Here is a 288,358-nt window from a genome sequence, read left to right as displayed (position 1 = left end):
GAGGCCCTGCTGGAGGCAGCATAGATGAAGAATCTGGGGGCCTGCCCAGGCTTCTGCTGGTACCAGTCTTAAGTAGCTACTAATACTTTGACTGGCCCTGCAGGTGAGGGTGGCTATTTCCCCTGGAGTCAAAGACAGGGAGGCTGGAGACTGCGTTAACATAATTTCTCCCATGGTATCTGAAATTGGGAAAACAAAACAGAGAAGTCACCTTAGAATCTAGATCATATCTAATGTCCCTCATTAGACTCAGGATCATTGATCTACATGTGTGTGTGCTCAGTTGTTTCAGTTGTGTCCAACTCTTTGTGACACTATGGACTGTAACCCATCAGAGATCAGATCAGATCAGTCGTTCAGTCGTGTCCGACTCTTTGCGACCCCATGAATCGCAGCACGCCAGGCCTCCCTGTCCATCACCAACTCCCGGAGTTCACTCAGACTCATGTCCATCGAGTCAGTGATGCCATCCAGCCATCTCATCCTCTGTCGTCCCCTTCTCCTTCTGCCCCCAATCCCTCCAAGCATCAGAGTCTTTTCCAATGAGTCAACTCTTCGCATGAGGTGGGCCAAAGTACTGGAGTCATCAAGCTCCCCTATATATGGGATTCTCCAGGTAAGAATACTGGAGTGGGTTGCCATTTCCTCCTCCAGGGGATCTTCCTAACCCAGGGATCAAACCTCAATCTCCTGCACTGCAGGTGGATTCTTTACTACCGAGCCACCGGGGAAGCCCCTCATTGATCTACATCAAACTTTAATTCTTGTACTTGTGCAGGAAAGCTCCCAGGAGGATTAAACAACATGGACAAAGTTTTCAGGGACCTTCAGAATTGTCTTGAGTTCCTCTCACCTGAGAACCACAGTAACAGGAGGAAGAGAAGCTGAGCTGGGGCTTCCATGATCTAATCAGATGCAGATCATCTCAGAGCACTGACTCAGGCATAGATATGGGGTCTGGGCAACAGGGTGAGAGGAAAATGCAAGGCAGCTGGAATGGGCAGCTGGGTTTCCAAATGCAGAAAACATGTGGCTCCTCTTCTCTATACTTGAGCAGTCCACCCCCAAGTGGTCATGTCAGAGGAAGATATCAGCCTGAAGAAAGAATTTTTCTCCTGTGGTCACATAGAAATTTCTGTATGTGGTCACATACAGATTTCATTCCTGAATTCTCCTGTCTCACCTATTCCCTAGACTCAGCCCGATGGTATTTGGCATAATCCTACTGGAAATAGAATAGAAGCCAGTGCCCCATTTCTATCTTTCTACCCCAATGTGCCTAGAAGTCTCCTTTGGTCCATGGTCAGATCATGTTGAAATGAAACTTGATCATAGTTTTATATTTCAGGTTTATCTTTTATCTGATGCTTAGCAATCATCCTTAAGGACTCAGAAGCCATCATGGTTAAAATCAGTGAAAAGTGACATCCACTTAGGCCCAGCACACCGGGTAAAGGGATGATGAGCAGGTCTTTCACATTCTCATCAATACAAATAACCAGTAATTATGGGATGTGATGGATGCATTTACTAAATTCACGGTGGTCATTGTTTTCAAATACATATGTGTTTAAAATCACCACATTGTAGAACCTAAACTTATCCACAACATTATATGTCATGTTATCTCAACAAACCCAGAAAAAAATCATCTGAAGAAAAATCAGTAGTCATTCATGATACAACCAACAAACAAGGAACAATGAAAAATTCCATTAATCTGATAAAGTTTCTACAATGATCCTACAGCAAACATTACACTCAGTGATAAAATATTGAAAACTTAACCCTCCAGACTGGACAAAAGAGAGGGCTATTTACTCTCACCTGTGCTGTGTGCTCTGTCGTGTCTGACTCTTTCACGATCCACGGACTGTAGCCCGCCAGGCTCCTCTGTCCATGGCACTTCCCAGGCAATAATACTGGAGAGGGTTGCCATTTCCTCCTCCAGGGCATCTTCACAACCCAGGGATTACTGCATCTCCTGCATTGGCAGGCAGATTCTTTACCACTGAGCCACCTGGAAGGCCCTTACTCTCACCACTTACGTTCAAAATTATACCTGAATTTTCCTAGCAGATAAAATAAGGTAGACAGCAAAATAAAAGGCACAAGTTTGGAAAGAAAGAAGACAACTATCTTATGATAACAAAATATGGACATAAATTGTTAGTGAATATAAAATAGATCACTATAAATGACAATGTAGCCAAGTATCTGGATTCAGTGTCAATATATATATATATTTATTCTGGATTAAAGAATATTTAAGTAAGTGGAAATGTTTCCATGTTCATAGAGAAACTCAATATAATTTTCTTTTCCAAAAAATTGGTGTATAGAAACAGAGCAATTCAATTAAAATAACCAAGGATTAGTTTAAAAGTTAACTCTAGAATTGTATGTGGAAAGTCAAGTGACTTATAATACTCAAAAGAATCTAAAAGAAGAAAATAAAGTAAAAAATTAATACAACTAGATTTACAGACTTATAATATCTATAGTAAGTGACACAATGTTTACAATGGCCTATTCATAAATGGGAAGCTGCTCACTTGTGTCTGACTCTTTACGATCCCATGGAATCTAGCTTACCAGGCTTCTCCATCCATGGAATTTTCCAGACAAGCATACCAGGGTGAATTGCCATTTCCTTCTCCAGAGGATCTTCCTGACCCAGGGATAGAATCCAGGTCTCCCGCATCACAGGCAGACGCTTTACCATCTGAGCCACTAGGGAAGCATAATTGTCAAATTTCGAAAATAACAAAAATATCCTTTAGTAGGCTTATGAATAAACTGTGGTATATAAAGACCATGAAATATTACTTGGCACTAAAAAGTAATGGTTTAACAGCCATGAAAAGACATGGAGAAAACTTAAATTCATATTACTATGCAAAGGAAGCCATCTGAAAAGACTATGTATTGGATGATTTCATATACATGACATTCTGGAAAAGGCAAAACTATGGAGACAGTGAAAAGATCTGTGATTATCAGAAGCTGTTCAGAAAGATAACAGGTGGAGAATGGAGGAACTTGAGGGCAGTGAAACTAGTCTGATGATATCATGATGATAGACACATGTCATTATACATTTGTCCAAAATCATAGAATATACGACCCCAACAGTGAACCATAAACTATGAAATTTGGGTGACAATGATATGCCAATGTACATTCATCAATATTATGAAATGTACCACTGCGGGTAGGTGGGGGAGGACTGAATGGATAAAATCAGAGATGTTGTGCATGTGTGGAGCAGGGTATTTATGGGAAATGTTTGTACATTTGCTAATTTTTATAGGCACCATTAAGGCTCTATATTGTCACCCTGCTTATTTAGCTTATATGCAGAGTACATCATGAGAAATGCTGGGCTGGATGAAACACAAGCTGGAATCAAGATTGCTGGGAGAAATATCAATAACCTCAGATATGCAGATGACACCGCCCTTATGGCAGAAAGTGAAGAAGAGCTAAACAGCCTCTTGATGAAGGTGAAAGAGGAGAGTGAAAAAGTTGGCTTAAAGCTCAACATTCAGAAAACTAAGATCATGGCATCTGGTGTTATCACTTCCTGGGAAATAGATGGGGAAACAGTGGCTGACATTATTATTGGGGGCTCCAAAAATCACTGCAGATGGTGACTGAAGCCATGAAATTAAAAGACACTTACTTTTGGAAGGAAAGTTATGACCGACCTAGACAGCATATTAAAAACAGAGACATTACTTTGCCAACAAAGGTCCATCTAGTCAAGGCTATGGGTTTTGCAGTAGTCATATATGGATGTGAGAGTTGGACTATAAAGAAAGCTGAGTGCCGAAGAATTGATGCTTTTGAACTGTGGTGTTGGAGAAGACTCTTTGAAAGTCCCTTGGACTGCAAGGAGATCCAACCAGTCAATCCTAAAATAAATATTCTTGGAAGGACTGATGTTGAAGCTGAAACTCCAATACTTTGGCCACCTGATGCGAAGAACTGACTCATTAGAAAAACCCTGATGCTGGGAAAGATTGAAGGCGGGAGGAGAAGGGGACGACAGAGGATTAGATGGTTGGATGGCATCACCGACTCAATGGACATGAGTTTAAGTAAACTCTGGGAATTAGTGATGGACAGGGAGGCCTGGAGTGCTGCAGTCCATGGGGTTGCAAAGAGTTGGACATGACTGAGTGAGTGAACTGAACTGAACTGATTGGAACCTAAAATATCTCTTAGAAATAATGTTTACCAAAAAAATTCTTTCTTGGACTATCTAGGGTAACTTCACCCCATAGGTATGAACCCTGATGCCACATCTCACAAAAAGCAGGTGTAACCATCTCTGACTTTAAGTCAACAGAGACTTTTTCAAGTGTCTACTGCTGGGGCTGAGAGAGAGAGAGAGATTTAGGGTGCTGAGGAGGTTTCCCAGCCCTGCTACAAAAATCTTCCATTGATCTTCAAACCTGGGTGCATTTGAGAAATGTTTTCAGCAGATGGAGGTACCCAGAGCAACTAGGGCAGCCCAGCCTCACAGTCTGCTCCCCTGGGTGGTTTATGTTCTGGTCTGTAACACTGTGGGAGGTGTATTATTATACTGCTGACAGTAATAATTTGCAGCATCGTCAGCCTCCAGCCTGCTGATGGTGAGGGTGTAATCTGTCCCACATCCACTGCCACTGAACCGGGATGGGACCCCTGTGTGCAATCTGGATTCGTGATAGATCAGGAGCTTAGGAGCTTTCCCTGGTTTCTGTTGATACCAGGCTAAGTAGTTGCTAACGCTCTGGCCTGGCAAGTGATGGAGATTCTGTCTCCTAGAGATGCAGACAGGGAGGATGGAGACTGGGTCATCTGGAGGTCACACCTGGCACCTGAGATTGGAAACATAAAAACACATGTCCACAGGATTAATCAGGTTACAAGAGGACTTCCCTGAAGTGCCAGGCAGTACTGACTACACTGGGCTGAACAAACCCCCAGTGTTCTTCCTCCTTACCTGGGAGCCAGAGCAGCAGGAGACCGAGGAGTTCCCCAGGGGTCTCATGTTCACTCTGCGTCCTGTCCGGGACTGACCTGCATAGGCTGTGACCAGACTATGAGGAAGTGTCTAGAGCAGTGGGCTGAGCTCTGGGAACATGTAATCAGCAGGGGTGGGGCGGGGGGGCTGGGCGAGCCTGCAGGGCTGGCTGAGCTCAGTAACGGCTCAGAGACAGGAAGTCCCTGGGTCCGGGGCCGGCAGGACAGCACACGCTTGCCTCAGAGAATTACTCCTCCCTTGGGATCACATGACACAGTCAGTCCACTGTCCTGTGAGTGCAGGGTTCTTTTGACTTCTTCAAGATCCGTGACATGCTTTTCTTGCTCTCTCTCCTTCTAAGACAGGGTCAGTCAAGAAGGACACTCAAAAGAATTACACAGGTTCCTTTTATTTGGTGCCAGTGGATATTACTGTGGCCACAGAGGCTTCTGCTTTGTTTGGCTTCCCTGATATTCTTGGTGAGAGAAATTGTCATCACAACCAGTCAGAGACGCAATGAGGTAGAAGAACAATAAAACGTGTGTGTCATGACTGGTCAGAAGCCTCCAGATACTGAGCATTTCCATCACACCCTGTCGTCTCCAGCTGAGCCCTGTGGCCTCCATACTGTGTGCTCTGTCCCAACACGTCCTTCATCCCAGAGACAAGAAAAGCTTTTCTTTTTTCCCTAGAAAAGTATAGAATGTTAAAGCCAAAGTTTATAGAAGTATATATTGAGCTACACTAGAAACACAGGTTGAACACATTAAAAATGGCCTGCTAAAACTGGGTTTGGGACATATATGTGTGTGTGTGGTTGTGTGTGTGTGTGTATAATCAAGGGCATTTATCCTTATCACTAACCTTGTGTTTTTGTGGTTTCATGCTTCAGGAAACATGGGGAATTAAAAGACGACTATCCTTGATTGAAAGATGGCTTGCATTTCTGGCAATTAACGACTCTAGAACTGGGTCATTTGTAGTGTTTTGGATGAACATAGAATCTGTCATAAAGAGTGAGTTATCAAGTCAGAGAAAAAAATATTGTATATTAACACATATATGTGAAATCTAGAAAATGGTACTGATGAATCTATTTGCAGGGCAGGAATAGAGACGCAGATGTAGAAAATGGACTTGTGACACAGCAGGGAAAGGACTGGGTGGGACAAATTAAGAGAATGGCACCGACAAATACAAAACCATGTGAAGTAGATAGCTAGTGGGAAGCCGCTGAACTGCACAGGGAGCGCAGCTCAGTGCTCTGTGATGACTTAGAGGGGTGGGATGGGGCTGGGGTTGGGAGAGAAGCTCGAGAAGGAGGCATTGTGTGTATACTTACACCTGATTCATGTTGTTGTACAGCAGAAATGAATACAATATTGTAAAGCAATTATACTCCAATTAAAATAGAAATTTAAAAAGTCCCATCTTTGTTAATCACATTGATTTCACTTCAGAACTCTCAAGTGGTATTCAGAGAACCAAAACCCTGTCTTCAGCAAGTTGCACATGAAGCCGTGTGACTAGGAGACACCAGTGTCCTTGCCTCTTGCAGAAGTTTTTGCTGTGTGCTGTTATACTATGCAATCACCTCCTTCTATTAGTCAGATTTTCTGACTAGAATCCCCACTTGCTATCTGGGTGATCTTACATTTCATAACCTCTTCCTGCCTCTTGGGTTTTCAGCTGGAAGATGGGAATAAAATACACTTTTTGTACCAAGACTTAGCTTGATTTCATGGCACATAATAAGCATTCAATATTGCAGCCATTCTTAACTTTGTTGTTGTTAAACTTATATTTAATTATTAAACTTGTAAAACAATTATGGTAAATCATAAAATATGTTGCTCCCATTGAGGCTGCAGTCTAATTCATCGTGTGGCGATGGGTTTGGGGTCTTACTTTGACAAACAGAATGTTGTGCCAGGAACGCTGTGCCAGCTCTGGAGTTCAGGCCTCAAGCACCCTTCAGCTTCCACCTTCCCTCTCGAACTGTAAGAGTGCTGATCTAGCCTACTGGAGGATGAGAGGCCACACGGAAGACAGCTGAGGCCCCCAGCCAACAGCCAGCACTGACCACTGTTGACTTAAAAAAATAGTCACAACCTAAAAGTTGAGAGTTATGTCTTATTCAGTGGAAATTTTTAGGATTTAAGACAGGGAGACAGCATCTCAAGTAATCTTGAGAGAGTTGCTCTGAGGGAGCAAGGGGAAGAGCCAGGTTATATCGAAGTTTTGCCACAAAGGGCATGTAGCCTGAACATCAAGAGATTATTGTTAGTTTAAAAAAAAAAAACAGATATCACAAGTTAATTTAAAAAAAATAGATATCCCAAGCTAAAGAATTTAGCGCTTTTCTATGTCTGGGAAGATGCAAGAGTCTGGGATCATTGAAATCATCCCTATCATATGCATCTCAGCTATCCTGGGCAGGTATCCTGTGTTTTTCCACATCCTGAGCTTCCTTGGGGCTCACCATAGGGAGTGGCTGCAGCCTGATGGGATTGAGATCACAGGTATTCTTCTCTTTTCTGAGTGTCCTTAGGACTCCCCAACTCACATTGGAGGGCTGGAATCACTGATGACTGTGATGTCCTTGCTTACTGATATGACTGGGAATACTCCATTTCTCACCACTAAATATGTGGTCAGTGATCCAAGCTTACTACTCTGAGAGCACAAACTCTGCGGGAGATGGAGTAGAGGGTAAAGGCTGTGTTCTCACATGGTTCTGTGGTCTGGTGACAGCTCTTCAGTATTTATCCCCTTCTTGATAGGAAATGCCCCGCACACTGGGAACTCAGACTCTCATCCATCTGAATTTAGCACCCAAAGGAGTTGGACTTTTTCCAAAGCTGGGAAAAACCCTAGAGAACAGAGGCATAAAGAAAGGAGTTCAGTCTGACCCGTGGAGCTCACTGTGATTCTTGTGGGAGTCTCATCCCTGGCTCTAGGGGTGAGAGAAAGAAGGGTCTTGTATGCTCCGGGCTTCCCAGGCAGCACTAATGGTAAAGAACTCACCTGCTGATGCTGAGTGAACGTGCATGCTTCAAGCATGTGCCCGGCTGGCTGTGCACCACGAATGACACTTTTCCTTTTTAATGTCCAGTACACTTGCTTGGGAAATCCCATGGACGGAGGAGCCTGTTAGGCTGCAATCCATGGGGTCGCTAAGAGTCGGACATGACTGAGCAACTTCACTTTCACTTTTCACTTTCATGCATTGGAGAAGGAAATGGCAGCCCACTCCAGTGTTCTTGCCTGGAGAATCCCAGGGATGGGGGAGCCTGGTGGGCTGCCGTCTATGGGGTCGCACAGAGTCGGAAACAACTGATGTGACTTAGCATAGTGAGTATGGACATCATCCTGACCTAGATGCCCAGATACCAGCATCTCCAGGACAAAGAGTCACCATTTCCTATCAAGCCAGTGTTGATGTACACAGAGAAATGTCTGGATCTGAACAAAACTTGGACAAAGGTTTAAGCCTCTTGGTATCTCACATCTCTACCTTGGCCCCTGAGAGATGCAGACATAAGAGACATAAGAGATGCAGACATAAGAGACATAAGAGATGCAGATTTGATCCATGGATTGAGAAGATTCCCTGGAGTGGAGCATGACAACCTACTATTGACTTAAGGAGAATCCCATGGACAGAGGAGCCTGGCGGACTACAGTTCATGGGGTTGCAAACAGTCAGACACAATTGGATCAGTTTAGCACACACGTGATGCTCTAAGGAAATGGGAAGGAGCATGAGCAGTGAGCTGCCTGCTGACAAGCAGTTTCCCTAGAAATCCAGACCCTAAGGCAGTAGGAATTTTTTTGCACAGATTGCACCACTGTGGTTTGCCCATCTGTAGTCAGGCATGCCCCCTTCATGGAACACAGCCTTGTCATGGCAAAAGGGCTTGAGTAACTCAATAAAGCTATAAGCCATGCTGTGCCACCTGATGTGAAAAGCTGACTCACTGGAAAAGATCCTGATGATGGGAAAAGGAGAAAGGGGCAACAGAGGATGAGGCAGCTGGATAGCATCACTGACTCAGTGGACATGAACCCGAGCAAACTTGGGGAAATTGTGGAGGAAGAGGAGCCTGACATGCTACAGTCCATGAGGTCACAAAGAATGAGACATGACTTAGCAGCTTAACAACAACAACAGTCATACATTCAGTAATACTCCTCAGAGTACCTGGGCTCTAAGGTGCTGATGCTAAACACATAGGGAGTGTCACTTCCCCTTCTGCCATGTTGGGTTGCGACAGTGTGGGCCAAGGTAGAGATGTGAGATATTTGAGGCTCAAACCTTTGTCCAAGTTTTGTTCAGATCCAGGTATTTCTCTGTGTATATCAACACTGGCTTGATAGGCGATGGTGACTCTTTGTCCTGGAGATGCTGGTATCTGGGCGTCTAGGTGAGGATGATGTCCGCACTCACTGCTAAACATTAAAAGAGAAAAGTGGCATTCGTGGTGCACAGCCAGCATGCTTGGAGCATGCATGTTCACTCAGGAGAGAGGATTTTGGAACTTCCTTGGTGGTACAGTGGATAAGAATCTGCATGCCAATGCAGGGGACGTGGGTTCCATCCCTGGTCTGGGAACATGCCACAGGGAAACTAAACCCATGTGTCACAACTACTGAAGCTCGCTCTAGAGCCCTCAAGCCACAACTACTGAGCCCTCGTGCTGCAACTACTGAAGCCAGTACACCTAGAGCCTGTGCTCTGCAACAAGAGAAGCCACTGCACTGAGAAGCCCTCACACAGCAAGGAAGAGTAGCCCCTGCTAGCCACAGTTAGAGAAAGCCCACCCACAGCAACAAAGACCCAGGACAACCAAAATTAAATAAATAGAAAAGAGAGAGGGTTTCCTCCACACCACCTCCCCACTGACTGCTCTTCAGAAAGCCAGATTCCAGAGGAGCTGTACTTGAGTCTGCTGTAACATGCTGGTAAGTAGTTACTCAGAACCTGGGGAGTGTGCCTGGGACCTATAGAAAGAGACTGGGCAGGTGGGATGCCGGTATAACCGAGGGAGTAGGGGGACGCAAAAAGGGGATACCAAGGAAAGGAATCAAGTAGTCCTATGAGGTTGTGGGGCTTCTGATCTGGGATGGGGGCTGAAACACTTGTCAAAAAAAAACCCAAACATTTAAGATGGAACTTTTTTATCCTTTGATGTAACCACACCTGGAGAAAAAGATAAGAACCAGCTCTCCTGTGATAGTTTTCCTCTTAGCCAGCCTAGAATCCAACAAGGTATTAGATTTCAACAGATGAAGAGTAGACTGACTCTAAGTGAGAAACTCTTGAAGCTTAGCAGATGTCAGTGTGTGCATGCTAAATAGCTTCAGTTGTGTCCTACTGTGTGCGACCTGCCAGGCTCCTCTGTCCATAGGGTTCTCCAGGCAAGAATACTGAAGTGGGTTGCTGTGTTCTCCTCCAGGGCATCTTGCTGACCTAAGGACTGAACCTGGATCTCTGACATCTCCTGCATTGGCAGGTGTGTTCTTTAACACTAGCACTACCTGGGAAGCCCCAGAAGATGTCAGTACAAACTCTTCAAGAATTCCAGTGCCTATCTGTTATTTTACCCTGTGGATCACCAACTCATCTGCTTTCTGAATGGGGTTTCACTTTCAGGGTCCCACGCAGCTTTGGGTGAAGACTACTTCATTCAGAGAGGTCCATCCAACCTCCACTGAGGGACCATAAAACCACCATTTTGGGGGCCATGTGGGCACATCAGTGAAGATGGGTCACAACGTTCAGGACAGGCAGTTGTATCCACTGATGAAATGAGCTTCCTGATGAGAACCAATTCCAGTCCCCATGGCCCTTGGATCAGTGGTCCCCACCCTCAGGCTCCTAAGGCTGTGGATGTAGGTCTGAGGTCTAAGTTCTTTCTTCCCACATGCACAGCCCCTCTCAGAACTCACTCTGGACTCTTCCATGTTCTGAATCCTGAATCCAGAACCTCTATCCCGGTTCCCATCCCAGGAATCCAGCACTGATTGCCTGAAGTTTTTCTTTGTAAATCCTCAAAACAGCACCCTGATAGGAAATGGCAGGATAAGTCAGTAACTTCCCTCAAAAACAACTGAGAATGAAGGGAAAACCTGCAAACATGATTTTGGTGTTGAGGAGATCTGTATAACCCACAGAGTTGGTCTTTTCCAACTTTTCCTGTTTCTTGACCATAATTCTATTTGAATGACCCCTGCAGGATAGAGAGATTAAAGAGGTTGTTCCATACTAATGATATAAACAGAGAAGTGAAGATAGAGAAAGAATAGAACTCAGGAACTCTTTGAAGTGGTTTGATTTCTCCACCCACGGGTGTAGCATGACTAAGATGCCAGGGACCACATGACTTATGGTTTTCTTCCTTCAAGCCTCTGATTCCCTACCTACACAGGCTTCCCTGATGGCTTAGATGGTGAAGAATCCACCTGCAATGCAGGAGACCAGAGTTCGATTTCTGGGTCGGGAAGATCCTCTGGAGAAGGAAATGGCAACCCACTCCAGTATTCTTGCCTAGAGAATTCCAAGGACAGAGAAGCCTGGCAGGCTACAGTCCATGGGCTCACAAAGAGTTGGACACGACTGAATGACTAACTCACACATCCTGCTGCCCTGGGTTCCACGTGAAGAAGGAGAGAATGGAAGATTCTAAGGGAAGAGGAAGTGCTCCCAGCCATTCTCTCATCTCAGAAGAAGCCCGTCCCGCCCCCATTGCTTCTCCAGATCACCCCTATTCATTGCCCCCCTTTTTTGCAGCGTCTTCAACCTTCCCCTCACTGATCTCTCCTCCTAAGCTAACAAAGCTGCACAAATATCAGCTTATTTTCCTTGGATTTGTGATTCCCTGTGGCTATCACGCTTTTCTTTCTTTCACTCTTTTCTAAATTAAGAGCATTACTCAACGACACTAATTATCGAGAAATGCAAATAAAAACTACAATGAGGTATCACCTCAGATGTCAGAATGGCCATTATCCAAACATCTACAAACAATAGACAATAGAAGAGACTGTGGAGAAAAGGGAACCTGCCTACTCTGCTGATGGGAATGTAAATTGGTGCAGTCACCATGGAGAAGAGTATGGCGGTAGTGGTTTAGTCACTAAGTCCTGTCTGGCTCTTGGGACCCCACAGGCTCTGCCCACCAGGCTCCTCTGTCCATGGGAATTCCCAGGCAAGAAAACTGGAGTGGGTTGCCATTTCCTTCTCCAGGGGATCTTCATGACCCAGGGACTGAACCCACATCTCCTACAGCTCATGCACTGGCAGGTGAATTCTTTACCACTATGCCACCTATACTGGGGAAAAAAAAAAAAAAAGAGCAATGCTTTGAAGGAGTTGCCTGCACTCCCTGCCTCCACTTCCTCACCATCCTCTCATTCCTCAATCCACTACTGACTGCCGCCCTGACCACTTCAATGAAACTGCAAAAGCACCATGGCAAATCCTCAATGGCCGTGGAATCGCCAACTCCAACGTCTTAACCCTTCTCATACCTGCTCCACCTGCAGCATCAAACACTGTTGTTCATGTTACAACGCTTCCCTTTTTCTTTGTGTGAGTCTCTTCTCTCTTAACTCTCCTCCTTCCTCTCTGATGGGTCTTTCTTTCTTTTACTAAATACATTTTTCTGCCCTCTCTTTAAATGTTGGTGTGTGTGGAATCTCTCATCGAGTCTCTTTCTTTGTTCCTTGGCCCAGTGAGCTTGCATATATGCAAGCCTCACTAAACGCAGAGTGTGCTTATCATCAGGCAAAGGGTCCACCTGGAACTATGGGTAGGAGGAACCTGAGCCCCTAATCCTCCAAAATGAACCTCAGTCCTGCTGATCCCAGGGAAACTGTGGCCTGGGAAAGTCTCCCATTATGACTTATTAATACCCAATAGAAATGATCTTTGTGAAGAATAAGATTATTGAAGTGGGATCCTGGTCCTATAGAATCTTATCTTGCCAGAAGTTACATGAGGTTTTCAAAGTTTAAAGGTATTAAGATGGTACTTCTCTGGTGGTCCAGTGGTTAGGAATCCACCTTCCAGTGCAGGGGACGTGGGTACCATTCCTGGCCGGGGAACTAAGATCCCACATGCTTCAGGGCAACTGAGCCTGCTGGCTGCCATGAAGACCCAGTGCAGCCAAAAAAATTTTTTTTAATTTTAAAAAGACCCAGATTCAGGGAAAGATTGAGGGCAAGAGGAGAAGGGGGAGACAGGGGATGAGTTGGTTGGATGTCATCACCAACTCAATGGACATGAGTTTGAGCAAACTCAAGGAGACAGTGAAGGACAGGGAAGCCTGGCCTGCTGCCATTCATGGGGTTGCAGAGTCGAAACTGACTGAGCTACTGAACAACAACGAGAAATGAATGTATGACTCATTTTGTAAGGCCATGCTTCTCAGGAGCCCCTGCACCCCATGTGAGAAAGAGTGATCAAGAGCCCTACTGAGATTTCCTCTTGGGGTGAGGGGAGGGGTTGGGGCTGGTGCTCAGGTCATTTTCCCTGGGAAGGACCTAAGACTCTGTGGCAACATTGGTTTTCAGATTGTATGACAGTCTCTATAGGATATCAGGAGAAGAAACTGAGTCGGGGGAAGTTGGGGGTGGGTTGTATCTAGGAAAACTGCACTATGCATATTTGCAGGTGGCAGCTACTAATATTTATACGATGCTCAGATTTCTCACAAGGAAGGACTCTAACGCCTACCCTCCTCGCTCCACACACACACACACACACACACACACACAACACCAGGAGAAGGAAATGAGACAGAGTGGCAGCATCTGGAGTAGGGCTGGGCCAGCAGGCAGCATATGTCACAACATCTAAAAACCAGAGTTCTATTCTCGGCTCCATTCCTAACGTCTGTAAAAGCCTTGCTCAAGTCACTTCCCTCTTATGATTGCTCCTTTGTAAATGAGGAAACTGAACTATGTACTCGCTAGTATTCCTCTTACTTCATCTCATGATTCTATAAATTAAACTTTAGCTCTTGTGTTTGGAGAAACGGCATTTACCCATTTGGGCCACTAGAGGGGGACATACGATCGTTATAAAGACAGGTTTTATTTTTATTTATTTTTATTTTCTATTTGGTCACAAGAAGGTACTATTACTCCCCTGCACTTCAAGGCAAAGAATTTCTTGGATTTTTTTCTATTTTCTTCATCATGTAATTATCAGAGAAAGTCATAGAGAGTTACCTTTCAATTTAACAAAAATTTATCAATAAAACCTCCTACAGAACACATTTAAGAAAGAATATTAAAAAATAATTTCTTTAAGCCTTGTATTGCCTAATTATGACTGCAACATTTTTTAAGTATTACTTATATGACTTTCATTTAAAAATATTAGAAATCTGCATATTCTGTTTATCTTTGCATTATTTATATTAGGGAAAAATTAGATATTAACCAAGAATTCAAAAATAGGATGGTGGGGTCAAAGCATATAGTTCTTTGTAATAGTCACTAAAACTGAAAATAGTAACTAAAAGTAATGACATAAGAGAAATATATAATATTGAATGAAAAAAATCAAGATAATTTTAAAATTATTACATTTCATTCTTGACTGTAAGCACAAAAAGATAGGAAAAAAATCAACCAAAATTTCAGAGAGTTTATCCTTGTTAAGCAAATTATCAATTGTTGTTATTTTTCTTTCTAATGTTATATGATTTTCAGATTTTTCAGTATGGACTTGTATTACTTTTGTATTTTAAAACAAAAATGAAAAAACAAAAAACTGCCATGAACTTTCCAGTAGATTTAACTGATCAACCATATCTGTATTTCTGATGTCAGCAAACACTGAAAACACCTTTGGCACCATCCATTTCTTGGCTTTACTTTAAAAATACCTGTGATAGGGGCTTCCCTTGTGGATCAGTGGTAAAGAATCAACCTGCCAGTGAAGGAGACACAGTTTCGATCCCTGGTCCAGGAAGATCCTTGCCAAGGAGCAACTGAGCCCATGTGCTGCAACTCCTGAAGCCCTTGTGCTAGAGCCTGAGCTCCACAACAAGAGAAGCCTCTGGAGTGGGCACTGCAACTAGAGAAAAGCCTGCCCAGCCACAAAAACCTACCACAGCCAAACATAAAAAATGAACAAAAATTTTTAAAAGTGCCTGCGATTATGACAACATTCTGGATACAAAGTCTAACTCTGCCTTTTTGAATGTCCATCCATCACTTTGACTCTGCTCTCTGTTGCAAAGCCCATGAAAGGACTTCACAAGCTTAAGGCGAGCTTACATGAACCCTCTGTCCTGCAAGGTTTCTCTTGTCCAAGCTGAATAACCACCACTGATAACCTTCATTGTGTTAATATTAAGGGTCAGAAGTTGTGCCAGATCATGACATTAAGCAATGAGCAGAGCTCAGGGTCTAACATAATAAACCACAAACCAGCTGTGTTACTAGCCGTGTCATGTTCTGTGATAGGAGTAAGCAGGGACCCCAGGCAGAGTGTGAAAAGATGTCTCCCCGGACTTTCGGCTGCTCCCAACCGAGAACTGAGAAGAATGAGACAGGAAAACAGTAAGAGGCTGGCTGTAGGGAGGAGAGCTCTGGGGATGTAGAGGAGGACGTGCAGGGACCCAGAGGGGAGAGGGCTGCGGCTTTGGGAGAATGTACGTCTCCATCTCCAGTCTTCATGAAGCCTGTGCTTGGTCAGGGTTACCCCATCTTACAAGCTATTTGAGGATAAAGATTGTTTTAGTAAAAATTTTGTTCTCTCTTTTGTCTATCCTAAACATCCAGCCAGGTGCATGGAACATAGTAAACAACAATGAATTTCTGTTGGTTGAGTGAATAAGTAAACAGGATAACACTCATGCCATCTGATAACACAGTAGCACAGAGTCAAAATATGGATCTTCAATTTTTAAAATTTTTTGTTTAATATAGAGATCAATACTCAGTGATCCTTTAGACCTTTGAGATGCCGTAAAAGGTACAGTCATCCGCATGGACTCAGTTTTCACCTATTAAGTCACTATTGATTTAAGATTGGTCCATGATATGATTCTCCATCTTTCTTTTCTTTTCTTTCTTCCATTTCAATGTATTCATTTCTGTGCAGCAGGGAAAGAACGCATGATGGAAAATTCACAGGGGTTCCCAGATGCCCAGCTTCTCTCCCTAGAGTCAGCCACTGCTTCCAGGTTCATGAGTATCCTTCTGAAAAGAGCCTGTGTCTCTGCAAAAATATATGCAGGTGCACTTTCTGTCCACAAATAGTAGCAGAGTAGGCCATGTGTGCCATGCAAAAACTCCAAGCAGTTGGGAAAACAGGTGAGTTGTAAGTTCCAAATGTACAAGGCAGTTTCCACAGGGATGGAGCCAGCAAAGCTAAGGGAACAGATGCAATCAACAGTGAGTGAAGGGTAGAGAGCATTCACTCTTGGTGTGTTCTTCCTGAATGTGGGACAGATAAAGGGCTTACTTGTTTGACAGATGCTAAACAGCTTTGTGTTCAACAACCGTGATGGAAAATTTCACCCTCACCTAACTGTTTAACAGCCCAGGAGTTTTTCAGAAATTAAGAATAAGAGACAGACAATGCAGTGATTTATTTTTTGAATTATATTTAATATTACCACAAGTGCTGTCTCTATAATGAACTAGACAATAATGACCCTCAGAGGACTAAGAGACATAAAGTGGAAATTAACTTTAACTAAATATATATACATCATGACCAAGAGGGAATTATCCATGTGATGCAAGGAAGGTTCAACAGGTGAAAATCAATCAGTGTGATCACCGGGTTAACGGAATGAAGGATAAAAATTTTGCGGTCAACTCCATATGTGCAAAAAAAAAAAAAAAAAAATTTGACAAAATTCAACACCTTTTGATTTAAAAATCTCAATAAATTATATATAAATTAAAAATAAGGAACTTCCTGGCGGTCCAGTGGTTAGAACTCTGTGCTTTCACTGCCAAGGGCCCAGGTTCAATCCCTGGCCAGGGAACTAAGATCCTGCAAGCTGCACAGTACAGTCAAAACAAATTAATTAATTAAAAATAGAACTATTGTATAATACAGAAACCTCACTTCTGCATTTATAGCCAAAGGAATGTAAATCAAGATCTCAAAGAGATATCTGCATTCCTGTGTTCTTTGCGGCATTATTGATAACAGCCAAGACATGGGATTAACTTAAAAGTCCATCGGTGGATGAAGAGATAAAGAAAATGTGGGCAATTTGCATATATGCAACCTTAAAAAAGAAGGAAACTTTGTCATTTGTGAAAATATCGATGGACCTAGGAGATATCAGGCTAAGTCAATCACAGAAGAACAAATACCTGATCTCACTCATATAAAAAATCTAAATCAGCATTATTCCTAGGAACAGAGTACAATTATTTTAGATTAAGTCCTAAAGCTAGGTGCCTATAATTGATAATACTGTATTGGGTACTTAAAAATTTGCTTAGAGTGTAGATCTTATGCTGAGTGTTCAGAGAAAAGGTAAATAGATAATAAAGAAAACAAGAGGCAACTTTTGGAGGTAATAGATACACCTGTGGCATTGATAATGTGATGGTTTCATTGGTATATACTTATCTTCAAACTCAGCAACTGTATACACAAAATACGTGTAACTCTGTGTATGTCAATCATACGTCGGTACAGTGATTTTTAAAATGGCAACAAGTGGGGCTTCCCTGGTGGAATCCACTTTCAAGTGCAACAAACACTTAGTTTTCCTAGTTGGAGAACTAAGATCCTACATGCCATAGCCAGGGTGCCACAACTAGAGAAAGCCCACATACCTCAACAAAGACCCGGAGCAGCCAAAATAAATACATACATAAATAAAATAAGGGCTTCCCAGGTGGTGCAGTGTAAAGAACCTGCCTGCCAAGGCAGGAGATACAAGAGACATTGGTTCTGTCTCTGGGTCTGGAAGATCTCCTGGAGGAGGAAATGGCAACTGACTCCAGCATTCTTGCCTGGAAAATTTCATGGACAGAGGAACCTGGAGGAGAGTTATAGTTCATGGGGTTGCAAAGTGTCAGACATGACAAAGTGACTGAGCACAAATAAAATGAAAATAAAATGGCAACAAGTAAAGTCAAAAGACTAATGAGAAAGTGGAAAAGTAATTTTTCAGCTTGTATCACAGACAGATGGCTACTCTCTCCAATATACAACAAGCACTTAGAAATTGAGGAATAGGCCAACAATTCAATGGAAAAAAAATGTTTAAATATGAACACAGAGTTCTAAGTAAAATAATTGAAAATAGACTTTAAACATGAAAAAGTTGCTCAACATACCTTATAATAAGTGTAAATTAAAGCTACCCTCGAACACCACTTCTCACCTACTAAATTCAACGATATATTCTGTTGGTGAGGCTGTATGGAAACATATACGCTCATACTTTTTTAAAAGTGATTTTAAAAATGGGTGCAACCCTATGGAGGGAAATTTAACAATATCTAAAACATTGCATGTATATTTCTATTTGTCTATCTCATTCTCTCCCTCTCATTACTTCACATAAATTTCACATAGTCAACTTGTTTTAATCAGCCGCTTTCATTATCCTTTTTTTGACATTCATGTTCTCCTATTTTTGGCCAAAAGAATCCCTATAAATGGATGTCTATGTCTTTTGACTCAAGCTATTATCCTCTCCCTTTTTTTAAGGCCAGATGAACATTTTCTTTATTTTTATTATGGAAAATGTAAAGTAAAAGCAGAAAGAAGACTTCAATGAGCCCACATATATCCATCAGATAACTTCAGCAACTCCCCATACATGAACAATCTTGTTTCATCCATATACCTTATCATCACAATCTCAGCCTCAATCTATATGAAGTAAATTTCAGACATCATAAAATATATATTTTAGTATGTATTGCAGACTTGATAGGAAAATTGATGACAAATGGCTTAATTTCTCCAACTATTAAACAGTAAAAAATAATGGAAAAGGAACCTAGAGATTAAGTAAGACTTCGTTCACTTTTCACTTTAATGCACTGGAGAAGGAAATGGCAGCCCACTCCAGTGTTCTTGCCTGGAGAATCCCAGGGACGAGGGAGCCTGGTGGGCTGCCGTCTATGGGATGGCACATTGTCAGACATGACTGAAGCGACTTAGCAGCAGCAGCAGCAGCAGCAGCAGCAAAGGATAGAGCAGCCAACAAAATATCTTGGATCTTCAATCTTACTGGGATCTCTATGCAAACAAAATGCTAAAATAAGAAGACACAAAAAAGTTGGATACTGACTAGAAATTTGACATCATTTAATATTTGATGATAATTTGACATTATGTTATTGCTCTGTGTGTGTACGCTCAGTTGTGTCCGATTCTTTGAGGCCCCATGGACAGTAGCCTGCCAGGCTCCTCTGCCTATGGAATTTTCCAGGCAAGAACGCTGGAGTGGGTTGCCATTTCCTTCTCCAGAGGATCTTCCTGACCCAGGGATTGAACCTGCATCTCTTGCATCTCCTACACTGGCATGTGGATTCTTTACTACTAGTGCGAATGTTATTCCTAGTGTGATTCAATTTTCCCAAGCCATTACTCTTTAATTTCCTAGCTTTGGGGCATGAAAAATATGCCAGGATCATCTTGTATATTTTCTGCTCCAGATCTGAAATCAGCCATTCTTTTAAGAAATCCTGATCCCTTTTAGTGAAAACTAATATTGAGAGGATCACACTCATTGCTATCAGATTGTTGTTGCTTCTAAGATTTTCAGCAGACATAGAGGAAAAGAGAAACAATCCACTGAGCAGCAATGAAAGCGACTACGATACCAACAATTTAATATGAAAACTGTCATTTTCATTCAATTCAAAGGAAAACACAAGTTTTTATCCTATCTTCTTTATATAAACCATATGAACAAGATTGTTCTAGAGCGTGAGAAAATCTGCTGTGACCAGAATGAACAAAGTAGAAAAATCACCCTTTTCAAAGCCTAATGAAAAAAAATTTTCAGGCAACAATTACTAATGCATTAAATCATTATCACTATCTGAATAAAATGATTGATCTTAGCATCATGAAATAGGAACAACAGACTCTGAGAGCTTTGTTGTGATGTGACATGAGGCATGCTGCAGCTATAATAAAGTACTTTGGCCACGGAAATTGCACATGAATTTATTAAGCCTGTAGAGCTAACTTCCTTTTATAAGTATAAATAGAAGGACTTCCCTGGTGGTTCAGTGGTTAAGAATTGGCCTTCCAATGCAGGTTCCATCCCTGGTCAGGGAATTAAGACCTCACATGGCACGGGGCAACAGAGCCCATGCACCAAAACCACTGGGCCCATGCACGCTGGAGTCCATGCCCCGCAACAAGAGAAGCCACCACATGCAGCCGCAATAAAAAATTAAAATTAATTAATTAGTAGTAAAAAGAAATAAATGAGAAAGAAGCCAGATGACACCACAAAGAAGCAAATAGACAAATGCAGGTAGGAAGACAATCAACTTGGTGAAGACAATTAATCTGATGTCTGCAGCAGGTCAGTGGCAAGGGGGTGAAAGGGAAGAGGGACCCTTTTAGATCAGCAACTCAGGAGTTGTGACAACCAAATTTAAATGTTAAACTTATCTGGAACCTTATGTTCAAATGCCTGCTATAAAACAAAAATTATGATATAGCTGGGAAAATTCAATTATGAACAAGGTAATAAACAATATTAAGGGATGAATGTTGGCTTTGTTAGGTATGATAAGCAGGGTCACATTATGACTTTTATAAATTCTGGAAGCTTTTCTGTCTGCAAGACACTTCCTCCATAAAAGAAATATTAAAAAGTGTACTTTCTGACCAGATTGGTGTAAAGATTATTAAAGTCCAAAGTGAATTCAATAGTATATATTCAATATTTTATTTTTTTCTGATTTTAAAAGAAATACAGATTATAACATTTTTCTGTGCTCCTAAAAGTATTTTGGGTCCTAGGTACTGTGTCCTCTCTGCTTGGTGGATCACTTAGCCACCAAGTGATCCACAATGTGACAATGCCACAAAGAACTGAAGGAAGCTCTTCACAATCATTTTTACATCAATAAGAATTTAATTCAACAAAACAAGAGCCCAAAGATGGGAATACAAACAAAACAGAATAAGACTGAGAGATTGCAATTCTCATGAGAAAAAACTGAGGAAGAACCCTCATAAATAATATCATTAACAGTTAATACAGGGGATTCCTTGGTGGCTCAGTGGTAAAGAATCTGCCAGTCAATGCGGGAGACACAGGTCTGATCCCTGATCCGGGAAGACGCCACGTGCCACGGAGAAACAAAGCCCATGGGCCACAACAATTGAGCTTGTGCTCTAGAGCCTGGGAGCCACAACTGCTGAGCCTGTGCACCCGAGAACTCTAGAACAATGCGAGCCACTGTAATGAGAAGTCTACACACCACAGCTAGAGACTCCTGCAGCTGTAGAAAAGCCTGAGTAACAGCAAACACCCAGCACAGCCAAAAATAAATTAAAAAATTTTTTTTCAAGGTTAATATATAAATAGCAAGAAAGAGAATAGTCATCATCTTCATCCGTTTGCGCTGCTATAACAAAAACCACAGACCAGGTGTCTTAAAAAACAGCAGACACGTATTGTTCACAGTTGTGAAGTTCTGGAAGTCTGAGATCAGGGTACCAATGAGGTCATGTGAAGGCCCTCTTCTGAGTCACAGACTTCTCATTTTAACCTCACACGATGGGAAGGACTAGGGAGCTCTGTGGGTTCTCTTTTACAAGGGCACTAATCCCATTCATGAGGGTTCCATCCTCATGATCTAATCACTGCCCAAAGGTCCCACTTTATAACACCATTATATTGAAGGTTAGATATTCAACATATGGATTTTAAACATTTATGAACATTCTGACCATAGCAGTCATTATTCAAAATATTTTGTTGACTGAATAAAGACTGTTGATAATCACAATGATCACAATAATTACATTGTGATCACACGGTGATCACAATATTCACAATGTTCATAAAACAAAGACTAAGGGTGTTCTTTGGAAGGAATGATGCTAAAGCTGAAACTCCAGTACTTTGGCCACCTCATGCGAAGAGTTGATTCATTGGAAAAGACTCTGATGCTGGGAGGGATTGGGGGCAGGAGGAGAAGGGGACGACAGAGGATGAGATGGCTGGATGGCATCACCAACTCGATGGACGTGAGTCTGAGTGAACTCCGGGAGTTGGTGATGGACAGGGAGGCCTGGCATGCTGCAATTCATGGAGTCGCAAATAGTCGGACACGACTGAACAACTGAACTGAACTGAAGATGAAAGAAACTGGTCTAAATATCCCCAGTTCTATTTACCAACCCACAATAGAGTGGAGCACATGCAGGGTCCTAAACCAATGACCTCTTGATGAGGTCTGGGTGACCTATGACCCTATAAAAGTGTGTTGCTCAGGGTGGACTATAGCTTCCCAACTATGGTCAAATCAATAGAGAGTAGGGAAAAGCCCTAATATTATTTGTCTCTAGTCAGTGTATACCAAGGGTGATATCTGGAATGTTTGGATCAACATAGGGAAACAGACCTCATGGGGGCATCTCAAAGAAGAATGCATTTTATTATGCTGGGGAATTTCTCTTGTTATATTGTAGCTGGAGATGCAATACCAGGTGCATATTGTTGTGTAGTAGCACTTGTATAGAGTTGGATATTGAATACTCTTGAGACCAGGAACATTTCCAATACAATAAAATTCCTGTCCAATGCTCTTCACTCATTTATGTTATTTACTGAGCCCCCATACACATTTGAATGGTGACTTCTGCAAAAACCAGTAAAATGCTCACTAGTGGGTAAAATTCTCCATCTTTATGAGAGATTCTGATGGGTGGGGCCATGCTCAGTAAATCTTTAATCCAATTTTCTGCTGATGAGTGAGGCTGTATTCCTCCCCGTTGTTTGACCTGAGACCAAACTATGGTGGGGGTAATGAAGATAACAGGGACCTCCTTCAAAAGGTCCCATATACATAGTGCCTTACTCACTGCTCCCAACCCTGCAGCAGGCCACCGCCAACCCAAGCCTCCACCAGAGACTGCTGGACACTCCCAGGCAAGTCTGGGTGAGTCTCTGGTTTGGTCACCGCTCCTTTCTCCTGGGTCCTAGTGCATATAAGGTTTTGTTTGTGCCCTCCAAGAGTCTGTTTCCCCAGTCCTGTGTAAACTCTGTAATCAAATCCCACTGGCCTCCAAAATCAAATTCCCTGGAGGTTCTCAATCCCTTTGCCAGATCCCCAGGTTGGGAAATCTGTTGTGGGTCCTAGCAAAGAGTCTGACATGACTGAGTGACTGAACTGAACTGAACTGATGAGAGATTAACTGTAGATGTGTGAGAGAAGAGTTTTTGAAGAAGACACTTCTGACTCCAGTCATGATGGAATAAAAGGTATCAGATGTACCATCCTACTGTGATTAACTATGCTGCTGCTAAGTCATTTCAGTCGTGTCTGACTCTGTGCGACCCCATAGATGGCAGCCCACCAGGCTCCCCGTCCCTGGGATTCTCCAGGCAAGAACACTGGAGTGGGTTGCCATTTCCTTCTCCAATGCATGAAAGTGAAAAGTGAAAGTGAAGTCGCTCAGTCCTGCCCGACTCCCAGAGACCCCATGGACTGCAGCCCACCAGGCTCCTCTGTCCATGGGATTTTCCAGGCAAGAGTGTTGGAGTGGGGTGCCATTGCCTTCTCCGGTGATTAACTATAAACCTGAACAAAATATATAGAGCAGTTATTGCTCAAGCATAACATGCAATGCAGGTCTGTGATCCTTGGGAGAAGAGAAACACTCATATAAGTCTCACATTCATCAGAGCTGAGAACTGCTAAAGTAGCTAGAGTTTGAGGAGCAGAAGGGGAAAAAAGAGGGTAAAATTGTACAGAAAAGGGACACTTGGACCCTGAATATGGGTCTTCTTGAAATTTTAGCCAAATATTTAAAGGCTAGGGGAGAATGGGTAAATGTCAGGGAGGATTGTGTATAAGGAGCTGAGGCCTTGGGAATCCAGGGAAGAGCACAGATGGAAAGTAGTATCTTGGAAATGGAGTCCACAGGGCCACCCTCCTTCAGAGAGCCCCCTCTGGCCAGTTCAGCTCAGTTCAATTGCTCGGTCATGTCCCACTCTTTGCAACCCTGTCCACTGCAGCACATCAGGCTTCCCTGTCCGTCACCAAATCACACAGCTTGCTCAAACTCATGTCCATCAAGTTGGTGATGCCATCCAACCATCTCATCTTCTGTCATCCCCTTCTCCTGCCTTCAATCTTTCCCAACATCAGTGTCTTTTCCAATAAGTCAGTTCTTCGCATCAGGTGGCCAAAGTATTGGAGTTTAAGCTTCATCATCAGTCCTACCAGTGAATATTTAGGACTGATATCCTTTAGGATTGACTGGTTTGATGTCCTCACAGTCTCAAGAGTCTTCTCCAATACCACAGTTCAAAAACATCAATTCTTCAGTGCTCAGCTTTCTTTATAGTTCAACTCTCACATCCATTCATGACTACTGGCAAAACCATAGCTTTTACCGTGTGTGTGTGTGTGTTAGTCACTCAGTCGTGTTCAACTCTTTGTTTCCCCGTGGATTGTAGCTCACCAGGCTCCTCTGTCCATGGGATTCTCCAGGCAAGAGTACTGGAATGGGTTGCCATTTCCTTCTCCATACAACTGCCTGTGTGTGTGTGTGTGTGTGTGTGTGTGTGTGTTAGTTGCTCAGTCATGTCCGACTCTTTGTGACCCCATGGATTGTAGCCCACCAGGCTTCTCTGTCCAGGGGATTCTCCAGGCAAGGGTACTGGAGTGGGTTGCCAGTTCCTTCTCCAATGGCTTTGACTAGACAGACCTTTGTTGGCAAAGTAATGTCTCTGCTTTTTAATATGCTATCTAGATTGGCATAGCTTTTCTTCCAAGGAGCAAGCGTCTTTTAATTTCAGGCTGCACTCACCATCTGCAGTGATTTTGGATCCTACCCCCCCGCCCCAGCCAAAAAAAGTCTGTCATTGTTTCCACTGTTTCCCCATCTATTTGCCATGAAGTGATGGGATACACTAGAGGTGATTAGACCAGCAGCCATCAGACTAAGGGCACAGTTCTCAACAGCACCCTCTTGTGGCATGTTGAGGGAATAGCAGCAACAGTAGCATTGGTCCCCCAGGTATGGTCTCGCTTCCCAGGTGGACCTGCCAATGTAGGAGTCACAGGAGATGCAGGTTCAATCCCTAGGTCGGGAAGATTCCCTGGAGAAGGAAATGACACCCCACTCAAGTATACTTGCCTGGGAAATCGCATGGACAGCAGCTGTGAAGTTGAAGAGTTGCATACGACTGAGCACAGCACACACAGACATGGTCTCACTGGCTCTTGGAACCTCCAAGTTTGGACCACATTTGAGTCTCCCTTATGAGCCAAGGACCAGACTTTCTGAAAGTTTGGATTCCCAAGCAGTTTAATTTAATTTGCATAGCAGTTTGTAGCTGTTACAGTTACATGAACTGGTATATAACATTCAAGGGAAATATGATTTTTCTATGATGATAATTGCCTTTTTAAATGATGATAATTGCCTTTTTAAAACAAGTTAATATCCTCATAATATTCTTTCTCTTTTTTGTTGGTCGCTCAAGCCAGACTATTTTAGTCATACTTTTAAATAAAAAATCAAATCTCGATTTTTCACTCTTGGGTTAATATGTCTTCCATTTTCATTTTTTCCACCTATTTTTTTCCTACTGTTACAATTAGTTTTTTGCAAGGGCTGACTGATTTGTTGATTTTATGATGATTTTAATTACTTGGTTAGGTGTTCCATGGAGGATTTTATTTTTCTTTTTAAAGTCTGGATTAATGTTACAAATTTTATACTTGCTATTGCTTTCTCTGCATCCTGTACAGTCCACTGGTTTCATCTCTGATATATCCATCATCTGCCAATAGTTGTTCAGTGTCTCCTTTTTGTTTGTGACTATGTAGTTATTGGATATGCATTCTCTTTGTCTGTGTATTTTGTGTGTGTGTGTGTGTGTGCTGGAATATGATATTGCACTATACCCACATCTGAAACAAATAAACAAGCAAGCCAACAAAAACAGTTGCCAAAAATTCTGCCTTCAGGATTTCTCAGTGAGGATTCTCAATGAGAAGTGAGAGAATTTTCCTCAGTACACCAGGATGAGATCCCTTTGAGCTGTAATACAAGAAAATGCCTCTTCACATATCTTCAAATAAAGCTTTCAAAAAAATTCCACCAAAGTTGGTGCAGTGGATAAGAATCTGCCTGCCAGTGCAGGAGACACTGGTTCAATCCCTGCTCCAGAAGATCCCATATGTTACAGAGCAGCTAAGCTAGTGCATCATGACTACTGAGCTCACGTGCCTAGAGCCTGTACTCTGCAACAAGAGAAGCCACTGCAATGAGAAGCTTGCTCACCGCAATGAAGAGTAGCTCCTGCTTGCTGCAACTAGAAAAAGCCCACCCAAAAGCAACAAAGACGCAGTACAGCCAAAAATAAACAAACAAAAACTCTGCCAAAGTCCCTGAACTTCACCAATTGTGAATTAAAAGGACTAGATTTCCTCCGGATGCCTGGGAAGTTCTCAAACCCCAGTGCACATTAAAACCACATTGTTGGCTTCTTTGAACATATCAGTGCTTGGGTCCCATTAGAGACCACAAGACTCAGATCTCTGGGGGTGGAGCCAGCTCCCACTGGTGACTCTACCTGTGGTTAGCTGTCACTTGCAACCAACAAGTTTTGGGAGCCACCATGCCCCCTACCCAAGGTCAACTTAGGGGCTACAACTACTAGGGAAATCCTTCCCCATGGGTAGGACCAGTAGCAGAACAGACAGTAAGAAAGAACACCCATGGAGAACCCACTGGATGAATATGAAGAGTGGAGGTAAGAAGAGCTTGAAGCCAAGTGTTAACACCCACTGGTCCAGCTGCTTTATCAGACTTTTCCTACATGCAACAGAGTGCAAAGGACGATGGTTTTACAAACCTGATTATGTTGAAGAAGGATTTTTTTTTTCCAAAAACAAAATTATTTTGTTCTTCTTTCCATTTTTCTTTTCTTTAGGAGTTCTTAGAACTTAGGGTTCTTGACAAAGTTTCAAGGCTGTCAATATGGTTTGTTAAATTGCCTTGCTGTCTAAATTATGGAAATTTAAGTTATCTGCTTTCTGCTTGGTCTCTTTCCCTAATTCTGTACGTCTGTTCCCCGTTACCTTTATTCAGCTGTTCATGGCTCCCAGGGTGTCTCTGGGGGTCTAATTGTATCACGTACCTAGAAGCAAATTCTTTAAAGCTTTAGACCTATTAAGTAGAAGAGGCGAGAGCATGAATGCCTGCAGTCTGTGGCACAACTCTCCTCTCCCTGGGCCTCGTTTCCTTCCCCAGGCAAGTGGGTGGCTGACAGAGCTGACCCGAAGCCGCTGTGGGGGGGTGAGGAAGTGGGGGAACCTCCAAGCTTCCTGTTGTGCTCTCCTGCCGACTTTGACTTTAAATTATACTACTGCTGCTTCTGGAAAGAAAAAAACAACAAAAACCTCTATGGCCCTTCTTCCTTTCTTGCCTCTCTGCTTGCTCAGTTTCCTTCCACTTCCTTTCATTTCCTTCATTTGTCCTTTCTTTCCCCTCGTTCCTCCCTCCCTCCTTTCCTTATTTTCCTTCCTTTTCTCCCCAGCTTACCCACCTTCCCCTCCTCCTCCTTTTATCACTCCTCCTTCCTCCTCATCTCCTTCCTCTTTACTCTCCTTCTGCCTCTTGCTCTCTCTCTCTCCCCCATCCCTCTCTCCCTTCTTCCTTCTTCCCTCCCTCCCTTCCTTCCTGTCTTTCATTCTCTGCCTATTATTTAGCTGGACACCTGAGCTGAAGAATCTAGCTGCTTGCTCAGGTCCTTCCTAGGTCCAAGTTGAAATCTCTCTTATTTTCTTAATCTCTAATAACAGTTTTCTGGATTCATAGATGTTAGCAGTAGAAGTTTAGGCATTTTCTTCCCAATTTAGCCAGGACCAGGAGCATTTCAGAGGCACTCCATTTTTGTCAATAATGATGGCTTGCACATCACTGCATGATAACCCCTATGCTAGTGTTTTCCCTGCCCTAACTCAGACCCTGTCCAGCTGGGGCCCTGCAGCTTCCACCTCCAACAGCGGTCTTTTCTCATAACCTTGAGCATGCTTTTCAGTCTGATGAGCCTACTTGCTGGTACTTAACTGAGCCTTGCTTCCTCTGCTGCATCACTTTCCAATTCAGTCACTGGGCTCTCAGTCTGATTTTGGTACCTTGCCTTCATCCTATCCTTTTTTCCATTTATAACCAGGCACCAGTCCAACTTATATAACAGGTGCCTATAAATCACCCCAACTATGTTGGGGAAAGAGTGTCCTTCTTCTTTCTCCTTGTCACTGTGGATGGACATAGAAAGTGAAAGTGAAAGTCACTCAGTCGTGTCTGACTCTTGGTGACTCCATGGACTGTAGCCCACCTGGCTTCTCTGCCCATGGGATTCTCCAGGCAAGAATACTGAAGTGTGTTGCTATGCCCTCCTCCAGGGGATCTTCCCAACCTATAGATCAAACCCAGGTCTCCCATATTGCAGGTGGATTCCTTACTGTCTGAGCCACCAGGGAAGCCCAATAATACTGGAGTGGGTATCTGATCCCTTCTCCAGGGGATCTTCCTGACCCAGGAATCAAACTGGGGTCTCCTGCATTGCAGGCAGATTCTTTACCAGCTGAGCCACCAGGTGGCTGAGCCACCAGATGATGGTACCGAGTCCGTCCCCTGCTCCCAGGATGGGGCTGTGACACACATCAGACCTTATCAGAGCCTTGTATTCCCCTGACCATCATGATAGTTTCTGGGATCAAGTCACATCTGAAGTCATACCACTAAACTCTCTGTCACTTGAGCCAACAAATTCCATCTTTGTTTTAGCAGCTCCAGGTTGGGTTTCTGTCACTTGCAACCACAAGAGAACGGGTGATTCATCCATTGGAGCTGAGTGCCTGTGGGGGTGTCCCCGTGTAAAACCAGCTGCCAGAATGCAGAAACCTCACACCTGGCCTCAGGTCTGTGAGCAGCTGCTTTGACCGAGATGTCTGTGCAGAGAAGCAGCATCTGGGAGTCAAGACAGAGTGGGATGCGTGGCCACAGGATGTGTGCACAGCCAGAGTGATCCTCCAACCCTGTCCCGGGCTGCCAGTCCCCAGGCCTCTGCTTTGGCTCCCCTCCAGTCCGGGTGAAATATGGGCTTGCCCTTTGGCTCAGTGGTAAAGAATCTACCTGCCAATGTAGGAGACACAGATTCGATCTCTGGCTCAGGAAGATCTCCTGGAAAAGGAAATGGCAACCCACTCCAGTATTCTTGCCCGGGAAATCCCATGGGCAGAGGAGCCTGGTGTGCTACAGTCCACGGCATCACAAAGAGTCAGACACGACTGAGCAACTGAGCGTGAAATGCATGTTTGGTGATGATAGTTGTAAAATATTGTGTTGCATACTTTACAGTTGTTAAAAGAGTAGATCTTAAAAGTTCTCATCACAAGAAAAAAAAATGTTCTGAAAGTTTGTACAGTGGTGGATGTTAACTAGACCTATTGTGATGATCATTTCACAATATATGCAAATATCAAATCATTTTGTTGTACACCTGAAACTAGTATATGTCAATCACACCTCAATTTGTAAAAAATAAAAAAAATACCCAGGCCTCTGTAGCATGTTTTTGTCTCCTCCTCTCACACTCAGTCCATGGGACTGATGGTCAGTTGTCTCAAAAACCCCACAGATCCTCTCAACCCTCACATTAACAGCCAGGATCTCACCGACTACCTTCAGCCAAGGCCAAGTTTCTCCAACACAACAGTAGTTCTCAGCTCTCGTGGTGCATAGAATCACTGGAAAAGATTAGATGAAACACCGCAGCTCTTCTGGTGTAACTGCCCACGGGCTATACCCGGGCATCAGTGTTTTGTAAATTCCCCTCATGAGCCGAATGTGCAGCTATACAGAGCGGGTCTCTTTACAGTCTGGGGGAGGTCCGAGCATGGCCCTTTGTACTTGCTTGTTGAGTTTAATGAAAAGACCAGGCAGAGGCACAGACAACCTCACGTGGCATTGGAGGCGATGCCAGTCTTGGACATGTGCTCAGTTGTGTCTGACTCTTTGCGACCCTATGGACGGTAGCCCACCAGGCTCCTCTGCATTGCTAGGTGGATTCTTTACCACTGAGCCACGAGGGAAGCACCTGGAAGACCAGAAGACTTCAAGTTCCACCACGTGGGGGCAGCACATACCTGACCAATGGAAGTTCTTCTACTTTACACTGAGAGTATGCAGCAAGCCTGGATAGACTGTCAGCCATTAGGCCCTCTGGCTTTCCAAGCTTTCAGATCTGTCTGAAGAAACCATATACAGTGAGGATCAGCCATCAGACCATTTAGAAGGAGGCTAAAACTTTACATTTTTCTTAATTGTTCTGTCATTTTAATGAGCACATTAATATTATTATTAATATTCATATTTCTTCAAAATATTGTTTAATAATAATAAATTGAAATTGTAAGGTCCTTTATTTTTTATAAACCTTTGCCATGTTTGAATAGACAAAAATGCATACATGAAATATCCAGCAACAAAGTGCTAAGAATTAGTAGTTTACCCCAATTGAAAATGAACAGAGCGGGGGAAAAAAATGAACAGAGCAATGTGGAAAGGGGGGACAATGGCTTGGAGAAAGAAGACCTGAGTTAGAATCTTGCTTGGGTCTTCATCAGCTACTTAATCTCGAACTAAGTGTCTGCCATCAGCACACGACTGGGTGCTTCATGAGCGTTTGTTGAACAAATACATTTGTAAAGTGAGAATGATAATAATAATACTAGTTTCTGTGGTCATGAGAATTAAATGAAGTCATGAATTCAAACAGGCTTTGAAATGCGATGATATATTGTGTGTCATTATTATTAGAGCTAACTGTATGGTTGAATAATAAGAGAGACTGGAAGTGGAATGGAGGATTCATTGTCCATCCAAGGTCCCAGGGAAGGCTTCCCAGTGATGGATAGGAGAGACAAAGTACTGAGCATCCTTCTCCATCACTACCAGGAAATCTGCATCCCAGAGATGCCCACCAGGGAGCAGGAAAATATTTGCCCCTACTAAGGTGGGAGATGTGTTCTTATTCGGGAGAAGAAACACGTTCCTCAAGTCTACATCCTTTCACACTGCTAAGGGTTGTTTTCCACCAAATGGATCTAATCGTATTTCTAGTAGGACCCCTTTCACCCCACCTCATACATATTAGCATCCGCAGAAGAAAGTCTCTCAATCCATTCAGAATCTTATTATTGCCTCCATAATTATTATAGTTATGACTATGACAGTCATTCTAAGGAAAATTATCCAAATGGAGGATGGCAGAGGAAGGCAGGGCTGTGTGGCTCTGAGCAAAGTTAAAAGGCCAGCGAATAGAGAGAGATGTCCATGGCTGTCCTCCGGGGTAAGCTGGCTGTGAGCAGCAGGGGTGGAGAGTAACCACACTATGGTCTAAAAAAGCCCTTTCCTCCCTCTTCCTTCCCAAGCATTGTCCACCTCCTTTTTTGTTTTAATATTTATTTATTTGGCTGTGCCTGGTCTTGGTTGCAGCATGCAGGATCTGCAATCTTTTTAGTTACAGCATGTGAATTCTTAGTTACTGTGTATGGGATCTAGGTCCCTGGCCAGGGATCGAATCCAGGTCCCCTGCATTGGGAGCCTGGAGTCTTAGCCACTGGACCACCAGGGAAGTCCATGTCCACTCTCCTCTTAGAATGTCTTTAGTCCCCCTCACTTCCTCTCTATCCCCTCTGAGATTGCCCTCACTCAGGTCTTTATCACCCTATGCCCAGATCATTTCAATGCCCCTGTCACCCACCTCCCAGGCTCTGGGCTCCCTCTAATGAAACCCCAAAAAGGTCTTCCCCACATAGATGGTATGTCACTCCCCTGTGCAAAATTAGTTCTCATTTATTAGAACATACATGATGAAGTCTTCATCATGGCTTGAAAACCTTCATATCCCAACTGTTACTTTATCCTATCAGCCCAGAGATGGACAGACAGACTCACAGTTCCTGCACACACACCACTTGTTCACACCTTGTGGCCCCTACTTCTCTTAGCCTGCCAGTCTGAAAGTATCTCATCGTCTTTCCCTCAAATCCCCGGCTCAGACTGCCCCCTCCAAATATTTCCCAGTGTTGGGATTGTTTTCTCTTTCATCTCTCCAAGCATTTTATTTGAGTCCAAGATACTCTGCCTTGGCTTTGAGCTACTAAGTTCGTACTGTTTGTTGTTATTGCTGTTTAGTCACTAGATCATGTCCAACTCTTTGAGATCCTATGGATCTTGTCCTTTACTATCTCCCATCAAATATTAAAGCTCACAAGTTTGCTCAAGTTCATACTGTTCCCCCTAATTGACACTCTCTAGAGGTCAGGATCTATGCCTGAGTCACCTCTGGTACTAGTATTTTGCACCCGGAAATAGTCAGAGCTGAAAAAATGCCTGGTGAGTTTCAAATGTATTTCATCACCTTCCTTTGACTTGTTCTCACAAAGACCCTAGGAGGTAAGTCTGTGCGTGTAATGACCATAGGTGTTACACATGGGCAGACAGAGGTCAGACAACTTGACCCAGGCCAGACATCTAGTGATGGAATCATACATAGAACCGAGCTCCATACATAAAAGCAAGGGTGGACCCAACCTGGGGGTTGCATCCCCTGGTGGGGAAATGCCCCTGATGACTCCAGTGAGTCATAATACTGTGAGTTAGTGATTAAGAGTCTAGGTCTGGGCTTCCCTGCTGGCTCAGTGGTAAAGAATCTGCTTGCCAATGCAGGAAACACAGATTCAATCCCTGGTCTGGGAGGATCACACATGCTGTGGAGCAACTAAATCCATGCACCACAACACCTGAGCCTGTGCTCTAGAGCCCAGGAGCCACAACTACTGAGCTCACATGCCACACTACTGAAACCCGTGCACCCTAGAGTCCACTCTCTGCAACAAGAGATGCCGCCGCAATGAGAAGCCGGAGCACCACAACTAGAGAGTAATCCTGCATCTCTGAAACTAGAGAAAAGCCCACGCAGCAGTGAAGACCCAGCGCAGCCAATAAATAAATGTGCTGTATGTGTGCTTAGCTGCTCAGTTGTGTCTGACTCTTTGTGACCCCATGGACTGTAGCCCACCAGGCTCCTCTGTCCATGGGATTCTCCAGGCAAGAATACTGGAGTGGGTTGCCATGCCCTGCGCTAGGGGATCTTCCTGACCCAGGGATCCATCCCAAGTTTCTCACATTACAGGTGGATTCTTTACCATCTGAGCTACCAGGGAAGCCCAATAAATAATAAAATTATTTAAAAAAAATAAAAGAATCCAGATCCTGTGTCTGGATCCTGGTCTCATCATTTCTACAATTCTGGGGATTTTTCTTGACCTCGCTGATTCCTCATGTAACAGCAACCTCCTAAAATTGCAGATAAATTAGACAGCATCAAATATCACTGAATCAGGTGCATCCTGATACACAGATAGAGCTTGGTTGTCATTAAGTCAGTACTAAGAGCATTAAAAAACACAGGACTCAGGTTTCTCTTTTGTGCCTGGGAATAGTGGTGAGGAGTCCAAAGTACCATCCCAGGAATGGGGAGGAGAAGGAGAGGCTGGAAAAACATCCCCTGGTCGTCTGAGCACATTCCCAAGATACCAGGCCACCCATCCGGCATTTCCCAAGCAACAAGTCACTGTCATTTCCTCCCCCATGCCCTGGGAAAGTGTGCAAATTGAGTTCATTCCATGAGCCACTGTCTCCTGTTCTCAGGCCCAGTCGTGACCCTTGCCAGCTATTTGATACTCAAAGAGCCAGGTATCCACCATATTGAATGTGGGCCCAGGCTGAATCCTAGGCATGCAGGGGCTGAAAGCAGCTTGCTCAGCTAAAGTCAGAGATGGTGCATGAATGAGATGCCGTCTTGCTCCTCTGAATCCTGAGCAGTAGTCACTGGATCCAGTCATCCAAATGGAAGGCAGAAGACAGGAAAAAAAAATGAGAAGATATAACAATGATGGGGAATCAGGAGTTGCCTGAAAGTCAGCCTTCCGGGGTTCAAATTTCTATACCACTATTTCTTTTATTTTTTTACTTTTTATTTTGTATTGAGGTATCATTGATTAACAATGTTGTGATAGCTTCTGGTGTACAGCAAAGGGACTCCGCCATACATTGCACATGTATCCATTCTTCCCCAAGCTCCCCTCCCATCCAGGCTGCCACATAACAGGGAGCAGAGTTCCCTGTGCTGTGCAGTAGGTCCTTGTTTATACCATCACTTCTAACTGCATGGTGTTGGCATTTTGCAACTCATTTCCTTGGTTTAAAAAGCCAGCATCTGTATCAGAAAATTGTGAGGATTAAATGAGGTGATGATGGGCTTCCCTGGTGGTCCAGTGGTTCAGAATCCACCTGCCAATGCAGGGGCCATGGGTTCACTCCCTGGTCCGGGAAGATTCACATGCTGAAAGGCAACTAAGTCCCTGCACCCAAATTACTGAGCCCACTCACCGTAATTACTGAAGTCTGCACACTGTAGAGCATCCATGCTCCCTGACAACACAGAAGCCAGCACAATGAGAAGCCTGTGCACCGCAACAATGAGTAGCCCCTACTGGCTGCAACTAAAGTCTACATGCAGCAAGGAATGTCCAGCTCAGCCCAACATAAATAAATAAATAACTTTTAAAAAGTGAGATCATAGGTGGTCCTATTGGTAAAGAACCCACCTGCCAATGCAGGAGACATAAGAGACGCAGGTTCGCTCCCTTTGTCAGATCCCCTGGAGGCGGGCATGGCAACCCAACTCCAGTATTCTTGCCCGAAAAATCCCATGGACAGAGGAGCCTGGTGGGCTATAGTCCATAGCGCGGCAAAGAGTCAGACACAACTGAAGTGACTTGGCATGCCACAAAGCACGTCACACAAATGCTTAGCACAACACCTTCACCCCAGACCAGTGCTCATCTGGATAACAAGGTTGTTGGTGATGTTAATTTGACCCTGACACAGACTGGCTGAATATTTTTATTCTCATTTCAGAGTTGAGTAAACTCTGCCTCGAGAAGTTAGGTGCCTTGCTTGAGGTCCCAGGGACAGTCCATAGCAGATCTTCTAACTCAACTTCCCCTCTGTTTCTACCCGGGACCCCAGCAAGGGATCCAGATGCCTGAGGAACTAGGACCAGAATGGGCATTCTTCTTGGGAAATCAGAGGACAAGAAAGATGCAAACCGAGAATCAACTGAGCCCAGCCTTTGGGTAAAAAAGCACTACAAATCATTACATGGGACCAGATAAGAGCATGTCTGCCTAGAAAGCCTCTCTCCTCTACTTGCCTAAATTGCCAACTTGTGCAATATTTAACCATTCTCTCCCTGCCAGATGTATACCTGAGGTCATTTCAGTCATGGGAAGTCTTACTACAGGGGCAGGTGTGAAGTTACTTCTAGAAGGAGTCCAAAGTCTGTGTGTATAAGCAGCAAAGGCAGGAAGGCCTCAATCTTGCCCCCAGGGCCATTTCAGAATGGCTTGAGCTGAAGAAAAAAACCACCTCTCTTGGACCTCCATGGGCTTCTCAGGTGGCTCAGTGGTAAAACATCTGCCTACTGATGCAAGGAGACACAGGAGATTTGGGTGCAATCACAGGGTGGGGAAGATCCCCTGGAGGAGGGCATGGCAACCCACTCCAGTGTTCTTGTCTGGGAAATCCCATGGACAGAGGAGCCTTGTGGGTTATAGTCCATGAGGTCACAAAGAGTCAGACACAATTGAGAGACTGAACACGCAACACAAGCTAGGACCTCAATCTATGGATCGGTATTTGACTCCAGGTGAAATCTGCTTGGTTGAAGGATCAAGGCAGTATCGATTGACCAGGAACTGCAAGAGGAGGGGGTGACCCCAAGAGTAACAAATGACTTGAGGGAGTCATGCAAGGTGGCATTCATCACCCTTTAGCTATTGTGGTGATGTCACTGGGAGCTCACCTTTGACTCGCCGTTGCCCTGGTCCCAGCACCTATATGATGGCATGACAGGTAGTCCATATTTAGTTGTCAGATGAACAAATAGAAGCCACCATCATTCTAACTGAGCTTAGTTACACCCTCAAGCAGTATCTTTCTCCTTTGGTCCTCACGATAGGTCTGAGAGTTCCCCTCGGCACACGATGTTATCTAAGATTCACGGAGAATCTTCTGGAAGCATCAAGCTAATAAGCAGAAGCACAAGAACTTCTGAGCATGATCACACGATCCTGTGAACTCTCTACGCTGCCACCCTTGGGGTGATGGGGAGGCAGGGGGATGGGGAGGGCTGCAGGTTGCTGCATTCTGGGACAAATGCCAGCTCTCTGCATCCTTCTTCTTCTTCTGCATGGGTTGCCAGAGGAACCAGAAGTTTGGGCCCCATGTGGCAACTGCCCTAGGCTGTCCTGGCATCATTCTCACTAGCTTTTCTGAGAAGAGCAAAACAAGACATTTTCAAAAGAGCGATGGCTTTTCAGTGGACAGAACTGGAATCTAGGACCAGCTCAGCTCTCCACTGGCCATAGATCCCTGGCAAGTCATAAAATATTTCTCTTCCTCACTTTCCGTGTGTGTCACCTGGGGTGTGGTGATGTGGACTTAAATGGTAAGGGGAGACTGCCCTGGTGGTGCAGCGGATAAGAATCCGCCTGCCAGTGCGGGGAACACAGGTTTCATCTCCGGTCCAGGAAGATCCCACGTGCCTTGGGGCAACTAAGCCTGTGTGCCACAAGTATGAAGCCAGTGCACCACAACAAGCAAAGTCACTGCAATGAGAAGCCTGCAGAGTGCAACAGAAAGTAGCCCCTGCTCTTTATGACTAGAGAAAGCTCACTCGAAGTCATGAAAACCCAGTGCAGCCAAAATAGTAAAATAAATAAATTTTTAAAAAATGTCAACAGGAATGCGGAAGGACTTTGGGTGGTACCTGGCACATTACAGATGCTAAAAAAAATTGTCATGAGGGATAAATGAGAAAATACATGCCAAGGGCTTACCACAGGGCAATTTGACACCTGGATTCAATTTGATACCTGGATTCAGTGATCGTTGCTGCTACAGTTATTGTTTCTGACCAGCTCTTGTCCCTGGGGTAATGTCTGTCCAGTGCCCTCACACCGGGAGCTCCCTCCCCCTGGCCACTGTGCCTTTCTTCTCCCTGGGTCCCTGACAACCACCCACCACCTCTCCACCCTCACTGGTCCTCTCAAGCACTCTCAGCTGCCCATTATTCAGTCCTCTGGGCCTCAGCCTCATATACCCTGGTCCTCAAGATAAGGCCCATCACCATCTTCCCCGAACTGCTGGAGCCCCTGCCTCTCAAAAATCCATAGAAAATGTCGGAAAACCTTGGGTCATAACACACTGCCTTGGGGCTCTATCATATTTTTTCTGTCTCTTTTCTCAGCTGGGCAAATTTTAAAAATTTATTTATATATTTTTTTCAGTCATTTAAAAATTTTATCTTTAATTAATTTATTTATCTTTGGTTGCCCTGAGTCTTTGTTGCTTTGCACGGGCTTTCTCTAGTTGCAGTGAGTGGGGGCTACTCTTTCTGTGGTGCTTGGGTTTCTCATTGCAGTGGCTTTTCTTGTTGCAGAGCAGGGACCCTAGGCATGTGAGCTTCAGTAGTTACAGCACATGGGCTCAGTAGTTGTGGTTCCAGGGCTTAGTTGCTCCTAGGCATGTGGAATCTTCCTGGACCAGGGATCGAACCTGTGTCCCCTGCACTGGCAGGCAGAGTCTTATCCACTGCACTACTAGGAAAGCCCCTGGCCAAAGTTTTAATTATCTCATGTCCATTTTGAGCACATTCCTCACCTGAGTTGCCCAAAATCTCCTTCTCACTGCCCAGGTACCTGATTCTATCCCAGGATTCCTTTCTAGCTGGTGACTTGGCCTCCATCATTGGTGATCACCTTCCCACATCCCATCCAGGATGATCCACAGATCACATGGCACAGCTATGGGCATTCGAGAGTGGGTGGTGAGACAGGAAGGGAGGGGCTAGAAGGGTTCAGGCATCATGGGAGTAGAAGTGGACCAAGTGTAGGCCTGGGGACCCACCCACCCAGAGCCCTGATGGAACAAGTGATACCTAATGTGGAGCCTGGCACCGAGTAGCTGCTCAGTAAACACCCTGTTACTCACGCCCTGTGTTGACATTTAACATTTTAAATTGTTTTCAAAAACACCCCAAGTATGCTGGTATCCAGGATCAGGCTGCCAACAGCTCTGCCATCTTATGGACTTCGTGTCTGGGCAGGAATTGAAGAGAGGGAGGCTTACCTAGCTCCTGTGACCCAAGGTAATATGCTAGTGATAACCTGGAGCCCTGGGGAGAGGGCAGGGGGACTATGCTGGGTTTGTGTGAAGAGCTCCAGTCTAGAGGGAAAGATCAAAGGTAGGAATGGACATTCTGATCATCAGAAATCAGATGTCCTCAGAAGTCATGACTCTCACTGTCCCCTGCCATCCAGGACAGTAGGGTTGCAGGCCTTGAACCTTGTGAGAAGCATCAGTGTCTGTTGTCCTGGGAAACGCTGGTCACCAGCCTGGCTCACCTTCTGTGTTCACAGATGCAAAGTGAGAAGCAGGCTGGAGGAGCCGCTCTATGGAGGAGATGGCCCAGAGGTCTGCAGAGGGCCTGTGGGGGACAGGGGAAGGGGGCATGATGGAGCCTGGGAACAGGCATCTCATTTGGGGTCAGGGGGCAAGGAAAGTGGCCCACAGGACTTCTTGAAATCTGGGAGTTGGTCCAGATCAGTGGTCTCTAACATTAGCAGGTACCCGAGCCATCAGCTAGCGCATGCATGCTAAGTCACTTCAGTCATGTCTAGACTCTTTACAACCCCATGGACTGTATGCCAGGCTCCTATGTCCATAGGATTCTCCAGGCAAGAATACTGAAGTGGGTTGCCATGCCCTCCTCCAGGGGATCTTCCCAACCCAGGGATCAAACCCGCATCTCCTATATCTCTTGCATTGGCAGGTGGGTTCTTTACCATTAGTGCCATCTGGGAAGCCCCGTCATCAGCTAGAGGGCTTGTTAAAACACAGTTGGCCAGACCCTACCCCACCCCATAAGACATACACATTATGACATACACACACACACACAGAGTTTCAAATTCAGGACATCAGGGATGGGGCCTGAGTCTGCATTTGGAACAAGTTCCCAGTGGGGCAGATACTGCTGATCCAGGGACCACACTTTGAGAACCACTGATCTAAGTGAGGGCTTTCCTGGTGGCTCAAATGGTGAAGAATCCACCCACAATGCAGGAGACTGTGGTTTGATTCCTGGGTTGGGAAGATCCCCTGGAGAAAGGTTAGGCTACCAACTCCAGTATTCTTGGTCTTCCCTGGTAGTTCAGATGGCAAAGCATCCTCCCGCAATGTGGGAGACCTGGGTTCAATCTAAGTGAGGGCTTTCCTGGTGGCTCGATGGTAAAGAACCTGCCTGCCAATGCAGGAGACATTAGAGACGCAGGTTCAGTCCCCGGGTGGGGAAGATCCCCTGGAGTAGGAAATGGTCTAAGTGATGAATACTAGAGCTTCTTCTGCTATGAGGTTTTAGGATCTGATTCCCAAGAAGTACATAAATGGGAAGAAAAAATTGAAAATTAAAGGAGAATTTTAGAAGAAATAGGAGGAGATAATTCCACACTTGTCACCTACCTGTGGCTGCAGGCAAGCACCCGGTCAATGGCCCAGGCCTTGCGGGAAAGGGGTAGAAGGCACGGCAGACTCACTCTCACCTCCCGTCTTCTCTCAGGGTTTCTTTTCATCTGGTTTTCATTGGATTCTATGTGAGACCATATTTCACGACGCCAGCTGCTTGAGTCTGTAATGAAATACTTTATGTGAAAGCATTTTGAAAATATGAAGTCTAAGGCAGGGGGTTATTTTTAATGTATGTTTATATTTTCTGCTTTATCTCCTTCAAAACAGCAAATTATGATTGCAATAAAAGACTGAGATGTTGTTGATGGGAGAGAGTTGAATGGGATGGAATGGAATTGATTTGAATTAAATAAGAGTTGCATTATCTCCACTCATAGAAGCCGAACACTGAATAGAGGTGGGAGGGGAAGCCTGATGACTCCAAAGATGAAACAGACCAGCTGCTGGCAAGGACTGGGAAGTGGACTGCACAGTAAGTGCAGAGCATGGGTGTTGTGTTGAGTGCCACTCTTGGGGAATATTCACTCTCAGAGGGCCCGGAGCCACATGGAGACATGGTCTTCAGTACCCAGGACACTAGACTCTGGTGAGCCACAAATGCCTTGGGGCCTGCAGTCAGAATATTTGGAAACTTCCTTGGCAGTCCAGTGGTTACGATTTGGTGCTTTCATTGCCAGGGGCCTGGGTTCAGTTCCTGGTCAGGGAACTAAAATCCCACAAGCTTCTCTGTGCAGTCAAAAAAAAAAAAAAAAAAGATTTTGGTGACCAGGTCCAAGAATGGGAGCTCAGGCTTTCTGACCCCTGATGTCTTTCCCACCATCTCAACATCCTTCCGTGGCCTGGAGGTTTCTTCCCTATGAGAATAGCAGAGCACCTTAGACATGGACCCAGCCCCCACTCATTTGGGTTTTCTGTCTACCCTGTATGACTGCTCCTTCCAGCCATCCATCCTGGTGCCCCCTCCCTCCATACATAGGCACAGACATCTACAGGTTCTGAAAAGCTGGTCAAATGCAGTTTGTCCATGAGCTATACCATCTTCCACCCCAGGACAACCAAAGCCAGTGCCCTAAACCCTGTGACTCTGAGTGCCTCCTAAGCCATGACTCTTCCCATGAGATGAGGAGACTGAAGGGCTAAGCAGACAAGCCCACTGGGAGCTCCCTCTCCACATGGACCATGGTCCAATACACATGCCTATCCCTGGCGGGTGGACAAGGGGAAGCGGTTGTGGGGAGGGCTGAAATGGTACCAGGATATCTGTACACCTGTGTGCAAAGATGGGAGGGCAAGGTGGGCTTCAGTCTTGCCTATAAAACTAAGTGCCATCTTCACAAGGGATTATATTCTATTTGTGTTAGGAAAGAGGCTAAAGAGAGGCAAGGCCAGAGTCCCACCCAAGTGTCAGGGCCGACCTCTAGATCTGGCTAGAGGAGCCCAGACAGGTGGGTGTGCCACCTGCAGAGTCCCATGGCCCCCACCCTGCTGGTAGAATCACCCAGCATCACTCAAGGGTCCTTTTCCCAGGGATCAGCCACACTCTTCACCAGAGTTGTTTCAAGCCAAGATCCCGGTCCCTCTTGAGAACTCTTGTAAGTGGAGTGCCAGCCAGGGTGGCGCCAGGCAGCCCAGGCCTTAACAACCCCAAGACCTTCTCCTGACCTCTGCATAGGAATGGGGCCAGCAGAAGTCCTAGATGAAGTCCAGTGGGAAATGTGTTTTGGAAACACAGCTGAGGCATCAAGGACCTGCTTTCCATGGGCAGCAGTGGAATTTAAACAGGCTGGGGCTCTGAGCTATTATCAGTCAGATAAATGTAAGTCTTGGATTTAGGCTCAAAAATTCAGCTGAACAAGTATCAAATGGAAAAGACTCCAATAACCAGATCATCAAGACCGCAGACTATCAGCATGCCACAAACTTACCTGAGCCAATAGCCTGCTAAAACAAAATCAGAAAACGAATGCAATTTTTGATCACATTAACAAAAGTATAAAAGACTCCAAATAAAGAAGGTTAAAATGGTTCAGCCCATATCTGTAGTGTTGTGTTCTGTTTTAGGTAGCTTATTTTTAAGACTGTAATTCTAAACCAGAATATTCTCTAATTAGTAGGATGATATGGTAAAGAAGTTAGAAAGCAGCCTTGAAAGGGTTTTTAAGGAAATGATTGTTGGGCCTAGAGAAGGCAGGAATCCAGGAGATTTAAGACCTACTTTCCAATATTTGAGGGGTTGTATGTTAGAATGTTTGTTTCAACCTGAATATGACAGTGGATGCTGAGAACAGAAATCCCATCAATAGAAATTGACATGCTTTTTTGGAGAACAGCATGGTCTGCAGTACCAAGGCAAAATCCTCATGCTCTTTGGTCCAGGATTTCTATTGCTAGGAATTTAGCTTAAAGAAGTACTTAGAATGTGCAGAGATTTTCTTGTAATGATGCTTGTTGTTTGTTTAATCGCTAAGTCATGTCCAGCTTTTTGGGACTCCATGGACTATAACCTGCCAGAAGCCTTTGTTCATGGGATTTCCCAGGCAAGAACAGTGGAGTGGGTTGCCATTTCCTTGTCCAGGGGATCTTCCTGACCCAGAGCTCAAACCCAAGTCTCCTGCATTGCAGGTGGATTCTTTACCACTGCGCCACCTGGGAAGGTACAATGATGTTTACTGTCACGGTATTTATAATATCGTTTAGAAACAGCCTAAGCATCCAGCAGTAGGGTAATGGTTACTACATCGTGATACATCCATGCCATAGAAAATTCGGCAACCCATAAAAATATATCTTCAAAGACTACTTAGTGATATGAGAAATGTTCACAATGTCAATGAAAAGAATGAGCTGCATATAATACCTATAGTCAAATACAATTCTAATTTTATAAAACATATGCACAGGTGTAGGAGGATCTGGAAATAAAGTTTACGTTAAGAAACAGAAGGCTACTTCCACAAACAGTAAGAAATACACCAAAGTACTAACAGAGCTTATCACTGCAAGTTATATTTGTCGCTGATTTTTTTTTATATTTATTTTTCTATGTTTTTCAAGTTTCTGCAATGCATATGTATTATCTTTATAATCAGGAAAAAGTATTAAAAATATCTATAGAGAGGGGATTCCCTTGGTAGTTCAGTGGTTAAGACTCCACGCTTCCACTGCAGGAGGCACAGGTTCTGTCCCTGGTCGGGGAGTTAAGATCCTGCATGTGCATGGCCCCCTCCTCCCCCGCCAAAATTTGTAGAGCTGTTGTGGGCTGAACAGGTGATACACTCAGGGATGAAGCAGCAGCCAGAACTGCTCAGTACCAGCTTCGCCATGAGGTGGACGCCTCCCTGTCGCTGAGTGACAGGGACTGGGTGAGAGGTTGAGTAACAGGGCTGCTGAGTGTGAGAACCAAGGGCTTCCCTGATGACTTAGTGGTAAAGAATCCACATGCCAATGCAGGAGACTCAGGAGACACAGGTTTGATACATGGACTGGGAGGATGTCTGGAGAAGGAAATGGCAACCCACTCCAGTGTTCTTGTCTGAAAAAATCCCATGGACAGAGGAGCCTGGCAGGCTACAGTCCATGGGGTCACAAAGACTTGGACACAATTGAGCAACTGAGCACGCGCTCATGTGGTTTAAAACTCTAGCTGATGGACTCCCTTGTAAAGTCTGCAGAACAGATTCAGTTCCAATCCCTGAAGCACGAGGTTTTCCCCAGAGACAAACCATCCACATGTAAAGCATCCTATCTTCTCCCCTCAACTTTGCTGCCTCACTCATCTGCAGCCGCTTGGCTAAGGTAACAAGGAGCATACAGTTCAGCTTCCTTTCACAGACGGCAATACTGAGTCTGCCATCAAAAGTTCTAGACACCAAGCCTGGGACAGTGATGCATCTGTCTCCTACCAAGGCTTTGGACTTCTGCAGCGGTCCCCCATCTTTTCAGCACCAGCGATCAGTTTCGTGAATGACAATTTTTCCATGGATCTCGGGCAGGGTGGGGTGGTTTTGGAATGATTCAAGCACATTGCATTTATTATGCACTTTCTTTCTATTATTATTACATTGGCTCCACCTCAGATCATCAGGCATTAGATCCTGGAGGTTAGAGACCCCTGTTCTAGAGGTTTCCTTGAGGGAGTTATTTTCATGAGAGATCTTCAATGGGTCCTAGAAAAAAAGAGCCACAAATATAATAATGACTAGCACTATCTGAGCACTGATGCGTTCCTGGGTTATCAGCCACTGCTCCTTTCCCCCTCTCCCCCCACCAGCTACACACATACACACGTGTGCACACAAGTACAGGCACGCGCACACACACAGTTTTCCCCATAAAGGCTCTGAGGGTCAACGAATTCAAGCAGCTCCTGACTCTCACCAACAGAGCATGGAAAGCAGGGGTTGTTTTTAGAAAAGTCTGACCCACATTTGAGAGGGGAATGTTCTCAGGGACAGGCCCCACTAGGGATACCTGACTACCTATAGGAGGTCAATGTGTAAACTCCATGGACTTGGCTCTGAGGGTCAATGTCAATTGCATAGTCTGTCAAGAAATAAAATGTTCTCCCATCTCAGAACTAGGAGGTTAGAGGGGGAGAGGAATATCTTTCTTATTTTCTGATTTCCAAAAATTTAAAAGCAGTCTTTAGTTGAAGACAGTATGGTAGTTTATTACAAACTAAAAGTAGAACTATCATATGACCCAGCAATTCCATGGGTGTATATATATATATATGAAATGAAAACACTAATTAGAAAAGATATATGCATGCCAATGTTCATAGCAGCACTAGTTACAATTGCGATGTGGAAGTAACCTAAGAATCTGTTAACAGATGAATGGATAAAGGGAATGTAGTATAGCTATACAGTGGAACAATATTCAGTCAAAAAAATAAAATTTTGCCTTTTGCAATAACATGAATGAACTTGGAAGGTATTGCGCTATGTGAAACAAGTTAGACAGAGAAAGACAATTACAGTATAATCTCACTTATATGTAAAACGGCAGCCAACTAGTGAATATAACAAAAAAGCAGACTCACAGATTCAGAGGACAAACTAGTGGTTACCAGTGGGGAGAGGGAAGTAGGGAGAGGCAATATAGGGGTAGGGGGATAACAGACATAAAAACTATTGTGAACAAAATAAGCTACAAGGATATATTGTACCACACACAGAATATAGCCAGTATTTTACAACAGTAAATGGAGAATAACCTTTGAAAATTGTGAATCACTATATTGTACACCTGTAACTTAGAATATTATACATCAACTATACTTTGATTAAAAATAAATAAAAATAAAAGTAGCCTTTAGTTTTCTTGTGTGTTCAGTTGCTTAGTCATGTCCAACTCTTTTTGGCCCCATGGAGTGTAGTGAGCCAGGCTCCTCTGTCCATGGGATTCTCCAGGCAAGAATACTGGGGTGGGTTGCCATTTCCTTCTTCAGGGGATCTTCTCAACCCAGAGATCGAATTTGTGTCTCCTGCATTGACAGGTGGATTCTTTTACCTGAACCACCATATTTCCAGATCTTCCTACACCTGAAACATTTTCTAAGATAAGGCAGTCTTTGGCCATGGATATATACTTACTGAAAATCAGAAATGCCAAATTGGACCATTTCACACAGCAGGACCCTTCACTGCCAACCTTCATAACATCATGGGGAGAGGATCTGAATATCCCCCTAGAACAAGCAAAAAATCCTAATAACCCACTATGAGTATATACTGTATGAATTTGAGAAGCTCAGCTGACATTTCTTGATGTCCCTCTCCTGCTTTATAAAGTGAGAGTGGGATCACCAAGGTACCTCCCAGTTTTAAATTATATAATTCCACCCAGCTATAAATGGATCTAGACCAAGGGTTAGTAAACTTCAGTTGGTGGATCAAATCCAGCTCACTGCCTATTTTTGTAAATAAAGTTTTATTAGCACACAGTCACGCCTGTTTGTACATATAATCTATGGCTGCTTTCATAACACAACAAACTTGAGCAATTGGGACAGAGTCGCCACATAGCCAAAAATAATTGCTACTTGCTCTTTTACAGAGAAAGTTCCCCAACTTCTGGTCTAGACCATTAGAAACTAGTAGCCTTAGTTAGACAACGGGAAACCAGGTATTCTGTAGGGAACACACACCAATGTATCCATAAGCTGGGAATCTATTCTATTTATATTTTGAGCCTGTGCCACCTCTTGGGATCACGCAGCAGGCAGCAAACTTATGAGACGTGTTAAGTAGAACTTTCTTGTCATTGTCCTAAAACTGCTGCTTTTGAGCTTCACTGAGTGTACCCTTGGCAGGCACCTGCCTCCTCCCCCTCCATTCCCTCCACTATCCCATAGATTTCCATCACATTTTTGGTCGCCCTTCCTCTTCCCAGACTTTACTGTTTGGTCTTTCTTTTGAGTTCATCCTCAAACAGAAGGCTCTCTTTCCCCGCAAGCATTTTAATTGCCCTTCTCCGGACTGTGTCCAGGTTCATTACATCTCCGAGGGGCTTATGACCAAAACTGCACACCTTCAGGAACACACTGTGGCTTCAAGCAAGGAGGGAAGTTTGGACCTTGGGGCTCATGGGGTGGAGGGCCGAGCCCCGTGGTCAGACTTGGACTGGAATCTTGGCTCCCAAAGATTCCAGTTATGAGGCTTCATGGGTAAACCACAAGGCTGTCTCCAGAACCTCTAAGGTGGTTATAGTCATGAGCTGGTGAGACATGGGACACAGTGCAGACCCTGCAAGAATGCACAGCTGAAATGAATACTTGGCTGATGGTGCTCTATGGATAGGCTTCCCAGGTGGTGCTAGTGGTAAAGAATTCGACTGTCAGGGCAGGAGATGCCAGAGATGAGGGTTAGATCCCTGGCTCAGGAAGAGTCCCTGGAGGAGCAAATGGCACCCCACTCCAGTATTCCTGCCTGAGAGATCCCATGGACAGAGGAGCCTGGTGGACTTCGGTCCATAGGGTCGCAGAGAGTCAGACATGACTGAAGCGACTTAGCATGCACACACACCATGTGGATGCCCATCTTTAGAGATGTGTATTTGTATGTGTGTGTGTATATAGTTCAAATCACAACTGATTCCTCTGAAGATAAGACTCTCTCTCTCTCAGCTGCTTCAGTCGTGTCCAACTCTGTGACTCTATCAACTGTAGCCCACGAGGCTCCTCTGTCCATAAGATTTCCCAGGCAGGTATACTGGAGTGGGTAGCCACGCACTTCTCCAGGGGATCTTCCCAACTCAGGGATCAAACCTGCATCTTCTGCATTGCAGGCAGTTTCTTTACTGCTGAGCCACTGGGGAGGCCCATATATATATATAATAATTTTTAAGCTAACAACACGTTTCTGAGCTGAACATTAGGCTCCTTGTGGGCATGCAGCCTCACCCATGTTTCTGCATACTCAGGGACCAGTATGGCACCTGTGACATATCGAGCTGCCTCGGTGAAGGAACCCTGAAGGCCACCATGAGGCCCAGAAGAGTAAATTCCAGGAGAATTTAAAGCCATAAATGAGGAGCTATAATTGCTTCATAAATACCAGGTAATTCGTATTTTAAGCTGATCAGCTCTCAGAACCAGAGTGTAAAATGTTCTTTAGCCAACTGTGATTGAACACGGAATACGAGCCAAATCCCTTCAGATAGGACATGTCCTTTGCACCCCTAAGTATTGGTTTACAACTCATTAGCCAACTGACAGAGCGACTGGGAGGGCAGAGTTGGAAAAGAAATGTAACCCTGGCGGGTCCCGAGCCATTGTCACCTGGAGATAATACATCTCTGAGATGTGAAGGAAGTCCGTGAGAACCCATTTTCAGTCTCTCTCACTCAGTGGATATCCCAACCTTTAGCAAATACTCTCTTTGCGACCCCATAGGCTGTAGCCTGCCAGGCTCCTCTGTCCATAGAATTCTCAGGCAAGAATACTGGAGTGAGTAGCCATTGCTTTCTTCACGGGATCTTCCCAACCCAGGGATTAAACCCAGGTCTCCTGCATTGCAGACAGATTCTTTCTCATCTGAGCCATCAAGGAAACCCTAAGGGAATACAGAGCACTCCGTCTCTTCATGCTCTTGGACCTTGTGCCCTGCATCTGGTGAGTATGATTGGATTGAGTTTCCTGGGAACTGCTCACCTGGCAAGTGGCTCATGTGTCCCTCACCTGCTGGGTCACTACAGCAGAGAGTGGCCTCAAGAGGCCCTTGTCACTAATCTCAGGGTCGACCATCTCAGACCCAGACAGCCAGCGCCAGATTACCTGAGAGCTGAGAGCAGCCCAGAGCATCTCCTGCCTCACCTGGATCAGCCCCGAGTAACTCAGTGTTTCAGAAAAGCACAAGAGTTTCCCATTACCCCTGAACAGACCCCTATCTCTAATCAGGATCACACATTAATGACAGAGACAAGTCCTCAGGAAGATGAAAGGCCTTGTATAATTAAAAAGATAAGAGTGGGCCTGGGAGAAGGAAATTGGGATTCAATTAACACTAGCGTTCTTCCCTCTGCCCTCCCCCACTATCGAATGTTCCACCAAGAAGTGCCCTCTCTCCTCCCTAAGAGTGAAAGGCTGAAGGGCTCTTATTTATGGCCTGGTTGGAGTGGGGCCTGGGGCCTTCCTCGGCCCAGGGAGTTTGTTTACTTAGAGTTCAGGAGGGGAGGGGAAGAGCAACACGAATCCTGCAGAAGGAGGTAACGAGCTGCTTTTGACTCCTTTTCTTGCCTCGCCTTAGCTCCTCTGATCTTCTTGACAGGGGAAGAAAAATACTCAATAGAAGGTCTATTTCCTTCCTCCTTCAGCCCGAGGCTGACACAACAGGCTAAGGGTCACTGCTGAGAAAGCTCTGTTGGGGTTATTTGTCTTGGGAAACCCGGCCACTTCCCCCTTTCCGTCTTTCTCAGGTTTCTGTGGAGGCAGAGGGAAGATAAGGTTGGAGACACAGCTGCTCAAAGGGTCTGTGGGACAGGTGGGAGCCCAGCTCCAGAGACCCCTACTCTTGGGGAACCTCTGAAGGGTTCTGAAGCCAGGAGCAGTTTGCTGAGGTCCCTGGTCTTAGCTGTTTGGCAAGGTGGGGATAGTTTAGGGGGCTTCAGGGACGAGCAGCAGCTCACAACAGGTCTGTGGGATTTGTTTCCAAGATGCCTTTGTTGTTGTTGTTCAGTCACTAAGTCGTGTCAGACTCTTTGCAACCCCATGAACTGCAGCACGTCAGGCTCCTCTGTCCTTCACTATCTCCCATAGTTAGATCAAAATCATGTCTATTGAGCTGGTGATGCTGCCTAACCATCTCATCCTCTGCCAACCCCTTCTCCTTTTGTCTTCAATCTTTCCCTGCATCTTGCAACTATTTAACTTCTCAGCGAAGGCAGCCCTAGGCCCCAAGACCTTATAGTAATAGAATATGGTGGTCCATTTGGATGGATGGGCTAGGTTTTAAAAACTCTCCTTTTGTGAAAGGATGGTGAAGGCTTCTCCCTGCCTCTCTTTTCAAGGGTTTCATGGAAACCTGAATCAGAACCCTTCCCATTGGAAAGCATCTCCCAGTCAGCCTGCAGGGCCCTCGAGGCTGTCACCAGACCAATGGGATCCATGAAGGTAAGGAGGATGGCGTTGAGGAAACCAACCCAGGACGTCTGGGAGCGAGAAGACAGAAAATGTACAACAGCTGGAAGGAGTGGAGAAATTTGCAGATAGAGCAGAATTATCCAACATATTAGATCTTGTTCTATGCCCGATTAATCACCTGGAAGCTCTATTCAAGGTTGTATATTAACCTCACTTACTACGCGGTGGGCACCTCGACTTCAAGACCATTAAAGCCAAACTCCACATTTTAACCATCCAATCTCTTTTCCTCTCATGTTCCCTACTTCAGCAAATGCCTCGGTTAGGACTTTCTAAGCCTCGGTTATTCAATCCACAACATGGAAGAAGCAACACCAGTTCTGTCTCCTTCAGGACTGACAGAATCAAAGAGAGAAGTCAGAAACAAACACGTTTTGGGAAATTTATCAACAAAATGAGAGGCAGTTCACCAAAACTGGAGACCTTGACTCTCCTCTTCCTCATGGCCCACATCAGTCACCTCCCTACTGATCTGGCAGCCTGGATGGGAGAGGAATTTGGGGGAGGATGGATACATGTGTATGTAGAGCTGAGTCCCTTCACTGTCCATCTGAAACTACTACAACATTGTTAAGGGGCTATGTGTGATAAGTTGCTTTAGCTGTGTCCTACTCTTTGTGACCTCTGGACTGCAGCCCAGCAGGCTCCTCTGTTCATGGGATTCTCCAGGCAAGAATACTGGAGTGGGTTGCCATGCCCTCCTCCAAGGGATCTTCCCAACCCAGGGATTGAACCCAAGTCTCCTGTGGCTCCTGTATTGCAGGCAGATTCTTTACCTGAGCCACCAGGAGAAGCCCTAATGGGCTATAGTCTAATATACATTAAAATGTTTTTTAAAAAAAGGTAGAGAATCTGAGGCTTGGAGAGGTTAAGTAGCCTTTCCAAGATCACATTATGCCTAGAGGCAGAAACAGGTAAAGAAGCCAAGCACTTCTAGTGTTTTCTCTTTGTACAAAATCCAGCTTCTGAAATCACATTATGTAGGCATTTACATCCTTAGTTATTATCCAGGGCCTGCTCTATTTTCTAAGAACTGCTTGCTACATGCTCTGGGGCACAGATGGGGACAACAGCATCACAGGTAGATGAAGGAGTCGCCTCTACTTTAGGACAACCTGCTAAGCTAGCCTGAGTATAGCCAGCCATCAATTGACAAGCCTCAACTGAGTGCCTGCCATATGACAAGTGTCAAAGAAGCCAAGGCTACAGGATGCATTTCCTAGAGGCACAGTTCAATAGAGAGCCAGGGGGTGAAAAAAAAAAGAGAAAAGAAAAAATAAGAAAGCTATAACATTGGAGCTTAAAATGTCACAGGGAGCCAAGGAAGTTGTCTGATGGATTGCCCTGTCATCTCCAAGCCAAAAGAAAAAAAATTTCAGATCCATCAATGTGTTCCTGCCCTTTTAATCCAAACAATATTTTACAGCATTGGAACGTGAAGAAATTATTTTCTTAGACATTCAACAATGTATGAGGATTGCTGAGCACTTCACCAGAAAGCAGCAAGTGAGAACCACAGGTTGTTTTAATGTCTGTGCGTTGATCCAGATTATATGTAAAAGTATACTGTAGCATACATGAGAGTCTACAAGGTGCTATATGTTTATGTATTCATTCATTCACTCATTCATGGGGAGCCCGCTGTCCACATGGCTCTGCCCCAGACATTGAACATGAAGGGACACCTGTGTACTTGTGCTCCAACTGCCCAGGTCAAGGCCAATTCCTGCCTGCTCTGGACCTGCTCCTCACTCTGGCTGGCTTCCTAGTCAGTAGGCATGTTGTCCAACGTCCTCTCAGGTTTTCCTGTATGCTTCTACCACCTGCCCCTTGAATTAAGCGTTTGACTCTTGGGCCCAGGTGCTATGGCACTATAGCTTTACTTTAGACTGGCTTCATAGCAAAGGCATCCAAGTGAGGTGATACGTGATGGGGGTATTTGCCAGTTCTCAAACAAGTCCTGCCTTCTCTCATCCCCAGGTCTTAACTCACAGTGCTTCTGCCTCCTCTAAGCGATCCTTCCTGATCCCCTCAGCCAGAGTGATCCTCCCCTTTCCCATCATGCTTGGTTCCTCAGTGATCTGCTTTGTATTTGAATTATCCATATGTGCTTCTACCTCTACTGCTAGATGTGAGTCATCGTTGTGTGTGCTCAGTCGCTCAGTGGTGTCGAACTATTTGCTACCCCATGGAGTATAGCCTCCTCTGTGCATGGGATTCCCTAGGCAAGAATACTGGAGTGGTTTGACATTCCCTTCTCCAGGGGATCTTCCCAACCAAGGGATCAAACCCACGTCTCCTGCACAGGCAGGTGGATTCTTTACCACTGAGCCACCAGGGAAGCCCACATTATTGTTATTATATTGCCAATAAATGGTAAGTACGTCTTTAAGTCAGCCTACAACTTATTTTCGTGAGGGGTACTTCCAAGATTTGACTCACTTGGGACAGAAGCAATTAGAAAACGTTCATGTGGCCTTAGTTTGGAAATGCTACAAAATACATCCTTTGGTACCATTCTGGTTCCAGACACTTTGACATATATTAAAAATTCAATTTAATCCAATTCTCAATGAAGCTTCTAGGGTTGAAGTAAGTATTCTCAATTAATAGATGAGGAGACTGAGGCTCAGAAAAAATTAAGGCTGTACCCAAAGTCATACAAATAATTATCAGAGCTGGGATTTCTAACCCTTTTCTTCAAGTCCCATATTCTTCTCACTATACCACTCCTGTAAAGAAAGGTCTTAGTGAACTGAATTATTTGGAGTTCCTTCTCATAATATATTGACTCAAGAGCTTCACTGAATTTTCTAGCTCATCAGAAATGCTGAGATAGACAAAGTATTTGATGAAATGGATTACAGAACCCAGAGACAGACTGCAGGTGGATGGACACCACTTAACACAGAACACAACCGATGTTGCAGATCAACAAGGAAAGAATTCGACGAATCTTGCTGGGCCTACTGGTAAGCCATTAAAAAAAAAAAAATTAAATTGGAATTCTACTTCCCAGCAGATACAAAATCAATTTAAGATGGCTTAATAACTGAGGAGTGTAAGATTTAAAACTTTAGAAGAAATTGTGGGGGAATATCTTTATGACCTTGGGATGGGAAATACTTTTATCTGAAAACACAATATAAAAAATAAAGCTCATAAAGGGAAGATTGTTAACTTTGACTACATTGAAATTAAGAACATGGGTTCATCAAAGTACACTGTAAAGAAAATGAAAAGACAAGCCTCTAACTGGGAGAAAATATTTGCAACACATAATCAACTAGAGATTTTCAGAACAGAGTTTTTGCAGATCAGTGAGAGAAAGACAAACAATTTGACAAAGAAGAGTCAAAAGAAATCACAAATAGTCATTTTTCAGAAGAGGAAACCTAAGTTGCTGATAAACATACAAAATTTCACTCAACCTCACTGGTAATCAGGAAAATTAAAAGTCAAACAACAACAAGAAACCATTATTCACTCCAAAATTTAAAAATCTTATAATACCAAGTGCTGGTGAAAAACGTGAAGCAAGCAAACTCTCATTGTTGTCAAGTGTATGTTGAAAAAGCCACATTGGAACAATATTAAGTGTTGTCCATTACATTTGAAGATATGCATTCCCTGTGACCCTAAAGTTATACTCTTGGATAAATATCACACACACACTTGGCCTTTGCAGCAACAGTGAAAAGAATGTCCACGGCAGCCTTACTGTGATAGAAAAACATGCTGGGGACAAATCAACAAAACAAATACTCATTAACAGGAAAACAGATGAATGGCTTTTGACGTAGCCCCACACTGGAACAGCACACAGCCATGAAAAGAAAGTACAGATGCTAACATCAACACACAGAAATCTCACCAGCATTCACTAAACAAGATGAGAACAAACTCAGCTGCATAATAATATACCTATTGGGACTTTCCTCACAGTCCAGTGGTTAAGACTCCACACTTCCAATGCAGAGCGCAAGGATTCGATCCCTGGTCTGGGAACTAAGATTCCATATGCCTCACAGTGTGGCCAAATAGAAAAAAACAAACAAATAAATAATAACAACAAAAAAGAATATGCATATTACATTATTGTTGCTTGCTTGCTCAGTCATGTCCGACTCTTTGCGACCCCATGGACTATAGTTCCACAAGGCTCCTCTGCCCAAGAAATTTTTCAGGCAAGAATCCCTGGAGTGGGTTGCCACTTACTCTTCCAGGGGATCTTCCCCATGTAGGGATCAACCCTGGGTTTCTTGTATCTCCTGCATTGGCAGGTGGATTCTTCACCACTGTGCCACTTGGGAAGCCCCATGTTACATAATACTACTTAGATAGTGACTTCACTTTCACTTTCAAATTTTTAAAATAGGAAACATTAAGCAATTTATTGTTTGGAATACATAGATTTGGGGCCAATGACATAAAAAGTAAAAGGAATAATGAACCCAGAATTCAGGATACTGGTCACCTTTGCTGGGCTAAAGGGGTCTGGGGTCTCCAGTGGTTCCACATATTATATTCTACCTCTCATACTGTGTGGTGTTCATATTGGTGTTTATTATGCAAGTCTTTCTGCCTCATCTATTCTATATGGACTGTATTGTGAGTATGAGTTTGGTAGAGGACCCAGACAAGGAAAATTAATATTTATAATTCAGAGTGAACAGCATCTAGTGCTCTGGACACACCTCAATCCAACAGCAACACTAAACTCCTCTTACTTAAGTCTGTATGGCCAGCACCCAGCACACAGATCATTACACACGCATAATGATAACTTGATAAGGGAATGAATGGTGGGAGGGTCAACTGTATGAATGGGTGGGTGGACAGACAGTTGACTGAATGAAGTGGACAGCTCAAGAGCCAAAATAAACATGAACATATTTAATAGAAACTCTAGGGCAAATGGGAGAAGGAAGCAGGAAGCTAAATAAGACTTGAGAACTGCAGCCAGAACTTCCTTTCTCTTATCTCCCGAATGCACTCAGTCAGATAAAATTAGAATCATCTAATTTAGCATAAACCTAACTGAACCCCTCTTTATTAAATGAAAAGAAGACTAACTGTTAATTCGGCACAACTCTACCACCACCACCCTATTCTCACTAGTCAGCTTGGAGAATTGCCTGTTCTTTCTCAACTCACTCATGTTTGCCCTGAACCCAGCTCAGTCTTCCTAATGTACTTTGATTATGAACACACTTCACTGGTTTGCAAGTGTGATGCCCTTCTGGACCCTTCTAGGGTGTAGGCTTGATGAAGGGAAATGTGTTCTACTCATCTGTTAATCCTGCATCTATTATGGTACTTAACAGATCACATGTGTTGGACACATACTTCTTTTGAAATTAACAGACAGGAGATGCATTAAAAGCAGTATATCTGAGTCAATGATTCCAAACTCAAGTATTAATAGATCAGCAGAGTAGGAATCTCAAAATCAGAAGGAAGGGCAAAAATACAAAGTAGACCCTAGGCTGATAATGGCTAAGATGTAAAAAAGCACTTTACACCAAGCCCTGAAGTCTTGCAGAATCTTCTACTAAGCCAAGCAAATCTGATGCACACAATATGCCTATCGGGCCACACACAGCCTAGGGGATAAAGAGGCTCTGTAAAGTTTAGACAAGCTATCTTTAGAAGGCTGAATAAAAGTCAGCTTTGTGGAGACTCAAGGGGGAGTATATGTGGTATACTTATAGCTGTATATATGATATACTATATATACGTGTATACATATAGTATATGTGGTATACATATGTAGGTTTCCTTGATGGCTTAGATGATAAAGAATCTGACAGCAATGCAGGAGACCTGGATTTATTCCCTGGGTCAAGAAGATCCCCCAAAGAAGGGAATGACTACCCACTCCAGTATTCTTGCCTGGAGATTTCCATGGACAGAGGAGCCTGGCAGGTTACAGTCCATGGTGTTGAAAAGAGTCAGACTCAACTGAGTGACTAGAACTTTCACTTTTGACTTATAGCTGATTCACATTGTACAGCAGAAACCAACACAGCACTGTAAAGCGATTATTCCCCAATTAAAAAAATGTTTTAATTCAGCTTTGAAAAATAGGATATTTGAGATAAAAAATTATTTTTGGTATTTATCCCTGGAAAACACTCACTTTAGGGTGCCCTGGAAAGGACAGGCAGGTGACAAGGCCAGGAAGATGTGCAGAAACACAGTGAGGTGAAGGAGAGGGGGGAAGATCACACACAGAGAAGGGTGAACCTTGCATGGAATTAATCACACTTCTATGATGGCTCAGGTCACTGTCTGCCTTGATCTTATAAGAATTCTTGTGCAGTAGCCAAAAAACTCAGTTGAAATTCTTCTAGCAGACACTGCTGCAAATTCCTCTTCAAAAAATCTAACTAAGTTGCTTGATTTTGTTTATACACTAAATGCCTCTTTGCATACAAATGTAAAAGCAGAACTCAGGAAGAGACCAGAACTCATAACTGGATCTGATGATTTCTTTCCTGCTTCCTTTTGGAAATATTCTCAAATCTCAGTAGTTTGCCTGATTGGTGAAAGGTGCTGTTGTTCAGCCACTGGATGACATGCCACACAAGAGCAACAACAGGGCTATTACGACATGTTGACTGGTTGACCACTCACTACATGCAGGTACTCTCTTAATCCGTGAACCTGCATTTTCTTTGAAACAGTCACAATAGTGCCCTCAAGTCGGAATTATTACTCCATTCTCTATATGAGAAAACTGACTTTTGAGAGCTCGAGTAAGCTGAGCAAAGGTTTGTCTCCATGGCTATGTAATTTAATTTTCTTCTATTTGATATTCATAAAAAGACATCTTTAGGGACGTCCCAGGTGGTCCAGTGGTTAGGACTTCCCCTTCCAAGGCAGGGGGTGCAGGTTCCATCCCTTGTTGGGGAGCTAAGATCCCACACACCTCAGGACCAAAAGATCAAAACATAAAGCAGAAGCAAGACTGTAACAAATTCAATCAAGACTTTAAAAATGGTCCATACCAAAACAAATTTAAAAAATCTAAAAAAAAAGAAAAGAAAGACATCTCTAAGAAACACTAGGCTCTCTGCAAGTATCGTCAGATATTTCTATCCACTTAGAAGGCACAAAACAGCCACCATTAAATCATGGGAAACTTGTGGGCAGGACTCAGCAGAAAACTGGGCATCATGAAATCAGTACATTTACTGATTGAATTTTGTTCAGAGATAATGTGCAGTATCAGGGCTTCAAAAATGTCTAAGAGTGAGAATTTCCCACTGCCTGTGGTCCTTCTTTCCTTTCCTCTTCTTTCCCTTCCTCCCCTTATTCCTTTGTCTCCTGCCTACCTTCCATTAAATGAGCATTTTTAAGTACCTCCTAAGTACAAGCTTTGTGCTGGAAGCTGAGATACGAAATAAACATGGATCCACACTCCGGTATCTTGATGAAAAGATGTGGAAACACATCATAGCACAGTGAGACAGAAGCTATGCAATCTCTGGGGAAGAGTGGACAGACAGGCAGAGTCAAATTCATCTACTTGTCCTCGCATTCAACCAGTAGACTACAGGGCCATGCCTCCAAATGGGAGAGGACAACCAGGGACATCTGCCTGGCTTAATGAAGCCAGGTTCATCCACAAATGAACCAAACTACATTATACATACAAGAAGGGCAGTGCGATTACACAGAGGAAGAGCCATCAGCCAGTGGGGGAGGGAAAGAGGGGCCGGGAGAAAGACAATCTCCCCCGGCCCTAGGAAGAGGGAAAATCAGCAAAATTCCTTTCTGACCAGTCACTCTCCCACTCCCACTCTCAACCCCTTTATCTCCCAAGGAGGACTTAACTTCTCTCCATCCTTAATCGTGTAAATAAGAACCAAGAATGTAAATTGCATCAACACTGGAGGGCAGGACAGAACTGGAGCCGGCCCGTTGAATGGAGGGGGAAGATCCATTCCAATATTTATTTATTATTATTATTTCGAGAAGAGAAGAAAAAGGCCAAAATATTTCCAAAATGTCAACACTATTAAGGAAATCGGAACACCTTAATCCATTTAAATGTCAGCTAGAACCAGGCGACGGTTTTCAGGAAGGGAGAGTGAGAAAGTAAGGAGGGGCAGAGGGAATTAATGCCAGATTCCACATAATCTATCAAAGTTTCTTTCTTTTCTTAATATATTAAATATTAAATGCTTCTTTGCATCTGAGTGAGAGAGGAGAGAGAAAGGGACCAGGGTGGAACTCATAAATGCCTAGATAATTGGTTTTGAGGGTTCTTTTTTTTTCTTCTTTCTTTCTTTCTTCTTGGCGGATTCTCAATTTCCCTATAAAAGAGAAAATTCATTTCCAGCCGCTAATGTAATGTCAGCGTGCTGTTTACTAAGCATGGATGATGTATAGGGGGACACTACTTTCAGAGGACTACTTAATGATGCATAGAATTAAATCCTGAGCTCCTCAGCTGAGCCTCCTCCCTCCCTCCCGGTTCCCAGGCTCCCAGTGCATCCTGGGAGAAGCAGGGTTGGCCTAACCTGTCTCCCCAGTTGCTAGAATTCTGGGGGTTCTGCCAGGGAAGCTTGAAAATAGCCCCTTAGCCACCACAGACACATTTGCCCCTGGCATAGCCGAGGGTGACCTCCTGGGCGGAAAGAAACTGATGAACAAGGGGAAAGATGGCTGCTTAGGGCTGGGGAGAGAGGGGAGGGGCGTTAGTGGGAGGCACCCGCATGGGAGTGCGGGGGATGTGCAGGTAGGAAGGGGGCAAGTGGAGAGCCCTGGGAGGGAGCAGGATGACCAGGAAGAGCTGGAGATGGAGCTTCTCTGAGCACGCCCTCTACCCTCTGAAAATCACAGCGTTCGGATGTCAAGGAAAATAGATGTGGGCAGTTCGGCTGCATCCCTGGGGGCCCTCCAGGCTGTCATGGCCAGAGCACACCTTCGTCCTTCTCCTGCACCAGTGGGCGCTGTGTCAGCTCATGGTGCTCTCAGGGCAGGGCTGGGCAGCCCGAGGAATCCTGGCCTGCCGAGGGGCAGCACCCACCAGGGGGACCACCCAGCTTCCTACCCTGGGGAGGTGACCCAGCCATGTCATCTAAGAGACCGCTGGCATCAGTTCAGTTCAGTTCAGTTGCTCAGTCGTGTCCGACTCTTTGCTACCCCATGAATTGCAGCCAGGCCTCCCTGTCCATCACCATCTCCCAGAGTTCACTCAAACTCACGTCCATTGAGTCAGTGATGCTATCCAGCCATCTCATCCTCTGTCGTCCCCTTCTCCTCCTGCCCCCAACCCCTCCCAGCATCAGAGTCTTTTCCAATGAGTCAACTCTTCGCATGAGGTGGCCAAAGTACTGGAGTTTCAGCTTTAGCATCATTGCTTCCAAAGAAATCCCAGGGCTGATCTCCTTTAGAATGGACTGGTTGGATCTCCTTGCAGTCCAAGGGACTCTCAAGAGTCTTCTCCAACATGGAAATTGGGAGAGCAGGTAGTAAGGTAGACAGTGAAGCCATTGGTGAGCTGAGGGGAACTGGGGAGATGCAGGGCTTAGTGTGGAGGTGTGGGGAAGGAGTAATCACATAGCCCATTCTGCATCTCCTCCAGGGCTGCTCTGGCCCCCACCATCCTGCTAAGACCAGTCCCCCTTCTCTCCCTGGGTAAGACAGGTGGCCTCGTTTCTCTGTCTTCCCGAGCATTTGATGTCACTGACCACTCCTTTCTGGAAGCCCTCTACTCCTCTGGCATCCTATACACCGCTCTCCTTCTGACAGCTTGCTGCCTGTATCCGTCATGGGTATCTTGTTCCCGCTGTCTGCACACCGTGGACTTTCTACAGGCATCTTTCTTGGGAGTTCACTCCTTCTTTGTGTGTTTTCACTTCTTATCCAGGTTCCTATCTTTTGTGATTACAAGCCTCTGTCTCTAGTCTAATCATGCTCCTGGGCTCTCAGGGCACATTGGCAACCAGTTCTGGACTCCTCAGTACAGGTGCCCAGCTCTTGGGTCATGTTTTGTTTCATCCCTGTGGTCAACCACACTTCTCCCACCCCATTTCTGCCAGTGTGTTAGTCTCTCAATCATGTCAGACTCTTTGCGACCCCATGGACTATAGCTCACCAGGCTCCCCTGTCCATGGAATTCTCCAGGCAAGAATACTGGAGTGGGTTGCCATTCTCTTTTCCAGGGGATCTTCCCAACCCAGGAAATGATCCTGCAGTGCAGGCAGATTCTTTACCGTGTGAGCCACCAGAGAAGCCTTGTTCCTACCCATACATTTGCTATTTTTCCAAGTTCTCAGAACAGAAAACTGAGAGTTATCATTGTCTTTTCTCTCATGTATCAGTTTTGAAATGTCCCCTGGCTTCAATTCTTTCCTATTCATTCTTGGACCAAGAATCACCCTGATCCAGCCCTGATACCTAGATTTCTGCTAAGGACCCCCAGGTTTCACCTGCCACCAACCCTGAACTCTGAGACTGGACTCATCTTCACAAAACAGCATATCTATTAATACTAAGTCATTAATATTATATCATCACCTAGGGCTTCCCAGGTGGCACAGTGGTAAAGAATCTGCCTGCCAGTGCAGCAGATGTGGGTTCCATCTCTCAGTGGGGAAGATCCCCTGGAGGAGGAAATGGCAACCCACTCTAGTATTCGTGCTTGGAAAACTGCATGGACAGAGGAGACTGGCGGGCTATAGTCCATAGGGTCGCCAAGAGTCGGACACGACTGAGTGACAGCACAGGGCCCCACCTACTCAGTTGTGTCCAGACTACACAGTACTGCTCAGACCCCACCCCAAAGAAGAATCAGCCTCAAGGGAATAGCAGTAGCACTAGTCAAAACTGGGAGGAGATCCTAGCCTGCTTGTGGAAAAGTGATTGAAGAAATTGAGTTTACAAACTCAAAGGAGGAAGGCTAAACATTTGAGCTTAATTTGAAAATCTAAAGAGCTTCTCTACAGCCGAGAAGGATCAGAAGTTGACTAACACAGAGGGACATTTCTGGAACACATGAACACAAGAAATCATGAGCTAGATTTTAGTAGAACTTTCCAACAGTCAGAGACATCCAAAGGTGAAATTGTGTTCTCCTATGTCTATGTATGTTTCAACAAAGATTGATGATCACGGGTAGGGTTATTATAGAAGAGATCCACATGTGGGATTGATGAGGCAGGAAGAGTTTTTCTAAAAGGGCTTTAAAAAGTTCTTCCCTACCCAGAATTTCTATGCTGTTCTACCGAACTTCAATGCCCTCCATTACCTGACCTCACGTCTGTACCCATCTTTCCCAGCATCCCCAGCATGTGTCCAGACAGGCCAGATTCTTCACTATCCACACACACTCAATGCAAAGTCTTTGCCCATGTGGCTTCTGGAACAAAGAATGCCTCTTGCTGATCCTTCAGATCCACTCAGTCGTCTCTGCTCTCTCCCACCTTTGACCCACATCTATTCGACCACACAGTCTTGTACTGTACTTTCTCTTTTTACCCTCAAATATTTCTAAATGTGAATCGCTCATAGCCTTCTGATCTGATCATGATGCTTCTTTTGCACTTTTACAGTATGTAACACAGATCCTGGTGCACACTGGCCATTAATAGATATTTGACCAGTTAATTGATTAACCACTAGTACACACACATTTTCCCTGCCCACCTTGAATCTTACTCTGTTAGCCTTTCCATTCCAAAAAAAATGTCTTTGGAACTTCCCTGGCAGTCCACTGGTTAAGAGTTCACCTGCCAAAGTGAAGGACCCAGGTTCAATCCGTGGTCCGGTAAGATCCCATATACCATGGGCTTCCCTGGTGGCTCATGTGGTGAAAAATCTGCCTGCAGTGTGGGAGACCTGGGTCCGATTCCTGGGTCAGGAAGATCCCCTGGAGAAGGAAATGGCAACCCACTCCAGTATTCTTGCCAGGATAATTCCATGGCCAGAGGAGCCTAGTGGCCTACAGTCCACGGGATTGCAAAGAGTCAGACAGGACTGAGTGACTAACACATGCACTTGGGGTAACTTAGCTTACAAACTGCAACTCCTGAAGCCTGAGTGCCTAGAGCTTGTGCTCTGCAACAAGAGAAGCCAACGAAATGAGAAACTGGTGCACCACAATGAAAAGTAGCCCCCTCTGGCTACAACTAGAGAATGCCTGCAAGCAGCTATGAAGACCTAGCGCAAACATAAATAAATAAATCACTTAAAACTGAAGCAAAAAAAAAATGTCCTTGAAAGAAACATCCTGTGCATGCCTTCCCATTACACACTGACTATCCTAAGTATGACACTCAGAACCCATCACACCCTTATAACCAGTTACGTTTCTTCAACCCTTACCACACAGCCATGTGCCTTGCTCTGGCCATAACAGACTCCCACTGTTCCCCGCCCACCTGCCTAGAAGATGCCCTTCCCATCTTTGTTCATCTGGAAAATTCTTATTCAAAAAATCCCTATTCTTCAAAAGGCAACTCAAAAATCACCTTCTCAGTGAAGCTTTTCCTGATAACCTCTAAGGCGGCTCCTGCACCCCCTCCTCTGTGCTCCCATGACACTTTGGGCAGAACTTCATTATATCACTCGCCATATTTTATTATAGTTAATTGTGTACACATCTGCCTTCCCATTGTATGATGTGCTTGTCCTTCAAGGGCAAGGACAATGTCTTACCCATCTCTCATCCCTCTAGTACCCAGTGGAGTGTAAGGTATAGAGTAAGTATTTAATTAGTAGGAAAGGCTAGCGGGGGGTGGAATAGAAGGAAGGGGAAGGATAGAAAAAGGGATACAGGAAGGAAGGAAAAGAGAGGAAAAATCACAGGTGGTGAAGATGTTATGATAAGAATCTGATGAGGGACAAATGCATGGCCCACAGGTAATAAGTGACCAAGAAGTAAGTACTTTGTGTGACTTCATGGGTCTAAAATAAGAGGGGGGATATTTGCCTTCTCTTAGGAACATCCATTCTGGTACCTGATCATGGCTTCTTTGCATTATTTGTTGGTGCTGCTGTTTAGTCACTAAGTCGTGTCCAGTTCTTTTGTGGCCCCCATAGACTGTAGCCCATCAAGCTCCTCTGTCCATGGGATTTCCCAGGCAAGAATTTCGGAGTGGGTTGCCATGCCCTTCTCCAGGGGATCTTCCCAACACAGGGATCAAACTCAGGTCTCCTGAACTGGCAGGGAGATTCTTTACAACTGAGCCACCAGGGAAGCCCACCTTGTATTATAGTCTGTGTTACAGTCCATGGGGCCGCAAAGAGTCGACACGACTGAGAGACTTCACTTCACTCACTTCATCACTTCACTCACTTTATCACTGGAGAAGGAAATGGCAACCCACTCCAGTATTCTTGCCTGGAGAATCCCATGGACAGAGGAGCCTGGCAGGTCATGGTCCATGGAGTCGCAGAGAGTCGGACATGACTGAAGTGACTGAGCACAATTGAAGCAAATCTCTCTGTCTCTTGTGGGACCTTGAGATCCCCCTCTGTATAAGAGAGAAGGAAGAATTTCCATGAAGGATAAAGATCTTGAGTGATGGGATAACTTGGTGTAAGAACTTAGGAGCATGTATTGCCAGGCATTATGGTTCATTAAACCCACAGAAGAGGAAAAGTGTCCTGGACCTCACAGGACTGTCAGGATAAGTCAGAATAACTCTCTTTGGCACCAGTTCTCAGCGGAGTTGGTCCTCAAGAGAGCTCTGAGCCTGGGCTCTCTCCTTAGTCAATGCTGCTAATTGGAATAACAGGGAGCTGCAGTTAATCCAGAGCAGACTCAGGTACAACAGACATGTCTGATGAGCTATTGGGTGGTTCCCTTTGGCAGCTCATCTGTAGGAAGGAATGATGGGGACTTGGTAAGATAATTCACCATTAGGAAGAAAGTCTTTCAGACTCAGCAGCAGCACCAAGGGTTGGACTGTCATGGTAATATCCTGTGCAGCATGGGTTATGTCCCAGCTCAGCTACCCTGAGGACACAAGGGAAAAATAGGTCTGTGTGTCTTTAAGTTGAAAAAGGTATTTCAGTAAATTCTGATTCTTTGCGAATATAGGCAACCCTACCTGGAGATTTCCCCCAGTTGAGCACAGAGGGTACAATGTTCTCACTTCCTAAGAGCATTAGTGATTGAGCAGTGGTTTCAGATAACAGCACCCCCAGTGTTGTCATTTGGGGTGGGAAGTAAGCAAAGATGCTTGCTGAGCAGCAGAGATGGCAGATCAATAACAGACAGCAGCACCACTAAAGTAGCCCAGACTGAAATGCCTGCAGATACTACCCCTTTGGTAGTACAAAAATGTTCAAGAGAAGGAAAAGATTGCATGAGGAAGCAGAATTCAAAAGCAGCAAGCCTCAAAATTATTATTCAGGTGTCAGCACCTGAACCCCCAGAGAGGTGAGAGTCAAGACATTGAGAATACACTCTTTAACTGTTGTTGTTGTCATTGTTATTTTAACTTTAAAAAAAATTTTTTTTCACTGTTGAAATCTCCCAGACATTTAATGAAATAACAATAATCTTGTACAAATTCTTCCAAAGAAAAGAAATTTGTTTTATGAGGCAAACTTGTTTTATACAACCAACTGTGTTTAAATACAGAGGGTGATCGTGCAGGCCAGGAGAGGAAAAAATAAAATAACACTGGCAGATCCAACTCATGACACTTACAGCCATGTTGTTCTCCAAGTTCAGGTTCTATGAGTGGGGCATCCACCCACTACAGACAAGAGGTTCCACCTGGGAGCCTTGGCTTCAGCCCTGAGGGTCAAGGACACTGAGGATGAGTTGCTGAGAGTGGGAGGCAGAGCTCAAAGTCCACCTCAAGGATGTCAGAACAGTTCTTCCTTCCATAGAGGTCCCTCAACATCAACAGAAAGAAATTTTAAAGGATCTCTAAGAAGGCAAACCCCTGGTCATTGTTAGTCCAGCCAAAAACTCTGCTTAGCACCAATTTTGTACGTCTGAGTGTCTGTTCCTGTGGCCTGGGCACAACCAATATTTCTTTTTTCTTTGTGCTATTTCTGGAACCCTTGACTTTTTGCCATCAAATATGAATTCCTCCAGATTATGTCTTCTAGATTTTTCCCTTTAACACACTGTTGTTGTTTAGTCACTAAGTCACATCCAACTCTTTTGTGACCCCATGGACTGTAGTCTGCCAGTCTCCTCTGTCCGTGGGATTATCCAGGCAAGAATACAGGAGTGGGTTGCTATTTCTTCTCCAGGGAAATCTTCCAGACCTAGGGATCGATCTCAGGTCTCCTGCATTGGCAGGCAGATTCTTTACCACTGAGCCCCCAGGGAAGCCCACTCAACACACTAACCTTTTTATAATATCCTAATTTCTTTCCTTTTTCATCTGCTCCACAATCTAACCCACCTCCATTTCCAGCCCCTCTGTCTTGAAAAAATTGGACTGATACAAGGAGGAAGTGAAAACCATAGAAAATTTGCCTGTCCAATGGTCTAGCACGCTTCTTCTCCAAGATGTTGAGATGTTGAGATGCCTCCACACCTGGCCCTGGACTCAGACCCATCTCTTTCCTCAGCCCCACTGCTTCCTGCTCATCTCAGAATCAAATATCCTTGGTCCTGTATGCTATTCTAGGTTGAAACGGTAATGGCTAACGCGAGTAAGTTGGAGCAGGTAATGGCAACTCACTCCAGTATTCTTGCCTGGGAAATCCTATGGACAAAGGAACCTGGCAGGCTACAGTCCATGGGGTTGCCAAGAGTCGGACACAACTGAGGTGACTGAGCACATATGCACACAATGCAAGTGAGTGGCTTATATTTTCCTGCGGCCTTTGGAAGTCACCAAGGCAAGAGAGTTCCATTCAAATCCTTCGGTAAGGGGTAGTTGAGAAAAGTGCCCACATTTTAGTTCTGGGGAAAGTACCATGACCAAGCTGCTGGGAGACCCATGTCCTGAGAGACACACCCCACCTACTCCCTACTCCACACCTATTGTGTCCTGTCCTAGCCTGTCTCAAGTTTGGGTCAGTGTCTCTGCCTCACTGCTCGTGGGGGGTCTCCACAATGGGGCCAGTCACCAGCCCCATAGGGCTTTGTCTCAAACCCATAGTGGCTGATTGTTCCAGAAAAAAGCTTACTTACTTGGAAATTCCCTGGTGGTCCAGTGGTTAGGACCCCTCGTATCCACTAGAGCAGGCATGGGTTTGATCCCTGGTCAGGGAAATAAGATCTCACATGCCATGTGATACAGCCAAAACAAAGGATTAAAAAAAAAGAAACTTACTTATGCACACCTCCACTTTTCTTTCCAGTACGTTGGCCACCTGTTACAAAAAGCTGACACATTAGGAAAGATCTTGATGCTGGGAAAGATTGAAGGCAAAAGGAGAAGAGGGCGGCAGAGGATGCGATGGTTAGATAGGATTACTGACTCGACCAACCTGAATTTGAACAAACTCTGGAAGATAGTGGAGGACAGAAGAGCCTGGCATACTGCAGTCCATGGGGTTACAAAGGGTAGGACACAACTTAGTGACTGAACAACACCTTTCTCTCTGCCTCTCTCTTTCTCATAATTCTTCACTCACGCTTACCTGTCTCAAAGACAGTTTCATGGATTTTTTCAATGGGGTCTATAAAAAAATAAGAGAAATTTCATCCCTCTGGATGGCTTTTGAGACAGTTATAAATGACTAATCTTGGAAATCTGGATGGAAAGAATTTCCCAGCTGTTCTTCTTAAAGCTAAGCATGCAAACAGACGCTTCACAAAGGGAGAGGGCAGCGGGGATGGCAGGGGGCCACTGAGAAAAGTGAGGAGTAGAATAAATGTTGTCTGACTAGGAAATGAGACCCGGAGACGAGAAACTCTACTCCAAACCCTCCTCAGGCCATAAAGACTCAATCACACGCCTTCCCATAATGGCACGTCCCACACGACATGTGTAAACAACAGAGGGGCTCCAGGGAGCCAGGTGATGAGCAGGGGAGGAAGAGGGATGAATCAGTCTGAACTCCAAGGATCTCAGTTCCAAGTCTGTGAAGCACCCCCTCCCAAGTCTGGATTTGGGGAAAGTGTGCCTCAGTTTCCCCATTTGCAAATAATTATAACCAAAGCTAACAGCCACGGAGGCTTCTCTATATGACACTGCAAAGTTCTTTATGTGTATTCATTAACTTTCTCCTCACAACAACCCCACAAGGCAAGTCCTATTATAGATCTCATTGTACAGATGAAAAAACTAAGGCTTGGAGAGATTAAGTAACCAGCCAGAGTAATAGCATGCACCTGTGATTCAGACCTGAGTCTGCCTAATTTTCCACACTGCTTGTCTAGAGGCTTGTATGACAGCCATTGCATCTTACTATTCCCTGGCCTACAGGCATCACCTTCTCCCCTCCATGGTTCATTCTGCTAATCATCAGACTGGAGGCAGAAGGAAGGTGAATGAGTTTCCATAGGCTGGTCAATTAGAAAGGTTCAGTTCAGTTCAGTGGATCAGTGGTGTCCAGTTCTTTGTAATCCCATGGACTTCAGCAATGCCAGGCTTCCCTGTCTATCACCAACTCTGGGAGCTTGCTCAAACTCATGTCCATCGAGTTGGTGATGCCATTCAACCATCTCATCCTTTGCCATCCCCTTCTCCTCTTCTTTCAATCTTTCCCAACATCAGGGTCTTTTCCAATGAGTCAGCTCTTCACATCATGTGGCCAAAGTATTGGAATTTCAGCTTCAGCATCAGTCCTTTCAATGAATATTCAGGATTGATTTCTTTTAGGATTGACTGGTTTGATCTCCTTACAGACCAAAGGACTCTCAAGAGTCTTCTCCAATACCACAGTTTAAAAGAGTCAATTCTTTGGTGCTCAGCTTTCTTTATGGTCCAACTCTCACATCCATACATGACTACTGGAAAAACCATAGCTTTGACTAGAAGGACCTTTGTCAGCAAAGTAATATCTCTGCTTTTTAATATGCCATCTAGGTTTTTCATAGCTTTTCTTCCAAGGAGCAAGTGTCTTTTAATTTCATGGCTGCAGTCACCATCTGCAGTGATTTTGAAGCCCAAGAATTAGAAAGTTAGCCAGTGCCAACGACCAATGCACATGGATAACATTTGAAGTTCATAAGGTTTTCTTATCTGTGCTCTCTTTTGGCTGTCACAGTAGGCTAAATCTATAAAGAGAGGCCGGTTTCCCTGTCCATAAAATGAGCATAAAGTTGATACAAAGATGAGGTGATGCCCCTTTTGCTCAAGGGGCTTGAGCAGTGTCAGGCATATAATTTGCATTTTTCTTTTTTAAAAAAAATTTTTTATGTGGACCATTTTTTAAGTCTTTATTGAATTTTTAAAGTCTTTATTACAATATTGCTTCTGTTTTATGTTTTGGTTTTTCTGGCCATGAGGCATGTGGAATTTTAGCTCCTTGACCAGGGATCAAACCTATGCCCCCTGCATTGGAAGGTGAAGTCTTAATCACTGGACCACCAGGGATGGCCCCAGAATTTACTCTTTCAAGAAATGTGAGGTCCCTTCCAACACTCTCCAAAGTGATAGGACAAATAAGCAGCAAGGACTGTGGTCTTACAACTGCAGTTCCACCCAGCCAAGCATGTCTTGGCATCCCTTGCCTCTTCTCTAGACTTCCTTTCTCCTTTCCCCTTTCTGATCCTCCCTACCCACCTCCAACACCTCATAACTTCAAGTCCTAAGTGGATTGAGGTGCTATGTTTTAAGGTAAGAATCTAAAAGTAGACCCAGGTTTGAAATGGGTAAGGAATGCTTTGGGGTGACAGCATGCAGAGGTCTTTAGGGAAAGAAGGGCTCAGGTCACTGAGCGGAGAAAAGGCACATGGCACTGAGAGATGGACAGGTGAATGCACACCAGTCAGTCAGGGGTGAGCAGAGTGCATGCATACACATGTATACACACACACACACACACACACACACACACACACATATACCAGCAGGGGCCTGGGTAGAGCATACCTCTGGCAATAGTAGTTTCAGCAGATGAGCCTCTGCTCACTCTAGGAAAGAGCTACTCAGGCAATCTGGTCTTCAGGAAACACTCCTTTTTAGGGGCATGTGTCAAATATGTTTATGTAGCCAAGTGTGTCTGAGGACCAGCCCCCTCTGCTGCCTCTAAAGTACCTCCACAGTTCCTTAGGGCTCCACAGAACACACTTTGAGAAACACAGCCTTAAACCAGAGAAGGAAGAGATGCAGAATTTTGAGGTTGGGAGCCAGAGGGAACCATGGTTGACCTTCAAACCACACAATGTGGGCAGTTGCCAATGTGGCTTTGGAGGGGTGGGATACCTGGGTCTTTAGTGACTTGGTGGAGTCCCTGCTCCAGTGCTCAGCTGTCATACCCACACTCCTTGCTTTGGGAGAGATGGATAAACCCTTGCTTTATTTAGGCCACTTCATTTGAATTCCCATTACATGCAGGTCAACTGGGGCCCTAAATGATCCATCATGCTATTCATTCCTCTCCTGGCCTCCTGCATCCCAGACTGACCTCCCAGTCTGATGCTCACTCTTTCCCCTGGACCTGACATCGCTTATTCTCTTCATCCACACAAATCACTCAAGATGCCTTCCCTGCCAGATTCATTGCAGTATCCCCAGGTCTCAGATCCATGCTTGGCACATAGTAGGCACCCAACAAATACTTCTTAAGCAGCAAAATGAATTATCTAGGCAGCTCTGCCCTGTTTCATTATTCTATAGCTCTTCAATCTCCATCTCAAACCCTGACCCCTTGGTCCTCTATTATCTCATATTTCTTGTTGTCCACGCAAGACCGCTATTTGGGTGACCTTCCAACCCCTGTAACAAAGCTCGTCTAAAGCAGAGCTTGTTATCTTTCCTTCCAAACCAGAGCCCCTTTCCACCTTTCCTATGATTGCTGGCAGCTCAATTAGCCTTAGGATAGCACCATCATTGCTCTTCATTTTTCTCTTTGTTTTTGGCATTTACTCCCTCTTTGGGTCCCGCCTGTTCTTTCTCAGCAAGGGCTCCCAAACTCTAAGCTCTCCCTTCCCATCCCCACTCCTGAGCCAGGTGAACCCTCAGTGCAGGAAGCCTCAGCAGGTGTCCTTCATGACGTCACCCAGCATCACTCCTGCCTTTTCCCTGATACAGATGTGCTCCAAAGTGAGTGCTGGATGGTTGACCCCTACACTGGCTTCTCCTAGGGGAGACAGGCCATCTGTGTCCTGTCTTTCCATGATAAGCACAGTAATTTCCAGGCCCTTCTTAATTCTCCAAGTGTCTTTCACCCTCAAAACCAATCTGAAAACATAGCCCCTCTCTGCTGCCTTCACATCCCCCATTCTCTGTCCCTCTCTCCTGATTCTGGACCACTGCCCTTCACTGAGTGACATCCACATGACGACTGGGGAAAGGGCCATGATGGGGAATCACTGGTGATCTCAAAACCTTCTCATGGGAACAGATGGTCCTGGCTCATGCACCTCCTGCTGCTGCGGACTTCCCAGGTTTTGTTCTTCACCTCTGCCTAGAAAACACTTCAAAGTTCCTGTTCCCTTCAGTGTTTACCATGAAGTGCTATCTTCCAAATAAACAGATAAACAAAAAGAAAGAAAAATGTCTCCCCAGAGGCAAGCCCAGCTTATTTTCTTCAACACCACCCCCAAACTCCAATCCTCAACCTACCTAAAAGTGTTCTTCACCTGGAGAATGGGTGAGAGGATTTCTACCCACCTTAGCATGCTCTCTGGGTATAACTGTATGTCCAGGATGACTCCTTGGGTTTCCTGCACTCTCTGACCACCCACACTGCTCAGAGTCTATCTGTGTTGACTGATGTATGCGGGGCTAATCCCCTTCCTGAGAAAAAACTTGGGATTTGGACATACACAGGTGACATTGATGGGGTCTTCATGGAAGTTAGACTGCAGTGAGGAACTCCAGTCACCACTGAATCAATCTGGATACAGGGCTTGAGCAGCAGATAGAACGGCTCTGCACAGTGTGAGGCCACCACTATGTGCGCTCAGTCAGTCCAGCCCTGCTGGTGGCCAGGATGCTCTTCTGCAGAAAAAAAGGCTGTGTCTATGCCTTCCCAGGTGGTTCAGTGGTAAAGAACCCACCTGCCAATGCAGGAGAGGCAGGTTTGACCCCTGGGTCGAGAAGATACCCTGGAGCGAGAAATGGCAACCCACTCCCATGTTCTTGCCTGGAAAATTCCATGGACAGAGGAGCCTGGTGGATTACAGTCTATGGGGTCACAAACAGTGGGATGTGACTGAGCATGTATGCACAGTTAAATTAGCTGCAAAGTCTTAAGGTTCAAACAAGTCTGTGCTGATCCCTTATAAGGAAGTCATGTAGCAAGAAAGGAACCTCTTCTTCTCCCATTTTGCAGATGCTCAGCATATAGCCATCCAGAGCAAGTGGAGATGGCTGCCTTCAACAGATCACCTGAGCAGAGTGACGATGGGAGCACAGCCAAGAAGCAAGTGGCATCAGCAGAGGAGGAGAGCAAAGAGATTCACGAGAGCACCATGACACCCCAGGCACTGCCTGAGATGGATGGGAGGAGCCATGGGAGGGTGAGGGAGGAGGGGTGGGGGAAGGATGGACTCAAGTTCCCAGAAGTGAACTCTCCAGTACCAGGAACCAGGCCCACAGATCACTGTGACCTCATTGCACCCGCAGGCAGTGAAGTGAAGGAGCATTCAGATTACATAAAGTATCCTCCAAGTCAAGGTACATCAAACAAGTCCAAAGAGTGAAGTAGGGAGAAGAAAAACAAAACACCAGGGCTTCCCAAGCATTGAGCACATTTGAGTACAGACAGTGCTTGGTCAGACACTCCTTGAAGGGGGTTGGTTGGGAGAGGAAAGATGTGGCAGGAAGTCAGCCCCTAGATCCCAATCTCCCAGCCCACCCTAAGCCATCACAGTGCTTGGAATCATGGGTAGTTCAGAGTGGTTCAAAAACAGTGGATGCCTTGGAGACTGGTGATTCTAATTCCTCTGTTTCATCAATGGGCCAACAAGTTTTGCACAGAAGGAAATAATCAGAAGTGGCATTTGGATGGCACATTATACAGGGCCTCCATTAGTCTGCATAATTCTCATAATATCCTCATGAGATATGGCTATCCTTGCTTTAAAGAGAAGAAATAAAGGTTCAGCAACATTAAATAGCACCCAAGTTGCCCTGGCTTCCCTGAATACCTTGCTTTGTTAAAGGGGGATGTGGTGGGGGTGGGAGAGTGTTGGTTATGAGAACTTGATGAAATACTGTCAGCCCTTTAACCAGTAAATATGAGGCATATGAAAACACATTCAATATTTTTAATTACAAATTGGGCAGATTTTTAAGAATTGGAAAGTCCCATAAAATAGTGAGAAAATGTGAGACTCAGAACAATTTAGGAAATATCTTGTCCAGTGTTTGATGTACATTAAAATTCACTTAAAATATATGCATGTGGACCCCACCCATAAACTACCAAATCTGGATTTCTGGGGGGACTCCCTATATCCAAGCTGCCCAAGTGATTCTGCTGTCTGTGAAGGTTTGAGAACTAACAATCTAGGTTATTTGTTGTTTAGTCACTAAGTCATGTCTGACTCTTTTGCAACCCCATGGACTGTTGACCGTCAGGCTCCTCTCTCCAGGGATTTCCCAGGCAAGAATACTGGAGTGGGTTGCCATTTCCTTCTCCAGGGGATCTTCCTGACCCAGGGATTGAACCCAAGTCTCCTGCATTGGCAGGCAGATTCTTTTTTTTTTTTTGTAAATTAATTGATTTATTTTAATTGAAGGCTAAACACTTTATAATATTGTAGTGGTTTTTGCCATACATTGACATAAATCAGCCATGGGTGTACATGTGTCCCCCATCCTGAACCCCCCCTCCCACATCCCTCCCCATCTCATCCCTCAGGGGCCCTCTCACGTCTCATGCATCGAACCTGGACTAACAATCTATTTCACATATGGTAATATGTGAAATATTAGCATGTTTCAATGCTAATAAGATAGCATGTTTCAATGCCATCTCTCAAATCATCCCACCGTCACCTTCTCCCACAGAGTCCAAAAGTTTCTTCTTTACATCTGTGTCTCTTTTGCTGTCTCACATATAGGGTCATTGTTACCATCTTTCTAAATTCCATATATATGTATTGGTGTTTTTCTTTCTGACTTACTTCACTCTGTGTAACAGGCTCCAGTTTCATCTACCTCATTAGAACTGATTCAAATGCATTCTTTTAAATAGCTGAGTAATATTCCACTGTGTATATGTACCACAGCTTTCTTATCCATTCATCTGCTGATGGACATCTAGGTTGCTTCCATATCCTGGCTATTGTAAACAGTGCTGTGATGAACATTGGGGTACACGTGTCTCTTTCAATTCTAGTTTCCTCGGTGTGTATGCCCAGCAGTGGGATTGCTGGGTCGTATGGCAGTTCTATTTCCAGTTTTTTAAGGAATCTCCACACTGTTCTCCATAGTGGCTGTACTAGTGTGTATTCCCACCAACAGTGTAAGAGGGTTCCCTTTTCTCCACACCCTCTCCAGCATTTATTGCTTGTAGACTTTTTGATAGCAGCCATTCTGACCGGGGTGAGATGGTACCTCATTGTGGCTTTGATTTGCATTTCTCTGATAATGAGTGATGTTGAGCATCTTTTCATGTGTTTGTTAGCCATCTGTATGTCTTCTTTGGAGAAATGTCTGTTTAGTTCTTTGGCCCATTTTTTGATGGGGTCGCAGGCAGATTCTTTACCACTGAGCCAACAGGGAAGCTGGATGTAGGTTATAGCTTACTTTAATTTATAATTATCAAGACAAATAATTAACTAGTTTGTAAAAGCCATGTTTCTTGATTGCTGTCATGTTTTTCTCTGATAATAGGGGCAGATCTTCATAAGGACTGACTCTCTGCCACATACTCTGATGTAATTTTCATAAAAAAATACTTCAAGGTATTATTACACTCACTTTAAGAAAGTAGGACCTAAAGTTCAGAGCAGTGGAGTGATTTGGTTGCTATTAAGCGTCCTCGTTAATACATGGCAAAGCTGGGCTCTGTCTCCAAGTCCAGGGTCAGTCCACTGTACCTGGGACATCATCCTCCTTGGCTGGAGGCTGGGTTGGGAGGATCCGGAAGTGTGCCGCATGACTCCAAAAAGAAAAAGCTTGATTCTTAGCATAGGTCCCGACATTTCTTACAGCAGCAAATAAAGCCTTTTGAGAAGAAGCTGGTGAGGAAAAAAGATGAGGAGCACGTATGGCTTCAATAAAGCCTAGAAGGAACAGGGAGCTTCTCTGCTAAAGAATGAGGAGACATTAGAGAGGGAGTTGGAGGTGATGGAGATAAGAGTCGATGGAGAAAGGGAGGCCTGCTTGAGGAATGTGAGTAGCTTGGAGCCGGCATCTGCGGAAAGTGAAGGAGGTGCTGCGAAAGGGAAATCGGGTAGAAGGAGAGGAAGGAAACTTCCAGACGGAGGGGAGGGGTTCAAGGATATGGCTGCAGTGAATGATGGGGGCAGTATGAGAGCAAGAGATGAGTGAGGTGTGGGGAGGGGGAGACGAGGAGTGGGCTCATTATTTCTAAGCCAAACTCAATCAAACCTGCAACTAATAAGCTTTTAGAGATATGCTCTGTTCCCACAGTTCTCCAAAGTTTGATCTCAGGATCTTTTTACATTCTAAAAAGTTATCAGCCCAAGAGCATTGTTTATGTAGGTTAGAGGTATCAACAGTCATCTTATAAATCAAAAGTGGCACATGTAAAATATATATTTTTTTAAATTCATTTAAAAGTAGTAATAAACTCATTCATGCTAATACAGATAATATATTTTTATGAAAAATGTATTTTCCAAACTGAGTGAGCCAAAGATCATTATTATCCATGTTTGCTCATCTCTTTAGGTCTGACTTAATAGAAGACGCTGGCTTCTCACAACTGCTATGACATTCAGTGTTGCCATATGTTGTTTTGACTGAAGAGTATTGAATAAACTCTGGCTTCACACACATATGTAGTTGAAAGGGGGGAGAGTTAATATTAATCTCCTTCTCAGATAACTGAGGGCATTCTTCTTTGACACAACCTCACAATTCAACAAATGGTAGTTTCTTAAAGGTTATTTGTGATGTGGAACCTGAAACCCTATCCACAAGGTTTCTGTATCCTCTTACTTTTAGATGCAATTGAGCTCATTTGCACCTTGAGTGGGTGTTTCTCCCAAGCGTGATTTGTAACATTATGTCTTGGTCGTTTGGAAAATGTTGGCCCCCTGAGCTCTTCAGATCTTCCAAATGTACTATAGAAGATCCACTGTACAAATCTGTGTGCAGGGCATACCTATATTAAGTTAACCTTAAAAATGTATCCCAGTATACATTGTTGTTGCTGCTGTTTAGTCACTAAGTTGTGTCTGACTCTTGCAGCCCCACGGACTGTCGCCCACCAGGCTTCTCTGTCCATGGGATCTCCAAGGCAAGAATATTGAAGTGGGACTCTTGCAGCCCCATGGACTGTCGCCCACCAGGCTTCTCTGTCCATGGGATCTCCAAGGCAAGAATATTGAAGTGGGACTCTTGCAGCCCCATGGACTGTCGCCCACCAGGCTTCTCTGTCCATGGGATCTCCAAGGCAAGAATACTGAAGTGGGTTGCCATTTCCTTCTCCAGGGATCTTCCTGATCCAGGGACTGAGCCTGCGTCTTCTGCACTGGCAGGCAGGTTCTTTACCATTGAGCCACCAGGGAAGCCCCCAATATACATTAGGTGCAGACAGATACTGTTTGATTCCACTTATATGAGGTACCTGGAATAGTCAAATTCACAGAGTCAGAAAGTACATTGGTGGATGTCAGGATCCGGGGACTGGGGAGGAGAGGAGCGGAGAATGGGAACTTAGTGTTCAATGGGGACGAAGTTTCCTAAGAAGGTGAAAAACTTGGGAGATACATGCTTTAGAGTTGCACAACAATATGAATGTACGTTGTGCCACTGAACTGTGTAGTTGAATATGGTTAAAATAGCATGTTTTGTATTATGTGACTTCTACTACAATAAAAATTTTTTAATAAATTAATTAAGAAGAAAAGAAAACCCATTGTACATTTGTGAGCAAGTGAGCAAGGCAGGTGCTAATGATTTTGAAGTAGCCTTGACCTCACAGGCCCTCTGAGAGGGTCTCAGGGAATCCAGGGGCCCCAGATCATACTTTGAGAATCCCTGTTTTTGTTCATTGAAAAGTGTTCTGAATTGGGAATCAGACAACCCTGGGAACTAGATCAGAGTCTACTTCTCATTAGCTTGGACATACCCTTGAACTTCTCTGAGCCTCTTCAGCCAAACTAGGTGGCTAGATCTTTCTTAAAATTTCCCCAAGAATCCCTCCCACCAAGCCTTCCTTTGCTCTGTCTGAAATATAATTCTCCAAATGCCACCTGTGTCACCGCCCCCCGCCCCTTCTGGAGGACTAGTTGCTTGACCAACTCTTCTTAGGTCCTCGGCTGCCTTTGTGTGGATCTCGCTCGGGTTTCTTATCTCATTCTGCTCTGAATGAGATTGTCATACTGAACGATGTCAGTCAGACAGAGAAAGACAAATATATGGTATTGCTTATATGCAGAATCTAAAAAAATAAAATGATACAAAGTAACCTATTTACAAAACAGAAATAGAGTCACAGATATAGAAAACAAATTTATGGTTACCAAGGGAGAAGGCAGTGAGGGATAAATTGGGAGATTGGGATTGACATATGCACACTACTCTATATTAATATGTTGTTGCTTAGTCACTGAATCGTGGCTGACTCTTTGCAACCCCATGGATTGTAGCCTGCCAGGCTCCTCTGTCTATAGGATTTCCCAGGCAAGAATACTGGAGTGGGTTGCCATTTCCTTCTCCAGAGGATCCTCTTGACCCAGGTATCTAACATGCACCTCCTGTATTGGCAGGCATATTCTTTTACCACTGAGCCACCGGGGACTATATCAATATAAAAGTTAACAAATAAGAACCTACTGTATTGCAGGGAACTTTATTCAGTGTTCTTTAATGACCTGTATGGGAATGGAGTTTAGAAGAAAATATATAAGTATATGTATGACTTCCCAGATGGTGCAGTGGTAAAGAACCCGCCTGCCAACGCAGGAGATGCAGGAGACATGGGTTTGATCCCGGGGTCGGGAAGATCACTTGGAGGAGGAAATGGCAACCCACTCCAGTATTCTTTTCTGGACAAGTCCATGGACAGAGGAGCCTGGTGAACTACAGTTCATGGGGTCTCAAAGAGCTGGACATGATTGAGCACCCACAATCTAGAAACGATCAATGACTGATTTACTAACACAACACTGTAAATCAACTATACTCCAATTAAAAATTAATTTAAAAAAAGAAAATGACCAGAGTGCTTATCTAGTACCACCACCCCACTCCACACTCCCACCTCTCCCCCAACCACACGGTGCATCCCTGAAAAGCAGAGACCAACAGTCTTATTCATGTTTGTGTCTCCTTCAGCCCAGTGCCTAATGTGAAGTAGGCGCCCTGTGGAAGTGAAATTAATTGGTTAGCATGTTTCAGAAAGATCTATCTGTAAGGCTGAATGGATATTTATGGGAGAAGAGGCAGGGAAGAGGTGACTGGGAGGTGAAGGAAGAGGAATGACAGTAAATGGAAATAATGAGAAGACGGATAGAAGGAGACAGAGAGGAGAGGTCACAGTTTGTACCTATAGGTCACGGAGCTAGACGAACTGGGGATGGGACCAGGGCGTGGTGAGAAGATAAGAAGGACATTTTAGGGTGGATTTAGACGACTAAGGGAGGCGGGATGCTTGGGAACTGGCATTCCATTGAATTAAGAAAAATAAAGCATACTTGGGATGACAATCCTAAGAGGCTAGTGGGCAGAGGGGGCTGAGCCCTGGGAGGCTCTGGGATGAGATGCATGCTTGAGTGAGGGGCGTGAACAGGGATGGAGGAAGTCAGTCCATGTGGCCATGTTCCTAATTCTCTCTGCTAACAATTTCGAGGATGCTGCTGGCTCCTAGGTACCTCAAAAATCCGTTGCCAGCTCCCACTCATCTGGTGCAGGATGAGTCCGCACGAGGCGCAAGTGGAAAAGAGCAAGACACTCCAAACCTCTATTTTTTCTCTTCAAATATTTGCAGAGAGGGAGTGTGGCGTGGGCACAGGAAATACGGTGCTTATTGCTCACACTACATTAAAATTCAGATTGGCTTGTGCAATATCCCCGGCATAACTGCTCTGTGCTGATATTTTTATAACTCTTAATATCAAACAAATTGCCTCTTCACTGAGACAGTTTAATGTGACGGGGGCTGTACCCGCCAGCTTCCTCACGCCGGCCCCATAAAGATCACCGTTCTGTTACTGGGAACAGAGGAGCCGTGAATTTCCTATCAAAAATATGGCTGGATTATGCAGAGTAAATCTTGGACCATATTAAAGGGATCACAGTGTTTTAATTTCTTTTCTCCCCCCCACTCCCCCGCCACATCCTCCACCGCATCTTTTCTTACTAATAAAATGAAGTGAGGGGCCTCCAGATTGAGTCAGTCATGAATCATCTTTTTTGGCTGAGATCCCTATTTTTGTCATATTCATGCCTCTTCCCCAGTCATTATGGATGCCTTCTGCCCCACCCACCCACCCGCAATAGATGTCACTTCTCTCTTTCATGATCTGAGGGAGAAAGAGATTTGAATGGATTTTCCTAGGAAATCCCCACCATGCTGTCAACTGCAAGGTCAAGAGAGTCCTCTCATTTGGGCTTCCCTAGTGGATCAGTGGTTAAAAAAAAAAAAGAAAGAAAGAAAGGAAAAAATATCTGCCCGCCAATGCAGAAAACACGGAAGATGCAGGTTCAATCCCTGGGTGGGTAATAAACTCTAAAGGAAGGCATGGCCACCCACTCCAGTATCCTTGCCTGGAAAATTCATAGATGGAGGAATCTGGTGGGCTACAGTCCACGGGGTCGCAAACAGTTGGCCACAACTGAGCACGCACACACTTATTTGGGCAGGTTTTGTCTCAATGGCAGCAGCACAGTAGTGAGAGAGCCATGGATAATATTCTACTCTGCCTCTCAAGCTCTTTTCATCAGAGACCCCCTTTACTACCCACCATGAACTCCTACGTGATTAGAAAAAAACGATTGAGTTTATTAAACAATTGGCTCTTCCTTCCATATATTAATCAAAGACCTAGAAAAATGTTAATCAGAGCAATCCATTTGAGATAATAAGTAGAGGTATCATAGGGCTTCCCTGGTGGTCCAGTGGTTAAGAATCTGCCTGCCAATTCAGGGGACACCGGTTTAATCAATGGTTCAGGAGGATCCTGCATGCCACAGAGCAGCTAAGCCCATACCCCAAAACCATTGAGCCTACACACTGCAACTACTGAAGCCTGAGCACACTAGAGCCTGTCTCTGCAACAAGAGAAGCCATCGTAATGAAAAGCCCTTGCACTGCAACAGAGTAGCCCCTGCTCACCACAACTAGAGAAACCCCTGGAGCAAAAGGAAGACCCATATTTATTTTTAGCCAAAAATAAATAAATTTTAAAAAGAAATATCATAAGTTGGTAGAAATTAATTTAAAGCAAAGAAATTGACATTGTACTACCCCATGATGATTTATGGTAGGTAATCCACATACTTTTTCAAATATTGAAAATAGTTCATGGACTCTCCTCTCCTGTCATTACTGTTCCTCCCACTCAGGAAACTGAAGTTTGTAACAAGTGATGTAAGGTGTCCTTAAGGGCCCCAAGAAGTAGATTGAAATGTTGCATCCATAGAAATCAGTGTATTTGTTTATAATTAAAATGCTGACGACAGCACAAACTCAAGGAGCAAATGATCAGATTGTTTGGCCTCAGCTATCAGCGTTCTTGAGACCTGCAAACTCCAGGCTGACAGAGAGACATAAAGATGGACACCTTACTCTCCAAGGAAGGGAGACGACCTTCACCTCAAAAGTGCCCAGTAACTTGGGTTACCTGTGTTGGTCACTGAATTCCAAAGTTTGTTTGTTTTTTTAATAAAAGTGTACTTATTTTATTTTAAATAAAAGTGTACTTATTTTATTTTATTTATTTTATTGCTGGCTGCACTAGGTCTTTTTCTTGTTTCGCAGGCTTTTGTCTAGTTTTGGAGAGAGGGGGCTACTCTCGCATTGCAGTGTGCAGGTTTCTCTTTGTGGTGTGTTCTCTCGTCGATGGAGCACGGGCTCTAGAGCACAGGCTCAATAGTTGTATCTTGCATGGGCTTAGTTGCCCTATGGCACGTGAAATCTTCCCCAGTTCAGTTCAGTTCAGTCGCTCAGTCGTGTCCGACTCTTTGTGACCCCATGAATCACAGCACACCAGGCCTCCCTGTCCATCACCAACTCCCAAAGTTCACTCAGACTCACGTCCATCGAGTCAGTGATGCAATCCAGCCATCTCATCCTCTGTCATCCCCTTCTCCTCCTGCCCCCAATCCCTCCCAGCATCAGAGTCTTTTCCAATGAGTCAACTCTTCACATGAGGTGGCCAAAGTACTGGAGTTTCAGCTTTAGCATCATTCCTTCCAAAGAAATCTCAGGGCTGATCTCCTTCAGAATGGACTTGTTGGATCTCCTTGCAGTCCAGGGAACTCTCAAGAGTCTTCTCCAACACCACAGTTCAAAAGCATCAATTCTTCAGCCCTCAGCTTTCTTCACAGTCCAACTCTCACATCCATACATGACCACTGGAAAAACCATAAACCCCTGTCTCCTGCAATGGCAGGCAGATTCTTTACCACTGAGCCACCAGCAAAGTCCAGTGAATTTCAAATTTTTCCCCAACATCTTTACACTTCAAATCCCTTTCTTTTCCACTCATATGATACTAGACCCACTAGACTCTTAGGGTGATGCCACCATTTTCAAGTGTTACATTTTAGGACACTTTGAAATTAGTAGATTTCAAAAGTATATAATTAATTTGGTTCACGTTTTATTTGCAGACTTCTTACAAGGATTCAAGGACTTCCTTGGTGGCTCAGACGGTAAAGCGTCTGCCTGCAATGCAAGAGACCTGAGTTCGATTCCTGGGTCGGGAAGATCCCCTGGAGAAGGAAATGGCAATCCACTCCAGCACTCTTGCCTGGAAAATCCCATGGACGGAGGAGCCTGATAGGCTACAATCCATGGGGTCGCAAAGAGTCGGACACGACTGAGCGACTTCACTTTTATTTCACTTTACAAGGATTCAAGCTGAATAATCCTTTTCTTCAAATACTGTATCTTTGTTGGTTCTTATAACAGCTAAAGCCTAATCTACCTCTCTTGCTGGCAGAACATTCTCAAATTGTCCTGGTGGGTAGATTCAGGTGGTCTTTGAAACCTTGAAAAGTTCTAGAAGAACTGATCCACAGTGGGCTGTCAGATCAGAACTCCTGGAGTTGTTAACTTTTAAATATGTCATGTCTTATTCTTATAAAACCAGGAAGGAGCAGAGATTACCACTTTTATCACTGACTATGACAAAAAAAAATAGTATAATCTGCACCATACTAAGATTGGCATCGCTTTATAACAGTGAAAATTTGGAAATAATCAAAATGAAAAAAACATGTGCCTTGTTCTTAATAAAGAAGCCATACATGGAACATACAAACATACAATTGATAAACTGTTTCCATTTAGAGGAATAGTGAATATCATAAAAAGGGATGCACAATATAACATTGTAAAGCATATCAAAAATATGTACAATATGACCCTTTTTCTTTTCAAACTCAGACAGACACCAAACTAAAGAACTGGTAGGTGAGTTTTCTTTTCTTGTCCAAGCTTATCTCTATTTTCTTCACATTTGACAGAACAATAAATGTACTGGGGTTTTTTCACATTATCTTTCAGCCCTCCTACTTAATTTATTTCAACTTCTACATTTCAACTTTTAATTTTTGAGAAAGAATTCTTTCTTGTTTACTAAAAGGGAAATTAAGACTTCATAAACAGAAAAAAAAAAACAGATAAATACAAAACAGAGTTACAGAATAATTACTGCTCTCCCAGAGATAAGAGAAGATACTGCATCCATTAAAATGTATTGTTTTTAAAATAAGGAAAAACACGTCCTGAAAAACTGGCTCCAGGGCACATCCCATGGGAGTTGAAAATGAAGCCCTGAGTTTGAAAGACAGTCTTGTGTTGGTGCAATCACTGTGTCCACAAATAGTATTTAGGGCCTATAGTGGCTAAGTTGTGTCCAACTCAGCGACCCCATGGACTGTAGCAGCCAGGCTGCTCTGTCCTCCACTGTCTCCCTGAGTTTGCTCAAATTATGTCCATTGGTTGGTGATGCGGTCTAATCATCTCATCCTCTCCTACCCTCTTCTCCCTTTGCCTTCAATCTTTCCCAGCATCAGGGTGTTTTCCACTGAATCCTCTCTTCACATCAGGTGGCCAAAGGATTGGAGCTTCAGCTTTAGCATCAGCCCTTCTATTGAATATTCAGGGTTGATTTCCTTTAGGACTGACTGCTTTGATCTCCTTGCAGCCCTGAGTGAATGAGTGAGTGAAGTCGCTCAGTCATGTCCTACTCTTTGCAGCTCTGTGGACTGTAGCCCACCAGGCTCCTCCAACCATGGGATTCTCCAGGCAATAATACTGGAGTGGGTTGCCACGCCTTCCTTCAGAGTTCATTACCCACCCAGGGATTGAACCTGTGTCTCCCGTGTCTTCTGCATTGGCAGGCAGATATTTTTTCTTTTTTTTTTTAACCACTGAGCTTTAGCATTTTGCCATTTCCTTCTCCAGGGGATCTTCCCAACCCAGGGATCGAACCCAGGTCTCCTGCATTGCAGGCAGACTCTAACCTCTGAGCCACCAGGGAAGCCCTTGCAGCCCTGCTGCTGCTGCTGCTGCTGCAGCCCTAAGGTACCACAAGAAAACCCAAGATCTCCCACCTGCTCTCAGGGAGCTTACAGTTTGCTGCCCAGACAACCAGAAGTGTTAAACCCCTGCCTTGGAGGTGAGGCCTGGGGGCTTGCTTCAGTCAAGGGCTTCCACTGCCTCTGTGTCCTGTCCTGAGTTATGCCTGTGATCAAGATAAGAAACTGGTTGAGCTTCCATGGAATCTGGGTATGGCTGAAGTAACCTGGCCGTCAGATGTGGGTGGTCCATGAGCACCCACCCACCCACCACAGCTGATTTCACAGCCTAACTCCAGCCCTTCGGACATCCACCTGCTCTTCGGTCCCCTCCCCACCTCTTCGCCTCTGTCTGGTTTCTTCCTGAGCACCCCCAGAGACCTGCTCCTCCAGCCCCATCTGTTGCTTACGTCCTTCTAGAAAGGTCTCTGCCCTTTTCAACGACCACATCCAGGGGGGAGGAAGAAAGGCGCCCCGGGGTCTGGAAGTTCTTCTTGGGGAAGAGAGTTCCTGGAGTCTGCGGCAGATGGGGGAGGCCCCAGTGGGGTGCACGTGGATGAATCTCTGGGCGGAAACCATGTACCATCCGCTCTCGCTCGCTGCCATCCAGTGTTTTCTTCCCCCAGTGAGTCTCTTAATTTTGCTCATTTATCTTAAAGAGCTCCGTAAGCGCCGTGGGCTCTGGTGGGGGGGCCCGCACGGGGGCTCCGAACCCGACCCCCACGCCTGCCTCCCAGAGGAGCCATCCAGCGCGGACCAAATCTCATTTTCCTACAAATAGTTTGTCAGAAGCAGCAGGGCGAGTAATAAATCACAGAGAGCGAGCGCAGAGAGGGAAGGGGGGAGGCTGGGCGAGAGGAGGGCGGGGCCGAGGGCGGAGGGAGCTGCAGGCGCAGATGCAGGCGAGGCGGGGAGGGGGTTGGAGGAGGAGTGCGTGGGGAGGGGGCACCCGGGGAAGAAGAACAAACAGAAAAGGGGGGAAGGAGATAAAGAGACAAAGAGTAGAAAAAGCGAGAGAAAAAGAGGGACAGAGAAGGGGCGAGGAAGTTGAGAGAAAGCAGGGGAAAAGGGAGAAGGAAAAGAGAGTAAAGGATGAATCAGGAAGGTGGGGGCGGGAGGGCGGAATGAAGCTAAACACGAGAAGAAAATGCATCCAAAGGAGTCCTGAGATGTCCGGTCAAGAGGCAGACCACCGGAATGAGGGTGGTGAGCAAAGCCGTCCCGTGTCCTCCTTCACCTCCTGTGTCCTGCACTGTTGGGGAACCTGCGGTCTGACTCCCCACCTCTGTCCCCGCTGTCTGCTCCAGGTGGACAGACACTGGATGGAGGTCAAGTGGGGTCCTCCCAGTCCACTGTGTTAGCCAGCGTAGAGAGCAAGTCTCCAGTCACTGCTTAGTGTGTGTGTGCGTGTGTTAAACACGGAGAGGTGAACCTGAATCTGGACTATTGCGATGATGCTTTGTGGCCACTTGACTCCCGTGTGCCTCAATTTCCTAATCTGGAAAATGGGAACAATAATCCCCATTCCCAGGCTTGGGAGCACCAGAAGGGTAAGCCACCTCGAAAAGCATCTGGCCCATAGTGCAGGCTGTTGATTAGGAAAGGGAGCCTCCTCTGAGTGTCTACAGTCTGTGAACTTGGCCTGATGGCCACAGGCAAAAACCTTCAGACTCTGCAATGCCGTGCCACCCCCACAGCCTGTGATCCCCAGCCAGCCACTCTGATCCTTCAGCTGTCAACACAAGCACACTCCAGTGCTTTCTGCTCTGCCTTCGGTCTCCCCCTGGGAAGCTTTGAACACTAGTGAGATCATCGTTGTCAAGCTCTCCGGGTTTCTGGGGCAAGGGCAGTCAGATAAGGAGGACCACAGAGCTGTCCCCTCCATCCCCAGCCCCAGGATCTGCTTCTCCTCCCATCCGCCTCCTCCTCCCTGGCTGCTGGGAGGGCGCCCTGCTCTAGAGGAGAACTCTCCGCTACCTTTACAGATGAGAAGACGGAAGTGGTACTCATGAGAGCATGGGCAGGCTAGGCTCTTGTCTATGTGGATCGCAGAACTATCCACAGCCCCTAGCCCAGCATTGGCACATAGAGGGCTCATAAAATGAATGAATTCATCTAATATCATGAATATGTATTCGCTCATTCATATTTTATGGCAGTAAAGAAACTGTTACCGCATTTTATGGAAAGGGCAACTAAGACACAAAATCACCCATCCACAAAGGGGCAGGGTTGGGGTTTGACCCCCAAGCTGTCCGTCTCCAAAGCACATATTCCTTCCACTGCGGTCCAGGGCTGGGCAACCTGCCCATCAACATTACTCTTCGAACAGCCTATGTTGATCAAGGGCCTCCTAATACCCAAGGTCAGAGATAGCAGAGAGCCCCAAACCTGCGAAGCCTACTCTGCCTTTTCTTTACTCTTGAGATCCTGGGGACAGGATCCCACAGGGGGCTCTATTTGGGGTGACTCCTTCCTTTCTGGATCCTGTACCACTGGCATTGTCTTCTAGCCCTGGGCTGATATCAGGCTATGCCGGTCCCAGACAGACCCTGAGTCCCCGGGCCTCTGCCCAGCTTGGGGCTTTGAGGATAAGGTCATGTGCCTCAAAACCTCTCCCAGTTCAGCTTTTAGGACCTCGGCCATGCTTGCTCTGCTCCCGTACTCTTTAACCCTCCAGCAAAGTGAACATCCTCTGGAGACCCCATGTTGAACCCCAACAAAGAGCACTGCTCAGGCAAGAGAGAACCAGGATCTGCCATCTGCCATTCACCAGCTGGATGACCCTGGTCAATTGTTTTCACCTCTCCAGGCCTCAGGTTCTTCAGCTAGAAAATGGGAATTGAAGAAAAGCTCCATGCCTAACTCCCAGAGCTGTCATGAGAATCAATTAAAGCAAAAGCTGGAAAGCACTTTACAAATGAGAGGGCCTCCTCCTCTGTACCCTCTTCTGACGTCAGATCCCAAGCTCTCCTTCCTGATGGCCCTGCCTGCCCAGCCCGCTGTGCACAGGATCCTTGATCCCAGGGCCTGAACCCTAAGGGCCACGATGCCCCCTCAGCCTGCCCCTCATGAGGAACCATGACATGATACCATCTAAAAACAGAGATGAAGCCTCATAAGTGAATCGACTTAAAGAAGGCAGGTTAAAGCAGTGCCTAAGAGCTCTGGTAGGATTTGAAAAATCAAGTTTTAAAATTCCAGCTCTGCCACTTATTAAGGGCTTCCCAGGTGGCTCAGCAGTAAAGAATAGCTCTGCCAATGTGGGAGATGCAGGTGATGCGGGTTCGATACCTGGGTTGGGAAGATCCCCTGGAGGAGGAAATGGCAACCCACTCCAGTATTCTTGCCTGGAGAATCCCATGGACAGAAGAGCCTGACAGGCTACAGTCCATGGGGTTGCAAAGAATTGGACATGACTGAGCAAACATCTGCACACCACTTATTAACAGTGTTAACCCCGGGCAATCATTTTACCTCCCTAAACCTCAACTTTCCCATCTGTAAAATGGAATAATTATAATACCCACTAGGATGTGATAGGTAATTTATATTAATTAAGCACCCAATAAGTGGTTACTATTGTTATTTCCCTTTATTTTTGTCTTGACTCCTCAATAATAAATCAGTTGCCAAACTTGGTAGCTTCTGGCCTCTGTCTCAGTTGTCCCAGTGCTGGGACCTCAGTCTACATCCTTTCCCTCTCCTCCCTCAGCTGTGGCCTCTCCTCCCAGGCTGAAACCATAGGCTCAGCTCTGATCTGGCCTCATGACCAAGGAGAAAATCTACCTTGGGTTTCCAGGGTACCCGACAACAAAAAAGGAGGAGGTGAACACAGCGGCCATCCACAATGATGTGGTGATGAGCAAGATGGGAGAGGTGAGGTTCCCTGCCCAAGGTCATGGGGATGCTATAATCAGAGCCACTGTTAGACTCCTGGACTCCTGGGGCCCATTGTTCTCATTACCCTCGCCCAAAGCCCTGGTAGGCTGTTAAATTCCTCAGCAGCCTGGAACCGGCTTCCCGTGTGACAGCATGCTCTGCCTCAAAGCCCTCAGTAAGGTGCACACAAAGTCTGGCTCTACCCCAGCCCCTCTTCTCAGCCCCTTTCATTCACCCTGTCTCTCAGCTTCCTCTACTGTCCTGTCCAGCCTTCACCTGTCACTTGCACATTTCATTCATGGCTCTTTCACGGCTGTGCCGGGCCTCCCACCACAGGAAGCGGTACCAAGTGCATGGTCTCTGCCCTCCAGGAATCCCAGTGAAGTGAATGAGCACCCAGTCTTCCAGCCCGAGCCTGCTCTTTCAGTCCTGAAAGCCCGCTTCCTCCAGGAAACCCTCCCAGATTGATGCACGGATGGAAGTGTGTGTCCTTAGTTGTTCAGTCCTGTCTGACTCTTTTTGACCCCATGAACTATGGCCCACCAGGCCCTTCTGTCCATGGAGATTCTCTAGGCAAGAATACTGGAGTGGGTTGCCATTTCCTTCTCCAGGAGATCTTCCCAACTCAGGGATCAAATCCACATCTCCTGCATTGGCAGGTGGATTCTTTATTACTGTGCCACCTAGGAAGCCCGCTTCCCAAATCCTTCCAAATGGTGCTATTTCTCTATAGAAGTTCTATATGTTGATGTTGTTTCGGAAATCAGTCCTGAGTATTCATTAGAAGGGCTGATGCTGTAGCTGAAACTCCAATACTTTGGCCACTTGATGCGAAGTACTGACTCCTTGGAAAAGACCCTGATGCTGGGAAAGACTGAAGGCAGGAGGAGAAGGGGATGACAGAGGATGAGATAGTTTGATGGCATCACAGACTCAATGGACATGAGTTTGAGCAAGCTCTTGGAGTTGGTGGTGGACAGTGCCTAACGTGCTGCAGTCCATGGGGTCGCAAAGAGTCAGACATGACTGAGTGACTGAACTGACTGAGGCTATTTTCATTTCCTTTTTAAAAATTGAACTTCCTTGTTGATGTGGTTCACATTTTTAAAGAAATTATTTTTAAAACAAATACTGTCTTTTCTAGGCTTTCTGAATATAGGAGTCTGCATGCATTTTAAGCACTGAGGCAGACCTCAGTTTGCTGTGCTTTGAGGGGAATGAAGGCCCAGAAGGCTACTGGCAGGTAGGGGCAGCCAGGCCTGCCTTGGAGAAAGGCACCCACAGGGCCAGCTCCAGAATCTCGGTGATGCCTCAGAGCGGGGAGAAGGAAAAGACCATTTCTGGAATATTACTCAGCCATAAAAAAGGATGAAATAATTAGAGATACCAAAGGAACATTTCATGCAAAGATGGGCTTAATAAAGGACAGAAATGATAGGGACCTAATAGAAACAGAAGATATTAAGAAAAGGTGGCAAGAATAAACAGAAGAATTGTACAAAAAAAAATCTTCATGACCCAGATAATCACTATGGTGTGATCACTCACCTAGAGCCAGACATCCTGGAATGTGAAGTCAAGTGGGCCTTAAGCATCACTATGAACAAAGCTAGTGGAGGTGATGGCATTCCAGTTGAGCTATTTCAAATCCTGAAAGATGATGCTGTGAAAGTGCTGCACTCAATATGCCAGCAAATTTGGAAAACTCAGCAGTGGCCACAGGACTGGAAAAGGTCAGTTTTCATTCCAATCCCAAAGAAAGGCAATGCCAAAGAATGCTCAAACTACCACACAATTGCACTCATCTCACACGCTAGTAAAGTAATGCTCAAAATTCTCCAAGCCAGGCTTCAGCAATATGTGAACCATGAACTTACAGATGTTCAAGCTGGTTTTACAAAAGGCAGAGGAACTAGAGATCAAATTCCCAACATCTGCTGGATCATGGAAAAAGCAAGAGAGTTCCAGAAAAACATCTATTTCTGCTTTATTGACTATACCAAAGCATTTGACTGTGTTGATCACAATCAACTGTGGAAAATTCTGAAAGAGATGGAAATACCAGACCATTTGACCTGCCTCTTGAGAAATCTGTATGCAGGTCAGGAAGCAACAGTTAGAACTGGACATGGAACAACAGACTGGTTCCAAATAGGTAAAGGAGTACGTCACGGCTGTGTATTGTCACCCTGCTTATTTAACTTATATGCAGAGTACATCATGAGAAATGCTGGTCTGGAAGAAGCACAAGCTGGAATCAAGATTTCTGGGAGAAATCTCAATAACCTCAGATATGCAGGTGACACCACCCTTATGGCAGAAAGTGAAGAAGAACTAAAGGGCCTCTTGATGAAAGTGAAAGAGGAGAGTGAAAAAGTTGGCTTAAAGCTCAACATTCAGAAAACGAATGGGGAAACAGTGGCTAACTTTATCTGGGCTCCAAAATCACTGCAGATGGTGATTGCAACCATGAAATTAAAAGATGCTTACTCCTTGGGAGGAAAGTTATGACCAACCTAGACAGCATATTCAAAAGCAGAGACATCAGTTTGTCAATAAAGGTCCATCAGTCAAGGCTATGGTTTTTCCAGTGGTCATGTATGGATGTGAGTGTTGGACTATAAAGAAAGCTGAGCACCAAAAAATTGATGCTTTTGAACTGTGGTGTTGGAGAAGACTCTTGAGAGTCCCTTGAACTGCAAGGAGATCCAACCAGTCCATCCTAAAGGAGATCAGTCCTGGCTGTTCATTGGAAGGACTGATGTTGAAGCTGAAACTCCAATACTTTGGCCACCTGATGCAAAGAGCTGACTCATTTGAAAAGACCCTGATACTGGGAAAGATTGAGGGCAGGAGGAGAAGGGGGAGACAGAGGATGAGATGGTTGGATGGCATCACAGACTCAATGGACATGGGTTTGGGTGGACTCCGGGAGTTGGTGATGGACAGGGAGGCCTGGCATGCTGCGGTTCATGGGGTCACAAAGAGTTGGACACGACTGAGCGACTGAACTGAACTGAACTGAATGCCATTTGCAGCAATGTGGATGGACCTAGAGATTCCCATACTAAATGAAGTAAATCGAAGACAAATATTGCATCATATCACGTGTATGTAAAATCTTAAAGATTTAAATGAACTTATTTACAAAATAGAAACAGACTCACAGACATAGAAAACAAACTTATGGTTACCAGAAGGAAAATGGGGTTGGGAGGGATAAATTAGGAGTTTGGGATTAGCAGACACACCCTACTATATATAAACTAAACAGCAAGGTCCTACAGGATAGCACAGGGAAGTATATTCAGTATCTGGTAATAATCCTTAATGGAAAAAATCTGAAAAAGAATATGTATATATAAGGATTATATATATATATATATAAGAATTATACATGTATATATATATATATATACACACACATATGTATACATATACGTATATAACTGCATCAGGGTCTTTTCCAATGAGTTGGCTCTCCACATCATATGGTCAAAGTATTGGAGCTTCAGCTTCAACATCTGTCCTTTCAGTGAATTGAAGGCAAGAGGAGAAGGGGGCAGCAGAGGATGAGATGATTGGATGGCATCACCAACTCAATGGACATGAATTTGAGCAAACTCCAGGAGAGTTTGCTGTAGAGGACAGGGAAACCTGGCATGCTGCAGTCCATGGGATCGCATAGAGTCAGACACGACTTAGCAACTGAACAATAATATATAACTGAATTCCTTTGCTGTGCCCCAGAAGCTAACACAACATTATAAATCAACTCTACTTCAACTATTTTAAAAAGGCCTTTTCCAGATGCAGAGAAGCCAGGGAGAAACCACCTTTGATTCTGCTCAGCTTCAACGCGCCTGTCCTTGGAGAGACGGCTAAATGCCACACCTGCCCGATAGGTGCTCTGACCTCCACTTGCATTAGAGGAGGAAACACCATACTATGGGGAAACACCCTACTCTGTGTATATCTTCCAGGGATACTTTGTGGATTCTGTGAAGGCATTTTGCACACTTACATCCATGCACAGCTTTGCTTTCTCTCTGCAGTTCAGTTCTACAAATTCTTCCCAAAGAGAGACCAGAATCTATTAACTTTCGTATCCTCTTCCTCCACAACATCCCCTCAGATAACACCTCATACTTAGTAGGTGCTCAGTGAATGTGTTAAAGGGAAGAAATGGAAAGGAAAAGAAAGGAAGAAAAGAGAGAAGGGAGAGAGGGGAGGAGAGAAGGAGGAAGAAAGAAGGAAGGTTTCAGACAAGCTCTCAGGTGGAAACAAGAATCTATCAATAAAGTCAGGCAGCTCTCTGCACCTCTCCTCTCCCTCCCAAGGGTTGACAAGAGGACCCAGGAAGCAGATTGAATTTTCTGTTGTCATCCTGGGGGTAGATGCTTGTCTCGCCAGCACACTGTGGAACCCAACACTTTATAGATAGTGCTGAAGATGTGTTTCTGATGAGAAATAACAGCTGCAAACTCATCTGGATGATTAAGAGTCTCAGATCAACAACCTTGAGCAGGATCCAGCGAGATAGAAGAAATCCATCAGCATCTCGACTCCCTTTGGGAATGGGAGGTTGCTGAGCAGAGGGGGAGTACCAGGGTTCTCCGGCCAAGAGGTTGGTGAGGCTTCCAGGTAAGGACAGAGCCAGGGGATGGCTAGAAGTTGGGGGCTCTGAGCCTGGAACCGGAGGTATTTAGGATGGAGTTGGCTGAAATGCAGTTTAATGGAAATGTACTCCCGTGTTTCTTTTTTTGTTTCTGAGAACTGGGGGACCTCAGATTCCCATGGTCATTTTTCCCTAGCAGAGGAGGAATTGCCACAGAGGTGAGCGGAGCCCAGGAAGGAACAGCAGACTTTACCAGAGTCTGCAAAAGATTCTAGTAGATGCTAAGAGCTGGCAGCATGACCTTGGAGCATTCAGTTAGCCAACCCTGTCCTCATCTGTAAAACCTGCTTTCCCACTCAAGGTGGTCCCATGTCCCATCTTCAGTCTTTACAGACTCTTTGTGAACCAAGAAGCTTCAATGGGATTTGGAAATAATTCTTTCTTTTCTTAGGGTTTCCCTGATGGCTCAGCAATAAAGAATCTGCCTGCAACGCAGGAGACGCAGTTTCAATCCCTGGATCAGGAAGATCCCCTGGAGAAGGAAATGGCAACACACTCCAGTATTCTTACCTGGAGAATCCCATGGACAGAAGAGCCTCATGGGCTACAGTTCATGGGGCCACAAAGAGTTGGACATGACTGAGTGACTAAACACACAAAAGATTCTGGTGTCAGAGATGCTAAGAGCTGGCACCATGACCTTTAAACACTTAGTTAGCCAACCTTGTCCTCATCTGGAAAACCCATTTTCCTACTCAAAGTGGTTCCATGTTCCATCTTCAGTCCTTACAGACGGTCTTTGTGAACCAAGAAGCTTCAGTGGAATTTGGAAAAATGTCTTTTTTGTTGTTGTTGTTGTTGTTGTTGTTTTTCAGAAAAACCTTAGGCTGCACTTATTTACCTTATTCAAATTCAAAACTAATTCCTCTTGCACTCCACATGCTTCTGGTCTTTCCTCAATTGTTACCAACTGAAAGAGAATCTACTCTGCTCTCAAACTCACTCAAGAACATGGTTATTCTTTGTCACATATTCACATATTCACAACACCTTCACCTATTCATTTATTCAGCAAACATCTTTTTGAGCACATACTATATCAAGTCTATAATGGAAACAAAGATAGGTAACATAGCCCTGTCTTTAAGTAGTTTCTTTATGGGACAAAGAAGTTAAGCAAATAAATCAATGATTGTATGTACAGCATCATTAATTCCGTACAAAATCATGTTCTGGATTGTAAGTTGATCAAAATCTTAGCAGTCACCCAGTCTTTAAAACATCCAGTTCCAGAGGTTTTACTAGTTTAAACATAAAACATCACTTTATTAATTTAAAGTGAAGATTAAAAAAAACAACTTTAAATTGAAACTAACTTCCACAGGAAACTATTGATATATTCAATATATTGTATATACTATACAGTCCATGGATATCTCCAGGCCAGAATACTGGAGTGGGTAGCCATTCCCTTCTCCAGGGGATCTTCCCAACCCAGGGATTGAACGTAGGTCTCCTGCATTGCAGGCGGATTCTTAACCAGCTGAGTCACCAGGGAAGCCCTCAATACATTGTAATAAATGATAATAGAAAAAGCTGAAAAAAAGAATATATATACATATATGCCTATATATTTACGGGCATCCCAGATGGCTTAATTGTAAAGAATCTGCCTGCCAAGCAGGAGACATGAGTTCAGTCCCTTGGTTGGGAAGAGCCCTTGGAGAAGGAAATGGCAGCCACTCCAGTATTCTTGCCTGAGAAATCCCACGAACGGAGGAGGCTGGTGGGCTACAGTCCATGGGGTCGCAAAAGAGTCTGACATGACTTAGTGACTAAACAGCAGCAGCAGCATGTAATATATGTGTAACCAAATCACTCTGCTCTACATCTGAAACTAACGCAGTACTCTAAACCAACTACACTTCAATTTTTTAAAAAAGCAACAACCAAAAAATAATAATAAAATAAAATACTCAGTTCCTCAAAGTATCAGCCTTACAATCACAGCATCATCTTTGCATTGGAAAGGCCTAAGTTCTGTGATTATAAGAAAGAGATCAGAGACTCTTTATCAAACCATGTAAGATAAAAGCCTGCCCTTCCTGCTGCTTCCATGACTCTCTATCCAGCTGGCCTTTTAAATCCAGGATTTAACCCCTCCAGACCTCAGTTCTTTCCCCTGCTAAATGAGAGGGCTGGACTACATGACTTCTGAGACCCTTCCACCTCTAACATTTTACGATCTCTGTTTAAGACTGAGATGACTTTGTTCAGCCTGCTGTCCAGAGGGTAACCTGCCAACTTTCATAAAAACAATCATCATTAACCTATGTTAATTGGTCAATAAAACCATCACAGTTTTATAGCATGAAACTTGGGACCCGCTGAAGCCAGTGCTACCAAGGAGTCAAGCGGAAGTTCAGCCTTAGAATCAAAAAGAGCTAATGAGTAACTGCCATTTTAGTCAAAGTGACATAGACTCAAACTTATTAAGATTGAAGTGAGAACAACTGAGTGACACATGAAACCATCTCAGGGTTGGAAGAACTTGGGCCAGTCAGATGGTGGAGGAGGCTTTCTGGGGTAGAACTGGTGCCCAAAGAGGAATCCAGAGGGCTTTCTGCCCCTACCTCCAACACAACACAGAAGTCACACCTTCATCATGAGCCCAATGGAAACTCCATCGCAAACCTCTGTATTCAAAAGCAATTAGGGTTTCCTTTTCTCCACATCCTCTCCAGCATTTATTGTTTGTGGATTTTTTTATGACAATGGCACTCCACTCCAGTGTTCTTGCCTGGAGAATCCCAGGGACGGGGGAGCCTGGTGGGCTCCCATCTATGGGGTCGCACAGAGTCGGACACGACTGAAGCGACTTAGCAGCAGCAGCAGTAGCAGCGGGATGGGGTGGGAGGTGGGAGGAAGGTTCAAGTAGTAGGGTACATATGTATACCTATGGCTGATTCATGTTGATGTATGACAGAAACCAACACAATATTGCAAAGTAATTATCCTTCAATTAAAAATAAATTAATTTAGAAAACAAGAATCATTAAAGGGTTTTGTTGTTTTGTTTTGTTTTTTAATGTAATCCCTGCCCTCAACACTGCTGGGGTAGCTTTTTAAATGGGCAGTGATTTTCGTTTGTCCTAGAACTTGCTGCCCTGCCTGCCAGAGAAGAGATATAGCAGGTGAATTAAATCACAGAAGTGTGTTCCAATCTGACTACCCCAGGGTCCCTAAAAGACCACCACAGTCACCCTTGGGGCCAGGATGTCTGTGGTCAGTGAATAAAGCCTGCAGTCTCCCTTCCAGCCTCATCTGACAACTGCTTCCCACCCTTCCTCAGGCTGCTTAATTTTTTTTTATTTTTATTTTTTGACCACACTGTGCAACATGGGGGATCTTAGTTCCCTAACCAAGGATTGCAGGGGAAGTGCCAGGTCTTAACCACTGGACTGCTAGGAAAGTCCCCTCAAATGGCTCAATCTGCTCAGTATCTGCCCCACTTAGATTTGAGGACCATCTCTCAGCCCTGACTCTTCATTTGTCCTTTGGCCTTGACAGAATTCTGCAGAACTCGCAGCTTACCCTCAAAATCAAAATTGTCCTATTGTGCGCCACTCTATTCTTAATAAAATGAGTTATCAGGTGTTACATCTATCATGGATTTGCATACTGTATCTTGCTAAATCCTGACAACATCCTTGTGAGATCAGAATTGTCTTCACCATTTTTATAGTTAAGGAACTGAGGCTCAGGGAGTTGAAATGTTGATAAATTTCCAAGGTCATATACAGGTAATTAGTGGAACCAAACTTCACACCCACGTGGTCTGGCTTCCAAAGCGATTTCTCCATCATCTCTACCCCTACTCCATTCACACCCCGGCCCTCCATCAAGGAGACATGAGACAAGGTAGATCCATTTTAACTTATCAATCATGTCACCTTGCCCAGGACTTCCCAGGTGGCTCAGTGGTAAAGAATCTTCCTGCCAATGCAGGAGACTCCGGTTTGACCCTTGGGTCAGGAAGATCCCCTGGAGGAGGGCATGGCAACCCACTCCAGTATTCTTGCCTGGAGAATCCCATGGATAGAGGAGCCTGGCAGGCTACAGTCTTTGTGGTTACAAAGAGTTGGACACAACTTAGCAACTAAACAAGAACAATTCACCTTGTCCACTGGGACAGGTGAAAAGTGGAGGTTGGTTGCTGTGAAAGACTGGCCCATGGTCACCCAAAGGGCCCAGAAAAACCCACAAGGTAATAGCCATGGATTTGGAGGTCACGGAGGTAAGGAGCCGAGCTGTGAAGATGAAAGTAGGCAGCTCAGAAACCAATGCAAGACTTTGGAGGCTGTGGTGAGAGGTGGCTTTTAGGACAAGGCACATCCTGCCAGGGAGAAGGCAGTTCGTTACGGATGCTGCGTGTGGCTGGACAGAAGGAGACATTGAAGGTCAGCCACCTAACTTCTATCATCCTGTGTTAGCTCTGCCAAGAAGCCTTCCAACCTAGTACAGAAAGACAAAGTCACTCCATTCATATAGATCATTATATAGAGACTCTATATGGTAACTTGTTTAGTCACTCAATTGTGTCTGACTCTTTGCGAACCCATGGACTGTAGCCCACCAGACTCCTCTGTTCATGGGATTTCCCAGGCAAGAATAGTGGAGTGAATAGCCATTCCCTTCTCCAGGGGATCTTCCCGACCCCGGGATCAACCTCAAGTCTCCTGCATTGGCAGGCAGATTCTTTATCACTGAGTCCAGCAAGCCCTGATATATTCTTACCAAGTAATAAAAGGAAAATATATACCCATAGAGAGAAGTGGGGGAGGGGTAATTATAGGTGGAGGAGGGGAAGTACAAACTATTGGGTGCAAAATAGGCTACAAGGATGTGTGTATAACATGGAGAAAAGAGCCAATATTGTGTAATAACTGTAATCAGAGTGTAGCCTTTAAAAATTGTATAAAAATTTTTAATAAAAACAAAAAATTAAAAAGGAACATATATAATATAGACCTGCAATCTATATACCTACCGTCTTACATAAAGACAGAAATAGTCTATATAATGTTCAGCAGTCAGCCCTGGAATATTCCAGGTAGGTCCTGCTTTAAGAAAATTTGTCACACAAATGTGTAAATGCATTAAACCTGATTCTGGAAGAAGGGATTCTTTCTTCAAGTTACCTACAGGTTTTGAGTTGCCCAAGTTCAGCTTAGAGACACGTTTTCTAGAACATGTCTACTGTGTAGAATGAAGATGTCTGCAAATGGATCAATACAGTCCTACAAAACATGGCTGGCAGTGGCTGCAATCACGTGCACATGTCCCTGGAGATGTGCTTTTAGATTTAACAGAGCCAAGCTTATTTTTCTGTTGTGGTATAACTAACCAGAAAAGCTCCAGATGCGTATGTTTGAAAGTTCAGGAGGGATGTGACTGGTTATATGTACTGTGTAATCAATGCTCATGTTGCTATAAGACATTATAACACAGTGTTACACGTGGGTTCTAGATGCTTGATTAGCAATACATAATATTGTTAGTGTTTTAATGAAGGATAATAAGGTGGCCTTCCCCAAGTACTCAATTGAACAAAGTACCTAAATGTGAAAAAACAGTCACCAGGGAGCACTGACTTTCCAAGCCATAAGGATGGAATCCCAGGTCTGCTTTTTCTGTGTTGTGATATTGTTCAAACCACTCACCCTTTCTGAGCCTCAGTTTCCCTCTGTAGCTCCTTTTTAGGGCTGCCTCCTAAGCCCCATCCTCCCCACACTTTCTTCTGTCCCACCCCAGCAGGGCTGACCCTCCCGCCACATGGCTGCTATGCCTGCTGCTCACTGTGCCCGCTTGCATTTTCTCAGTTTTCAGCCCACTTGGCATCCATCGTCCTTCAAATCTCAGTTCAAGCATCATTTCCTTAGGGAAGTCTCGTTGCAGGCACAGCCGGGTCCAATGCTTCCTTTAAAGACCACATTGCACGCATTTATCACTCATGCAGATGTATATGCATCTGGGTGATGATTTCATTCATGTTTATCTCCTCCAGTGGACTATCAGCTCCTGAGAAGACAGGCCGTCTGTTTGTACTCATCACTGAACCCCAAGAAGTTGAACATTGTGGAGGCTCGATTAATGTGTGTTGGGTGAAGGAATAAAATCAATCAATCAATGGATATAAAATGGGATGACATCTACCAAGTGATAATAATAATAATAGGACAGTGTACTCTCATCACCATACACCCTTCCCCAGCATATAACCCTTAATTTCAGGTACATATAGTCTCGAATTATAAATATCTGACCTTACAAATATTTCATTCCTTCTGCCAACTGCCCACAGCCCACCACTGATCTATCCAACCAGTGTGAACATAATCTTTAATGTAAGGCAGGAAAATTGTCCACCTCCTGCTGTTTCTCCACTGCTTCTTTTCTCTTCCTGAACAAGTTGCTTTCTCTCTCTCTTTGCCTCTCTCCATCAGGAGCAAAGTGAAGAAGACCCTCAACTATATTGCTTATTGAATCAATGATGGTTCAACATCTTTAAAGAAATCTGTATTTTCCCCTTTTTCCCTGTTCTGTTTGCCTTTCCTCCTCCTCATACTTCCTTTTCTTATACCCTTATTTCTCCAGTCATTCTATTTGTGAGCCAAAAAATTGACCTTAATCATGACTGATAAATGCAAGAACAGCGCCCAAGTGATTTGTCTGAATCAATGAGGAAAATGGAATTAGATGTCATAAAGAAACCAACCTCAGAAGTCCTTGAACATTCCCACATCCTTCCCCAGAGTCCCCACAAAAGTTTGCTCCTTCTGCTTCCCCCCTGGCAATTCTATTCCTTCCAGGATTCAGGGCAAATGCAGACACAGGATATTCAACTTTCAGACTCATTGTTTAATTACTAAAACGGCAATAAGATGATGTCTCCTTTCCTTGTAGACATGCAGAATCTCAGCTACCCTGTCATTGACTGGTTCGGGAATCTTAAGCAAGATTCAGAATATTGTTCTTACATACAAGGCTCGGATTCCTCAACTCCTTCACAACTTTCATCCTTCCTTGTAAGAAGTTGGAAGCAAACTGGTGGATCATTAGAAAGATCTGTTGGAGGTAAGACCATCCAAATTTTAAAAACAATGGTGGTGGGGACTTCCTTGGTGGTCCAGTAGTTACCATCTACCTTGCAGTGCAAGGGAAGTGGGTTCAATCCTTGGTTGGGGAACTAAGATCCCACATGTCACAGGGCAACTAAGCCTGTGCACCACGACTACTGAGTCCAGACACTGGAAGATTCTGCATGCAGCAACTAAGACTCAACACAGCCAAATAAATAAATAAATATAAAAGAGTGCTCACAATGCCAAATCTTTGGCCTGGGATCTGCATAGAGCTCCTAGCATCTCAGGATCCAAGGTCCACGACAAATGAGGTTCATGTGAAGCTCCAACAGCAGCAGCACTGATAATTCCAGAAATCCTGTCTCTACCCCCTTGAGTGTATTCCTGTGCCTTGGCCCTCCTGGGTCTACCTGTCTGTCTGGTAGAGCAGGCTTCGCCTCTCTCACCACGTCGCCTTACCGTCTAGCCCTCAAGGGAGTGTGTGGTCACAGTTTAATAGAAATCACAGTGCAAATACAGCAGTGCCAGCCATCTTTCATGAAACATGTCCCAAGTCTGTGCCATATCCTTTGCAAACACTGCCAACAGCAATCCATGAGGAAGAATGACTGTCCCCACTTTGCAAACGATGGGACTCGAGTTACATGACAAAGGCTGGGTGTGGGAGCTGAGGTTCCAATGTCTCCATCAGTCCTCTTCTGTCTACAACCCCACAAGCTCCTGTCTATCCCATCCCAGTCCTGGGGTCTGACATGCACATTTCTAGATTTCTTTTCCAAGGGGGTACTTTGCACAGAGTCCAGAGCAGACAAAGCCCAAATGGTGAGCATGGCATGCATACAAAAGGGAAGCCAAGATGAGCCTGAGAGAAACACCATCAGGCTTCCAGCCAGAGGGATGACCACCTATAACCTGGGTGCCAGCGAACAGCTGGAGCCAGAAGCCAGAAAGAGGTGAGAAGTAAAGAACAGCCATCTCCAGGTACAAGAATCTGGATGGAGCTAAGAAGTTTGGAGCTCTAGCAGCACACACTTACTCGGCCATGTCACAAATTTCAGGTCAGCTGGGACCTAAGGAGGCACAGCTCATGGCCCCTCTCAGGAAGAAGAAGCCACTTTCTGAGCATGGAGTGCACACACCTTTATACGGCACTCTGAGATGTTATATCAATGACGTAAGTCCACTTGTAAATGCACAGGGGAGATTCACTCATAAAAGGCCCATGAGAGGAATCAAGGAATTTAAGATGACTAAATAACCAGGCACTCCCAGCCATCCTGGACTACAAGTTTGTGTTCTGGAAAAGCAGATTTTCTGGAAGTGGGATGCCTAGGCTGACCTTGGTCGATATTTTAGCAGCCCACCCTGGTTTCTGATGAGCAGCGAACCACTGATTATCGCCACTGATGGCTGCTATGGCCTATTTGTTATGGTCTCTGGGGAGGAAGAGCCACAGTCCTTTTTTACCAGTTTTTTTCAGCTCCTAAACTTTTTTCCTCTGCCCCCAATCTCACACTCCCACTTCAGGAGGGGGTGACCCTTCCCAAGAGTCTTTTTGTGGGCTGACAAAACATTTTAACTTTTCACATTCCTGTTTTTCCACTGAATGCTCAGATGCATTTTATTTTCCCCCAATATAGGGAACCCCTGGCTAAAGAGGTTGGAATGCAGTGATGGTCCGAGACAGATTGTTAGATGCAAGGTCTCACCTCTGCCACTTGTTCTGAGCCAGCTTGGTCTTGTGTGCTCTGAGCCATGGTTCATGATCTGCATAAAGTAGAAAGGAATAGCACCCACTAGGCAGGGTGATTTTTCTCAGGATTGAGAAAAATCAAGTACATCGTACCTGAGAAGGTAATTGTGACCATCATTGCCTCAACCTCAGTCCCCCTCCACCGACTATAATAACATCTACCGTGTGGCTTGCACTTCACAACTGTCCAGGGACTTTCATGGGGACTCCATTCAGCCCCCCAGTTTGCATGATGCTTACATATGTGTAGCTGCGTTGAGGTCTTGTAATACCTGTGTGTTTGGTTGCTGTAGTCCTCAGTCATGCCCTACCCTTTGCCACCTCATGAACTGTAGCCTGCCAGGTTTGTCTGTCTATGGAATTCTCCAGACAAGGTCATTTGCTAGTTACAGGATTAACTGTCTACCAGAGATGGTCAAAGGTTCATTGAATGTAGCAACTGTGTGGACTGGGGTCACATGTTAAGACATATTCTGAGGCCAGTGCTTTGGGAAAGTGCTTTGGGATCCAAGAGGGAAAGAGACAGGTGTTTGGTATCCTGGCTTTTCCGTCTTGAAGGCTGCATTGCAGCATCCTTCAGGTCCGCTGATCAGAAGGATTCTTCAGCTGTTCATTGTCTCCTAAGAACACATTCATGCTGAGGTTCAGGCACTTTTTTCAGCGGTGAAGACCTGAGGTGGAGAGAGGAATGTGTGATCTGAGCAAAGTGCTGGCACCCAGACTGTCTGCCACTTCCTTCCCTGGGCAATGGAGCCAGAAAAGGGAGCAAGTTCTACTCTCTCAGCAGAGAGCAAGGATTTCAGGCGCAGTGTGGGATGGACAAGCCCTCTGGAGCCATTCCCCTGGGACTTGAAATGCCTGCTACCCAAATGTGGCCGGGAGCTGATTGCAGAAGTTGCAACTCCTTGTGAGTTGCTCCAAAGACAGCTGCGCTCCTCACCTCCTGTCCACGTAATTAACCAGCAGTTGTTGCTGCTTTGTGGAACACGGGCTAGTCCACCCCCGCAGTATCCTGTGGGGATGTTCCAAGTCTGCAGCAGACAATTGACAGGCAGGAGAAGTTTCTGCAATGCTTGGCTGAAGGGACTGAGGGCAATCTAGTTTTTTCTTTCCCATCTCGCATCATCCTAATTGTCCTCTCCTCTCTCCCTCCAGACACTCCCAGAGTACCCATGGCCAGCACACCTGGACACAGACCCCACCACTGTCCTAAGGTGATCCAGCTCAGCCCCAATTTTCACCTCTGCATGGGAGTTTGGATTGAATCCCTAAAACCACTGAATTCTAGTGTGTCTAAGCTAGAAGAAACCTTAAATATCTTGAGGTCAATCTTGCAGAAGAGGAAATTTACGCTTGGTATAACCAAGGACACACAGCTGGCCGGAGTAAGGCTGTGGTGACTCCCAGGGCTGGTCATGGCCACATTCCACTCTCATTTGATCCTCCCCAAACCCTACAAAACACTCAATCCACAGCAATCTGGACCCTCATGATCTTCCTAGACAAGCTGTGCTGCTCTCTTAACTCTCATTTCCATATCTTTAGCACCAACCGATTTTTTAAAATTGAAGCATGGTTGATTTGCAGTATTGTGTTATTTCAGGTATACAGCAAAGTGATTCCATTTCATTATATATATATTCTTTTTTGTTATAGATTATTGCAAGTTATTGAATATAGTTCCCAGTGCTACACAATAAATCTTTGTTGTTTATTTTACATACAGTAGTGTGTATCTGTTAATTCCATACTTCTGATTTATCCCCTCCCCTTTGGTAACCATATACTTAATTTCTATGAGTCAGTTTCTGTTTTGTAAATAAGTTCATTTGTATTATTTTTTAGATTACACATTTAAGTGTTATCATATAATACTTGTCTTTCTCTACCTGACTTACTTCACTTAGTATGATAATCTCTAGGTCTGTCTATGTGGTGGCAAATGGCATTATTTCACTCTTTTTTATGGATATTCCATCTTCTTTATCCATTCATTTGGTGATGGACGCTTAGGTTGCTTCCAGTTTTTGGCTATTGTAAATAGCGCTACTATGTACATTGAGGGGTGGGATGTATGTACCTTTTTGAATTAGTGGTCATCTTTTCTGAATATGGGCTCAGGAGTAGGATTCCTGCCTGCAGCCATTAATTCTGTGTGTGGATCTATTCTGGGAGAAAATGGATGCCTGCTCCTCTGCTCTCAGCCAGGTACCCACAGGGGAATTGCTGTGCCGGCTGCACCTCAGCCATGAAGATAGACACAGGCCACCAAGATGACTGACATCCCCTGGTGGATGCTCGGGGAGTAGGCAGAGAACCTTAGATGTCTGACAGCTGTCCAGATTCAGGAACTGAAAATCCCTTTCACCCCAGGTGATTCTGTCTGGCGAGGGGTGTTAGAACCTAGTTCTGCCTAAAGGCAAAGTGAAACACACCTCTCTCCAAAGTCCACAGTACTAATTAACTCTATGTGATAGCCTTGCTAATGTTTAAACATAACCCTAGATACCCCTGGCACTTCCCGGGTGGCACAGTGGTAAAAGAATTCGCCTGCCAATGCAGGAGGTTCAAGAGATGCGGGTTCAATCCCTGGGTTGAGAAGATCCCCTGGAGGAGGAAACGGCAACCCATTCCAGTATTCTTGCCTGGAAAGTTCCATGGATAGAGGAGCCTGGCAGGCTACAGTCCATTGGGTCACAAAGAGTCAGACACAAGTCCCCCCAGACCAAGCATTTCCTCTCCTCTTGTCCCAGCATCTCCAGGGACCTCATCCCCAGGCCACCCAGGCACACACCCTGGTTGTGCTCCCAGAAGGACAGTGCTCAGAAGGCAGTTGAATAGGGGAGAACCTATTCATAGTATCCTCTCTCACGTCCCAGCAGGGATGACCTCCTGGCAGCCTGACGGTCATGTCCGTCGTCTGGGCAGCCAAGTGTGGAGGACCTCTTCCCAGTTTTCTGAGAAAATGAGGCTCAGTCTCCATCAGCAGTGTCTCCTTCCTGCTCTCAGCCAGGACACACCCCCACCTCCTCGTCTTCTCACAGCCTCTCCTATACTTTTTTCAAGTGAAAGTCAAAGTTGCTCAGTCATGTCCTACTCTTTGTGACCGCATGGACTATACAGTCCGTGGAATTCTCCAGGCCAGAATACTGGAGTGGGTAGTTGTTCCCTTCTCCAGGGGATATTCCCAATCCAGGGAAGGAATCCAGGTCGCCCTCATTGCAGGCAGATTCTTTACCAGCTGAGCCACTAGGGAAGCCCAAGAATACTGGAGTGGGTAGCCCATCCCTTCTCCAGGGGATCTTCCCGATTCAGGAATTGAACCAGGATCTCCTGCATTGAAGGCGGATTCTTTAGTCCTCCTCAAACCCCTCCTCTTCTGTGAGGTCTACTCTATATACTCCTCGCTGGGATTAGGAGTGGATGGCTTCACCTAAATGCTTTTTGTAAAATAAGGGGATCAAGCCGAGGGACACTCAGGTCTCTCCCAGCCCATCAATAGTGTTAATCAATTTCCTTCTGGGTTAACTGAACCACAGGTTCTGGCTGATCTTCATCCTCAAAGGTGTGATCAAGCCTGGCCAGTGCACTTGCTCATTAAGCTGAATTAATACATATTGAGTGAGGGAATGGAATGGGGAAGGTAGGTGTTGATAGACAGTGAACCAATCAATCATCCAGAAAGAGACAGAAAAAGGAAGTCTTTTCCCAGGGAAGTGATTCATGGGGGTCCAGAGCCGGTGGGGGTGGGCTGAAAGGGGTGACAACACTCAAAGTGAAAGAGAAGACAACTGTTATCGTGGCTGTGCCTCTTGTTTGGTATTTGGGGTTCAGGTAGAGATAAAAAAGAGAGAGAGAGATTGGAAGATGAAGGGCATGACTGTCATTAGGCCAGGAACTGGGAAACCAAGGTTTTTAAGGCACCCATATCCATGCTCAGAGCTTCATCTGTGACATGAGAGACCTGGAATCAGAGTCTCAAAGTGTGGGCTGAACTAGTTAGAAATGCAGAGTCCCATGCTCACCTGGGACCAAATCAGCCCTCAACCAGATCCCTAGGTGATGCTGTGTGTGCTGAAACATGAGAGCTGCTGTCCTGGTCAACCTCTCTGTGATTGCAAAGCAGAAACCGTTGGGACATGAGCATTGGAGCCCCAACAGTGCTCAAATGTTGATGTACCCCCAAAATCATCTGGGAAGCTTTTAAAATCTCATGTCCACAAGGGCCCTTTCTGGGAATACAGCTTATTTTGTATCTTGATTGGGACAGTGGTTCTACATGTGTACATATATGTCCAAACTGTACTACATTTCATTATATTCAAATTATACCTCAATAAAGTTGACTTCAAAAGAAAACTGTCCCTAAACCTAAATCTTTTACTAACAGTAAAGCTGTAAGGAAGAACACTGTGTTCAAAGATATAAAGAATGTCTCAGAGGGCTTCCCTGGAGGTGCAGTGGTTAAGACTCTGTGCTGTCAACATAGCGGGTCATGGGTTCCATCCCTGGTCTGGGAACTAGATCCCACCAGCCATGTGGTGTGCCCAAAGTTTAAAAAAAAGAAGAAAAATGTCTCAGGACATTGTCCACTCTTTCCCCTAGAGAAGGGCTAACATGCTCAAGCATGAAAGTGAGCTGGTATGTTTTCCAAGGAGACAAATCTGGTTTTTTTAACCAGTTTTTAAAAATATTCTTACATGTCACATGAATCACATACACACAACACACAGTCCCAATGCCTAGCTCATACCAAGTAGGTCAAAATCCCTGTATATTTTTTAAACCTCTCCAGGTCATTCTAGTGTACAGCAGGGCTAAGAATTACTCTAGAGCTTCTTGTAAGTTTCAGCCATCAGTCCTCGGGGCTTCGCTGGGATTCCCCCACCCTGAGTGCCCAGCACTGTGCGGATGGCAGAATTGGGAGAGATGGGGGAACAGCATGTGACACATCATGGCCCTGAGTAATTTACAGTCTGGTTTGGAATGCAAGACAGGGGTCCGCATAAAAAGGAAGACAAATTATAACTGAGGGGCAGCCACTCGCACAACTGGAGAAGTTCATGTCCCCATGCAAGGGTGACAAGGGCAGGATAGACCCTGGATGTGGCAGGTACTTACCTGTAGGGTAACTTTTGAGAGCCCTCCCCTTGGTTCCTATCCCACTTCTGCTAGTAGAGATGAAGGGGTAGAAGTGGAAGCAGCAACAGATTTTATTTTCTTGGGCTCCAAAATCACTGTGGACTGCAGCCATGAAATTAAAATATGCTTGCTCCTTGGAAGAAAAGCTATTACAAACCTATACAGCATATTCAAAAGCAGAGATATCACTTGGCCAACAAAGCTCTGTATAGTCAAAGCTATGGTTTTCCAGTAGTCATGTATGGATGTGAGAGTTGGTCCATAAAGAAGGCTGAGTGCCAGAGAATTGATGCTTTCTTTTGGTGCTGGAGAAGACTCTTGAGAGTCCCTTGGACTGGAAGGAGATCCAACCGGTCAATCCTAAAGGAAATCAACCCTGAATATTTACTGGAAGGACTGATGTTGAAACTGAAGCTCCATTTCTTTGGCCATCCGATGCCAAGAACCGACTCATTGGAAAGGAGCCTGATGCTGGGAAAGATTGAAGGCAAAAGGAGAAAGGGACGGCAGAGGATGAGATAGATAGCATCACCGACTCAATGGACATGCGTTTGAGCAAACTCTGGGAGATAGTGGAGAACAGAGGAGCCTGGTGTTCAGTCCATGGGGTCGCAAAGAGTCAGACTCAACTTAAGGACTGAACACCAGTAACAGAGAGGTTAAGCAGCTTCCTCAAAGTCACACAGCTAGGAACGGAGGAGGGAAGCCTTGAACCCAGACGACATGGCATGCTTCCCATCAGGAACAGGTTGAGATCTCACCAACCTTGTCGATTTGCCAGAACCAATCTATTGTTAAACTCTATGGTGCCCCGACTCAGGACACGAGAACAAAAAAATAAGCCAGAGCCACGGTGATGTATGTTGGAATGTCACTGGAGACATCTACCCAGTTTGCAATCGCAAAGACACGTGGTTGATTGCAGGGTACAGGTGTCTGGTGCCTCCTGGGGAAGAGGAACCGCCATGTGTGCGGAGGAATAATTCAGCTCCAGGAGGTGGGGGCACGGCGCGCCCCACCGCCCCTCCCCCTTTGCCAGGGCAACGTAGGGCGTCAGACAACACTGCGGCCGCCTCATTATTGGGCGGCTCGGCCATTGTCCCCAGGACAATGGTTTCCGGCCCCTGCTTTGTGTGGGGCTGCCAGCCGAAGTTATTAACCACAGGAGCTGCCTTTGAGGGACATCCAAGGAAGGGGTGAAAGGTCACCGGGAGCAGCGAGGGGAGCGGAAGTGGGAGGGAGAGGCAGCACAAAAGAGAGGGATGAGCCCCTGTCCCCTCCCTCTCCTCCTGAAGGAGCCCCAAACAGAACTGGGCTCAGAGGGAGGCCTGGCGGAGTGCGGATGGGGGTAGGGGGAGTCATCAAGAGGAAGTTCCTGCTGCAGAGCAGAGAGGAGCCTGGTATGGCTGGCCATCCTGAGGGATCTCCGATGTGGAAGCACCGAAGGGACACAGGCTACATGGGGAGAGGTCAGAACCTGGGTGATTGGAAACAGAAGGTGACAGAGGCTGGGTCTGGGGCTTCCCCACTCTCCCCTAAAACAGGTGCTCAATATCCAGGACCTCTGATGTCCATGCTACCTGCCTGACCTGCTCTGGGCGGGCAGGGGCGAGGACAGCATGCTTTAGACTGCCTGGCAGGTGGCTGTGAAAATTAAGCCATAGATAGACCTGATGACCACCTGCCCTTAACTGGACAGAAAACTGGCACCCGGACAGGAAGAGGACCATGTAGGGCACAAACCCAGTGATAGGCACTACTGGAATTCCCTCCCCTGGGAGAAGGCCTAGGGATCTTTTACATTCACCTGGAGCCTCCATCCTCACCATAGAAGTTCCAGTTTCTTGGGTTCCCATGGCAACCCCAACTTCCTGGATAATGTCAAGAGGCCTGAACCCCCTCCCCGCCAAGATGCCAAGCAGAGGGAAGACAGCCTCATTCTGCCTCTCAAAGAAAAGAAAGGCTGAGGGGGCTTCTCCCATCGTGGCTACCATCCATGCCAGGCCTGCGTCCTGCTCTGCCAGCCCAGAGGAAGATGCACAGACCAGAGTTTGCCACCCAGGGTAGGACCAGAGCTTCAGGTTATGAGGCCACAAGAGGCCTGTGTCTCGTCCAAGGTCAGAAGAGTCAGGAATGTGGGGAGGGGCAATCCACTGAATTATAAGAGAAGCATTTACAGCTCTCTACAAGTTTAGATGGGGCTTCCCAAGTGGCTTGGGTTGGGAAGATCCGCTGGAGAAGGGATAGGCTACCCACTCCAGTATTCTTGGGCTTCCCTTGTGGCTCAGCTGGTAAAAAATCCGCCTGCAATTCAGGAAACCTGGGATCTATCCTGGGTTGGGAAGATCCCCTGGAGAAGGGAAAGGCTAAACACTCCAGTATTCTGGCCTGGAGGATTCCACGGACTGTACAATCCTTGGGGTCACAAAGAGTCGGACACAACTGAGCGACTTTCACTCTCACTTTTGCCAGGTGGCTCAGTGGTAAAGAGTCCACCTGCCAGTGCAAGAGTTACAGGAGACTTGGGTTCGATCCCTGGATGGGGAAGATCCCCTGGAAGAGGAAATGGCAACCCACTCAGTATTCTTGCCTGAAAAATCCCATGGACAGAGGAGCCTGGCGGGCTACAGGGCATGGGATCCCAGAGTCAGACACAACTGAGCACACACACACAGACACACATAAGTTTGGATATGTAGAGGTTACAACTGGAAAGTATAAATTATTCCACTCAACTTTTATACTTAAGGTTCAGTTCAGTTCAGTTTCTCAGTCGTGTCTGACTCTCTGAGACTCCACGGACTGCTGCATGCCAGGCTTCCCTGTCCATCACCAACTCCCGGAGCCTACTCAAACTCATGTCCATTGTGTCGGTGATGCCATCCAACCATTTCATCCTCTGTCGTCCCCTTCTCCTCCTGCCCTCAATCTTTCCCAGCATCAGGGTCTTTTCCAATGAGTCGGCTCTTTGCATCAGATGGTCAAAGTATTGGAGTTTTAGCTTCACCCTGAGTCCTTCCAATGAATATTCAGGACTGATTTCCTTTAGGACAGACTGGTTAGACCTCCTTGCAGTCCAGGGGACTCTCAAGAGTCTTCTCCAACAGTACATTTCAAAAGCATCAATTCTTCGGCGCTCAGCTTTCTTTATAGTCCAACTCTCACATCCATACATGACTACTGGAAAAACCATAGCCTTGACTAGACAGACCTTTCTTGGCAAAGTAATGTCTCTGCTTTTTAATATTTAAAGGTTACTATTGAAGGTTACTCAGTTTTTTAAACTAAAAAGAAAGTTTCAGTTACATGATATGGTTGCTTGGAAGAGAGAAAAAAAGAAACACCTGAGAGGTGAGGATTGCAGGTGGAGTTGGGAGGGACCACAGACCAGCCAGTTTGGAGAGCTTGCAGGAAAGGCCCCTGGAAGGCCAGCATCCCATCTCCTCTCCAATTTCTCATCCCAAATCCTGTTTCCAGTCTCCTGAATCAGTCATCTCCCTGCCGTGTCCCCGTCATGGTGGGAATGCCCACTTCATGGCCCCCCTCCACCCCATCACCCATCAGCATCTCTCCCAGGCTTCCTCCTCCACAACTCCAGCTCTCCTCACACCCCACCCTGGTTCCAGACATCTCTTTATTACCATCACCCCCTCTTCAGGCCATGAAACCTGGCAGCTCATTCCTCCATCCCCTCTCTTGCCCACTCAGCATATCTCAAGGAAGCCCAGAAGAGACCAGTCAGCTTCCTCCACCCTCACCCTATTGCCAGTGCTCTCCTGAGCTTTGCTAATCTCTGACCATCTCTCCCTGCCTCACTCTTGGGTGAAGACTGCCTGGTATATTCATAACTGCCCTTTCAGAAGCCAGACAGTTGCATGCTAAGTTGCTTCAGTTGTGTCCAACTCTTTGCGACCTCATGGACTATAGCCCACCGGTCTCCTCTGTCCATGGGATTCTCTAGGCAAGAATACTGGAATGGATTGCTATGCCCTCCTCCAGGGGATCTTCCAACCCAGGGATCAAACCCACATCTCTTATGTCTCCTGCTTTGGCAGGTGAGTTCTTTACCACTAGAGCCATCTGGGAAGTAAAACAGTTGACCTTAGTGCAATAAGCAGCTAGGGGTAACTTCATTTTAACAAACTCATAATGGGAGATCAAACTAAGGTAAAAGTGAGGTCTCTCTCTTTCTCTTTCTCTCTCTCTCACACACACACAAAGACTCATACATACATGCTTCCTTGTGGCTCAGCTGGTAAAGAATCCGCCTGCAATGTGGGAGACCTGGGTTTGATCCCTGGGTTGGGAAGATCCCCTGGAGAAGAGAAAGGCTACCCATTCCAGTATTCTGGCCTATAGTCCATGGGGTCACAAAGAGTCAGACACGACTGAGAAACTTTCACTCACATACATACATGCACACATTCACACACGCACACACACACACACACACACACACACACACACACAGCCACAGCACAACCCTTCAAACATTGCCTATATTCCCATGGCCATTCTGACCACCCTCCATGTCTCTCCAGAGCCGAGGACACTATGCCTCTCTCCTCTGTTCTAAATCCTCTGTCCTGAAGCCCTCAATACTGCAACCCTGACCCAAAGCCTGCAGCTACTGCAAACTGCACAGAAAATACAAAAGGCTTTCATTTCCCCTTCAGCACGCTCCATCCTTCTAGCAGCCGGATACCACAAGCACCAATGTCATGGGATAAACTTGCACGTGGTAACAGGGCTCCATCCAACTACTGCCCCAGGTCCACTTTGACCCTCTCCTCACCAGCACCCCAGAAGCCAAAGCCTTCCAGAATTGGCAACAGAGGAAAACTGAGCCAACAGCTAGAGGAGGAAGTGGGGGAGGTGGAAAGCAAATGAAATGTTAAGAAAAAATTAAGCAATACTTGCATTCTCATTAGGAGGAGCATGTGAGATGAAGCACGTTATGTTATTAGGCATTCTCTCGATTCAGTAAACACAAGCTGAATAAATTTATAAATATCAGCATTAAGTGAGGTTTAACGGAGGGCTGTTTATCTTCTGCCTGTCAGGAGGCAACGCTGTCCATGTATCACTCTCAGGCCAGGCCATCTCCAATTGCCTGTCCCGGGCATCTGGGGGCCCCTCCCAGCCCCACCAGTGGCACTGCAAGTGTCTGGGTGATTTGAGGACACACTGGACACCCCTCTGAGTTCAATTGCAGCCTTAAGAAACCTGGGGAGCCTCATCAGGCTGTTGGAGAGTCAAATAAGGTACTGTTTAGATCATGCCTGGTGTAGAGAAGGTTCACAGCCAGACAGCACCCCTGCTTACTTATCCCCAGCACAGAGTTGGAGGAAATGTCCCTACAGCCATGGGCACTGCCAACCTTGATGGGAAGGAAGCAGGTGGCAGGTGCAGGGGATGGCAGCCTGGGGTGGGGGTAGGGGGTCATGCACACAGAGACCCCGGATTTGTATTATCCTGGCTCTGCTGTGGACACCAGTGGGATTTTGTGTGGGTAAGTCACCTGGTTAGCTCCTCATTTTCAAAAGATTGAAGACAGAAGGAGAAGAAGGCAACAGAGTATGAGATGGTTGGAGGGTATCACCAATTCAATGCACACAAACTTGGGCAAACTTCGGGAGATAATGAGGGACAGGGAAGCCTGGCATGCTTCAGTCCCTGGGATCACAAACAGTTGGACACGATTTGATGACTGAACAACAACAAAAAGTCTTGAAGTCCCTCTGACACCCCAGCCTAGGTGACAGCGGCCCACTGAGGCCACAGGCAATAAGTACTGAGTGTCAGAGAACAAGGTCACTGAGACCGAGAAGACTTCATGTAACAGTGTGATCTGAATGTTGGGGAGATGCCGCTCCTCTGAGATGCCTGTAGCCTGTGTCCTCCTTGCCTGGACTCCACCTGAAGCCCAGGCCTGTTCACCAGCTCTGGGAATGAGCAGCTGTGATTCTGAAGGCCTTCCCAGACCACACAGCATCTCCTGGATCTGTTGGCTTTCAGTGTAGAGCCTGGGCCTCAGGTCACGTCTAGGCACCCATCTCATTCTCTCTCTCTCACTCTCATAAAACAAATTATCTTACATCAAACGAAACAAAACCTGTACTCCTGGTCCATCTCACTATGTATGAACTGCTATATCATGACAAAGCCCCCAACAACAATAAGTCCTCAACAAAGAAGTATTGAGTATGTGACTGACCAAATTTCCAACTATCCGATGAGGCTTCTTTTATTTTATTTTTGAATTTTTTGGCCATATCACTTGGTGTGTGGGATCCTAGTTCCCTGATCAGGGATGGAACCCATGATCCCTGCATTGGAAGCAAGGAGTCTTAACTACTGAACCACCAGGGAAGTCCATCAAGGTTTCCTTTATTGAAAGAAGTCATAAGGTCCCAGCAGAGTCCTTGAAAACAGAACATATACTTGGGCTCCACATGAACCAGACGTAGCCCAAGGTTTATATTTCCCAAAACGTGACAACACAGAAATACTCCTTCTCTTCCTTCTTCCCTCTCCTGAGCCTTCCAGATTCCAAGGATTCACCCCAGGACAGACTCCCTAAAGTTTTCCTGAGGTGCTTGGCTGCCAGGCAATATTTCCGTGATGCAGTGGGTGGATGTCACAGGATAAAACTGTGCAATGGGGTGGCGCCTCCCCCCACCAACACACTGCAGGCAAGTGAGCTCGTAGAAGGGCCCCCTCTGCCTGCTCCAGCAATGGTCATCAGAGCCCAGTGCTATCCTTTCTAAAGGGAGAGTAAATAAAGGCAGGTAGCATGAAAGGGAGAGTAGGTCCCAGGCAAGTCCCTGACTGTCTCCAAATGTCTGCCTCCTTATCGATGGAGTTAGAGTTAGGGTCAGCTTTCCAGTCCCCTCCAGCCTGAATCTTGTTCAGTTGCTCAGTTGTGTCTGTCTCTTTGCGACCCCATGGAGTGCAGCACACCAGGCTTCCCTGTCTTTCACCATCTCCCAGAGTTTGCTCAAACTTGTCTCCATTGAAATGGAGATGCCATCCAACCAACTCATCTTCTGTCACCCCGTTTTCCTCATGCCCCCAGTCTTTCCCAGCATCAGAGTCTTTTCCAATGAATCAGCTCTTTAGCATCAGGTAGCTAAAGTACTGGAGCTTCAGCTTCAGCATCAATCCTTCCAATGAATATTCAGCCAGAATCTTAATCATCACTGTTACTATGCTCTATGGCTATGCCTGGAATGAAGATTCTGGGGAGCTGAGTTGCAATGAAACAGCATTAACTGCTTATTTACAGACCCTTGAGTGCAAGTGTATTGGGTTTTATGGCTGAGATAAGCACTCAGGCAAATTCTATCATTCAACATTTATAGGAAGCTGGCTGTGTGTGAGGTTCTCTACCAGATACTCTGAAAAAAATTGCAGAATTAGTGCAAAAATCATAGATCCCCAAACAAGCAGCATTTGAAAGAGAGGGTGCCCTCAGGCTTCCTTGCATCTGAAACCAGGCCTAGAGTCATCCATATGCTTAAGCGGTCTGCTACACATGCTCTTGCTATTGTGGCTATTAGAGTATCAGCCACAGAATCAAGCATAGACCAGACTTTCCCTGGCCTTTTGACTCCCTGAGTCTAAAGCTGGGGTCACAATAACGGCAATAAGGCACATCTCACTGGTTGGGTCCCACTCCCTCTGGTGGAGCCTGTCCAAGATCAAAGTGCCACAGTATTTCTGGAAACCTCAGAACAATTTCACAGAGACTGATGTGAATGCATGGAAAATAAGGATCAGGAGGGTGGTGGTGTTAATACCAGCAATAGGGAGGGCAAGAAGAGAAATAATTGTTTCTTTGATCAGGGGAATATGTGTGTGTGTGTAAAGAGAATGTGTTGTTTTTGGGATATATCACCTTGGAGGCTCTTCAGTGATTTCCAAGAGGCAATGCTTTCCCTGAGCTTGGGAGACAGTCGGACCAGAGAGATATATTTGTTATCTATTCAATACTTTGAAGAGAGTACTGAAGCATGAAGGTTGGGTAAAGGCCAGAGGAGAGAGTGAGTTAAGAGAATATGACCAAGGCCCCAGCATTAAAATGCACCTTGAAGCAGAGATGGGGAGAGAAGGAAAAGACATAGAAGAAGATATATGCACAACACTATGGAAGATGGAAGGAGCCACCAGTGTGCACAGTACCTGGACATCAGCTCAGCAGAGGGATTCAGGAAGGAGAGAAAAGGTAACCATGACAGATACTGCAGGGCGGTCACAAAGCTAGGGCCTGAGAAGAGCCATTGAATTTGACACTGATGACCTTCAGGGGAGCCATGTGAATAACAAGGCATGGAAAGAAACCCATCCACAGGAAGGGAGAACATTTGTGTACCCCAGAACGATATGGTGAAGTCTTCATCCCTGGTTCCTGGGAGTGTGTCCTTATTTGGAAGTGGGATTTTAGCAGATGTAATCAAGTACAGATGAGGTTGTTAAGATGAGCCTTTGAGAGGCACAGATGTAAAGAGCAGACTTCTGGACTCAGTGGGAGAAGAGGGTGGGATGATTTGAGAGACTAGCATTGAAACATATACCATATGTAAAATAGATAACCAGTGGGAGTTTAATGCATGATGCAAGGCACCCAAAGCCAGTGCTCTGCGACAACCTGGAGGGATGGGTGGGGAGAGAGGTGGGAGGGAGGGTTCAGGATGGAGGGGACAAATTTATGCCTATGGCTGATTCATGTTGATGTATGGCAAAAAACCAGCACAATAGTGTAAAATAACCATTCTCCAATTAAAATAAACAAAATTTAAAAAAAGATGAGCCTTTGATGGTCTTATCTGCAAAGCAGAAATAGAGACACAAATGTAGAGAACAAACATGAATGCTAAAGGAGGAAGGGGGCATGGAATGAATTGGGAGGTTGGGACTGACATATACACACTACTATGTATAAAAGAGATAACCATGAGAACCTACTGTATAGCTCAGGGAACTCTGCTCAGTGCTCTGTGGTGACCTAAATAGGAGGGAAATCAAAAACAGAGGGGATATATGTGTGTGTGTGTGTGTGTATATATATATATATATATATAGTTGATCACTTGGATGTACAGTAGAAACTAACACAGTAGTGTAAAGCAACTATACTCCAATAAAAACTAATTTTAAAAAAAGGCAGGGCCTTTAATCCAATATGACTGGTGTTCTTATGAGACGCAGGAGACTATGAAGACATAGACACACAGAGGGCAGGCAGCCACATGAATAAAGGCGGAGACCAGAGTTACGTGGCCATAACCCAAGGATTGCTCAAGTGACCTGAAGCTGAAACAGCTGGAGAAGGATCCTCCCCTAGAATTTTCAGAGGAGGCGTGAAGCTGCCAACACGTTAACTTCAGAATCCTGGCCTCCAGAACCATAAGAAAGTAGATGTCTGTTGCCTTAAACCAGCCAAATTATGGTACTTTGTGATTGTGGCCCTAGCAGACTCTTACAGGCAAGGAATATAATAAGAATTTGTTCATGAAGAGATAGAATCAAACACTTTTAGGAAACGAAATGCTTATTTTTTAATGGACATCCTTGAGTATGCTCACAGAGCGAGAGAAAGGAATCCAGAGAGAGAGAGAAGTTAGAAACTCAAAACAACGGAAGAATTTCTATGCCTGTGTGCATTCTAAGTCACTTCAGTCATGTCTGACTCTCTGCGACCCCATGGACTGTAGCCCGTCAGGCTCCTCTGTACATGGGATTTCCCAGGCAAGAATACTGGAGTTGGTTGCCATGCCCTCCTCTGGGGGATCTTCCTAACTGAGGGATCAAACCCAAGTCTCTTATGTCTCCTGCCTTAGCAGGTGAGTTCTTTACCACTAGTGCCACCTGGGAAGCTCCTTATATGCCTATTATACCTCAAATTTAAAAAAAAAAAAAGGAAGAATGGTTACTTAATGAAGCATGGAGGAGGCAGAAAGAGATTGAATCAAGAACCCAAGTGACAGAAGTGGTCTCACCAAGGAGGTGGAGGGGGACACTTTGTCCTCTGATGCCAACAATCTTAGCATCAATTTTATAGAAAGCAGAGCCTGAGGCAAGGATTGAAGAGCTGACACTTTAGATGGGAGAAAGATATAAGCCCAGGACAGTGAGGGATAGGAAAAAATTGAAGGAGGGCAAGGGAAAATGTGAAGCACTTGATGAAATGCAATACTGTGCTAGAGGCAACCTCACAGCAGACTAAGAAGACACACAGCTGAGTTTCTCTGTAAGAGACATAAAGAGAAATCAAAACTTGAAGTACACACTGAAAGGAGGACTGCTCCCCTCCAGTATCTCATTTCCCACCAATCAAGATTTATCCAACAGTGAGTAAATGCCCCTGAATTGCCTCATTCAGTCTGTATTCGCCAAAATGTCAAATCTCAAAACTCATGGTGTCATCAAGTCTGTAAATGGAGGGATGACTCAATGGAAGGGCACCAAACAAGAGAGATAAAGGAGAGACCCAAGAAAGCACTCAAGATTTGTGGCTTATACAGGCATACAGTATTGCATTTCACAAACAATGCATTTTTTGCCAATTATTGTGGCAACTCTGCATCAAGCAAGTGTATCAGTGCCATTTTTCCAATGGTATTTGCTCATTTCATGTCTCCATGTCACATTTCGGTAATTCCCACAGTATTTCAAACTGTTTCATCATTATTATATTTGTGACAGTGGCCTGTGATCAGTGATCTTTGATGTGACTATTTTAAAATGACACACTAGATAATGGCTAGCAATGAGGTATTTTCAAACTGTGTACATTTTTAAGACAATACTGTTGTACACTTAACTACAGTAGAGTGTCAGCATAAGCTTTTACATGCACTGGGAAACCAGAACATTTGTACAACTCTTTCTTTGTGGTATTCGAGTTGTGTTGGAACTGAACCTGCAGTATCTTCAAGGTCGACCTGTAAAACAAAGAAAGGAGAATGGATGAGCGGAAATATAGAGACTTCTTATTGAGAGAAGTAGAGGAAACTGACATCAAATGGTTATTGATGAGACATAACACAAGTAAACTGTGGGAAAGGAAGGGGTGGGGAATATAAATCTGGCCCCCAGATTTAAAGAGGTAGAAGAAATAAAAGATAACTAAGATAAATCTTATCACAAATGTTATATTATGGAATCCTAGAATTGGACATTAGAAATCACTTTGCTTACCTTTTACACTTTAAAGGTGGGGTCTGGAGAGAATAAGTGATAAGTAAATGCATTTACAATACCTGTTAACGGAGGAGTTCTTCTCTTGTAATGAGCACTTTGTGATTTTTTGTGGACAATTTTGAGCGTGATTTTGCATCTATCTTCTCAATTACACATGCCCATGAGAAACCATGCAAGGCAAACATTGTAATCCAGGCACTTCTCCACCTAGCGGCACCTGCCTGAATTACAGGCAGAGTCCGGCCAATGGGAAGAGCCCGAAGAGGACAGTCCCGGGATCCCAGAAGGACACTCACGACCCCTTCACAGACCCAGACCAGCTTCTCCTGGACTTGTTTCTTCCTTTGCCTTAGTTCTCAGGGACTCAGTGTGTTTGTTGCCCCCTTCCTTTCCTCAATCCACACTGTGTTCCCTGCCCTTTCCAGTAAAAGGAAGTCAGAACTAGGGGGGAAAAACCAACAAACCTTGTGACGTTCTGCCAGTGGTGGTCCTGGCCTCTTAATTCTTTGAAAGGTGGTGGATGGAATGAACAGCTGCACACATGCGCACACAGGTGAGGTGCAGGACTGAGACTCTATACCTGATGGACCTCCTCTCTTCTTTGACTCTGAGAGATGAGCCTCATCGACCTCAACCACTGCCCTCCAGCCCCGCAGCTCTCATTTATTCCAACTTCTCTCTCGGAAAGGACGTGCTGTTTCTCCCCCCAGGACAATTCCTTGACTCACCCAGAGATCCAGCCAACACAGAATAAAGCAACTGTTGGACTCAGAGGAACATCCCTGATGTCTCCAGGACAGACTCTGGGAGAACTCCCTTAGGGAATTGGATCACAGTTACATTTAAAATGCCCAGAAAGAATTGATGTGTTAATTCACCAAATCTCCACATTAGAGCTAGAGGCAGGTTTAAAACTCACAGAAGTCAACTGAGAATTTTTTTTTAAAGGAAGAATAAAAAAATTCTATTTTTGTTCTAGCAATGACGATATCCTCTGAGCTGCCTGATGATGAAACACTCTTGGGGCCAAGCGTAGATTCTCAGAGCAGGTAGAAGAGTAAAGTCTTAGTTATCCAGAGCTGTGTAACAAATTATCATGAACTTAACAACTTAGAGCAACAAACCTTTATTATCTCACACAGCTACTGAGGGTCAGGAATCCAGGAGCTCCATAGCTGAGTAGTTCAGGTTCTGGGTTTCTTAGAGGTTATGGTCAAGCTGTCAAGCAAACCTGTGGTCATCTGAAGACTGGACTTGGGCTGAAGACTGACATCCAAGATTTCTCCCTTATATCCTTGGTGGGGCTGTGGGGGGCGATGAGGGAAGCCGGGATGTCGGGGGGAGGGGGTAGAATCAGTCCTTGCCACAGCTTCCATTTCATCCGTGGCCTTCTCTTCTTGGGTAAAATATCCCCTACTTTTCATTCATCCTCAGTGGGAATGGTTTAGAGTCTCTTTATGTTCTTCTGATCCCCTGTGTTTCTGTTTCTCACCTTCTTCCTTTGTGTTTAGAACTGAACCCAGGGACTTTCCTGGTGGTCCAGTGGTTAAGAATCTGCCTTGTAATGCAGGGGACATGGGTTCCCTGGTCAGGGAACTAAGACTCCACTTGCCGAAGAGCAACTAAGCCCAGGAGCTGGAACTACTGAGCCCAAGCAGCACAACTAGAGAGTCTGTGCACCCCAATGAAAGATCCTGTGTGATGCAACTAAGAGCCAAATGAATTAAAATAAATAAGTAAATATTGTTTAAAAAGAGAACTGAACCCATAACCCAGGGGCAATGTGGCTCACAAGGAATGTGGAGGGAATACCAACACTTGCACCTTGGATGCCCTGTTACCACGAATGCCACCTAAGACTATAATCTTTCTGTCAGCCATGCACCTCCTGCAAGTTGTACCTAAACATCTGCCCTTTGAGGATCATTCTTTTGCTTTGGGGTGACAGTGAGCTAATCGAATGGCCCAGTGTTTGATCATAAGTCTGGTGGATCTTTGGATTGATATTGTCACATTCTTTTCAAGACAAACACGTGTTTTAATACATCTCTGGAGTCATTGTGCCTTAATTAGAGAAGAGACCCATTTAGGGTCATTTTAAGCAAGCTGTTCAAGTGTTCTTCATCCTGGAAGCCAAAGCCTGGAGATACAAGGGTCTTGCCAAGGCTCCACTTGCCTTCCAGACGGTCTTCCACACTGACACCCAAACCAGTTTCAGGAATTAGAAGGTCTGGGGCCACGCCCTGGCTCCAACACTCATAGTTAGGGGCCCTTGGGTATGTTAGCCCATAAGCGCCTCACTTTGTTTATCTGTGAAACAGATCAGTACTCACTGCAGCAATTGTTTACCAGAGTGGTATGAGAAAGTGCCCTGTGGGTGATAGTCATTGTCATCATTCGTAGGAGCCTGCCCACCTCCCGATTCAGCAGGACACACACGGCAAGGGAGAAAAGGGGGTGGCTCACTGCACTCTGGGGTGCATGGCTGGGAAAATGCTAATGAAAGACTTTTATCTTCCATGTGCTTCACCATCTGGTAGGGAGGAGGAATGAGGCACTAAAATTTTGCACAGAAAACACACCTCTAAAGGAAATCCTGAGCTTACCCTGCCCTCTCCTGGGCCTGGAATGGTGTTGACTGACTGGGTGATTCCAGAAGGCAAAGCCACCCCTCGGCCTCCCACTTCCAGAAGCTTAATAGGATAAAGTGAGTGGGAATATTGACTGACTTCCTCTGGAGCACTGCAGGAGGAGCTGATGTCATAACAGCCCCCAGAGGATCCCAGAAATATGACAGGTTTATTGGGACATGAATCAGTGAATAGGGGGTTCTGAACATTTCTGCATTCTGGTGCATGCCTCCTTCCTCCTCTAACGTGGAAGTGTGAGTCTAATTCTAAGCTCATTCATTATTTAAGAGTGGGTATGTGCTCACTCGTGTCCGATTCTTTGCAAACCCATAGACTGTAGCCCACAGGGCTCCTCTGCCTACGGGATTCTCCAAGCAAAATTATTGGAGTGGGTGGCTATTTCCTATTTCAGGGGAATCTTCGCAACCCAGGGATGGAATCCACATCTCTTGAGTCTCCTGTACTGGGAGGCAGATTCTTTACCACTAGCGCCACCTGGGAAGCCCCATTCATTCATCATTTGTTGTCTATTCTGTATCAGACACTGCATGGAAAAAATCAGAGCAACCCCCAGTACCCCTTGCTATGTTCCCATCTCCTAGTTTAAGGAAATGAAAAGGGATTTGTAGAAAAGGAAGAGCTAGTTCACAGAAGTCAGAAGGTGAATCTTCAGAATCAATCTGGGAAATGGGATAACAACTATTCTTTAAATACAGGGGCTGCTACACAGAAGAAGGTCGACCCTATTCTTGTCTCCCTGGCCTTGAAACCTTAGGGCATCAAGAGAGGAAAGCTGGGTACAGGCCTGGTGATGGAGGAGACTCAGGTGAGCAGGGTGCTGAGAAGGCTGGTGGGAGATTATGAAGAAAACTCAGGTCTTGAGGAAGCCAGAGCTGTGAGGCAGAGGGAAGTGTGGGGTCAGAAGCAAAGACCTCAAGCTAGAGTCTCCCTTGTCTGCGTCTTATCTTCTCACTAGAGCCGGAGCACCTGGAAGGAAGGGGTCTCCTCTACCCAAGGTGGAGCCTGCTCTCCTCTTGAGTGAGAAATGATGGGCCTGGGCTTAAGCCATCTACGTGACCTTGGTTAATTTGCCTGCTGGGTCTAAGCATCAGAATCATCTTCTTAATACTAATCAGTAAGTGTCTGGAATTGACTAGCAGCTCAAGTCCTGTTTTTCTCTGAACTCCAGTGCCCTTCAGGTGGAGACCTCCTGTGGCTTGGGTAATCTCCAATACAGTTCAGATCAGCGATCAGTTTCTTCCAGATAGGAGCTATGTGCCTGTGCCTGCATACCAAGTCTCACTCTTTGTCTCACTCTTTGGAGGAGGGCATGGCACTCCACTCCAGTATTCTTGCCTGGGGAATTCCTATGGACAGGGGAGCCTGGTGGGCTACCAAGGAGTCCATGGGGTCTCAAGGATAGGAGCTGTGACCACAGGAACTCAGTCCAGGATCCAGCAAACACCTGCCTTCCTTGTGGATTCAATATATCGAGGATCAGGCCCAAGACTGCAGAAGTGCAGAGGACCATGCCCCCTGGCTTCAGGGACTGAGGTGGACTGGGGCCACGCCAGCAGGGGCTTGGGAAGTTGAAGCCTCTGCTTCTGCTGGCCCGGGTCCGAGTCAGGCGGGGCAGCCAAGGGGCTAGAAAGCTGGCAGCTCCCTGCCCCCGACCCTTCCACCCTCTGTCTTGCCCAGAGGAGCACGCAACAAATGGGGGCGGGGGCGGGGGCGGGGGTGGGGAGTCGGCTCTGCCTCACCTTCCAGGGCTCAGCTCAAGGATGCTCGGTGAAGCTCCTGGCTCCTTATGATACTGAAACTGCAAAAGGGTAGGATCCCATGCAAATGAAGGCCAGTGTAGTGGAAGGCTGCTGCTGCTAAATCGCTTCGGTCGCGTCGGACTCTGTGCAACCCCATAGACGGCAGCCCATCAGGCTCCCCCGTCCCTGGGATTCTCCAGGCAAGAACACTGGAGTGGGTTGCCATTTCCTTCTCCAATGCATGAAAGTGAAAGGTGAAGGTGAAGTCGTTCAGTCGTGTCCAACTCTTAGCGACCCCATGGACCGCAGTCCAGCAGGCTCCTCCCTCCATGGGATTTTCCAGGCAGGAGTACTGGAGTGGGGTGCCACTGCCCTCTCTGAGCGAAAGGCTCAGATCAGATCAGATCAGATAAGTCACTCAGTCGTGTCCAACTCTGTGCGACCCCGTGAATCACAGCATGCCAGGCCTCCCTGTCCATCACCAACTCCCGGAGTTCACTCAGACTCACGTCCATCGAGTCAGTGATGCCATCCAGCCATCTCATCCTCTGTTGTCCCCTTCTCCTCCTGCCCCCAATCCCTCCCAGCATCAGAGTTTTTCCAATGAGTCAACTCTTCACATGAGGTGGCCAAAGTACTGGAGTTTCAGCTTTAGCATCATTCCTTCTAAAGAAATCTCAGGGCTGATATCCTTTAGAATGGACTAGTTGGATCTCCTTGCAGTCCAAGGGACTCTCAAGAGTCTTCTCCAGCACCACAGTTCAAAAGCATCAATTCTTCGGCGCTCAGCCTTCTTCATAGTCCAACTCTCACATCCATACATGACCACAGGAAAAACCATAGCCTTGACTAGACGAACCTTTGTTGGCAAAGTAATGTCTCTGCTTTTGAATATGCTATCTAGGTTGGTCATAACTTTCCTTCCAAGGAGGAAGCGTCTTTTAATTTCATGGCTGCAGTCACCATCTGCAGTGATTTTGGAGCCCAAAAAAATAAAGTCTGACACTGTCCACTGTTTCCCCATCAATTTCCCATGAAGTGATGGGACCAGATGCCATGATCTTCGTTTTCTGAATGTTGAGCTTTAAGCCAACTTTTTCACTCTCCACTTTCACTTTCATCAAGAGGCTTTTGAGTTCCTCTTCACTTTCTGCCATAAGGGTGGTGTCATCTGCATATCTGAGGTTATTGATATTTCTCCCAGCAATCTTGATGCCAGCTTGTGTTTCTTCCAGTCCAGCGTTTCTCATGATGTACTCTGCATATAAGTTAAATAAACAGGGTGAGAGTGGAAGGCTAGGTACCTTTAATTAAAAGGAAGGCACCTGGAGCCCCAGCCAGTGGGAGGAACAGGGATCTAAAGCAAGTCTGCCATGCTGCTGGGGTGGTGGGGTTGGGGGATTGGGAGAGGTGGAGCTGAGCCTATCAGGCCTCACCCTTTGCTCAGGCCCCTCTTTTCATATCCCCACTCTCCTCCCCAAGCAAAGGAGGGGCATCCTCACCTGGCCTCTGCTAGGGCAAGGCACCAGGAACCTGGAGAAGGAGAGGGGCTTTTCTGTTCTTTGGAATAGTTCTGACTTTGTGCCCTGGCCCAACACCCTAGACCCAGCTCTCAAATCCCAGAGTCAAAATTGTCTAGAGGAAATCATTGACCCCAAGTGACCAGGCAAGTGAGAAATAGAGTCAGGCCCTCAGGACTGCCAGCATCAGGGCCCTTCTGCTACCAGCTGGAAATTCCAAATAGCCATTAGGCCAGGAGTAGCATGGCACCCCACTTCAGTACTCTTGCCTGGAAAATCCCATGGATGGAGGACCCTGGTAGGCTGCAGTCCATGGGGTCACTAAGAGTTGGACACGACTGAGCGACTTCACTTTCACTTTTCACTTTTCACTTTCATGCATTGGAGAAGGAAATGGCAACCCACTCCAGTGTTCTTGCCTGGAGAATCCCAGGGACGGGGGAGCCTGGTGGGCTGCCGTCTATGGGGTCACACAGAGTCGGACACAACTGAAGCGACTTAGCAGCAGCAGCAGCAGCAGCATCTACAGGCTTCCCTGGTGGCTCAGTGATAAAGAATCTGCCTGCAATGCAAGAGACTTGGGATCGATCCCTGGGTCAGGAAGATGCCCTGGGGAAGGAAATGCCAACCCAGTCCAGTATTCTTGCCTGGAGAATCTCATGGACAGAAGAGCCTGGCAGGTTACAGTCCATGGGGTTGCAAGAGTCAGACATGATTTAGCAACTGCTGCTGCTAAGTCACTTCAGTAGTGTCCGACTCTGTGCGACCCCATAGACAGCAGCCCACCAGGCTCCCCCGTCCCTGGGATTCTCCAGGCAAGAACACTGGAGTGGGTTGCCATTTCCTTCTCCAATGCATGAAAGTGAAAAGTGAAAGTGAAGTCGCTCAGTCGTGTCCGACTCCTAGCGACCCCATGGACTGCAGCCTACCAGGCTCCTCCATCCATGGGATTTTTCAGGCAAGAGTACTGGAGTGGGGTGCCATTGCCTTCTCTAGATTTAGCAACTAAACAACAACAAATAGCAATATATATTGTATCATATATAGTATACTTAGCATTATGTGTTGTTGTGTCGTAGATACACATAACAATACTAATAATACAGGTAATACTGATGAATATATTCAATGAAATAAATGGATAAAGTAGCCTTTATTTACTGTAAAGTTTGTATCAGTCTACAGTATTACTATGACTTCTAGGGTTTCAAAGTACTTCCACACACACCAGTTCATAAGAGCCAACCCAGTGAGATTAGTGAGGAAGATATCCTGAAGAACTTTCTACTGAAAATGAAAAACTATGGCATAGAGATATTGAGTGTTTTTTGCTCAGGACACATTTCTAGGAAATATTCCTTTTCATTGGGACTTGAAAGCCAGTACACTTTCCACCTCCCACTTCAATCAGTTCAGTTCAGTCGCTCAGTCGTGTCCGACTCTTTGCGACCCCATGAATCGCCCCATGCCAGGCCTCCCTCTCCATCACCAACTCCCAGAGATCACTCAGACTCATGTCCACCAAGTCGGTGATGCCATCCAGCCATCCCATCCTCTGTCGTCCCCTTCTCCTCCTGCCCCCAATCCCTCCCAGCATCAGAGTCTTTTCCAATGAGTCAACTCTTCACATGAGGTGGCCAAAGTACTGGAGTTTCAGCTTTTAGCATCATTCCTTCCAAAGAAATCCCAGGACTGATCTCTTTCAGAATGGACTGGTTGGATCTCCTTGCAGTCCAAGGGACTCTCAAGAGTCTTCTCCAACACCACAGTTCAAAAGCATCAATTCTTCGGCACTCAGCCTTCTTCACAGTCCAACTCTCACATCCATACATGACCACAGGAAAAACCATAGCCTTGACTAGATGGACCTTTGTTGACAAAATAATGTCTCTGCTTTTGAATATGCTATCTAGGTTGGTCATAACTTTCCTTCCAAGGAGTAAGCGTCTTTTAATTTCATGGCTGCAGTCACCATCTGCAGTGATTTTGGAGCCCCAAAAAATAAAGTCTACCACTATTTCCACTGTTTCCCCATCTAGTTGCCATGAAGTGATGGGACCAGATGCCATGATCTTCGTTTTCTGAATGTTGAGCTTTAAGCCAACTTTTTCACTCTCCACTTTCACTTTCATCAAGAGGCTTTTGAGTTCCTCTTCACTTTCTGCCATAAGGGTGGTGTCATCTGCATATCTGAGGTTATTGATATTTCTCCCGGCAATCTTGATTCCAGCTTGTGCTTTTTCCAGCCCAGCGTTTCTCAATATGTACTCTGCATAGAAGTTATAAAGTTGGGGACACCAAGGCCCAGATAAAGCCAGTGACCTCCCCAACATCCCATAGCCTCAGTCTCAAGTCTAAGACCCTGTGTGTGTTAGTTGCTCAGTTGTGTTGATTCTTTGCCACCTCATGGGCTATAGCCCTCCAGGCTCCAGGCTGTGCATGGAGCCTGGCAGGAATTGTGCAGGCAAGAATACTGGAGTGGGTAGCCATTCCGTTCTCCAGGGGATCTTTCCAACCCAGAGATCAGACTTGGGTCTCCTGTATTGTAGGCAGACTCTTTACCATCTAAGCCACCAGGGAAGCCCAGCCTCCTGACTCTCAACCAATTCTCTCTCTCTCTTTTCCTGTCCTACATAGAGGCAGATATTCTTTATATAACTTTCCAACCACCCTCCCCCCTCCACTCTCTCCTGGTCATTGTTTCTCTGTTACTCAGTCACAAGGGTACATTCTGTGTCCAGATCAGAGCAGGATTTGAAATCCAAACTCCTCAGCAACTTTGAGTGCATGCTTCCTCTCCCTCCCATCAGCCCATCAATCACAGTCTGGGTCCTGGACCAACATCTCCGTTCTCTCTTGTCTGATCTGTCACCAGACAAACTTCTCCTGGGCCATTGGGAAGTTTTGAGAAGAGCCAAATGTGTCTTCCCTTTTGGGGGGACCCTTGGTCTGAGTCCTCCAGAAAACATAGGAAGATAAGAGGGCTAGCACTTACATTCAACCTGGTTTTCATAGGACTGCAACCTATCACCACCAGACCCAGGGTGAAACTGAGAGTCAACAGGTGACCATGACAATGTTTCCACCACCCCATCCCCATCATGCCTTCTCTCCACCTCTGACGCTCCCATCAGCCTGAAGGGAATTATGGTACCGGAGCCTCTCCCCGCCTGCAACCTGGACTCCTCTAAGTCTTTCTCACACTGCACCAGGAAGAACTTTCTAAAACAGGAGTCTGGCCACTCTTTCCCCACCTCCCCAACAAGAATCTACTTAGACATGTCCCTTGGCTTCCCTGGTGGCTCAGAGGTTAAAGCGTCTGCCTGGAATGTGGGAGACCAGGGTTCGATCCCTGGGTCAGGAAGATCCCCTAGAGAAGGAAATGGCAACCCACTCTACTACTCTTGCCTGGAGAATCCCATGGAGGGAGGAGCCTGGTAGGCTACAGTCCATGGGGTCCCAAAGAGTTGGATAGGATTGAGCGACTTGACTTTCACTTTCACTTTGCTTTTTAGGATACAGTCCAAATTCCTTTTGGACTCCTCTGATCCAACCCTGCACACTTTCCCAGTCCTATCCCTCAGCCCTCACCATACCTGTGCACAATCATGTGCGCACACAAATTCTATAATCACACTTTATTTTCCACTGCAGGCTTCCCAGGTGGCACAGTGGTAAAGAATCCACCTACCAATGTAGGAGACACAGGTTTCATCCCTGGGTAGGGAAGATCCCCTGGAGAAGAAAATGGAAACCCACTCCAGTATTCTTGCCTGGAGAATTCCATGGACAGAGGAGTCTGGTGGGCTATGGTCCATGGCATTGCAAAAGATGTGAACACAATTGAGCAGCTGAGCATGCACGCTTTCTTGCTATAGTGAATTTGGTTCCCTAAGAGTGCCTGCCAAACCCCCTCCCCCTGCCCCCAGTCTCTGGATCTTCACATGCATTATTTTTTTCTCCTATGTCAGATTATTCTACTTTCTCCCTTTTCTCTGTTTGATTGGTTCTACCTTTTCCTTCGGGTCTCTGCTTACAGGTCCTTTTTGAACAACTAAGATTTTGTGAGGTGCCCTCCAGATTTTTTTGCTGCTTATAATTCCCACTCTCCTCCCCACCCCATCACAGCAGGCAGCACACCTGCCTTCAGACCTGTCTGTTCATTCCACAGGACATGATTCTTGTTCTGGTCAGCATGGTATTCCCAGGTCTTGGCAGAGTACTCATCACTTAACAGATGCTCAATAAAGATTTGTACAATTAAATACATGGAAAGGAAGCACTGGGGTCACAGGAATAGGGACAGAAAGAAGGAATACGAAGAGGGTTGGAGGGAGGGAAAGAGAAAGGGCTATCTTGGTGAAGTCATCCAGGCATTATATTCAATATCATAACTGCTTCAAATCCATCATTCCTCACATTTCTTAAAAGTTTGCAGTTCACCCCACCCTGCTGATAGGATGTGAATATTATACGTATTTTTTTCTAAGTATGCAGAACCTGAGAATCAGAGTGGGTGAGTGACTTTCCCAACATCACACAGCTCAGAGCAAGACTGTATCATAAACTCAGGTCTCTCCCAACTCCTCAGGCTCCAGAATAGAGAGACTGAGTCCCAAGCATGGGAGTCCAGCTCTCTCTTGAATCTTGAAGGAGAGAATGTAACACTGAATTCAGTCACCCAATTTGACCTATGAAGGTGGCTTAGATCCCAGTGAGCAGAAATGCAATTATTCCCTGATTAGATTGGGGCAGTCCAAAATGTGCTTGGGAGGAAGAACATTCCCCAGCAACATCTGTACACCATGGAGGATGTCAATGACCCTGGATGAGGAAATCTCACAGGTACCTTCTTACTTCACCTGACCTGCTTACCTTCCATCTTGAAAGGGATATTCAAGGGTCATGAAAAGAGAAGCCAGACTAGGCTTGAAGGAAGCCAAGTAGTTCATCCCTATTTTAAAGGTGCCCACCCCACCCTGTGCTCCCATAATCCCACTTGTCAGTTTCAGTTTTTCCAGGAAAATATCCACATACATACACAAAGAGTTCATTGAACAGTTCTGATGAGAACCCAGATGAGTAATAAATATCCATCAAAAGGAGGACAGTTGCTTAGACTCTGTCCCATTCACATTTTGGACCCTGATGGAAAAGTTCAAAAGGACAAGGCAGAGGTGTCAGTCTTGAAATGCAAAGATGTTTCAGATGTTACTAGTGAATAAACACAACTTGCAGAGCAAAACACTTTCCGTATGCTACTAGGCAGAGTGAAACTTACTTCTGGTATGCTACTACACATGCTAAAACATACACTCCAAACAGAGGTCATTATTTCTACAGTTACAGACATTAGGTATGAATAGAAGAACAAATATTGAAAAGATAACAGGGTTACCTCGGGCTAAGGGCTGGAAGAAGGGAGACATTTATCATTTCTGTTTAAATTATTTATGACCTATTATATGTATAAGCTAAAAGTAAGTAAATAAAAACAAAGAAAACTAGAGAAGACACTGGCTTATCAATAAATCTGAAAGTGACAGATCAGATATCTCTGCCAAACTCCCCTCTCCCCACCCCACTCCACCCCGGCCACCAGGGAAGCTGAGGCCCATGCCTGCCCCTCCAGGAATGATGTCTTATGTTCTGGAGTCACAGGAACAGAGTCGGGGAGGAGAGTTCTCTGGTTGAAGAATTTGGCAGAGCTGGTCTGGTCTATGAGTGCAGTCTCAGGGAGCCCAGCGTGGGTGCACAGCCCAGATGAGGGGGGAAAGGGACAAAGCAGCTCACATGTACCTGGTGACCTTGTGCTCCGGTTTTCCCAGGAACCTGCAAGTTCAATTCTCCTCCCCAGTGCCATTCCCCCACTGCTCTTAGGAATCTCTCAGTGTCTCCTTGTGTCCTGAGTATGGTGACAGTGACACTACCCCCCGAGGTCCATGAGTAATACTCTCCATCACCTGTGTTGTGACTAGGTTTTTTGCTTTTGTTGAGGCAGGCATACAGAATCTCAGTTCCCTGACCAGGAACTTGGAACACACGCCCCCTGCAGGGAAGGTGCAGAGTCTTAACCACTGGATTGATAGGGACGTGCCTGTGACTAGTTTTATTTCCATTCTAGTAACCATTTCTGAGCATCCTTTGTGCTCCAAGTGCTCTGTCTGACTTAAGCATCATAACAATATGAGAGAAGTACCCTTATTAGTCTCAATTCTCAGACTTAGAAGCTTCAGCTCAGGGAAGTTGGGTGCCTGGCACAAGATCACGCAACCTGTACAGAGTGGTGCCAGAGCATCACATTTCAGCATCAGATTCCCAGCCTGGAAGAGAATGGTGACTCCTACCCTTTCTCTGTATGATGGAAGGGCACGTGTCAGGATCTGAGTGGGAAAAGATCCTTCTCTAGGACTATGGGGTCTCTCCCCCAACCCCCCAGAGTGAGCCTGAGAGAAGTGATTCTACTTGAAAAACTAAAGTTTCAGAGTAACAAGATGAAAGTTTGTAAGGAGAGAGGCGATGTGGATGAAGTGAACAGGAATCATCAGGCCCACAACTTCAAAAGAGAGGCATTAAGGATGAAAAAAAGGACATGCTACCTTACATAAAGACCACATGCCTACAAATGGAAAGAACTTTTTAAGAAGTTTCAGAAAAGATACAGATTTTTTTTTTAATTGGAGTATAGTTGGTTTACAATGCTATGTTAGCTTCAGGAGTATAGCAAAGTGAATCATTTCTAGGTTCTTTTCCCATATAGGCTATTACAGATTATTGAGTAGGGTTCCCTGAGCTATACAGTAGGTTCCTATTAGTGATCTATTTTATATACAGTAGTGTGTGTATGTCAATCCTCATCTTCCAATTTATTCCTCCACACCTCTCCCCCAGTAACCATAAATTTATTTTCTACATCTGTAACTCTGTTTCTGTTTTGTAGATAAGTTCTTGAGGATCTAATATACAACATGGTGACTAGAGTTGATAACACTGTTTTATATACTGGTGGCGCAGGTGGTAAAGAATCCGCCTGCCAATGCAGGAGATGCAAGAAATGTGGATTTGATCCTTGGGTTGGGAAGATCCCCTGGAGGAGGAAATGGCAACCCACTCCAGTATTCTTGCCTGTAAAATCCCATGGACAGAGGAGACTGGCAGGCTACAGTCCATAGGGTCACAAAGAGGTGGACACGACTAAGTGACTGAATACACAGACACACACACACACACACACACACACTCGCAAGAGAGTAGAACTTACATATTCTCACCAAAATAAACAGACGAATGAATGAGATGATGGGTGTGTTAATTAACTAGATGGTGGGAATCCTTTCACAGTGTATACATATATCAAATCACTGTGACATACGCCTTAAATATCTTATGATTTTATTTGCCAATTTTATTTGTCAATTATATTTGTCATTTATACCTCAATAAAGCTCAAAACACAGGGGAAATAAAAAGGGAAATCCATAGGTAGATGATTAACTCATTATTGCCACAAATGTGTTCTGTGTCCACACTTTGCTAAGTGCATGAAAACTCAGTTAGGGAGAAAGGTAAGACTCAATATGACTTCCACCTTAATTTTTTTTCATTCTTTCACTTACCTGGCCTGTCTGTAAATCTCGGCAGTGTAAATCTCATTACTAAGGGTCATGCTTTCTCCTATTAAGCCACTGATGGCCCCTGAAACTGACAAACAAAACAGTTTTTCTAGTTTGCTTCTTCCTAGTTTGTTCCGATAGCTTTCTTGGAGCTGTTAAAGCTGTTCTGCCCTGTAAACAGCCTGTGGGAAAGTGGAGGGAAGGCTGTCTCAGGTCAGATGAGCCCAAGTTCCCATCATGGCTCCACTGCCCAGCCATGGGATGATCCAGAGCAGCCACTATGCCCATGTTTCCCCAAAACTCAGTTTCGCTGGCTGTTGTGGAAAATAAATAGGGTTAAATGTAAGGCATTTGACAGTTTCTGGCATTTAGTAATACTTCGTAAATAATAGTAGATTTAGCCGTTGTTCTTAGAAGGAAATGCATGTTCAGCGTTCCATCAACATAATGGTGTGTCCCCTCCTCCTATGGGGACCAAAGAGGACCACATTGTTGGGACAACTGGAGCCTAAAGACCAAAAACGGAGAGGCCAAAGCTCTGCTCCTCCAAATGCAGGGGAGTCAAAGGCTGTAGAGTCTGTGGAAGAATGCAAGAGGTCTAAACAGGAAGAGAGTTTTGGGCCTAGCCAAGACCCAAAGCATGGCAAAGTGCCCAGGGTTACTCAGCTTAGAATGTGGGAAGCCTTCCAGGGGGCAGGCAGTGAAGGCTGGAGGCAAGAGGCAAGTTAAACCTTCCAACTCCTTCTCTACCCCTCAGCTTCTCCCCTCTCCTCCCACCCTATCGCAAGGGTCTCAGATCCTTTCATCAGGGCCCTGGGCACTACCAGGCTCTGTTCTATGGTTTGTGCCAACATCAGACACCTCTGGCCTTCCAAGGCCACAAAGAACAAAACCAACCCTGAATCTGATGAAAAAAGTCTCAGACCTGGTTTTTCCCCTTGGCGCCTCCCCAAGGACAGCTGTCAGGAGGACAGCCCACTTCAGTGCCCTGGCGTCCACCTAAGAGGATTCCTGTGTCCTGACCCCCTCTGCTCTGGGCTGGACTCTGGGGCTGGGCCAAAGGGAGGGCATTCCTGCCTGGTGAGCTGCACTTTTCTTCTGTGGCAGGAAAGTTCTCTGGCCCTGGGAGTTTGATCTCACCCTGACCACACCCTGGGATCCAGAACCTTCCTTTCTGATGGGAGGTAGTGTAGGTGCGGGAATGAGCGAACTAGGCTGGAGTGAGCAGAATTTCTAACATCTAAGGCCAGACCTGGGTCCCTTGTGTTTATTTGGACATTGAGTCAGCCACCTACCAGCTGGGTAACCTTGGAAATTGTACTTGCTTTTCCTGGGGCTCAGTATTCTCATCTGCAAAATGGGTGGCAAAGAACCTAGGTCATTATTTACAACTTTTTAAAATACTGTTAAAAGCAGGGGAAAAAAAATCTGACCTCTCTCTGCTTCCCCAAAGGAGATTCTTTCTTATTAAACCCTGAAAATATCAAGTCTCCCGCTCCTGACCAGCCCAGGTAGCAGCCACCAGGTGCTTTGGGGTAGGCAAAGAGCTCCAGAGACCTGTGCCCAGGACACATCTCCAACCCCCAAAGCAACTGGACAGATGCCAAGGGTGGCTTTTTCCAAACTGCCTTCCACTTTCCTTTCCCCTGCCAGGATCTGTATTTCTGGGTTTTGAAAGCCTGGAGGGTGGGGGGAGGAGAGGAGGAGTGCAGGGTAATTAATGATTGAATCTCTGGCACAGCCACCAGGAGGCCTCAGGGCATGCTGTTGGCCACTTCCTGAGGCATGGGGGACAAGGTAAAAATCCCACCTGGCTGTGACACAATTGGACAGGTCTGAGAAGTGAGGAAGGGGGAGACAGTGGTGCCCTGAGCACTTCTCAGGGCGTCAAAGCTCTGCCCTGGTGCCGCCCACCCCCCGCCCGCCCCCACCCCCAACACACATATGCACTGACTCTGTTGTCCTTTTTCTTGGTCAGAAACTATTCATTGCACCCCTCACAGACACCCCAGCCCCAGAGCATTCCTTACACCCACCCTGTACCCACAGCATCAGCGCATGCTCACTGGCCCTTTGCTGCCCCACAGCTCACCTGTCCATCACCCAGTGGCTCACATGGCTGTTTGACGAATGCACAGTGCTGCTGGGAAAGGATGAAAGGAACCGACTTGCACAGCAAAATTTTAGAGGAGCTTTAACTCTGCCCTTCTTGGAAGTATTGCCCGGCCTTTGTTGTCTAATAATAATTAACTTTTGTACAGAGCTGCAGTTTTCAAAGGCCTCTTACGTTCATAATTCTATTCATCCTCACAGCAAGGCTAAGAGGTGGGTCTCACCCTCCTCACCCCCTCATTCGCATTGCTACCCCCACCCATATGCTACAGAAGAAAGTAAGATTCAGAGAAAAGGAATGGTCCCATTTCACACAGCCAGGGCTGACACGCTAGCCTTCTAACTCAGGGTAGGGAGCTGCTGTTTCTTTCCCAAAGGATGCTCTTTAGTCCTGGGATTGTTTACCATGTAGGGGAAGGTGGCATAGAGGGTAAGCAGGGGGCAAGGATCTCCCCAAAGACTGTTGGGGGCTGGGCTCTCCTCCTCTGGATGGAAGAGGTCTTGGGTCCCCTCACCTAGGATATAGAGAGGTGATAGGGAGAGAAGCCTGTGGACCACTCTGGGGTTCAAGGACCTGAGCCAGCAGGTTGCAGAATTCCATGTGCACCCAACCCAGAGACAGTTTAAACTCTGAGCTTCTTATAAAAGACCCCAGACCACCTTTCTTCCCTACTATTAGCTGACATGACCAACTCATTCTGGTTTCCCCACGACAGTTGGGTGTTTTAGCACCCCAAATCCCACATCTAGGGAATGTCCTTGGTCTCATCCCCAGCTGAGTGGATTTCAGCTGAACTGTGGAAAGACAGACCCCCTTTGGAAGGTTCAGTGGATCAACTTGGAATTTAAAAATCTCAGAAGACTCACGGGGGTTAGGCAGCCACCTGGGATGTATATTAACGTCTTGGAATGTTGAACCACAAGACAATTCATTTCCACAAAGAAACACTCAGATCTGTGGCCACATCTGCCAGATTTTTAAAGGAAACCAAAGTTAACTCTCTCTTCCCTATTGATTTTCATATCGGCAACTAATTACATTTTCTTGGGAAAACACTGTGTTTAAAAAATCATAACTGGGTTTAAACCACAGATTGCCAGATGATAGTCTCGGTGTGAAAGGCTTATGGACATCAAATCTGAGAAGGGCAGGAGAAGGTGTTGGGTTTTGAAACAATGTCCTAAATTTTCCATTGCTCTGAGCATCTTAGTCAGCATGCTAAATTTATTTGGAAATTGTAATTACATCAAAGGAAGGCTTGAGATGTTCATGCTTAGCTAAAAGGATCATGGAATTTTCCTGTTTGAGAAAAAAACTGTGATAAAAGCCATTTAAAAAATTATATGTATATAATTATATATATATATATATATATATATATATATATATATATACACACACAAACTTTGTAGAGCAAATGGCATGCATGCACCGTTGCATCTGACTCTTTGTGACCATGTGGTTTATAGACCTCTAGGCCCCTCTGTCCATGGAATTTTCCAGGCAAGAATAATGGAGTGGGTTGCCATTTCCTCCTCCAGGGGAACTTCCTGACCCAGGGATCAAATCCAAGTCTTGCATCTCCTGCATCTTTTGCATTAACAGGTGGATTCTTCACCACTGCACCATCTGGGAAAATTATATATGTATATATATATTTTGTTTCAGCTTCTTCATTTTGCAAAAAGTCAGGATACTGGTTAATAACCATTTCCTTGGCCTTGGTTGAAAAGAATTAGAAAGTAGCAGGGAACCCAGGCCTTATTTCCCATTGTAATTAGAAAGCAGAACCAGACCCAGAGGCAAAGGAGCTCACTGTGTTCTCACTGCCTGTTGGCTCTTGGCTTTGGAAGAACTCGTCCGTGGTGCCTCCTCCTGGTAACCCACTGTCATCCCAGTCTGAGGGCGGGCTGTTCTCAGGTGTGCAGATGTGCAGATTAAGTTGTCATATTAAAATGAATTTTTTAAAACACAAACTCACAACTGGGACCTGAATGTTTCAATAACTTGCTGTTTTTGTCCTCTGAGAAATTTTTCTAAAAGCAGAGAGGGAGAAGGGGCTTTGTTTTGCTGAACAGGAGGAAAGCATTGGCAAGACTGAATACGTGCATTTTTAAGGTTATTGGTACCTGTCAGCCCCTCGGCCTGGACAGATCTTCTGAGGTTTGCAGAACTGTTTGGGTGAGGGCTTGTCAGGCTCACCCTGGATGGAGCACTGCCCTCCCCCAACCCCAGGCAGGAGGGGAGCTTGGGCGGACAGTCTCTGAGAGGCCTCCACACTCCACAGCTCCCCTACAGACAACAGGGCAGGCACCAGAGCAGCAAACTGGCCGAGGCAAGGCAGAGGGGTCTGTGGGACCTATACCCAGGTCCACTTTCATCCCGACACCCTTCTTTTCTCTCTCTCTCTAGGGTGAGAGTGGATTTAGGGGGAGGTCTGACTACAGAAGCAGAATATCTGAACATTGTGAAACCACAGAACAATCTTAAGTAACAATTTTCGAGAAGCACTTAAAACAATAAAGCACCAATTGTTTTTTGTTTCAAGTCACATGTAGGGGTGGAGGATCCATTTCAGGACATACATACTCTTTTTCTATTCATAGAATGATTCATTTCTGCTAAATCCAGAAAAAGCAAGGCTGGGCAGGAGGAGGAAATGGATTAACCTGAAAGCTTTTGTGGGGTGTGTGTGTGTGTGTGTGTGCGCGTGTGTGTGTGCTATTCAAACACGTGCACACACACTCCTGCATTACCCGTTTTCTCTGCCTCATCCCTTCCCTCTCACCCCAGTGGCTCTGGCCTCTGCATCCCAGAGCAGCCCTTCCCAGTTACAAGCATCACTCTCCCCCCAGCTGTAACCCTGAGTCCAGAGCAGGCCTGAGTGTGGGAGCACCCTGCTGGCGCTGTAGGACATTGGTTCACCCACACAGCCATCCCTGTATCTGCTTCCTCAACAGAAGAGGAGAGCAATGAAGGGGAGGAAGTTTTCGCCCCCACCAAGGGCTTCTCATTTCCACCCAGAGAGCCCTTCTTATCCAACCCTTCTTACCCCTGCTCCCCTGAGGCTGCTGATTCCTGCAGACAAGTCAAAGGTCAGCTCACCCTGTCCCTTTCTAACATACTTCCAGGTTGAGTTGTAATCTAGGCAATCTAGGCCCTCAACTAGGCCTGTCCTCTGAACTCTTCCCCCAAGTTCAAATTCCTCAGGGAGCAAGAAAGGTGGCGGGCTTCACTGGCCCCAGAGGTTCCCAGAGACCCCTGTCCTCAAGCTCTAAAGCCTCCATCGCACACTCCTCAGATCTTTCCAGGCCTGCTGAGTTAGGGCTCAGCTGCTTCTCTCTCCTCTCTCCACTGGAAACAGAAGCTCCAGCGAATGTTTCTAACTCCTGAGTCCACTCAGCCATGTCCCCCTTGCAAAATCCTCCCCTTCCCGCACCCAGCCAGCCAATCGGAGGCCTGCGAGCCTCTCCAGACCCATCTCTCCGGGCCCTGGCGGGATAAAACCGGTCGGCGATGCCGGGTGGATGGGAACAAACTTCGGAAGGAGGAGAGACACGGGGTCCAGGGCACCCTCGAGGGCGGACCCGGGCAGTGAGGGCCTGTGGCCGGCCGGCCAGGTATGCCGCCCAGGGGTTGGCTGAAAGCTGAGTGGGAGACAGGGGTGATTCGAGAAGGGAAAGGGTCCCAGGAAGCCCAGCAGCCTTTTCTCTCTCAAGTTAAACTGGATGAGGCTGGGGCAGCCGAGAGGAGGGCAGCGGGTTAGAGTTTGGCGCTGCCCAGCGGACCCCAACGCCGGCTCTTCCGGACGGGCGCATGGGTTAGGCCGGCCTGAGGTTGGCCACTCTTCGCCTGAAAATCCTGCGACCCCTGCCTGACGATGAAAGCCTTGGGGTAAGGCCTGGGGAGGAGGTCTAAGGCGGAGGGCCGGAGTCTCATACCCGTGCCCCGGGTCTGTGCAGGGCAGCGGCGTGGCGGCAGGCGCGGCGCGGACCTGCGTGAGGAAGCCCTGAGCCCTCGGCGGGCTGCGAGCGACTCTCCGGGATGCCTCACAACTCCATTAGATCCGGTAAGAACGCGGCGTGGCCGGGGACCCCCGGAGCCCCCGCGTCGCTGTGCGTCCGTGCGTGCGCTCGGGTCGGTGGGGCTCGCGGCTCACTGGACCCCTTGCGTGGGGGCGCAGCTGGGAACGCCTCGGGCCTGGCTCTCCGCAGCGGCCGCCTCGCCACTCTCTTGGGCCCTGAGGTCCCCCCTCGGCCCGGCGGAACCGACCTCCCCAGGCCTGGGTTTCTGCGGACCACCGTGAGGGGCGAGGAGCTCTCCGTGGGGTCAGAGGAGTGTCCTTCGTGTCCCATCCGCCTTTCGCCTGGCCCGTCAGAGTGGCCATCCTGCGCGCTCTCAGGCCCTACGCCGCGCCCCTGCTGGACTTGCAGCTCCCCTGCTCCCGACCTCTAAGCCCTCGTCCCCGGGTGCGCGCAGCTGTCTCCTGAGGCTCCCCGGGCGGGACCCTGAGCCCCGCGCACCTCTCCAGCCCACACGAGAGGAGCCCGCGGTCCGGGGCCCGGGAGCCGTGAGCGCACTGGAGGGCTATCGGACTCCTTGCTCAACACCGGTCAGAAGGGGACCCGCGTGCGGGGCATCCGGCCGGGCGAGGACTGAGCCCTCCGCGGGCCGAATCCCGCTCCCCACCGGCATCCGGGTCCACGGCCTTCAAAAGCGCTCGGGGTCCATAGCCGCGGCGCCGACTCTCCGCGACCTCCGGGCTAAGGTCGGGGTGGTCTGTGCCAGGAAGGAGCCGCAGGGCTGGGGCTGGTCGGCACAGTGGGCATGGCCCGCCGGGCGCTCAGCAAGTGTGGACAGCGAGCCGGAGTCACGGCCCGGCCCACGGTGATGGATGGAGCCGGGCCAGCCGCGGGGAAGGCGATTTATGGGGCCAGGGCGCAACGCTATCGATTTGGGCCGGTGGAGTGAAAGGAAATCAATATTTCAGATGAATTCTCGGCGAATATGAAGTCCCGCTCGGCAAGCGGGACATTTGTTATAATAAGGAGGGTCGCATCGGGCGCTGCGCGCGGCTGAGATCTCAATTTAGCCCAGAGCGCCGCGCTGCTCCGGGACTGGAGGCGGAGGATCCACCCGCACAGGCGCGGGGACCCGGGTGAACGCCCGAAGGTTTCTCTTTCGGGTTCGCTCCACCACCGGAGACTGAGTCAGCAGCACGCTCCCTCCCAATCCCGGTGCCCGGAGGTGAGCGAGGCCACCGCGGTCCTGGCCCCGCTCTGCGGGCGCCCGGCCTTCGGGGGAGCGGAGTGGAAATCTCACCAATGCTCCCGGGAGCGGCGGGGTCGGCGAGCCAGGAGACCCAGCGGAGCGCCTGGCTCTCCTTACTCAGCGCCCAGGCGTCACAAAAGCTCCTTGACCACTTTCTGGGACCAGGACCAGGTTTTGGTCTGTTAGTCTTTAGCCTAATGCGGGTATAACGACACACGTCACCCTCGCCTCGGAATCAGGACTGGTCTCCCAAGCCGAGCGCGCGGCGCGGCGTCAGGTGCCAGATCCCACGCCAGGCTGGTTCCTCAGCTTCTGCTCCGCTCCGGGTTTCTTTCTACCCAACCCTTAAGCCACCGCCGACCTTCCCCTGACCGCTCTGGCGATGATAAGAGTGGGTGCTCTCTCTCGGTCCTCGAATTTACAGTCCTGGACCAGACCTTTTCCTCTCTGTCGCTGCGTGAGAAATGACGATATCGCGGTCCCTCGGGTTGGCTGGATTTTGTTTTCACTACTGATTGTTATTACGGAAGCGCTCGTTAGAATACATGGAAATCAAGAGGGAAAGAAGAAAGGGCACAATTTATTTTTACTTTATTTTTAATCAGCCCCAAACCCAGATGAGGAGACCCTGCTTTTCCATTAGCTCGGAAGCAATCGCCCTTGGGTTTGGGGAGGGAGCGGTTTCGCCCCTATCGCAGGCGGGGCCTGGGACGGAAGTATATTCTCTGTCTAGAGGGGACTTCTTCAATCCTCTCCCCAAAACGAATAAAAAAAAAAATAAATCTGAGAGAGGGAGAAAGGCTTTCTCCTATAGTTTAATTTAATGCTAATGAAACAGAAGAAAATTGTTTAAAGCATAGCTCAAAAGATTCAAGGCTGTCCCCTGTTTCTTTTCCAAATCCTCTCTAGGTAAATCTGAGTGAGAGACCCTCCGTCTTTCTAATCACTTGACACCATTGTCTGTATTTAGAGCTAAATTCACAAGCTGAGCCCTCCAGTTTTTTATAAGCCCATTTCCCTCATTGGTCTTAGAGATTTCCTTCTTTCTCCCTTTCTGAGTTCATGGCTCTGCCTGGACTTTGCCTGGAGAAGCCTTCTTGAAGCTTTTCCCTGGAGCAAAATGGGGCGAAGGCGGCCGGCGGGACGTTTTCGCGGGAGCGAGGCCCAGCGCACCTTTTCAGATAAAACGAAACGCGCTGAGAAAAGTTTTGCGCGGCCTCTGCCGCCCCCGCCACTGCGGCTCACCCCCGGCTGATCTTGCTTCGCAGAGGGATCTTTAAAATTTCCTTTTTCCTCCCTACTGTTTTATTCTGAAGGGATGTGGAGAGCGAAGAGTGAATGAGTCTGATTTGCCGATGGTCAGCGATGGGATGAACGGTCCGTAAAATTTTTTTTGTAGCATCAAGGAACAGAGATCCTGAGCAAGAACTTTTCTTTAAAGAGTAAAAGATGCCACATAAGTATTAGAATGTAAACAGTACTACATGCGTGAGGAAGAGGGCTCAGTAAAAAAAAAAAAGCAAGCAGGTTGTTATTAAAAGTTATGCACAGTAACTTTTCAGAAATCCTCTTCCCCCAACTCCTGAAAATATATTATTCAAGAAGATGCGACTTTCCATTAAGGAAATAGCGTTTCTCTAACTTCCTTAGATCACAGATGGAAAGCCCCCCATACCCTCCTCTCGGTTTTAAAAAGGAGCAAAGGAAGCCAAGAAACTGTTTTCTTTCCAGGTTTCTTGCCTGGGTTGAAAATAAGGTCTAGGGATGAGAAAAGGTCTTGAGGAACATAAAGAGGTATTGGGGTTCCTCAATTCATCTTTGTTTGGAGATGGTCCATCCTCCAACCCTCCTCCATGCAAGTTAATTAGGAGATAATTTAGCTACCTTGTGAATTAGTTTTAAGATAAGTATCTTTTCAAGCTTTGTCACTTTAATTGCCCCACTGATTGATAAGAAGTAATTATTTCTAATTGACACTTTTTTGATGTCTATTGGAAGCATTTATTTGGGACATTTTCGGGGTGGAAGGAAAGTTAATTAATTTTATCAGTCTATACCCAAAAGGACTGTACCTAATTTTACTGAAGAGCACAAAGCAAGTGGAGGGAAAAAAAAATCAATCTCAGAAATTTAATTATTAAGAGATATTTTGGTTCAGAGGAGAGCACCTACCATTATAACTACATGTCAAAACTTTCTATTTACGGCCTCGAATCTTGAATTTTAATATGGCATGTGTTTTATGTGTATGCCTTTTCCCAGGAATATACATCCCTTTATATACTGACTTCATTTTGGAGGTTACTCAGCTTTGTAATTAATTTTTGTGAAAAGTAAGATCAAGGGAGTTCAGTACACTCAGAATAAATGGTATCATTTTTGTAAGAGCAAATTGTAAGAAAGATTTACTAACCGTCATCCTTGCTCTGTAATTATTGATAGAGTTGGGTATAAAGGTGAAACTTTACTTACAGTGACATGACTTTTCATACCTAAACCTCAAACCTTGGAGTAAACAGTTTAATCATTCACATCCCCTAGAATGTGTTCGTGTGAAAGAAAAAGAAGGGAGAGACTAAAGAGAAAAAGAAAGACACTGAAAGGAGACAATGAGGGAGGGGAGCCTAGAAGGGAAGAAGGTGATTGGAGAGGAAAAAGAAAGAACTCATTTCAGAAATGAAGGTGGCCAGGTACTTGGAAACTTTGCCATTCAGTATAAGGAAATCAAAATTCTACTTTAAAACACGTCCTTTTGAATATGATCTCAACCACAGTCCCTAACCCCTCACCATCACCAGAACCCCCACTTTTTCATGCATAAAAAGGCAGGATCTTTGGGGAGTGGCTGGTCTGAATTTGGGGTGTCTAGATACCAAAGTTTGGATTTGGTGCCCACGAAAAGGAAGCAAGAAAAGAGACATTGTGCTCTGGTGGCTTATAAAAAGATTTAAGTGTTGTTTATTTTTATTATTAAAGCTCCTGAGATCGTTCCTAGTTCTGAACCCACAATCTTTTCCGTGGATTGACTTGTGACTCACTGACATAGGAAAACATTTCCACATTAATCCAAAGTGGAGACAAATGCTCCCGGACACCCACACGTGCCTGAAATCAGAGCAGTTTCATCAGACAAGATACTGTCCTGTCAGGTTCTGTTCAGCCAGTGCCTGTTGCCATCATTTATGTTTAAAATCTTGTCTGCTTTTAATGATGTTTCTCCCAGATTACGTGGAGCGACAAGAATGAGGAAACATGTTAAATGAAAAGAAATTTAAAACTTACAAACAGCAGATAATATCGCATACCAACCTCACTATTAGTGAAACTGAAATAATGTATAAATAATGCAAAAAAAATCAGCAAGGGAGAGTTTAGTAATGGAAAATTCCCCTGCAATTAAATGAAAGAGTAATTTAGTGGAGATATGCCTGGATGAATTAGCATTTATTAATTGGTTCTCATAAAAACAATTTGTGTGTGTATGTTTGGGGGGAGAGTGTTTAAAGTATGGATTTTTCATGGGAAAAGTTCCTCAAATATTCATATCAAATTATGTAGCAATCACAGTCTATTTTGTGAAAAATTCCAGTTCTCTCACTGGCGAATTTCACCTGCACACAGAGAGAGTAGGGGTAAGGAAGAGAAACTCCTTGAGATCAAAAGAAGGAAGCGAGGTTCCTTTTTCTCTTGGGACATTTTCGGGCATGAAACCAGCTGGCAGAGCCGGCTCTGCTTGGGAACATCCAAACCGGGTCCTGAGAGGACTCCCAGGTGACCCATCTCCTTTGGGACATGACTAAGAAGCAGAGGAGGCTGCTCAGTGGCTCTGCCCACCGCAACCCCACCCCAGTCTGCTCCAGCATCCTCACCAGCTCAGGCAGGAACTGCAGTTTGTAATCTCAGCGAGGAGCTTGCTAGGGTTGACTGATGCGGGGATGTGTTTACTTTCTCTCGCCACAGTTGGTCTGTCTTCAGTTCTAAGCATTTTAAAGCTGCTCTATTTATCAATCCAAGAGGTACTGACTTCTCAGTTGCGCTGAGAAAGCTTTGAGCTCCGAGGTTCTGAGTACACAAAGAGATAAAAGACACAATTTCATTTAAGTGGGGGGAGATGATTTTAAAAGGAGGGGGGAGGGGAACGTGCCCCTCCCATTCCAGGCTACAGTTTGCTTTTGTTTTAGTTGAGATTGGGCGAAAGACTGTGTCTCAGCCCCCAGGAGCCTTCACTCCCTTCAGAGATACAATTTGGGGGTGTAAAGCTCCGTCAAAATAGAGGAGGATGCAGCCTCCCACTCAGAGCTCTTTGGTGGGGAGGATTCTTTCTAGAACACCTTGGCTCAGGTTCTTTTGGAGACGGAGTTAAAAAGACATTCTGCCTAGGAAGTAGGTTCGATGCCTGCTTCCAACAGAGGTGCTAGGTGTTTCTTTTTTGGAAGAAAGAGTATAGAAAGCACAGTCCAAAGGTCTCCTGGTTCCTGAAAACTTCACCCTCCCAAGGGAATCTCGGTTCCTCCAGTCCATGGTGAGTGACCCTAGGATAGAATTTCTGGATCACGGTGGAGTGGGCAGGAGCATCCACAATTCCTTATTTATCTGTGGTCTTAATTATATACTGGGTTGTCCCTGGTGGCTCAGTGGTAAAGAACCCACCTGTCAATGCAGGAAATCCAGCTTCGATTCCTGGGTCGGGAAGATCCCCTGGAGAGGGAAATGGCAACCCTCTCCAGTATTCCTGCCTGGAGAATCCCATGGACAGAGGAGCCTGGTGGGCTACAGTCCTTGGGATCGCAGAGTCGGACACGACTGAGCGACTAAACGTGTTGTGTTATGTTTAGTCACTGAGGTCCAGAGTCAGGGCTGACAAGTCTTTGGGGGTTTCTTAAAACCCCTCCAGACCCCTCCCTTGGTCAGGTGGGCCACATGAGCAAATGTCTCTTACCGGCACTATGGATCAGAAAAATCGTGGTAGAAAGGTTTCTGTTTTAAACCACCGTTGGTCACTGAGTATGGGCTTTACTTTGGGGCTTCTTCCCCACGAAGGACAAAGGGCCTGGGTACACACCAGTGTCTCCTTGCCGTGGCATGTCTCAGATCAAAGGGAGGAAAATTCAGGGATCCTCCAGTGACACGTGGGTCTTGTTTCTGTGTTAATGCTGGAGGATACTCCTGAGGTCCTGAATCCCATGGAAAATGCCAAGGATCATCAAGGCTCCGCACAGCCTGCCCACAGCCGCGGCAGCTCTGCCCATGCCTCATTCATATCCAAAGAAAGAGATGCACCACACAGTGCTGAGCACGTCGTGGCACTTAGTGAGCCCTTGGTAAATGCAAGTTCTGATTATTTTATCTCTGAGGGCTATTACAGGTGTGGAATTCTGCTGGGAGAGAGCATATCCATCATCTTGTTTAATTCTCAGGAGCCACCAGGCAGGTGTGTTACGGACATTTTTACAGAAGAGAGGAGCACTCGTGCTCAGTGAGGCTGATGTGTCTGCAACTCCCTTTCCACTGCCTTCTTTCTCGAAGTCCAGCTCATCAAAACTCCCCGAATCACTAGATGGCTTCACGCCTGCAACTCTATTGGGAACTTAGGCCAGCATCTTGGGTCAGGAGGCTCAAGGATTCTTACCAATAGAGACAGATAGAACCATCAGTCTGTTGGCTTGGTTTCCTTATCTCTGTCCCTAAAGCTCCAACTCAGTTAAAACAGACTATTCTCAGTCTTCCCATCTGCAAAATGGGGGCAGTGGTCCCTATCTGGATGTCCCTCCTGGAGGTCCTGTGAGGAGGAAGAAGATGGTCAGCCACTCAGGAAAAGCAGAGAGAGGGAGCTTTCTTTTAACACATCCCCTCCAGTGCTGTCATGTTTCCACCTGCATCAAAAAAAAAAAAAAAGCGGCTACCCACGAGAACCTCAGAGCTCCAGCGGTGCAATCTGTTAACGCACGGTACTTATACAGCAGTACATGCAGAGCAATGCCAAGGTTGTGAATTGAAGTCTCACCTAGAGCATGACCCTTTGGGCTTCCCAGGTGGCACTAGTGGTAAAGAATCTGCCTGCAATGCAGGAGACCCGGGTTTGATCCCTGAGTCAGGAAGATACCCTGGAGAAGGGAATGAGAACCCACTCCAGTATTCTTGCCTGGAGAATTCCAGGGACAGAGTAGCTTAGCGGGCTACAGTCCACGGACTTGCAAAGAGTCAGACACGACTGAATGACTAACACTCACACAAGTACCTCCATAAATTGTAGACCATCAAGGAACTTGCTCCCTTGGCATCTCCAAACCCCACTGGGCCTGCCTGCTTGGCTACATTTCAGAGACTAATAGATTAGTGGAAATGATGGACACAGGTTCAGAATTACTGGGAAGACCAAACCACAAAGTCAGGGATGGTTGCTGGGTGCCCTCTCCACGGGCAGCAAGTGGGGAGCCCCTAAGATACCAGATCTTATTTCCCTAAGTTTAGGTTCATTCCCTCTTCTGCTTCCTGAGGGTTCCTCTCACTCAAGAGTTCAAAATTAAGTCATCTGCTCCTTTGGAGCTTCAGCCAAGGTTCCACTTGTACCAGGAGCTGGAAAGGGAGTTGTTTTGTCCCTTTTTGCTGTGGAATGCAACTGCCCAGCTCCTGGCTGATTGCATTTCTCAGAAGCAGACCCATCTTTGATTTAAGCAGAGAAAGACATGGAGAGAGAAAACTACTTCTTCCCTCTCTTCCTTTTTTAAATTTTTATTGGAGTATAGTTGCTTGACAATGTTGTGTTCATTTCGGCTATACAGTCGGGTGAATCAGCCATACCTATCCATATATCCCCTCTTTTTTGGATTTCCTTCGCATTCAGGTCACCACAGAGCATTGAGTAGGGTTCCCTGTGCTATACAGTAAGTACTCATTAGTTATCTGTTTTATACATGGCAGTGTATATATGTCAATCGCAGATCTCCCAACTCATCCCACCCAGCCCTTTCCCCTTGGTTTCCATACGCTTGTTCTCTATGTCTGTGTCTCTATTTCTGCTTTGCAAATAAGATCATCTCTACCATTTTTCTAGATTCCACATGTGTGTGTTAATGTACAATATTTGTTTTTCTCTTTCTGACTTACTGTACTCTGTGTGACAGTCTTCTACGAATTGTGCCTTTTGCAGAGACATGGATGGACCCCCCCTTCCTTTCTAACTCTGTTCCTTTTTTCTCCTGTCCTCAGCTCCAGCACTCCTCCGTGTTCTCTTCTGCACTTGTTTCCCTAAGTGGCCTTGGAGTGACCTGAGTCGTTAGTGCTAATTAGTCCACTGGGATGTATTGTAGTGTCAGGCCCACATAGCAGAGTGGTCAGGAGCTGGTTGGGTGACGCATTTGAGGGACAAACAGCTTAATCTGCTGTCATAGTATGACTGCATGTTTGCACACACCCAGGGCCCACTGTGTGTGTTGCATTTTGATTCCTTAGCTTCTCTGAGAGAACTATTATTCCTCAGATCAATTCAGGGGCAGCTGTGAGGTGTCAAGAGGGCGAAGGACTTTTGAAGTCACGGTGAAGCCAGGTCCTGTGAATGAACGCCTCTCCATCTCTGTAGGCGGTTGGGGGTGCCTCCTCAGAGGCTTTGCCCGTGAGCCTGACCCTGCTGCTTTCTTGCTGTGTGATTTTAGGCAAGTCAGTTGTCTCCCTGGGGACGAGTTTCCTCTGTATAAAAGACGGGCATACTGCAGGATTTCTAGGAAACACTGAAAGTGAAACCAGTTTCCTCACCTGGCACATAGCAACTACTCAAGAATTTTCCCATTCCAATACATGGGTACCCGGGGAGAAGAGTCCCCCCAAATTCTCCAGGACAGATGCTCAAACATGACACTGTTTTAGCATTTCCTGTGAAACTCTCTGTGTGTAACTCGAAACCCTGTGTCAAAATTTTGCTCCAGTTAAGATTTAGGACAGGGCTTCCCTGGTGGCTCAGTGATAAAGAGTCACCTTCTAGTGCGGGAGACACAGGTTCGATCCCTAGTCCAGGAAGATCCCACATTCCACAGAGCAACTAAGCCCGTGTGCCTTAACTATTGAGCCTGCCTTGTAGAACCTGGGAGCTGAAACTACTGAGCCCACGTACCCGAGAGCCTGTGCTCTGCAAGAGGAGAAGCCCCAGCACCGCAACTGAAGAGTAGCTCCTGCTTGTCACAACTAGAGAAAAACCGGCGCAGCAATGAAGAGCCAGCACAGCCAGAAATAATAAAAATAAATTAAGGGGAAAAAAAAGATTTAGGACAGACATGTTAATATTCTACTTGGACAAAATCATAGACCTTCAGTCTAGGGGTGTTGGATTAAATGAAAGGATTCATGAAAAATGCTGACTCAGAGGCCTGTGGCTATGATCAGCTGCTACCCCAATCCACTCTGAAAAATAAGTCCTTGTTTCCTTTTACCAGAAAACCCAATCATCGGGGAAGCAGCAGGTTCACGATAGAATGGGCTGTCTGTGGACTTTATATTGGCATCCAGAACATTCTAGGGTTTTGGTAGAATTGGCCTTAGAAAAAGGATGAACTAGAGTGAGCGTGCATCTGTGATGTGTGTGTAGCTGAGATAGGACCAAAGGGAGATGTGCTTTGAGTGCGTGTGTGCACGCTCAGTTGCTTCAGTTCTGTCCAACTCTGCGAATCCGTGAACTGTAGCCCGCCAGGCTCCTCTGTCCAGGCAAGAATAGTGAAGTGGGTTGCCATGCCCTCCTCAGGGGGATTTTCCTGACCCAGATAGAACCCACATCTCCTGCATACCTTGAGTCCTGATTCCTAATTGATCCAGAACCATACGTTAAAAAAAAAAAAAAGAATCCATGAATCTTCTGTTTTCTTTCTCCTTGTCTCCAGCCCCACCCCTACCTTCTGTCTGATATTTTCCTACTTTGTGTAATAGTAATCCAGCTTTGGCACCATAGCAAACCCTGGTTGACATTTAAAAGTCTGGAATTAGCTAAGCAAGATATTTCTGACTCCAGCTCTGTTGTGCTCTTTCTCTTGAACCTGAGATTGTTCTTGATGACTGTCAAAGTGGAGATGGCAGGAATGGGGTGATTTCCTGACAAGTCCTTGGGGCAGCTGGCTGTGACTTCCAATTGGAGGAAGAGGCTGGGGGAGGGAAGATGTTGGGGCAGGAGAGGCACTGAGGTCAAGCTGGAATCTGAAGGTCAGAACTTTCATCCAATTTCACAAGCCCTTGTGGATGCTACCTGCCACATGCAAAGCATCATGCCGTTGCTGGTGGCACCCAGTGCCAGGGTAGTCCAGGCAAATGACAGGGGTGAGAGGCACCATCTCGGGGCAGGGAGCTAAAGTCTTGTGATTCCCTGTCAAAGGGGTCAAACACACAGTACCAGGGCTGAAAATAATCAGACAAAACAATTCAGTGTCTGGACGAGAATTGCAAACTAAGAACCCAAGCAGTGGGAGCACCAAAGGTCATTTATCGCCAATAGCCACCCCAGCACAATCATGTGGTTGCTGATAACAGATAAACCTCATCTGGCCTTCTGGAGTCTGATTGATCTCTGGAGAAGTCACTGTTCAAGAAAGGCAGCATGTGAGGCTGTGTTGCATCAGTCAACTCCATGACGGTCTACACTGGGGCTCTGTGTGCCTGGCCAGCTTGTAGCAAAATGTTGCAGAATTGTAGGTGCAAACAGCGTGGACCAGATCAGAACTTTGCTGGACACATCTAATGCTTAACCCCCGTGTGTTCAGAGATTTGCAGATTTTATGAGACATCTCCCTTTGGGCAGAGTGACAAGACCTGGGTCCTTCCAGTCCCTGTGTTCTCTGGTGATATGAAAGTGAAAGTGTCAGTCGCTCAGTTGTGTCCGACTCTTTGCAACCCCATGGACTGTAGCCCACCAGGCTCCTCTGACCATGAAATTTTCCAGGTAAGAATACTGGAGTGGGTAAGCCATTCCTTTCTCCAGAGAATCTTCCCAACCCAGAGATGGAACCGGGGTCTCCTGCATCACCAGATATGATAACACCCCAGAGATCCCACAAGCCGCTCATCTCCTGCTGGCCTCAGAGTTGTCTGGATGGTGCCCCAACTGGAACAGACATGCTCTGGGTCTTGGGGTTCACCCTCTTGTTGAGTGTCACCCTCTCTAGAGTCTTCCTGGAGCCACACAGTTGCCACCGATTGCTTCATCACAGTTGCTTTCCTCGGAGTCTGACTGGTCGGCTTGGCTGGAAGGTGTCCATCTCCCCAGGAAAGCTTAGGCAGGAGCGTGGTGAGCCCCTGCCTACGCTGCTCTCTGTCCCCACCTCCCGGGAAGTCACTCACTGTCCTACCGTGTACACACGATTGCACACAGCCTTCTATTGTTTACAGACTGTTTTCTGTGTGTTCATCAGTCTGCCCTGCATAGAGGCCTGGGAACCACTTTACCCTGGATGTTTTGTGTGTGTGTGTTAGTCACTCAGTTGTGTCTAACTCTTTGTGACTCCATGGACTGTAGTCTGCCAGATCCTCTGTCCATGGGATTCTCTAGGCAAGAATACTGGAATGGATTGTCATTCCCTTCTCCAGAGAATCTTCCCAACCCAGAGATCAAACCCAGGTCTCCTGTAATGCAGGCAGATTCTTTACTGTCTGAGCCACCAGGGAAGCCCCTTCCCTCTGGATGGAGGTGGCCAAAGATACGGGTCCTTGGAGGCTCAGCACATGTGGTCTGAATCCCCTTTCAGACCGTGGGCACCTGTGTGACCTCAGGAGCCCCTCACCAGTGAAGCAGACCCATGATTCCTGCCTCAGTGGGCAGCTGGGGGGCCTGCTGGACCTCACATCCATGATACATACATCTCAGCCATCCTCAACCCATGCTGCTCAAATGTCACCTCTCCCTAGAGCCTTCCACGGTTCCTCTCCTTCTCCCCAACACCTTTAGTACCTTATTTTTATGGCAGGTTTCGCAGCCTACTTTGTATAAGAATGTCTGTTTCTATACCTCTCTCCTTCTAGACTTGAGGATGGCATGTCACAGAAGCCTTGTAGGTTCTGTTCCATCAAACTGGCTACCTAGACCAGAGTTGTTCAAGGCCAGGAGGGTGAGGCCCTGTTGCCCCATTTTACCGACAAGGAAACTGAGGTCAGACAACTATGCCATGTCCCAGATGACATAGGTTAGTGGCAGAGGAATGGCTCCATGTCTATAACTGGGACTCTCATGATATGGTGCTCCCTTTTGAAGGGTGGCATGGGGTAGAGTGAAGGCTGACCCAGGGGAATGAGAAGAAGGGGCCCCCTAGTTTCTGACTGGATGGGCAAAGCCCAGTGACAGCTGCCAAGACAGACACAAGTGCACACATATATACTCATACTCACACCCACATGTATGCACACGCATACACATGTTCCCATACACACCAATGTACAGAGACTCACACATACAGACACATCACACAACCAAGGCTGAGACTAGAGTGAGTCACCAAAGCATGCAAAGTGCAAAATTTAAGGAGGCCCCACTCTTGGGCTCGTTAAAGGACAGAATCAGCCCTGAGAGCAAGTGCCTTCTTAAATTCTGTACCCTGGATTCCTGGCTGTCATCACCCTGGTCCACAGTCTATGATACACACACCTACCCAGTTATACCTACACTCTTACACACATGGGTGACAAGTACTCTCACATTCATGCATGCATACAAGACTCACCCTTTCATACACATAAACACATGTGTGTGCACAGAACACTTTCCTTGGTTTGGGAGTGATAAAAATGACGGCCAAAGAAATCTCTGCTGTCAGAGACCCCAAGAGACGTGGTTGTGAAATTACGGGAGCAATTGATGAGAGCTGACTGAGTGCATGATTCTAGACACAGTGAAGAAAGTGAGGTTCCAAGAGGTCCAGGGAGCCTGCAGTATGTTGAGCATCAATTCTGGTCAGTCTAGCCTGCAGTTACTGACTTGTAAACTCCATGTTCTTGAAATCTGTGGTTTGAAGTCTGAGCAGAGAAACTCTACTGTCCAGTCATGACCTCTGCCAGCCCCCCCACACAACTTAGATTATGGGACATCTGTGGCTGTGGAGCCCTGCAGAGACCTTGTTTTCAAATAAGACCCAAGGGCAGTCAGTCATTGGCACAGGTTGATTGTCTGGCCAGCGTCAGAGCTGCTGGAAATACTCAGGCTCTGGGGTTCATGGTGACTCTGCCCAAGTGGGGAAAGGGTTACCAAGATTGTGAGCAACAGCAGCAGGACTTGGACTTGCCTGTTCAAGAATCTGACCTCTTGCTTCCCCAAGGATGACAACATGGAAGACAGCTGGCGGAAGACTGTCCCTGGTGGGCTCCTCGGCTCAGACAGCGAGAATGTCCTTGCTCAGAATCCCTGGGAGCCCCGCCCTGGAACCTTAGGAACACACATGCCCTGTGCATTAAACTAGCAGGTGCAACGTGAGCGGGAACCACAGTCTCGTGGACGCACAGCACCACACCATGCTTGTTGCAGCACCACAGGAACCCGTCATTACAAACAATGTGGTACATCGGAAATATTTCATGCATTTGATCAACAAACATTTGTATAACTTCCATAAATCAGTGATTCTCAAACAATGTTTCCCTGTGGAGTGGGCAGAGGTACCCACTTGTGGATATGATGAGCAATGAGTAATGGTGGCAGGAAAAACTACAATTATGGATAAAATACCTTTGAGTTAAAGGAGTATTTTTTTTCCTCTCTAGTGGCCACTGTTCATGGAAGGAAAGTTATGACCAACCCAGATAGCATATTCAAAAGCAGAGACATTACTTTGCCAACAAAGGTTCATCTAGTCAAGGCTATGGTTTTTCTTGTGGTCATGTTTGGATGTGAGAGTTGGACTGTGAAGAAGGCTGAGCGCTGAAGAATTGATTCTTTTGAACTGTGGTGTTGGAGAAGACTCTTGAGAGTCCCTTGGACTGCAAGGAGATCCAACCAGTCCATTCTGAAGGAGATCATCAGCCCTGGGATTTCTTTGGAAGGAATGATGCTAAAGCTGAAACTCCAGTACTTTGGCCACCTCATGTGAAGAGTTGACTCACTGGAAAAGACTCTGATGCTGGGAGGGATTGGGGGCAGGAGGAGAAGGGGATGACAGAGGATGAGATGGTTAGATGGCATCACTGACTCAATGGACGTGAGTCTGAGTGAACTCCGGGAGTTGGTGATGGACAGGGAGGCCTGGCGTGCTGCGATTCATGGGGTCGCAAAGAGTCGGACAGGACTGAGCGACTGATCTGATCTGATCTGAGTGGCCACTACCTCACACTTTTCTTAAGTCCTAGGAGTTGATTTAGCATGTATGTGTACTTAGTCACTCAAGTCTTGTCTGACTCTGCGACCTCATGGACTTAGCCTGCCAGGCTCCTCTGTCCATAGGATTTCCCAGGCAAGAGTACTGGAGTGGGTTGCTATTTACTTCTCTAGGGGATCTTCCTGACACAGGGATTGAGCCCATGTCTCCTGCATTGGCAGGCAGGTTCTCTACTACCTGGGAAGCCAGGAGTTGATTTAGCAGCATGTTCTAATTTCGCTAGGTTGAGTTAGCTGTGGTGTTCCTGGGAGAACACTGTGTGGGACCCTCCAGATGCCCATCCCTCGGGAACAGCTGAGGTCAATATGAGACTGGTGTTGTCTGACATCCACATAGTGACCCCAATTCTGTGAAATGATGAGGTCCCCATGCCTGTGTCAGAAAGCATCCTGAGCACATCAATGGGGAATTTACATTGCCACCATCTAAAGAAAAGATGTGCCCCTTCCTCTCATCTTTACTTTCCCTTAGAAACCCCCTTCTTTCCAGGTACTTGGTATAATATAGCACGTATGTATCAGTCATTTAAGGAACCCAGTCACTCTGTGGACCATAAGGACATACACAGAAAAGGCAGGCTACTGGATTGGGGTCTCCTGGCACTCAGCTGCCTGCGTCTGTTCGCCCATCACACCTTGAGCAGTTGCTCCTTTGTCTCATTCTCAGCTTCCCTTGCATACACCTAGAGCCGTGTCACCTTCGCTCAAGATTTTCTCTGAAGATCCTGTCACCTCTGACCTTTCCATCCCAGTCACCTGTCTTAGTCAACCTGGGCTTTGATGTCAAAATGCCACAGACTATGTGGCTTAAACAACAGACATCTATTTCTCAAGCTCTAGAGGCTGGAAGTCTAGGGGGAAGTGCCAGCATGGTCAGGTTCTGATAAGGGCGCTCTTCCCAGTTTGCAGATGGCTGCCTTCTTGCTGTGTCTTCGTATGGGTTTTCCTCAGTGCAGGAGACTGAAGAGAGAGAGTTCTGGTGTCTCTTCCTCCTCTTACAAGGGCACTAATCCCATAATGAGCCATCCACCCTCACAACTTCTTCTGATCTTAATCATCTTCCAGAAGCCTCCACCTAAAAATATTATATTAGGGGTTAGGTCATCAACATATGAATTTGGATGGGCACAAACATTCAGCCCATGACACCAGCCATAGAAATCATGATATATTTTTCTTCCTTTCGGATGCACGGACCACTTTGTCCCCCCTCCAGAGGTGCTTCTGTTCCCTGCCCTCTACTCCTATGACACACCTGTCTCTGCTCCTCCTGGCCTCTTTCACTTCTAAGTGGGTCTCCCTGTGGATGCTGTGCCTGCATCACTCCAGGTTTTATTGTAGCTTCTAAGGGTGGATCTGTAGTCCCTTCGTCTCTGACTCTGACTCCCTGGCAAGCCTGTACCTGCCGGGCAGTGCCTGGCACATGTGTCTCACCTCACCCCCACCAATTATGCTCAGTTACTCCCAGTTCTTATGATGTGCTCTCCCCAAACATACATTCCCAGCCACAGAAGCCTAGAGTTCTCACTCCTGTCTCAAAGGGCATCATTACTCTAATATTCAGCTCAGTAAGTAAACATCCACTGAGTCCTTCAGTATGGCAGGCATGGAGTTTAGCTATGGGATTACAGGGCTCAAGAACCATGCTTCTGCATTTATGCTGACATTCTAGAGAGGAAAGCAAACTGGACTTTTAGCCACAGCATGGAGAGAGAGTGAGGGTTTCAGTCCAGAGAGGCACAAAATGCTGAGCTAGGAGATGGTGGCATGCTGGGCTGTGAGTGGATGGCGGGTGGGAGCCTTTCCTGACACAGGGGCAGAAATCCACCAGGGACTCAGGAGGGACCAGTGGGAGCAGAGATGTGATGTCCTAGGAGTGTGGGCAGGTTCCAGGACTCGGGGTCAGCCCTGCCCATAGCAGACAGCAATGGCAAGACAGGTGGGTTCAGACAGACGGTGTGGGGCTTGGACCAGAGGGGCCAGATGAAGGAGTTCACTCTAACCCTGCCATCACCAAGCCTGAGTCAAGTGCACTCAATATGCATGGGGGGTGGGGAGCTTTTCACTTGTGCATAGAAACTGCCATCCTCCGCTAGCTGGACTTCACATTTCTCTTGTTGCTGATTTCCAAATTCCTTTTAGTTCTCTTGTTAGAGCCACATACCCACTTACTCTGTCTTCTTTGGGCTTTGTGGTATTTTTATTAAGTGGAACAGCTTGGCAATGGTCTGTGATCACTAGATGATTCACATTATCAAAACGTTCTGGTTTTCCTCCTTTTCCAGTCCTGTTACAGAGAATCTGAGTCTGGTGATTTTCCAAATTCATCTTCGAGTCCTGCTAACTCTTCTTTTGCATCCAGTCATTAACAGGCATTTGTGGGCAAACCACTGGTGAACAATCCGAGAAGCTTTGATCTCACCCCTCTGACCCTATTTCCCACTATTTCCGTATGCAAACTCATGTTTCAGCCAACTAGCCTTTGTTTCCAAAATACACCATGTACATTGCCACCAATGTGCCTTTGCCCAGTCAGTGGCGGCTGCCTGGAACTTTGTCCCCACCCCCTTACTCCCCTTCACAATGCCCTGTTCAAGTTCTTTGGGGTTGGTCAAAAAGTTTGCTCGGTTTTTTCCATGTTACAGAAAAACCCAAACAAGCTTTTTGGCCAACCCAAGACTTCCTTGGGCTTCCTGGGTGGCTCAGTGGTAAAAGATCAGCCTGCAACACAGGAATGCAGGTTCGATCCCTGGGTTGGGAAGATCCCCTGGTGGAGGAAATGGCAACCCACTCCAGTATTCTTGTCTGGAAAATCCTGTGGACAGAGTAGCCTGGCGGGTACAGTCCATAGGGTCCCAAAAGAGTCAGACATGACTTGGCAACTCAACAACAAGACTTCCTCAAACCAGACCCTCCCTCTCTGATACCCTCACATTTAGTGACCACCCTGTCTGACTGCCCACTTCACCTGCCTCTGAGCTAGAATATGATCTCTTTAAGTTGTCTCTGCATCCCCAGCATTTTCTTAAAATCATATAGGGAGTGAGGATTCCATATAGTTTCATGATGGTAGTTGTCACATAATTCTCTTATAACATGCTTCGTTGTCTTCCTAGTTGACCTAAGGTGTGCATCTGAAGTTCTCAATGAAGTTTTCCCAATCTGAAATATACTTGATCTTTTCACATGATATTACGGTGATTACTCTCCTATTGTTCTTTATAGTAAGTGGCTACTATAGGACTGAGGTGGGGGCTTCCTAGGAGGCTCAGCGATAAAGAATCCACCTGCCAATGCAGTAGACATGGGTTCGATCCCTGAGTTGTAAGATCCCCTGGAGGACAAAATGGCCACCTACTCCAGTATTCTTGCCTGAAAAATTCCATGAACAAAGGAGCCTGGCAGGCTACAACCCATGGGGTCCCAAAGGAGCTGGATATGACTTAGTGACTAAATAAGCAAGATATATGCTAGATGCTTAATAAATATTTGCTAAATGAAAGAACCCTTTTGAAAACTTGGTTTCTACAAATATTTCTCAAGTGTGGTCTCTAGTTTAGCATCAGAGGCTCCTGGGGCTCTGTTACCCAGTGTGGTGCCCTGGAATCTACCTGCTTCACTCTCTTCCCATGTTGCCACTGTAGATCAGCATCAGGGAACCAGTGATCTGGAGTCAGCCCACCACAAGTCCCAACTGGAAGTTAATCCCATGTGGAGCCTCTCATGCCAGCCTTCTGAAGAGACAGTCAGTCCTTCTGTGTGCTGGCAACTCCTCTCCTGGGAGATCTCCCATCTGGATATGGACAGCAGTGGGTCAGACTCAGGTGCAGTCTCAGTTTTGCTCTTAACTGTGTGTGCTAAGTCTCTTCAGTCGAGTCGACTCTTGGAAATCCCATGGACTGTAGCCCGCCAGGTTCCTCTGTCCAGGGGATTCTCCAGACCAGAATACTGGAGAAGGTATCCATGCCCTCCTCCAGGGGGTCTTCCTGAGCCATGGATTGAACCCACATATCTTATGTCTCCTGCATTGACAAGTGAGCTCTTTACTGCTTGTGCCACCTCCTTAATATCCAAGGTGGTGTCCTCAACTACAAGGGGGCTTCCCCAAGCCTGCTGTGTCTGTTCAGAGCTCGAATCATGTTGATCTGTGTGTGTGTTTGCTGGACCTGCTGTAACAAAGTACCACAAACTAGGGACTTCACAACAGACGTGTATGGTCTCACGGTTCTGGAGGCTGGAGGTCTGAGGTCAAGATGTTGGCAGGGTTGGTTTCATCTGAGGGCTGAGAGGGAGAATCTGTTCTGTGTTGCTCCTCTAGTGTCTGGTGATGTGCTGGCCATGGTTGGTGTTCCTTGGCTTGCAACAGCATCACTCTGATCTTCTCATGGCATTCTCCCCATGTCTCTCTCTCTCTATGTCCAAATTTCCCCTTTTGAAAGGATGTGGCCACAGTGAATTAGGGCTCACCCTGATGACTTCACCTTAACTTGATCATCTACAGAAACCCTATTTCCGTATAAGGTCACATTCTGAAATTCTGGGGCTTAGGACATCCACGTGTGAGTTTTGGGGGAGCACAGTTCAATGTGTAACAGTCTGAGTGTTGCTGGTGGTAGGTCTAGCTCAGTCCCCACTTTAGCTTCTTTGGGTTTGAGTGATACCAGCTGTAGAAGCCCTGGTTTGGGACTGACTGAGAGAGAAGTGGACTTCTCTGGTGGTCCAGTGGTTGAGAATCTGCTTGCCAATGCAGAGGACACAGGTTCAACCCCTGGTCCGGGAAGATTCTACATTCCATGGGGCAACTAGGCTGGTGTGTCACAAGTACTGAGCCTTCACGCCCTAGAGCCTGTGCTGCACAACCAGAGAAACCACTGCAATGAGAAGCCCGTGCACCCCAACTTGAGAGTAGCCCCCACTCACCACTACCAAAGAAAGCCTGCATGTAGCAATGAAGACCCAGCACAGCCTAAGTAAATAAACAAACAAATATAACACTAACAAAAGAAGGGAGGAGAAGTGACACCTGTTCTTGAGGGGATTTCTTGTTGCTCAAAGCTCCGTAATCCCATGGAGGAAGAGATTCTACTTCCCAAACTCAAAACCCATGGATAAGAGCTTCAAGACTCGGTTTCCCCACAGAAGAAAATCAAGTGACAAGCAAACTGGTAAAAGGACCAGGACTCTTCCAGGGTGTGCCTGGGCTCAGAATACATTGTGCGTCATCTGCACTGCCATCTTCCTTCACTGTCGGCCAAGATGGCCCAGTTGAGATGGTGCTGAAATCCCACAGGGCCCCCTGGGCTGTAGTGAATGGGAACATGGTTCAGAAAACGTGAGTCCTGCCTGGGCTCTACCATGAAGTGAGTCTGTGGCATCAGGCCGGTGACCTCCCCTTCCTGGCTGGGGACCCTCTCAGATGTGGCCCACAGCCTGGCACTCGCGCATGTCCCCCTCCATCGTTGGTCAGCAGAGCATCTTTGTCTGCCATCACTCAGATCATGAGCAGCCTGAGGGCCCACTGTGTGCCTCTCCCTTCATCTTCCCACAGGTGGCCTCAGGGCCACCTATGGGAGTTTCTCCCATGGAAAACTTGCCCAAAGCCCCCCCACAGAGCTCTCTCTGCCCCCCCGCCTCTAGTATTAATAGTTCCTGGCCTCTATTCTCAGGCCTGCAGTCTTGCAGTTGTGGATGTCAGGACTAAAAGGACAGTGGAGATGATCTGTGCCTTTCAAGCCAGATGAGGAAACCGAAGTGCAGACAGGAGGGCCCCAGAGCCGGCGCGACCCTGGTCTCCAAGTTCTCAGCGCCCCTCCTGTTTCCTCCCTGAAACCACAACCTGCAGGCTGAGTCTGCCCCCTGTGCCTTCCTGTCTCCTCAGGCAGTCTTGTCGAGTGTGTAATCCACTTTGCTGCAGCTTCTGATTCTGGGGAACCAGCTGTTGACAGGTGTGGAAGCCACAGATACGCAGTTTTGTCACAGATTTTGCTCAATGTGTCAGACTCACAAGAGCCATTGTTCTTCATTTGTTCCAACCTGTTTGACTCCTCAGGGCAGCCAAGACCTCTCCTGCTCCCACAACCAAGTCACACACACACACACACACACACAGGGACACAGACACAATCCCACACACTTATATATACACACAGGGACAGAAACAGTCACCTGCACACACCACACACACAGAGGAATACAAACAGCCACACACACACGTACATGAACAGCCACACACATACACACACATACACATAGGGATATAAACAGCCACACACACACATACATACACATAGGGACACAAACAGCCACACACACAGACACACACTCATACACACACAGGGACACAAACAATCACACCCACACAGACTCATACACATACACGTGGACACAGACACACACACACGTGCACATAGGGACACAGACATACACTCACACACTTATACATACACACAGGGATACAAACAACTACACATACATGGGCATGAACAGCCACAAACACATACACATATATACACACAGGGACATAGACTCACCCACACACATTCATATACACACACACAAGGGCAAGAATAGACACACACACACACACCCATTCATACAAACCAAGGAATACACACACTCATATAAACACACAGGAACACAAACAGCCACATACACACAGACATGAACAGCCACACACACATACACATATATACACACAGGGACACAGACACACCCCCACACACTCATATACACACACACAAGAACACAGCCACATTAAAAAAAAAAAACAGCCACATACACACACATTCATATATACCGAGGGACACACACGCTCATATAAACACATAGGGATACAAACAGCCACACTCACACACTCATACAGACATACACAGGAGCACAGACAGCCACACAGACACACACACTCGCAGAGAAATGTACGCATACACCCCACCACAGGTTTTCCACAGGGTTATAAAAAGAATTAAAGGAGACAGTGCTTGTGAACAGATTTTAAATCTTTAAGGTTCTTTTGGGTATCAGGGATGATGAACCTGTAAGTTTCTCAAGGGCAAGAACTGTGTCTTCTACTCAGAAACCATCTCCCCACATACACACAGCCTGGAATATTATTAGGCATAGAGTGGGCTTTCGTTGAATTGAAATCTAATGAACTGAAAACTGCTTTAATATAGAACTACTAAAAGAAAAACAGCATTAATATCCGTAAGCCCCTGACCCCAGGGGGAGTTGAGGGCACAGCACAGTGACTGGTACAGATGCTGGGCTCCTACGGGTGGGATCAGTGAGTGCCGACATGCCTGCCTTGAGTGTGCCCACTCTCCGAAATGCAGAGGCCCTGGTCCTTCCCACTGCAGCCCCAGGTGTGCGATTCCAGGGATCTGGAGGCATCTAAGAGGCTCAGTGGGAAGGAAGGAGCTGACAATGACCTCTAGGCAACCACCAGCAAGTACCGGCAAGTTCCATTTGCAGCCTCTCACCAGAAGTTTGTGTTTAATCCATAAATTCATGCTTTCAATAAATATTTATTGACCATCTACTGAGTGGATATAAACTCTGGGCAAAAACAAAACAAAACAAAACTTTGGGCAATTGCCAGACGAACTTTTTTAAAAATACGGACATTGTGCCAAGAGATTCTGGTTGAACTGACGGGGATGGAAAGTTTCTGAATACCCCAGATACTCTAGCAGGCAACCAGGGTGGAAAGCACCAGTCTTCTTCCTGTGATGCAAGCTTAGATGGTCGGATAGGACACTATACCTGTCCTCCAGGAGCTAGGTGTCCAGGGGCCAGGCAGAGCCCTGGCCCCAAGAAAGGCCAATAATGAGACTTAGATGGAGGGCTGTGGACCAGGGCAGTCAGAGGGGAAGAGGGTAGGGGATAGGGAAGGCTTCTGAGAGGTGGTCCAGGCAGTCCTCTGTCCTTGGTAACATGATGGCCAGGGTGCGGGGTATGTTTTAGCCACCCCAAAGCCACATCCACAGAGAGGAAGCTTCCGCTCTTCAGGAAGGGGAAGGAATGTGTCCCCAGCTTGGGAAACAAGGATGGAGGAGAGACAATGCCCAATATTAATCACAGGGGGAGAAAGTGGCCCAGTGCTGTTTGGCTTCTAGCATCATCGACTCAGTGGACGTGAGTGTGAGCAAACTCCAGGAGATGGTGAAGGACAGGGAAGCCTGGCATGCTGTAATCTGTGGCGTCGCAGGGAGTTGGACACAATTGAGAGACTGAACACCAGTAACAACAAATCTATGGGATCTGAGAAGCTTGCAGAGGCTTCCAGAAAACTTGAGACAGCCCCAGAGGGGAAGATAGCCAGGAAACCCTTGGGCTGGGTGATCTTTCAGGGCTCAGAACAGCCTATTGCATTCTACTTGCCTCCAGTTCTCCAGATCCCACATTCTTGAGCTTTCCAGACAGGCTTCAGGACAAGGCAGGAACTCTCATCAAATACTTTTTTGAGGGAGCTTAGAGGTCATTTAGGGGGCTTGCCTGGTGGCTCAGGGGTAAAGAATCCACCTGTGATGCAGGAGATCTGGGTTCAATCCCTGGGTGAGGAAGATCCCCTGGAACAGAAAATGGCAACCCACACAAGTATTCTTGCTTGGGAAATCCCATAGACAGAAGAATCTGTCAGGCTATAGTCCATAGAGGTCTCAAAAGAGGCAGACATGACTTAGCAACTAAATGATAACAACAAGATGTTATCTGACATTTACAGGAGCTCCATCCCTGGAAATCCAAGCCCTGGGTCCCTTCCTGGGAGAGAGGTGACAGGGTTAATCTCAGGGCTGGGGGAGGCGGAGAAAGGCCTTGAAACCACACAGTGAAGCCAACCAGATTAATAGAAGAAGGGGGGGTGGTGTGTGGACCATTAGGAAGACAAAGAGAAAATCATGCTGGAGCAATAGAAAGGGAAATCTAATATCAACTAGGGAAAAATAAATGGAGATTAGGGCAAACAAATTAGCTTTAATGGGTTCAATGCTAATACAAGAATAACAGCAGAGCTGCGAATGCCTTTGAGGGGAAGATGGGCTAGAGAACCAGAGCAGTCATGCAGGCAATAAAGACAAGACAGCTCAGGGAGGGGGAATCAGCCAGAAGAGCAAGGGGAGGGGGGAAGGTAGAGAGAAGGGAAAACTGGGCATGAATGAGTTGGGGGAGAGGTGCAGGGGAGGAGTGTGTCATCTTGGACAGGAGTGGAGGGAACTGGGGCAGGGAAGGGGCTGAGAGGAGCAGAGGCCATCAGCAAGGGATGGAAAGAAAAACTAGCAAGACAATGGGAGAAGACTGAGGACAGAGGAATAAAAACCTGCGTAGGAAGGACTGGGGGCAGAAAGGGAGTGGAGGTGGATGGCAATCAAGACATGGAGGAGGACAAACCAGTGTGGAAGAGGGGGGAAATATAATGGAATTTGGTTCATTCTCTGGCTAAAGAAAACTTGTAAAAAAGGAAAAATTCAACCTCAACAGCATAAAAACCCAGAGAGGCTTCTGAAGTGGGCTTTGCCATGCACCCATGATTGGCAGGTGATGTGAAGACACATTCGCCTGCAGGGAAAGTTCTGACTGTCCATCTGGAATGGCCACACGCTGCCAGGGGCAGTGCCAGGGGCACCTGGGAGCCCTCAGCTGGAGTCTCAGTTCTGCCCTTTGGTAACGATGCACCCTTGGGCAAGTTACAGACAGTCTCTGCTCACACCTCTTCATCTGTAAAATGGGGATCATGTGCTGTTATGAGAACTGGATGAGAAGATGCACATAGAGAGCTCAGCCTGGCTCCAGAGTGAGCCCTTCTCACTCCCCTGGCTGTCAGTCTTATTCCTAAGCATTGACTCTTGGCGGGGGTTGTTGTTCAGTCTGTGTTGTTCAGCTCAGTTGTGCCTGACTCTTTGCAACCCCATGGACTGAAGCATGCCAGGCTTCCCTGTCCCTCACTATCTCCCAGAGGTTGCTCAAACTCCTGTCCATTTAGTCAATAATGCCATCCAACCATCTCGTCATCTGTCATCCCCTTGTCCTCCTGCCCTCAATCTTTCCCAGCATGGGGGTCTTTTCCAATGAGTTGGCTCTTCACATCAGTGGCCAAAGTATTGGAGCTTCCGCTTTAGCATCAGTCCTTCCAATGGTATTCAGGGTTGATATCCTTTAGGATAGACTGGTTGGATCTGCTTGCTGTCCAAGGACTCTCAAGAGTCTTCTCCAGCACCACAGTTTGAAAGCATCAATTCTTTGGCACTCAGCCTTCCTTATGGTCCAACTCTCAGGTACATACATGACTACTGGAGAAACTATAGCTTTGACTATATAGACCTTTGTTGGCAAAGTGGTATCTCTGCTTTTTAATACACTCTCTAGGTTTGTCTCTGCTTTTTAATGTGCTATCTAAGTTGGTCATAACTTTCCTTCCAAGGAGTAAGCGTCTTTTAATTTCATGGCTGCAGTCACCATCTGCAGTGATTTTGGAGCCCCCCAAAATAAAGTCTGACACTGTTTCCACTGTTTCCCCATCTCTTTCCCATGAAGTGATGGGACCAGATGCCATGATCTTCGTTTTCTGAATGTTGAGGTTTAAGCCAACTTTTTCACTCTCCTCTTTCACTTTCATCAAGAGGCTTTTTAGTTCCTCTTCACTTTCTGCCATAAGGGTGGTATCATCTGCCTATCTGAGGTTATTGATATTTCTCCCAGCAATCTTGATTCCAGCTTGTGCTTCTTCCAGCCCCGTGTTTCTCATGATGTACTCTGTGTATAAGTTAAATAAGCAGGGTGACAATATATAGCCTTGACGTAGTCCTGGGTGTTCATTGGAAGGACTAATACTAAAGCTGAAACTCCAGTACTGTGGCCACCTCATGCGAAGTGTTGACTCACTGGAAAAGACCCTGATGCTGGGAGGGATTGGGGGCAGGAGGAGAAGGGGACGACAGAGGATGAGATGGCTGGATGGCATCACCGACTCGATGGACGTGAGTCTAAGTGAACTCCGGCAGTTGGTGATGGACAGGGAGGCCTGGCGTGATGCGATTCACGGGGTCGCAGAGTCGGACACGACTGAGCTACTGAACTGAACTAAACTAGGTTTGTCTAGGTTTGACTCTAGGGGGAGGGCGGTGAATACTGAAAGTAGCCCATCCTCCCTTTCTCCTTCCCCTCTTTCTTCTTCTTTTAAGAAAATCTTGGTAAAATACCAGCCAAGCTTAGTTCTTTCCCAGTTAGAGACTAATACAGGGGATCCTCTTTATCTTCCCTCTGTCTCCCTCCCTCCACCCCTCCCAGTCCTCTCTCCCTGTTGGAGATGAAAGAACAGGGCTACACCCTCCCACCTCTGGGCTGATCTAAGGCAAGAGCATCCGAGGAAGCCAGACCTCTTACCTCTCATTCCAAGGGCTCTGGGAGACCCTCAGATCTGCCAAAACATCAGAGTGTAGGGGGCTGGGAGCTGGTCCTCATGACCTTACAACCCGGGGGCCTCTTGGGCTGCATTAAAGTGCATGAAGGCCCCACAGGAGGGACAGTGGCCAATAGGCTAGGAGAAGGAATCACAAGAATAAGCCCAGAAATCAGTGACTAACCACCCAGCCAGGGAACCCAAGAGGGGAAAGAGGAGCTGGGATGACTTCCTGTCCCTCAGGGAATTCTACAACCTCACCTTTTGCTCATCACTCAGGATTTTGAAGGAGGAAAAGCAGAAACTGATCCAGGCAGGAAGATGGGGTAGATGGGGTGCGAGAGCTTTGTCACCTGCAGAGAAATAAGTTCATTAAATTAAAACTATTCCCATAAAATTATAACCTCCGAGAGGGTGAAGATCCACCTGTCTTAATCCCTGTACATCCCCGGAGCTTGGAGCCATGCCTGGCCTGGGAGCAGTGATGGTCAGATGATAATGGAGAATGTTTTTGAGTGCTATACACGCATCGTGTATAGCATGCAACACTATGTGGATCACACAGCACGCCTAGGAAGAGAGGCAGAGAGAGGTGAAGCTCATGCCAAAATCAGAGGAGGAACAGGGCTTTGTATGTAGGCAGTCTCTCTCCTGAGCTTGCTCTTCTAACCTCTACCCTATACAGCTTCAGTGGATGAAAATAAATGAATCAATGAATCTCACCCCACTCATCTGAGCAAGAGGACAGATTTGCAAATTTCTTATAGTTTGGGCTTCTATGAAGGACTGATAAGCGTGCCACACAGAAGGGCTAAAAAGCTGAAGGATGAGACAGGGCTTTCCTCTTATTGCATGTGGTTCTTGTCAGCATGCCTCACCAGCAGCAGGTGATCCAGAGACAAACTCTCCAGGAACCCTGCCTCCTGTGCCCCTCAGATGGACGAGCGGCAGCCAAGAGTTACCATCACCTTGGAGGTCCGAGCCCAGTCCCCTTGGCCCGTCCTTAAAGTGTCAAGGTTCTGATAAGTCCAACCTCTTCCATTTTTACCCTGGTCCTAGGAATGGGAGCATCTTCCCACAGTTACTGTCTCAGGGTTATCCCAGTGCTCCTCTCTGTTCTTACAAGCTTCCAACCACCTAGATAAACAGGTCCCTCTATTCAAGCACCTCTGCTGAAATACCTAGAAACAGATTTGTGTTTTATGATCAGCTCCTGACTGATGCCGTACTTAATGCCAGAGGAGGTCAGAGGAAACAGGATCCCAGGACTGCCTTGGTCATATCCTTGGCCTTGAACCCAAAACACAGTGCTGAACTCCTTGGCTATGAGGTCTGGGGAACCAGTTTCTTTTTTATGGACAGACATCAAGGGTAATATCACCCCACAGCCCTGAGTCACAAACTTATCAAGTGGGTCTCTGAGTCAGGGATGTCCCAGTTCCCAGGAGAGGAGGTTTTTACTATCAAACTGTGGTCCTCCCTAGCTGGAGCCAGGTCTTGTGGCTCTTTCCTTCGGTGCATGTAGAAATCTCCCCACCAGCATTGTAAACCACTCATCATTTTCCATAGCCCTCTATGGCCAGGGTTAGGGAAAAAAGGCCTCCCAATTTGGAACCCAAAGTCTTGAGTTGGTGACAGTCTTCTTATTGGTGTAAACTGGTGACAGGAATATTTATCTCACAGAATTGTCCTGCCCAAACGACAAGGGTGTGTGTGAGCCATTATGCTCCCTGCAAAGGTGTAAGCCTGACAAGTGTCACACCTTAATGATGACCTTGAAGGTTGGATGTGAAAGCCAACTGAAAGGCCCTTGCATTCATCCCATGGTTCCTGCAGAAGGAAGGCAGACCTCTCTTCTCCTGTGTCATGATGTCTGGGCCTCCTGTTTAAAACAACTCATGTCTAAGAGTATGTGTCATTGAAAGAGACAGAGTTCTGCTGAAAGCAAAGAATGTGTGGGCTTCACTCAGCTTGCTTTGGGCCTGCTTTCTTTCCTGCCTCCCTCTCTTCCCTCCCTCCCTTCTTTCCTCCCTCTTTCCTTCCTTCCAGGAATGAACTCAACCAGCATTTATTGGGTACCTACTGTGCATCAAGGATTACATTAGAGATTAGGGTTTCAGAGACAAAGAAGCCAGGCAAGGACTTCCCTTGTGGTCCAGTGGTTAAGAAACTGCCTTGCAATGCAGGGGGCATGGGTTTGATCCATGGTCAGGGAACTAAGATCCCACATGCATCAGAGCAAGAAAGCCCATGGACATAACTACTGAGCCTACCACTCTGGAGCCTTTGAGCCACAACTAGAGAGTCCACACATCTCAATAAAAGATCCTGCATGATGCAACTAAGATCAGACACAACAAAATAAAGAAATACATATTTTTAAAAAAAGAAGAAGCCAGGGAGAGGGAATATCGTGTGCAAAGGCCCCAAGACAGGAGGACACACTGAGCTCCAAGGTCACATACAAGGTCTCTGAGCGTGTAATGCAGACAGTATGGTAGAAGCTAGCCTCTGATGAAGCTGAAGGTCAGGTTTTATGCTTGCATGGCGGGTGGTAATGTGACCAACCCAGACAGTCTTAGAGGAGGTGCCTCTGTCACCCAGAAATTTCTGATAGCAATTTGAATATAAACATGGGGGAAGGACTTCCCTGGTGGCTCAGTGGTAAAGAATCAGCCTGCCAATGCAGGAGACATGGGTTTGATCTCTGATCTGGGAAGATCCCACATGCTGTGGAGCAACTAAGTCTGTGAGCCACAACTACTGAGCCTGCGCTCTAGAGTCCAGAAGCCACAACCACAGAAGCCCACATGCCCAAGAGCCCGAGCTCTGCCACAAGAGAAGCCACTGCAATGAGTCCTTTCACAGCAACCAGAGAGTAGCTCCTGCTCGCTGCAGCTAAGGAAAAGCCCACACAGCACAACGAAGACCCAGTGTGGTCAAAAATAAATTTTAAAAATTATTTTTTTTTAATGGGGGAGAGATCTGGACTGAAGATAGCTGGATGCCTGGATTCCATCAGTACAGGGTTATAAGGTAAAAGGAGAGAGGGTGGGATCACCAAGGATGATGGTGTACAGTGAGGCATCACTGAGACCTCAGTGAAGCCTGAAAAAAAGTAGGTAACATAGAACAAAGCAGGGAAGAGAACCCCATTAAAGAGAAACACAAGGAACCGGGACCAAGTGCCAAGCCTTGTCATAGAAGACTCTTTAAGAGGGATAACTCAGCACCCACCATCCACCAACTTCCTAGCATCTGAGCACCTGCTAAGGATAAGGCATATCACGGTGTGATCCCTGAATAGCAAGGGATGAAGGGAAGGACATAGGAACAGCCAAGTATGACCACTTGTTGAGAAATCTGGTTGACATCAATAAGAAAGAGAGGTTTCCTAGTCGAGGGGAGGTTTGGTTTTGTTTTGTAAGCAGACGCTGGGGAGGCAGCATAGATGAATTTAGTTGTTTGCAGGTCCAAGGGATGGGCCTGGTTAAAAAAAAAAAAAAGGGAGACGTAATATAAAGTTAGTTACTTCTTCCCTGGGCTCCCCTGGTGGCTCAGACAGTAAAGAATCTGCCTGCAATGCAGGAGACCTGGGTTCGATTCCTGGGTTGTGAAGATCCTCTGGAGGAGAGCATGGCAATCCATTCCAGAATTCTTGCCTGGAGAATTCCCATGGACAGAAGAATCTGGCAGGCTATAGTCCATGGGGTTGCAAAGAGTCAGACACCACTGAGCAACTAAGAACGCACAATTAATATAAAGACAAAGACATAGGAGGCTGACGGACAGAGTTGTGGCACAGGTGGAAGGAACCAGTGAGAGACGGATGAGAGGAACAAGCAGCAGCCTTACCAACCTACTGTCTCTCTTCTCTGGTCACCCTTGGGAGAAGGAGTGCAAGGCACAGAGACCAAGGTCACGCAGCAAGTCCAGGGTAAAACCAGATGCACACTGCTGCTTCTCAGCATACCGGCCCCTTGTTGTAGTCCAAGGGCCTAATGTGCTCAGGTAACCTAAACCTCATAGATACCGGAGGGACTCAGTATGTAGACTTAGGGTGGAAGGTGGGACAAGAGGTTGGAACACCAGGTCTCCACGGCCCTGGAGCGTCTCCCTTGGCAGTGATTTGAGGCAGAGGTCCTGGTCTTTACTCCTTTCTGTGCCAGAAAGGCATGGAGCCTAAGGGAACAGCTGCGAGGTTACAGCAGGAACAGGCCCGCAGGTGAGTGTGCTGGGGAGACAACATCATGCGGCTGAGATGGTCAGAGACTGGGTAACTCTAGCATGGCCACCATGCTTGAGGCTATGGTCTGCAACCTCTTTGGCACCAGGGACCTGCTTCCTGGAAGACAATTAAACTACAGAGTGGAGGGTAAGGGGGTGGTCTTGGGATGATTCAAGTGCATTACATTCATTGTGCACTTTATTTCTATTATTGTCGCATCAACTCCACCTCAGATCATCACTCATTAGATCCTAGAGGTTGGGGACCCGTGCCTTGGGGAGGACAGGTGGGTACAGCAAGACTTACAGGACACCCAAAAGCAGCCGATGCACCCTCCACTGTAGTCCTTCCAAGGCTCATATGCTCATCTTGACAGTTCTTTTAGGCTGAAACAAAAATCTCCAGATAGTCAAGTGGAAATTTTCACAGCGCAATACATCGAACCATTCTCGCTTTCGGGCTAGGCAGCAATGTGAGAAATTAAATAGAACATAAAGCGGGGAAAGTACCCAACCATGGGACTTGGGGGTCTTACGGTGGGGAATGTAAGACTCACTCACCAACCATCACAACAGCCCCCCACACATTTGTAAAGCATTTTTCTGCCACGTGTATTTACCAAAGTGTTAATTAAACTTTTGTAACAGGTGCTAGGTAGACAGAGACAGGATTCCTGCCCTTGAAAGCTCATAAAAGAATCTAAACAGATCAAGGTACTGTCCAGTGCAAGAAGTGCTGTGACTAAGACTTGGGCTATGGGGCTCAGGGACTTCCCTGGCGGTCCAGTGGTTAAAACTGCGCTTCCACTCCAGTGGAATGGGTTCAATCCCTGGTCTGGGAACTAAGAACCCACATTCTGTGCATGTGGCGTGGCCAAGAAAAATTAAATCAAAATTGAAAAAAGATTGTGGGGCACAGGGAAATTATCCTACATCTCAAGGGTCTGAGTATCTGTGCATGTAACAGAAATATGGGGCAATGACTTTTCTCTTGTCCTCATGCATGTGTGACTCTTTGCAACCCCATGAACTGTAACCTGCCAGGTTCCTCTGTCCGTGGAATTTTTCAGGCAAGAATACTGGAGTGGGTTGCCATTTTCTACTCCAGGGGATCTTCCTGACCCAGGGATGGAACCCATGTCCCTTGTGTCTCCTGCATTGACAAGTGGAATCTTTACCACTAGTGCCACCTGGGAAGCCCCTTCTCTTTTCCTCCTACCATCCTTACTCCTCAGAGCCCTGTTAAGGAGTGAAGAATGACAAAAGAAAGTCCTCAGATCTCTCCAAATGGTCACTTTTCCAAATATACATTTCTGGACCACAGGCTTCACCCAGAACTTTGTAGAGCTCTGTCCCCTCACTATAGGCTCAGAGTTCTCTGTCCCCAGGCAAGTTGGCATCCCTTTTTCTGAGGATCTCACAGTCAGAACCCACTTATGTCCAGCCAGGCTGTCTTATCTTCTTCCTCCACCCCCACGACCTCCAGACCAACAAAGGGCCTTTGTTCAGGAAGCCTCAAACCTCTTCCTGGGTCATACCTTCCCCACCTCCCACCCCCGCCCAACCAGGGGCTCCTACTCATTCCTGGCTTCCGGCCTGAGAGCCCACCTGGTCCACAACCACATGGACAGGTGGTCAGCAATGATGGGTAGCCCTGGGGCAGGAAGGAAGGATGCGCCCACCTCTAGGCTGCTAGTCTGGTGGTGACTCGCCCAAAGGCGTCCACTCCCCCACACCGGACACAGGAGGGACAAAAGCCTTTGGGTGACCAGGACTCGGCTCCAAACCTCAAACCATAAGGCCTGTCTCCATTTGCAGCCAGCAGGCTCTTTCCACACCCTCCACCCTGCCTCTCCGACAGCTATAGTAAATGTTTTTCCATGTCTTGACAGCACCAAAGCCTTGTGTGTGGATTTTCTTCCTATGGAAGCTTCTTCTCTTGGTTACCTCCCAGTCATTCTGTGCTACAGCTTCCCTCTGACCACTTAGGGCTCCTCTGGCATCTGACTTACCTCTTCCTAAAAACCTCTCTCTTAACATGATGCTTCCAAATTTATCTGATTGCATGTGTGTTAGTCGCTCAGTTGTGTCCGACTCTTTACCACCCCATGGACTGTAGCCACCAGGCTCCTCTGTCCATGGGATTTTCCAGGGAAGAGTACTGGAGTGGCTAGCCATTCCCTTCTCCAGGGGATCTTCCCTACCCAGGGATTGAACCCAGGTCTCCTGCATTGCAGGCAGATTCTTTACTATCTGAGCCACCAGGGAAGTTCAATTTATCTGACTGCATCTCTCCAAAGATTGTAAGTTCCTCGAGGGCCAGCTTTCCTGTCTTGTTCAAGGTGACTTTCCCAGTGTTCTGATTTATACTCACTACTTGGTATATATGGGCTTCCCAGGTGGCTCAGTGGGTAAAGAATTCACCTGCCAATGCAGGAGACACAAGGGACACAGTTTCCATCTCTGGGTCAGGAAGACTCCCTGGAGGAGGAAATGGCAACAGACTCCAGTATTCTTGCCTGGAAAATTCCATGGACAGAGGAGTCTGGTGTGTTACAGTCCATAGGGTCACAAAGAGTCAGACAAGACTTCAAGACTAAGCATATTCCCACTTGGTATATATGTGTTGAGATCAAAAGAGATGAAAACTGTAATATACAAACAATAAAAACCATTATTCTAAGAAGATGGGGCTGAGGTGGGGGGTGTACATGCAGTTAGTCTTTCTCTGAAATTTTCTTTACCAGCCATCACCTGAAGTCAGCATCAGACACTGCAGGACGTTTTGTTTAGCTCTTAAGTGGATAGAAACAATATGCTTGAAAAAAAAAACACAACTTTCTCAAATCATAAAATTAAAACAGGCAGTAAATGAAGCGTAACCCTTAAAAAATGTATAAAAAACATATGGCAAGAAAGACAATATCATATGATTTTGCTTATATGCAGAACCTAAAAAATTGATACAAATGAACTTATTTACAAAGCAAATACAGATTCACAGGCTTAGAGAAAAAACTTATGGTTACCAAGGAGGTAAGGGGGTAGGGATAGATTGGGAGTTTAGGATTGACATGTACACACTGCTATATCTAAAATAGGTAACTAGGGACTTCTCTGGTATGCCAGTGACTAAGACTCTGTGCTCCCAGTGAAGGGGGTGTGGGTTTGATTCCTGGTTGGGGAACTAAGATTCCACGTGCCATGCAGCGTGGCCAAAAAAGTAAATAAATAAAATAGGTAACAAACAAGGACCTACTATATTTAAAAAATGACTAGATGGTAAAATACTGTATACATGAAGGGATAAACAAATTAATAATAATAAGACTGGGGGGGGGAAGAAACTACTCTTCAGAAGGAAATTTAAAGAATATTTCAAAAGAATTCAAGCAATTTTTCAGAATAAAAGAAACTACTGAAAAAAGAAATTAAAATAGGCAGAGTCAACACAGGAATCTAGCCCAACACCCTTTGCATGGTAATATAAAGAACTCAGAAGTCAATAAAATGAAATAAATCACCAGGGACTTCACAGTTTAAGAGCCAGAGATATGAGTACATCTTCCCTTTCACACAGATGCCAGCTGATCTAGTAAATAACCCTTCCAGCGGGTTCCAGAGAGTTTGAGTCTCTAAGGATATCGATCAACAAGCCCTTCAGGAAGATTTAGGACAGTGATCCCCCACAGCTTCAACGGAGAAACAGGATAGGTTTGTTTTTAAGGCACAATTCCCAATTCATGCTACCAAAAAAATAGCCTTTGATTTTTTTTAACCAATTGCCTTTCTAGGGGTGAAGACTTCCACCTGTAGGAACGCTAGCTTTCAGATGTAGTGGGCCTAGCATGGACACCTAAGCTCCTAGATGGCTTGGCAGTCTTAAGTTCTGGAAAATGGGGACAAAGATGAGCTGCTCAAAGTCTTGTCCCTTTGGGTGGCTCTCTGGTGCCCCCTTGTGTTCAGTGTCTGGACCCAGAAGAGCCAAAAGCCTCAGGAATGGAGTGAGGGTGGAAAGGCTGAGCCACTCTCCAGGACTGCCTGTGGCCAGTGAGAAGTCAGCCCTCTCCAAAGCGGGCTCAGGCCCCTTTGCTGAGCACTGGGATGTCTTCCTGGCCCTGGTGGAAACACTGGCTAGGGCAAGTTGCCTAGAACTGGAAGCAGTTCTAGGTGGAAGCAGTGTCCAAGGTCACCCAGTGGCCTCCACTAGGGAGATGGATCATAGCGTCCTTCCTGCCAGGTGTTTGGCTAGCGGGCTTTTCCTCCTGACTCAGTGCCCAGGCCAGAGGCACTTGTAGCCTCTTAAAAAAAACAGACATTGACCGCTCTGCTGAAGACAGCTTGAGCCCCTGAGGGGTCATTGCAAGGCAGTTCTGAATGTGCTAAGTCAGTGGGCAGTAATGAGCACAGTGTGCCTAGCAGAGGCACGTCCAGCCCTCAGCCATAAATTGTCCTTAACGGGCTGACACAGGAGGCCTGGCAATGGCTCTTCCTCCTCACCCGCCCACCTGTTCCCCCTGACTCCCACCCCGGGGCTCTGCCATCCTAGCCAGATCACCACATCATCATGCTGGGACCATGGCATCTCTAGCGTGGGACTGTAGGGCCAAGGCCAAGTTTCCAGGATCTGTTCTGGCCACAGAACAGGGCTCTCCCAGCAGCCCCAACAGGAGCATTTATTCCTGGTTAGATCTTGACCCCCCATCATGCAGGCTGAGTCACATCAGTCACATGAATGCTCACTGTAACTCTCTAAGCCCTGGTCTCCTCCTTGGCCAAAGGAAGACCTCGGGCCTGAAGCTCGCCCACCCAGAATCTAGGGATTTTAGAGAATTGAGTATGTTAATAAATCTAACAGATGCCTTCTCACCTATAAGCCTTTGTACATGCTGTTCTCACTACCTGGAACAGTTTTCTTCCTCATCTCCTTCTCTAGTCTGACACCTCTTTATCTTCAGCCTCAGTTTAGACTTCTCCAGGAACTCTTATAGGGCTTCCCTCATAGCTCAGTCAGTAAAGAATCTGCCTGCAATGCAGGATACCTGGGTTCGATTCCTGGGTCAGGAAGATCCCTTGGAGAAGGAAATGGCAACCCACTCCAGTATTCTTGCCTGGAGAGTCCCATGGTCAGAGGATCCTGGCAGGCTATAGTCCATGGGGTTGCAAGAGTCAGACAGGACTTAGCAACTAAACCAATACCAATACCAGGAACCTTTCTCTGGTCCCCTGAGCCTGGGCTTGGTCCCCTCCAAGGGTTCCCATAACCCCTTTCATGTCCAAATTCTAGTCCTGGCTCAGGTCCACTTCTGATGTCCCAGATGTGGCCATGCCATATGGCCACGAGCTGGTCTAACTCTTCACTTGAACCCCATGAGGCAAGTACAGGAATCACATCTACCTTATCCAACTCAACATTGGGAGGGCTGGTACAGTGCCTGCCACGTAGTAGGTACTCAATAAATATGCATTGAGAATAGGTGGATGGGCTCAGAATGAAACACAGGCTGGGGCTGGAGGGTAGAGGCCAAGTCAGGAAGGCACCTAAGGAGACAGGCGCACATCACAGTGTGTCCACATTCTGTACCACTGCCCACTGCCTGGCACGTCAGTCCTGGAAGCCCCAGAACATGGGCCAGTGAGGCCTCTGCCTGCCTCTCAGTGCTCCGAACAGAGCTCAAATTGGAAGCCCAAGGACAAGGCCTGCTCTATCCTAGATCAACCAGAGAAGCTCTGCTTTTATTCTTTTGAGTCTGGGTTTCTCATTGTCTTTGTGCTTAAGAAATCTAGCTCTATAGTTCAAAAGAAGAATGAGAATAAGAAACTTAAATACCACTGATTTCTTCGTCCCATGCCCTCATTTTAGAGATGAACAGAGACGCAGAGAAAACATGGAGATTTCCCCAAGATCACACAGCTCAGCGTCAGAGTAGGAAGACAGAACCTGAATCTTCAACTCTTTAGATACTTTCCAGAGGGTAGAGGAAGATGGTGGGATTGTCATTTGGAGTGAGGTGCTGAGGGTCTGAGAGGAGACCGTGTATGTACTCTGTCATGTCTGACTCTGCAACTTCATGGACTGTAGCCTGCCAGGCTCCTCTGTCCATGGAATTCTCCAGGCAAGAATACTGGAGGGGGTTGCCATTTCCTCTTCCAGGGGAATCTTCCTGATCCAGAGATTGAACCTGTGTCTCCTGTGTATCGTCATCGCAGGTGGATTCTTTATCTGTTGAGCCCTCTGGGAAGCCCATGAAAGAATGCTGAGCAGACACAAAAGGTCCCCAGAATGTGCCCCTCAGTGGCATCATACATCCCTGCCCCTGCCACCCTGAGCTAGCCCCCACTCAGAGGCGGGAAGCAGAGGGGTACAGCAGGATCCCCAGGGGATGTGACCAACAGAGCTCAAGTTTAGGGGCTCTCAACAGCCAAGGCCCATATGCCGGCTGATTCTCTGCCTGGTGGCCCTGACAGCAGTCCCCCCGGATTACTGTCTTTCAGGCCACGGAGGGCTGAACCAGCTGGGAGGGGCCTTTGTGAATGGCAGACCCCTGCCTGAAGTGGTGCGTCAGCGCATCGTGGACCTAGCCCACCAGGGCGTGAGGCCTTGCGACATCTCCCGCCAGCTCCGTGTCAGCCATGGCTGTGTCAGCAAGATCCTTGGCAGGTAAGCACAAAATTCACCCCTACCCCCTTCCCTCCCAGGGACTTGGGTCCACTCCGGTGTCCGGCCTGGGTTCCAGGATCTGAACAGGATGTGGTAGGGCTTCCGGGCCTCGCCCATCTGCTGCTCGTCTGTGTGTGTTTCCTGCTCTTCCTTCCTCCCTCATCCATTTCTCCTTCCTTTCCTTTCTCCCTCCCTCATGGTCTCTTCTGCCCCATGTCCTGGTTTCTATAGGCTTCTTTGTTCCTAAAGCAGAAGAATCTTCCCAAAAGGCTTTCCCCCTGCTGAGACCAAGGGATGGACACGAGTTTGAGCAAACTCTGAGAGTGGTGAAGGACAGGGAAGCCTAGCATGCCGCGGTCCTTGGAGTCGCAAAGAGTCGGACACGACTGAGCGACTGAACAGCAACAACAACAGGGAGGGGACACGCAATCAGAGGTGGCTCCTGAGGTCTTGCTCCAGCATGAGGGATGTCTGAGTTTGTGCTTCTCGAACTGTAACTCCCAGAGCACTTGCAACAGAAGCACTGGGGTGTTTTGATGAAATGCAGATCCTAAGGCCCAGACCAGGCCCATTGCAGCACCCTCTCTGGGAGCCAGATCCGGACACCGTGATTTTTAGGAGATGACTAGGTGACGCTTACGAACGCCAACTCCGGAGCAGCAGTTCACAGCCCTGGCTGCACAGTACAGTCACCTGGGGAATCTTAATTTAGAAAATAAATGGATGTCTAAGCCCCGGCCCACACCAGTTAAGGCAGAACTTTAGGGGAATGAGCCCAAGTTTGGGTATAGTGTTAAGCCCTAAGATTCTAATTTTCTGCAGCCAGAGTTAAGAACTGTTAACTTAAAGGCTCAGGAGGGACCAGGAGCAGCAAAGCATAGTCCAGCCTGGAGGGCCACTCCAGTGGAAGTGCCCATGTGCAGGGTTTTCTGGGCTTTGTGTCAGTTCAGTGTCTCCCTTACCCAACCCATAAGTGAGATTCAGGAGGAGTTCTGGTTCAAAGAGGTCAAGGCCTATAATTAAACGTGGGAAGCCCTGCCTCCCTGGTGGGAGTCATCAGGGAAAATTGTGGTCCCCGGGTCTCCTGGGGTCAGGAGAGGGGTTTCCCAGGTGGGTTGCAGCACCCCAAGAGGGGCTGAGTGCTAGTGGATGGTGACACCCAAAAGGGAATATTAAAGAGGTTTTATTTCATAACAGAAGAGACCAGAGTTTCCCCAAGGAGGAGAGGTAGGCTATCCTGACACAGGTCACTGATCTGCCTAAGCAGCTGGTTGGGGGATGGGGGATGGGGCGTGGGGAGACCCCGAGAGAGCTGGCTTAGCTTAGGGAGCTGGACATGGCCAGGGCTCCAAGCCAGGCTGGCGTTCCAGAGTCCATGAGGACCAGCTTCAACCTGAACCATGTAACCTGGTGGAAAACCAGTGGCCGGGGCTGTGGGTGGGGTGGAGGGGGGTTGGAGGGGTTTTATGGAGAACAAAGGTGAAACCAGAAAGTCAGGGCAGAAGGCCCAATGACCCCAGCTGGCTTTCTGGGGAAGGAGGGGTAGAACCAGGATGGTCGAGAACAGTCAGTCATGCTTCAGCCAAGGAAAACTGGATGGAGCAAACGGCCACCACCTTGAGCCTGTATGTACACACAGAGCACACTCAAAATGTCCTTTCTTAGAAGGGGGATCTTTTGTGCTCCATAAGGTGTTTCCTGAAGGTGTTCAGGTGCAGAGGGATGACAGGAAAGAGAGAAACCAGGCATCCCAGGGTGAGGCCTTTTGAAGAGCGTTCTGGTTCAGCAGCAGCATAAACCTACCCATGCAAGGGAAACAGGCAGTGACAGGAACATGGTGCCAGAGACCACCCTTGGGGGTCACCATTCACCCCCTCAGGCCCTTCCCCAAGCAGCCTCAGAGGGGAACGAGAGCCTCTGGCTAATTTGCTGCCCAAAGATCCCCACCTGCTTACTGGGTACTTCTTTGGGGTTCTCTATTGGAGTAGGTACTACGAGACTGGCAGCATCCGGCCTGGAGTGATAGGGGGCTCAAAGCCTAAGGTGGCCACCCCCAAGGTGGTGGAGAAGATCGGGGACTACAAGCGGCAGAACCCAACCATGTTCGCCTGGGAGATCCGGGACCGGCTCCTGGCTGAGGGTGTGTGTGACAACGACACTGTGCCCAGTGTCAGCTCCATCAACAGGTGAGACGGACACCGCAGCCGGGGACTGGGGTCCCTGGGCTTTGGGGGAATCGTGATGGAGACCTGACTTGAGTGGAACAGAACCTTGGAGGGGGCTGCATGCTGAAGAGTCAGGCTGGAAGTGCCCTGGGCCCAGGGTAGGTACCATACCTCTATAGCATCCCCACTCCCACCTCAACGTATCCCCCTCCCCAGGGCTGTACTCTCGCAGTTTCCTTCCCCACATACCACATCCTCTTTCATTCAATAAAAGAAACTTCTTGAATCAAGCCTTTCCTGCATAAGACACAAGACCCCTAACCTGGACCTCATTCAAGCATCCACTCATTTGTTTAGTCATTCAGTCACCACCTCAGTCAGTTATTCACTCACTCATTCATTCACACATACTTTACTCATGTGTAGGCCCTAAGGCTGGAGTAGGAAATGGCAACCCACTCTAGTGTTCTTGCCTGGAACTCCCATGGACAGAGGAACATACAGTCTGTCGGGTTGCAGAGTTGGACACAACTGAAATGACTTAGCACACATGTACCCCATGGAGATGCACAAGTCTTGTCTGTGTGGTACTTACAGTCCAGTAGGAAAACAGACACTAACCAAGTCCTAATTGATGTCCACGCAGTTCTAAGTCTGGCTAGGGAGAAAAATATGAGGGTATTGAGCTGGTGTCAGGTGGCTTGGTTTAGGGAGGTTATGAAAAGATGTCCCAAGTAAGAAGTAACAAATAAGAGTTACCTAGGTGAAAGGGGGAGTGAAAGGAGCTTGAGAGAGCATGTGCAAGGGCCCTGTGGCTAATAAGATCTTATACGAGAAGCTGAAAGAGGGAAGTCCCTGGCAGTCCAGTGGTTAAGACTCTGCACTTTCACTTCTGAGGGCCTGAGTTGGATCCCTGGTTGGGAAACTAAGATCCCACAAGCCGCATGGCCAAAAAGAAAAGAAAAGCTGAAAAGAAAGCCAGCAGGTAAAGGGAAGGGGAGAGCACAAGGTAGACTGAGGTGGAGATGTGAATAAAGTCTGTTTGCCCCTCAGAGGCCGGGGGTCATGCTACGTATTCTTACCTCTCACCTATAAGCAGTGGCAAGAACCTTAGCACGAGATGTTAACCATGAGACTGACTTGCATTTCAGAAAGTCCAGTCTGGCTGCAATAGAAAGAAAAGATTAGAAAGGGTCAAGAGCAGATACGAGTGGGCCAGTGAGTGACCCTGGAGGTAGAGTTTAGTGGTGGCAGTGAGATGCAGAGAGGGATCAATGCTGAAGAGAGTTAAGAGGTCAAATCTACCAAACCTGATGACGGCTCAATGGAGGAGGGAGGGAGGCAGATACTGAGACCCACCTGTACTTCTGCCTTGAGTGACCGGTGTGCTAATCATGGAATGGGAACAGTGGGAAGGACCAGGCGTGAGGAGTAAGGTCGTGGGTTTGAGTGTGGACAGGTTGAGTTTGGGGCTTTCCGGATGGCTCAGTGGGTAAAGAATCCACCTGCAATGCAGGAGATTCAAGTTCAATCCCTGCATCAGGAAGATTCCCTGGAGGAGGAAATGGCAACTCACTGTAGTATTCTTGCTTGGAAAATCCCATGGACAGAGGAGCCTGGTGGGCTACAGTCCACGGGGTTGCAAAGAGTCAGTTGCAATTTAGCAACTAAAAGAACAATGAGCTGAGTTTGGGCTGAATGTCTATAGATACTCAAGTGGGATCTCAAAAAGGTGGATGGAGCTGGGGCAGCCGGAAGCCCTGTCTCCTTCTGCTATAAGGGCTTTTCTTCTCTTCCTTACAGAATCATCCGGACTAAAGTGCAGCAGCCATTCAACCTTCCCATGGACAGCTGCGTGGCCACCAAGTCCCTGAGCCCAGGACACACGCTGAGTGAGTGCCGAGGGTCCCACAGTCACACTCAGCCCCTTGCATACACACTCCCATCCATGTACACACACAGAGTTGCACACAAACATGTCCACACAGACATACCCATATGTTCGAACTGAGCCCAAACCTGGCTGGAATCCCAGGGAAGATTCTCTGAAATGTTTAGGGCTGGAAACAACACAAGCCAGAACCCTGGCACCAGTAGGCACTCCTCTGTGGTGGTGTCAGGGGCTCTGAGGGGTGTCAGGCCCACATCCTGACCCTCTGTCTTGCCCCACTGCAGTCCCCAGCTCAGCTGTGACGCCCCCAGAATCTCCACAGTCGGACTCTCTGGGTTCTACTTATTCCATCAATGGGCTCCTGGGGATCGCCCAGCCTGGCAGCGACAGCAAGAGGAAGATGGATGACAGTGAGTGCTGGGGGGACCAGAGGGTAGGTTGGGGGTGCAGGAGGGCAACTGCTAAGACAGGGCTTCTCTGGTGGCTCAGGTGGTAAAAAATCTGCCTGCAATGCAGGAGACATAGGTTTGATCCCTGGGTCAGGAAGATCCCCTGGAGGAGGGCACGGCTACCCACTTCATTATTTTTGCCTGGAGAATCCCATGAACAGAGGAGCCTGGTGGGCTACAATCCATGGTGTCACAAAGAGTCAGACATGACTGAGTGACTAATACTACTACTACTGATGAGACAGAGACCCCCTTAGGCCCAGGACTTTGTGGATTGTCTCTAAGCCACCCGGAAGTCTTGCTCTTCCCTCTTCCCAATTGAGTCTGCTTCCCCACTCTGGCCTGGGCAATGGGTCGACAAGCCCCCTGAAAGCTTTCTCCCTGCCGGGGGATGCCTGCCAGGTGACCAGGACAGCTGCCGGCTGAGCATTGACTCCCAGAGCAGCAGCAGCGGGCCCCGCAAACACCTCCGCACGGACACCTTCAGCCAGCACCACCTCGAGTCGCTTGAATGCCCCTTTGATCGGCAGCACTACCCGGAGGCCTACGCCTCCCCCAGCCACACCAAAGGCGAGCAGGTGAGGGGCCAGCTGGGCACGGGAGGCGAGCAGACAGTTGGGAGGGAGGGAGGAGGGCAGAGCAAGACATGGTCTCTGAAAGCTCCCTAATCAACTGGCAATTCTAGAAGCAACTAGAAGTTGCTTGATGGGCCCAGGCACATGCTTCCAGCAGCTCCAAGGCCGTCATGGGCATTATTTCACCAGACGCTAGCAGCATCTTCCTGCTCATCCTTCCAGCCCCCTGCCTTCCCTCACTTGTAGCCTCTGAGCTTAGAGCAATGCAACCAACCGTGCCATCCCCCTGCCACAGTGTCTCCCCCAGATAGCAGGGTCAGGTCCTACAGCAATAAAGTCGCAGCTCCAGCCTTTACAGCATGACCTCCACCAGCACCTCCAGCCCCGCCTCACGCCACTCACGCCTCCCCACCCCTGTGCCTGCCATGCTCTCGCTCCTCTTGTTCACACCTCTCTGCCCCGGCACACGGTGTGCCCTCCTCGCTGAATGCCTTCCTCCCACTTCTCTGCCTGGAAAAGTACTGCTCGGCTAGTATGACTCAGCTCAAGCCTCACCTGGTCCATGAATTCTTCCCTGCCCCTCAGACACGCTTCATTTTCACTCTCCCAGACTTCTGCATGTCCGGGGTGGGAGGGGCCACCCCCCAGAACTCATGGGGTAGTGTCACTGCCTAGCGGACAGAGATGTCAAGATACAGCACATTTCTTGAGCACAGGGCAGCATCTCAAGGCATCTTTTTTACCTCCAGCATCTCCCATTGTGCCCCTCTAACAGATGCTTAATAAAGGTAGACTGAGTAAATGCAATGAGAAATGCAGCCCGAGAAATGCAAGCTACAAGCAAAGTTTTATTCCCAGTGTTCGGGACAGGTGAAATGGCTTATCAGGGGTTGGCTTCTATGAAAAACTGGCAGAGATGTCCAAAGTGTCTCCAGGAGCCAAAAAATAACTCTGCACCTCTGTTAATTATCTTCTGTCAACACCACAGTCTCAGTGTCTTCCCCATCCCATAACCCAACAACATCAATCAGCTGAAGATTTTCTCTACTGCTCATCCCTCTCAGCTCAAGGTGTCATCTGAGCCAGGAGTGAGGCAAGCCCGTGTACCTTTAAGATCTGAGCAGGACAGTGGTGACGATGCCAGTCACCGGCTGAACCACTGCCAGTGACCGTCTAGGCGGCTGGGCCCTTGCCAACAACGCAGCTGGGCAGGCAATCTGCGTCAGCGATTTTATCAGCCTGGGCTGTGACAACCAGGAGGGCTTCAGAGAAGGCTGGCCGTCAGCAGACCTGGGGAGAGGGCAGGGCGATCAGCCACGAGTCAGCACATGGCACCCCAGGCCGGGGTTGACTGGGCAGGAGGGGAATGGGGCCACAGGGGTAGGTCTGCCGGGAACCTGCTATGAGATATGGACCCCACACAGCTCAGTGTCCTGGTAGAGAAACCTTGCTGCTGAGACCCACTGGGTTGTGCAGAACCACTCCTGAGCTCCCCTACCCCTCTGCGGGACCTTGCTTGATTATAAGGCGTCCCAAGACCCTACTCCAAACTGGCATACATACATAGGGGATCATGCAAATGGAGAGTCTTGAGCCAGAGGACCCACAGGGCCCGTTCAGTCCAGTCTTTCATTTGCCTGGAGAGGACTAGGGCCAAGGAGGGTGGAGAGGGCTGACAGAAGTGAAAGTTTGTGGAGCTCAGACCTCTAGGCCCTGGTTTCATTCAGACTGGTCCACTGTCACCTGTTTTAAATATGGTGCTCCTATGTGAGTTCTTATTTGAAGACTGGAAAAAGAGAACTTAAAAACCATGCAACTACTCTACTCCTTCATCCTACAGTTGAGGAGATGGAGGTTCAGTAATGACCATTACTGATTGAGTGCCTTGCTCAGCCAATCACTCCCTCCCTCATTCATTCCCCTGCTCGATGTGGAAGGACAGGGAGGACCCAGCCTGTGCCTGGGGCTCCTTGCCTTTCCCACAGCTGCCAGTGCTGCCAAAGGAACACCCCAGTGTCCTCTTGCTGGGCAAGAAAAGGGCCTCTGGTCTGGGAAGCTGAGAGAGAAGCACAGTTCCTCACACCTGACCTCAGGATGGGGCAAAAGCATGGCCATCTTTTCTGTAAAATCAACAAAGGGCAAAGCATTCAACATAAACATTTCTGTGGGCTCATTTCTGGTTGCTCTTTTACTACCAGGCACAGTTAGGAGTCTGCAAAGCTCTTGTTCCTCTATTTCACAAGTGCATCAAGGAACAGATCAACACAATGTGAATATTATGATGACAGAGCCTCAAGAACTGGGCAGCTTGTGACCCTTCACATAACTCTAAAGTAGCTGTTTATTGAATGTTTGTTACTAGGCATTTTGTGCTAGGTGTTTAATGTAGGTATATAAAATCTCCTTTAATCCTTGCATCAGCCTTGTAAAGAAGATCTATTATGCCTGTTACACAGGTGAGAAAACCAAGGCTCAGAGAGGTCAAGGAGACTAAAGCTACTAAGCTGGTGATTGCAGAACAAGAGCTCAAACTTGTCCAAGTCCTGAGGAATTGTGTCCTCTGCACCCCAATTCAAATCCCACCCCAATAAGAAATCCAATCATCCTTGAGATGTTTAAGGCATTTGGGGTAACATTACTGAAATGTCTGATTTATAGGTTTGTTTTTCACTGAATTGTTAGATTTTGGAGAGCTATAGGATTTTGAGGTGGGGCTTCCCTGGTGGCTTGCTTCCCTTGTGGCTCAGCTGGTAAAGAATCTGCCTGCAATGCGGGAGACCTGGGTTCAATCCCTGGGTTGGGAAGATCCCCTGGAGAAGGGAGCAGCAACTACCCACTCCAGTACTCTGGCCTGGAGGGTCACAAACAGTCAGACACAACTAAGCAACTTTCACCTCCCTGGTGGCTCAGATGGCAAAGAATCTGTCTGCAATACAGGAGACTTGGGTTCAATCCCTAGGTCAGGAAGAGCCCCTGGAGAAGGGAAGGGCAACCAACTGCAGTATTCTTGCCTGGAGAATTCCGTGCTGAGAGAGCCTGGTGAGCTACAGTCCATAGGGTCACAGAATGTTGGACATGACTAACACCACCAGGATTTTGAGGAGGTGTTTTATATCAGATCAACATGTCCACAAAACATTTTAAACTTTTCTTACATTTCCTAGAAATCAGGCATTTTGTTAAATTTCATGAAACCAGGCTCTAAGTAACTCTACCCTGACTAGAAGCAGGAAGCTCCCTCAGAAGGTGTAGAACCAGAGTGCCATTTAGTCAGTAATTGCTGCTACAGGATAATGGTGCCCTTGTGGTCTCCAGAGTTGACTGCAACTTCCATAAGTGCCTGGCATGCAACCAGAAACTGCTGTGGCTCCTTGGAGAACCCAGCTCAAATCGTTGAAAGCGATTGCCTTTAGAGAGCTGTTATATAACCACGGAGCACAAGCCTTGATTTTGGTTTTTGCACACCGGTTCACAGAGCATATTAGTGACATGTGTGATCCACATGTGGGGAGCAGAGGTGTGTGCTGTTTCGTGGCCTGATGGGAGGGTATCATGATGAGGGGTGATGTACCCTTGCCTTTAATTGAACAAGTTCTTCTTGGAAGAAGCATTGGAGGAGATGGCCCACTCATGTCAGGGGAGGCTCAGTGAAGTCTAAAATGAAAACCCCCGGGGGTACTTGATAAAGAATTTTTAAACAAAAGTAACCACAAATATCATCTTCAAGCTTAATGTGCACATTTATGTTTGCTTGGATATGGAGAGAGAGGGAAGAAGTCTACCTATTTTGCTTAGGTGTCAGGTCTGTCCTTTTACTGAAGGAGAGAGCGCAGGGGTCAGGATCAGATGTCCTCGATTTAGACTCCACTTCGTACTCACCTAGGACATTCACCTCTCTGGTCTTCAGGCTCTCAGCATCTCAGACATAATATTGCTTGCCTACGTGACAGGGCTGTTGGGAGAAATGGATCAGGATAACACAGGCAATGTCTAATGCCTGCTGTCTTTACATGTAAGATGTGGTCATGATGTTATCCACTGCAGAGCAGTGGTGAGAACATAGGTCCTGAAGTCAGACCAGGGGAGTGTGACTTCTGTGGGAGTGTGAGAAGTGTCTTGACCAGCTCTGTGCCTCCATTTCCCATCTGGAGAATATTTTAATGAAAGGAGGAAAGCACCCTGAACAGTCCCACGTGCTAACTGCCCCAGCCCTGCATCTTGCCCTCCGTGGGCCCAGACAGGATGAGGAAACCCGGAAGGGGCCCAGCATCCAGCCAGGGTGTGGTTCTTGGAAGGACCCACTCTCTTCTGTGTCTGGCGCTGTTGCCACGAGCCAGCCTTGAATTCCAGAGCTGCCGCGGAGGGCGAGTTCTGCCCCTAGAACTGGGAGAAAAACAGAAGGGCTGTAAGTCAGAGAATAAGAACTGATTAAACAGACTAAGTGGAGTCAAGACTGAGCGAGTGAGCGGGAAGAGGGGACAGAGGAAGCAGGTATTTTCTAGGCGGAGCCGGCTGGCGGGGGTGGGGGGGCTTTAAAAGGAGAGCCTGCCGCCCACAGCCTCTGTGCGCTCACTTCTTCTTGTTCCCCAGGGTCTTTACCCGCTGCCCTTGCTCAACAGCGCCCTGGACGACGGGAAGGCCACCCTGACCCCCTCCAATACACCCTTGGGGCGCAACCTCTCGACTCATCAGACCTACCCCGTGGTGGCAGGTACGATGCCCAGAATCTCCTGGGCCATGCGGGAGCCGGCTGGCGGGCAGAGCTGGCTGGTGGAGAGGAGGAAGGTGTTAGGGCCCTGGGCCTGAAGAGGAGAGGGGACTCTGCTGGCCGGTCAGCAGGTGGGTCGAGAGGGTCTCGCCTTCTGTCCTCGGCCCTTTCTCCGCCTGCCCCGCAGCGCGGGGCACACGCGACCTACGTCTACACTCACAGAGGCACAGCAGGGAGACAGAAGCGCCCTCTCACCTCCTCCCCCAACCTGAGTGACACCGCGTAGCCCCGCCCACTCCCCGCGCCCCGCCTGAGGGAGGAGCCCGCCCGCGCCTCGCCGCCCCGCCCCTCCCGCATCTCATGGCTTGGTTTGTGCATGTTCCCGCCCCATCATCTCACACCCCTCTCTCCTTGTTGTCTCCCTCCCTCCGGCAGATCCTCATTCACCCTTCGCCATAAAGCAGGAAACCCCCGAGGTGTCCAGTTCTAGCTCCACCCCTTCCTCTTTATCTAGCTCCGCCTTTTTGGATCTGCAGCAAGTCGGCTCCGGGGTCCCAGCCGGTGCCTCGGTCCCGCCCTTCAATGCCTTTCCCCATGCTGCCTCCGTGTACGGGCAGTTCACGGGCCAGGCCCTCCTCTCAGGTACGACAGGGAGGTCCCGGGCCTTACAGCCATCGCGGGGGGCGGGAGGGGGAGTCCTCACGGCCGGCCGCCAGTTCCCTACTTTGGGTCTAGCCCCTACTCTCTTCCCGAGTCCTCTCCACCATCATCCTCTTCCCTCATTCCTCCGACCACTTTTGGAGGCGCCAAGATGCGGTCCTCCATGCCTGCAAAGTCAGGCCATGGGAGGGGCAGGCACTCTGGGGGGTGCTTGAAAGTGGGGGTGCCTGGTGGATTTCCAGAACCTTGCCCCAAAGCCCCATGAAAGTGCCAGAACCCTAAGACCAGGAGCCAGACTCAGTAAAGCCCCAAACCCTTGGTCTGGGTAAAAAAAATGCAAAAGAAGAAAAAAAGAAAACTCTGGAGGGAGAAAGGCTTTGGCTTTGGGGGCCAAATTCTGGATCAAATTTCTAAGGATGGAGGGTCAGTCCCAATTGGGTCCCCATAGTGTAACTCTTGTGTCCCTAGCTTAAGTGTCTCTCTTGGAGGAAACTCAGGCAGAGTGACTCACCAACTCAAGAGAAGGGGAAGCAGGGACTTTTCATCAAAACCCTCATCCAACTGAAGTCTGGAAGCACCTTAGGGACATTTAGTTCAAATCTCTCCTTACACTGATGGGCAACAGGCCCAGGGAGAAAGACCCAGCCAAAATCCCTGAATAGGAACATGGTGACATGTCAGCCTGCGTGCGCCCTGTGGATCAGATCCCAGCAGAGCTGAATCTCCCGGGCAGAAGGACATTGGCCCGTCCAGGCAAAGTCTGAGCAGTGGCTGAAAAAGTCAGAGGTGTTTGGCTAGGCAGGGAGAAGGGCAGAGGTGGAGTGAGGGAGGGAACAGAGCCTGATAACAGTTTCCAGATATTTGAAAGACGGCCACAGAGATGAGACTATTTCAGAAGTGGGTCCAAGGCATTGAACCAGGACCCAGGGAAGAAACCAGGAGTGGGCCAGCCCTTCTGGACCAGTGGTTTTCAAGCTTGCTGGGTCTCACAACACTCTTGAAATGGAAAGTTTGAAAGAAGCCAGGTATCCAGACCAGACAAATGAAGAGCTGCTCTGTCTGAAGTAGGGGCTCTGCCCAGGGGAAAGCCCTTGCACTTGAAAATCACTGCATCATAAGAACCAGACCTCTGTCCACCCAGAGGGACCTCAAGGTCATCTTATTCAAGTCTATTGACCCTTCCTTATAACTGTCTCTACATTTTATGTCTGTCTGGCACCTAGGACGTTTTTTTTCCCCCTCTGTGCATCCCCGTGTCTAATGAAGGAGGACCTCTTTGAGGAGGTGGGCACAGAGGTAGAGGGTTCATAAAGGAAGCCCAGCGTGTGGGCAGAGAGGCAGTGATGAAGCAAGGAGGAAAGTGTTGACTCAGTGCAGAATTTCAAAAGAGGGTGAAGTCAGCGGAGATGGGTCATTTGTTTTGACCAAAGTGATTAAAGAAGAAAAGTCTGTGAGCTGAATGAAGTGATGTCAGCCAGAGAAAATGGGACAGGGTTAGGAGGGGAGAGAGGAGGGGGAGAGTCGGAGAGACTTAAATTCAATGTGTGTGGGGGAGGGGCCCAGTCACTGGGCACCACTGCCTGCCTGTGTATCTGGTGGGCGATGGCCAGGAGGACTGAGAAGAGGCAGGTAAGGGATGATGGTGTGGGTGAAGCGTGTGGTGTGGGGGAGCAGTTCTTCACTTACTGGGAATTGTGAAGAGGCTGTGCAGGATCAGCCAGAGAGGAGCAAGAAGGACCCCGGGCAGTGGGAAGCAGATATGTCAGAGCACAGACCTGGGCATTGGTGTGAAGTGTGGTTGAAACAGCCCAGTGCAGAGTCCCTACCCTCAAACCCCTCCCCTACTTTCTCCCCTCCCTTAAGGGCTTCACGCACCTCCAGACAACATGTGATCAAATCAGGGGTGATGCTTCCAACTTCTACGAGCTCTTAGTTTAACGGACATGCCCTGTGTCCATTGTCCATGCAGGACTGGGAGGTCATCCTTGCATGGGGCAAAGCAGCAGGCAGCAGACACGCAGTGGTCATTCAGGCGGGGGGCCCCCAGAGACAGACCCTGGTGAGGCTGATGTGGAGGGTGTGACCCCCGTGAAGGCTGTGGAGCCCAGCCTAAGGGTAGAAGAGGCAGCACAGAGGCAGGGGCTCTGGGAAGAGCAAGCAGGGCCCAGGTTTGGAGAGGCTTGGTCTAGATGGTTACTGAGAGCAGGAAGCAAGTCAAGGCCACAGTCTACAGAACTGGGCCTGCCCTGTGACTCAGCACAGGGGTTCAGGATGGCTAGTGTCCACACTGAGCCCAGGTGGTGGCCTGGAGCTCCTGAAAGACTGTCCCCTTGCAACATCCAATCAAGATTGAACCTAAATGTCTACCATGTGGCTGAGCCAGAGTGAGCAGACTGGGGAGATGGGGTAGGATGAAACCAGATTAGGAAGGGAGTAATTTGAGACTTCCTTGAAGATCCAGTGATTAGGACTCCACAATTTCACTGCTGTGGGCCCAGGTTCAATCCCTGGTCAGGAAACTAAGACCCCATAAGCCATGGGCACCATGGCCAAAAAAAAAAAAAAGGAAGGGAATGATATCAAGAGTCTGGGGGCTGGAAACCTATCCAGGGGAGCAAGAGATTGATTTAGAAGAATAAAAAGAAAGCCAAGACCAAATTAATGCAAGGTAATGATGCTGCAGACAGGGGAGAGGATGAAGGACTAGGTAAATTTTCATTCCATAGTCATCACCTATCTGAATGCCCTCCCCAGCTCTCCTCCTCTGAGTAGCTACCTATGGACTGGACCCTGCCTACCACCTCCCACCAGGTGTTTGCCTGCCTCAGTCTCCACCAGGTCAAGTTCTCCCCAGCACAGTCTCTGCTAATGCGATGTTCAGGATGGTTTTTCTGGGTCTCAGCTTCTCCCTAATTAGCCAAGAAAGAAGAAATCTCAGGGTTTGGGAGACAGGAGGATTGCCCCTAAATTCTCCTCCCAGATGCCCCTGTCTAGGGTCCCAGCACACTGACTGGGAGCAATATTGATGCTGTCCTTGTCCTGTCTTTTCCCCGGCTGACTCCAGCTCAGCTGTTGAGGAAGCCCTGACTTTGGCTTTATCATCAAAGAGTCCGTTACCCGCCTCCATCCTTCTGTGCAAAATTATATTTAATCCTGCCAAAGAGATTTCTGGATTGCCATAAATTCTCCTTGCTATCAGAGCGAGATAAGGAGTTGAAAAGAGGTCACATAGAGGGCGGACATCAAAGGAGCCGATAAATGGTCTGAAATCACCTCTACCCTCAGAATTCCCCCAAGTCCTGGTTTTCTGACGCTGGCCTCTACCGATACGTAGGATATTTACCAGCATTTCTGAGATGCTAGTGTTTTCTTGCAGAACCCGACTTCCCAGTCATTTAATATGCAGCTTTGTCTACATCAGCTTCTTTTCATATATATACATATATGTGTGTATATATAATTTATTTTTTTTGTGCGGCTGTGCGGGATCTTTGTCACTGTGCATGTGATTTCTCTAGTTGGGGAGAGTGGGGACTACTCTCTCTGGTTGTGATTCTGGCTTCTCATTGCGGTGGCTCCTCTTGTTGTGGAGCTGTAGGCACACAGGCTTCAGTAGCTGCAGCTTGCTGGCCCTAGAACATAGGCTCAGTAGTTGTGGTGCACATGCTTAGCTGCTCCAAGGTATGTGGAATCTTCCCAGACCAGGGATTGAACCCATGTCCCCTGTATTGGCAGGTAAATTCTTATCCACTGGACCACCGAGGAAGTCCTACATCAGCTTCTTAAAAACAGAACTATTTTGAAAATATATTTGAGTGCAGGAGAGATGGAATTACAAACCAAAGATAAACTTATGGTGAAGAGCCTTAAAAATCAAGTCCAGAAAATAGGCTGTGAAGGCATGCCTCCACCTTATGGCTTCTGTAGTTTCATTTCTAAGAAGGTTGTAAAGTTCTTGGCTTTGGGGGAAGAAACCGAATATTTAAGGAATTGAAGCAGAGTCCTGGGGCTTCCCAGGTAGCATTAGTGGTAAAGAATCTGCCTGCAATGCAGGAGACACAGGTTCAAACACTGGGTTGGAAAGATCCCTTGGAGAAAGGAATGGCAACCCTCTCCAGTATTCTTGCCTGGGAAATCCCATGGAGAGAGGAGCCTGGTGGGCTACAGTCCATGGGGTCACAAGGAGTCAGACATGACTGAGCCACTAACACTTTCATTCTTTCCTGGGGACTAACAGAGAAGTTGAGGGTGAAGGGTGTCCTGAAGACAGTCTCAGCCGGCTTTTCAAGGGGGCCAAGTTTCAGGGGAGGAAGCCTCCAGGAGTTGACGCTCCAGCATCTGACTCAGATACCTCTGTCCCACTGGGAGAAAATTAGGTGACTGAGAAGAAATGAAGATTAAAAATCACAGAATACAAGGGAGTAAAGCTGATGAAATTCAATTTCCAAGAGCATTTTAGTGGCTAGTTCTCATGGGATGGGACTGAGGGGGGCAACTGTGACTAAATTAAATTGTGGCTTAAGGAGAGCTTGTGTCCTGGTGCTCTTTCCCCCTGAGCTGTAGAGCTTAAGAAGCAGCAGGACCTGGTGATGGAAAAGGACAAGATGAGAGTAACATGAGAAGAGGAAATGTGGGACCACAGGGAGCCCCAGAGAGCACTAGGCCAATAACAGCTAATAGGTGGTCTGAGAGCCAATACTCACCCCCAACCCCAGTCATAGCAGAGCAGCCTCAGAATCCTTCTCAGCAGTGCAACAGGAAGCCCCCTACCAATCAAGTATTGGTTTAGGTGAACCCAGTGTACAATCTTTCATCTAACTGAGCTCTTCATAAGACAAATGAGAAGATGCAGGTCAGGGAAATTAAATACTGTCCTCCCTGGCCATAATCTAGACCCAGATGTCTGTCTGTCCATCTCTTGGAAGTAGGGAGGGAATAGGAAAGGGAAAAGGCTTCAGGGCTGAATTAGCCATCACCCTCTTCCATCACGCTCCTACTCATGTCCCATCCACCCTCTGTCCTCGATCTGCCCACATGGACTTCATGCCGCTCCTTGCCTCTCGTGGGCTCTAGTACCAGGGGCTTCATCCACGGGTCGAAGGGGCTGAGTCTGAGAGCTGATGGTATTGCAATCTTTTTTGAAGAAAGATCCAATTTTCTACCTGTGTCCCCCTCTCCTTCTCATTATACTGAAGCTCCTCTTCTCTCACCTGTGTTGCCAAGCCCTCGTTGGTTCAGGCCTGTGTCAAGTGAACTGAACGCATCTGTCAAATTCCAGCGGGTTCCACTCTGTTTGGTCCAGCACCAACCACTGCCAGACAGTATGCTCAAAACAAATTAGGAACTTAGGGAGTGGTGTTCATTTTTACCAAAACAGTCACACAGCTTTGAATCATGAACACTGATAGCCCTTTCCAATAAGATTTATTCTGTAAGGTTTCCCTTGGCATGTAATAATTTATAGAATGTGTCCATTGCATGAATCAGTGTGCACCTGTGGCATGAAATTGACTCTGAATGATGCTGATAACATGATGGTAATAGTAATAAGGTGTGTATGGCTACTTTCATTTATTTATTTTTTTTTTTCCCATTTTACATGTGAAGAAGCTGAGGCTTGGGGCATGTAGGTGGCTGGTCTAAGGGCACTTGGAAAATTAGTTCTAGAAGCAGAATGAGGACTGAAGTCCTCCGATTTCTGGACTCTTCCCCCTAGAGGAAGGGTGGAAGTCCAGGAGGCCTGTTCTTGTCTGTTGAGCCCCCCAGGCTTGGCTCCAGTACCCCTCCCAGTCTATCCTCCCTTGACTTAGCGCCTAGCCTTGCTAATTTACATTCTTGCTTACTGCTGTATCCCCAAATGCTTCTTAAAGTGCCCAAGATATCAGGATTAATCAATATTTGTCAAATGAATGAATTGTCTTCAAGGAGTCTCTAGAAATAGAGGTAAGGAGGCAGTTACTGCTGTATTGACAACTTACAGGGTTCCGTGAGAGGTACCTTCTCTTCCAGTGTTGGTAGGCACCCCCTAGAGGGTCTGACACAAGAAGGACCCCAGGGGTGGGGGTGGGGGACTGATGGAGGGAAAATTGGGCAAACAGTGCCGTGGTGGGGTGGACTTGGTAACCTGGTGACAGAGGCTCACAGGGAATCCATGTGAGTCCTAGGAGAAAAGGCAGCCCCCAGTGTGGAAAGAAGTAAAGGCATTTTGATAAAATGGTGATAATCTAATCCAGTGGTTCTCATTCAGAGGTGATTTTGCCACCCTGGCGTCATGTGACTATATCTGGAGACATTCCAGGTTGTCTCACTGGGTGGGAACTTACTGGCATCTAGAGGGTAGACCCCAGGGATGCTGTCCAACATCCTGTAATGCACAAGACAGCCTCCCCTCACCCCCCACCCCCCGCCACGGAGAATTATCTGGCCCCAAGTGTCAACGGGGATGAGGTTGGCAAACCTCCTATCTACCTTATAAACATCACCAAGAACTCAGACAACCAGATAATTTCATCATCAAACGGGGTGTTTTGAGAGCAAAGAGAGTGAAATGTGCATTCTTTGTATATATGCTGGGACAGTATTCATATCTGGGCAGATTGGGATGTCTTTTCACCTGGTCAAGAATCCTTGGGTGAGGAACGATCTTGTGGGCCTTCCGGATAGGGGGCCATGAAAGAAGGGACATGGGTAGGGGGAGGATTGTGGTTGTTGGTACGTGGTGTGGATGGAGAGAAATCAACAGGTTAAATGGGGTCTCCAGAATGGGAAGGCTTGACTGAGAGAGGAGAGGCAGAGCCAGAACTTCAGAACTTCACAGAGCAGCCTCCGTGTCACCAAGGCCAGCAGATTTCCCACAAATTATAGACAAACAAAGAGAGGGATACTTGTCTGTTTTGCTGAAAATAGTTCTTTTCAGGAATGGCATGGATAGATGTCAGTGGTTCAGGCTTGTGTAAACACTGCCTGTCAACCCACATGTCCTTTCCAGGTCAGGAATAGGCAACATGTTTCATGTCCCTTGCAGCTCTGATATGTTATATCCACCCGCAAGGCCAGGTTGAGGAGCAGAAACCCCATTCTGGCTCAGAGGCAGAGTGTGGTGATTGATTAACAATGTCTGCCACAGGTTCAGAAAAGGACAGTGATGGGCCAACCAGCCGCCTCTTTGCCATCCCTTCACAGGGCCTTGACCTTGGTTCTCCTGGGAGCTGGGGCTGAAAGGGTGGCCAGTGGCCAGTGGCCTCTAATGTGTTTATTTCGGCCCACTGTGCTGGCTGCTATGCGAATGCCACAGGGGACCACAAAGACCTAGAAGACATAGCCCCCAGCCTCCTTCCAGTACCATGACATCATTATGGATGACTAAGATTCTTGTCAATAAAATAATTGGAGGATAGGGAATAATAGAGGCCTGTAATAGCCAGCCCCCCACCACTACATGGTGGAGCCCGTGGCCTGGTGAAGGCCCACTGAGTAGAGAGGAGCTTGGGCTCAGAGAAGGAGAGGGGAGGGAGGAAGTAAGTCCAGAGAATGGCTTGGGAGAGAGTGGGAGTGGCAGAGGGCAGGTTTGCAGAGCCTCCGCGGAGCAAGACAGTAAGTACAGGAGCCCACAGTGGCCTGCCTGATAATGCTTTGCTGTATTTTTTCAGGGCGAGAGATGGTGGGCCCCACACTGCCTGGATACCCACCCCACATCCCCACCAATGGACAGGGCAGCTATGCCTCTTCTGCCATCGCAGGCATGGTGGCAGGTAAGGGGTGGGGCTGGGCAGGAGGGGAAACATTGTAAAGAGGAAGTGGTGGCCACAGGTGGAGCAAGAGGGTACAAGAGGTAGGATGTGCCCCATGCATAGACTTTCTGAAGGACACTGAAGGATGGACCAAGGGATGCAGCTCCTTGTAAACACCTGGAGAAAAGACTCCAGTGCAGTCCTGGCCCCTTAACTCTCTCTCCAGCTCAGCCCCCTTCTTCCCAAAGGCTCCCTATTTCCCATCATGATGCAAAGGGAGAGGCTGAGACAGACTAACATTCAAATCAGAGCTCTGCTATTTCTTCCAGTGATTCAGTAAGCCTTCATAGGGAGTCATCTGGGGGCCATTAGAACAATGGAGGTAAACCTAAGCCCAGCTCTTAAGCACCCTGTGGTCTCCCATTTACCTCTAATGAATCCTGGTTTACCCTTTCTGAAAAATATGAGTGTGAATGGTGTTGGTGATGATGGCGATGAAGATGGTTGAAATATCCTTCTTCACACCTCACATTTATTCAACCATGCACAGTCAGGACCCATGGCTTGAGTATTCCAAAGGTACTAGAGTGCGAGATGAGCAGGGAGTATGTCTCCATCATCACTTGGACAGTCCTGGAATCCTCCCCAACAGTCCTGGGGGTCTCTTTGTCTGACAGGATGATCATCACCCAGCAGTGACCTGGGGTATCAAGGTCTGGACAAGTGAGAACAATGGGAGTTTCTCTGGGTGCATCTCATTCTTTTAGGAACCCTACAGGGAGAACCTCAGAATGGATAGGATGGAGCCATATGCATAGGGTCCCTGGTGGTTCAGATGGTAAAGAATCTGCCTGCAATGCAGGAGACCTGGGTTCAATCCCTATGTGGAGAAGGGAATGGCTACCCACTCCAGAATTCGATGGACAGAGGAGCCTAGAGGGCTACAGTGCATAGGATTGCAAAGAGTCAGACAGACCTGACTGAGCAGCTGACACTTTCAGAGCCATTTGCACTGCCCAGAGAGGTCTGAGGACCCGGAGCTTCTGAAAGGGGCTCTGAATCAGGGCATCTGTGACCCCGCTTCTCCCCACCAGCCTACCTGCCTCTGACTCCAGAGACTCAAGGCCTTCACCCAGGCCTGCTTCCCCTCCCCCGCCAGCAGGGGTTATACTTTACCAGCCACCCACTGTGGGCGCCCTGTGCGAGGCAGGTGGGCCGGGCGCTCCTGGGCAGAGGGAGGGGACGGAGGAGGGAGGGAGGGAAGGAGACTCTGGGCTCCCTGGGAACCCGCTGAGCTGGCACTTGTTGCTGCCTGGTTACCGTGGCGATGTGCTTAATGCAGCGTTGAAAATACAGAATACTGACTCCTCTCTCCCTCCTGGCCCCCGACTCCCTCCCTCCCTCCCTTCCTCTTCTGGAGCGTGAAATGAGATTGGTCAAGATAAAAAAGGAAAAGATTCGGTTATTTTTTTAAGAGTGTGGATAATGGGGCCTCTCAATCACAATCCCAGGCTCCAGTCAGTGCCCCCATCCCCCTTCCAACCTCTCCACCTTTCCCTGCCGCCTGCTTAGAGGAGGAGGAAGAGACAGAAAGCCCAGGGCTTTTCTCTTAATTATGAATCATTTCCCGGGGGCAGGCCCAGGGCACAGGGTTCCTGGGGCCCAGAGTGTGACCTGTGAGGTAGCTGGGAGGCTCGGGCCTCTCATCAAAGTCTCCCAGGTGGTTTCTCTAAAGACCTCATCCTGAGTGGGTGTTGCAGAAAAAAGAAATAATAATAACACAAGTACACCGTGGACCACAAGTGAATTCCAAGAGGGGGTTTGCCTGGCAAGGTGGATGGGCACCCAGTAAGTTTCATGCAAATTAGTTTTTATAAAATGCAATGTTATTTAAACGCATCCCTTAGTTCCTAGTAACTCGGTGGTGCAAATGAATTCTTAAGGAATTTTTTGGTAGAAAAGTATTTGTCCATTTCTTACCAGTGGTTACAATCTCCTGATTGATTGAAGGGGGTTTCTTCCATTAAAATCAAACTTTCATTGAGCACCTAACTGCGTTCGAGATAGATACAAAATGCTCTCAGCAAGGCATGCTAGTGGGGTCTTCAGTCAGAGAAGGACAGAAGAGATCATTTGTTTGCATTTTCTGGGTGCCTGGCCATTCGTAGGTATAAGTTTATTTCTCATTGAATCCTCACCATAAGACTGGAGCATTGATATAATCTTAGGTTAATGTAGATAAGGAACCAAGCTTAGAAAAGCAAAGTGGTGTGCTTGGGGATCATAATCATAATCATACTAAGTGGCTGGGTTGTTCACACACTATTCTTTTGATTTTCAAATCTTGCATTCTTTCTGCTACACCACGCTGCCTCCCATCATATCAGAAGTAACCACATGAGCTATAAGAGAGCGACACAGGAATAAGACCAAGGCACAGATTTCTCTTGTCTATTCATCTTCTGTTTTCCCTTCTAATTGTTGCTGTTGCTGTTCCTGCCCTGTTAATACTGTTAATGGCCCTCTTAGCAGTTTTGGAGCTGAACAACAACTCCAATAGAAGGATACACCCATCTATCTCTCCATCTTTCCATACATTCATCTTTCACACATTTTCCCCATATATCCATGCATATTCTTATCCATCCTTCCATCAGTCTGTCATTCAGTCTTCTATTCATCTTTCCTTTATCCATCCTTTCTTCCATCCATCTACCCATTTTTCTATTCATGCATCCATCCATTCATCTCTTCACCCATCTTTCCATTCATCCATCCATAATTCAATTCATTCATCCATTCTTCTGTCAATTCAACCTTCTATTCATCTTTTCTTCACCCATCCTTTCTCCCATCCATTCATCTGTCTTTCATCATCCATCCATCCTTTAGTTCATCTATTCAACCTTTTATCCCTCTATTCATCCTTCCATGCACCTTTTCATACATCTGTCCTTTCTTTTATCCATTATCCATACTTCTGTCACCCACCCTTTCAACCATCCTTGCATCCTTGCATCCATTTACTACTTTTCACTTAACAAATAGGAGTTGAGATTCTCTGGTATGGGATGCAGTGACCAAGCCAGGTCCATCTGTTTATGGAGCTTACAGCCTAACAGTGGAGAAAAAAGTATAGTAAACAAGTCAACGAATGAATCAACAAGATAATTTCAGATAGCGATAAACTCTGGTTCAGACAATAAAATGGGATGATGTAATAAAGAGCTGCAGGGAGAGAAGATAACTACTTTAGATTGGGTGATCAGGAGAGGCCTCTCTGAGAAGGTGTTCAGAGTGGTCAGCCAAGTGATAAACTGGGGCAGGCCATCCCCAGCCCAAAAGAACAGCAAGTGCAAAGGCCCCAAGGTAGGAACTAGTAGTGTAGCATGATCACACATGGGAAGAGTGTGAGTATAACTGAGAACAGCGAGTGAGTGTGAAAAGCACTACACAATGAAGAGATATTGGTAGTGGTGGGGGGGGGGGGCGGGGTCAAATTTTAAGACTACCTGGGTCACTGGGAAATCAGATAGTAGATGGCCAGAAGAGGATACCTAGAGACCACTTAGGGGAGGGACAGTTGCAGTGGTTGATACAGGACATGACAATGGCGTGCGCCAGGTAAGTAGCAGGGAAGGAGGAGAAGAGAGACATTGAGGGTGTAATGTATTTTGGTGGTGGAGCCAATAGCACTTACTAGTGAATTGGCCATAGGGGTTTAATGACAGAGGAAACAAGGATAAGTTTGAAGTTTGGGAAAAGGCATGGGTGGTGGTGGCAAGTATGTATGTGAGAGCAGAAGAGGAAATGGTAGAGTATTTGGCATATGGAAGTCAAGGATTCTACTGGGCCATATTAGGATTGAGACACCTCCTAGATAACCAGTTTAATACATCAGTAGGCACATGATGTATATCTATAGTTGGGAAAGACTAGGACATACATTTCAGCCATTGTGCAGAACTGTTATTTAATGCTTAAGGGATTATGCAAGGTCACCAGAAAGAGGATGTGGATGGAAAATCACAGAAGGCTCACAAACCAAGCTCTGGGGTCCTTCAACATTTAGAGATATAGCAGAGAAGGAACCAACAAGGTAAGAGAGCAGGAAAGGCCAGTGGGTTAGGTGGCAAACCAGGGGACTTGGCACCATGAAACCCAAAGGCAGGGAGGGAGTGATGAACTGAATCAGAGTCAGCCAAGTGACCTTTGGAGTGATCAGGGTAGAGGTGGTAGGGATTTGAAGGGATCAGCGTTGGCCTGACTGGAGGGGGGATGAGGAGGTGAGGGCAGAGACCATGGAGCAGAGAAGGGCTGTGAGCTGCAGAGAAATGTGGGCTAAGAAGAGGATTTTTAAAAGAGAAAATAGCAGAGCCTGTTGGCTGACTAGGGGAATGATGAATTGGAAAGGGAGATGTTGACAAAGAGTGAAGAGAAGGGGTAAATTATGAGGGCCCAATCCATGGAAAGATGAGTGGGGTAGGATGCAGAGCAAAGAGGACAGGTTGGCCTCTCGTGAGAGCAAGGACATTTCATCTGCCGTGGATGAAGGTGGGATGACGGACCTGATGGTGAAAGGATGCTGCACCTAGGGGTGTACCACCTCCTCAGCCCCATCCTCTCCTCCACTACTGTGTGACAAGAGCACATAGGTACCCTGCAAGTGTGTGCTGGATTAATGAACAAGCAAGCGAGTGAGTGAATGCATGAATAAGCGACACAGTGAGGGGCAAATACGGTGGATTTTCCACATTTCTTCCTGTCCTTTGGAGCTGGCTGAGGTTGGCATTGGCTGGGGTAGGGTCAAGGCCTGAGAGCATTGCTAAGGTATAATTGGCTTTCTTCAAGGATGCACTGAAACCGAGGAGTGGGGTACACCAGCAGTACACAAAGCAGATCACATTGTGAATACAAGAAAGAGCACTGGAGTAGGTACCAGAGGCCGGGGTCCTAGAAGGTTCTAAGGGAGCATGTGGCCTGGGGCAATGTCTTTCCCTCTCTGGGCAGCAGTTTCTTCATTTCTGAAACGAATGGTTGGATGAGGTCATTTCTTAGTTTCTTTCTTTCTCTTTTTAATCCCTTTGCTTTTTTTCCTCCCTCCTTTCTCTTCTTCCATGTATTTGTTGTTCATCTGACCTGTGTTAGATTAATCCCTGCCCCTAATGAACTTCCTGTGTTACTGCCTGTCACTAATGCCCTGGACAAGGACCCAGAAGCCTTCCTCTCCTTCAGGCTCTTCCTCCTCGCTTCCATTCCTCCTGTGTAATTGCCTACCTCTCTGGCAGGAAATCAGCACCCACTGACCCCAACTCAGGCTTTAACACTGGTTGGATGATGGATGCGGGGCTCTGGTGAGCTTTATTTTTGTGCCTGCCTAATGGGGAAATCATAAACGCTGGCATTCCTTGCCTGCTTCTTCTGTTCCAAGAGTGGTGCCATAAACATTTGATGTATGTTATCAAATTGAATCCTCCCCACAACCCCATGAGATAGGGGCAATAATCTGCCCCATTTGACAGATGAGGAAACTAAGGCTCAGAGCAGCTCAGTGACTTGTCCAAGGTTGCACAACTCGGAAATGGGGCACAGAGATTTGGCTCCAGGCAGGCCAGCTCCAGAGCCAGGCAGCTTCGAGCCCCACTCCCAGAGTCTGGGAATGAGTTCAGGAGCCAAAGAAGGCACTTGACTTGTAACAGCAGATGAGATTCTGGAAGGCGGTGTGGACATTCATTGGAGTTCAGGATTGGTGGAAACCTGGCTTTGTGGATGGAACTGTCTCCCAAGTGCATAAATGGATGATCTGGAATTTCGAGTGAAGACCTCTCAGGTCAACTTCTCCTTTGCCATTTCCCATCTGTGGGATTGAGGCTAACTCCTTACTCACGCTGCACTCCAGTTTCCTCTTCTATAAATTGGCGTTATTGATGGGCGCCTCCCAGTTGTGAGAGTAAAGGAACATCGAGTATGGGAAAGTGCTTTGCCAACCGTAAGCTCCGTCTGAGTTCCAGCAGTAATTGCGGTGGTCTGCTTTGTTATTTAAGGGAATTCTTAAGTCATTTCTTTGGTAAGTAATTCTAGTGAGGCCAAGAATCCACTCACAGAAACAGGTGATCTGATTTGCTTTGTGTAAGTCGTGTGCTGAGTTTTCTTCAAGTGGCAGGTTTGAGATGGGACAAGAGTCTCTTCAGAGGAAGTCTCAGGCCCCACATGCTCTCCAGGCCCCTCCCCTTTTCTGCCTTTCATCCTCTGCACCCATCCCCAACCACACACACACACACACACACACACACTCTCTCTCTCTCTCTCTCTCTCCCCTCTGTAACAAAGCATATTGAAGGAGGCTACAAAGAACCCGCCTGCCAATACAGGAGACGTGGGTTGGGAAGATCCCCTGGGGAAAGAAACAGCAACCCACTCCAGTATTCTTGCCTGGAAAATCCTATGGGCTGAGAAGCCTGGCAGACTGCAGTCCATGGGGTCGCAAGAGTCAGACACGATTTAGTGATTAAACAACAACAGCACAGTTTATACTCCCTTGAGTTCTTCCTTGACCTCTAACCTCTGTCACTCACATTGACCCCTCCTGGAAAGACCTTTCTACAGAAGGTCCAGGCAGCAGCAGAAATGGTTAGAACCTGGAACCTGGAGTCACAGCACAGCTTTCAAATTCCACCAAACCCTGCAGCTGTGTGAGCTACAGATCCCCAAGTCTCTGTTTCCTCATCTGGAAAACAGGCATCATAATAACATCTAACTCCTGGGGTTCCTGTGAGAGCTGTCGTGTCAGGGCGGTACCCCCAGTCCCTGACGGAAAAGGCACTGCCCCCCAAAGGAATGCAGACGGAGGGGCCTCCAAAGGGCTCTTGGAGGGGTCTCCTGAGCTCCCACTGTCCCTGCCCTGGCCCCGTCTGTCCCCCAGGGCTCGCTGTGTCCACCCTGCAGACCCTCATCCCCCAGACCCAGCCCTCAGGCTGTGAATCCACCTCATGGGTCTCTCACTGTGTGCCTCCCACAGGAAGCGAATACTCTGGCAACGCCTACGGCCACACCCCCTACTCCTCCTACAGCGAGGCCTGGCGCTTCCCCAACTCCAGCTTACTGAGTAAGTTTGCCTTTGGGACTGTCACAGGCCCTCCACTGTTCGGGGTGGGTGGAGGTGCTAGGTTGGACCAAAGTGGTCTGAGAGCTGGGAATCCCCAGTTCGATGGAGGGCCTGGAGAGACAGGTGTTATTCATAATCCGAGCAGGTCAGGGAAAGGCAGGGTACCAAGTTGTCTGGGGGGAGAGGCGGAGGGGAGACTTCTGGGCATCACTCACTTCTCTGTCCTGAGGCCATGTCTGTGAAATCTTTGTTTTGTGTAAGATTCAGGGCTCAGGCTTTGGGAGGGCGGGGGTGGAGGGGACATCTCTGCAGGATGGACAGGCTAAGAAAGTTCCACGGGGAGGGCACGTGTCTGTGCCCCTCCACATCTTGGAGGGTGCCTAGGGGAGTGCCAGCAACCCTCCTGCTGGGGAGCGTGCTGATTGCAAACAGTGCCATCCTGTCGCTCTCATTAACCATCTAAGTGGCTCGAAAATACTCTTGATTCAGCCCCAAAGCCCTTACACAGAGACCCTCTGTTCCACCATATTCCTGATATTTGGCTTGAGATGTGGGCAGCAGCCTTCAGTATGGAGGTCTAGATAGTGAACTGGACTGCAGGGCTTCTCATCGGCCCCTCTTCCCCTGGGCCGGGGTTGGGTTGAGAAACCAAGGAAATCAGGAAACCAAGCCCCATAAATGAATGTGAGGGATCCCACTGGAGTCTCCATGAAGGGGTGACCTGGAGGGTTTGGGAGCAAACCTGAGCCTGTAGAAGCCGTAGCACAGTGCAGCTGACCCCAAGGGTCTCCATTCCCAAGATCCCCCCTCTCTCCTCCTGTTACCTCCTCATGTTCCAGGAATGACTAGGAAGCTGACTGACTTGAGCTCTGTTTGCCATGTGAGTTCAAGCCACCCTTTTGTCCAGTTCAGCTCAGAAAGATGAGAGCATAGAGCTGTGCCCTCCCCATGGAACTTCCCCTGGCTGTCCATCCTGTGGGTGTGCAGAGCAGCCTGGAGGAGGCTCTCAAATCCACATATCCCTTGAGCAGTCAGCTTTCCATCCCCGCTGGTTCCTAAGATCCTCTGATCTTGTGCCTTTTGGGCAAGGCCGGGGAACATCCAGCGATCCCCCAGTCAGTACTTGATTCTTCAGGGCTCCAGGCGTAACTTCTCTTTCTTGCCCTCTCTCAATGCAAGGGTGCTGAAGGTCAAAGGAATCGTGGGGAGGGGAGGGGCAAGAAGCCACTGTTCTCCTTCTGGCCAGAAACTCAAAGGTGAGCCTAGAGAAGGAGGAAATAAGGGCCAGAGAGGAGTTAATCTTTGATGATCAGATAGGCCAGAGGGATCAATGATTAACTCACGCTGTCTTAAAGGTTAGCAGAGGCAGGGGGAGGCTATGGTGCAATTTTTTTCTTCTGACCGGCAGTGTTGTTGTTCTTTTTTTTTTTTTTTTTTGAACTTATCCAGGTTCCCCATATTATTACAGTTCCACATCAAGGCCGAGTGCACCGCCCACCACCGCCACGGCCTTTGACCATCTGTAGTTGCCATGGGGACAGTGGGAGCGACCGAGCCACGGGAGGACTCAGCCTGGGACAGGCCCCCGAGAGTCACACAAAGGAATCTTTATTTATTACATGAAAAATAACCACAAATCCAGCACTGCGGCTCCCTCCCTGTGTGGGTGATTCAGTGAACCATGAGAGACAGGACGATGGTGGAGGAGACGCCTCTGGTCCTCCGGGACTCCTTAATGAGGGACAAGAGTCCCAGGGGGACAGACTGTCCCATTCCAAAGAGACAGAATCGGAGGAGAAATGTGGACAAGAGAGCTGGAGAGAGATGGCCCTTGGGGCCCACAGCGGGCTCTGGGGCGCACAGAGGCGCCTCTGTGGCTCCACTGTCGACACGCTCTAATGGCCATGGGCTGTGAGCACTTCTGCCCAGCCTGCAGCCACAGTGGGTGCGCAGGCTCACCCCCACTGCCACCCTGAGAGGCACCACCTTCTCTATGCAGCTTGCTTGGCTCTTCCTGCTCGTCCCTCCTGGTCACGGGCTCAACCCTGGGTCCAGCCAACCAGGAGCTCCACCCGGTGGTCAAGGTGGTCAGCCGCCTGCCTTCCCCTTACCTGCTGCTGTGAATGTACCAATTCCATCCCAGGAGCTCCCCCGCAGTGGAGAATCCACCCCTCTCCTTGGCAGCCAGACCAGCCCATTACAGCTGGAGACAGACATTCCAAAGCACCCCTCCCACCCCGCCCTAGGCTCTGGGGGGTGGGGTGCAGCCCTGCCCAGAGTAGAACCAGGCATGTAACTGGGGACCCTGCCTTCTGCTCCCAACAGCCCTGCCAAACCCACAGCTACTGAGAGACCCTGACACAAACCCGCCTACAGTTCCCTCTCTGGGCCCCACAGCTCCCACCCCCGCCCCCACCAGGCCTGACTGTAAATACTGTAAATGAGCCTCAGCTTAAGTCAAACTACCCCTTTCCTCTCAGTGTCGTTTCCCTGCCATGTCCGGCTTCTCTCCTTGAAGCTTCTTTCTTTTTTAAAAGACAACCCACCATTGCCATATGACTCAATAAACCATTGCTCTTGGTCTCTGGCTTTGGGTTGACTGGGTAGGAGGAACCCTGTGACAGGGTTTTCTCAGAAAACCTCAGAGCCTAGCAGCCAATGAACTCATATTGGGGCTGCGTGTTGAAAGGACTACTATTGTTCGGGAGAACTCTGACTTAGCATTCTGCCCCAGGGAGATGTTCGGCGCCAGGCACACCACTACCCCAAGCTTTGATTGTTCCATCTCTGAGTCAATGAGAGCAGAAAATAAGCAAGTGGCCTGGTGTCTGACCAATCACAGACTCCCCACAGGTGGTGGCTGCTGTTACTTACAGGAAGCCAAAGAATCAGCCAGGAAGGCTGGTGACAGATCCAGGAACAGCGCCACAGGGGAGCCTGCATAAACAGCTCTTAGGATCCCTGAGGTGTGAGAGGAGGGAAGGGAGAAGACAATTATTGGGCTCAGCTGCCTGGGAAAGTGTTGAGAGTGTCAGTCACTCAGTCATGTCCAACTCTTTGTGACCCCACGGACTGTAGCCTGCCAGGCTCCCCTGTCTGTGGTACTGTCCAGGCAAGCATACTGGAGTGGATTGCCATTCCCTTCTCCAGGAGATCTTCCCAACCCAGGGATCGAACCAGGGTCTCCTGCATTGCAGGGACATTCTTTACCGTCTGAGCCACCAGGAGCTGCATGGGATCCTCACATAAATGAACCTGGGATTTGCCCTATTTTACATATGGAGAAACTGAGGCTCAGAAAATAAATAACTTGGCTGAGGCAGGAAGTGGTAGATCAAAACCTCTTACCTTAAGTCTAACACTTCGGCTTAGCACCACGGGCGCTCATCAGGGATACCAGGGACCCTAGGGAGATCCAGGGACTACCCCTGAGAGTCTAATATCTTTTGGCTTGGTTCCTAAGTATTGGGTTGGCCAAACCGAATGAACTTTTGGGCCAACCCAATATTTGGCAATATTGGACATCCCAGGTGGGGCTAGTGGTAAAGCACTTGCCTGCCAATTCAGGAGACGTAAGAGACTTGAGTTGGATCCCAGGGAAGATCTGCTGGAGGAATTAATGGCAGTTCTCTCCAGTATTCTTGCCTGGAGAACCCCATGGAGGACAGAGGAGCCTTGCAGGCTACAATCCATAGGGTTGCAAAGAGTTGGACATTACTCAAGCGACCACACGCGAAATATTTGGCAAGACTGGGTAGTCAAGAAGCCGGGGCAAGGAAGGGGTGAGGGAGTTACTGTGGGGACTTAGAACAACCCTCTTCTGTGAAATTCCATAGAACAAGGTGGGAAATACCGTGGTGACTGCAAGGGCTGGCTCTGTCCACAAGAGGATGCTCGTCCCACCAGCAGCTGCCTGGTGTCTGTGTGGACCCTCTTCATTAAGGACCCAGCTGGAGTGGGGCCAGGGAGTGGTGGGGGGAGGATGCCCAGGACAAGGCTGACAGTTGGGCAAACAGCAGCTGGGGCTGAGTCTGATGGAGGAAGGGATTCCTCAACAACCCCTCATCCCCAGGGACTCTCAGGCTGAGAGGGCAGAGACTCTGACCCCCCTGGTTCTCCCAACAAAGAGGCCAGGAGTGCTCACTGAGGGTAGCATGGACAAGGCGGACCCTCCCACGAAGAAAGCTGGTCCCCGTGTCTTCCTTGTGGATCTGAGAAGAGTCTCGTTCTTCAATAACAGGACTTCCCTCTAACCTCGAGCATGGCAGCAGGACTGAATCCCATTATATCTGAGGCTCTTCATGATCCTAAACCTCTGCGTTCCTGAGCTCCCCAAGACAGTCCCCACCCAGGAACCACCTTGAGTTGCTTGGTGCCCCCAGGAGTCTGCAGAGCAACCCTTTCTATTCACACCCAAACCCTTTCTGGGAACACTGGTGCCCTGGTAGCCTCTCTAAGCCCTGAATGACAGAAGAACTTGGCAGTGCTTTTGCTGGGTGACAATGGCTCAGCTCTCTCCTTTTTTCTCGGAGGTGAGCTGAGCCTCCCAGGATGCTGCTCAGAGCAGGTGTCTGTGGGTGTGTGACATGGCTCAAATGCAGCGGGTCCCAGCCAGTACCTCTCCAGACATTGTGTCCATGGTCAAACCCCAGGGGCTTAGAAAATATAGCTATCTACATGTCAGGGACTTCTCTGGTGGCTCAGATGATAAAGACTGCCTGCAATGCAGGCAGAAGACCCTGGAGACCCTTGTTTGATCCTTGGGTCAGAAAGATCCCCTGAAGAAGGAAATGGCAACCCACTCCAGTATTCTTACCTGGAGAATCCCATGGACAGAGGAGCCTGGTGGGCTACGATCCACAGGGTTGCAAAGAGACACAACTGAGTGTGCACATGTGCACACACTTGCTGGGGGAGAGAGATGATCTGAGGTGCCCTGTCTTGGGGGGCAGTATTGGGACAAGTCGGGGAGGTGCATGAGGGGGCCATGGTGAAGAAGAAGCATGAAGACAAGGATGGGAGGAAAGGGGCGTGGCCACAGAAGATCCGGTTGGGGCATGTGGGACGCATCTGTGGGCAAGCAGTGGGAAGTAGGGGAGGGGTGGTCTACTCTGTAGCAGAGTCGGGGGCCTCTAGTTTCTCTGAAGACCTGGACCTGGGCAGAGAGAGCCCAGCCTCACCACCCCCCTGCCCCATCCCCAACCCGCATTGTGCCCTGGAACCAGCCCTTTCACTACCTATGTGGAGAGGCCTCCTCAGATTTCCAGGCTGCTCTCCCTGGTCTGTCATCCTCGCCCTTACTCCTCCAGCACCCCCTGTACCCTCCCAGAACACACCAGGCTAGCCCAGGTGCCTGGAGCTCAGGGGTCAGTGTGGGCCAGGCAGCCCCTGCATGTGGGTGGGTTTCCTGCTAGGAGAGCAGTTAGGGTGGAGCAGAACCCATCTGTCTAAGGTGGGCTGGAGCTGCTGTGACCCTCTGGCTCCTGCCCCATGGCCTGGGGCTGGGGGGCAGGCGGGAGTCCTGCTCTAAGACCAGCCCCCAGGCTGGTTCCGAGCCCTCCTGTCACTTCTTCAATTTTCTTGGCATTATTTAGTCGCTCAGTCGTGTCCGACTCTTTTTGACCCCAGCGACCACTTTTGTCTCCAATTCTGAATATTGGCCTCATTTTGCACTTGCGGAAACTGGGAGCAAGAGGTGCCTGGATTTTTCAAGGTCATTCAGAGGAACTGAGACCACTGCCTGAACTCTAATCTGAGGCTGAATCTGCATCCTAATCTAAGGCCTTGAGTAGCAGGGTGTGGCCGGGTTTCTGCAGAGACCTCAGGCTCCCATAGCTCAGTGGCGAGGTACAGAGTTTCATGGCCGCCTGGGGCACTGCCACACCCACCCAACATCAACGTGGGGACAGTCCTGGATGAAGGACCCAGAGGTTAGCCTGCGGATGGGGAAGGAGTGCCGGGGTGGCGGGGAATGCCAGCTGAGCCTCCATCCTTGGTCCCAAGTCTCCCCCAGGCCAACCCTTCAGCCCTCCTCCAGCTTTTAGGGTCTTAAAGCATCTCCACCTGCAAGGAGTCTGATGGCTCCTCTGTCCCAGCTTGTGTGTCTCCCGCAGACAGAGAGTGGCCAGCCACACTCCCACAGCTGTGATGCTAGTGAAAGCATCTCGTCCCACAAGGGCCACCTCCTCTCTCTACCTGCCTCGTCTCTTTCTCCTTCCTTTTCTCACCTCTTCTAGTTTCCCCATTCCAGTCCCTCTTCTGCAGGATTCCAAAGCAATTATTCCTTTGTGAGACCTTTTGTGTCTCCAGTGAATATTCGTGAGGACTTAAGAGGTCCTGCATCTGCTCAGAAAATGCTGCAAGCATTTCTCCTCCCTCCCTCCTTTCCCTTCTGGTTTGTTTCTCTTCTCTCTGCTCTCTCCTCTTCCTCTAGCTCTGGGGGCACTCGGGATACAGATGCTGAAGGTCTTTATCTCCTGATGGCAGATACTGATTCCCTACTGCTCCCTGCTCGCACGCACACGTGTGCATACACACACACACACACACACGTGCCACCAGCAACCCCACCTCCACATCTCTAAATGCCTCAAGCAAAACCAGGTGCCTGGCTTCCTGGATGAAGCTGGAGGAAGCAGGCAAGGCTGGTCCCCTCCCGGCCAACATCCTCCCTGAGTATCACCCTTTCTCCTCCTCTCGCTGAGCGGCAAAGGCTAAACCTCAGGTGCCGGGGGGCTGCCCTGAGACTTAGGTTGAGGGCTGGGTCTGCGGGGTGTGGGGCTTTGTTTTGGGGGGAGAAGAGAAGCTGGAGCCCAGCTCTTCCACATCTGTGCCCGGTGGCAGCCGGCCAGGCTGGGGAGTGAAGCGCTGCCTCCGGCTCTCCCAGGGAAATGTGATTTCCCCTTGAGTGTAGCGGACTGTGCAGTGTGGAAATTGGCTCTTTTCTGAGCGAGTGGAGGCTGTTCTGGAGTGGGAGGCGGGCTGGGGCCCGCGGGAGGCCGCGCTGGCCCCCGGAGTGAGCCGGGAGCAGCCATGTGCTGAGAACTCATTAGGGATAAATCACACTAGTACCAGCGTGAAGCCAACACCCTCCCCCCACCGTGCCTCCTGGTCCCCCCTTGTCTCAGACTCCCCCTCTTTCCCTCCCCCTCCTCCATAGCCAAGGCATCCTCCCCCGTGTAAGAGGAGCCCAGGCCCACACGCGTGTGTGCACACACAGCCCTGCCTGCTGCCTCAAATCCAAGGGCCCATCCTTGAATGAGAGCCATGTTCATTTACAAATAACTCTTTTTATTTGTTTTAGATGTGTTTGCTTTTTTGCCAGGAGGGGGGCATTAGTCACTTCACTAACAGCCCAGGCCTGGGAACTCACATTCCCCTCCACCGCATCCCTCCATTGAGCCCCAGTTCTTATGACCTGCTCCTGCTTCCCAGGGAGTCCTGAGTAGAGGTCCCCAGCTGTGGGCAACTTAGGTTTCCGCTCCCCCCGACCCCCATACATGCTCTGGGGAGAGGTGCTGGTTGTGATTTAGTTGCTAAGTCATGTCTGATTCTTGCGACCCCATGGACTGTAGCCCGCCAGGCTCCTCTGTCCATGGGATTTTCCAGGCAAGAATACTGGAGTGGGTTGTCATTTCCTTCTCCAGGGGGGGTCTTCCCGACCCAGGGATCAAACCCACATTTCCTGTACTCCTGTATTGCAGATGGATACTTTTTACCACTCCCTAGGCAGATGAGCCCCTGGGAAGAGGAGCACACCCCATTGGTCCTAGCCCGGAGAGAGTCCCCCAGTCCAGTCACACACCCACCAGGGGACATTGCTTCAGGAAAGATGCTAGCCATAAATGGATGCCCTTGGTCTGAATGGAAACTTATTTCTCCATCAAAGCAAAGAAGGAAAAGGAAGTGTGTAAAAAAGAAGGAGGGTTTCCTTCCGAGGTTGCTCAGCAGTAAAGCATCTGTCTGCCAATGCAGGAGGTGCAGGTTTGATCCCTGATCCAGGAAGATCCACTGGAGAAGGAAATGGCAACCCACTCAGTATTCTTGCCTGGGAAATCCCATGCACAGAGGAGCCTGGCGGGCTACAGTCCATGGGGTAGCAAAGAGTTGGATGCGGCTGAGCACACACGCTAAAAAGAAGGGAGGCCTTACGGCCTCTTGACCTTGATGAGAACTGAGGTTTACCTGTTGAAATTACACCACGTCCTCTCCAGAACCACCCTCTTTGCTGATGACGAGAGAAAAGGCCTAGTCACCAGCTATTTTAGGGGCTGAGGTTGTGGTGTCACTGGAGCTGTTAGTTATGGTCATCTGTTTACCCCCTGGGAGATGGCATTGCCGCAGAATCCAGGCCTGGGTGTGGGGCTCTGTCCCCACCCCATCACCTCCTGGGTGGCAGCCCCAGGGACATCCTCAGCTTCCTGGGCCATAAAATGCGCGGCTCTGGCCAGAATGATGTCCAGCGCTAAGGTCATGTATCAGTAGTCACCCGGTCATCAAAGGCATTACGAGACTCATTTGACTGGTTCAGGTATGAAGCTCTCTTCCAGATTCCCCAGGTAATTTTCCATCAGGCAAACACCGTACTTCGTGTGTGGAATCAGTCTCCGTTTGGGGTAGAGGCAAAGTGGCTCCTGGCGCCCCACTCACCCGGGGAACTAGAGTCCTGCTTCAGCTGGCTAGTGAAAGCCAGGCTTCCAGGGGCTTCCACGATGGGGCAGAGATGAGAAAACAGCAAAGCAAATACAGCCACAGTTAGTACAGGCCGGGGCATGAGAAGGTGTAGGCCTCACATTCGTTGATTCATTCATTCATTCGGAAGCAGATCATAAACCACCTACTTTGTGCCTGTCCCTGTAAGAGAGATGAACCGGATGAGATCACCCTCCTCCAACCCCACCGTCACCCAAAATAAAAACAAAAAACCTCAGAGCTTAGAGCCTTTATAAAAGTCACTCTAAGGACTTCCTTGGTTGAAGGTGGGAAGGTGGTCCCCATCTTTCAATACAGGGGATGTGGGTTTGAGCCCTGGTCGGGGAACTAGGGCTTCCCAGGTGGTGCTAGTGGTAAAGAACCCATCTACCAAGGCAGGAGGCATACGAGACATGGGTTCGATCTCTAGGTCAGGAAGATTCCTTAGAGGAGGGCATGGCAACCCACTTCAGTATTCTTGCCTGGAGAATCCCGTGGACAGAGGAGCCTGGCAGGCTACAGTCCATAAGGTCACGAGGAGCTGGACACGACTGAATCCATTATGCACGCAGAGAACTAAAATCCCATGTGTGGAGGGGCAACTAAGCACCACAGCTGCAGAGAAACCCATGCACTGCAACAAAGAACCCAGCACTAGTTCCACTTCCACTTGCACTTCATCGTTCACTGCAGTGAACAACCCCTGAACCGCATCTAACGCCGGACACAGCCAAAAATAAACAAATAAACATGAGAAAAAATGTCACTATAGAGCAAGGTAGGAAAGGGATAAAAGCCAGAAGAGAAGGGATATAAAGTGTTGGCAGGTTTCAGGGTAAGATTTGCAAAATTCCTCCTGCCTGCCACTCGCCACCCCAAGGCCCTTCTCAAGCATCCATAGCTTCTCCCAGGAGCCTCTAGGAACACCAACTGCAAATCCTAACCTACAGCCTGACCCCTCTTCCTTAAAAGGATTATTGTCCTGACTTCTGTGTCCCAAGGAGGGTTTGGGAGGGCTCTAGGCAAGAAGTCTCAATGTCGGCGCCCTTTCCCAGAGGCCCTCCCACCCCACTGCAGGCATTGAGGGCCAGCCTCCCCACCACCCCCCACCATGATTAACTAGAACCAGACAGCCTGGGTCTTTCTTTGAGTCAGGAATCTTTATTCCTCCAGTGGGGTAGGGAGAGCAGGAGATGCTCAGAACCTCAAAAGAAACCAAAAGCTCCCCTCCTTGTGGTCCTGCCTGGTCCCGCTCCTCTCCATTTCAGTAGCTCCCTGACCCAGGCTTGGGCCAGCCTAGCTCCCTGACCACAGGTCCAAGAACTGGAGAGAAGAGAGAAGGATGAGGGTGCTGGGTAGAGAGGGTCGAGGAGGCCCCAGGAGAGGAGGCAGGTGGAGGGTATGCGGAGTTGGGGGGGATGGGGACACCACCTGGCTGTGAGTCCCCATCTCTATCTCCTGGGTTCCTCCACCCCCTGAGCTCTGGTTCAGGGTGGTGACAGTGACCTGGGCCTTGGGGACAGGCCTCACCTCCATGACCTGTTTCCCAAGCACGTTTCCACCCAGCTTTACCTGGAGGGTGGTGGGAGGGGCGTTTGGGGGCAGAAACGCAGTGACTGGGGGAGGAGAGGGAGTCACCATGGGGGAGCAGGTGCCTTTCCCAGCAGCCAGCCTGGGGTGGGGGAGGGGTGGGGGGCGGAGACCCAGGCTGAGGCTCGGGGGCCCATCTGAGCATGTCGCCTGCTAAGGAAGAGCGGAGGCAGGGGAGGGGAGGGCGGGGAGGTGAATAAATAATAGGAAATAAAACTTCATGAAGCAGAAAATAAAAGGCAGATTATACAGATGTGGCAATTTGAAGGATCATTGCCTCTGTCCTCTTTTTAACTGCTGCATCTGGAGTTTTGAAGCAGCTTATCCCCTCCCCTCCCTCTGTCGGGTCCCTGCCTGGCTGGAGGCCCCCAAGGGGCCAAGACACGCGAGGGGACAGCACCTCAAACACTTGGTCGGAGGTGGTGTTTCCCAGCACCACGTGCTGCCGCCCAGCCGTGGATGGGCCTGCGGGGCTGGGACACTGGGTGAAAGGGTGGCCTGGGTGTTTGGGGTGAAGCCACCCCGAGTGAGGTGAGGTTGAGGTTCTCTGTGTGAGGAAGGGGAGAATTTGTGGGTGAGAACAGGGCTTCCCAGGTGGCACTAGTGGTAAAGAGTCCTCCTGCCAACGCAGGAAACATATAAGACGTGGGTTTGAGCCCCCCGGGTCTGGAAGATCCCCTGGAGGAGGGCGTGGCAACCCACTCTAGTATTCATGCCTGGAAAATCCCAAGGACAGAGGAGCCTGGAGGGCTACAGTCTATAGGGTCGCAAAGAGTAGGACATGACTGAAGTGATTCAGCACACATGCACACACAGGGTTGGTGACGGGGGCGGGGTGTGGACAGGTAGGGGTGACAAGAAGGAGCCTGGATGATCAGAAACGGGGTGAGGATTTGGGTGGAGCCTGAAGAAGGCTACTCCCTGGAAAAAGGGGATTTGGGTGAGGTTTGGCTGGAGGATGAGGTCTAAAACCTCTGTATCTTCTTGCAAGCGGCTTCTTTCTCGTCTTCATCAAAATTCATTTGTTAAGCCTCAATTTGACACTGTGCCGGGTGCTATATAAACAGACATGGTCCCTGCCCTTAAGGAATTTCCAGCCTAAGACACACACACATGCCAACATTTTGTTTATTTTATTTTAAATATTCATGCCTTCCCCACCTTGTTCCAGAGAGGATCTGAGACAGCTCACAGGAACTGCATGCAATGAATTAGTCAAATACAAATACGAAATAAAGCATCGGGACCACAGAAAATATAAACTGGGTAGAAGGATGGGTCCCGAACTGCAAACATGCCTAGAATCTTTGGTGGCCAAGCAACAGTGCCGTCACTCACTTCCTGGGTCTCATTTGTTCAATGAGGGAGTCAGTACCTCTCTGTGCATACACCTCCTTCCCCCACCGTCCGTGTCACATCAGATGGGGGCAAAGAAATCAGAGAACCAGAAGCTTCTACCTGACCCCAAGGTGAGGCAAAGGCCCATCTGGCTCAAATCTCCCCATAATCCTGGTGTGTTGTCTTTCAAAGCAATGGACAACTTGTCACAGCATCATTCATAGACACGGGGGACAGTTTAGGGGAGATGACACCAATCTCACTCTCACGGGTCATAAGTAACATTTACACAGAAATTTGGCTTCCCTGGCAGCTCAGTGGTAAAAATCTGCCTGCCAATTCAGGAGATACAGGTTCAATCCCTGGGTCAGGAAGATCCCCAGGAGGAGGAAATGGAAACCCACTCCAATATTCTTGCCTGGAGAATCCCATGGACAGGGGAGCCTGGCGGGGTATGGTCCCGGGGGGTCACAAAGAGTCATACATGATTGAGCATGCACACATGGGGGTGGGGTGGGAACAGAAATTTACCATTTCCAGGAGGATTAATTTGAGGGTCCATATCCCTACAGACAGAACTCCAGGTCTGCAATTCCAAAAAAAAATATTAGGGCTGAAAGCTTAGATTTGGAAGTTTTTCCCAGAAGTTAGTCTGGTGCCCATGAAGTCAGTGAGGCAAGATCTCTGAGGTTTCACTTTGGGAAAAGGCTGAGTTCAAGGCTGGGGGTGGGGGCGATGCAAGCAGAGGAAAGATGGAAAAGAACATGTAAGGAAGTAGAAGAAGAGCCAGGAGAACGTGGAGTACCGGAAGCCCAGGGAGGATAAAGTTTTGACATTTATAATTTTCGATACCAAGAGCCAGGCCTTGGACAAGGCCCTGCGATATGATGGAAAACAACCTGCATTGTTCCCGCCTTTGGGAGGTTTATGTTCCACTGGGAGCAGACAGACAGGAAAGACTGGAGAGGAGGGATGTGGAAACTTCGGCTTTGATGTGATAGGGAATAGCTGGGGGAGGAGAACGCAAAGAAGGCTTCACAGAGGAAGTGATATGTGGATGGCAATGGGTTTTTCCTCTTCCCAGCCCTAGCTCTCAGTGTTTCTCAGCAGCTGGTCACAGCCCCCATCCTCTGAGTAGCATTGCCTCCACGCCCCACCCCCAGCTTGGAAGGAGGCAATCTGAGTGGACATCTGTCACTCGCAACGTCCAAGCAGAGGGAGAGCCGAGGGCAGAGGCCCAGCCTTGGAGAAGGACCCCGTGTTTGAGGGCAGAAGGTAAACTGGAGCCCAGAGGCGGGAGGCTGCCTGGGGAAGACCAGCAAAGCCAGCGCTAATAGCTAACCGGGCTTCCTCCTGTGCCCGGCATTGTTCTGAGTTGTTTATGTGCATAATTTCACTTAAGGGCCCTGTGAGGTAAGTGGTGTTATTATCCCCATTTTATAGAGAAGCAAACCAAAGCACAAGAGGCTAAGCAAGTGGCCAGGTCACGCTGGGCTTCGTGTAAGGTCCACAGATCAAGGGGCGGATGGGGCCAAAGGTCACTGAGAGATGAAGGGCTGAGGAGGCTGAGAAGACTTTGGTGATGGAAGGTCATCAGTGGAGATTGGTGGCTGGAGGCCAATGTGCCAGGTATGAATGGAACCAGGTGAGGGAACAAAACAGCTGGCAAAGACTACCCATCCGTGGGTCTTGGCTACAGGAAGCAGAGAGTCAAACATAGGCTTTTCTTCTTCCTTCTGATGGTGATTCTTCAAGTTGTTTACAAGGCAAGATAATGAAGGGGTAGAGCATAGGCCCAAGACCCAGATGGGACCCCCAAGGGGGAGCTCTAAGGCAGGCAGAAAACTGGGGAGAGAGAGGGGATAGTCCCAGAAAGGCAAGGAACACCCCTTCCACAGGAGACAGGGAACAGGTAGAGGTGGAGCCGCCAGTTAGATGCAGAATAGTGGGGGACAGAAGTGTTATTGTAAGGATGTGAGGGTTCAACTGTAAAGAAGGCTGAGTGTCAAAGAAGCGATGCTTTCAAACTGTGGTGCTGGAGAAGACTCTTGAGAGTCCCTCGGACAGCAGGGAGATGAAATCAGTCAATCCTAAAGGAAATCAGTCCTGAATATTCATTGGAAGGACTGATGCTGAAGCTCCAATACTTTGGCCACCTGATGCAAAGAGCTGACTCATTGGAAAAGACCCTGATGCTGGGAAAGATTGAGGGCAGGAGAAGGGGGCAACAGAGGATGAGATAGTTGGATGGCATCATCGACTCAATGGACATGAGTTTGAGCAAGCTCCAGGAGTTGGTGATGGACAGGGAAGCCTGGTGTGCACTGTCCATGGGGTCACAAAGAGTCGGACATGACTTAGCTACTGAACAGTAACAAAGGTGTTGGCAGAGCGGGTGGTAAGGAGGGGCCGTTACACAGAGTTTGACATTCAGTAAACCCCATAAGTGAGCAGGGCAGCATGGAGGCTGGGGGAGGGGAACAGAAGGGAGGAGAGGCCAGGTGTGAGAATGCCAGGTTGGCCCAAGGTTCCAGGTCATTCTCTCTGCCCCCTCTTTTCTTATAGAAAAGTTGCACAGATAGTATAAACATCTCTAGGCCATTACTATTATCTACCCTATTCTAGGCTCACTCACTCAAGTTATTGCATCTTAAAGCCAAACTCCCAGGCTGTCTCCCAAGCCATGGGTTGGTCACTCTTCTGCTCAAAACTCACCCTTCTGAGCTGCCCACCAATTCCTTTATGATCTCTCATCCAAGTACTAACCAGGCCAAACTCTGCTTAGCTTCCGAGACCAGACGAGATCAAGTGTGTTTAGGATGGTATGGCCATAGACACTGATTCCCTTCTGATCTGGCCTGAGCCCACCCTGACCACTCTGTGTCTTATGCCATCCCTCCTCCAACCCTCCAGTCCAGCTCCTCCAACCCCAACAAAGCCCTCTTGTTTCCATCTGACTCTGAGCCCCGCAAGGAAATGACCGAGCCCTCAGGCCTTAGTGACCTTTAACTCCTCCCTGGTTCCCAGCAAACAACAAATAAATGAATGTTATTAGCAGAAAGCCAGATGGAGCAGAGATGCTGAGAGACTGGGAAAAGGTTGCACCGGTGTGTCACCTGGCTCATGGCAGTGAGCTGAGCCCCCTAGATGGCAAAGGAGGCCCTGAGGACAGACTTCAGCTAGCCTTATGCAGTCTGAGCTGCTCACCAAGAACGTGTGTCCAGTCCCTTCCCCTGCAAAGGAATGGGCCAGCCCACTCCTGGGTGGGAAAGAAGAGGAGGGTGGAGACAAGGTCAGTCTAGGCCCGTGGGGTTTGATCTGTTCCATACGCAGGACTGGGACTGGGTGAAAACTAAACTCATTTAGTTTTCACTGTTCTAGGTTCCCTGAGACAATTCTGTAGGGAATCCTAGGCTGTCCTATATGACTCCAGAAACTTTTTCCTCTCCATCAGCAGCAAGAGGGTCTTCCCAGATGGCTCAGTGGGTGAAGAATTCACCTGCAATGCAGGAGACACAAGAGATGCAGGTTCGATCCCTGGTTTGGGAAGATCCTCTGGAGAAGGAAATGGCAATCCACTCCAGTATTCTTGCCTGGAAAATCTCATAGACAGAAGAGCCTGGCGGGTCACAGTCCATGGGGTTGCAAAGAGTCGTACATGACTGAGCAAATAAGCACAAGCATTTCACTGAAGAAAGATGTCAAAGTACCAAACCTTTGCCTTCCCAGATAGTGGGAGGCCTGGCCTGGTGGGAGGCCTGACCTGGGCCACTATGGCCCTAGGGAAATGGAAGAGCCTGGTTCTGGTGATGGCCAGGAGCACCCAACTCATTACCTGTTCTTCTAGAGGCATAGCTGCAGCTGGACACCTAGTGCTTGAGGCTTGGGAGATGCAAGCCCGCCCCCCAGTGGTCACATGTCATAACCGCAGCCTAACAACCCATCAAGCCTCCAGGCCAAACCCTGCTGGAGCAGCGCTGGACAGGGTGCACCCTAGCAGCCTGGAGCACCTGGCTTTGGAGACCTCCTGTGCCAAGGTGAAAGGGAGGTACAAGTTCTACAAGAGCAAAAAAGCATGGAAGCGTCACAGACATGCATGCATGCAAACAAACCTCTGCCTTTTATTCTGGTTTTGGAAATAAGGATACAGGTCAGTGAGGTCAAATAACCCACTCACAGCGGTTCAGCCTGTAAGCATCATTTGTGGGCCAAGTCACGTCCGCACGGCGCTAGTATACCACCCCAATCAAATGAGACAATTGGCCTCTGCCCATCAGAGTGGCCCATGGAGCCTTAAAAACACCCGTTGGTGCCTCTGACCCAGACCTACTGGATCCAGATTCCTGGGCGTAGGATGCAAATGTCTCCAGTGCCACTCTATACTGTCAGTTGGGCGCCAGAGAACAGGATGGTCCTCTCCTAGAGGCCAGGGACATGCTTGATTCATGCCTGAATCTCACAGTACTGGCCCATAAAGGTACTTAATATTATTGGAGAAGTGAAAGAATGAACCCATGAGTGGATGAATCAATGATTCTGAGGTCCCCTCCCGCTGTGACAGCCTATGTGACTCCTGCACACGATTAGCATGCTACACATTCACAGACATGCACACGCACACAGATACATACATGCACACACAGACCCACACACACAGACACGCACATGCACACACACGGCAAAGGAAACCCAGCCTGCCACCCTCAGGCAGGTGCCAGACGGTGGCCTCAGCTGCCCACAGCTGCCTGCCCCTCCCAACCCCCTCACTGGCACACACCTCCTTCTTTACTGGCCTGTATTTATTGTGTACCCACTGGGTGCGTGGCCCAGCCACGGACAGACACTTGTTGGTGACCCTCAAGTGCCAGCCCCACCTGGTGGAGTTGCAGGCCCCCGTGTTGGTTACAGGCACGAAGAGGAGGGCAGGGCGGCAGGAAGGCTGGAGAGGCCGTGCATGCGTCAGCCAGCAGGCGGGTGGCGAGAGGCCCCTTTTGGCAGGCAGCCGGCTCTCACACTTGGCTGAACAGAGACAATGGTGGCTGCTTGGCGGCCCGGCCTCCTTCCCACAGGCAGAGCCTCGGGTCCTCAAGTGTCCGGAGAACAGCCCAGCTGGGATGCGGCCAAAGGGAGCACAAGGGGGCTTCCCAGGGAGGGTGGAAAGGGCCCCTGGGAGCAGGCTGAGGGAGGGAAGGGGTCCCTGAGTGAGTCCTGAAGGTTCCAGGGGAGGGGTTTGTGGGGAGGGAGCCAGGCCTTCAAGGCCCCTCACAACTCTCCAGAGCCCCCAGGGGACACGGCATGCGTCACCACCTCTTACCCTTATCCTCCCCAAACCTGGAGCACCTCCTTCCCTGCTCTGGGGTGGCAAAGGCCCTTGTTACAGGGCTCTCTACTGAACTCTGGGCACCCTCTCCCCTTACAGCCCTCGCTGACCACCGTTGGTTCCACTCTGACGATCAGCCATTGGCCATGGGAGGCAAGGCCTCTCTCATCTGCCCCCTATACGTGCAGGATGTAGGGAAGACCAAACAAAGGCAGGGGGCCCCAGAGCCAGCCTCACTGAGCCCTTGAACTTGCCGAGTCTCTGGTCCTGCCCAGAAGGCTGTTCCCCGCAGTGGACAGGGCCCATCTGGGGTCTCCCAGGACCTCTTCCAGCAAGTCACCTGATTTCCAGAGCAAGACCGCTCCCAGTGCTGCAGCTTCCCTAACCTGTCTGTGCCAAGGTCTCTACGGCCCTGGTCTCTGTCCCTGAGGATGGGGGAGCTCACAGGGCCTCTGACTCAAAGACAGAGAGCCGAGCAACTCCCCAGGTCCAGGAAAGGTGTCCTCTGTGGCTTCTGGAGGGATGGAGGGTAGAATGGGATGAACTGTGGGAGCTGAGTCAAGTCTTTGACCTCTGTCCTCTCTTGGGAGCAGCCGGGGTGGGGGCAACAGTATCAGGAGAACTCCAGTGTGGTGAGTGAGGGAAGGAAGGGGGGACCACACTAGCGTATCCTTCCACAGGGAAGAGGCAGGGCCCCATCCTCAGCACGGACCCGATGATATAAGGCTATTCCTAGGGTTTCATCCCAAATCCACCGCAGGCCCAGGCCGCGGTGGGTAGTTGGTAAGGTGACCCTGGTTTCACAGTTGATTGCGGTTCCGTTTGGGGATGATCTTCCGGTAGGTTCTGCGCTCTGAGATGTTGCGCTTGACCTTGGCCGTGGTGGGGGCCTCATCCTGGTGCAGCGACGGGCTGGAGTGGGACTTCTTCAGGCTGGGCTTGGGCTCCTGCAGGCCTCCAGCCTCCCTCCCCAGCTGCTCCTCCCACAGGTCCAGGTCTTCCGACGGGCAGTGTAGACGGGCCACAAGCAGCTGTAGGTAGGTCTCATAGCGGGTTTTCTGGAACACATATGGGTCCCACTGCCTCAGCACCACCCCAGTTCCAGGTCAGGAGGGGGCTGGGATCACACAGACAGATCACACTGAATGATGCTACAGGGACAGAGACTTTAGAAAGAGGGCTGGGCCAACAGCTAGCATTCACTTGAACAGCGATCTCTGCACATCCTGTCCTTCCTCAGGTATCTTAGAGTTACACCCATCAGCCTGGCCCTGTTTGATACAGCCAACACTGCCTGGTGCTGTAACTAACATTTCCGGAGCACGTTACATCGCTGAGACACTAAAAGATCCATAAGCCACTAGGCTAGAGATCTGTGCAGCACTGCACACAAACAGCACACATCTGTATGCAGCCCTCATTGAGTCTGAATAGCATTTTAACAACTGGCATCTGGAGAGCATGGCGCTAACTACCCTCTTCTGCTTAACACTCCTCGGGCCCCCGTAACTAGCATCCTTCAGATACAGTTCCCACCCTCCAGCCCCCTTGGTCCTCATCCACGCCCTGGGAGGCTGGGTGGGAGTCATCGCTGTGCTTTATAAAGAGGAAGGGTCAGTGTTAGTTGATCAGTCGTGTCTGACTCTGCGACCCCATGGACTGTAGGCCGCCAGGCTCCTCTGTCCATAAGATTCTCTAGGCAAGAATACTGGAGTGGGCTGTCATTTCTTTCTCCAGGGGATCTTTCTGCCCCAGGGACTGAACCCAGGTTCTCCTGCATCGCTGGCAGGTTCTTTACCATCAGAGCCACCAGGTAAGCCCACCAGGGAGGGTCAAGGCCTTGCTAAAGGTCCCAGCAAAAGGTTGGTCAGTGGTGGGGAATGGCTGGAGTGCTGCAGGCAGGGCTGGATCCTATCAGCCACCCCTGGGACCTCGGGGAAGTGGCAAGCTCACGGCTATGGATGCAGCCAACGTCCCAAGAGGAAGAGCTAGAAAGGGAGGTAGAGGATAGTGCAAGACTAGTGGACACAGACAGGAGGTGACACTGACGCTTGCTCCCCTCTCCCCTCCCTGCCCCTGGGTGGCCTCTGCCCTCCTCTCTTGTCACATTGCCCTACACCCCGCTCCTGCTGAATTTGGACGCAGGATTGGGGGTGGAGTAAGTAAAATATTTCAGCATCAGAGAGCTAACAAAGATCATTCCTTAGTTACGGCCATAAATGAGGCATGGATGTGATCAGGTCTCATGAAAGTATATCAGGTGTGAACAAGTTTAATCTCTCTGTGCCTCAGTTTCCTCATCTGTAAACTGAGGATTAGTGTCCTTACCCCAGAGTAGCTGGATGACTAAATAAGACAATCCATGCAACAAGCTTCAGAAATACTGCCTACTATAATAGTATTAGGCAGGTATGAGGGGAAATATATATTCTGTTAAAATATAGTTTTTCCAGGACTTCCCTGGCGGTCCAGTGGTTAAGACTCAGCACTCCCAATGCAGGGGGCATGGGTTAGATCCCTGGTCGGGAACTAAGCTCCCATGTGCCAAAAGGTGTGGCCAAGAAAATTATATATACATACACACACACACACACACACACATATATAGTACATTTACATATATATAATAATATAATACTTGGGCCTCCCAGGTGGCTTAGATGGTAAAGAAAGGTCCTGCAAAGCAAGGGACCTGGGCTTGATCCCTGGGTTGGCAAGATCCCCTGGACAGGGGAATGGCAACCCACTCCAGTATTCTTGCCTGAGAATCTCATGGACAAGGGAGCCTGGATGGGGGCCAAACTGAGCAACACACATACACACGAGTGTTACCAGACAAGCAGCTGCTGTGTTCCAAGGACAAGAGGTGAAGTGGCCTGAGAGTACACAGACACACACACTTGTGCAGGCGTCTGCACACATTCGTGTGTGTAGACCATTCACACAGGGCTGGAGTTCTCACACAAGCCCCCCCGCCCCACTGCCCTGAGCGGCTGGGAGCCAAGGCTGCAAGGACAGCCACGGCCATGAGAGGGCGGCAGAGGGTCCAGGCGGAGGGTGAGACAGCGACCTCACCTCGTACTCCAGGTACTCCTTCCGCAAGCGGTAGTCTTCCAGCTCGCGGCTGCGGCCTCGCCGCTCGGGTAAGTTCCTCTGCAGATCCAGCAGGTCGTCAGAGGCAGCGTCCAGGCAGTTCTCGTGGGATCGATGCTGCTCCTCCTGGGAGCGGGAGGCGGTGAGGGGAGCTGTTTCAAGCCCTCCCTCTCTGAACCCACCATCCCAAGACCTCCCCTCTCTGTTCCTGAGCCCAGGAGTACAGCTCCATCCTGACCCAGGGGCCCAGATGTTCAGCCCAGCTTTCTCCTAGGCCAGGTGCACAGCCTCTCATCTCCCTTCTAGTCCTCCAGGGTGTATCCCACCACCACATCCCGCCCCTCCTTCAGGCTCAGGTCTTACCAGGGAGCCCTGGGTTGGGCCCACGGGCAGGATGGGACGGACGAATTTGCGCTGGGAGCCCACCGCGGCAGGGAAAGGCGGAGCTGAGTGCGTGGCGGCAGCTAGATTGATGCGCGCGATCCAGGAAGTCATCTCCTGGGCAGTGCTGTGTGCAGAGAGAGCGGTCTGTCCCTTGGACCACAGAGTGCTAGCCTATCACCGCCCTCCAGCCTCTGGTGGTCAGCTCAGGCACCCGGCTACAAAAGCCAAAAGTCCTGCCACTAGCTGAGGTGGTTGACCCCTGCTGGTGGTTTTTCTCACCCAACAGAGGCAATAAGAGTTTATGTTTAGTTACTCACTCGTGTCCAACTCTGGGACCCCAAGGGCTGTAACCTGCCAGGCTCCTCTGTTCATGAGACTCTCCAGACAAGAATACTGGAGTGGGTTGCCATGCCCTTCTCCAGGAGATCTTCCCGATCCAGGGATCAAACCCAAGTCTCCTGCATTGGCAGGTGGGTCCTTTACCACTGAGCCACCAGGGAAGCCAATAGAGTTTAAATCAAATGCCAAAAAATGATCAAGTGTTCGTGGCTTCCTGGAATCTGCTGTTTGGAACTGAGAGGCTTAGTCCAACTTTCAAGGAAGAGCCGGTCCCAGGGGTGAAATGGGCTTAAGGCAGGGGATGGAAGCGGGAAGTTCCCCGCTCTCCACACTTCATGTGTACCTGGGACCCACCAGTGACACATCCCAGGTCAAGCCTGCACCTCCCTCCAGGGTGGGGCCAGCACCCGTCAGAGGATGAGAGGTTTACAGGAGGAAAGCTGGGGCCTTGCTATCGCCCATCCCCACCCCTGACTTACGGTGCCTGGAAGAGGTAGAGGCGCCAGTCAGCCGTGCGCAGCTGGAAGACATGTGGCTTCTTGGTGTAGTGGGTGGCAGGGGTGGCCAGTGAGTGGTGCACCCCCACCGGCTCATCCACCATCTGCCCCACCAAACTCTCCCCATCAAGGGCGTGGTCCTCTCCCTGCCACAGGGCAACAGGGGCTCAGAAAAGAGGTTTCCATCAGCTGCCCACCCTCCTACACTGCCCATCAGGGGTGTAGACACCCTCCCTACCTTCAGGAAGTAGAGGACCATCCCTCGAAGTAAGGTGTGGAGCATCTTCCAGCCACGCTTACCCCATGGCGCTACCCGGGAAGCAGAACACGAAGGTGGGTGATGATTCCCCCCCCACCACATCCAGACCCTCAGATGCATACCATCTCACCACCTCCAGTCCCTGCCCAGGGTGCACAGAAACACACAGAAACACACCAACACAACAAAACACAGCAGATGACAAGCAGGCAGTACTGTGTCTCACACACACAGGCAATCACGCTCAGACACCAAAACAGAGCTGCTTACAAACAATAACACAAGTAGGTGCTCATCCAATCCAGCCCCCCTCAAACACGCTCACCCACAAGCACAGCTCTTCTGGGGCCTCTTTCTCGTCCCATCCAGAGAGACACAGGGGCTCAGAAGCTAGGGCTGAAGGCCTACTTCCCCATGGTCACCTCTTGGCCTTGCTCATGTGGCTTCTCACAACCAAATGCCAGTCCCCTAGCTGGTCACCACAGCCCCATCCACCTGGGATCCCATTCTTGCGCTGGTCATGTGGCTCCCTGCTCCAGAGCCCTCAACGGTCTGCAGGATGAAGCCCAGTGCACCCCGCGCTGTCTTTTCTCTCACACCCCACCCTGTGCTCTTTGCCTGGTGGGGCTCTCTTTGCAAATAACCAGACCCTCTTTTCCTCCAAGGTTCAGCTCAGAGACCATCATGTCCCAGAAACCTTAACTATCCTGTCTCCCACATTCTACCCCCAAACAAAAACAGAAGCCTCACCCTCCTCCACACCCCATACCCCATTGAGACCTCCCTGCATCACTCAGCTAGCTCTTCCGTTTATCCCAGACACTGCCTTGTCTGTCTAATTCCCACCTTAGCACAGAGGCCCAGGGGGCGGGGGATCCCTAGGTTTGTCTTGTCTCTGCATCACCTCCCCCACCCCCGCTTACAGTCTCTACTGAGGAAGGACCATGGGCTGCCCATCCTCCACCCATGCCATCTCTCTGCACACCCGCACACACATCGGCTCAGGACATCGTGTTCCTGGGCAGGGCGCTTTGCACACACTGGTCGACAGATGTACAACAGCAGGCAGACACTCACTCTTCTTGCCATCCGCATCCTGGTGCATCTTCCGGGCCAGGAAGCCCTGCTTGTAGGTGGGCACCGTGGGGTCCTGGGCCAGCTGGAGGAAAGGGTTGCTCATCTTGCCAGCTGGGGGAGACGGCTGGGCCTTCTCGGGCCTGGCTGTGTCTTCTTCATCCCTGGGCATCAAAGAATTGGGCTGGCGCTGCTTAAATGGGCAGAGGCCACCAGGAGGCACCCCTGCTTCAGGACCCCACCCTCTCTCTTGCTGGGCAGCCACACCTCAGGACCCCCTAAAAGAAGCCCTCCTTCAAGGTCAGCCCATCAATTCCTATCATCCCTATGCCCTCATGGCCTCTGGCTCCTCCAGGTGTTACATGCCCCCCTGCACCCTCTCTGAGACCGGCCTGATGCCCTGCCTCTGACTCCACCCATGCAGAGGGGAGCACTGTCCGGGACCCTGAACTCTCCCACTCAGCTGGGCGGGAGGAGGGCAGGCAGGAGAGAGGGTGGGGAGGGAAGATGGGTCTCACTTACACGGCCCACTCGAGCTTCTCACTTCGGATAGACCAGTAGAGGGCCTGGAACAGAAACACACAGCTGGACCGGAGAGCCTCAGGCCAGGGGGCCCATACTCTGCCAGAGGTAGGACGGGCATGCTGCCACCTCCATCCCAGTATTGCTGCCCTTCTGCCCTGGGCAGCAAGCAACCCATGGATCCATGCAAGCAGGCAACAATTTATCAGGCATTTGCCATGTGCCGGGCACTGTGCTGGGGGCTGGAGACACAAGGGTGAACAAACCAGTCCTTGAGCTTTTCTTTGTTTGTGCTCAGTGTGACCAACTCTTTGTGACTCCATGGACTCCAGCCTGCTGTGTGTGTGTGTGCTTAGTCGCTCAGTCGGGTCCAACTCTTTGTGACCCGATGGACTGTAGCCCGCCAGGCTCCTCTGTCCATGGGGATTCTTCAAGCAATACTGGAGTGGGTTACTATGCCCTTCTCCAGGGGACCTTCCCAACCCAGGGATCAAACCCAGGTCTCCCACATTGCAGGCAGATTCTTTACTGTCTGAGTCATCAGAGAAGCCCATAGCCTGCCAAGCTCCTCTGTCCATAAGATTTGCCAGGCAACAATACTAGAGCAGGCAGCCATTTCCTCTCCAGGAGAGCTTCCCAACCCAACGATTAAACCCAGGTCTCCTGCATTGCAGGTGGATTCTTTACCATCTGAGCCACTAGGGAAGCCCTTTCCTTGAACTTAGTGAGGCCTGAACTAGTTCCCTGAAGGGGAAATGAATCACCCACATACCATCCTGCCCAGAGGCAGGAATGCCTCTGTAGTGAGGCATTCAGAGCAGTCAGCATTTGGTGAGTGAGTGAATAAATGAGATGCCATGACTTTGAAATGATATGACCGAGAGTGCGCATGTCCACGGGGCTGGCTGGCTGGCTTCTGGAGCTCTGGCCACACCTAGCGGTGGTGCCAGATAGTAAGTGTTCAGTTAATGTTCACTGAATAGACGGGAGAATAAATGCTGTGATTGCTTATGAAAGCAGCCTGTGTGCCAGGACTAAGCACTTGACCACCTTAATTTCATCGTGGTAACAACCCTGCAAAATGGTCACTCACCCTGGGAGAACTTGCCTCGGCCAAAGTGTAAGCTGCCCAAGGCTAGAAGGCAAACCCTGCAACCTCTGCTCCTGAATCATAGCTCCAGACTTTCACCACGTGAAGCTTTACACCAAGGACCAAAATCCAGTGCTTCTCAGACTTCACAGGCCTAAGAGTCACCCAGAGGCATAACGGAACAATGTAGGGACCCAGCCGAGATTTGATTCAGTGGATCCAGGCCAGGGGGATGTGAATTCACACAAGCTGATACATTTCAAGGGGACACTGATGCCGCAGGCTGGGCAGTATCACTTTTAGTTCCCTTCAGTAAAGAAGGCCTGTTCTAGGATTTCCCTGGCAGTCCAGTGGTTAAGACTCCATGCTCCCATTGCAGGGGGGACAGGTTCGATTCCTGGTCAGGGAACTAGATCTCACACGCCACAACTAGAAGATGTTGCTTATTGGTGACAAAGATCCAGCACAGTCAAATAAATAAATAAGGAATTATGTTTTTAAAAAGGCGTGTTGTCTGAAGGATGTCTTGGCAGAGCCAGGCCCGGGCTCATATTCCCCTTGGGACAGTGAGCTGAGGCTCCAGGCCCCACGTGGACCCTGTGCCGTACCTTGAGCAGTTCTTTGGGGAAGTTCCCGCCGTCCCGCAGGCCATTCAGGTTGGTTATGAATTCCTGGCAGCTCATGCTCTTCCCAATGTTCTGTGGCCAGAACACGTGGAGAGGGGGGCAGCTGGCACACATGTCCCACTCCAGCAGCACGACCCCCAGCTGGCCACCCCGAACCTCCCCTGGGTCCCCAGGGCCCTCCCCGACCCCATCCCGGGCCTTGGTCGTGGCTCCCCTCTCCCAAGACCCCCACAGGCTCTCACCTGTCCATGCAGGTCCGTGTTAAGGAGCATGATGGCGCAGGTCAAGGTGTGCACGCAATCTGCCCCCGCAGAGAGAAAAGGCCATTGGAACCGGGACTCCTGCATTGCCTCTGCCCACCCTGGGTGGGGGGACCTCCCCAATGCTTCTGGGCCCCCATGAGTACACTCCCACCAGTCACCACCCAGTAAACCGGCCCCTCCCTACCTACTGAGGAGAAAAGCCCGGGGTTGCAGTGATGGAAGCGCTTGGAGAACTGGTAGAGGATCCGCTCTCGTTCCTGGGTCTCCCCACTGAGCACCAGGGCCTGGAGGAAGCCCCTGGAAGGAGGGCCCGAGTCCAGGCAGAGCCCGGCAGCCTGAGCTCGGGGCCAGCCAGAATCCAGCCTCTGCTGGTGGTGGTTCCCCCACCTCCCCGCCACGCTGGCCATCCCTCCTTCCCAGAGAAGGCCCCCAGGTGTTACCGGAGTGCACGGTCCAGGCTCTGGCCTCCGAACTGGAAGAAGGACAGGTACGCCTCAGCCACGGCCCTGCTAAAGTCATTGCTGCAGAAGGAAAGTGGGGATGAAGCCTGGGTGGGGACTGGCGGGCCTCCTGGGGCCTGACAGGGGCTGGGGGTGCGATCAAAGGAAAGGCACAGCCAGGGTGGACCCTGGGGCCCGAGAGGGCACTGGCAGCCCCTGGGACCCCATCGGCGCTGAGTGGGAGGGACATGGGGTTGGGGTAGGGGAGGCAGGTGGCCAGGTCTGGCGGCTCTAGGCAGGGACTGAGGGTGGTCCAATGTGACTAAGAGAAAGAGACAGGCACAGCAAGGGGCTGGGGGTGAGGGGGAGAGGGGTGCGGCGGACAGGGCAGGAGTGAAGGCATGAGAGGTCAGCGGTGGGGGGCACGGGCAGCAAGGATGGCCCATCAGTGGTCCTTCCCATCCTGACCAGACATCCAGCCTTGCTTGAGTTCAAAACCCCTTACTTCTTCCTCAGGTAGGCAGCCACTTCAGACTTCCGGAAGCCCTCCAGGTGATAGAGGCGAGAGGCCAAGTTCCAGGCCACCTTGTCAGTCCTGACGCCATTCGCCAGCTTGTCTCCAGCCGGGAGCCTCTGGCCTTCCTCTGGGGGTTGCACTTGGGGCATAGGGCTCCCAGGAAGCCTGTGAAAGTCCATCAGTGTCCTCAGGCTCCCATTTGGGATGGAGACAAAGGGCTTCTGGGTCAGGTGTCCTTGAGGTCAGTTGGGGCGGTAGGGGGCAGTAGTGCTCAGAGTCCATGCCCAGAGCTCAGGGCGGGAGCTGGGGCTACCTTCTACCCCCAGGGAAGAGTCTGGGTCACAGCCCGCCTGACCTGACCTGGGCACCAGGAGGGCAGTATCCACACCAAGCCAGCAGGGGCTGGAGCTGAGCTTGGTGCCAGCATGTTTTCAGGTAAACCGCAGGGATGCACTGAGCCTAATTCCCCTTGGTGGCAGGTGCAGCCCTCTGAAGACCCTGGTGGCACTGAATCCATCCCAAGGAGGGGTAGGATTACCTCCCCAAACCCCAGCAGCCATCTGTGTCCCTCACCTCTCCTGCCCTCCCCATCATGCCTCCTTGCCCTCCTTCCCTACCCCCAGCTCCAGCCTCCACTCCTAGATCTGCAGCCAAGGATGGTGTAAGGATGAGGCGAGAACCAGAAGCTAGACTGGCTTTAGGGATGGTGATAGCTGGGGTTGCCATAGACGTGGTTTCCAACCCTTGCCCTCCTATACCAGCTTCCCTGTCATACAGAAGGGTCTCACTGCAGGGGCTTGGATGGGGACCTACAAAGGTGAACAGGCCCAGGAGACCGCCGGGCAGACTTAGGGAACACTCAGAACCTCAGAAGTCACCAAGACCAATCTCCATCTGACTCCTGCCCTGTCCCCGCAACACTGCAACCAAGTACTGGGGTATCCTTGTTATCATCATCCAGGTTGCTTCCCAGGTGGCTCAGTGGTGAAAAGTCTGCCTGCCAACGCAGGAGACACAGGCTTGATCCCTGGGGCAGGACGATCCCCTGGAGGAGGAAATGGCAACCCACTCCAGTATTCTTGCCTGGAAAATCCCATGGACAAGGGGAACCTGGGCGGGCTGCAGTCTATGGGGTCACAAAGATTCAGACATGACTAAGCGACTGAGCACATGCGAGCACGCGTCATCCAGGTTACCATAGTTAGGGAGTTGTACAGAGAAGGAAAACTTTTCACAACACGAAAGTGTTCACCAATGGACTATCCACTTATAAAATTCGGCTGGGCTTAGTAGTCCTCTCCATGTGACACAAATGTATATCTCTGCCCCCATCTGGGTCAGTGACTTTGCTGGTAATTTCTCCCTACTTCCTGAGGCTCATCTGCATCCAACAAGGTAAACATAATGGAAATCAACTGAAAAGTGACATTACAAATGTTGACGAAAAAACATAGGATGTTATGAAGTCCACGAAAGTAATACTGGAAGATTCCAGGGGTCACTTGGGACGCCAGAGACAAGTACAGGAACAGGAAGGGTTATTCCAATGAACAACTGAGGAGGAGGAAGTAAAAATAATGATATGCTTGTCACATGTAAAGGGAACTACTTGGGGGACTTCCTGAGAGGTCCATCGGTTAAGACTTCACACTTGCAATGCAGAGGGCACAGGTTCAATCCCTGCTCAGGGAACTAGATCACACACGCCTTATGGTACAGCCAAAAAAATGTAAAGAGAACTACTTGGATAATCAGCTGATGGAGCCCTCAAATACTTTTACCAACATGACCAAGTCAATTAGTGTTGTTACTAAAATAACATCTAGATAGGGAGGCACTTTGAGGGGAAAAAACCCCACAAAGCAAATATAATCTGTTATGGAACTGTATACTTTAAATGGATGGATTGTATGATACGTGAATTATATCTCAATAAAGCTGTTATTAATCTTCCCGACCCAGGGATTGAACCTGGGTCTCCTGCACTGCAGGCAGATTCTTGACCATCTGAGCCACCAGGGAAGCCCAAAATAAAGTAATAAATAGACCTTTATTACCTCACTATGAAAGTTAAAGATGAATGAATGACATCTCACTGAGCCAGCAAATTAGGTTAGGAAAATTAACTTCCTATATTGTATTAAATATAAGATTAAATAAATTTATTTCTGTAATATTTAGTGTGGTTTACCAAGAAAAGCATCAGTTAAACCTTTTTCATTATCTACTATGAAAGTATGGCTTGCATTTTAGGTAGATTTACTTTTATTTGGGGTTGAATCAAGGTTAATTTCTGGCACAATGAACGCTCTCTTTTCAGATACTGAGAGACTCTTCTGATTACTCTGAACATCTCCAGAGACCACGTATATTTCCAGCAGTGGAAGAAAGATGCTTCTTTGGTTTCTGATACTGCCTGAGGTTCACCATCACTCAATGACATTAAGATCGGAGTGGAGTTAACCTTCCAGTTAGTGTAACACTTAAACCATCACTGGTGTTTCCTGATCTCTTTCACCTGACCTCAATTTGGCCAACAAAATCCCTTTTCCATGGAGAGATCCTAGAGGCTGACAGGCTTCATGCAGTATCCTTGGGGCAGGAGGACATTTAGGTGGATTTCCAGGTGGCCTATTCCTACCTCGGCTCACAGTTCTGGGGTCGTTCAATCCTGCTATGGACCCCAAGATCCACCATTCCTTTGGTACCAATCAAACCTTCCCCTGCTACTCTGTGAGGGAGAGAGATCTAAGTCAGCACTCTGAGCCTCCCAGTCACATCTTCAAATTCATAGTAGCATGTAATCCCCATACCACTAGCTCTGACCTTCTCTCTTCCCAGACCTGCCTAGCATGACCCCCATTTTTCGCACACATGGTCCTGGCCAGGTTCACTGCACAAGCCCCTGGTCGTCTCCTGTTGTCTGGCGTGGACATGTCTCCCTGGCTGTCCCTTGGCACATGCGAGTCCTGCCCTATGTGTATGACCGCCCGCTCTTTGGTTTCTTGCGCTTCCAAACCCTCCAGTCTATAATCCCAGCTTACATATGTTCTATGCTAGGTCCCAGTGTGCGTTTCTCATGTCACCTCACACAAGTCAGAATGGCTATCATCAAAAAGTCTACAAACAATACATGCTGGAGAGAACATGGAGAGAAAGGAACCCTCCAACACTGTTGGTGGGAGTGTAAATTGGTGCAGCCACTATGGAGAACAGTACGGAGTTTTCTTAAAAACCTAAATATAGAGTTACCATATGATCCATCAATCCCAGTCCTAGGCATACATTTAGAGAAAGCCATAATTCGAAAAGATATATGCACCCCAATGTTCACTGCAGCACTATGCACAATAGCCAAGACATGGAAGCAACCTAAATGTCCACTGATGAACGGATAAAAAGATGTGGTATACACTATATACACCTACACACAATGTAATATTACTCAGCCATACAAAAGAATAAGCCATTTGCATCAACACGGATGGACCTAGAGATTATCATACTAAGTGAAGTCAGACAACTATTGTATGCTACGACTTCTATATGAAGTCTAAAAAAAAAAAGATACCAATGAATTTACTCATAAAACAGAAATGGAAAAAAACTTATGGTTACCAAATGGGAAAGAGGGGTAAGAATAAATGAGGAGTTTGGAATTAACATATACACACTATTATATATAAAACAGATAACCAGTAAGGACCTACTGCAATAGCACAGGGAACTATTCTTAATATTTTGCAATAACCTATAAGGGAAAAGAATCAGAGTGGGTATTCTTAAATGCCTACATAATTAGGAAGCAGAGGGCGGTTAGAATGACACTTACGTTTTTGCAGAAGTCAGGCAAGCGTCAGGCTGGCTGGCTCCGGCCTCCGCAGTCCTGGCGGGGCTTAACTTTACTTCCTTCCCTTGGGTTGGGGCCTCTCCTGCCTCCTCTTTTTCCAGGGAACCTGGCTCTGCCCCATCTGTCTCCAGGAATGAAGGGCTTGGAGCATCTAGTGTCCACTCGGGAAGAACACTGCCTGGGGGGTGGCCCTGCAGCCGCAGGCTGCCTTCCCGGGAGGAGACGGGGCTGGGCAGGGAGTTGGGGCCTCTGACCCCAGACTCAGGGCTGCTGGGCTCCGGCGAAGAGGCTGGGCTCCCCCAGGGGTGGCCAGGGGTCACGGTGCAGGGAGCAGACTCCTGGACACACTCTGTATCCTTGTCACCTGAGAAAGAGCATGGAATGAAGCTGGCATGGGGTGAGGGGTAGGCTGCGGGCCAAGGGGCCTGGCAGAGCCAGGGAACAGCCTGGGCTGTCATCGCTAGCAGGTCCCCCCTCCCCTACCCCCCCCGAGCTCCTCCCTGAAACTGCACATTCTGTCCCTGGTCATGGGGCAGTGACCTCCCACACATGGGGCAGCAGGCAGAAAACTCCAGCCCCAAGGCAACCAGGGGTTCAAGGTTGCTAAACCATGAAGATCCAGGAATCCAAAAGGCTGGGTCTTTTGTCGTTGTTGTTCAGTCGCTAAGTCATGTCTGACTCTTTGCGTCCCCATGGACTGCAGCACACCAGGCTTCCCTGTCCTTCACCATCTCCCAGAGCTTGCTCAGACTCATGTCCATTGAGTTGGTGATGCTATTCAACCATCTCATCCTCTGTCATCTCCTTCTCCTCCTACCTTCAATCTTTCCCAGCTTCAGGATCTTTTGCACATTTCATATTTACTCTATGAGATGGTATTTTACTTAATTTATTAAAAAAAAATTTATTCATTTACTCTATGAGCATTTTATTTTTTTTTAATTTTAGTCTTCATTTACTCCAAGAGATGGGTATTTCATTATTTATTTTTTTAAATTTACTTTTAATTGGAATATATGGGGGTGGCAGGGGATGAGATGGTTAGATAAGCATCACCCACTCAGTGGACATAAATGTGAGCAAACCCCAGGAGACAGTGAAGGATAGGGAAGCCTGGCGTGCTGCAGTTCATGGGATCACAAAGAGTCGGACACAACTTAGCGACTGAACAATTGGTTTACAATGTTGTGTTGGTTTCTGCCGTACAACAACATGAATCAGCTGTAGGTATACATATGTCCCCTCCCTCTTGAAACTCCCTCCCACTCCCCACCCCATCCTGTCCCTCTAGTTGTCACAGAGCACTGGGTTGAGCTCCCTGTGTTATACAGCAACTTCCCATTAGCAGAGATGGGTATTTTAAAACCCATTGTATTGACGAGGTTACAGAGGCAGATACAGGGTTTAACCCCAAGTCTGTCTGGTTCTAATACAATACAAGGGGACCCCTTAATGACACCCCTGGGATCCAAGAATGATCTTTGTCCCCACTCCCGATCAAGACCCCAACCACTTGATTTCCCAGACCCCACACTGGATCTCACCTCTGTCCTGGGAGCTAAGAGGCCCTGTGGGCCAGGAAGGAATGACCTTGGTTGGCCAGCCCTGGGTGCTGGGCCCAACCTGTTGAGAAAGATAGAGGTACATCCATGAGGCCTGGAGACACTGAGAGGTGTAGGGGGCAGTGCAGGAAGGGGAAGATGGGGAGGGAAGCAGGACTATAAGTTTATAGGGCCCTCCCTTCCAGCTGTCCTCCCCTATCCCAGACCACACTCCCTGATCTGGGCCTCAGATCAGTTATGGGCACCCTGGATGGGACCCACATCCTAGGCGGGCTGGTGCTGGGCCCCGGAAATCACAGGGCTCACGTTCCCTCTTTACAGATGGAAAAGGTGAGGCCCAGAGAGGGGAAGTGACTTGCCCAAGGTTGCACTGGATGTGTGGCGGGGCTGCCGTTATATTCCACATGTTCTGTCTCCCAGCTCAGTGTTTTGTCCACACAGGATGCTGCGGGCAAGGCAGGGTCAAGGCTGTCTCTCAGAGAACTCTTAGGGAAGAAAAGGAGGAGAGATTTGCCCCAGGGAAACTGCTTCCAGGGCCTTTCCCACATCCCTCTGGCCTCAGGGCCTCATCCATGCTCACTGATTTCTAGTCATCTCTGCTCTGTCTGCTCAGAATGGGCCCTGCTTCCCATGGTCCTGCTCAAGAAGAGGCTGTGTTGGAGGGAAGGTCAACAGCCCCCAGACACTGGGCTGGGCTCTGTCATCCCAGATAAGAGCAAACTGCCAGCCCCCAGGACAGAGCTCCCAGGCTTCCCTCTGAGGACCTCAGGGGCCCTGGAGCAACTAGGTCCTAGAACACATGTCTCAAAACAGCCACAACTGCCCCCTACTCCACCCCAGCCTGTGGGTGGAGGGGCCTTGCCAGTGTTCACAGTTCCTCAGATCTTGGGGTCAGAGCTCTTCCCCATTGTTCTCTGGGATCACAGAGATTAGAATGTTACAGCCTGGCTCTGCCATCTTGAGTCTCCTTATCTCTTAAGCAGAGGCCTCCCTGGGGAAAAAAAAGTGCTCACATAATTTGTCCCCATAACTTGTGCTAGTTGATATCAAGGACCTCTGCCATTGTCCTGGGGGCCTGAGCTGGTGAAACTGAATTCGATGAAAGATGCTTAAAGTAACAAAATGCTGCAATCTCTCCCAAACAGAGAGGACTCTTAAAGGAGACATCTCCCCACCGGGAGAAGAGGTCACCCCTGCAGGTTGACCCCTGCTCTGTTACAGTTGGGACCTTCTTCGAGGTGGGAGGCCAGAGTCTAAAGACTGGCCTGGAACATGCTGCAACGGGAGGAGCTATTTGTTCTCTAAATGTGTCCAGACGCAGCGCCTTAGATCTGGTGAGATGGAGACATTTGTGCCTTAACAAATGTCATCTGCTTAACAACTGAGCGTTGCCGTCGTGCTCAGCTGACATCACGGCTCCTGTAAAATTCCTTCTACTTCTGAAGGCCACCCTGGGCCTGCCTTTCTGCTCTGTTGCTCACCAAAAGGAAGAGAGTTCTGGGCCCAGTGATGGCAGAGGAAGGTCCTTCCTTCTGTCCATGTCCCCAAGCACAGCCCAAGGGTGGGTTCTCAGGGCTCAGTTTACCTCAGTCTCCTCCTGGCTGGAAGGTGCTGCGGGAGCCCCCTCGGGGGTGTCCACCATGACCCAGGAGAAAGAGTGTGGCCTGTAGGTGGGCACAGGGAATGGAGGGGTGGTGTGCCCGCTGGACTCTGCTGTGCTCTCCCCCAAATCCGGCTCACCGCCCAGCTCCCAGGGCACTCTGCCTTCTGAGGGTGGAGGCTCCAGGGTCTGTGGGCTCTGGGACCCAGTCCTCACATCTACATAGGAGTCCGAGAAGCCCCAGGAAAAGTGCGTTTCAGATGCACTAGTGTCCGAGCAAGGGCTCTCCAGGAAAAGCGGGTTGTCAAAGAAGATGCTTTCCTCCTCGGCACTCCACTCAGGAGACAAGTCCAGCGTGCCCTCCCTCGGCCATGCTGGCTTCTGGGGCTCCCCTTCTGGCCCACTGCTATCGTCCTCCGAGGCCTCATTTGCATCCGGGGGTGGGCTGGGGAGGAGGCCCGAGTTCCGGGGGCCAACTGGGCTGGAGGGAAAAGTGGGGAGGTCGGCAGGGGCCGTGGGAATGCAGCATCTCAACTCAGCTCTGAGCCCTTCTGTCTTCTCCAGCTCCTCCTCCAGGTCTAGCACGCACATCTGGGCCTGCAGGATCCCTGCCCAGAACACCACCTGCGTGGACGTGCTCTGGCTCTGCCCTGGGCTCCCCAGAGGCTGGTTGTCCCTGGGAGACCCGGGGGAGGTGGTTTTCTGTCCTGCCCGTTCCTGGGAAGAGCCGCTCCCCAGGTGCATGGGCTCTGGGCTGGAGCCCTGGGGACAAACATCAGGCCTCACAGCATCAGGAGGGTCAGAGGCCCACGTCTGCTCCCCGTGAGGTTCGAGAGGCTCAGGGTGGCTACAGGTCTCCCCTAGGTGGGCTTCCGAGTGGGGTTGCAGGTTGTCTCCCAAACAGATGTCGAGGGTTTCCACGGGTCTGGGGTGGCCACAGAGTCCGTCGTCGCCCATTATCCAATGAGCGTAAGCTGCGTTAGAGCCTTCAGGAACATCCGCCTTCACAAGCCCATTGTGTGGATTAGAGGGAGTGATGGCCAGAGGGGCGACCGGGACCCCACATGTACCCTGGAAGTACCCAAAGCAAACTCAGGTTAGCACTGGGCTGTCAGCCCCTGGAAGCACACAGTGGCAAGTTACATATGGTTTTGAGTGCCTGCCACATCTACAGCCCAGGCCAAGGGCCACTGCCCTCGACACGGAGACAGGGGTGAGGAGTGTACCATACATGCTGTCTGACCCATGATCTCAACTGCCTGTACCCATGGGGGCACCTGCCCCAAAGACACTCAGCTGTTGGCTGAAGGTGGCTCCCATGGCTGAGCTGAAAAAGGTGAACCGAGCACAGCAGAATCTTCTTTGGGGTACACGGATTGGAGAATGTTGAGGCTGACAATGTTGGTAGCAAGAACAAAAGTCACAAATGTCTCAAATTAGCAGGAAAGCAGAGGCAAACCAAAAAAAAAAAAAAAAGACACGGAAACCAATGTATGTGGGAACCAAACAGTCAAGGACTAGAGGTGAAAGGAATGAAACAGACAAGAGAGAAGCAGGCAGCCAGGGAAGAAAGGCCATGGCCAGTCTTGTTTCCACTTCCCGAGGCTCCAGCCTTTGGGGCCTGCATCCTTGCAACAATGAACCAGCCAATTCTCAGTTACAGCCATGCAGTCTGGCCTAGGTGGAACCAGGAAGAGGAGCACCAACTAAGCTCAGCCTGGGCTCCTGCAGGGAGGCGGGGTGGGCTTCAGCCCACAGGGAAGACCCAGGCCGCATGGGGAGGAGACCACTGCCTTCTTGGTGACTTGGGGGGGTGTGGGTGGAGAAAGCTGGGGATGTCCAGCCATGTTCCCCTGGGGCTCTACCACATCTGTTCAGAGCTGCTCAGTGCATCAGCTACACTGGCACTCTGGGTGGGGCCTAGTGGGATGCAGCCCAGGATTTTCACAGGGAATTTTCTAGAAGACATATCTCCATCCCCTGCGTGTGGACTCCAGGTTACACAGCTTTTGGGAGTGGCTCTACTGCTTCAGCGGAGAAGGCGATGGCAGCCCACTCCAGTACTGCCTGCAGTTCAGGAGACCCTGGTGGGCTGCAGTCCATGGGGTTGCGAAGAGTCGGACACGACTGAGCGACTTCACTTTCACTTTTCACTTTCGTGCATTGGAGAAGGAAATGGCAACCCACTCCAGTATTCTTGCCTGGAGAATCCCAGGGATGGGGGAGCCTGGTGGGCTGCCGTCTATGGGGTTGCACAGAGTTGGACACAACTGAAGCGACTTAGCAGCAGCTACTGCTTCAGAACAACTGTCCTGTTCTGAACCTGTGGACACTGTGAAACTCGTAACTGGACCTGTTTCCCTCCCAGTACTGGCCCTCAGGAAGTATAGGTTAAATCTGCAGGCCCTATGCATCCATTTCCAGGATTAAATGCACCCCAGGGGACTTTCCTGGTGGTCCAGTGGCTAAGACTCCGTGATCCCAATGCAGGGGGCCTGGGTTCAATGCCTGGTCAGGGAACCATATCCCACTTGCTGCACCTAAGAGTTCACAAGCTGCAACTAAAGCTCCCACTTGCTGCAACTATTTCTTGGTGCAGTCAAATAAATAAAAATAGAACAATAAATGCAGCCCAGACCACACCACATCTTTCATTTTCCCTTTGCCTTACTTTCCTCACTAATATATGTCTACTTGGAGGACTGTGTATACATTAAGCTGGTTTTTGATTTCCCAGTACCCACTGTCCACCTACTTCACTGTCCACCAGAAGACACTCAAGAAGACACTCAATAAGGGGGAAGTTTCAGAGACAGGGAACCAAGGCTGGATGGGGTCCTATTGTTTAAGGTCACCAAGACAGCACAACTGGGTACTGTTCCTTCTTTCAGGAGGTGCCAGAGAAAAATGAGACAGGACCAGCGTGAATTTCAGTTTCTTATTCCCCTTGACAGCATCCTCCAAAAAGTCTCTCAAAACCAGAATCCTTTTCTGGGTTTTTACTTTTCCCTCTGTCCCAACCCTCACATCCCTCACTGTGAGCACAGCAAGAATCTGTAATTGCCGATCTGTGGCCTTGGGACTCTGAAGCTTTAGGCCCAAGGAAGGGCCGATTTACCACTGAGTTCTCAGCTGGCCTCCCCAGTCGACTGGAACTTCCCAAGAGCTGAGGCCACTTCTTACTTTCAGTCTTGTATTTGATGCTCTGAATCCAATCAATTTGAAATCTGATCTTCCTATGGGTCTCCAACTCTTTTAGCTCAGCCTCAGTCATCATCTGGGACTTTCCTGGTGGTTCAGATGATAAAGAATCTGCCTGCAGTTCAGGAGACCCAGGTTTGATTCCTGGGTAGGGAAGATCCCCTGGAGAAGGGAATGGCAACCCACTCCAGTATTCTTCCCTGGAGAATCTTATAGACAGAAGAGCCTGGAGGGCTACAGCTCATAGGGTCACAAAGAGTCAGACATGACTGAGCGATTAACACTTTCACTTTCAGTCATCATTTGAGCATCTTCCTCTCCACCCCGTACCTTCCCCAGGTTAAAGGCTGAGGACTCATACGGTTCACTCTTAAGTCCTCAGCTGGCCTCAGGGGCAATCCCTGGCTCCCCACAAGCAGCTGTCCATTTTCAACTCTTCCCCTCTCTGGGTGAGACCCCTGCTATGATCCTATCTCCAAGGGGGAGAGAACAAGTGAGGTCAGGACCCACCATCTATATTTGGGTAACCCCTCTGGAGCCAAACCCCCCTCCCCAGGCCTTCCTGGAGAATGACCAAGTATAAATAAAGAGGTCAGACACCGCCCCCCTGCAATGCACACACACACACTCGGCAGGCTTCTCAAGGAAACAGCCCTTGAGACTGTTAGTTGCTCAGTCATGTCTGACTCTCTGCAACCCCATGGCTCCATGGACTGTAGCCCACTAGGCCCTTCTATCCATGGAATTCTCCAGGCAAGAATATTGGAGTGGATAGCCATTCCCTTCTCCAGGGGATCTTCCTGACCCAGGGATCGAACCTGGGTCTCCTGCATTGCAGGGAAATTCTTTACTGTCTGAGCCACCAGGGAAACAACTCCTACGGTATGGGAAACTCAGGAAATAGCTCCATTTATGAGACAGAGAGCAGAGGTGCAGGGAAGCACCTCCATCACAGACACCTGAACTCGGGGCACCCCTAGCTCCCTTCCCACACCCCTTGACCATCCCTCCCTGCCAAGACCTGGTCTGTTTGTGTCCAGCAGGCTCCCCTCCTGAGATGCCCCCTCTCCAGTCCTCACTCCTCCACACATTTTATCTGACGTGTTTGTCTTCCTTAGGAGCGCATCCCTGTGGGTACGACAGCATTCTGCCTAAATGACTTCAACTCCTCTCCTCTTGTTAGTGAATTGCTTGACAGCCAAGTTCAAATGACAATAATGGGAATGGGAAATTATGGGCAGGGGGTCGGAGGAAAGTGTGCCCTGCAATTTTTAATAAGACAGGAGTTCCACACGTCCCTCTTTGCTAAAGTGCTCAGTCATTCAGTTGTATCCTACTCTTTGCAAGCCTGTGGACTGTAACCCACCAGGCTCCTCTGTCCATGGCATTTCCCAGGCAAGAATACTGGAATGTGTTGCCATTTCCTACTCCAGGAGATCTTCTGACCCAAGGATCGAACTTGCATCTTGGTGTCTCTTGCATTTGCAGGTGGATTCTTTACCACTGAGCCACCAGGGAAGCCCTTATAAATAAACTTGTATATGAAGCAAAGAAGACATACAGGTAAATGTTAATGACCATGCTAGACACAAATGAGGATTGGCTTGGCCTTCCCAGAAGAAATGGGGTCTTCCTCCATGGATTTAAAGGGAAAGAAAAATCAGAGAAGTTGTAGCAGCTTTCCAGAGACCAAAGGGAACAGATAGCTGGGGCCTGAGGGGACGGAAGGGCCTGAAGGAGGTGGGGTGGGGTCTGGGAGAAGACAGACAGATCCAGCACATGGTGGGGAAAGAGGTATGCCTGCACACCACCCCCTTCTCTCTCGTATTTCAGAGCATTTACTCCATTGTGTAATTTCTAGCGTGTCAACCCACCTGGTTCTCACTTGCCTCCCCTCCCCAGAAGGAGGTACTTTGTGTTTTTTGCTATCACTATCTCCTACAGAAATGCTACCCCTAATCACTTTAGTGACCAACTGTGTGAGCCTCTTGATGAAAGTGAAAGAGGAGAGGGAAAAGTTGGCTTAAAACTCAACATTCAGAAAACTAAGATCATGGCATCTGGTCCCATCACTTCATGGCAAATAGATGGGGAAACAGTGGGAAAAGTGACAGACTTTATTTTTTTGGGCTCCAAAATCACTGCAGATGGTGAGTGCAGCCATGAAATTAAAAGACGCTTACTCCTTGGAAGGAAAGTTATGACCAACCTAGACAACATATTAAAAAAGCAGAGACATTACTTTGCCAACAAAGGTCCATCTAGTCAAAGCTGTGGTTTTTCCAGTAGTCATTTATGGATGTGAGAGCTGGACAAGAAAATAGGCTGAGCACCAAAGAATTGATGCCTTCGAACTGTGGTGCTGGAGAAGACTCTTGAGAGTCCCTTGGACTGCAAGGAGATCAAATCAGTCAATCCTAAAGGAAATCAACCCTGAATATTCATTGGAAGGACTGATGCTGAAGCTGAAACTCCAATACTTTGGCCACCTGATGCAAAGAACTGACTCATTTGAAAAGACCCTGATGCTGGGAAATATTGAAGGCGGGAGAAGGGGAAGAGAGGATGATATGGTTGGATGGCATCACTGACTCAATGAACATGAGTTTGAGTAAACTCCGGGAGTTGGTGATGAAAAGGGAGGCCTGGCGTGCTGCTGTCCGTGGGGTTGCAAAGAGTAGGACATGACTGAGTGGCTGAACTGAACTGAACTGTGTATACCCGCTCCAGCTGCCAAGTGTGAGGGGGCACAGCGTTATCCTCTAGTTCCAGCGGTTAGAAAGCTGAGGGTGAGTGTGGACTGGAGAAGCTCAGAATCACTCATGAGACACCTGGGGTTACAGAGCCTGGTGGCAGGTGTCCTGGTTCCAGGCAGACAGGTCCACGTGGGTGCACACAACCTCTAGGCAGAGTTGCCACATTTAGCAAATACACAACAGAAGATGCCCAATATTAGGAACATATTTACACTGAAAATCGACTCACTTCTCTGAAATTTAAATGTAGCTCTGGACTCTATTATATCTGGCAACTCAACTCATGTCGAGCGCACCCATCTCAGTAGGGTGTCACTCAACTAGCTTGTGCTTTGCAGCTCAGACCTCAGGCCTGCCAGTCACCCCATGGGTGAGGCAAGTGGTGACATTGCCCTCCTACTCATAAGGAAACAAGGCTCAGAGAGCTTCAGAAATGTGCCTGGGTAGCTCAGCTGGTGGGTGGGCAAGCTGGGGTCTGATCCAGGTCTGCGGCTCCCTTTAGCAGCATTTTCTTTCCATCCATAAATCAATTCCTTTGGGTATTCATGGATTGAACAAAGCATGAATTTCTTCTGAAGTGGAGTCACCTGAATTCACCTGTTTCCCCCACTGTCCAGGGCAGGGCCTGCCTGACTCAGAAGTGACACTCCAGACATGTTTGTGAAAATAAGAGGAAAGATGGAGAGATGGATGGAGGGAGGGAGGGAGGGATGATGGATGGATGGATAGATGGAGGGATGAATGGATGAATAGAAGGATGGATGGACGAATGGATGAATGGATAGAGGGGTGGAAGGAGGGATGGATGAATGGATGGGTAGGTGGATGGATCCTCAGAAAGCTCCCTCCTCACAACCACACTACAGGACTGGGGAGACTGAGGCTTGGAGAAGATTTAGCATCATTATGACACGAAGACGTTCCCCTAAGGGCAAGTCTGGCCATGAGTGAATCACACTTTACTCCCAGGAAGCCCAGCGCCCTAAGGGCAGAGCTTTCCCAGAAGTGGTTCTCACCAGGCCAGTCCAGCAGCCAAAACGTCCATCTGGGTCCTGGCTCTGAGGAGGAAGCTGGACTGAGAGGAAGAAAGTTCAGGACCCATTCAACCACCTTGTCTATGATCCTCACTAGAAATGTAAGTTGACTGAGTCTCTGTCTCTCTCTCCCACTCTCTTTCCCTCTCCCCACCCACAGCACCCCGCCACCTTCTATTGCTTCTCACTGAATGAAGGGACAGAATGACCTGAGGGGTGAGGTCACTTCTTATGACCAACATGGCAGTCCCACCAATCACCTGGGAGAGAGCAACCTGACCGAGCAGGGATAGAGAGTCAAGGGTCAAAGGTGGAGACCAGTCTCTGTTTCCTGGAGGTAAGATGGCACCTCTGAGGCAGAGGTGGGCCAGGAACTGGGGAGCAGAGCCCAGGTCTCATGCATCTAGAATTTTCTTGGTTTATTCCCGCCCCCACCCTTGGTATTTAGTGTTACCTCTTTTAAAATGGCTCAGGTATCTTAATCAGAACAAAGGAGGGAGAAAGTGTCCAACACGGGTCTCTTCGCTGGGTTCCGTCACCTTTGAAAGGAGCGGCCCTTCATGTCTCTAAGCACCATGATGGGTCAGGAAGCTTAAGGAAAACTTCTGGGAGAAGTGGGGTGGCTCTTTGGAATCCAAGAAAATGCTCTGAGTCCAGAAGCCAGTGAGGGGAAGGATTGAGGAGGGAGCGGAGAATGGGGGAGGGATGGGAGAGAAAGGGTGCTCCACTGGGCGGCCCGCAGGGCTCCTGTCCAGAGCGAAGTGACCACTGCTGGGCTGAGCCTGTATTAGCTGATTGGAGGTAAAGGACACAGAACCCGAAGCTGGGGGACCAAGGGGTCATAAGTCCCTTCTACTCTCACCTAACCTCTCCCCCCAGCTTCAAGGCAAGGTTTTTTCCATCTTGGGGAAAGAAGGAGCCCAGATGTCACCTGGATCATCCTATTGAGAGTGGGTTCTCTTTTCACCCCCTGTTTGGGCACAGAGCCTGTGCCCTGAGGTGTTGAAGGCCACGGGAGGCCAGGGGAGAGCCTGTCCAAGGGGGACAGGGACAGCACGAGTGTCACACATTCAGCCCCTACTCGCCATAACCTGGAGGCTCACAGCCTAGTCTCAAATCCTAACTACCACTGACCAGCCACATAACTCTGGTCCAAAACTTCACCTGGCTCCTTGCCTATGAAAGAAGGAAATAAGACGGATAAGTTTTCTCAGGAAGTTTGCTAGAAAATGGGAGCAGGGGCTTCCCCAGTGGCCCAGGGAATAACAATCCACCGTGCAATGCAGAGGACACCGGTTTGTTCCCTGGTCCCAGAAGATCCCACGTGCCACAGAGCAACTAAGCCCGTGCACCACAACTACTGAGCCTGTGCTCCAGAGCCTGAGAGTCGTAACTACTGAGCCCATGCTCTGCAACTCTTGAGCCCACGCTCCACACACTCTTGAGCCTATGCTCTGCAACAAGAGAAGCCACGACAATGAGAAGCCTGCAACGAAGAGTGGCCCTCACTCATTGCAACCAGAGAAAGCCTGTGGAGCAACGAAGACCCAGTGCAGCCCAAAATAATTAAATGAATAAACAAATAAATAAAATCTTTTTAAAAAAGAAAGACAGAAAATGGGAGGGGGTCTGAGTGCCAACGCTGAGCCTGCTGCCCTTGGGAGGTGCTCAGAAATACCATGTCCAGCTTGGATTAACCTGGCTGCTTTGCAGGTCCCTTAACCTGGCTGCTTTGCAGGTCCCTTAACCTGGCTGCTTTGCAGGTCCATTTGGAGAAGAAAAAAATACATGAAAACAAGCAAACAAAAGGCCCTCCATGAGAGCACAGGCTTGGCCCCAGCTCCCTCTGTACCCGAGGAGTCAGTTCCTGGCTGTCCTGTCTGGACTTTAAGCTTCCAACTCAGAAAGCTGCCTCCTTTTGTCCTGGCAACGTTCCCTTCCTATGCAAAACCCAAAGTCTTCTGGCCCATTCTGGGATTTAAGAGGTGATCTGCCCTGTCCTTCAGCAGCCCTGAGTGGCAGCCAGGTTAAGGGTATTGCTCTGAGGGCAGTTACCCTCCCTTCCCCCTCACGCTGTCCCCGGGCTGAGGTCACAGGACAGATACCCCTTCCTAAACCTGGGGCCAGGGCACCCGAGGTACATGACATATGATAAGGGGCCACCCCACATCCTGCCCACATGGAAGGCAGCTTCATGCAAATGTGCAGAGAGAGCGAGAGAGACAGTGAAACACACACACACACACACACACGCCACTGGTGCTGAGAACCCTGAGATGGGTCAGCTGAGAAGCAGGCATGGAGGGAGAATGGAAAGGACAGAGAAGAAGAGAGAGTGGTGGGCAGAAAGGATGAGCCAGGGGCAGAGGAGATGAGGGGGCAGAGGGCCAAAGGGTAGCTACTGCCCACAGGAGGACAACAAAGCCTCAGGGCCAGCCTGGGCCTCCCCTCATGCCATCCTGGATCTCCCCCTCCCAAAACAAAAAGCCCGGAGCCCAGATTCTAATCATAGGCTGGGTGGTTCCTTATCTGTAGAGCAAGGAGCCCTGTGATGTCCTAAAGCCCGGGAGACAGGCCTCCTGGCTGAGTCCTCTGGGGTGTTGATTATCAGCTGATGACGGGTCACCCTTCCCAGGCTTTTAGCAGAGAAGAATGACTCTGCCTGTAGGATCTCAGGCCCTGGAATAAGGGGACAGTGGCTGAGGACAAGAACTAGGAAGCTTGATATTGTCCCAAACAGGGACGCCATTGAGAGTGACCTTGTTCCTGTCAACCATCAGGGCGATAAGCCTAAATTCGTGCTGCCGGGGCAAGCCAGCAAGTTGGGCCACCTCCCCCTAACCCAGCCTTGCTGCGGGGGCCTGAAGGCAAGGCAGGGCTGGGAGACCCAAGTCTGAGCTCCTACAATGACCACACCCAAAGCTGCCCCCACCCCAAAGCCTGGCCCGAATGGCTTCCTTCTCTCCAGGGTCTGGGTGGAGGGGGGTCAAGCCTCATTTGGGGCCTCTGGCCTCATTAACCCCCACTGGGCACCAGTCACCAGGAATCCAGGGAGGCTCACAGAAGATTCAGAAGGGACTCCCTGGGAGGCTGGGGTAAGTGGGAGCCACGGCAGGATTCAGGGAAAGGGCTAGATTGGGAGGCGGCTGGTTGATGGACAGGAGGAAGGAGAAGGATGGGGCTGTGGCCCAGGGCCGGGCTCACGGCAGATGCACAGGCCTTCAGGGCCCTCCATGCTGCCCACCTGCCCCACTAGGGTCTGCACATGACTCCCTGCACCCTCCGCCCCCACCCCACGCAGGCCCACCTTGCTCACCTCCAGAGGACCGAGAAGGGATGCGTGGGCCTGGCTCCCCCGTCGCGATCCTGCCGCCCGGCCCACCCGCCCTGTGAACGGCAAACGTGGCCGCTGCCGCTTCCGACTTCCGCTCCCCTCACCACACTCACCCTCCCTACCCACCTCAGGCCTCCAGGGCTCCCCTGCTGCTCTGCATCTCACACTTCCTGCCCCAATGTGAGAGCCCCTTCTCCCAGGCTCAGTGCCTCTGGCCGCCAGCCCCCTGCTCCTGGGAACCCCCACCCTCTGCACAGCCCAGAATCAGGGCCTGGGAGAGAAAAAGAGGAAGACGCAGCGCCCTGGGCTGCAAGCACGCCCCACCCTCCTCCCTGCGGGTCTGTCACCAGGTTCTCATCTCTGCCCAGCTCTTGGTTCCTTGAGCGGCACTCAGGAGGGCCTTGGGGCTGCCAACTTTTCTTCTTCCCTCGATTTATGTGTGGCTAGGTCTTTCGGAGGGGCTTCCCAGGTGGCTGGCTCAATGGTAAAGGATCTGCCTGCCAATGCAGGAGATGCAGGTTCGATCCTTGATTAGGGAAGATCCTACATGCCTTGGAGCTACGTGCCTTAAGCCTGTGCACCAGAACTACTGAGCCCACGTTCCTCGAGCTGGTGCTCCTCACTAGTCACAACTAGAGAAAACCCTCGGGAAGCAACAATACCCACTGCAGCCAAAAATAAAGTAGTTAATTAATTTTTTAAAAAAAAGACCCACAATCAAAGGCTTCAGACCTGGGCCAGCCTGGCCCACAATACAGAGGGCGTGGCTCCAGCTACATCCCCAAACATACACCACACACACACACACACACAGAGCAAGGAGTCCATAGGGACGTGCCTACCTGGCCTTTCTGCATCACACCCTGGGCACCCTGGAATCTAGGATTCTCTGCTTCCTGGACTCACAGGGTCTCTACCCTGTCTGTGGACATTGCATCACGGCTCTGTGCAGTCCAAGACCTGGAGGGAAGGGGAGAGACAGTCAAGAGGTGAACATGGCCTGGGCCTGAGGGCAGGTCACGTCCCAAGCCAGGACAGGGAAGAGAGAAGGAAGGGGACAAAGGCCGGGGGTAGGCTCTGCTGCCATATACAGTGATGGCTGAGGATCTCAATTCAAACTTGGGCCTCCAGGTCATCATTAAAGGGGGAGGCAGAAGAAGGGAATACTCTTTCCATAAGAGTTCATCAGCTGTGGTGTTATAACACTGACATATCCAAACACATCTCGATGGGGGGACCCTCCACTGTTCCATTTCTGGGGCTGCAATGCTAGATGCAGGCTTATTTCAAGCACAGTGCAATGCAAACCTGGTTCCTTACCTCTTCTAAGCTGCTTCTCCTCTGTATGGGGGATTCTTATTCCCAGCCAGGTGACAGAAACTCAAGTCACCTTGGCCTAAATGCCAACCCTCCCTCAGGCCAATCCTAATGCCAACCCTCAGGTCTCCAGCCTCACAAGGTGTCTGGAACATGGCCGGCGCTGACTCCATGCTGTCTCAATGTGAGAAGCCACTGACGGTCAGGAATAAAACACAGGATCCCCAGTGTTTCCCTGGTGGTCCAGTGGCTAAAACTCCACACTCCCAATTAAGTGGCCTGGGTTCATCCCTGGTCAGGGAACTAGATCCCACATGCCACAACTAAGAATTCAAAAGATCCCATGTGCTACAACTAAGACCTGGCAGAGCCAAATCAATAAATATTAAAAACAAAACACAGGACTTCTGTCCTCAGGAGTTTCCAATCTAGTGACAGAAAATAAACAAGAAGTAATCAACATGTGATTATAAACTGTGAGGAGTGCTGGCAGGGGAACAGGTGGGGAGAGAAGAAAGTGATTGGGGGTGGGGGGCTCACTACGAGGGGAGACCAGGGGCATCATATCCCCATGAAGAGGAGCCAGGATGTGAAGAGAAAGCGTGGGGTGGGCATTTTAGGAAGATGAAACTGCATGTCTAGTTTCTTACCGAGACTGGAAAGGTCTCCAGGAGTGACAGCCAGACAGTGTGGGAAGGCGGGAGAAGTGGATGGGCTGGATCCCACAGGGTCCCCAGAGGTAAAGTAAGGAAGTGACAGGTGTATTTATTTTTCAGATTGCCTGGCGCTGCATGGAAAAGAGACAGTGGAAGTGCTCAGTGAGGTCAGGGAAGGGCTCTGTGACAGTCCAGGGGAGGCGGGATGGTGGCTTGGAAGGGGGTCAGAAATGGCATAGAAGGAAGACAGAGGTTGTGGGACCTATATCAGGGATGCCTGGTAGAATCTGCCACTAAAGTGGTGAGAGGCAGAAGTCAAGGGTGACTTTTAGAGTTCTGGCTTGAGCAACTTCGAGGGGTGGTAATATTTGTGGAAATGGGAAAGAACTGGGGAGATGAGGCTCAGGGGAGAAAATCAAGGGTTTCAATCTTTAAATATTAGGTTTGAGATATCTGTGAGCTACTCAAGCAGGAGTGGCTAGTACCTAGAGTGGATGGGAGGGGCTGGGGTGCAGAAAGGAGCTCGAGTGTGACCAGCAGGAAGGCACCCACACTAGGGGCCAGCAGAGCCTCCCCAGGAGACGCCTGCAGAGGAGAGCGAGCAGAGGCTGTCAGGGAGGTGAGAATGAGAGTGTGTTGTTACCAAAGACAAGAGAGGAGAAAGACAACTTCAGAAGGAGGAAGTGGTCGGCTGTGTCAAACGCTGCTAGAAAGCAGAGGACGATAAGGAGCAAAGTGACCATTGAATGAGGCCCACAAGGAGGTTACAGACAAGCTGGGGGTGGGGGTGAAGACCTGATGGGGGTGACCAAGAGGTGAGGACTGATCAGAAGCCAAGGACCGGGATCCGCCCCCTCCAGTCCCAGCTCGGCACCATCCCAGGGCCCCTTAGCATGCTGGGCTGAGATGCTGTTGGTCAAGCCAGGTGCCAGGGATCAGCCTCCTCTGTGTATTTCTGAATCTCCACCCATCCCCCTGACTGTGAACTTCTCATGGGCGAGCACTGGTCCACTTGCCTCTATCACCACCCAACTGGTGGGGGCCAGGCTCATAACTGCTCCAAGGCCTTCTGATGAATGAAGGAGTCAAAGCTGCTCATCCTCATCCTTCGATCACATCAAAGCGACACTGTGGGAAATGGGGTCTGCCTCTCTCCTCCCAGCAGGTCTTGTATGTGTTTGGTGTGTGTGTTTGGTGGGGCTCTGGGATGTGGCCAGGGGATGGTTCCTGCTTAGAGCAAACTCCAAGAAGAGACTCCTGCACCCATCAGCTCTGTTCCATCTCCTAGAACTTTCATCTCCTTCCCAAGATGCAAAGAACAGAGCTGGACAGCCAAGGAGGGCCTTCTGCTCACAGGGTGTGTGGCTCAGGGTGAGAAGGGGAAAGCAAACTGGCTCCTGCCCCCAGAGCCCTGCCAGAGATGGACTTTGATCTTTTATGCCCCCTCCCCCTTCTGGGGGTCCCAGCCCACTGTCCCCCTCCCCTGGGCCCAGAAGATGCGCAATCTGCTGACCTGACCACAGCCCAGAGGCAGACAGCCCCTTCCTGCCTCCCCCAATGTGAGTGGCTTCCTGTTTGCCCGCAGAGGAAGCTGCTGGGTGCAGGTGGGGAGGCAGTGTCTCACAGACCGAGCGCAGGTTGGGGAGTGGAGCCCACCTTCCAGGAGAGGAGCTTTGGGGCTTTCAGCACGCAGCCCACACTCCTGAGAGGCAGAACGTGAGAGGACAGAGGGGATGGACACCTGACTTCTGACTACATTTCACAGAGGGACCCTAGGTGCTGACATTCATTGGGCCCTTTATAACCAGTATCTCCAAAATCTAGAGTCTTGGGTAGGGGTGGGGCGTCATGAGCCCCATGCCACAGAACAGATGAGGAGACCGAGGGTCAGAGTAGCCACTCTGGCTGAACTTGAGCCCAGGACTGCCAAACCAAATTCACTTTCTGCTATACCCCACTGCCATCCACACACCACTCATATGAAGGACCGAGGCTTCTTTCCAAGCATGTAGGGCCACGGACAGCCCAGTTTGAAAACTTACCTTTTAAAAAAATAATTTTACTTGTTTGTTTTTGGCTGCGCTGGGTCTTTGCTGCTGCACGGGCTTTCTCTAGTTGCCATGAGTGGGGCCTACTTTCTAGTTGCAGGCTAGAATGGGCAGGCTTCTCATTGCGGTGGCTTCTTTTGTTGCAGAGCACAGGCTCTACAGCACAGACTCAGTAGTCAAGGCACACAGGCTTAGTTGCTCCGTGGCATGTGGGATCTTCCTGGATCAAAGATCAAACCCATGTCTCCTGCATTGGCAGGTGGATTCTTTACCACTGAGCCACCAGGGAAGCCATGAATTCATTTTTAACAAAGCAGACCTTAGGAAAACTCTGATGCTGATGGAGCTCACTGCCATCCTTCTGCGGGTACTAGCTACCAGGCAGAGGGAGAGCTGAAGCCAGAGGCACCTCATTTGGGCCACATGTCCCTGTTGTCTCTGTAGAGATTTTGTTCTTCAAGGAGGCCTGGGATTGAGGCAGCCACATGTTCCTTCCTCCAGAAAATGGCCTTTGCCTCCTAGCCCTCAGGCCTTCACAAGCCTGGGCCCTTGGGGAGACAGACAGGGGGATGCCTGTCTTCCTAAACAATCCTCTGACAGCTTAGATGATGACAGCACATTGGCCAAGTGGACTGCGGGGTCCCTGGGAATCAGAGCAGAGAGCTGGGAGGGAGATCCAGGTAGAGGGCTTCTAGGGACCAAGTCCATGACAGGGTCTAGGGATGGGGTTCCTGGGGTGCCTCCCTAACACCTGTGGTCAGACTTTGGAGAGAGAGGTATCCCTGAGCAGGGCAAGACAGGGGGCAGAGGCCAGTGATAACACCATCAAAAACCACCCTACACATGTGGACGCCAAGGCTGACCTTGATTTCCTAGGGAAGGGCAGGAAGTGATTATTACAAAAATGAGTGACAAGCTTCTGTCTCCTGGACTTGGTTGCCCAATCGAGTGCTGGGTACAGTAACTTTGTGAGGTGTCCTTTTCTGGCCTGGGGACAGGTGGCCAGGCCACCAATCCCTGGACCTTTTCTTCCACGAGAGTCTAGCCTCAGCTGCTCTCTCCTAGAGCTGCCCCATGCTTTCAGATTAGCATTTTCCATGTAGCCACTTGTCACAGGTACATTTAGGTAACCAGAAAGTAGGGGTCCACAGGTACTCACCTCTGTCCTCAAGCCCCCTTGGTACCCAGACAATGCTTACAAACATCTGTCTAAATACATATGCATTAAGATAGACTCAGTGGTAAATAATCCGCCTGCCAATGAAGGAGACGCAGGTTCAATCCCTGATCTGGGAAGATCTCCTGGAGAAGGAAACAGCAACCCACTTCAGTATTCTTGCCTGGAAAATCCCATGAACAGAGGAGCCTAGTGGGCTACAGCCCCAAGGGGTCACAACGAGTCCGAAACAACTTAGTGACCGAACAAGATACTATAAAAGCAAAAATGCTCACAACTTCAACATCCATAATCAGGAAACAGATAAATTATGGGACAGCCATAGAGTGAAACCCGGCACCTTTAACTATCTTGGTTTTGAAGAGTATTTCATGAAGTGGAAAGATTCTCACGGCATATTATTAAGTAAGGAACTTGATTATATATTTGGCACAGTCTCATTTTTTAAAAATGTACGTACCTAGGCAATGAAATTGCAGAAAGTGAAGAGGAACTAAAAAGCCTCTTGATGAAAGTGAAAGTGGAGAGTGAAAAAGTTGGCTTAAAGCTCAACATTCAGAAAACTAAGATCATGGCATCTGGTCCCATCACTTCATGGCAAATAGATGGGGAAACAGTGTCAGACTTTATTTTTTGGGCTCCAAAATCACTGCAGATGGTGACTGCAGCCATGAAATTAAAAGATGCTTACTCTTTGGAAGAAAAGTTATGACCAACCTAGATAGCATATTGAAAAGCAGAGACATTACTTTGCCAACAAAGGTCCGTCTAGTCAAGGCTATGGTTTTTCCGTGGTCATGTATGGATGTGAGAGTTGGACTGTGAAGAAAGCTGAGCGCCGAAGAATTGATGCTTTTGAACTGTGGCGTTGGAGAAGACTCTTGAGAGTCCCTTGGACTGCAAGGACATCTAACCAGTCCATTCTGAAGGAGATCATCAGCCCTGGGATTTCTTTGGAAGGAATGATGCTAAAGCTGAAACTCCAGTACTTTGGCCACCTCATGCGAAGAGTTGACTTATTGGAAAAGACTCTGATGCTGGGAGGGATTGGGGGCAGGAGGAGAAGGAGACGACAGAGGATGAGATGGCTGAATGGCATCACTGACTCGATGGACATGAGTCTGAGTGAACTCCGGGAGTTGGTGATGGACAGGGAGGCCTGGCGTGCTGTGATTCATGGGGTTGCAAAGAGTCGGACACGACTGAGCGACTGAACTGAACTGAGGCAATGAAATACCAAAACACTGGTTGATAGTGGCAATCTCTGTGTGGTAACAATACACAGGATTTTAAGCTCTTTATGGTTGTGTGTGTGTGTGTGTGTGTGTGTGTGTGTGTGTGTACCTGCTGTTAAAAACAAATAGGGATGGACTTCCCTGGTGGTCCAGTGGTTAAGACTCTGTGCTTTTTTTTAATGCAGGGGGCGAGGGCTTGATCCCCGGTCAGAGGGCTAAGATCCCACATGCTGAGTGGTAGGTTCAAATTAAAAAATAATACAATACAGTCAAAGCTATGGTATTTCCAGTAGTCATATATGGATGTGAGAGTTGAACCAAAAGAAGGCTGAGTGCTGATGCTTTAAAACTGTGGTGCTGGAGAAGACTCTTGAGAGTCCCTTGGATAGCAAGGCGATCAAATCGGTTAATCCTAAAGGAAATCAACCCTGAATATTCATTGCAAGGACTGATGCTGAAGCTGAAGCTCCAATACTTTGGCCACCTGATGCGAAGAACTGACTCACTGGAAAAGACCTTGATGCTGGGAAGGATTGAAGGCAGGAGGAGAAGGGGACGACAGAGGATGAGATGGTTGGATGGCATCACTGACTCAATGAACATGAGTTCTAGCCAACTCTAGGAGATGGTAAAGGATAGGGAAGCCTGGCATGCTGCAGTCCATGGGGTTGCAAAGTTGGACACAACTTAGCAATGGAACAAAAACAAAAACAAATACATATGATGTTTGTCATCAGTAAAAATAAATTTGTTGTATTAAATTACAGAGAAATATTTAATTTCTCTGCTTACTTTAAAGGCTGGGAGTCTCTTTGCCAACACCCCTTACCCCCTCTGGTTGCCAGAGGGGGACTTGTGTGGGATGGAGGTGAGCCTGAGAGGATCTGTATGGGACCCCCTCACTGTTACCACCTCTCAACTGGCTGCAGGGTGACTTCTCTGATGCTGGTGTAGGGACCTACCTGGGGCCCCAGAACTGATACAGAGTTTAAGATGAAGACATTTGAGATCTTTCAGATACACTAAGAAACCATCTCAGAGCTTAACTTATTGGTTAAGAAATACGGTTGTCATAAATTCCTTCTGCAGGGCAGATCTACTCCCAGAAGGAAGAACTGAATAAAATCTACCCCACCTCCCTTCTCTAGGAGAGATTTATGGCCCACAAGGATACTGAAAAAAACAGTCATAAGTATAAAGACCAACACTATCCTATTTTCTCATTTCATGTGTTCTAAAAACACATCAGTCTTACGAAAAGAAACCTATTTGTTCTTCACCTGGAAGCCTTTTTCTCCCTCCTCCCTTTCCCCTACTAATTTAGGTATATAAGCCTTTAACCCTTTAACAAGTGAAAAGTGAAAGTCGCTCAGTTACGTCTGACTCTTTGCAACCCTTTAACAAGCCAGCTACTTAGATTGACTCTCATGTGCAGGCCAATAAAACTTTTTCTACTGTTAATCATCTGTCAGTATAATTCACAGGTACCAGTGACAACATCTTAGAGGGTTCTTGTTGTTTAGTCGCTAAGTCATGTCTGACTCTTCTGTGACCCTGTGGACTATAGCCCACCAGGCTCCTCTATGCATGGGATTTTCCTGGCAAGAATACTGGAGTGGGTTGCCATTTCCTTCTCCGTGATTTTCCTGACCCAGGGATCAAACTGGCATCTCCTGCTTGGCAGGCAGATTCTTTACCACTGAGCCACCTGGAAAGGCCCTTTAGAGGGTAAAGTTTTTCTTTTCCCCCTCTCCCACATCGTTTCTGAGTCAGAAAGATCCGCTGGAGAAGGGATAGGCTACCCACTTACTTCAGTATTCTTGGGCTTCCCTTGTGGCTCAGCTGGTAAAGAATCCGTCTGCAATGCAGGAGACCTGGGTTCGATCCCTGGTTGGGAAGATCCCCTGGAAAAGAGAAAGGCTACACTCCAGAAAGGCCTGGAATTCCATGGACTGTATAGTCCATGGGGTTGCAAAGAGACATGACTGAGCAACTTTCACTTCACTTCACATCGTAAAGATTATCTCCTCCATGAATCCACCAATCTAAAGCTGTATTTGCCTAAGTAGGCATATGGTATACATAATAAACATTTTTAATAGTTAAGAATGTATTTGAATATACAGTAAAAAGTCATGATTTCACAGATATTGTTGCTAAGGACCACACTAAAGTAAATTATGCCTACTTCACATTGATTTTTCAAACTGCGTGCACTCAGGGAAAAATGTTACATGAAATAGTATAGGTGGAAAATTCTCATGTCAGAAATCATGACAAACTATGTGAATGAGTAGACACTTTCTGTACAGCTGAGTTCAACCTTTCAGGCAGTTACTCTTTTGGAGAAAGAACTGCGGTACTCCTTATAATACTAACTGGCTTTCATATATCATTGATTGATGAGCACAGAATTCAATTCAGGTGCACAACTGGCAGAAAATCAAGGCTCTTGTGTTACCTAAAGGAACAGATATGCTCTGATATAGTGAAGAAGGGAGACAAAAAGAGCAAGGCATTTCCTGGGGCCCCCAGAAAGGTCAGTGTTCCCCTGGAGGTGCTCACACTTAAGCCTGCCCAGAGCAACAAAGCCATGGGCTTCCCAGTGCCCTCTACATGCCAGCTGGAGATGATCATGTCTATCAACAGTGGCCCATGGGGACAGAGGAAGCAGCCTGTCTGGCTTGGCAACTTCCAGCTGGAACAGTGCTAGGGCCCAGAGCTCCTCCCCAGGGAGAGAACCCACACACCTGTGCTTTCTGAGGTCATTTCCCTCCTGTCTGCCTCACCCCTTCCACGCATCCTCCAAGGATCCACGGAGAGACACCAGGAAGGCAGAGAGCCCTTGTTGGCCGTCCCCTGACCAGCTTTTCATGAGAGGATGCATCCTCGAGGTTGTGGAGCCAGCAGAGGGCAGAGTTCAAAGGGCATCCATGCCTCCTTGTTGGTCCAGCCTCTCCATCCACTTCTCCCTGCATGCCTGCCCAGGGCTTTGTTCTAGAGGGGCCTCTTCTGCCCTTGGGGGCTTCCCAGGAAATTCAGATGGTAAAGAATCTGCCTGCAATGCAGGAGACCTGGGTTCAATCCCTGCATTGGGAAGATCCCCCGGAGAAGGAAATGGCAATCCACTCCAGTATTCTTGCAGGCGAAATCCCATGGATTTCTCATGGACTTCCATGAGAAGCCTGGCGGGCTACAGTCCATGGGGTCACAGAGTCAGACACAACTTGGCAACTAAACAATAACAACAGCACATGATGACCTACCCATTCCCGCATGTTCACCTCCTACCCATTCCTGCATGTTCACCTCCTACCCATTCACTGAAGGTTCAGGAACACTCCTCAGCCTGCAGTCCTAACTACCAACGAGAATACTCTAGGTAGGCGAGCAGGACTTCAGAATAATTAGGCACCCGACAGCCTGTCCACATGCCCGTGAGTGCACCTCCCACCCCTGTGCCCAGGCCTGCCCCTGGTCCTGTCAGTGACATCCCATCTGCCTGGTTTCCCCAGGTTAGCAGGCACCCTTCATGCCTCCAGCACCCAGTCCCGCTGGTTCTCCCTGCCCAGCAGCCCCACCATTCCTCCCTTACCTGAAGAACCCCAGGGACCTCCCCTGCTTCCCAGGTTCACGTCCACGGTCCCAATTCTCCTTTAGGAGACCACCCCTGCCCTTGAAAATCCTTCCTGATTGACCCCTAGCCCACTGCCTCTCCCTGTTGCCTTTAGGGAAAGCCTAACACTGGCATTTGAGATCCTCCTCCAACCTCTCCTGGGACCACACACGCCTACCCTGAGCCATGCCCCCAGTCGATGGGGCTCCCCTGAACGTTCCTGGAACTTTCACACATCGGCATGTCTTCATGCTGGGCTCCTGGTCAGCTCTATTTCCCTTTCCCATTCTCCTTTCCTCCTAGCCAGTCCTCTTCATCTGCCAAGGCTCACCCCCATCATGCCATTTCTCCCAAAAAACTTTCTAGACCAAGCCAATAAGAATCAATGGTTATACTTGATGACATAAATCAAAGCAAGATCCTCTATGACCCATCTCCTAGAATAATGGAAATAAAAACAAAAGTAAACAAGTGGGACCTAGTTAAACTTAAAAGCAGATACACAGCAAAGGAAACTATAAACCAGGTGAAAAGACAACCCTCCAGAATGGGAGAAAATAATAGCAAATGAAGCAACTGACAAAGGACTAATTTCCAAAATATACAAGCAGCTCATACAACTCAATACCAGAAAAACAAACAACCCAATCAAAAAGTGGGAAAAAGATCTAAACAGACATTTCTCCAAAGAAGACATACGGATGGCTAACAAACACATGAAGATGCTCAACGTTGCTCATTATTAGAGAAATGCAAATCAAAACTACAGATATCACCTCAGAATGGCCACTATCAAAAAGTCTACAAACAATAAATGCTGGAGAGGGTGTGGAGAAAAGGGAACCTTCCTGCACTGTTGGTGGGAATGTAAATTGATACAGCCTCTATGGAAGACAGTATGGAGATTCCTTAAAAATCTAGGAATAAAACCACCATATGACCCAGCAATCCCATTCCTAGGCATATACCCTGAAGAAACCAAAATTGTAAAAGACACATGTACCCCAATGTTCATTGCAGCACTATACAACAGCTAGAACATGGAAGCAAGCTAGATGTCCATCAACAGATGAAATGGATAAAGAAGTTGTGGTACATATACACAGTGGAATATTACTCAGCCATAAAAAGGAACACATTTGAGTCAGTTCTAATGAGGTAGATGAACCTAGAGCCTGTTATACAGAGTGAAGTCAGAAAGAGAAAGAGAAATGTCATATACTAATGTATATATATGGAATCTAGAAAGATGGTACTCATGAATTTATTTACAAGGCAGCAATGGAGAAACAGACATAGAGAACAGATTATGGACATAGGGAGAGGGAGGAGAGAGTGAGATGTATGGAGAGAGTAACATGTAAACTTATATTTCCATATGTAAGATAGATAGCCAATGGGAATGTGCTGTATGTCTCAGGGAACTCAAACAGGGGCTCTGTATCAACCCAGAGGGGTGGGATGGGGAGGGAGGTGGGAGGGAGTTTCAGGAAGGAGGGGATATATGTATACCTGTGGCTGATTCATGTGGAGGTTTGACAGAAAACAACAAAATTCTGTAAAGCAATTATCCTTCAATTTAAAAATAAACTAATTTAAAAAAAAGAATCAATGGTTATGATAATTTCATAATTCCAACCATGGGATGCAATCAGAAGCAATACACCAATCAGTACAACAATTGCTTCTGATAGTACAACAATCAGAAGCAATAAACCAAGTGTCCAGACACCAGCCAGATAAATCTTAAAAAACAGCATCAAGTTTCACAGTAAGATCGAGATTTGTAGCACAATACAACGTCTGTAAGTTTAAATTACATGCACATATAAATCAACACCATACATTTCTCTAAAATAGTCTCATCCCAGGATAAACATATCATAAATACATCAGAGTAGCTGCTGTGCACAAAAGGAAGATGCTGAAGGGCAGTAAGTGATGAGGGATAAAGAGGAAATCATAATAAGATCCCTTATAATTCCCTCAGAATTCAAAAACAACATGAAGACAAAAATCCAAGTTAAACCAGAGGCCAAGGACATGAACAGAAAGAGAAAGAAAAAGGGCTTAAAAAATACAGGAGACTCATAACATTGCTCATGATAAAGAAATACCTATTAAACATGACAACGTGATGCCCAAGTCTGCAGGGCCATGCCAACACAAATAAGCAATCCTGGAAGTAGTAAGTCAGACTGGGGCTTTGGAAAGCAGGCTGGCAGCATCAGTGGAAATCTAAAATACACAGAGCTTTTCAATCAGTAGTTACACGTTTATAGATTTCCCCTGCTGAAAGTCACAAGAGTGAGCAAAGATGTAGATACATGCGTGTGTGCTAAGTCACTTCAGTCGTGTCCGACTCTTTGTGACCCTATGAACAGTAGCCCACCAGGCTCCTCTGTCCATGGGATTCTCCAGGCAAGAATACTGGAGTGGGTTGCCATGCCCTCCTCCAGGAAATCTTCCTGATGCAGGGATCAAACCTGCATGGGCAGGTGAGTTCTTTACCACTAACGCCACCTAGGAAGCCCGATGTAGGTACAAGTATCCAAATGCATACTTGTCTACCACAGCAAACAAACTAACAAAAATAGGAAAAACAATTTAGAAGACCATAAAAGAATGACTAGAGAAATACAGTACAAACATATTTATTTTAAAAAGATAAAGTATATCTCTATGTCCTGAATCAGAATATTAAGTTAAAAAAAAGTACACATCTGAGTTTTTTTATTTGTGTTAAAAAAAAAAAAAAAAGGTACCATCTAGGACTTCCATGGTGGTCCAGTGGTTAGGAATCTGCCAGCAAATTCAGGGGACCCAGGTTCGACCCCTGGTCCAGGGAGATCCCACATGCTGCAACTAAGCCTGTGTGCCACAATTACTGAGGCTTGAACTCTGCAACAAGAGAAGCCCCCGCAGTGAGAAGCCCAGGCACTGCAACTAGAGAGCAGGCCCCACTCGCTGCAAATAGAGAAAAGCCCACAGGCAGCAACCAAGACCAGCGCAGCCAAAAGTAAATAATAAAATTAATTTAAAAATACTTTTTAAAAAGTACAATTCATACATGCTCATTTACAAGTAGAACATTTGTCTGCAAGCATTTTCAATTGCCTCTGAGGAGGACTGGGAATCAGAGGACAAGACAACAAGAGAGATTTCTGTGTTCCTTAAGGGCTGTTTGAATAAACATCTGTAAAAACCAATTTTTAACAGGCAAGTAGTACCTTTCAAAATATTTTTAAAAGAATTTGTAACCCACACAAAGATTGTCTTATAAAGAAGAAAAGAGATGGAATGCACCCATAAGCCCTGCTGTTGTCTCTCTAAGAACCCCCTGCTGTGAGACACCCTGGAACCCTAATAAACATCCCTTCAGCCAAAGCTCCTTTCTCTCTTTCAGAACACTTGGCTCTAAAACTGCACCACATGATTGTAAATCCCGATTCTTCTTCAGTCACTAGCTGTGTAGAAAAGTGGGCAACTTGCTTCTCGCTGGCCTCAGTTTTCTCATCTGTGAAATGGGGTTGTCTGTACCTCACAGACGTGCTATGAGGCTGGTTTCTGTTTGCACATAAGGTGCTTAAAGGAGAGCCTAGCATATAGTACAAATCAACATACCCTTCTGTCTCTTTTGAGCCTACTAATCAGATTATTCTTTGTAAAAGATTATTGGAATTTTCCTAGACGGCAACAGTTGTGTTCCCCATAAGATTTAAAGATTTTAAAAAGATTTAAAAAACTTGTGGTCTGCCTCCCACTTTAGCCCATGTCCTTTTAATGGATGCTGGGTGTAAGAAAAACAAGTGAGGGATTTCCCGTGTGGTCCAGTGGTTAAGACTCTATGCTTCCAACTTAGGGGGTGAGGGTTCAATCCCTGGTCGGGGAACTAGGATCCCACATGTCAAGGGGCATGGCCAAAAAAAAATAAATAATTTAAAAATTAAATTACAAAAAAGAAAAGCAAGTGATACCTCTCCTGCCAAGAGACACACTCTCCATCTCTGGTGATTGCCTATTGCCCTGCTAGTGTAAACCACCAGGCCCGACCCTGAGTTTTCTTACTTGTGTGCGTGCAAACTCACTTTAGTCACGTCTGACTCTTTGTGACTCTATGGACTGTAGCCCGCCAGGCTCCTCTGTCCATGGGATTCTCCAAGCAAGAATACTGGAGTGGGTTGCCATTTCCTTCTACAGGGATCTTCCCAAACCAGGGATTGAACCAGCATCTCTTATGTCTCCTACACTGGGAGGGGGGGCTCTTTAACACTAGCACCACATGGGAAGTTTTCTTGGGAGATGTAAATCTTCTTGTCACAGCAGCTGAGAGCATCACCTGCCCTCCTGCATGTCTCTGGTCAGCAGTCTAAACCCCATCCCCTCTAATGAGAGCTGCAGATGCCTGCTCACCTCCCATAGCCATGAAGGCCTCCTTCCCATTCCTCTAACATGTTCAGCAATGCCCAGTCTGCTCCAGCCTCCTTTACATCTCCGGGCCTTTGCACTTTCTCTTCCCTCTGCCTGGAATGACCCCAGAGAGTCACATACCTGTGTCTTGTCTACACTTGGCTCCTCACTACACTTGGTCAGCACAGCCTGCCCTGACCACCCTACTGAATCCAGGAGCCCCCATCACCTTCTCACCCCTTAAGCCACTTTGCTTTTGTCCATAGCATTTATCTGACATGACAATAAAACAACTGTTATTGTTACTGTGGGCTTCCTTGGGGGCTCAGACAGTAAAGAATCTGCCTGCAATGCAAGAGGCCCAGGTTCGTTCCCTGGGTTGGGAAGATCCCCTAGAGAAGGGAATGGCAACCCACTCCAGTATTCTTCCCTGGAGAATTCCATTGACAGAGGACCCTGGCAGGCTACAGTCTGTGGGGTTGTAAGGATTCAGACATGACTGAGCGAATCTGTGTTACTATGTGTTGTTACTGTCCATTTCTCTCCACTGGAAAATAAGCTCTATGAGAGGAAAGACTGTCTTATTCAGTGATGTATACTTAACACCCAGAACAGTGCCTAACATGTGGGTCCTCAGTATTTGTCAAATAAATGAACAAGTAAGTGACTCAAAAGAATATGTCTTCTGGGATTTCCGTGGTGGTCCAGTGGCTAAGACTCCTTGCTCCCAATGCAGAGGGCCTGGGTTTGATACCTTGTCAGGGAAGTAGATCCCACATGCCACAACTAAGAGTTCACATGCTGCAACTAAGACTCCGCACAGCCAGATAAATAAATAAATATTAAAGAGAAAAAAAAGATATGTCTTCCAGGGAAACTCAAATCGATGCCTCAGATTTAAACCTCCCAACAAGTCAGACAGCTTCCCTGGTGGCTCACTGGTAAAGAACTCGCCTGCCAATGCAGGAGACAAGGGTTCAGTCCCTGGGTTGGGAAGATGTCCTGGAGAAGGAAATGGCAACCCACTCCAGTATTCTTTCCTGGAGAATGCCATGGACAGAGGAGCCTGGCCGGCTACAGCCCATGGGGACGCAAAGAATCAGACACGACTGAGCACGCATGCTCATGCCCATCGTCATCCCGCTTTGTTTTGTTTTACAGCACTTCTCACTCTCTGAAATAATGATTCATCTGCTTGTTTTCTCTTTCCCACAACTCATGTAAATAAGAGCAGCTATATTCTCAGTGCCTCCATGTCTGATTAGTAGTTGGCACTCAGTAAATTTTGGATGAATGAATGAACGACCCTTCTTCAGACCCCTCACCTAAGGGAAACACCATATTTGGAAGAAAAGAATGAATCACTCAGCAGGATCAGCTGTCTAAATCTGACCTTGGTGTGTTTCACATGTAGAGGGGCTCAGAGACATTCAATTAGTGGCTAATTACATTCAATCAACCCTGGGCCAGGGGAAGGTTCAAGGGCAGGTGGGGCCCCTGGCTGCCCTAGCCTTCACTTTGCTGCTGCCCACCTGACCCAGACATGCAGGCCATGGACACAGGGGTCTGGGTGAGCACAGTTAGCAATGCAATGCACCTTGCAGCCCCGGGGGGAAACACACCTGCAAAGAACTCACAGTCCTGGCTCCGCTATTTTACTGAAAGAAGCTAAACTCAAGCCCAGGGCCAGAAAGAACCCTAGCGGGATAATGCGAGTTTGTTAGCCAGGCAGACACTGTTTACCGTCTTAGGAATCTCTGGGGTTTTCTGACCAGACACACCTAGCAGGGCCAAGGAGAGGGGGGCCAGCACCCAAGGAAATGGGGGACAGCTGGCTTCTCCTCCATCCCCGTGCGCTCCTGGAGAGGTGGACAGCCTGCCAGGCCGGCCAGGCTCCCAGCAAACAGAGAGAAGGTCCTGGCCGGGTCACAAGCCCAGGGCCCACCGAGGCCAATGGGATATCAGGAGTAGGGCCCTCGGTGGCGCCCGGCTCAGACGCTGGAGGCTTTTGAGGACTCCTCCTGCACCCAAATGCAACCCGCCCAGCTGGAGGAGATCAGTGGGGCCACTGGCAACCCAGGCCGGGGCAGGCTCTGCTGTCCCCCTGCGGTCCCTGGCCCCGCCCCCTGATGAAGTTGAAGGCGGAAGACCCCCGACTCGCTCCCGCTCTCCCCGGTTGCAAAGGGGCTCCCCCGGTCGGCGCCCCAGTGCGCTGGCACACGGTCCCCATCGAGGGCGGCGCGGGGCCCCACCTGCTCTTACCCGAGTCCCACGGGGCTCCTGCTCCGGCCGCCCGCCCGCCCGCCCGGGCGCCCCATGGCCCGGAGCCCAGGCGCGGGCTTGGGGGCTGCGGGGCGGCTGCTGCGCCGGGGGCCGGGCCGGTCCAGCTCTGGCGCGCGGCTCGCGGGAGGCACTGGGTTTCCGGCGCGGAGACTAGGGCGGCGGCAGAACCGGCGGCGCGGGGCGGGGCGGGCGAAGCCGTCCGACTGGTCTGACGGCGGCGGCGCGGGCCGGCAGGGCGGGCGGGCGCCTCCTGCACGACCTGCGGTGCTCCAGCCGGGCCGACCGCCGGCGTCTGGAGCCCCGCTCCGGTGTCCTCCTCCAGCCCAGACACCAGCCGGAATCTCAGACGTGTGCACGGCCCCAAGCCGGGTCCAAATCCGAGTCCCTCCAAACCCATCCTGTAGTAGTTCTTATTTGGGCTCAAGAAAAAAGTGGCATTGTTTGAGCTCGGAATTTCAGCCGTCTATAACTTGATTTACTGTGAAATTTCGCTTGATGCTTTAGGGATCGGTGGCTTGGAGACGAATAGCTGTGTCTTGAAACTTGAATTTGTCTTAGTAAACATGTCCTCAGAGGTCGTGGTATTGGCAGGAGGCTCTTATTTTTCAATGCCCCACTAGATGCCACTTAGTTTCTGTCTGTAACTGTGTAAGGCGCTCTATGTGAAAATCGAAGTGAGTCCATATTTCTAGTGCAGTCAGTGATACTTTAGCTTCCTTAGAGATAGACAATAGAAGTCCGTTTCGTTCTCCTTTCTTTTCTTCTTTGGCCACATCTCACCGCAAGGGGTGAGATCCCCACCGCCTGCAGTGGAAGGGTCGAGTCTTACTGGACCACCTGGAAGTCCTTAGAAGTTCCTCTGTGTTGGATGAGGTCCTCTTCAAGCAACAGCAGCAGCGATTACTAGTATTTAATATATGAGCGTTGTCAATATGCCAGCCACTAGCTCTCTGTCTTAATACTTAATCCTATAATCACCCTATAAGGTAGAAAGCCATCTCTATAAAGGAAACGGAGGCACAGAGAGGTGAAGTAACCTGACCCATGACACACAGATAAGAGCTGTCTGTCACCATGCAACGCTGTTGCTTTGTCATTTTTGGATGAGAGACTTGATGCTAGGTCAGCAATACTACAACTCAATAATAACGTTTGGTAATGGTACAAACATTTACTGTGCACCTACTGTATGTATGCCAGACACTGACTAGGTACTGTGGAATAGAAGCCTGAACCAGATACTCAGAAAGTTCTCCATCCAGCAGGGGAGTGGTATGTTGTAAACTGGTGCTGGGAGGTGAGGGGCCACTCCCTGAGGGGAAAGATCCTAGCAAGGAGGGAGCCACACAGGGAAAAGGTGCAACAGGTAACTTCCTGCAAACTCCCCTCAAATCCTTGGCTGACTCTGAACATGCATGGGGCAAGAACTCACATGACCCAAAGGAAAACAAGAGCCAAACAGAAATTTGAACAGTTCGTTGCCTGCTGCTGGAAAGTTTGGACTCAAGTCCTGCTGTCTTAGAGCTGATTTGTGAACACTTGGCTTTCTTGTTTCTGTATTTTAAATTTGTTATTATTTTGAGGAACAGTTGATTTATGACACTGTGTAAGTTTCAGGTGTACAACATAGTGATTTGCATTTTTTGAAAGTTATACTCAATTTGTAGTTATTATAAAACATTGGTTATGTTCCCTTTGCTGTAAAATATATCCTTGTAGCTTATTTATATTATATAAAGAAGTTTGTTCCCCTTAATCCTCCACCCTTGGCTTACCCTCCTCCCTCGCCTTTCCCCACTGGTAAGCACTAGCTTGTTTCTATGTCTGCAAGTCTGTTTCTTTTTTGCTACTTTCACCAGCTTGTTTTATTTTTTAGATACCACATGTAAGTGATATTACGCACGCAGTGTTTTTCTTTCTCTGACTTATTTCAGTAAGCATGATGCCCTCCAAGTCCATCCATATTGTTGCAAATGGCAAACTTTCATTCATGTCTGTGTCTGAGTAGTATTTCATTGTGTATATGTGTGTGTGTGTGTGTGTGTGTATCCCACATGTTCTTTATTCACCTGTTGATGGACACTTGTGTTGCTTCCGTATTTTGGCTGTTGTAAATGCTGCTTCAACTGTCCACTGAAACTTCAGAATGACACACTTGAGGAGTAAAGACTGCATTCCAAGATTAAGGAATATCTGCCAGGATTAGGGACAAATCAAGAGAAATCTAAAACCAAGCCCCTACAAAACCAAGGTGAGTTTCCAGTCATTTGATTTCCTGCTGGAACAAAATTTGATGCTCCTCACAGGAAAATAAAAGAATCCAGAACGTCTACAATGCATCATTCACAATATCTACCATACAACAACAACAATGGGAAAAAAATAGTAGACATTGTGAATAGAATATGTGAACTATGGTCAAAAAGAGGGGAAAAAAACCAATTATAATATACCCACTAAAAAGAAAAAAAAACCTTGCTAAGTCAAGGAAAACTGTTTCCCTCTATACTCTTAATACTTCTGATATCAAATGTATGGGGTTTTCCCTCATATTAAGCAATTCTCCAACTCTTCAGACCAGCAGGATGTCCTATCATTTAATTATGACACTACTCAGAATTATTGCAGAACCCACAGGCTAGGGGCTTCCCCTCACTTCAGATGCCAATCACAAGTTCCAGGTTGTCAACTGTACTTCTCACTCACTGGCTGTAAATTAAGGACTCCCAGGACCCTCTCCTGCTGCTGCTGCTAAGTCACTTCAGTCGTGTCCAACTCTGTGCGAACCCATAGATGGCAGCCCACCAGGCTCCCCCCGTCCCTGGGATTCTCCAGGCAAGAACATTGGAGTGGGTTGTCATTTCCCTCTCCAATGCATGAAAGTGAACGTGAAGTCGTTCAGTTGTATCCGACTCTTAGCGACCCCATGGACTGCAGCCCACCAGGCTCCTCCATCCATGGGATTTTCCAGGCAAGAGTACTGGAGTGGGGACCCTCTCCTAGACTTGTTAATTTCTACAGTGGCCCACAGAACTCAAGAATCACTTGACTTACTGCTACCAGTTTACAGGATGTAACTCAGGAACAACCAAATGCAATGGACACACAGGACAAAGTATGGGAAAGCGTGCAGAGCTTCTACACCATCTCCAGGCCCACCACCCTCCCGGTACACGGATGTGTTCACCAACCCATTCTTTCAAGAGCTTGAAGAAGCTCTTCAAACACAGTGCTTTAGGGTTTTTATGGAGGTTCTATTATGTAGGCATATGACTGATTAAACCATTTACCTTTGGTGACTAAATTCAATCTCCACACCTCTCTGCTCCCTGGAGATCAAGGGGATAGGATTGAAAGTTCCAACTCTATAGTTGAATGACTGTTTCACATGGCAACCAGTCCCCATCTATAGGAGCTTTCCAAAAGTCACTTCATTAACATAAACTCAGGTGTTTTGAAAGCTGCTTGTTATGAATAACAGACAACTCTCCTTCACCTTTGTCACTGCACAGCTATTTCAGAAACTGGGGACAAAATAAACAAACAAATATTACAACAAAAGATGCTCTTATTACTCTCTCACTCAGAAAATTACAAGAGGCTTTAGGAGTTCTGTGCCAGGAACCAGGGGCAAAGACCGAATATGTATTTCTTATTATATCACAATTATCATGCCCGCAGGCTTCTCTGCTAGATTTGTAGAAAGAATTCACCTGCTGATGTAGGAGACTTGGGTTCGATCCCTGGGTCAGGAAGATCCCCCGAAGAAGGAAATGGCAACCCAGTCCAGTATTCTTGCCTGGGAAAACCCATAGACAGAGGAGCCTGGTGGGCTGCAGTCCATGGGGTCACAAAGAGTCAGACACGACTGAGCAACTGAGAGCACACTCACAACCTGTGTACCAATGTTCCCCTCCTACTGCTGTGAGTCATAAACTCTCTCTTGTCTTCACCAGTGTCTATGAAAATTGTGACATGCTAACTTTCTGGCTTACAAGAGGAGTAAAATCGAATCTCAGATCCTTTCACAGTTACCAGCTTAACAGAGATGAAGAGAATAGTCTTGTAAGGAACCAGGGGAGAAAATACACATTGCGTACATGGATCCAATGATAGGAACAATGGCTAACTTCTAATCAGAAACAATGTAAGCCAAAAGACATTGGGACATCAATTTTAAATGTTAAAAGGAAAAAGGTCTATTAACTTATAGTTTCTGTATCTAGTTAAAAACATGTTTTGAATGGAAATCTAAATAAAGATATTGTCAAATAAACAAAACTAGTTTTTGCCACCAGCAGATTCACACTCCAAAAGAAAGTGAAGAAAATTTTCAGGATGAGGAAATGATGCAAGATAAAATTTAGAATCTACAGAAAGAAACAAAGAGGATAGGAAATGATAAATATATTAGTGAATATAAAAGACAATTTTCTTTCTTGTATTCAATGATTTAAAAATCAACTGACAATTTAGATTAAAAAAAAAACAATAATATTAGGGGGTTTATAACACATGTAGAAGAAGCAAGGAGTGTGACAAGAAAAGCACAAAGCAAAAGGGAAGGTAAATAAAACCATATTGTTGTAAGGTTCTCACATGTGAAGCTTTATAATATTAACTCAGAGTAGTGTCAGTATAAGATATAAAAATAACTATTGAAATAGAGAAGTCAGGAAAGCTATGAAAAATAAGCAAAAAAAAAAGGAGACAAATAGCAAGATTGAAAAGTTATCAAGACCTACTGTACACACTCCAATTAAAAGATAGAATTTGTCAAAATGACTAAGAAGAGACTCAACTCTATGCATAGAAAAGATACCCAACTCTACATTTAGAAAAAGTAAACAAAAACGAAGGGACACAAATAAAACAAGTAGCAAGATTGAAAAGTTATCAACAACTATATTAAACACTTCAGTTAAAAGGAAAGATTTGTCAAAATGACTAAGAAAAGACCCAATGCTATGTTTAGAAAAGATTCACTCTAAGATATAGATGGGTTGAAAGTAAATGAGTGAATAAATTATACAATGTAAACAGTAAGCCTGAGAAAGCTAGGTGTGGTTATATTAAGTTTGTACAAAGTAGACTTCAACACAAGGAGTATTCCCCAAATTAAAAAGTATCATTTTTATAAAGATAAAAGGATCAATTCATCAAGAAAACATAACCCTAAATATGATGAATCTAACAATCAAACTTCCAAACACATCAAGCAGAAATTGACGGAACAAAAGAGAGAAACATAAAATTCACAGAGTTGAATATTTTAACACCTCTCTCAGTAATTAATAACACAAGTACAAAGTCATAAGGGTACAGAAGATGTAAATATTATAATTTATCATTATGAAATCAACATTATAGAATATTATACCACCGACAGCAGGATATATATTCTTTTCAAGTACACGTGAACTTTAACCAAGACCAACTATTTGGACTATCAAATAGTCAGTGGGTTGAAATTGTAGAAATTATGTCTTCTCAATCAGAATGAAATTAAACTAGAAATCAGCAGCAATAATTTATCTAGAAAATGCCCTAATATTTGGAAATCAAGCAGTATGCCTCTAAATAACCCAGGAGTCAGAGAAGATATTACAGGGAAAATTAGGAAATACTCCAAACTGAAAAGGCATGAAGACAAATAAACAGACCAATGTAATGGAAGTAAAGTGTCCAAATATAGTTCCACACATGCATGGTCAATTGGCATCATTTGGCGAAAGTGTCAAGGTAATTTAGTGAAAAAAAGAAAGTCTTTCTACAAATGGTTCTGGAACACCTAGAACTCTGTATTGTAAGAACATGAACTTTGGGACCTGTATCTAGAACATATAAAGAAATCTTTCAACTCAGTGAAAAATGGGCAAAATATTTGAATAGACATTTCTCCAAATAAGATATACAAATGACCAATAAGCTTATGAAAAGATGCTTGACATCATTCAGTTCAGTTCAGTTCAGTTCAGTTCAGTCACTCAGTCATGTCCAACTCTTTGCGACCCCATGAATCGTAGCACGCCAGGCCTCCCTGTCCATCACCAACTCCTGGAGTTCACTCAAACTCACGTCCATCGAGTCAGTGATGCCATCCAGCCATCTCATCCTTTGTTGTCCCCTTCTCCTCCTGCCCCCAATCCCTCCCAGCATCAGAGTCTTTTCCAATGAGTCAACTCTTCACATGAGGTGGCCAAAGTACTGGAGTTTCAGCTTTAGCATCATTCTTTCCAAAGAAATCCCAGGGCTGATCTCCTTCAGAATGGACTGGTTGGATCTCCTTGCAGTCCACTGGACTCTCAAGAGTCTTCTCCAACACCACAGTTCAAAAGCATCAATTCTTCAGCGCTCAGCTTTCTTCACAGTCCAACTCTCACATCCATACATGACCACTGGAAAAACCATAGCCTTGACTAGACGGACCTTTGTTGGCAAAGTAATGTCTCTGCTTTTCAATATGCTATCTAGGTTGGTCATAACTTTTCTTCCAAGGAGAAAGCGTCTTTTAATTTCACGGCTGTAGTCACCATCTGCAGTGATTTTGGAGCCCCCCAAAATAAAGTCTGACAGTGTTTCCACTGTTTCCCCATCTATTTCCCATGAAGTGATGGGACCAGATGCCATGATCTTCATTTTCTGAATGTTGACATCATTAGACATCAGAGAAATACAAATCAAAATGCCAGTGAGATACTACTTCACATCCAGTAGGCTGGGCATAATAAAAGAAAATAAGTGTTGGTGAGGATATGGGAAATGTGAATCCTCCTATGCTTCTGGTTCAGTTCAGTTCAGTCGTGTCCGACTCTTAGCAGCCCATGAACTACAGCACGCCAGGCCTCCCTGTCTATCACCAACTCTCGGAGTTTACTCAAACTCATGTCCATCGAGTCGGTGATGCCATCCAACCATCTCATCCTCTGTCATCCCCTTCTCCTGCCTTCAATCTTTCCCAGCATCAGGGTCTTTTCAAAGGAGTCAGTTCTTCGCAGCAGGTGGCCAAAGTATTGGAGTTTCAGCTTCAGCATCAGTCCTTCCAATGAATATTCAGGACTGATTGCCTTTAGGATTGACTGGTTTGATCTCCTTGCAGTCCAAGGGACTCTCAAGAGTCTTCTCCAACACCACAGTTCAAAAGCATCAATTCTTCAGCGCTCAACTTTCTTTATAGTCCAACTCTCACATCCATTCATGACTACTGGAAAAACCATAGCTTTGACTAGACAGCCATTTGTTGGCAAAGTAATGTCTCTGCTTTTAAATATGCTGCCTAGGTTGGTCATAACTTTCCTTCCAAGGAGTAAACGTCTTTTAATTTCATGGCTGCAGTCAGCATCTGCAGTGATTTTGGAGACCCCCCCAAAATAAAGTCTGCCACTTTTCCCACTGTTTCTCTGTCTATTTGCCATGAAGTGATGGGACCAGATGCCATGATGTTAGTTTTCTGAATATTGAGCTTTAAGCCAACTTTTTCACTCTCCTCTTTCACTTTCATTAAGAGGCTCTTTAGTTCTTCTTCCCTTTCTGCCATAAGGGTATTCATCTGCATATCTGAGGTTATTGATATTTCTCCCACAATCTTGATTCCAGCTTGTGCTTCTTCCAGTCCAGCGTTTCTCATGATGTACTCTGCATAGAAGTTAAATAAGCAGAGTGACAATATACAGCCTTGACGTACACCTTTTCCTATTTGGAACCAGTCTGTTGTCCCATGTCCAGTTCTAACTGTTGCTTCCTGACCTGCATATAGGTTTCTCAAGAGGCAGGTCAAGTGGTCTGGTATTCCCATCCATTTAAGAATTTTCTTTTTTAAAAAAAGTTAATTTATTTATTTTAATTGGAGGCTAATTACTTTACAATATTGTAATGGTTTTTACCATACCTTGACATGAATCAGCCATGGGTGTACATGTGTCCCCATCCTGAACCCCCCCTCCCACCTCCTTCCCCATCCCATCCCTCAGGGTCATCCCAGTGCACAGGCCCTGAGCACCCTGTCTCATGCATCAAACCTGAACTGGCGATCTATTTCACATATGGTAATAAACATGTTTCAGTGCAATTCTCTCAAATCATCCCACCCTCGCTTTCTCCCACCGAGTCCAAAAGTCTGTTCTTTACATCTGTGTCTCTTTTTATGTCTCGCAGATAGGGTCATTGTTACCATCTTTCTAAATGCCATATATTTGTGGTGATCCACACAGTCAAAGGCTTTGGTGTAGTCAATAAAGCAGAAATAGATGTTTTTCTGGAACTTTCTTGCTTTTTTGATGATCAGACGGATGTTGGCAATTTGATCTCTTGTTCCTCTGCCTTTTCAAAATCCAGTTTGAATATCTGGAAGCTCACAGTTCATGTTCAGTTGAAGCCTGGCTATGCTGCTTGTAGGATTATAAAATGATCTAGTAAGTTTGGAAAGGGGTTTCCCAGGTGGTAAAGAATTTGGTGGCCAATACAGGAGACTCAGGTTTGATCCCTGGATCGGGACGATTCCCCTGGGGAAGTAAATGGTAACCCACTTCAGTATTCTTGCTTGGGAAGTCCCGTGGACAGAGGAGCCTGGCAAGGCTACACAGTCCATGGGGTCACAAAAGAGTTGGACATGTTGTTGCTCAGCCACTAAGTTGTGTCTGATTCTTTGTGACCTCATGAACTGCATCAAGCCAGGCTTCCCTGTCCTTCACTGTCTCCCGGAGCTTGCTCAAACTCATGTCCATTGAGTTGGTGATACCATCCAACCATCTCACCCTCTGTCACCCTCTTCTCCTCCTGCCCTCAATCTTTCCCAGCATCAAGGTCTTTTCCAATGATTCATCTCTTTTCATCAGGTAGCCAAAGTATCAGGACTTCAGCTTTAGTCCTTCTAGTGAATTTCAGGCTTCATTTACTTTAGGATTGACATGACTTAGGGACTAAACAACAACGAGCTTTGGAAAACAGTTTGGTCATTCCTCAAGGTTAACCATAGAAGTATCGAATGACCTACAATCCTACTTTCTGATACATATCCAAGAGAAATAAAAACACATGCTCACACAAAAAATGTGTACACAAATGTTGATAGCAACATTATTCATGATAGGCTAAACTGGAAACAACCCAAATGTCCATCTACTGATGAATGAGTAAACAAAACACAGTAGTATGTCCATGCAATGCAATATCATCCAGCTATACTGCTCCATGATACTATGATATGGATTAACCTCAAAACATCACACTAAGTTAAGGGCACAAAAGATCACATATTGCATGAGCCCATTTATATAAAATGTCTGCCATAGGCAAATCTGTAGTGATAGAAAATAGATTAATTGTTGCCTAGGACTGGGAGAAAGGGGAAGAGGGAGTGACTGCTAAAAGATATGGGGTTTCTCTCTGGGGTGATAAAAATGATGAAACTGTGGTGACGGTTGCACAACGCTACAAATCTATTTGTACAGTATGAGCCAGGGTTCTCCAGAGAAATAGAGCCAAGAGGATTTATTTATTTAGCCATCCATCCATCCACCCATTCACTATAGGAATTCATGCCTGATCTGGCATCTGCAAGCTGGAGAACAAGGAACTGACTGCTATGAGTCCCAGTCTGAGTCCAGAGACCTGAGAACCAGGGAAGCCCAAGTCTAAAGGCTTTGGCGTAGTCAATAAAGCAGAAATAGATGTTTTCCTGGAACTCTCTTGCTTTTGCGATGATCAAACGGATGATGATACTCTCAACTCAAGCAAAGAGAGCAAATTGTCCTTCTTATGCCTTTTTGTTCTATTCACACCCTTAGTAGATTGGATGATGTCCACAGGCATTAGTGAAGGCCACTTGCTTTACCCAGTCTACCCATTCAAATGCTAATCTCTTCCAGAAACCCCCTCAAAGTCCAAAATAATTTTTAAAGCTATCTGGGTTTACAATGGGGCTTGCCTGGTAGCTCAGACAGGACAGAATCTGTCTGCAATGCTGGAGACTCAGGTTTGATCCCTGGATAGGGAAGATCCCCTGGAGAGGGAATGGCTACCCACGCCAGTATTCTTGCCTGGAGAACCCCAGGGATGGAGGAGCCTGGCAGGTCACAGTCCATGAGGTCACAGAGAATTGGACATGACTGAGTGATTACTAACACTGTAACTAACTGCGTATCTGAAGAATTGGGGATTCTGGGATCATTTGGTGAGATTGCCCCAGGCACAGATGTTGATAGATAAGGAGAGGAGGGAAGTGGAAGGAGATTGGGGGATGGAGGTTCTGACAGACAGGAATGAAGGTCCCCCTACTGGGTCATCTGGAATTACTGGGTGGGGCTGGCTTCATACTAGGGGACAGTGAGGGGCTTAGGGGAGTTGGATCAGGACCCTAGCACCCATCCTGCACTTTGCTTCTGCAAGCTGGAGACAGCTGGAGACACTTGGGTTATAGCATTTTAATAATGCTTTTTTATATACAGGACATTCACACATGTTATTTAATTGTCCAAACAACTCTGAGAAGTATTATGATTTGGGTTTCTCAAATGTATATAATGAGCCTCAGGAAGCTTCAGTAGCTCCACCGAGATTTTTGTGGCTTTCACAACAAGAACATAGTCCCCTCAGGCCCCCATATCTACCTCAGGAGAAGGAATCGTTATTTTCCCAATTCACCCCCTAAGACAAGAAAGAAGGCAAAATCTGAACATACAAAGTAATTATGGGAAAATACTATTAATTTTCCGTGTGTTGGAACTGGTTTCCACTCCAGGCTGAGCTAGGGGGCGCTCTGTGTGATGTCTCCAGCACCTGGAATTGACGTAGAGCCCGTGCTCCAGGAATGGCAACCCTCTCCAGTACTCTTGCCTGCAGAGTTCCAGGGACAGGGGAGCCTGGCGGGCTATAATCCAAAGAGTCAGACATGAGTGAGGGACCAACAGCATGCTCCATGAAGAACATTTTTGAATTAATAATCAGGTACTGATATGGGAGTGGGCTTCCCTGATGGCTCAGCAATAAAGAACCTGCCTGCCAAGGCATGAGACTTGGGTTCGATCTTTGGGTCAGGAAGATCCCCTGGAGAAGGAAATGGCAACCCACTCCAGTATTCCTGCCTGGGAAATCCCATGAACAGAGGAGTCTAGTGGGCTACAGTCCATGGGGTCGCAAAGAGTCAGAAGATGAAACAAGCCAGGTGGATCTCTGGGGCAGAGTCTTCTAAGAAAAGAGAAGAGTAAAGGGGAGGTGCACATGAAATTAATGTGCTCCTAATGTGTTTACAGAAAGTTTTACAGGTACCCCCTGCTTTTGGAAAGTCTGCTTGACACCACTTCTATTTACAAAAGATTTACAAAAAATTTACTGTTTTTGCCGATGGAATCCAAAGAGGATTTTTGCTTTTACAAAAAAAAAAAAAAAAAGGAGAAAACCAAAAATAACATCAGTGGTTGTTTTGTAGCCAGCTGTTACAGAAGCCTTAGCAGCACCTAAGCACCCCTGAGTTCCTTTCTTGGGAACTACACTCGGTCTCTCAGCAGTAACTTTGAACTGTATCTATGAGCATCTGTGCTTTATCTCAATTTATCTTGCGCATCTGTTAGCAAGATGTGTCCTAAGGTAATTGCTTCTTCACTTCATACCATTTAGGCTTAGGAAAAATTTTCATAGGAACTCTCTACTTCCTCATGGGGAGAAACCTTTAATCAGTTTCAGGTAAGTGGCCAAGTGCTTTGGGGATTGCAAAATGCAAAACACTTAGTCCCTTGGCTTCCCTGGTGGCTAGGTGATAAAGAATCTACCTGCCAATGCAGGAGACATGGATCCCGTCCCTGATCTGGGAAGATCCCACATGCTGCAGAGCAACTAAGCCCATGTGCCACAACTATTGAGCCTGTACTTGAGAGCTCAGGAGTCTCAACTCCTGAACCCACGTGCCACAACTACCGAAGCCTGAGGACCCTAGAGCTTGTCCTCTGCAACAAAAGAAGCCACCACAATGAGAAGTCTTCGCACTGCAGCTAAAGAGTAGCCCCTGCTTGCCACAGCTAGAGAAGAGCCTGTGAGCAATGAAGACCCAGCCTAGCCAAAATAATAAATAAATAATGAAATTATCTATCTATATAACTTAATGAGGGATGGCATAGATGGTCCTCAATGTCTTCATGGAAAAAGTTGCCCAAAAGCCTAGATTTGAAAATTGAGTAGGAGTTAGGTGGTGCAGACGAGTAGAGCGGGCACTCTGAAGCAGGGTGTAGGGTGGTGAAGGGATAGGGCTCAGATTGCTCCCACCTTGTGTGTGTGCGTGCTCTGTTGCTTCAGTCATGTCTGACTCCTTGTGACCCCATGGAATGAAGCCTGCCAGGATCCTCTGTCCATGGGATTCTCCAGGCAAGAATACTGGAGTGGGTTGCCATGCCTTCCTCCAGGGGATCTTCCTGACCCAGGGATAAAACCTGCATCTCTTAGGTCTCCTGGATGGGCAGGCAGATTCTTTAGCACTAGCACCACCTGGGAAGCCCAACCTTCTCACTTAGGATAGGCTATACATCTAAACATTACTGGCCAAGCCCTGCAGGAACTAGTCCCTACTCCCTCTCCCTGCTCCCCATGCTCCAGCTTCATGGCCTGTGATAAAAGGAAAGAAAATGTGCATGACCACATAAGAAACAGTACCAAGGAGAGAGAAGAAGGTGGAGGAGTGACTCCATCACGGCCCTTGGAGGGGAGTGCCTGACTCCAGGACATGGGAGGAAGGCCCTTGGAGTGAAGGTGAAGTACCAGAAGCAGCAGTCTGAGTTCACTGGCCACCAAGATCATTCCTCTGCTCTGTCTCTGAGTCAAGTTTTCTTAGTCATCCAATCTGTGTGGATTTTCCTTGGGGAGAGGATGCAGGCACGGCTGTTACCTCTATGGATCAACTCCTCATGGTAATGAGGGTCTTGACCTTTTTGTTTATGTATTATAGAGAGCACCAGACAACACCGACCAACATGAAAACATGCCTGTCTTCCTTGCAGACATGATGCTGGAACTTCTGTGTTGAGTTCTGGCAAGATGAGTGTGTGTACTCCCTTGGGTGGAGGTGGGGTAGGGTTCATTCCACATGTCAATCAATCATCCAGGTAAGAGGTCCTCAGCTAGAAACAGGACCACAGTTTGTTGGCTTTCTTTTCTTTTTTCTTGTTTAATTTTTGGCCACACTGCACAGCATGTGGGATCTTAGTTCTCCAACCAGGGATCAAACCCATGCCCCCTGTATTGGAAGGCAGAGTCTTAACCTCTGAACAACCAGAAAAGTCCCTGTTGACTTTCAAGTATGTATAAAAAGACCCTTAGAATCTCTTGGGAGAAGAGAAGCCCTTAGAATCCCTTTGGAGACTAGACATAGGTAAGCACAGACAACATTTGATGGATACTTGTCAAGGGTCAAATCCTACATGTAAATAGTCCAAGTCAGGATTAAACTGCAGCTCAATTAATAGGAGAAAAAACTTTCCCTGGAGGGAAAAAAACAGCTTTTGCTTAGGAAATCTTTAAAAGACTTGACTTTCACTCCCGAGAGCATGAATTGAACTATATATTTTTCTTCTCAAGATTTTTCCCAGAACTAAGATGGGAAGAGAATAATAGGATTATCTTCAGGAAAATGTTGACCCCTGGTGGATATTTCTTGAACTGCTTTTTAAACAACCACCACAGTAAGGATGGTAAACCCAGAGGCAAAACTTTCTTTTGAAAGTTGACCATCCCTCTATCTAAGTTTTCTCAGGCTAAGAAGCCCAATAGAAATAGAGTATTTCACTGTCTCTCCAAACTTTTCTGACAACTGAGTTTAGTATCGAGCATGTTGAGATTTGCCATTCTGACTTAGGGATTTCATAGTTATATGAAGAAAAAACACAAAATGTTTTGGTTTCCCCAAAATTTGCAAAAATTTTGCCTCGACTGAACACCTTCTATTAGAGCACAATCTATGCCCCCCAGAAGTTAAGCTCAAACTGTCTTAGACTGAGAAAATAGAAAAACTTCTTCTACTAAAGCTGAATTCCCCTAAAATTGAGTTCCTCTGCTGAGTTTATGATTAATCTCTCCATCCAAAACTTTATTCCTTTCCCATACCTCTTCCCCGTCAAGATTGAAGAGTATCAAAGAAAAGCGGGTTCCCAGGACAGAGCCCGCCTCGACAGTGTTCCCTGCCTGCCACTTATAATGTAGGAAAAAAAATTAGCCTTATATACCTTTCTTGAGTTCCAGAGAAGAAATGTAATCAGAGGAGTGGGAATATACAGAAACAAAGGAAAATATTCAAGCAAGACAAAATAATAATAGTTTATTCATTAAATAAAGTCAAGGACTTTTAGTTTCTTCTCAAGGGCTAGAGATAATATTCTGAACCATATTCTTGAGCTATTTTGCAGACACTGAAACCCCCACCAGGTAGAAGAAGTCAACTGTATGCTACTCACAAGCACAGAGACCTCAGACTGGTTGGAACTAGACAGGTGATGATGTTGACTCCCAATTACCTCACGAACAACCAATCAGAAGAATGTTGATGGTCACAAGCTGATCACACACTCAGTAACCCTCTCCCTCGTGCGCGTGAAGTCGCCTCAGTCATGTCTGACTCTTTGCGACCCCATGGACTATAGCCCGCCAGGTTTCTCTGTCCTTGGGATTCTCCAGGCAAGAATACTGAAGTGGGTTTCCATGCCCTCCTCCAGAGGATCTTCCAGACCCAGGGATCGAAATCACGTCTCTTACATCTCCTGCACTGACAGTTGGGTTCTTTACCACTGGCATCACTTGGGAAGCCCAACTCTCTCTCTCACCCTTTCTTTAATCTGAGTATCACCCGCCGGACTCCTTACTGGGTGCCCTGCAATAAACACTGAATTTTCCTTCACCACAACTGAAGGTCAGTAGATTGACTTCACTGTGTGCAGGTGAACAGAGGACCAAGTTTAGTTCAGTAACACCATCTTCAACCCAAATTAAAATATGGTCAAAAGATTCAACTGACTTCCTCTGGAGGCTTTCTCTGAAGTCAAGGACCATTTCCCTTCTTTGCATTTTAAGCCTCTGCCAGGCACCAGATACAGGTGACTTGGAAGAAGCAGCAGGGAGTCTTGGTGTCAGGGTCCTTGAGTCAAGAGCCTTCTGGTCCGGGGGGTCTTGGCGCTGGCACACTGATGCCCAAGTTTCACTCCTAGGCCACCCTCAAGCCAGTCTCTGGGAACTGGGACTGGGTGTTGGCATCATTTATTTTTAAGTTCTGCCCATGAACCTAATAAGAACTACAGATCCAACCCTTTCCTATTTTATGTGAGAAAATTGAGGCCTAGAGAGGAGAGGTCACTTGGGCAAGTTCACCAGCTAGTTAGTAAAGAAACCCTGACTATTCTGTGAAAGTCTTAAAGATTGGATCCGTGTGTGTTCAGTGTCAAATGTACAAATTACCTGTTCTTTGATTCTGTGATCTTATAGTGCAATCAGGCTGGAAGTGACAGGAAAAGACTTTTAAATTACTTTTTTCCCCCACCTGAGTCCCCCACCTCCTAGTCACCCTTGTCCTGCATTTTAATTGTACAAAGCCTCACTTTATTTTTAAAATATTTTATTTTAATTTATTTGGCTCCATCTTCGTTGCAGCACATGGAATCTTTGATCTTCGTTGTGCATGCAGGATCTCTCTTTTTTTTTTAGTTGCAGCATATATGATCTAGTCACTCTTAAAGGAAATCAACCCTGAATACTCACTGAAAGGACTGATGCTGACACTGAAGCTTCAATCCTTTGGCCAGCTAATCTGAAGAGCCGACTCTTTGGAAAAGATCCTGATGCTGGGAAAGGATGAAGGCAAAAGGATGAGTTAACGACAGGGGATGAGATGGTTGGATGGCATCACTGATTCAGTGAATATGAACTTGGGAAAACGCCAGGAGATGGTGAGGGATTAGGGAAGCCTGAGGTGCTGCAGTTCATCAGGTGGCAAAGAGTTGGACTAGACTTGGGGAATAAACAACATGTGATCTAGTTCCCCAACCAGGGATCAAACCTGGGCCACCTGCATGGGGAGCATGGAGTCTCAGCCACTGGACCACCACGGACGTCCCAACAAAGCCTCATTTTCCTTGCTGCCCAGGCCCTGTGTTCTATCCATGAGCCAAAGATGGCCTGTATGTGTGGTCCTTTCTTCACAGCAGGCTGAGCTCTGTGAGCCACTGCCTAACTGTGTTAAGTATCACCCAGATAAAGAGATTTTGAGCCATTTCAAGCCCACTTGCTTTGCATATCCCAGGAAAGTATACCCAGCATTTGCTAGCTGGGAATGAGCCCCAGGTCACAAAATCCCCAAGCTGCTGCTGTCCTTTGGAGATTTCTGACCCAGAGATTCCCAACTGCGCTACAGAGTGACATCACTTACACACACAGGAGCCCCTTCCCCCGAGTCGGCTTGCTCTCCTCCTAAGTAGAGACCCACTTCTGTGTGGCCTTTGGACAGACCCCTGCTGTGATGTACCTCCTGAGAAGCGTGTGTGCTTGGTCAGTCACTCAGTCATGTTCAACTCTTTGCAACCCCCTGGACGGTAGCCTGCCAGGCTCCTCTGTCCATGGAATTTCCCGGCCAAGAATACTAGAGTGGGCTGCCATTTTCTGCTCCAGGGGATCTTCCCAACTCAGAGATCAAACCCTGGTCTCCTGCATTTCCTGCATCGACAGGCGAGTTCTTTACCGCTGAACCATCAGGGACGCCTAATATAGCTTGTGTGTGCTACTGCCACCTGATGGTCAGATCTTTTCATTGCAAAGCCTCCTAATCCTTAAACCTCCTCCTAACAGAGTCCTTTCCCTTTTGCTAGGCTTCTTTCTTTTTATTTTATTTTATTTTTTAACTTTACAATATTGTATTGGTTTTGCCATATATCAACATGAATCCACCACAGGTATACACGTGTTCCCCATCCTGAACCCTCCTCCCTCCTCCCTCCCCGTACCATCCCTCTGGGTCATCCCAGCGCACCAGCCCCAAGCATCCAGTATCGTGCATCGAACCTGGACTGGCGACTCGTTTCATATATGATATTATACATGTTTCAATGCCATTCTCCCAAATCATCCCACCCTCTCCCTCTCCCACAGAGTCCAAAAGACTGTTCTATACATCAGTGTCTCTTTTGCTGTCTCGTATACAGGGTTATTGTTATCGTCTTTCTAAATTCCATATATATGCGTTAGTATACGGAGAAGGCAATGGCACCCCACTCCAGTACTCTTGCCTGGAAAATCCCATGGATGGAGGAGCCTGTAGGCTGCAGTGCATGGGGTCGCTAAGAGTCAGATACGACTGAGCGACTTCACTTTCACTTTTTACTTTCATGCATTGGAGAAGGAAATGGCAACCCACTCCAGTGTTCTTGCCTGGAGAATCCCAGGGATGGGGGAGCCTGGTGGGCTGCGGTCTATGGGGTCGCACAGAGTTGGACACGACTGAAGTGACTTAGCAGCAGTAGCAGTATACTGTATTGGTGTTTTTCTTTCTCGCTTACTTCACTCTGTATAGGCTTCTTTCAAAACTTCCCTGGTCCAAGGCTTCTGCCTGCTCAAATTTTCTGACCAATACAATACATTAATCCCTACTGAGATGTCAGTGGCTAGTTTATTTATTCATCAAATGTTTATGGAGCACTCAGTATCTCCCAAGCTGAGTTCTTGGGATACGGACATGTCACTCAGTTGTGTCCAACTCTTTGCGACCCCACAGATTGTAGCCTGCCACGCTCCTCCATCCATGGGATTTTCCAGGCAAATACTGGAGTAGGTTGCCATTTCCTTCTCCAGGGGATCTTCCCAACGCAGGGATCAAACCCCAGTCTCCCACACTACAGGCATACTCTACCATCTGAGCCACCAGGGAAGCCCATCTTGGTTTATATCATGGAACTAAACAGAAGAAAGTTTTGTGTGTCTGGCATTCTAGCAGCTTGAGGATGGCTTAAAGCTTTTCCTCTTTTAAGAACACTTCAGGGACTTCCCTGGTAGTCTGGTGGCTAAGACTCCATGCTTCCAATGCTGGGGACCAGGGTTTGATCCCTGCTCAGGGAACTAGATTCCACATGCTGCAACTAAAGATTCAGCATGCCATAACTAAGACTGAGTACAATCAAATACATGATTTTTTAAAAACTATGTTACTTGTATCAGTTCAGTTCAGTCACTCAGTCGTGTCCGACTCTTTGCAACCCCATGAATCGCCGCACGCCAGGCCTCCCTGTCCATCACCAACTCCCGGAGTTCACTCAAACTCATGTCCATCGAGTTGGTGATGCCATCCAGCCATCTCACCCTCTGTCGTCCCCTTTTCCTCCTGCCCCCAATCCCTCCCAGCATCAGAGTCTTTTCCAATGAGTCAACTCTTCGCACGAGGTGGCCAAAGTACTGGAGTTTCAGCTTTAGCATCATTGCTTCCAAAGAACACCCAGGGCTGATCTCCTTCAGAATGGACTGGTTGGATCTCCTTGCAGTCCAAGGGACTCTCAAGAGTCTTCCCCAACACCACAGTTCAAAAGCATCAATTCTTCAGCGCTCAGCTTTCTTCACAGTCCAACTCTCACATCCATACATGACCACTGGAAAAACCATAGCCTTGACTAGATGGACCTTTGTTGGCAAAGTAATGTTTCTGCTTTTGAATATGCTATCTAGGTTGGTCATAACTTTTCTTCCAAGGAGTAAGCGTCTTTTAATTTCATGGCTGCAGTCATTTTGGAGCCCCCCAAAATAAAGTTACTTGTATAAGCATATTTAAAAAAAAAAAACAAACACCTTGTTGCTCAAAGTGTGGTCCATGGTATAGCAGCTGCAGTATCATTTGGAAGCTTCTGGGCTTCCCTGGTGGCTCAGAAAGTGAAGACTCCACCTGCAGTTCAGAAGACCCAGGTTCGATCTGTGGGTTGGGAAGATCCCCTGGAGAAGGAAATGGCAACCCACACCAGTATTCTTACCTGGAGGATCCCATGGACAGAGAAGCCTGATGGGCTATTGTCCATGGGGTTGCATAAAGTCCAACACAACTGAGCGACTAACATAATTGTCACCATTAGGCCTGGAAGAGTTTTCTGACTTGAACTTCCTCCTTTTACCATGATTGAAAATATCGCAACACTCACACTTTTGTCACACACAGAATTTCACTCATATTGTCTCACTTTATCCTGTATCATCCCCATGGAGCATGTGGTTCCTTCCCTGTTACACAGGAGGAGGAGAAAGCTAAGGTAGGGCAACCTCATTATCATCTTAGGATCCAGCATCTAGACAAAATCTTAAAGATTTTCTCCAGTTAGTTGCCTTTCATCTACTTGGTTTCCTTTGTTTTCAGCATCAACATCTCCTCTTCAAAAGCCCTGCAGGGAAGTTGAGTTTGGGAAGCAGAGGGCTGGGTGGGAGTGGGGTTTTAGGGTTCGAGCCCAGCCTTTCAGCCTCCCCTCTATGGACTTTGTTTCCAGGGACCTCAGAGAGGCATGCATGGAGCTCTGTTTGGAAAACTCTAATCTAAATCAACACTCTCCTGGGACAAGGAGGAAGTAGGCCTTAAGGAGAAAGGCGACGTGGCCAAAATCACACAGCAGGCTCTGGACCCAGCGGGGTCTGACTCTAGGAATCCCCCACCCCCACCCTGGAACCAAGCCCAGAGGTCAGCATAGTCCCAGGAAGGGACAGCGCCCCTTGCTGGCCCAACTCTACTTAGTGGAGATGTGTTTGATAAACCATCATTCTTATAATCCTTCATTTCTATCTCATGGGGTCAAATTCAACATTCCACCTGTGACTGTTTTTTGTAATCTTATTTATTTATTTTTGGCTGTGCTGGGTCTTCGTTGCTGCTCAGGCTTTTCTCTAGTTGTGGCGAGCAGGGGCTACTCTCTATTTGTGGTGCTCAGGCTTCTCATTGGGGTGGCTTCTCTTGTTGCAGAGCACAGGCTCTAGGGTGAGATGGCTTCAGTAGTTGCTCCACATGGGCTCTGTAGGTGTGGCTCCAGGGCTCTAGAGCACAGGCTCAATAGTCGTGGCTCTTGGGTTTAATTGCTCTTCGATGTGTGGGATCTTCCTAGATCACGAATGGAACCAAGTCTCCTGCATTGGCAGGCAGATTCTTTACCACTGAGCCACCAGGGAAGTCCTCCACCTGTTAATCTCACCATTTCCCAGATGCCCCCTTCCCTTAACATACCAGGATGGAGGTGTGGGGGGGGCAAGGTTTTTTATTTTTAGGCATTTCAAAACTGTGAATATACCATACACACAGAAAGCCCCCAACCACATCCATGCCAAGAGATAGAATGCTGCCTGGCCTCTCTGGCCACTGCCCAGCTTTCAGGTAGCGCATCCTTGCTGCTCTTAGTGGGCACAACTCTTTCTGCAGCCCTCTGCACAACCACTCCATCTGTCTGTTTTGAACTTTATATAAATGAAATTGTGCTCTCAGCATACTTTTGTGATTCTTAAACCCCACATGATGTCTATAAGATTCACCCATCTTGTGATCACAGCCAATTTTGTTTTATCCATTTTCTTTGCTGTTGAGTGTGTATGAATGAATGTAGATGTATGAATGTACATGATTTATGTGAATTGAGTATGTATGAATGACTATACACGTATGAATGTACATGAATAATTTTATGTGTACATGATTTACGTGTTAACTCTTTTCTTTAATAATTTTATATCTATTTATTTATTTGGCTGCACTTGGTCTTAGTTGTGGTATGCAGGGTCTTCGATCTTCATTGTAGCATGTAGGATCTAGTTCCCTGATCAGGGATGGAACCTGGACCCCATGCACTGGAAGTGTGAAGTCTTACCCACTGGACCACCAGGGAAATCCCCATGTGTTCATTCTTCTGGGGTAGGCATTTAGGTTGTTTATAGTTGGGGGCTATTGTGGATGATGCTTCTGCAACCTTCTAGCAGAGAGATCTGCTCTTCTGTTCTCCAAGGAGAGTGAGACCCCAGGAGAAAGGGACTCAGGAGAGGTAGCCAGGCCCATCCCAGGGGTTTAAAAGACCTGTCCTTAACCCACCCCCACTTCCAGTTCTCTTTGCCCCAAGCTCAGCAAGGCCACAGACGATGAGGTTTCAAGTTTTTATCTTAAAACAAAGCTTAAGTCACAGAGAACAGGACACTTTCCACTCAACATATACAACACACATTCACTGAGCACCTGCTGAGGCCAGGCTGTGTGCTCGGCCCCAGGGGAGACCTGAGACGGGGGAGGTCACAGTCCCTGCTCCCAGGGGCTCACAGGCTGGTGAGGAGACAGACAGGGGCACATCTTCCAAACAAGTCTCAGGGAATCAGAAGTGCTAAAATAGTCAAGGAGTGATTCATTCCTCCCGGGAGGTCAGGAGAAGCCACATTTGTGTGGTGTCTTGGGAGCAGGGGGACTTTTGATGAAAGGGTTGTGGGGGGTGGCGGGGGGCAGGGGGACAGCACTGCAGGGAGCTGCAGGAGGTCTGGAGTGGAGGGCGTGCTCAGGGCCTGGGCCAGAGGTTCTAGACATCCCAGAACATTCCGGAAAAAAACCAAAAACTAGGAGACCAACGCATTATGCCAACTTTTCATTGTTAAAGGTTGAAAAGTGAAAGCGTTAATTGCTCAGTGGTATCCGACTCTTTGCGACCACATGGACTGTAGCCCTCCAGGCTCCCCTGTCCATGGAAATTTCCAGACAATAAGAGTGGAGTGGGTGGCCATTCCCTTCTCCAGGGGATCTTCCCAACCCAGGTACAGGTTAGGTACAAAAATAAGAGATAAAAAAGGAAACGCTATCATCTCCTTTCAACATCACTTCCTAAACATGGGACTATTTTAATATTCTACTCCCTTCCAGAAAGGACATCATTTCCAAATAAAAGACTCTCTTTCAAAGTTGGTTTAATTTAACAAAAAGATACTAAGAATTTTTTTTTAAAAAAGAAAAAGATACCAGGAAATCCTTATTTCCCATTTTGCTACAGACCCTAAAAATCTTGCCCCTGGAGTAGCACCACTTTGCAAAACAGAAAATGGAAGCCGCTTAGGGGGAGGGAAGTGAGCGCCTGGGGATCTGGGGTGAGAAAGGAGGCAGAACTGGAGCTGGCCACAGGGTGTGGACTTTATCCTGAAGACACGGGCCACCCTGAGGGTTTTGAGTAGGACTGGGGTTCCATCTGCACTTTAAAAAGACCTTGTGGAGGGAGGCTGGGTGGAGGAAGGCTGGGTGAACGGAGGAGGTTGGAGACTGGGTCTTGTTCCCAGGGCTCTTGTACCTCCTTCTGAAGGTCCCCCCAGCCAACGGCACCCTGCTGAGCCCCACAACACCCAGGAGACCCTGAGCAGAGTGGACAGGCATCTCTGGAGTCATGGACGTGCTGGGACTGGGGACAGGAAAGGCTGAGCACCATGACTAGTCCTGCTGGAAGTAGAACTTGGTGACCTTGAGGGCCTCTGTGGGCATATTGGTGAGGCCCACGGGCTGGTCGGCCTCCAGTGATGTGCAGAGGAACCAGCCGGGGCAGGCAGCTGACTCAAAGCTGGTGGTGGGCCCGTTGTCGAAGCGGATGAAGGCAAAGCGCTTGTCCTGCTCCCTGTTCTGGTTCAAGTCAGTGATGTTCACGGCCTGGAAGTCAAGAAGAAGCAAGTGAGGGCAGAGGAGCATAAAGGTCCTTGCAGCCCACCTGGCCATCTGGCTGCCCAGAGTAAGTGCTGGGGAAATACTGGCCTGGAAAAAGTGTCCTGGGTCTCAGGACAGCCTGATACAAGAAGGTTGTCCCATGCTTACACCTTGATTTGGGGACATCTGGCCACTGTAGCCTTGGGTCAATATGTTTGACAAGCACATGGTCCCATCAACAGAGACCAAGGCCTGTGGAGGCTGGACTCTGTCATGTCTGCACCTCTGAGAGACGGGAGAGTGCAGCAGCTGGGAAGGGTATGGCAGTCCACATTATTTACAATATCCTGGTCATTGCTACTCCACACAAAGCAGGCAGTCACTTTCCACTAAAGTGCCTGTTCACTAGTGGACAGAAAGGACAATGCCACAGTTACAGCCACTCTCATTTGGGTTAAGATTTCGTCCAACAGTCCCCTGATAGAAAGCTCTCTTTTTCCAGGGCTGATAGCCCATTAATGTTGCACAGGTGCACAAGGCCCTAGAAGGGAATGCCAACTCATGGATTCGAGTAGATAAGGGCTGGAAAAGAATGGTCCCAAAGGTTGGCTTTACTGGAAGAGGGCAAGTCCAAGTGGGTTAGTGGCCCTTGGGCAAGAGAGTAACACACAGAGGCTGAGGTCCCCAAAGGAGCCATGCCTCCTGGTGTCCTCATCCTGGAAACCCCCTCTCTCATTGAGGCTAGACTTAGCCACATGGCAAGCTTTAGTTAACTGGACATTAATGGTATGATACAAACAAAAGTTTAGTAAGTGCTTGCACACTAAGGCTTGCCTTTTTGGAGTTATCCCTCTTGGAAACCAACCACCATTCTGTAAGGAAGCTTAAGCTGACAACTGAAATCAGTGAGACAGTGTGGAAGGAGAACCTGGAGGATGAGCCCCAGCCAAGCTCCCTGCTGAATGTGGCTGCAGGAGGGAACTCAGTTACGCCACGGGGCACAGATCTGCTCAGCTGATCCTAGTCAACCCCCAGAATCATGAGAAAGAACACGCTGTGCTTGTTTTAAGACACTGAGTTTGGGGATGGTTGTTGTCTGAGGCAGGTCCTTACCTCTAACTTGAGCTTGATCTCATCTCCAGATTTTACACAGGCCAGGCACAGCTTCCCCCCATGGATCCCCAGGAACATAGTATGGGGTTCGATGGGTACCACATCTATCTTCTCTGGGGAAGAACAAAGGGGAAGTTCAGGTTGTAGAGAAGAGGAGGCAGAGATGGAGAAGACATAGCAGGCTGGACTCTCCCTGGGGACTTTTCTGTTCCCCTAACTAAAATCCTGGGCTTCCCTGGTGGCTCAGTGGTAAAGAATACTTCTGCAATTTAGGAGACAAGGGTTTGATGCCCACGTCGGGAAGATCCCCTGGAGAAGGAAATGGCAACCCACTCCAATATTCTTGCCTAGGCAATCCATGGACAGAGGAACCTGGAAGGCTACCATCCATGGGGTTGTTAAAGAGTCAAATACAACCTAGCAACTGAAAAAACAAGCAGATTAAAACCCCAAGGTGAGAAGGACAGTGAGACCCCATCTTCTTGGTCAGGATCCAAACAGAAGATTAAACCAAGCACATTATCTAGCTATTCCTCAAGGACCAAGGTGCCTAAATTCTGCTCCAAGTGATTGCTACCCTTCCCTTCTTTCCCTGGACTTCCCAGGTGGCTCAGTAGTAAAGAATCCACCTGCCAATGCAGTAACGCAAGAGACAAGGGTTTTATCCCTGGGTTGGGAAGATCTCCTGGAGGAGCAAATGGCAACATTGCCACTCCAGTACTCTTGCCTGTAAAATCTCATGGACAGAGAAGCCTAGTGAGCTACAGTCTATGGGATCACAAGAATCGGACATGATTGAGCACGTGCACACACCCCCTTCCCAGGACCCCTGTCCTCTAGGTCCACAGGTGTGCTGCCCATGGGGCCCAGTACATGATATCATGAGTGGGGCCCCACGGCTTGGTCCACAGAAGCCTGGGTGGGTTTGAACCCATTTTTTTCCCATGGTGGTCTCCATGCACTCATTGGGAGTGAAGACCTCCGTTTCTCTGTGCTTTAACATCCTTATTCGGAGAGTTACCAGAGGACAGGAAAAGTGGGTCTCACGCCCTTTTAGAGTGAGGAAGGGGCAGAGAACAAGAATGGGAATCATGCCATTCTACTATACCAGACTACCCAACAAGGACGTGAAAACATCCTAGAGGGCTGGTGCTGGAAGAAACCCATATCCTATCAACCAATTGCCCTTCTCTTACTAAGGGGAAAACCAAGGAACAGAGTGAGTGAACCTTGTTCAAATTCATCCAGGTTGACATGGATCTGGAATATGACTCAATGTGGTGTCCAAGATTAAGAGATATAACCCAGCCTGTGGATGGTGTATTAGTTTTAGGTGGGAGTGAGAGTTTGAACACACAGAAACACGGGCTTCCCAGGCACTAGAGGAAGAAAAGGGCTGGTCTTGCCTTCTGGGCCCTGCCCTCCCATTTATGGCCTGGGGATCATGGTGTCCATAGGTGGTGGCTCCCAACCTAGGTTCTACCTTTTCTATCTTCTTGAGGCTCCCCTCATATGTGTCCTTCAGTGGCCAGGCCTCTCTAGCTTCAAACGTGGCCACAAAGAACCAACAGGGATTAAGACATGGTACCTAAAATTCCCAGGGTCAAGCCACAATGCTGCAAACTCCTGGGCAAAGTGACCGGTGCCCACTCAGCATTGACCTTCCTGGCCACCACTCACCCTCTAATTTAGTATTTGGTCCTTGCAAGTATCCAGCAACTAATTGGTTATTCCTCAGGTAGAAGATCTTCTGGTTGACATCCCAGATCCTGAAAAACAGAAGGACCCAGCTATAGTGGACAGCTGCTGAGTGCCCAGCCCCTTCTCTGTATTCCCCAGAGTGTGTTCAGTTTTCTCCCAAGGGTGTGGAATTAAACACACCCATAGCATGACTGTGAAGTCTGAGGTCAACACTGGTTAAGAGACAGACCCAAATCCCAGATCTGGTAGGCCATGTGCCTGCCTTCTACCCCTCTTCTCACCTTGTTTCTCATCCTCAGCTTCCCAAGCAGCCACCTCCTACTTCAGCAAAGCAGACTCTAGATTAGGACCATTAATAAACTTCCTGGGTGTAGACATGTTCTTTGTCTGCACCATCCAATATGGTAGCCATCAATCACTTGCAGCTATTGAGACATGCAGCTATTGAGGTCTTGAAATGTGGTGTGATTGAGGATCTGCATATTTTCTAATTTTTTTTTTTTTTTTGGTCACACAGCATGTGGAATCTTAGTTCCCAGACCATGGATTAAACCTACACCCCTTGCATTGAAGCACAGAGTCTTAACCCCTGAACCACCAGGGAAAGTCCCCAATTTTTTATTTTCTTGTATGTTTTTATGAATTTAAATGAAAATCTCAAGAGTCATCTGAGATTAGTGGCCCCCACAGCACAGAGCTAGAAGCTTCAAGGGTGAGGCCCCATTGCAGCTAACTCGCTCCAAGCCTTAGACCATGAAGACTTGTCCCCAAAGTCTGTTCCCTACTGACAAGTCAGCTTCCCTTCCAGTTCACCCTGTGGCCTGTTTCTGGCTCCCTGTTTTTTCTTCTTGGTGAAGAGCCTCTCTGTCTGAGAGCAGGGCTTGTAGCTGTGAGATGGAGTAACAGGGCCCCAGCCAGGATGTGGACACTTCACTCCCTGCTGCCCCCATCCCCCAGCATGACCTTGGACCTGTGCCTCATCTCCTCACCTGTGAAAGGGGGCTGGCAACACCTGTCTCATCAGGTGACCTTGAAGAGCCCATGAGCTCAGAGAGAGGGGGTCAGTCAAACCGTAAAGTTCTTGGCTGGAATGAGCATTTGACCTTTCATGACTATTCTTAGCTCCTGGATGAGTTGAATTCCATCTGAAAGGATTAAATGTTCCTTTCTAGAGGCCTTCTGGAGATCCCAGCCAATGGGAGGAGGTCAAGGCAGACCCCTGGGAAGGGGAGGGGCTTCTCTGGGACCCACACAGGCACACAGAGTCCCAGCCTGTAGCCTCAGGCAAGAAGAAACAGAGAGGGGCACTGTGGACAGGACACAGTCCAGAGCTCCAGAATGATGGTTAACAGTTCCTGATTGTGTTGGTACATCAGGCGGTCCAGCTCCCCTGGGGGCTCAGTTTCCCCATCTGTGACTTGGAGTGAATTCTAACCCTACCTGCATTACAAGGTTGTGAAAGCCAAAGGCACAGATAACATTGTGACAGTGTTTTGTGTGACACTGTTTTGAGAGCTGGAGGGTGAGGTCATCCCGACAAGTCCTGGGACATCGGAGCCCAAAGGCCACATGAAGACAGCACTCTGTTTTAATCACCATCACAGCCTGCTATTTTTACAGCAGGGATGGTGACACCTCACCACATTCCTGACCCAGTTTTTAATCATCGTAATAGTTTTCAGGAGCCTGATGGGCTGCAGTCCATAGGATCGCTGAGAGTCAGACACGACTGAAACCCCTGCCTACCACAATAGTTTTCAGACACTTTACTGCTCACAAAACACTCACAATGTTTTCCGTGCCTTTGGCTTTCAAAATCTTATAATGCAGGTAGGGTTAGAATTCACCCCAGGTCACAGATGGGGAAACTGAGGCCCCAGGGGAGCTGGACCCTCTAATGTACCAACACAACCAGGCGTTGTTAACCATCAGTCTGGAACTCTGGGCTGTGTCCTGTCCACAGTGACCCTCTTTGTTTCTTTGTCCAGAGCACTCTCCCAGGCTTTAGCCTCAGCATGGCTCTGGGCACGTTTATGTCACCAAGATGCCTGAGCCCCTGGGCAAGTAAGTCAGGCTTCCAGCCAAGCTTTGCACATCTGGGAGATTTTTAAATACAAGTGCCAAAGATCACAGATGTGGCAGCCAACCTTAGTTAGCTAACCTTAGGCAGCTAACCCTAACCTTAATTATTAATGGATGCTTAATGGCTCAGACGGTAAAGCGTCTGTCTACAATGCGGGAGACCCAGGTTCAATCCCTGGGTGGGGAAGATCTCCTGGAGAAAGAAATGGCAACCCACTCCAGTATTCTTGCCTGGAAAATCCCACCAACAGAGGAACCTGGTAGGCTACAGTCCATGGGATCGCAAAGAGTCGGACACGACTGAGCGACTTCACTTCACTTCACTTCACTTCACTTTCAAGCCCAAACCCAGGGCAGCCCCAGACAGCTGTGTCCTGCCTCGCTTTTCTATCCCTCCAGCCCCACTTCCCTGGGGTCAGCCTTACCTGAAGGCTTGCATCTCGCAGCGTCTCTTTCCCAAGGGGTGGCAGGCTGTTTCTGAACGGAACAGGAAGAGGAGAAGACAGATTAGGTAACCGTGGATGTAGATGTCCATCCTGTGACCTCGAGGCGATGGGGGACTGCCATTTCAGACCCAGAGGAGCTGCTTATAAAGAAAAGAGTCGCTCACCCAGCCGGGCTGCGGGCGCCTGTCCCACGAAAACGAACGGAAACGCCTGCACATTTCCAAAACGAGAAACCTTGCTGTTGTCACTTTCAACTCTGCCGAGTGTCGCAATGGGATGTCGTAACCCATTCCCTCCCCTTTTCCTCTGTGCAATTTCCCCAAAATCGAGATTTCTATTTCCCCTTCACCCAGTTCCTGGGAAGAAGGGCACAATGAAAACTCAAGCCCCTCATCTGCCCGACAGGTATCCTGAAGCTTTGAAAAACTGGATGTGAGTAGAAATGTCCCCCTCTTGTAAGAAGCCAAGTGGCAGGGTTCCCAGTGCACGTCCGAGACTCAGGCCACTTTGTGTTCTTTGAAAGAGGGGCGGCCTTGTTGGACCTTGGACCAGGGGCTGGCAAATACTCTGTCAGACAAAGACTAGATGGCAAACATTTTAGGATTTCTGGGGCCATACATCATTATTACTCGCCTGTCATAGTTGACAAGCAATCTTAGACAATCTGTAATGTGTGCATGTGTGCAGGCACTAAGTCGTGTCTGACTCTTTATGACCACACGGTCTGCAGCCGACCATGCTCCTCTGTCCGTGGGATTCTCTAGGCAAGCATACTGGAGCGGGTTGCCATTTCTTCCTCCTGGGGACCTTCCTGACCCAGGGATCAAACCCGTGTCTCCTGCATTGGCAGACAGATTTTTCCCCACTGAGCCACTGGGGAAGCTCAGCCAATCTGCAAACCCACAAGCTAATTGGTTTCCAGGACAACTTTATTTACAAAACAGGTGGTGGCTGGATTTGGCCCGAGGCTTGCTTTCTCCTGTTCTAGAGTAAACTTCCTGCCAGGGGACTTTGAAACCAACTCTATTCCTGTTATCCATGTCTTTGAAGTTAGGGTCTTGGGAAAATGGGATGAACTCCACATCCCATTTGGGATGGAAATGAATCCCAAACTGCCTCTGGCACGTGCTGTTTGCCACCTGTGTGACCTGGAACCAATCATTTGTTTGGGTCTCTGCTTCTACCTCTTCATACTCAGAATGAGATTGATTATGTCATCCTTATGGGTACAGGGAGAGAAGGAATGTGAGAGGGAGGAAGGAACAAAGGAATGTGGGAAAGGAAGTGGAAATGGAGGGAAGGAGGGAGATTGGTTGATTGGAAGGTGAAAGTTCTGGGTCAGAGTAGGCATTCAGAAACATTAACTTCCTTTCTTCCTACATTCTAGACAGGGAAAAGGAAAGTATATTCCTCTTTATGGACAGAGAAGAGTTGAAGTGGGTCCTACATGATCTCAATGGTAGGAGGATGGACCTCTAGTGCAGAAGGACAGATTGTGGCATTTGAGAACTTGATGGGCACTCAGCATCATCCTGCCTCACCCCATCCTTGTTTCTGAAGAAGACCCAGAGAAGCAAAGACATCTGCCCAAGGTCACACAGCTCGTCCATGGCAAGGTACAGCCAGAAATCCAGGTCTCCTGGTTCCCACCCAAGGGACACCCTATTACAGCAGCAGATCTTGAGGAGTCTGACTTTATTTTCAGCCATCCCATCAGAGGTTGTGTTCAAATGAGGGTAAAATCTGTGAAAAAGGAAGGCTGCATGACATATTTGAAAGTTACTAGGAGAGTGGATCTTAAAAGTTCTCATCACGAGCAAAAGCAAAAAATTAATTGTATTACTGTGTTGTACATCTGAAACTCCCATAATGTAATACATCAATTGTTGCTGTTTATGCTAAGTTATGTCCAACTCTTTTTCGACCCAAAGACTGTAGCCCGCCAGGCTCCTCTGTCCATAGGATTTCCCAGGCAAGAATACTGGAGTGGGTTGCCATTTCCTATGTCATTTGTACCTCATAAGTCAGTTATGTCTTGATAAAAAGGTTTTTTTAAAGAGGAAGTTTGCAAATGAACTTTCTCAGATCTTTAAAGAGCTCTTCTTTCAGAGCAAATGCAACATTTCTGCAAAAATTGTGTCACCTCCCCGAGTGGAATGAAACAGCATGTAGGCCCTTTCTGGGCAGGGTGGTAGGAGTCCCTGGGGCTGGGCAGTGGAGTCACTTAGGACTGGGGCT

General features: G+C 47.8%; 3 protein-coding genes and 3 long non-coding RNA genes across 21 annotated transcripts in view; 2 read left to right on the top strand and 4 right to left on the bottom strand.

The window, feature by feature from the left end:
* Nucleotides 1–1,836: 1,836 nt before the first annotated feature.
* On the bottom strand, nucleotides 1,837–5,086 carry LOC139185656 (uncharacterized). The gene is made up of 3 exons (XR_011569152.1): nucleotides 4,994–5,086; nucleotides 2,596–4,868; nucleotides 1,837–1,984 (listed from the first exon to the last, which is right to left on the bottom strand). It is a non-coding gene; the product is annotated as an uncharacterized lncRNA (long non-coding RNA).
* A 130,308-nt stretch (nucleotides 5,087–135,394) lies between these two features.
* Nucleotides 135,395–200,613, top strand: PAX8 (paired box 8). 8 transcript variants are annotated; one of them, XM_019970264.2, is made up of 12 exons: nucleotides 135,395–135,485; nucleotides 135,828–135,934; nucleotides 172,584–172,749; nucleotides 174,738–174,935; nucleotides 176,718–176,806; nucleotides 177,090–177,215; nucleotides 177,657–177,832; nucleotides 182,420–182,540; nucleotides 182,973–183,179; nucleotides 190,847–190,948; nucleotides 197,946–198,032; nucleotides 199,482–200,613. In XM_019970264.2, exons 2-12 carry the CDS (start codon nucleotides 135,910–135,912, stop codon nucleotides 199,556–199,558), a joined length of 1,374 nt encoding a protein of 457 aa, XP_019825823.2. In that variant the 5' UTR covers nucleotides 135,395–135,485; nucleotides 135,828–135,909; the 3' UTR covers nucleotides 199,559–200,613. The 8 variants fall into 8 exon arrangements, with proteins under 8 accessions (XP_019825823.2, XP_019825822.2, XP_019825826.2 ...); XM_019970263.2 differs by having other exon boundaries at nucleotides 174,735–174,935; XM_019970267.2 differs by having other exon boundaries at nucleotides 183,052–183,179; nucleotides 199,482–199,673.
* On the bottom strand, nucleotides 181,551–182,813 carry LOC139185776 (uncharacterized). The gene is made up of 2 exons (XR_011569276.1): nucleotides 182,528–182,813; nucleotides 181,551–182,212 (listed from the first exon to the last, which is right to left on the bottom strand). It is a non-coding gene; the product is annotated as an uncharacterized lncRNA (long non-coding RNA).
* A 13,135-nt stretch (nucleotides 200,614–213,748) lies between the features above and the next one.
* PSD4 (pleckstrin and Sec7 domain containing 4) lies at nucleotides 213,749–258,290 on the bottom strand. Of its 7 annotated transcripts, none has more exons than XM_070798776.1 (18): nucleotides 258,134–258,272; nucleotides 242,255–242,372; nucleotides 231,073–232,158; nucleotides 229,847–229,972; nucleotides 229,470–229,548; nucleotides 227,908–228,289; nucleotides 224,064–224,240; nucleotides 223,559–223,639; nucleotides 223,303–223,415; nucleotides 223,098–223,156; nucleotides 222,838–222,927; nucleotides 221,140–221,183; nucleotides 220,621–220,781; nucleotides 219,523–219,593; nucleotides 219,267–219,430; nucleotides 218,428–218,572; nucleotides 218,047–218,190; nucleotides 213,749–216,029 (listed from the first exon to the last, which is right to left on the bottom strand). In XM_070798776.1, exons 2-18 carry the CDS (start codon nucleotides 242,267–242,269, stop codon nucleotides 215,772–215,774), a joined length of 3,195 nt encoding a protein of 1,064 aa, XP_070654877.1. In that variant the 5' UTR covers nucleotides 242,270–242,372; nucleotides 258,134–258,272; the 3' UTR covers nucleotides 213,749–215,771. The 7 variants fall into 7 exon arrangements, with proteins under 7 accessions (XP_070654877.1, XP_070654878.1, XP_070654880.1 ...); XM_070798777.1 differs by lacking the exon at nucleotides 258,134–258,272 and adding an exon at nucleotides 249,656–249,837; XM_070798779.1 differs by lacking the exon at nucleotides 242,255–242,372 and having other exon boundaries at nucleotides 258,134–258,290.
* A 20,964-nt stretch (nucleotides 258,291–279,254) lies between these two features.
* IL1RN (interleukin 1 receptor antagonist) overlaps nucleotides 279,255–288,358 on the bottom strand; it is a 21,513-nt gene continuing 12,409 nt past the window's right edge. The window contains exons 1-5 of one of the 3 annotated variants that reach the window (XM_019970258.2): nucleotides 286,285–286,378; nucleotides 286,100–286,151; nucleotides 283,572–283,660; nucleotides 281,892–282,004; nucleotides 279,255–280,784 (exon numbers count right to left, since the gene is read on the bottom strand). In XM_019970258.2, the coding sequence (XP_019825817.1) occupies nucleotides 280,572–280,784; nucleotides 281,892–282,004; nucleotides 283,572–283,660; nucleotides 286,100–286,113 (429 nt within the window). In that variant the 5' untranslated portion in view covers nucleotides 286,114–286,151; nucleotides 286,285–286,378 and the 3' untranslated portion in view covers nucleotides 279,255–280,571. The other 2 variants (XM_019970255.2, XM_019970257.2) reach the window with 2 other exon arrangements.
* On the top strand, nucleotides 286,370–288,183 carry LOC109566136 (uncharacterized). The gene is made up of 2 exons (XR_002181755.2): nucleotides 286,370–286,552; nucleotides 287,508–288,183. It is a non-coding gene; the product is annotated as an uncharacterized lncRNA (long non-coding RNA).

Source organism: Bos indicus, chromosome 11 (genome assembly GCF_029378745.1).
Source record: "Bos indicus isolate NIAB-ARS_2022 breed Sahiwal x Tharparkar chromosome 11, NIAB-ARS_B.indTharparkar_mat_pri_1.0, whole genome shotgun sequence".
NCBI lineage: Eukaryota > Metazoa > Chordata > Mammalia > Artiodactyla > Bovidae > Bos > Bos indicus.
This window is presented reverse-complemented; position numbering and strand designations above follow the sequence as displayed.

Excerpts from the sequence above, each read along its gene's own strand:
- PAX8 (XM_019970263.2), top strand. The coding sequence starts at position 135,910 with ATGCCTCACAACTCCATTAGATCCG. Across the intron at positions 177,216-177,656 it reads CAAGAGGAAGATGGATGACA|GTGACCAGGACAGCTGCCGG; the intron begins GTGAGTGCTGGG and ends GATGCCTGCCAG. Across the intron at positions 198,033-199,481 it reads CCCCAACTCCAGCTTACTGA|GTTCCCCATATTATTACAGT; the intron begins GTAAGTTTGCCT and ends GAACTTATCCAG.
- PSD4 (XM_070798776.1), bottom strand. Across the intron at positions 229,549-229,846 it reads CACATCCAGTGCAACCTTGG|GTTGGGCCCAGCACCCAGGG; the intron begins GCAAGTCACTTC and ends CTTTCTCAACAG. Across the intron at positions 228,290-229,469 it reads TCTTAGCTCCCAGGACAGAG|GTGACAAGGATACAGAGTGT; the intron begins GTGAGATCCAGT and ends GCTCTTTCTCAG.